General features: G+C 42.3%; 4 protein-coding genes and 3 long non-coding RNA genes across 15 annotated transcripts in view; 4 read left to right on the top strand and 3 right to left on the bottom strand.

Annotated features, from left to right (window-relative positions):
- Positions 1–49,351, bottom strand: part of LOC103020370 (uncharacterized) — an 83,589-nt gene extending 34,238 nt beyond the window's left edge. Inside the window, exons 1-5 of one of the 2 annotated variants that reach the window (XR_009008555.1) lie at positions 49,262–49,351; positions 46,605–46,669; positions 32,404–32,576; positions 18,609–19,046; positions 18,018–18,104 (exon numbers count right to left, since the gene is read on the bottom strand). This is a non-coding gene — a long non-coding RNA (uncharacterized LOC103020370). The remainder of the gene's footprint in view (positions 1–18,017; positions 18,105–18,608; positions 19,047–32,403; positions 32,577–46,604; positions 46,670–49,261) is intronic. The other variant, XR_451994.2, reaches the window with a different exon arrangement.
- Positions 27,006–46,979, top strand: SCRG1 (stimulator of chondrogenesis 1). The gene is made up of 3 exons (XM_028169207.2): positions 27,006–27,386; positions 44,180–44,435; positions 46,791–46,979. The coding sequence occupies exons 2-3, from the start codon at positions 44,194–44,196 to the stop codon at positions 46,843–46,845; spliced, it is 297 nt and encodes a 98-aa protein (XP_028025008.1). The 5' UTR covers positions 27,006–27,386; positions 44,180–44,193; the 3' UTR covers positions 46,846–46,979.
- A 6,653-nt stretch (positions 49,352–56,004) lies between the features above and the next one.
- SAP30 (Sin3A associated protein 30) lies at positions 56,005–61,188 on the bottom strand. The gene is made up of 4 exons (XM_057549292.1): positions 60,548–61,188; positions 58,896–59,021; positions 58,393–58,491; positions 56,005–56,338 (listed from the first exon to the last, which is right to left on the bottom strand). The coding sequence occupies exons 1-4, from the start codon at positions 60,866–60,868 to the stop codon at positions 56,216–56,218; spliced, it is 669 nt and encodes a 222-aa protein (XP_057405275.1). The 5' UTR covers positions 60,869–61,188; the 3' UTR covers positions 56,005–56,215.
- Positions 61,189–93,866: 32,678 nt separating this feature from the next.
- Positions 93,867–98,682, top strand: HMGB2 (high mobility group box 2). 3 transcript variants are annotated; one of them, XM_057549080.1, is made up of 5 exons: positions 93,867–93,996; positions 94,366–94,546; positions 94,772–94,917; positions 95,003–95,177; positions 95,794–98,682. In XM_057549080.1, the coding sequence occupies exons 2-5, from the start codon at positions 94,397–94,399 to the stop codon at positions 95,953–95,955; spliced, it is 633 nt and encodes a 210-aa protein (XP_057405063.1). In that variant the 5' UTR covers positions 93,867–93,996; positions 94,366–94,396; the 3' UTR covers positions 95,956–98,682. The 3 variants fall into 3 exon arrangements, with proteins under 3 accessions (XP_057405063.1, XP_057405061.1, XP_057405062.1); XM_057549078.1 differs by having other exon boundaries at positions 93,879–94,023; XM_057549079.1 differs by having other exon boundaries at positions 93,908–94,047.
- Positions 98,683–103,477: 4,795 nt separating this feature from the next.
- Positions 103,478–226,943, bottom strand: GALNT7 (polypeptide N-acetylgalactosaminyltransferase 7). 5 transcript variants are annotated; one of them, XM_057547707.1, is made up of 13 exons: positions 226,727–226,943; positions 178,173–178,322; positions 163,851–164,311; positions 130,370–130,536; positions 125,740–125,870; positions 125,412–125,491; positions 123,338–123,520; positions 119,849–119,966; positions 118,351–118,473; positions 114,738–114,956; positions 110,852–110,950; positions 110,045–110,173; positions 103,478–105,897 (listed from the first exon to the last, which is right to left on the bottom strand). In XM_057547707.1, exons 1-13 carry the CDS (start codon positions 226,850–226,852, stop codon positions 105,760–105,762), a joined length of 2,124 nt encoding a protein of 707 aa, XP_057403690.1. In that variant the 5' UTR covers positions 226,853–226,943; the 3' UTR covers positions 103,478–105,759. The 5 variants fall into 5 exon arrangements, with proteins under 5 accessions (XP_057403690.1, XP_057403688.1, XP_057403693.1 ...); XM_057547705.1 differs by lacking the exon at positions 123,338–123,520 and adding an exon at positions 123,012–123,194 and having other exon boundaries at positions 226,727–226,942; XM_057547710.1 differs by lacking the exon at positions 123,338–123,520.
- Positions 159,636–165,613, top strand: LOC130708328 (uncharacterized). Of its 2 annotated transcripts, XR_009008541.1 has the most exons (4): positions 159,636–159,854; positions 163,993–164,071; positions 164,395–164,469; positions 165,263–165,613. It is a non-coding gene; the product is annotated as an uncharacterized LOC130708328 (long non-coding RNA). The 2 variants fall into 2 exon arrangements; XR_009008540.1 differs by lacking the exon at positions 165,263–165,613 and having other exon boundaries at positions 159,640–159,854; positions 164,395–164,613.
- On the top strand, positions 226,698–241,904 carry LOC103019911 (uncharacterized). The gene is made up of 3 exons (XR_009008542.1): positions 226,698–226,824; positions 236,135–236,241; positions 241,304–241,904. It is a non-coding gene; the product is annotated as an uncharacterized LOC103019911 (long non-coding RNA).
- The last annotated feature ends 46,454 nt before the right edge of the window (positions 241,905–288,358 follow it).

Here is a 288,358-nt window from a genome sequence, read left to right as displayed (position 1 = left end):
GACTTATAATAAGGGATCAATAAAAGTTAATATCCTTTTGTTGTCTTCTTCCAAAGGTGGTATCATCACTCTGGCCCAATTCCTTTCGAGGCTTAAGAAGGCATGGGGCTGAGGTAGGAGGGTGTCGGGGGGGATGTGTTGGAAAACTGAGGAGCCTGGGACTGAAATGTGGATTCAGTTCTTGCTCTAAATCCTGGATAAATTACTGATCTATAAAACAAGGCATCTGTCTAAATGATCTCTAAGGTTCCTTTCTGGTGCTAAAGATCCTCAGTTTGGGATAAAACACTTACAGTGGGTTCTTCCTTTTTCTCTAGAGCCACTGCTGCTTAGTTCTAACACCAGGTGGCGCTAGAAAACAACTTAATGGAAAAGGACAGAGGCTTTTCTGGGGTGAAGGTTGGAGAGTCTAGAAAGTTACTATTTTCTTCTTATAGATTGTTATAAAGCAGAACTCCTGCAGCTGGTAGTTGCTCAGAAAGCACCACTTTGAGGAAACAGCACCCAGAAACAAAATGCTCACTCTAGTCCTAGGACCTCAGGCTTTGGGAAAGGACCCCAGGAAATTGGGGACTGCCCCAGACAGTTTCTAGGCTTTGATTTTGGAAGAGGGGAGCTTCTCTATTTTTGAGCAGAAGCATGAGGTAATTGGAGCTGTGCTCTAGGATGATACATCTAGTTGCCACGTGATGGGAACAAGGAGTGTCTGGCACAGGGGAGGATTGTTTACGAGACTCTTATGACAGAAAAGAATCCACGTACACGGGTCTGAAATAGAAGAGTGGGGACTTCCCTGGTGGTCCAGTGGTTAGGACTTCGCGTTCCCAATGCAGGGGGCACGGGTTCAATCCCTGGTCAGGGAAATAAGATCCCACATGCCACATGGCGTGGCCAAAGGAAAGAAGAAGAAACAGAAGAGTGGGAGTGAGCATAGCAATGGGTGAGATGTTACAGCAACAGAATCTCTAGAACTTGGCAACTATTTAAATAAAGAGGCTTCAAGTAGGATAAGTCATTATGAAAGATGACTCCTGGATAAGTAGGAAAATGTTGGGGCCACTGACAGAAAACACATGACTTTGGGTGGCAGTATTACTGTTACTCCTGCACTTCACATGTACACCCAGAAAAAGGAACCATGAGGGCTTCTCCCTCATAGGTACTGAGGAATCCCCGGTGCACGAGCTTTGGTCCTAAAAGGGCCAGACTTGGTCTTTTCTCAAGAAATGTTTTCTTACACATGATTTTATTTTACTTACAAAATCCAGAGGCATTTCTCTGTTGATAATGGGGACAGGGGATGTATGGGAAATCTCTGTACCTTTCACTCAGTTTTGCTGTGAGCCTAAAACTGCTCTTAAAAAAAAAAAAAAAAAAAGAAATCTGTTTTTTAAACTCTTGGCAGATTCTGGGAAGGTGGTGCAGTAAGTAGGAAGCACTAAGAATCTGTCTTCCCCCCCAACCCAGACAAAAATCACACTGGCAGCAATCTGTCTGATGTAACTATTGTGGAACTCTGGACAGCTTACTGAAGGCTTGCAATGTCCATGGGAAGACTTGGACTGTTCATTTTGGCCAGTTTCAGCTCTCAGCACAGCAGCAGCTACCCATCCCCAACCCCATGGCAGGCAGCTGTGCATGGTTCCCAGAGCAGCTTTGCACAGCTTGCAGGAGCCTGGGTGGGCAAAAAGGACATCAGTGATCTGTGCTCTGGTCACTGGTCACTGCTTCTGATCACAGAGGGGCAGACAAAGAGGCAGTGCCCATTGTTGTAGCCCCTCCCCCACTAATGCAAGTCCCTCCTCATCTGGCTGAAGTGACAGCCAGGAGATTTAAAGGGACAGTGCCCTTTTTTTACTCCCTTTATTTTTCTTTTTCCCCTTTTGGTAGTCAGATATTAAAGACTAGACTATTAAAAAATGACTGCATATATGGGGAAAATTAGAAAGTGACTGGGCATGCCCAGGGAAAGTCTCAGAAAAGACCTAAGAATACCTTAAGTTTACACCTGAGACACCCTCAGCTAAGAGACAGTCTATGGAATCAAAAAACAAAAACAATAAGCAAACACAGTAACAAAAAACAGCAAACCCTGGGAGAAGGCAGAGAATATAATTTCCAGAGTTACCACGTTACTAGATTCAAATGTCCAATTTTCAACCCCAAAAATCATAAGGCATACAAAGAAACAGGGAAGTATGGTCCATTCAAAGAAATAAAATAGATAGGTAGAAACTGTCCCTGAAAAAGATCCAATAGAAGAAGTATTAGACAAAGACTTTAAAACAGCTACATAAAAATGTTCAAAGAACTAAAGGAACATGTGGAGAAAGTCAAGAAAACAATGTATGATCAAAATGAAAATATCAGTAAAGAGATAGAAAATCTTAAAAGAGGTCAAAAGGAAATTCTGGAGCTGAAAAGTAAAATAACTGAAATTAAAAATTCACTAGAGGAATTCAAATGCAGATTTGAGCAGGCAAAAGAAAGAATCAGCAAACTTAAAGAAAGGACAACGGGAATGATCAAGTATGAGGAACAGAAAGTAAAGAGACTGAAGAAAAGTGAACAGAACCTAAGGGACCTGAGGTACCAACAAGCAGACCAACACCGCACAGTGGGAGTCCCAGAAAGAGAAGAGAGAAAGAAAACGGCAGAGAGGATATCTGAAGAAATAATGGCTGAAAACTTCCCAAACTCGGTAAAAAACATGAATATAAATATCCAACAGGGGACTTCCCTGGCGGTCCAGTGGTTAAGACTCTGTGCTTCCACTGCAGGGGGCATGGGTTCAATCCCTGGTCAGGGAACTAAGATCCCACATGCTGTGTGGTGTAGCCAAAAAAAAAAATTAAGAGAAAAATATCCAACAGGCTCAATAAGCTCCAAGTCAGATGAACTGAAAGCCAAAGAAAAAGAGAAAATCTAGAAAGCATTAAGAGAGAAGCAAATAATCACATACAAGGGATCCTCAATAAGATTATCAGCAGATTTCTCATCAGAATCGTTGGAGACCATAAGGCAGTGGGCTGATATAGTCAACATGCTAAAAGAAAAGAAACTGTCAACCAAGAATTCTATGTCTAGCAAAACTGCCCTTCGAAAGTAAGGAAGAAATTAAGACATCAAGATAAAAGCAAAAGAGTTTGTTACCAGTGGACCTGTCCTGCAAGAAATGCGCAAGAGTCCTGCAAGAAATAAAAAGACACTAGAAGCCATAACAGTAACTCAAATCTATATGGAGAAATCAAGATCTCAATAAAGGTAAATACATGGATAATTATCAAAGCTAGTATTATTGTAACAATGGTTTGTAACTCCACTTTTTGTTTTCTACATGATTTAGGAGACTACTGAATTTTAAAAATATATTAGTTTATGTTTTGGGGCACACAATGTAGAAAGATGTAATTTTATGACATCAACAGCTGAAAGGGATGGGGATGGAGCTGTAAAGGAGCAGAGTTTGGGTACGTTACTGAAGTTAGGCTGGTATAAATTCAAACTATACTGTTGTAACTTTAGGATGTTAAACGTAATCCTTGTGGTAACCACAAAGAAAACAGCTACAGAATATACACAAAAGGAAATGAGAAAGGAATTTAAACATCTCACTATAAAAAATCAACTGAACACAAAACAAGACAGTAACACAGGAAATGAGCAATAAAAAAGCTACAAGGCATTTAGGAAACAAATAGCAAAATCACAGAAGTAAATCTCTCCTTATCAGTAATTACTTTAAGTGTAAATAGTTTAAACTCTTCAATCAAAAGACAGAGATTGGCAGAATTGATAAAAACACATGATACAACTATATCTACCAGACCCACTTTAGATCCAAAGACACAAATAGAGTGAAAACAAAGGATGGAAAAAGTTACTCCATGCAAATAGCAACCAAAAGAGAGCATGGGTGGATATAAAAATATCAGACAAAATACTTAAAATTGAAAAAGTTTACAACAAAGAAAGACACTGTATATTAATAAAAGTTTCCATAAAGCAAGAAGATAAAACAATTATAAACATCTGTGCATCAAAATATGTGAAATTAAAACTGACAGAATTGAAGGGAGAAATAAAACAATTTTACAATAATAGTTGGATGCTTCAAGATCCATTATCACAATAATGGATAAAACAACCAGACAGCACCTTACTGTACAGCAGAAACTAACACAACATTTTAAGTCAACTATACTCCAATAAAAATTTTATAAAAAACCAAAAAACCAGACAGAAGATAAGAAAGGAAATAGACACTTAACAATACAATAGATCAACTAGATCTAACAAACACAACAATAGCATGCATATTCTTCTCAGGTGTGCATGGGCTATCCCCCAGGATAGAATACAGGTTAGGCCACAAATGAAGTCTCAAATTTTGAAAGATGGATATCATACAAAATATCTTCTCCAACCACAATGCACAGAAGTTAGAAATCAACAACAGAAGGAAAACTAAAAAATTCACAAAATTGTGGAAATTAAACAATACACTTCAACAACCAATGGATCAAAGAAGAAAATACAAAAGATATTAGAAAATATTTACAGACTAATGAAAACAAAAACACAACATGCCAAAACTTATGGGATGAAGTGTTAAGTGTTGCTAATTGGGAAACTTATAGCCATAAACACTTACTTTAAAAATATGAAAGAACAACTCAACAAAAAAAAAACAAACAAAAAAAAACAAAAAAACCCCAAAAAACCCAACCCAGTAGAAAAATGGGCAGGAGACTTAAATAGACATTTCTCCAAAGAAGCTCAACATCACTAATTATTAGAGAAATGCAAATCAAAACTACAATGAGCTACCACCTCACACCAGTCAGAATGGCCATCATTAAAAGTCTACAAATAACAAATGCTGGAGAGGGTACGGAGAAAAGGGAACCCCCCTACACTGTCAGTGGGAACGTAAATTGGTGCAGCCACTACGGAGAACAGTATGCAGGTTCCTTAAAAAAATAGAAGTAGAGCTACCATATGATCCAGCAATCCCACTCCTGGGCATATATCCAGACAAAACTCTAATTTGAAAAGATACATGCACCCCTATGTTCACAGCAGCACTATTTATGATAGCCAAGACATGGAAACAACCTAAATGTCCACTGACAGCTGAATGGATAAAGAAGATGTGGTGTATATATATATATATATATACACAATGGAATACTACTCAGCCTTAAAAAAGAAAGAAATAATGCCATTTTCAGCAACATGGATGAACCTAGAGATGATCATACTAAGTGAAGTAACTCAGAAAGAGAAAGACAAATACCATGTGATATCACTTATATGTGGAATCTAAAATATGACACAAATTAACTTATCTACAAAACAGAAACAGACTCACAGACATAGAGAACAGACTTGTAGCTGCCAAGGGGGAGGGGGTGGGGGAGGGATGGACTGGGAGTTTGGGGTTAGCAGATGCAAACTATTACATATAGAATGGATAAATGACAAGGTCCTACTGTATAGCACAGGGAACCATATTCAATATCCTGAGACAAACCATAGTGGAAAAGAATAGAAAAAAGAATGTGTATATATATGTATAACTGAATCACTTTGCTGTACAGCAGAAATTAACACAACATTGTGAATCAACTATATTCAATTAAAAAAACAAGAAAGATGGGACTTCCCTGGCGGTCCATTGGTTGAGACTCCGCGCTTGCAATGCAGGGGGCACGGGTTCAATCTGTGGTCAGGGGAAATAAGATCCCACGTGCCACACAGTACAGCAAAAAAAAAAAAAGATATCAAATCAACAACCTAACTTTATAACTTAAGGAACTAGAAAAAGAAGAACAAACTAAACCCAAAGCTAGCAGGAGGAAGGAAATAATAAAGATTAGAATAGAGATAAACAAAACAGAGAAGAGAAAAACAATAAAGAAAATCAATGAAACCAAAAGTTGGCTCTTCAAAAAGATCAACAAAATTGACAAACCTTTAGCTACTGGACTAAGAATAAAGGACAAAAGAATCAAATTACAAAAATCAGAAATAAAAGGGGGGGACATTACTATTGATTCTAAAGAAAGGAAAAGGATGTAAGAGAGTACTATGAACAATTATATACCAACATGTTGCACAACATAGATAAAATGGACAAATTCCTAGAAACACAAAACCAACCAAGACTAAATCATGAAGAAATAGAAAATGTGTATAGACCTACAATTAGTAAGGAGGTTGAATTTTAAAAATCTCCAGACAGAGAAAAGCCCTGGACCCAGCTGCTTCACTGGCAAATACTACCAAACATTTGAAGAACTAATATCAATCCTTCTTTTAAACTTTTCCAAAACATCAAAGAGGATGGAACACCTCTTAATTCATTCAATGAGGCCAGAATTACCCTTACACCAAAGGCCAGATAAAGACACAACAATAAAACTACAAACAAATATCCCTCGTGAACATTGATGCAAAAATCCTCAACAAAATGCTAGCAAATCAAATTCAACAACATATTAAAAGGATCATGCCCCATGACCAAGTGGGATTAATTCCCAGAATGCAAGGATGGTTCAACATACAAAAATCAATGTAATACACTACATTAACAGAAAGAAAGAAAAAAGGTCACACATGATCATCTCAATTGATGGAGAAAACGCTTCTGACAAAATTCAACGCCCTTTCATGGTAAAAAAACATTGAAAAAACCAGGAATAGAAGAAGAAAACTACCTCAACACAGTAAAAGCCATATACAAAAAACCCAGAGCAAATATCATACTCAATGGTGACAGACTGAAAACTTTTCCTCTAACATCAGGAACAAGACAAGGATGCCTGCTTTCACCACTTCCACTGTACATAGTACTGGAGTTCTACCCAGAGCAATTAGGTAAGAAAAAGAAATGAGGCATCCAAACTGAAAAAGAAGAAGTAAAATTATCTCTGTAGATGACATTATCTCACATATAGAAAACCCTAAAAGATTCCACACAAAGAAAACTATTAGAACTAATAAATGAATTCAGCAAAGTAGCAGGATACAAAGTCAATACATAAAAATTAGTTGCATTTGGATATACTAAAAATGAGCAATCTAAAAAGGAAATTACAAAAACAATTCCATTTATAATATGGAAAAGAATAAAATACTTAGGAATTAACTTTACCAAGGAAGTGAAACACTTGTTCAATGAAAACTATAAAACATTGCTGAAAGAAATTAAAGAGATAAATAAATGAAAATAGATCCTACATTCACTGATTGCGAGACCTGATATTGTTAAAATATCAATATTACCCAAAACAATCTACAAATTAAATGGAATCCCTATCAAAATCCTAATGACATTTTTTTTTGCAGAAATAGAAAAATCCCATCCTAAAATTCATAGAGAATCTCATGGGACCTTGAATAATTAAAACAATCTTGAAAAAGAAGAGCAAAACTGGAGTACTCACACTTCCTGATTTCAAAACTTACCACAAAGCTATAGAAATCAAAACAGTGTTGTACTGGCATAAGGACAGACATAACAATAATGGAATAGAAAACCCAGAAATAGACCATTGCATATATAGTCAGCTGATTTTTGACAAGGATGCCAAGACGATTCAATGGGGAAAGAAGTCTTTTCAACAAATGGTGCTGGGAAAACTGGATATCCACGTGCAAAAGAATGAAGTTGGGTCCTTAACTAACACCATATATAAAAATTGAAGTTGGGTCCTTAACTAACACCATATATAAAAATTAACTCTACATGGATAAAAGACCTAAATGTAAGGCCTAAGGGAGAAAAAAAAAAAAACTCTTTCAAGAAAACTTGAGTCAAAGCTTCACAACATTGGATCTGGTAATGATTTCTTGGATGTGACACCATATGGGACTTCATGAAAATTTTATAATTCTGTGCATCAAAGACACTATCAACAGAGTAAAAAGGCAACCCACAGAATGGGAGAAAATATTTGTAAATCATATATCTGATTAATATCAGAATTAATATCCAGAACATATAGGGAACTCTTAAAACTCAACAACACAAAAAACAAACAACCCAATCAAAAATGGGCAAAGGACTTGACATACAAATTTCAAAGATATCCAAATAGCCAATAAGCACATGAAAAGATGCTCAACATCACTAATTATTAGAGAAATTCAAATCAAAACTACAGTGAGATACCACCTCACACCCATTAAGATGGCTACTATCAAAAAAACAAAACAATAAGAGTCGGCGAGGATGCGGAGAAACTGGAGCCCTTGTGCACTGTTAGTGGGAATACGAAATGGTACAGCTGCCGCGGAAAACAGTATGGAGGACCTCAAAAAATTAAGAATAGAATTACCATGTGACCCAGCGATTCTACTTCTGGGGTATGTATCTCAAAGGAAGCAGGGTCTCAGAGAGATATTTGTACACCTATGTGCACAGCAGCATTACTGACAATAAATAAAATGTGGAAACAAGACAAGGGTCCATTGACAGATGAATGGAGAAGCAAAATGTGATACATACATACATGAAATATTACTCAGCCTTAAAAGTAAAGGAAATTCTACAATATACTACAAGGTGCATGAAACTTGAGGACAATATGCTAAAATAAGGCAATCACAAAAAGACAAATACTGTGATTCCACTTATATGAGGTACTAAAAATAGTCAAATTCGTAGAGACAGAAAGTACAATGGTGGTTCCCAGCGGCTAGGGGAAGAGGGATGAGGGAGTTATTGTTCAGTAGGAATAGAGTTCAGTTTTTTTTTTAAAGATTCTTTTCTTTTTTTTTTTAAATTTTATTTATTTTTGGCTGCATTTTGGGTCTTTGTTGCTGCACGTGGGCTTTCTCTAGTTGTGGGGAGCGGGGGCTACTCTTCCTTTTGGTGCGCAGGCTTCTCATTGGGGTGGCTTCTCTTGGTGCAGAGTAGGGCTCTAGGCGTGCATGCTTCAGTAGCTGTGGCTCATGGGCTCTAGAGTGCAGGCTCAGTAGTTGTGGCACACGGGCTTACTTGCTCCATGGCATGTGGGATCTTCCCGAACCAGGGATCGAACCCATGCCCCCTGCATTGGCAGGTGGATTCTTAACCACTGCACCACAAGGAAAGTCCCAGAGCTTCAGTTTTATGAAAAAAGTTACGGAGATGTGATGGTTATACAATATTATGAATGTATTTATACCACTGAACTGTGCTCTTAAAAATGGGTAAGTGGTAAATTATATATTATGTGCATTTTGCCAGATACACACACAATTGAAAAAAACAATTCAGAGTAGCAAAACTAAAAAAAAAGAAGAAAACCCTTAGGCATTTATCGAGCCTCCTGTATGTCAATATGGCAACACAGCACAGCAGAAGGAGCAGTGGTTTTGGGGTCAGACAGGCCTGGTTTTAAATCCAGAAATCCAGCTCTACTGTATTATCACCTCACTTCTCCTGTATAAAACTGAGCAGAAGAGAGCATGTTTGTCTTCAGCTTCGAAGGTTTTCTATTACCTGGAGCAAGTTACTTAATCTCTCTGGTCTCAATCCCACCTATAACATAGGGAAAATAATACCAATCTCATAGATTAGCCATGAGAAATAAAGACAGTATGCCTACAGAGTAACTAATCAGTAAATGTCAGTTCTCTTTCCCTTTAAAGAAAAGGCTATTGGGATGCCCTTAGGTGAATCTGTCAGACAAGTTCAACATCAGCACAGAGACAGATACAAGGCCTTGGTTATCTGTGGGCACTTCTTGCAAGAACTGCTGAGCTCTCATGATGTGAGACACTCAAAAATCAAATCTATTAAGCTGGCCTGCAGCTTGAGACTGAGGGTATTCACTGGTTCACAATAAATAAAGAGGAAGAAGGAGTTACACAATGCATCTCTGTTCTAATTACTCAATCTCTACCCAACTGAAAACTTGCTTCATGAGAGATTAGCCACAGCCCCTGGAAGCAATAAACATCCTGCGTTGCAAACCCCATTTTGCCATCTCACAGAACCTTCATAAATCTCGGTTGCAGTAAACGCATCTCTTATCTATGAAGCGACTATTTTAAGAACATTTTTACAACAGTCATCATTATTAGTCCTTCGGCCAACTCTCCCAATTAGGGGAAGAAGAAATTAATATGCAATATTGATATTTCTATTTTGCATTTAAAGGGAAGATAGCTTGCTGTTTTCAAGGGATACAGGGCAATTTCTGGGATGTAAGGCTAATAGGTAATTTCCAGAGTTGGGTCATTCCTGCTTCCATCTCATTCTGGAAATGAGCAAAAACTATTGGTCACCAAAGTGGACAAATGCCCTCCAGCAAACAACCAGTGTGGAGTGTCCACCAAGGGGTGCACAGTACCACCAGCTTACTCCGTAGGAAGGTGAAGACTAAGCAAAAGTCCTTGAAGCGATGGTGCCTTTGTGAGAGTCGGGATGAGGATGCCAGGGCAGGTCACAGAAGGACAGTCTCTCTGGTGGGGGAAGGGCCAAGCTCACAGCTATTGAGGGCACAGCTGACAGACAGAAGTGCCATTCTAGCTCTGCTCCTGTGGATGAGAACATGCACTCCTTTCAAGTTACTTGATCAAGGGGTACAGGGGGACCCTCGGTACATCCTCATGTGGCCTCACCATGGCCCAGCTCTCCAAGTTAAGAGGGCAGAAGGACCACAGGAAGCTGAAAGTTTGCAACTGGGTAAAACTACATGGTCACAGTGTGATCACAGGTAATGCAACTTGTTTCCTAAGGTTCAAGGCTACAAGACACGAGAAGTCACTGCAGAGAAGATAATTTAGAATTACCCTCTGCTAATTTTAAAGAAGCAGGTCGGGAGGTGACTATGGGGGTCGGTTTATGCTGAATTTAAAGAGAGGCACAGACCCTGGGCTGGGTGGGTGGAGCCTCTCAAGGCTGCATATGGAGCAATGGCCAGAGATTCCAGGTTCTGGCGCTCAGCTGTGCAGGTCCAAAGAGCGGATTTTGTCTGTCCTGGCAGGCATGTAGGTTGCAGGACTAACCTGTGCTAACCACACCTTCAAAAGATGGACATAGCAAACAAAACACAAATTCACTTATTTGTAACAAGTATATAATAAGCCTTTCCAGTGACCTCCAAACTTGTTTCCTCAATCCCGCCCGTTATCAAGGTAACTGGGAGACCAAATTCATACTCAGAATGTTACTTGTTGAATGCAGACTCAGAACAAAAGAGCGGAAACACTTAAGGGGTGTTTCATCAGGTATTGGAAAAGCCTTCTGAGTGGGATGTACTTTCCAGGTGATCTGAACACGAGTAACCACCAGGAAAAGTATTAGATAATCAGCAACAAATTCTGAGGCCATATCGCTCCTTTTCTAAACAAATGCGGATTACCTGTCTACCTCATTAACCCCAGACAGGGTTTCTTCAGATGGAGCACAATACAATTCTCACTGCTTTGTGTATGGCCAGTCATTTTTCTGAGCCTATACCTGTCCCTGATCTTCTCAGCGTGTCATTACGGGCTCTCAGAGAGGGTTACGATGGGTCTCTTCACTTATGTCCTGGTTCTTATTACCTCCCCGATGGAGTGATTTTCCAGTTCTGGGGGCACTTTCATGCATGTGTGACAAGTTCCCTCAGCCTGCCTGGACGCAGGAGGATACCTCCCACTGCCTGTTCAGCACCAATTATTCTGTTCATCTGTGGAATGTGCTTGTAACATGTTGTATTTATATTGCCTGCACACATTCCTGCCTTCCTAGAGGAAGAGGTGAATAAATCACCCTGGCTTGCCCGCCAAGAAAGTAATTTTTTTCACCTTAGGTGGGCCGTCTGTTTCTCCGGACATAGCTCTGCTTTAACTTGAATTGAATACATCTTGTCCCAGGCGTTTTGCCAGCTGTACCAAAAAAAAAAAAAAAAAAGAAAGAAAAAAAGCTGTAGGCTCCAGGAAATGAAGCAACTAAAAGTGGTTTCCTTGTGAGGTCAAGTCTTTTTTTCTTTTTGAAATGCAACTCATGGAATTAACCTAAAGGAAACTGTGCATCACCGTCCATAGGGGTGGTTTGCAGAGTGGCAGGAGGCCCAGATAACAACCAACCACGAACTTCCCAAGAATCAGTCCGATTGAGGCACGTCAGTACATCCAGCACTGGGCCTACAAACGGAGGGGAAAACTGAGTACGTGCTTTGGACCCAAACAGAGGGCCCCCAAGCTAAGGGTTCTTCTCCACCCTGGATGAACATCCAAGTCACCTGCGGAGTTTTCAGTATTCATGCCTTGGTCCCACTCAAACGGCTGCTTCTGATGCCCACGTGTGTTGAGCAAAATGTCCTTAACCCATTGGGGATTAAAGACCTCTCCTTAAGCTACCAAGCTATTGGGGGAAGAAATAACCCAGAGCAGAAAGAGTGTCAAAATATTTAGGCTGCACAGCAAATTTATAATCAAGAAAATGAAATGACAACCCACAGAATGGGAAAAAACATTTGCAAATCATATATCTGATAGGGGGTTAATATGTAAAATATATAAAGAACTCATACAACTCAACAGCAAAAAACCCCCAAATAATCCAATTTAAAAATGGGCAAATTCTACTCATAGTTCCTTACAAATGGAACTGCCATACGATCCAGCAATTCCACTTCTGGGCATATATCCGAAGGGAACGAAAACACTATGTTGAAGAAATAGCTGTACCCCTATGTTCACAGCATCATTATTTACAACAGCCAAAACGTGGAGACAACTGAGGTGACCATCGAAAGATGAAGGAACAAAGAAGTTTTGGTATATACATACAATGGAATAATCAGCCATAAGAAAGAAGAAAATCCTGCCATTTGCAAGATGTGGATAGAACCTGAAGGCATTGTGCTAAGTGAAACAAGTCAGACAGGGAAGGACAAGTACTGTATGATCTCACTTACGTGTGGAATCTTGAAAAGAAAAATGGCATAGAAAAAGAGATCAGATTTGTGGTTACAAAAGTACCAAAGGCAGCGGGAGCGGGGGGTGGAATAAGATTGGTCAAAGGTGCAAACTTCCAGTTATAAGATAAATAAGCCCTGGGGATGTGATGTACGTCAGGATGACGGCAGTTAACAGTGCCGTGTGGTATATCTGAAAGTTAAGAGCGTAGATCCTAACAGTGCTCATCCCAAGAAGAAAAACTTCTTTTCTTTATCTATATGAGAGGTAATGTTTACTAAACTTACTGTGGTAAGCTTTTCACAATTTATGTATGTCAAACCATTACGCTGAACACCTTAACTTTATACAGTGCCGTACGTCAATTATTTCTCATTAAAACTGGGGGGAAATGTACAGGCTTAACCCAGAAGATGGTGAGCTGTGTGGGCAACAGTCAGCAGCCGGGGGTAGATGCTGGGGTTACTGTCTGGTGTGGTTACAGACACTCAGGGTGCAGCGAGGAGCAAGTCACGAAGAGAAGAAGGCAGCTTAGCCTGGCAAGTGTGGGCCCATCAGGCCAGTGCAGGGAACCTTCTCCTGCTTCAGCTCAGAGACAGAGCATCCGAAGGGCAACAGGAATCAACACATCAACGTGGGAGCCACTGTCCGGAGGCGAGAGACAGAGGAGGAAATGGTAGGTACCGTGAGATAGAAGGGGAGGGTTCGCGGCCTAGCCCTAACACATGCATAAGACTTCGGGACTCTCTGAACCACTCAGAAGGGACGGGGCCAGGGTTGATACTCAGCCTGCATGCACTGGCATGGTGTTCCTGCAGGCTACCACACAGAACTACAGTCCCGAAGGCTGGTAAACAGCTGAGGTTAGACCACACATCACCGAATGACATCATCCAGTGGCCACCGAGCAGGTGGCAATGGGACTTGGGACGGGTGCACCTGGACGCTGGTGCATGAGCCGAGCAGGCCAAGGCGGTAGCCGAGCGGACGCAGTCCCTGCCTGCCCTCAGGGGGGGCCCAGGTGGGCAGAGGTGGAGGGACAGGCTGGCTGGGGCAGTGCGGTAGGTGAGGGCGGAAGCAAAGGCCCTCCAGGTACGGGCTCCGCGAGATGCACCAGCACCCGGAACACGAGGGACAGCCCGCCTGGTCACTCTCCCACTGCAGCCAGGGCCTGGCCCCAGGTCTAATGACCATCAAGTTCACGGGGAAGGCATCGGAAGAGCTCGTTTCCTCTGCAGAGTCACAGCTTAGAGACGGGCAGCGTCCAGCTTCATGAGAGCTTAGCAAACATAAGACCACCAAGTGATTTCTGAACATCAATAATGACTGAGAAATAGTTAGAATGATTGGATGACCATTCTAATCTATACCACAGAGTTAGCAGCTTCAGGATGAGTTTAGTTTAGTTGAGAGAATAAAAAGGGAATTTTTTTTTAAGATTTTTTGATGTGGACCATTTTTAAAGTCTTTATTGAACTTGTAACAATATCGCTTCTGTTTTATGTTTTGGTTTTGGGCCCCGAGGCATGGGGGATCTTAGCTCCCCAACCAAGGATCGAACCCGCACCCCCCTGCATTGAAAGGTGAAGTCTTAACCACTGGACCGCCAGGGAAGTCCCAAAAAGGGAATATTTTAGGTTTTTACTTATATAATGATTGATTTATATACATTTGTTTATAAAACTTCCGTTGTCATACAGCTTGTTAAACACACTGCCCGTCATCCTTAGACTGGGCAACGCAGGGTTGGGGGGATAGTGATTCAGCTGGTGGAGCTTGAAATGGCTTCACTGCACCCCTGCCCCCGCTATGCCAGGTTGGTCTGACCTGGGCAGATACGGGTTTTATCTGACTGACAAATCAAGTGTTATTTTCCATGTGTTGCTGAGGACTGGGCCCAACAAACGCAGTCAGGATTTCCCAGTCATTGCTGCTCTCACACTTCCTGCACCTTCACAGGGATCTGACCTGCAGTGCAAGGCACAAACTATGCAAAGGAAACACCGTGTTAGGCTTCTAGTAACTTTGCCAGGACAGAGGAGGCCAGAAGTTCAATGTTTAACACATAGTTATTGAACATTTAAACTGGGCCAGGCAGAGTCTAGGCACTGAGGATACACAGTAAAATGGACGAAAATCCCTACACCCGGTGCCAACGAGTGACTGCAGGGGTTTATTATTCAAAGGCCAAGGGTGGATGGACAGAGCCAAGGAGAAGGCTGTGATCTCAGCTCAGCACCCTCTCCTCTGCCCTCCTTGGGTTGGAGTTATTAGAACATTGTGATTAGTGCCACAGACCTGTGGGGCTAGTCTACCCTGAGACAGTCAAGCCATCATAAGGGCAGGTACCAGGAAAGAGCCCCTGCCCCAAATTGACTGCTCCTTTGTCATGATTTAGTATCTAAAATTCTGCCATTCAATAAGCATTTTCCAACCAGTGTTCCTTGGAATCTAGTCCTTCAGGATTCTTAGTTTAAAAGAAATTTTTTTCAGTAGTTAAACAAGTTTGGCAAACACCTGAGCTCTTGGTGAGTCCCAGTGAACGGTGTATTAATCTGTATGACCTCCATTGGTTTTGGATTCAAAACTTGGGCATCTCTCTTTATTTTTCTAAGTATTTGCTTATGCCTCCATCCCTCTACATTGTAGGTAATTCAGTATCTCTCTCTTAAGGACTCTTCATTCCCCAAATTGTCCAGGAACCTGGGAACTTAGTCCAAAGGGAGTAGTCTTGTTTCAAAGTTAGAGGGGGAAGGAACTGATCAGTCTATTAAAAGTCCTGATTTTACAAAACACCATGGTATTGGCACAAAAACAGACATATGGATCAATGGAACAGAGAGCCCAGAAATAAACCCACACACCTGTGGCCAGTTAATCTTAACAAAGGAGGCAAGAATATACACAGGATAAGACAGTCTCTTCAGCAAGCGGCATTGGGAAAGGTGGACAGCCTCATGTAAATCAATGAAGTTAGAATGCTCCCCCCCAAACCATGCATAAAAATAAACTGAAAATGGCTTAAAGACTTAAATATAAGACAGGATACCATAAAACTCCTAGAAAAGAACATAGGCAAAACATTCTCTGACATAAATCATACCAATGTTTTCTAAGCTCAGTCTCCTAAGACAACAGAAATAAGCAAAAATAAACAAATGGGACCTAATCAAACTTATAAGCTTTTTCACAGTAAAGGAAACCATAAACAAAATGAAAAGACAACCTACGGACTGGGAGAAAATATTTGCAAACAATGCAACCGACAAAGGATTAATTTCCAAAATATACAAACAGCTCATATAACTTAACAATAAAAAAAAAACAACCCAATCAAAAAATGGGCAGAAGACCTAAATAGATTTTTCTCCAAAGAAGACATACAGATGGCCAATAGGCACATGAAAAGATGCTCAATATCTCTAATTATCAGACAAATGCAAATAAAAACTACAATGAGGTATCATCTCACACCAGTCAGAATGGCTATCATAAAAAGTCTATAAATAATAAATGCTGGAGAGGGCGCAGTGAAAAGGGAACCCTCCTACACTGTTGGTGGGAATGTAAATTGGTGCAGCCACTATGGAGAACAGTATGGAGGTTCCTTAAAATACTAAAAATAGAGTTACTATATGTTCCAGCAATCCCACTCCTGGGCATATATCCAAACAAAACTATAATTCAAAAAGATATATGCATCCCAATGTTCACTGCAGCACTATTTACAATAGCCAAGACATGGAAACAACCTAAATGTCCATTGACAGATGAATGGATAAAGAATATGTGGTATATATACACAATGGAATGCTACTCAGCCATAAAAAAAGAATGAAATAATGCCATTTGTAGCAACATGGATGGACCTGGAGATTATCATACTAAGTGAAGTAAGTCAGACAGAGAAAGACAAATATCATATGATATCACTTATATGTGGAATCTAAAATATGATACAAGTGAACTTATTTACAAAACAGAAACAGACTCACAAACATAGAAAACAAACTTATGGTCACCAAAGTGTGGGGAGGGATCAATTAGCAGTTTGGGATTAGCAGATGCAAACTAGTACATATAGGATGGATAAACAACAAGGTCCTACTGTATAGCACAGGCAACTATATTCAATATCCTGTGATAAACCATAATGGAAAAGAATATGAAAAAGAATGCATATATGAATCACTTTGCTGCACAGCAGAAATTAACACAACATTGTAAATCAACTATACTTCAATAAAATACATTAAAAAAAAAAGAAAACAAACATGGTTACCAAGGGGGGTATAAATTAGGGGTTTGGGACTAGCATATACAAACTACTATATATAAAATAGATAAACAACAAGGTCCTACTGTATAGCACAGGGAACTATATTCAATATCTTGTAATAAACCATAATGGAAAAGGATACGAAAAAGAATATATATATATATATATATAATGTAAAAGAATATATATACATATATATATATATACACACATCTGAATCACTTTGCTGTACACCGGAAACTAACACAGCATTGTAAATCAACTGTACTTCAATTAAAGAAAAAAGTTCTGATTTTAATCACTTCTACATAGTGTCCCTGTTCAAAACTGATTCTGACAGGCTCCGGTGAGTCCCTGTCCTGCCGTGAGGATGTCCTTTCTGCTTCAGAACCCTGTGCAGGCAGCAGGGTGGCCCTGAGGACACAGACTCCTAAGGCTTATTGGATTTATACTCACACAGTCAGCCACTGTTCCACCAACATGACCACTTTGCCAAGGTGCCCGGGTGTAATTGGGTTTCTAAACACAGCTGCACACTGTATCTAGAACACGCTGTTCCCCTACAAACCTCTAGGCTCTGGTGTTGAGCCTAAGCTCCTGACTCAGACTCCCTCTTCTTTCCTGGGGGACGTTTAATGTTTTTTCGCTACCAGGGACCCTCCGTCAGGGCCGTCTCAGCCCGTAGAAAGCTGAATCTCAGAAGGGAAGGGGACGGAGTGTCGACCCCTCTCCTCCTGGAGGACCCTTGGTAAGTTTAGTTTGGCACACCAGGAGGATGTAGGGAAGAACAATCTCTGTAAACGTCCTTTCCCCAGAGACCTGTATATCAACTCACCTGTACTGGCATAATTGAGAGTATTCGGGGAACAAGGCAAGAAGATCTAGGGGGTCAATGTCTTGTTCCGTCTTGCTGCTTCTCCAGCTAAAAAACAAAATAAAAGAAACAAACATATTTTTTTTGTGAAAGAGAGGTAGAAGATTTTTCCCTGTTATAATTTTGTATATTAAAGGGGCATAGTCTATGTATAAAAGCCCCCGTCAAATGGATCATAAGGTATGTTCTGCTTCGGAGAGAATCAAACTCCCAAGAATCCTCTCGTGAATTTCTTCCACTGAATTAAAGCCCTAACCACCCCACTCCCCAAGCTTCTTGGGAAGCCAGTCCGCATCTCTGAGTGAGTCAGGCTCCTAGTGGAGAAATCTCTGAAACTTTTAGGTCAGGGAAGAAAATCCCAGCATTTGCCAACATAGTTTGGACTCATTAATTTTCTGACACTAAAAAGGCTCTAATTTCTATGGAGAAGAGAAACACACTGAACAAGTATGATAGTCTTAAGCCCCTCATTCTCACTGATACTTGGCCTTCCCCATTTTCTGAAATATTTTACATCGAGTAACTTAAGACACAAAATAAAACATAGCATACACTGTTCTTTTCTAAATTAATTAATCTATTTTTGGCCGCATTGGGTCTTTGTTGCTGCGCGCAGGCTTTTCTCTAGTTGCGGCGAGCAGGGGTTACTCTTCATTGCGGTGCGCAGGCTTCTCATTGCGGTGGCTTCTCTTGTTGTGGAGCACGGGCTCTAGGCACATGGGCTTCAGTAGTTGTGGCACGTGGGCTCAGTAGTTGTGGCTCACGGGCTCTAGAGCGCAGGCTCAGTAGTTGTGGCACACGGGCTTAGTTGCTCCGCGGCATGTGGGATCTTCCCGGACCAGAGCTCGAACCCGTGTCCCCTGCATTGGCAGGCGGATTCTTAACCACTGAGCCACCAGGGAAGCCCAGCATACACTGCTGAAGCTTTCTTGATGCAGGATATTTTACACTTCAGCCTTGCTTGTCCAATCGGCACAAGTCACTCGGATTCTGTGGGAAAACGCAGTGAAAGTTCTGTAAGGTGGTAACAATGTGGGGACAATTTTTGCTACTTCATCCTCAAAGGAGCCCTGTTTGGAATATTAGTGATAAAAGCAAAGACTAACTTGCCAAGGACAGAAGACAGTGTTATAGAAAGGCTTTCTTTTGGTAGAACTGTTATCATGTTTTAGGCTAATTTTAGTGGGCATATTTGCCTCCCACTCTAATGCATGCCCACATCCTATGAAACAGTAAGTGATGTTTTAATAGGATTATAATATATGTAAAAACATATCATGTATTTAGAGATGAAATATCTAGGGAAAATATTTCCATAGCTTACTATTTCTTGGCATTTCCTGTGTCCTATCTGATATGTATATACACAAAGGGAGCTGGTTTTAGTTATCAAATACTGTGTTGTATTTATTACTTCAACTTGCAAATGCTTCTATTTGGATTTCCAAACATGCAATTTTTAACATGTTTTATTAGTGACAGAGCAATAAAGGAACAACTTTGCAGCTAATTTAACACCTATAAATTTCCCTGCAGTGTAAAAGAAATGGCCTAGGCAGACCACATGTCTGCTCATGTTTCAAAGGATATTAAATGTAAATACTTCTAAAATGCCCTGCAGCTAGAGTTCTCTTATTCCATAAAACACTTACAGGTTCATTGCTTATACTTTTATAAAAAATGGTACCTGATTCTGAACAGACTTATTATGTGAAAATTATTTTTTTAAATAGCTATATTTGAGAAGTCATATAAAAGCTAGATGATTACAAATAACAATTACAATCAACCTGAAAAATGTTAAAAAGACATTGATCAAAAAATTTGAAAACATATGTCAACATAAAACCTGCACACAAACCTTTATAGCACCCTTATTTATAATTGTAAAAACTGTACGCAACAAAGATGTCCTTCAACAGGTGAAAGGATGAACAATATCATGGAAAATTATTCAGTGATAAAAAGAAATAAACTATGGAACTCTAAAAACACGTGAATGACTCAAATACATATTGCTAAGTGAATGAAGCCAGTCTATACAGGCTACATACTATATGTTTCCAATTATATTACAGTCTGAAAAAGGTAAAACTATAGAAATGGTAAAAAGATCAATAACTGCCAGAGTTCCAGGCAGGGGGAGGGCAGATTAGGTGAAGTTCAGGAGATATTTTAGGGCAGTGAGACTATTCTGTATCATAATGTAATAGTGGATACTTAACACTATTTGTCAAAACCCATAGACCTTTACAGCACGAAGACTGATCCTTAATGCATGAACGTTAAAAAAGTATATTTAAGAGGTTGGGGTATTGCAGGATGGAATGCAGAATGTGATAGAACAATCTAACTGTATTACAAACGTACAAAACAACCTCACTGGAGCGTGGGGTAGAGGGAAAGGTGCTGACCTGAGCAACTTTGTAAATGGAGCCTATAAAACTGAGGGCAAAAGACACTGCACGTAAGCACTGTGTCCTAGTTGGTAGAATTATTTATTGCAGGATACGGGTTAACAATTCTGACACTGCTGTACACAAATGCTGGAACAGAACAACTAAATGAGTGGCAGACGGTGGGGACAGGAGAGGGAGGTTACCCATCAGCAAGGGGAGAAGGTCAGAACAGTTCATGTAGAATCAGATTAGAGTTGGAGACATCAACATGAACTCCTGTGTAGCTTGATATAAATACAATGGTGACATAGAGAAATACCTACAGATGTGTGCACATAGGTTAGTATATGCACCTATATTTCCCAGCTCCATCAGCAGAGAGGGCCCAGAAGTTATGACACTCCAGTGGCAGTGAGTCCATCTAGTGCCTGGGTCTGCGTTTCCAATCCATTCTCCAATAAAAGGAACCAGCATTCCTTGAGGACATGGCTGATTCTAGGACTGGGGCAGGAAATATACAAGATGAGCTTGGAGCTTCTTGTAGTGCCAGAAAGTAAGAAAATGTTGGGGGAAAAAACCTAACACCTGATGACGGTTTATATCAAAAGGACACAGGAGAAAACTAAAAGGACTCCCAACGGCCAAGGCTGGAACAATTTGAGCAACAAAATAACATTTTTAAAGTACTATTGGAGGGAATTCCCTGACAGTCCAGTGGTTACGACTCCGCTCTTTCACTGCCGAGGGCATGGGTTCAATCCCTGGTCAGGGAACTAAGATCCCGCAAGCCACACAGCCAGCCAAAAACAAAACAAGAAGGTACTACTGGATTATAATCCAAAGTATAAAATAAAATATCCATGAGTTCATACTGATATGAATAAATGAGGAAGAACAGACACATCTCGTGTGCAGAAGAATTCCAAAACCTGTACGCAGGTACTCGGCCCTCAAGGAGGAGGAGCATAACGTGACTCCTTGGGTGTGGGCTGTGCAGACTGACTTCCTTCCAAAGGGTGTGGCATGCGGTGGGGAGAAGACAACCAACTTTGCAGTGGAGAAACCCGACGCACACTGCTGTAGCCAGGATCAAGGTCAACATCCACTGTGGTGAGTCTGTCCCCAGTAAGTGCCCGTGACACAATGTGATGAAGATGGAACTTCACCTCTGTGGCCTTCTTCCCCAAAACACACAACCCAAGTCTAACCGCAAGATAAATATTAGACAAATCTCAACCGAGGGACGTTCTACAAAACACCTAACCAGTACTCCTCAAAACTTGTCAAGGTCATCAAAAACAAGCAAAGTCTAAGAAATGGTCACAGCCCAGAGGACCCTAAGGAGACTTGACAGTAAATGTAATGTGGTGTCCAGAGCAAGGACATTAGAACAAAACCAAGAAAAAATGAATAAAGTATGGGCTTTAGTTAATAACAATTTATCAAGATCAATTCATTAATTGTAACAAATATATCACATGAATGTAAGACGTTAAATAATTGAGATATAGGTATAGGTATACCGAAGTTTCTGTATTGTTAGCAACTATAAATCTAAAACTATTCTGAAATTTTAAACTTTATTTTTAAAAATATATTGAGAATCATATGCTCACAGAAAGTGGGAAATGGAAGGTACCATAAAGACCGTCAGTTAAACCTTTTATTTTACAAGGGAGAAAACTGAGGATTTATAGTACGGTTTTGTAGCCTGCACTTTGAGAAAACAGTGGTGGCTCGCTGCTGAGCTGGTTCTCACTGACACTAAACATCAATCACAGTACACAGCAGACACTCAATAAATTATTACTGAATGCTGAGTAACTCCCAACAACCTACCGTCTACCCAAGTATCTTATCCTCTCACTCATTCATTTACTAACTCGTTCATTCATTCAACAAATATTTACTGAGTGTCTGGCACTATCATTTTACTCCTAGAATTATAACCACTTAGAAACTCTATCCAAAGGATGGACATTTTGGCAATTTTCCATATCTGACTTTGTAGGAAACTGTTTATCTGATTCAAGTTTATAAGTGTCCAAGGAAGAATGGTCTCAAGCCAGGTTAATAGAACATAGACTAAGGGGGTACAAGAAGGAAGGCTCTGAGTCCCAGAGGGGATGTGTGGTTCGTTTATACTCAGGCTGTGGGCTGCAGCCTTTTTGAGTAATACTGTTATTTTAGACTCTCTCATCTCTCATTCCACTCCTTCTACTACTCACTGAGACAACGGGCTAACAGCCTAATGTCTTCTTTCCAGTTTCAACTCCACTACTTACCAGCTGGGTGATCTTGGCCAAGCTGCCTAATCTTTTGGGGCCTCAGTTCCCCCATCTGAAAAATTACCTCATGAAAGAATGTTGCTTGGGTCAAATAAGCCCACATTTTTAAAATGTTTGGCACACTTGGCAATGACATTATTATTACTACTGTCAATACTGTTATTGTTATCATTACCGACCAACCAGAGGCTTGTACCTGGGAAGCTTCGACAGTCACTCGGGATCTACAAAGAACACACGTTGGCACACTTAATCAATCCTTCCATCTTTCTCGGTTTGATAAGTAGGTTGTTTCCAACAAATCACAAAATTATCGTTGTGATCTGGACTATGATTCCATTTACTGTCAGTCCAATGCCTCTTTTAGACTGCCAGGAAACCAAAGGCCTTATTTTCAAGTTCCCTCCCTTCTTGGCCTCTTTTCCTGCCAAAATTTATTTTCATATTAACATTTATTCTAAATATTCCATGGGCTCCTAAAACTGGACAGTTTTCCTAGATTCAGTTCTCTCTGGAGGTCCATTTTTTCTGACTTTATTTCTATGATATTTAAAGATCAGGTTCATCACAAGATAAAGACTGTAGTGTCTACGAAATGTAATTAACTATTTACCAGTAGGTTTAGCTCCAAGCCTCAGGATTTACTGACTTCTTTAAATTTGCTAAAAGTCACCAAACAATTCAAAGAAATTTCTCCGTTCTGCTTTCTCCTCACTCTCCAGAAGAAGTCAGGTTGTTGGCCACTGACTGCATTTGGTATTTAAAAGGCCAAGTCTTGGGACTTCCCTGGTGGTCCAGTGGTTAAGACTCTGCATTCCCAATGCAGGGGGCCTGGGCTCGATCCCTGGTCAGGGAACTAGTTCCACGCATGCCGCAACTAAAGATCCCACATGCCGCAACTGAAAGATCCCGCACGCCGCAACAAAGATCCCGCACGCGGCAACTAAGACCCAGCGCAGCCAAATAAATAAATAAATATTGCAATATTAGGAAAAAAAACTCTCAAGGGCAACCTCTCTAATTGCAGGCCTTGGTTTGCAACTCAGCTGCTTCCCAAATGGGCAACTCTGTACCATGGACATCAGGTTGAATAGTTACAGACGTTTCTAGTTTAACAGTGTTCAATAATTCTCCCTAGACATGATGGGAGTCCAGCCAGTGATGAGTAAACGTTTGAGACATAACAAAGGACTAGAAAGCCCAGATGCAAATGTGCTTTTGAGGGGAAATCTTTCCTGAGTGACTAGGAACATGATCCGGAGGCAATGGACAGTTACACCCTGAAGCAGGCCTGCAAGAAACACAACGCCAGGCCTACCGTATGGATTTGGATATTGCTGACTATAACAGGGAACCAACTGGGGCTTCCCTGGTGGCGCAGTGGTTGAGAATCTGCCTGCCAATGCAGCGGACACGGGTTCGAGCCCTGGTCTGGGAAGATCCCACATGCCGCGGAGCAACTAGGCCCGTGAGCCACAATTACTGAGCCTGCGCGTCTGGAGCCTGTGCTCCGCAACAAGAGAGGCTGCGATGAGAGGCCCGCGCACCGCGATGAGGAGTGGCCCCCACTTGCCACAACTAGAGAAAGCCCTAGCACAGAAACGAAGACCCAACACAGCCAAAAATAAATAAATTAACTAATTAAAAAAAAAAAGAAGTTATAAAGTAGATAATATTAAAAAAAAAAAAAGGAACCAACTATTTTGAACAACTATGGATTAAATACAAGGAAACAGAATGAGCACTGTAATCAGGGAAATAAAGAAGCATTAGATGCACAGGGAAATAAGAGGAAGAGGAAAGTCAGTATGTGTTGGCACTGCACTTCTGGGCGAGGTCAGCGCTGGGTAATCGAGACGGACGCTCTTCAGGTGGACTGAGGCCTGAACAGTTTCCACTTTCTTCCTCATATTCACGTATTTCTACACATTTAAGTCGTACAAATAAATTAACCACCTCTGTGGCATAAGCTTTCTGTAGTAAGCATCACAGGGAACGTATTTATAAATACGGCAAGGGAATGTGCAGTCGACTGCACACACATCTTGCATCTGTTTCTTGGATCCCATGCCACTTGCTCCAGCCTCAGTGAAGTGGAGCTTGGAGATTCGAGCTCTCTCAGGCCGCTGACTGAGTCTGGTTTCGCAGGTCTTCACTTGGCTGTGTGTTCCTCCATCCCGGGGTGTGTACACATGGCTTCCCTAGAACAGCTGTCAGCAGGTCCTTCCACTCACCTCCCTTCTGAAAACGCCTTCCTTTGACTTCCACGCCAACCCTCCGAATTCGTCTACCACTCCCATTCTCTGCTCATCCCTGAACGCCAGTGGCCCCTGTGATTCTGACCTCAGCCCAGTTCCCTTCTCGCTCGGAGTCCATTCCCAGCACGTGGGGAAGCGCGTGGGCACTAGACCCAGAACCTGCAGGCTGCAGGCTGCGTGTGTGCGATCCTGCGCAGGTTCCCTGACATTTCTGACGTGTCCCCTCTTATAAAGTGGGGACAATACGCGGACCGACTTCATGGGGTCATAAGGAAGAGCGAATGCGTTCACACGTGTGAAGTGCCCGGCACCCAGAGTACAGGCTCAGCTTCTTTAACTGGGACAGCCATGGCTTCAACTATCATTTAGTTGAGTAACTCGATCACTTACTTAGTTGATGGTTAGTTGACTAGCGGATAAACTCTGATTTTCCAGCTCATATTTCTTTTCCGAGCTCCAAGTCCATTTAGCCAACCGCCTACTCAACATCCCCAGTTACACCCAGGGCTCTTTCAATTAATTCCACGTTCACAGACTAACCATTCTCCTCTCCCCACTCCTGCTCCACCCAAAACTGCTCTCCTCTTTTATTCTTTTTCCGAGATGAGTAACGGCATCATCCATCCAAGGGTCCAAACCTTCGAAAGTTAACAGAATCTCCCCTTTTCTCCACTACCTGTACCCTAAACATAAAAATCCAACTGCGGAGACTTCCCTGACAGTCCAGTGGTTAAGACTCTGCGCTTCCAATACAGGGGGCACAGGTTCAATCCCTGGTCGGGGAACGAAGATCCCACGTGCTGCGCGGCGCAGACAAAAAAAAAAGAAAAGGGCTTCCCTGGTGGCGCAGTGGTTGAGAATCCGCCTGCCAATGCAGGGGACACAGGTTCGAGCCCTGGTCTGGGAAGATCCCACATGCCGCGGAGCAACTAGGCCCGTGAGCCACAATTACTGAGCCTGCGCGTCTGGAGCCTGTGCTCCGCAACAAGAGAGGCCGTGATAGTGAGAGGCCCGCGCACCGCGATGAAGAGTGGCCCCCACTCGCCGCAACTAGAGAAAGCCCTTGCACAGAAACGAAGACCCAACACAGCCATAAATAAATAAATAAATAAAATTAAAAAAAAAAAAGAAAAAATCCAACTGGTCACCACATCTTTTCAGTTTTGTTTCCTGACCATCTTCTCTTCTGGGTTACCCTCCTCCCTGCCTCTAGGCTCTTCCCTCCCACACCATCCTCCTTTGACACTGCAGTCAGCGGGTTCATCCTTTCTAATGGTTTTCATCATCTTTCCGTTGACCTTCAGAATAAATCCAGTTTTTAGCACAGCATGTGAGGTACTTCATCAACTTGCCTCTTTCTCTTCCTCTGTTTTATCTCCTCTCACCCCCAGTTCCAGCCGCAGGAAACCACTGTAATCCCTAAAGTTATCACCTCTCCTTCACCGCCATGCCCTTGTTAATACAACCAGCATTACCCCCTGTTCTCCATCTAGATAATCTTGCTCTGTTATAATCTTTCTAACTCCTGGGACTCTGCTCCAGATGGAATTAAAACAACAACTAAAGGATAGTTAACAGATGCTACAACTCCAGTTCAGTTTGCTCAAAACAGAGTGAAATTCCTTTCGTGCCTTTATTTCTGAGGCACAGAATAGATTTCTTTCTTAGTCGTTTTATTTTTTGCTTTCCAGTGACGGATAATGACTCTTTGCGTGAGGAGCTGGTGAGGTGGGACAGACCTTCTACCAAAATGTCAAAATAAGAGATCTAGATGGTGAGCAAAACTTGGTGAAAACTCACAAAGAAACTGTGAAAGGGGAAGAGGTGCAAAGCCAGCCGCTTTCCTGAATCACAGGAGCCGTTCTTCCTGCTCCTCCTCCCCCCTCCTTCCCTCTCCTCTGCTTTCTCTGTCCTTATCTCTTTGCTCTCTTTGTCCTCATCTCTCTGTCTCTGTCTGTCTCACACACACACACACACACACACACACACACACACACACACACACACACACACACACACACACTTCTCTTAAGGGAAGAAGAGCTCTGTGTTCTCTTTAAATCCCTCAGGTCCTACATTTTATTGCTCTAACAGTCCGCCTCCCTGAGGTTCCTGCCCAGACCAGCTATTTCCTTCGGTAGAGAAGCTGTTGGTTCACTCTCGCCTGGCTTGGAAGCGTCTGGGGGGCAGGTCTCGCAGCCCCGTCTCCCGCCCCCTCCTCCTCCCCCCGGTCCTGGCAGGCGGGCGACAAGGCAGACAAAGGTCCGTTTGTAACCTCCTTCCAGCACCTCCTCTCTTCTCCTTTTGCCCAAACTCACCTAGCGAGTTGGAGCATTTCAGAAGATTCCTCTGTCAAGAAGACCAAAGGAAAGGAGAAGAAAAAGGGTATGGACTTTTTTTCCTTAAAAATCATTTTATGTCATTGATTCTACTGCAAACTACTGCTATAGATTAGAGCAGAAGTGTATTTGTGTCTTGAGTCAGAAGAGAAGGACAGAGAGGCAGAGAGAGTCTCTGAGGAGGTGATGTGTGCACTTTGAGAAAGAGGATGCTTTCCCAGGTTAGAGGAAAAGAATCAGATGAAAAGAGAACAGAAAATGTACATTCCTTAACGGGAAAGGCATTTAACTGGGGACTTAAAAGGAGGCAGCTCCCTCACTGCTGCTCCTTGTTAAAGCCCCCGTCTGCCCTGAATCTGGCTCCACCATTCCACCTCTCAGGACTACGCGAGGGTGATGAAGTACTCAAGTTCCTTTTCAATGCAGTAGCTGTATCTCTGTATTCCTACTTTACGTAAAGTTTAATGGCAATGTCTAAGAAAGTGAATGTTTTCTGCTTTTAAAAATCCTGATTCCTTCTAGAAAAATGGTATCGATGACCTTAACTGCTAAGCAGAAACAGACACAGATGTAGAGGACAAATGTATGGATAGCAAGGGGGAAAGGAGTGGGGTGGGAGGAGTTGGGAGATTGGGATTGACACATATACAACTATTGATACTATGTATAAAATAGACAACTGATGGGAATATACTGCATAGCACAGGGAACTCTACTTAATGCACTGTAATGTCCTAAATGGGAGGGAAACCCAAAAGGGAGGGGATATATGTATCTGTATGGCTGATTCATTTTGCTGTGCAGTAGAAGCTAATACAACATTGTAAAGCAACTATACTCCAATAAAAATTTTTTATAATCCTGATTCCTAAAAGGTATAAATGTATGAGACAAAGAGGGAATTCATGGAATTCATCCTTGGTGTCCCCACCGTGGAACACAACACAGTGTCTGTACTGCTGTGATACAGGGAACTCTTTTTCCCTTTGGGGCTTATAAAAATTCCTCTTTAAAATTCCTTGACTTAGTTACATAGACCGTGTAAAGCTCTCCCAAATGCTGGTCCTTTTATCCAGTGATGATGATTTCTCATGGCCAGGGAAATAGTTAACATGATGCAAGCCTGCGTACTCATATCATTCTCTGAGGTGCTTGAAGGCAGACCACCTTCAGGGAGGACGTGGACTTTGTTTTTCCACTGATGAAGGTCTCTTGGGTACTGGGGCTGATTGTGTCTATTTTAAAGATGTTTGGAAGGCTTATCCACCTTCTACTACCACTTCTTTTCCTTTAACCTACACTTTGAGAAGTTTCACTCCAGCCCTCAGTCATTCTAATACAAAACTCTTCTGGTACAGAGAGTGGGAATTTTAACAATAATAGTGATTTTCATCCACCAGGAAAGATGAATGGAAAAACACCACGACTGGACGGCAGTTTTAATCTCTTCCAACTATAATTTTGATTTTTTAAATGTCAAGGTCTGAGCTGGAATTTTCATTTGTTTGTGCAGCCTTTGCTTCTTTCTGGCTGTGTTATGAAAGGAATCTGAAAATGGGCTACCCTTTCTGTCTAACTCATCAACTCTGTTTCATCCCACTGCTCTTAATACCAGTTTCCAGAACTGGCATCAGCTGTCTGCATGAGCATTGCTGCATAAAGCCCTCAACGCTTTCACGACATAGCTCTGTTTTGGCCATTAAATGAGATACTTTTTCTTTTTAAGTCTCCACTTAACTCCAACCATTCAAAAGCCTGCCGGTGCCAAATACCCTCAACACAACCAAAATTTGCAATGCCCTACCCATATGATGGTGACAATGATTTGTTGCTTAATTGGAAATACCTTGTTCATAGTTCTGTATCCTCTGCAGTGATCTATTAAAAATAATGCCACTATTGGGATATGAATGGTATCTTACAATATTAATTACATAAAATTGAATCCAAAAAAACCAATTGGTAACTATCTAAAGATCTCTAGTTATTCCTTCAGATATTCAGTTTTTAGCCTTGTTTTCTGTTGTAATTTGGATGTACTTCAGGAGGAATTTTAAATGCATGTACTTCAACAGAAAGAGGGGAAAAAAATAGAGCAATTTGCTTCAAATTGGTTAAAGTCATTTCACTCTTGTTGGCGCTTGAAAAATATATGATCTTGATGGATTGCGAAGGATGAAGGTCGGTGTCTTTTAATGAAAAAACAAACCAATGTATCATGGTAACATACTGGTTCAGGCATCTCCCCACTTGCCAAATAATAGTTAAAGCTATTTATCTGCACTTCAGTAAAGGAAGAAGAGAAGACTTCAGTTCAGTTCAAACATGTAATTTATAAAGTGTTTAAAAAAAAAAAAAAAAAAAAACTACTAGGGAGTGCTCGCCAGGTGTGGAACTTTCCATCCCAGTACGTGACTGAGGTGGACAAGAGACGTCATTTTGGGCTCTGGCCGGGACACAGCCAGGAAAGGCGCATGGTGTGGCAACAAACCCACTTACTTCTCCAGCAATTTACTTGTTCCTTCCTTCAGCAAACGCTTTCTGAACGCTTCCTGTGAGCCCAGCCTGGAAGCAGGCCCCTGAGAGATGCAGGAGGAGGGGAAGGTGCCCTGCTTGCCTTCTCGGTGCTGGCATCTCTTCCTCCAGTCCCCGTACATGGGCTGGCCCTGGTCTCCATCCCTCCCCTCTTCTCTTCCCTCTCTGCACTCACTACCCTGCGGTCCCACAGCTATAAATAGTACCGATAAATATCCCCATGACTCTCGAATTCGTACTTCTGGCCCTGACTTCCAGACTCACATTCAACTGCCTACTCAGAATCTTCATTTCATGTCTGATAGGCATCTCAGATTAACTTGTCCAAATTCTTTTTTGGTTGTTTGTTTAAATTTTTTTTGGAGTATAGATGCTTTACAATGTTGTGTTAGTTTCTACTGTACAGCAAAGTGAATCAGCCACACATATACATATATCCCCTCTTCCTTGGATTTCCTTCCCATTTAGGTCACCACAGAGCACTGAATAGAGTTCCCTGTGCTATACAGTAGGTTCTCATTAGTTATCTGCTTTATACATATTATCAACGCAAATCAGCCAAGAATGTTGAGGCCAAAAGGAAAAAAGTAAAATATATATGCAGCAATATATATATTTATTTTATTTCGTACCTGTATGAGATGATATATGTACACTAAACTTATTGTGATAATAACTTCATGATGTATGTAAATCAAATCATTATGCTATATACCTTAAACTTATACCGTGCTATTTGTCAATTATATCTCAATAAAACTGGAAGGAAAAAAAATTAACTTGTCCAAAAGTTTACCCTTAGATCCCCCCCCACCCGCTCGATCGACTCCTTGCAATTCATCCTCAGCTCATGTCAGTAAATGTCAGTACCATTCAGGTCAGAAACCTAAGAGTCATCCTGGATTCTTTCCCTCACCTCATTCTTCAATCAACTTCAACTTCTTTCTCCGACATACCTCTCCCCCGCCAGCCCCCGCAAACATAAATGTTAGAGTTTCCCACTGTCCCTGGCCATCTCAATTTCTCCTTCTTAACACCCTCGCCAGTGCACATCAAAAAGAAGCACACAAAATGTTAACAACAGCCCTCTCCATGTTGACACTCCAGTTGAATTTTATTCTATCTATGCTTTTCTGTATTTTCCATGTTTAAACTATTACATTTTTTTAGAAAAATTATTGATATTTTTCTAAAAAAAAATATCCAACTAGGATTACAGTTCTCATTAGAACCATCCGATGGAAAGAAAGCATAAGACATTAATAGTCATGAAGTGGGCTTAAGAACAAACTACACTTAACTGCAGGAAACATAAGAAAGGTAATACGAGGCCAAATTGTCTAAATGCATGACTTTGTCCAAAGGCCACAAGGAATAGACAAAATTAAGACAGATTACCAAAAATAAGAACATGATTACATAGTAAAAAAAACTCTGAAGATCAAAGCTCTAAAAGATAAGAAATATGCCAAAGACCTAAAATAACAGAAAAATTCTATCGCATTAGGGCAAAAAGATTAAAAAGAGCTTATAGCTCCCTTCCCAACTCCTCCCCATACACCCCACCTTCTGATAGAGAGGAATTTGGTGAGAGGGGTTAGAGAAAAGCCAGGTGATGTTTGTTGTTGAATCTTCTGATAAAGGTACACATACATAGAAACATGTATTTTTAAGTCACCTATGAGCTAGTAGGCCAGAATAAATGCTAGTTTTGACAAAAAGCAAGCAAACAAACAAAAGAAATTGGGAAGTACATTTTAAAGTCAAACTATTTAGAAAAAATTAAATACAATTAAATTAAAACAGTAGTGCCTGATGACATGCAAATTTAAGGATTTGGTAGCTCACTAACCTCTTCCAGGCATAAATAGTTCTCTGCAACTAGATATTGAGTTTAGTAATCTGAGAAACTCCTCCTTCCCTGGCTGTAAGCGTCTAAAGATTAGGATATATTATTTATTCTTTCACTAACGTGCCAGGCACTGTTTAGGGTACTTGGATACATATCAGACAAAATCCTGCCTTCCTGGAGCTTACATTCAAGTTTGGGGAGACACAATAAGAACATTTTATAATAATTTAGAGGTTTATAAATGCCATGGAAAACTAGAGCAAGTAAGGCAGATTGAGAATCTGAAAGAGGAGATAGAATTTTATTTTTTTAATTTAAAAAATTTTTAAATTGAAGTATAGTTGATTTACAATGTTGTGTTAGTTTCTGGTGTATAGCACATACATATTCTTTTTCAGAGTCTTTTCCATTATAGGTTATTATAAGATATTGAATATAATTTCCTGTGCTATATGGTCTTTGTTGTTTATCTACTTTATATATTGTAGTATATATCTGTTAATTCCAAACTCCTAATTTGTCCCTCCCCCTGACCTTTCCTCTTTGAAAATCATAAGTTTGCTTTCTGTGTCTGTAAGTCTGTTTCTGTTTTGTAAATAAGTTCACTTGTATCATTTTTTTAGATTCCACATATAAGTGATATCCTATGACATTTGGCTTTCTCTGTCTGACTTACCTCACTTAGTATGATAATCCCTAGGTCTATCCATGTTGCTGCAAACGTCTTTATTTCATTCTTTTTTATGGCTGAGTAATATTCCATTGTATATCTGTGCCAAACCTTCTTTATCCATTCCTCTGTCGATGGACACTTAGGTTGCTCCCATGTCTTGGCTGTTGTGAACAGTGCTGCAGTGAACATAGGGGTACAGGTAAGGGGAGACAGAATTTTAAATAGCACAGTGGGGTAGGTGTTATTGAGGAGCAAAGGTTTGAAGAAGGTGAGGTAGTTAGATATGCAGATATTTGGAGGAAGAGCTTTCCGAGCAGAGGAAATAACCATTGCAAAGGCCCTGAGGCAAGAATGCATCTGGCATTTTTGAGGAACAGCTGGAACAGAAAAAACAAGGGGAAGAATAGATGATTTCAGAGAGGTGATGGGGAGCCAGATTGCATATGGAGGTCACTGCAATGACTTTAGCTTTGACTCAAAGAAAGTGGAGTTATCGTAAGAGGATGGGTTTAGTTATTGATATTTTCCTTAATTCCTTTGGTATTCCTGGCACTCTGGACAGTGCCTGGCATAAATGAAACACTAAGAAACATTTGTTAAGTGAAACTAAGTAAAAGCAGCTTGCTCCTGTTCTCCTCTCTCTCATGTGATTGCTGAATAGCTCATCAGTGACCTGCACATTAGCACTATTCTCTCACTTCCCCACCTTCCCAGCAATGGCTGCTCTTCTCCTGAAAATCCTTGCTGGGTTGATGCTGGTCTGTGCAGAAGAAATACAAGATCTGGGCCTGAAGATTAGAGAGCGACTCCGGGCTACATTTCAGCAGCCTATTTCTTCGAGGACAAAGTTTACAAGCACCATTGTGGAAGTAGGAAGGGTAGCCTAAATGAATGGCTCCTGTGCAACCATACTGGGTCTTATTTGTTGAATTCTGGGACAAATAGCTACTTACCCTAAGAGATGCACATCAGAGGAACCATATTTCAATTTGGGGAAGGGAGAGTAGAAGAAGGGAGAAACATAATTCTGAGAATTCGGCTTGTGTTAAAATCAACAGAGTACCACACAGCTCATTTTCAGAATCTGTAAGATTTGGGTATCTGTCCTTCATATTCCTCCCAAAATAGCTACAAATAGTGAGAGTGATATAGAAAGCTTTACTTCTGCCCAAGATGCAGTAACAAGAACCAGATCTGCCCACTCCCTTGAAACAACAACAAAAAACAGCCAAAATATACGAAACAATCTTTGTCAAAACACTGGATTTCAAGCAAGGAAGAACACTGATTCTTGGGAGATGGGAAGCAAGTGAGGTGAGCCCTACAATTTCCCCCAGTCTACTGCCTTGAGGGAACCCAGATAGAGTCCAGCCAACTCCCCGAGTTGTAGAAATGGGGCTGAGAGTCAGGGAGACCAAGGCAGCTGGAGACCACAGAACAGAGTGCCTGAGAGAAGAGATACACAGAGACAGAACCCTGGAGTCTGCAGAGGGCCCCACTCAAGTATTTGGCAGAAAATTGATTAGTGTATGCAAATGAGGGAACTATGGAAAGGGGGAGGGGAGGAGGAATATCTGAAAGGATTAGAGAACAGAGTGCCTGGTACTCAAAAGGCCAGGAATACTCACAGAGGAGGAATGGCCTCAGTAGTGAGGAATAATTAGCCCTAGACTGAGAACAGATCTGGAACCACCTAACAAATCATAAAAGCAAGACTTGCAAGGATCAAACTGCTTCCAACTAACTTAGTTGCATCCCAAAACAAAGCACAAGAATACTTATAAGAATATAAAACTACTCAGCATCCAATAAGGCAAAATTATAAATTTCTGACATCCAGTCAAAGATCACCAGGCATACAAAGAAGCAGGAAAACATAACTCATAATTAGAATAATCAATCAATCGAGACCAACCCAGAACTGATACATGCTAGAATTAAAAAGTAACATTAAAACAGATATATCCTTAAGGTGCTGAAAGAAAAAAACTGCCAACCTATCATACTATAACCTGTTATACTATGACCTTTGTTCAAAAACAAAGGTGAAATAAAGACATTTTCAGACATACAAAAGCTGAAAGAATTCATCACCAGCCAACCTACATGATAAGAATATTAAAGGATACCCTTCAGGTATAGGGAAAATGATATCAAATGGAAATATGGATTTACACAAAGGAACAAAAAGCACTGGAAATAGAAACTGCATGGATAAACGTGTAATATTTTTTCTTGTTATTTAAATCCCTAAAGTTTAACTGACTGTTTAAACAAAATAATATACTTGGGGTTTATAGCATATACATAAAAAAAAATGTATAACAATAATAGCATAAAGGATGGGAGGAAAGAAATGTTAATATATTATTGTAAAGTTCTTATACTAATGTAAAGCATCATAATATCGTTTGAAGAAAGACAATGATAAGTAAAAATAGACAACATAAACCCTAAACCAATCACCAAAATAGCACAATAAAGAATTACAGCTTATCAGCCAACAGAAGAAGTAAAGTGAAATTATAAAAAAATTTCAGTTAATCCAAAAGAGCACATAAAAAGAGGGAAAAAGAAACAAAGAACAGATGGACCAAATAGAGAACAAATTATGACAGATTTAAATCTAACCATGTCAATAATCACATTAAATGTGAATGATCTAAACACTCCCCTTAAAAGGCAGAGGTAGTCAGTTTAGATAAAAAAGCAAGACCAACCTATAGACTGCCTGTCTATAAGAAACACATTTGAAATATAAAGCCACAAAAAGTAAAAATAAAAGCATGGAAAAATATGTTCAGAGGTCAGAAGATCCAATATTATTACGATGCTAATACTCTCCAAATTTATCTATAGATTTAATGCAATCTCAACCAAAGTTCCAGCAGGCTTTTTCTGTAGAAACTGACAAGCTGATAAGAAAATTCATAATAGACTGCAAAAAACCTAGAATTGCCAAAACAACTTTGTAAAAGAAGAACAAAGGTTTGAGGATAATTCTACCCAATTCCAAGAATTACTATAAAGCATCAGTAATCAAAACTGTAGTACTGGCATAAAAATAAACAAATAGATCAATGGAAAAGAACAGAGTCCAGAAACAGGCCAACACCTATATTAAAAAGTGATATTTGACAAAGATGCAAAGGCAATTCAGTGGAGAAACAACAGTCTTCTCAACTTATAGTGCTAAAACTATTGGACAACCATAGTTGAAAAAACAACCTAAAAAAGAATTTCAATCCATATGCACTATATACAAAAAACAAAAAAAACTAATATGGACCACGAAACTAAATGTGAAACATAAAACTACAAAACTTTAGAAGAAAACATAGAAGAAACACTTTGTGACCTTGGGTAAGGCAATAATTTCTTAGCTATGACACCAAAAGCACATTCCATTAAAAAAATTGAGAAATTAGACTTCATTAATTTTAAGAATTTATGCTTCTTTTAAAATCACTGTTAAGAAAGTGAAAAGGAAAGCCATGCATGAAGAGTAAATGTTTGCAAAACCTATTTATTAGGGCTTCGTCTCACTAGAAGACCAAGCCCTAATAAATAATATGTCTATTAGATATTATTATAACTTGTGTCCGGAATATATAAAGAACCCTCACAACTCAAGAACACAAGCCCAATTTTTTAAAATGGGAAATGATTTGAACAGACAGTTCACCAAAGAAGATACACAGATGAACATAAGCATATGAAAGAGGCTCAATACCATTAATCATTAAGGAAATGCAACATAAAACGACCATGAGACAGCTATTAGAATGGCAAAAAATAAAAAAGACTGACCATACCAAGTGTTGGAGAGGACGTGGACAAACTGGACTGCTGGTGGAAATTTTAAATAGTACAACCACTTTGGAAAAACAATTTAGCAATTCCTTAAAATGTAAAACATACACCTACCAGCTATTCTACTCCTACGTGAATACTGAGAAAAATCTCCACAAGGTTCTGGCAGGTGATGGGAAAGGAACCCTCCTGAGATATGTCAGAGCATTCTGTTCTTCTTAACAAGGCCTGCCCTTGGGAGAAACCAGTGAACCAGAGCCTAATCAGCTGGAGTATTACCAGAGCCCGACCGATCTGGGGGAAGGGAAATACCCAATTCCAGCCCACCTAGCCATCCTGTCCCACCTAAGGGGAGAGGAAAGAACTGAGACACATTTGTGAAGTTCGCAGCCCGGAAGCACAGTCTCACTAAAAGACCAAGCCCTAATTATAGGACCATGGAATGCTTCCTCTCCCTTCATATCTCACCACCACATTACCAAAGGCCTAGTTACAGCAGTTCCTTTTACCTGGTACATAGTATCTGGCTATCAAGAAAAATTTACAAGTCATACCAAAGACAAATAGATAAAGCAAGCATGAGAACCAGACATGGAAGTGATGTTGGAATTATGAGACCAGGAACTTAAAACAACTGTGATTAAAGATGATGGATTGGAGTCGGGGGGATGTCCAGTGCCACTTAAAATGCATACCATTACCAACAAGGTAGAACAAACTTACAAGCATTTTCCTGATACTAGATGGGGATTAGAAAGGGATATCCTATTTAAATGTATGTAGCATGCAAAATATTAAATGTAAATTAATGATACTATACCTATTACAGTAAAATTTTAAATGTGTAAAAAAAAACCCCTGTGATTAATATGTTAAGGGGTCTAATGGATAAACTGGACAGCATGAAAGAACAGATGGGCAATGCCAGCAGAGAAATGGAAATCCTAAGAAAGAACCAAAAATAAATAGTAGAGATAAAAAGAACACTGTTGGGCTTTCCTGGTGGCGCAGTGGTTAAGAATCCACCTGCCAATGCAGGGGACGTGGGTTCGAGCCCTGGTCCGGGAAGATCCCACATGCCACAGAGCAACTAAGCCCGCGTGCCACAACTACTGAGCCTGCACTCTTGAGCCCGTGAGCCACAACTACTGAAGCCCATGTGCCACAACTACTGAAGCCTGCTTGCCTATAGCCTGTGCTCCGCAACAAGAGAAGCCACCGCAATGAGAAGCCCTCGCACCGCAACGAAGAGTAGCCCCCGCTCACTGCAACTAGAGAAAGCCCACGCGCAGCAACAGAAGACCCAACGCAGCCAATCAATCAATCAATCAATCAATCAATAAAATAAAATAAAAAAGAATAGCTCAACCCCTAGGGTAAAAATTAAAAAAAAAGAACACTGTAACAGAAATGAAGAATGCCTTTGGTGGGCTTATTAGTAGACTGGACACAGCTGAGGAAAGAATCTCTGAGCTTGAGGATTGGTCAATAGAATTCTTGAAAACTGAAAGTCTAAGAGAACAAACACTGAAAAAAAAAACAGGAACAGAACCTCCAAGGGCTGTGGGACAACTACAGAGGTGTAACACACGCATAACAAGAACACCAGAAGGAGAAGAAAGAGAGGAAGGAACAGAAAAAATACTTGAAACAATAATGACTGATAATTTACTTAAATTAATGTCAGAAACCAAACCACAGACCCAGGAAATTCAGAGAACATCAAGTAGACCGTATGTCAAAAATCTACACATGGGCAGATAATTTTCAAACTACAGAAAAACAAAGATAAAGAAAAGGTCCTTAGAAGGTGCCAGAGGGGGAAAAATCACCTTACCTACAGAAGAACAAAGAAAAGAATTACATCCAACTTCTCAGAAACCGTGCAAACAAGAAGAGAGTGGAGTGCAATAAAGTGTTGAAAAAAAAATTACCAACCTATAATTCTGTACTCTGCAAAATTATCCTTCAAAAGTAAAGGAGAAATAAAGACTTTCTCAGACAAACAAAAATTAAGAGAATTCATAGCCAGTAAACCAGCTTGTGAAAAATGTTAGAAGTTCTTTCAAGAGAAGGAAAATAATATAGGTTAGGAACTTGGATCTACATAAAGTAAAAGCACTGAATTAGAATAAGAGAAGGTAAAATAAAAACTTTTATTCTTCTTATTCTTAATTGATCTAAGAGGTAGCGGTTTGTTCAAAATAATAGCAACAATGTATTCAACTATCTATGTTATGTATATATATAAAGATACATATATGTATAGATATATATGCTTATTAATGGCAGCAATGATACAAGGAATGAGAGGAAGGAATTAGAATTATTTTATTATAAGGTACTCACATTACTGTACTGTGAAGTGTTATAATATTATTTGAAAGCAGAGTTGGGTTAGTTATAAATGAATACTGCAAACACTATGGCAACCACTGAAAAAGTAAAAAAGAAAAAGTATAACTAATATGTTAAGAAAGGGGAGAAAATGGAATCATAGGAAATGCTCAATTGAAACCAGAAAAGGAGGCAGAGAAAGAGTGGAAGAGAAAAATAGGAACAATAGCAATAAACAGAAAACAATAATAAGCATAGTAGATCCTAATCTAACTGTATCAATGTCAATGTTGAATGTCAATGATCTAAATGCACCAATTACAAGACAGAGATTGTCAGAATGGATCAAAAAGCATGACCCAACTATATGTTGTCTCACTTTAAATATAAATACACATATAGATCAAATGTAAATGGACGGAGAAAAATACATCATGCTAACAATAACCGAAAGAAAGCAGGAATAGCTATATTAATTTCAGACAGCGCAAACATCAAAGTAAGAAAAGTTATCAGGGATAAAGAAGGGTATTACATAATGATAAAGGGGTCAATTCTCCAAGAATACATAACAATTCTTAACGGATACTTGCCTAACAACAGTGTATCAGGTTACATGAGCTAAAAACCAATACAACTGCAAAGAAAAGTAGATGAATCCACTATCATAGTTGGAGGTTTCAACACCCTTCCCTCAGAAATGGAGAGATCCAGCAGGCAGAAAATCAGAAAGGACATAGTTGGACTCAACACCACCACCAATCAACTTGATATAATAGATATCTGTAGATCACTTCACCCAACAACAGTAGAATACACGTCTTTCTCAAGCTCACATGCAACATTCACCTAGATAGACAACATTCTGGGCCATAAAACACATCTTACCTAATTTAAAAGAAGTCACACAAGGTCTGCTCTCAGACCACAGTGGAATTAAACTAGAAATCAATAACAGAAAGATAACTGGAAAATACAAAAACATGTGGAGATTAAACACATTTCTAAATAACACATGGGTCAAAGAAGAAATCTTGAGAAATTTAAAAATATTTTGAATTTAATGAAAATGAAAACACAACTTACCAAATTTGCAGGATGAAGCAAAAGCAGTGCATAGAGGGAAATTTATGAAGGCAAGGAATGCATATATTAGAAAAGAAGAGAGATCTAAAATCAATCATCTAAGTTTCTACCTTAGGAAACTAGAAAAAGAGCAAATTAAATTTGCTCCAAAGTAAGCAGAAGAAAAGAAATAGTAAGAATTAGAGCAGAAATCAATAAAATTGAAAACAGGAAATCAACACAGAAAATCAATGAAAGCATAAGATGGTTCTTTGAAAAGATCTATAAAACTAATAAACCTCTAGCCAGGCTAACTAAGAAAAAAAAGGAGAGGACACAAAATTACTAATATCTGAAATGAAAGAGGGGACATCACTACAGATCACATGGAAAGTTAAAGGATAATAAAGGAAAAGCCCACAAATTTGATAACCTAGATGAAATGAACCAATTCCTTGAAAGACACAATCTACCAAAATTCACAAAAGAAGAAATAGATGATGTGAGTAGATCTGTATCTACTAAAGAAATTGAATCAGTAATTAATAACCTCCCAAAACAGAAATCACCAGGCCCAGATGGGTTCCCTGGTGAATTCTATCAAACATTTAGGGAACAAAGTATATCAAATCTCTACAATCTCTTTCAAAGGACAGAAGCATAGGGAATACTTCCTAACTCATTCTATGAGGCCAGCATTACCCTAATACCCAAACCAGCCAAAGACATCACAAGAAAAGAAAACTACAGACCAATATCTCTCATGAACATAGATGCAAAAATCCTCAACAAATTATTAGCAAATTGAATCCAAACAAGTATAAAAAGAATGATACACCAAAATCAAGTGGGATTTATCCCAGGTATGCAAGGCTGGTTCAACATTTGAAAGTCAATTAATGTAATCCATCACATTGACAGACTAAAAAAGAAAAATCACATGATCATATCAAAAGATGCAGGAGAAGCATCTGATAAAATTTAAACTCAAGCATGATAAAAACTCTCAGTAAACTAAAAATCAAGGGGAATGTTCTCAACTTGATAAAGACTGTCTAAAGAAACCTTCAGGTAACATTATACTTAATGGTGAGAAACTTGAAGCTTTCCCACTAACATCAGGTACAAGGTAAGGATGTTGACTCTCACAACTCCTTTTCAACATCATACTGGAAGTCCTTGCTAATGCAATACGGGAAGAAAAGGAAATAAAAAGTATACAGAGTGGGAAGGAAGACATAATACTGTCTTTGTTTGCAGATGACAGGCTGTTTATGTAGAAAATACAAAAGAATCAACAAAAAACTACTGGAACTAAATCATAGCAAAGTTGTAGGGTAGAAGGTTAATATATAAAAGTCAACTGCTTTCCTATCTACTAAAAATGAGTAAATGGAGTTTGAAATTAAAAACACAATATCATTTACATTAGCACCCTCCCAAAATGAAATACTTAGGTATAAATCTAACAAAATATATACAACAAGATCTATATGAGGAAAAACTACAAAACTGTTGAACATAACCAAAGAACTAAATAAGTGGAAAGATATTCCATATTACATGTTCATGGAGATAAGAAGACTCAATATTGTCAAGATGTCAGTTCTTCTCAACTTGGTATACAGATTCAATACAATCCCAATAAAAATCCCAGAAAGTTATCTTGTGGACACTGATAAACAGATTCTAAAGTTTATATGGAGAGGCAAAAGACCCAGAATAGCCGACACAATATTGAAAGAAAAGAACAAAGCTGGAGGACTGACACTACCTGACTTTAAGACTAACAATAAAGCTACAGTAATCAACACAGTGTGGTACTGGTGAAAGAATAGACAAATAGGTCAATGGAACAGAATAGAGAGCTCAGAAATAGAATTCTACAAATACAGTTAACTGATCTTTAACAAAAGAGCAAAAGCAATACAATGTGAAAGACAGTCTCTTCAACAAATGGTGCTGGAACAACCAGACATCCACATGCCCCAATATGAATATAAACACAGGCTTTACACCCTTCACAAGAAATTAACTGAAAATGGATCATAGACCTAAAAGTAAAGTACAAAACTCTAAAACTTCTAGAAGATAACATACGATAAAATCTAGATGACCTTGGGTTTGGTGATGCCTTTTCAGGCACAATACCAAAGACATGACAGATGAAAAAATAATTAATAAGCTGGACTTCATTAAAATTAAAAACACCTGCTCTTTGAAAGAAAATATTAAGAGAATTAGAAGATAAGCCACAGACTTGGAGAAAATATGTGCAAAAGGCACATTTGCTGAATGACTGTTATGCAAACTGTACAAAGAACTCTTAAAATTCAACAATAAGAAAACAAACAACCTGACTTTAAAAATGGGCCAAAGACTAACAGACACTTCACCAAAGAAGATATACAGATGGCAAATAAGCATATGAAAAGATGCTCCACATCATATGTCATCAGGAAATGCAAATTAAAACAATGAGAGACCACTACACACCTAGTAGAATGGCCAAAATCCACAACACTGACACCACCAAAAGCTGGTGAGAATATGGCGTAACAGGAACTCTCATTCATTGCTGGTGGGAATGCAAAATAATCCAGCCACTTTGGAAGACAGTTTGATGGTTTCTGACAAAACTGAACATAATCTTAGCATATAATCCAGCAATCATGCTCCTTTGTATTTATCCACAGAGGTTAAAAACATGTCCGCATAAAAACCTGCACAAGGACGCTTATGGCAGCTTTATTCGTAATTGCCAAAACTTGGAAGCCACCAAGATGTCCTTCAGTAGGTGAATGGATAAATAAACTGTGGTACATCCAGACAATGGAATATTATCCAGTGCTAAAAAAGAAAGATAGCTCTGTCAAGCCATGAAAAGACATGGAAGAACTTTAAAAGCATATTACTAAATGAAAGAAGCCAATATGAAAAGCTGACATACTGTGTGATTCCATCTATAGGACATTATGGAAAAGGTGAAACTATGAAGACAATAAGAAGGACCAGTGGTTGCTGTGGGGCTGGGGGTTGGTGGGGAGAGATGAATAGGCAGAGCACAGAGGATTTTTAGGGCAGTGAAAATACCATGTGTGATATTTAAATGATGGGTATAAGCCATTACACATCTGTCCAACCCATAGAATGTACAATACAAGGCATGAAACCGAAGGCCAACTATGGACTTAGGGTGATTCGGATGTGTCAATGTAGGGTCATCCTTGGTAAAATGTACCATGTGGTGACGGATGTTGATAACATGGGAGACTGTGCATGTGTGGGGCAGGGGGTACATGGGAATCTGCAGCTTCCTTTCCATTTTATTGTAAGTCAAACTGCTCTAAAATAACTAAGTTTTTTTTTTTTAAACCCATTATCTTACCTAAAATAACTGACCTTTGAGGTGCACCTAATCACAGAAAACTTCATAGTAAAATTTCCTTTCAACAATATTGTTTTCTTTCATTCATAAATATCTGTCTTCCTCCCTTTTTAATACTCCAGAGGTAGGAAAGACACTTCAGCACCTGCCAACAAGATGAAATCTGAATGGCTGTGGAGTCTGATTCTGGTTCCTCCAACTATTTTGCTAGTCTTCCTTTACTACAAGAGCCTCCATTTTCTTCATGTTTAATATGGAAGCCAGAAAAACCTGATTCAATAGATAATGTATATTCCATAGTTGTACGCAGATACGATACTTAAAGTGTTATCTCCTGAAAGAGGAATTAGACTTGCGGTATGACCCCAAGGGTTCAAACTAGAACTGGTGGGTGGAAGACACAGAAAAATATTTTCCAGTAAGGGAAACGTTAGAACTGTATCAGTGGACTATATGGATTTAGTCAACAATGAGTTCCCCATCATGGTAGGTGTTCAAGAACAGGGTAAATGCCTCTTATGGCGAATTCAAGCCTCTGTTTTCAACTGAGGCTAAGATGTAACCCATGTGGGAGAAGAGTTCACAATTACTAAAAATATGCAACAAAAATGGGTCCCCAAAATAATTCTGAAAGCTTTAAAAACTTAACTATATATCTATAGAATATAATCTGTCAATGTCAGGATAACTGGGCTTTTTGTTTCTGTCAGGGTTGGACCCAGATTCTTGGACAATGTTGTTAGGATATGCAAGGTCAGGAATCACTGTACACAATGATGCTATTTGTTCCGAAATTTACTTGAGTTTATCACCTTAAAAAGCAGTTTTTCTCTACTGAATATACTGAAAAAAATGACTTTGGGTCCTTAAAAACAAAGATTCTGGCTCTTCCCGCTATCTCCCTTCCACCTCCCTCACATAACTCTCATTCAATATTTCTTTGTGGAGCTCAGGGATGTCATTTTTACCAAATATTCTAAGTGATTTTTATTGTAGGTGGTCATAAAACTAAACTGTGAGAGACATTCAAAGAGAATAGAAAAAATCAACGCCCACTCTTGCTATTCAAGAGTTTATGAGAATGCTGCAGAACTTTATGTTCAGATGAATTCCATCTTTAAACCAAACAAACAAACATACAAACACTGACACATTTTGGTCTTTCTTCTATCTCAGGGCCAAAAGCCAAAATGAAATTTATAGTACTTGCTGTCACCGTTGGACTAACTTTGCTGCTAGGAGTCCAAGCCATGCCTGCAAATCGCCTCTCTTGCTACAGAAAGATACTGAAAGATCGCGACTGTCACAATCTTCCAGAAGGAGTAGCTGACCTGACAAAGATTGATGTAAACGTCCAGGATCACTTCTGGGATGGGAAGGGATGTGAGATGATCTGTTACTGCAACTTCAGTGAATTGCTCTGCTGCCCAAAGTAAGGAAATGCAATCACAAAACATATTGCTGTGAAGTGTATGTACAACAACTCTTTCTTAAGACACCTTCATAATGAGTGTGCTAAAATTAATCACCCTTTTCAGTAAAACCCTGTTCAAGTCTCAGCTATTTTTTAGGATCATCACCATTATGTACCGAAATGAATGTTTTCATTTAAGAGACAGAGTTTGGCAGATTTTAGTAAAACTAAATGAGATACAGGAAATTAATAACACTCCAATCTATTAAATTCTAAATTTCCTATCTGATTTTTAACCACACAAAAAAACATCTTCTGGTAGCTGAAGTCACCTTCAAGGCTGACATCTTAAACTAGTTTGAAAACTAATAAAAGGCTTTAGATAAAAGATCCCAGTGAACAGATCAAGTAACTGGATGGAAAAGTTTGGTAATGGTGAAAGAAAAACTTTCTAGCTCTATGTATGAGTTAACCAGAAATTAACTGAATAGAGATTGTCCACTGACTTGGAAAGTAGATGTATTTTAAGTATAATACAAAGATAGATAAATAAATAAATATTTATAGCTCTTGATTTTAAAATAATCTTCTCCTGGTTATTGAGGAAGCTCAAATACTATGATCTTGGCTACTTCATATTGAAATCAGCTTTTTCAAATTACTTTCAACATATCATCATATTTTTCATTTTTCTAAGAAATCTGTGACCTAGAAAGGGCAGATATAACCATCTTATCAAAGAAAGGTGTAGAGAGGTAAAATGACCACCATCCCACATAACTAGCTAATATCAGCACTGAGACTAGAACACAGGTCTTCTGATTTGGCCTGGGTATTTTTTCTACCAAGCCAGTTGGTTCTTAAGTATGGTTCCCAGAACAGCAGCTTCAGCATTACCTGAGGTCTTGTTAAAAACGTAGTTCATCCCTGGGCCCCAGACCAAACCAACTGAATCAGAAACAATGGAGAGAAAGCACAGCAATTATGGCTTAAACCCTCCAAGTGATTCTGATGCATAATAAAATTTGAGAATCACTTGATTAAACAATGATATCAAGAACTCAAGTTAACTGATTCCATAAAATGATTTAACTTTTCCTACATAAATGAAACGCCATCTAATATTAAAATATCATGTTTACTTTTTTGTAAGACTTGAAACTAATTTATTGAAATGTACTTACTTTATGATATAATTTTGTGATTATCCACTGTTAATGGATGAGCTAGAAGTATGGATATATGAAAATAATTTGTCTGATCTTGGGTTACAGTTTTCCCAGTAGCAACAAATATCTAAGTATATTTCTTTTTTTTTTTTTTGCCTATAAACACAAATTTTATTTTGCCATTCTATTTTTTCAGTTGCATTGAATATAATTAAATACAGCACTGTATAATTTAAGGTGTACAGCACAATGAGTTGACATAATATACAGCTGACCCTTGAACAACACACGTTTGAATTGCATGGGTCCACTTATCCGCAAATTTCTTTCACTAAACATAATACATACCACAGTACTATCCCATCTATGGTTGGTTGAATCCTCGGATGTTGAACCATAGATATGGAGGACTGACTGTAAACTTATGCACGGATTTTCCACCGCACAGAGGCTCAGCACCCCTTACCGCTGCATTGTTCAAGGGTCAACTGTATTGTGAAATGATTACCATAATAAGTTAACACGAATCACCTCATATAGCTACACATTTTTTTTTCCTTGTGATATCCTGTAGGATCTATTCTTAGCAACTTTCAAATATACCATACAACAGTGTTAGCTACAGTCATCATGTTGTACATTGCATGCTAAGTATATTTCTAATGAGCCATAATAATACTACCTTGCACATATACACAATTTTATATTATACTGTGCATTTTTATTATACATCACCTTATGTGATCTTTCCAACAAGAGTGGATAGAGTTGGGTAGCTCAAAATTTCACCTTTCCCTATAAAACCTAGAAATTTACTTACTGACTTCCCAACAAATTTTTAATCTTCTGTTTCTTAGCTGTAGATTTAAACTTCATGGCCTATCCTCACCCATATCAGAGAAATAAATATTTTGGTATGCTTGTAAGGTTTTGAAATCACCCAATCTTTCCTTTTCTTTATAGACAAATGACAGCATAATGTCCATGGCAGATGGGGGAAAGTAGAAGAATTGATTACCTTCTTGGTCTTTGCTGCTCTTGTGGCAAAAGTCCTCCCACTCACTCTCTTTGTACTTTATTCACCTAAAAAGAATAGTCATATCTGAAATCCTGGAAATCACCGTCCATTTCTTGCTCAGAAAAGTCTAACATGTATGTTAACTTTCAGCTGGATTTAATTCATTCATGTTCTGCTCTCTTTCAGAGATGTCTTCTTTGGACCAAAGATCTCTTTCGTGATTCCTTGCAACAATCACTGAGAATCATCCTGTATTCCAGACAACACCATTCTTAATTCCCCACAAACCACACTACAACAGTGTAGCTGTATTTCTGGTTTCTATGCAGTGCAATAAAGCACAGATTCTATAAATTCTTACTTGCCTAAGTAAACTTGTGTTAAATTAGCAGTAATAAAAATTCCATTTAATTTTTCTCTGTGGAAACTGTTTAAAATTTTTGACTAGAAAATTTTCATCTACAAGGTGTTCACTGTGCTCAGTAAAAGAATTCTGTCCCTCAGAGGAAGAGCCATAACCCTGGCTCAAAGATGGAGAATATTTTCAGTTCTTGACAGTTCTGTTCTTGACAGATCATGTATACTTAATGAAAAGAACCAGAGATAAATTGAGGTTCTTGGAAGGGAAACTAGAAGTTTTCTAGTAAGAGGGGGAAAAGGGAGCCAATATTTGAATATATATTATGTATGCCAAGTACTTTAAGCACATTTGCATTTTGCTCTCTTAATAAACCACAAAACCATCAAGATAAGTATTCTTAAACCCACTTTTCAGATGCTAACTCAAGTTTAAGGTATTTGCTAAAAATCAAGACAGACTTTGAAGAGAGTTCCAGTTCCAAAACACTCACATAGTTGTATCCTTAAAACTATGCTACATACCCCTGACGTGTCCATTTTTCTTGGGACTAACAAAACACATTAAAAGAAACATGTAATGGATGAGAATTTAAAGTCACATGAATTTTAAAGGTAAATAAAACGGATGCCTTCAAAGATATTTTCTGGGTGTTAGAGGCAGTTTTGGACTATGCTCCACACCTTTGGAGGTGTGCGCTGACGAGTAGCCAGCAGAAATAATTTCAGAAAGTCCTTCATGCTATAAAAATTTATTAGATACTCGCTAAGTGCCAGCTGTTATTAAGATCTGGGGATGTAGTAATGAATAAGATGGACTTCTCCTCTTGGAACTTGTATTCTAACAAAACTGTAATCATTACAAATATTTATAAATGTGAAGCCGGCTGCTACAAAGGAGAAGTGTAGCATGCTATACAAAGTACTGCTGTGGGGAAACGTTTGAGAAGCACCACACGTGTAGTAAATCTAGGAGATAACCATTTTGAGTTAAAGTGACATTGTTTCACTGAAATACATCCTTGGAGGTCCCTGATCTGTTTCTCAAGACCACACGCAGAACAGTTTCAGTGTTCAATAGGTGTTACTGAGCTGAACAAAACAATTTTGAGGTAATCAGAATTCAGTTCCTCTTAAAAGCTGCAAAAACATAAGGCAGAACATGTTTTCAAATAGTATGACTTCTACAAAAATGCATGAAGAAGTGGAATTGTTTTAAAAAAACTCAAAATATATTGTTTTATCAACACAGTATATGATTTGATTGAGCTTTTTTTTCCTTCACTGAATTGACAGGTATTAAAGTTAAACTAACACAATAACAGAAGTCTTATATCCTTTCTGAAACAGTGCATAGTATAGGTAAATAAAGAAAATCATCAGTACATTTTCTACTTGGTATAAACTCTCTTTGAGGGGGGAAAAAAACAAGGCAATTCAACAATGGCTTTTTACTAAATATTCCCTTATTACTGCACTCAAAACCTGATGAGAAAAATAGTATTTGGAAAAAAGCTAAATATTTAATAAATGGAATTTTATAGATTATTATGACTATTCTTCATATTCTCTCCTTTCTGGAAATAACCTGTAACATCAAATTGCAATACATTCTTTTAGAAATGAATGCATTATAGAAGCACACACTCTTTTTTATGTAAATTACCAAATAAATGTAAAACATGAATGTTCACACAATGTACCTTATACAACTTTTTCTGACTTGGTCAATATGTTTTACCAAATAAATGTAAAAACATGAATGTTCACACAACTTACCTTTGCAACCTTTTCTGACTTGGTCAATACGTTTTTAAAAGCAAACATTTCATTCAGTCATTCAATGAATAGATCCTTTATTTTTTCAATAGCTTTTAGCTACAACAGAAGACAACTAAGCTTTTATTAAAAATGTACTATTGTGGTAAACACTGTCTTTCAACTGAATTAGATAGGTACTATCACAATCCCTGCTCTATGGACAAAAATGCCAAGGCTTAGAGATTAAGTAGCTCATATTAAGTTACATTATCAGAGCAGCAAAGCCAGGTTTTGAATTTGACCAGTTTTCCTCTAGCATCTAGAGTCTTTACCACTACTTTATTTAATAGCATCAGATAATCTATTTCCTTTTTAGGAAAGCAAACTTTTACTTGTATGCGACAAGTACATTTCAGATAGCTCATATATGTTAAATGCTTAAATGAATAACAATCTGTATTTTTATCTTTGACTTTCTATATTCTTGTTCTTACTATGAATTCCATGGTGCTGAGCACAAAGCTGACAGTAATACTTACTAATAGCTCATCTCTTCTTGATAAAATTTTTCTTTTCCTCATCATAATCCATAGGGACTCCTTGAAAATTTTTGTTTGCTGGGATTAGGTACTAATCCTAAAGGATTATTAGAGAATTGGAAGCAACATGGAGAAACAAAACAATGAGCAACAACTCTTAGAGGGAGACGACAGGTAAGAACATTCACAGCTCATTCTGCAACCTTAACTTCCTTATAATTGCCCAGAGATACACATGAATTCTTTCAATAATAAATTGTTTTAGCAAAGTATTATGACAGGTACTTTTAAAATGTAAATAATCTTACCAGTAAAATACTATGGGCTTTAAAATAATTTTCCCAAAAGGAAAAAATTATCAAATTCATATGTTTCTAAATCATACTGCATTAACCACCTAAACCTAAACTTTTCTGTCAAAGAATTAAAGAGAAACTGATATTAGAAAAGTATAGTAAATTGACATTGAATTAGCTTCCTCAATTTACTTCTATAGAATGGTATCAACAAAATGTGCTCAGCTTTGTATAGTGGTATACCTGGAGAGAAATGCATGGCATACATGTAGCCAATATACTCTCAGAATTTTACAAATAAAAACCTATAGTAAATTTTCAACGAAAGAAGTATATGTGATCTCCATTTCCAGAGTTTTAGAAGTCAAAACGTAAGTCTGTTGGGTATTATGGGTATAAAACTGACTTGATGTCTACTTTAAATATACATTAAAGGGAATACACACACACACACAATACACACACACACAAACACATATATGATAATCTAGTAGCAATTAATATGGTTATTATTTGAGAACTATAGTTGACTATGTAGACTATAAATGCAACTGGGACATGACACATAGAGTAAACTAAAGTTTATAGTATCAGCTTTTAGCTACAAAGAAATACAAGAAATTTCCTAATCCCCAAAGAATAAATTCTATAGTAAACAGTACACACACTTAAAAAAAAATATATCATACATAAGACATTTCTTGACACTTTTAAACTAACTCCAGTTAAATAAATAAGCAATAACATGACAAAAATTTATTTTTGAACCACCATCACTTGCCGAGATCATAATCTGAATTTTGCTATCAAAACTATGTAAATCCATACAAATAGCAGATAAAAGAGAGCTGGCTGGCATGGCTATATAAATATCAGACAATATAGATTTTAAATTAAAAAAATTGTACAAGAGACAAGGAAAGACATTTTATAGTTAAAAGGGTCAATCCACAACAAGATATAAAAATTATAGATATATATGCATCAAACAACAGAGCCAGAAAATATATGAAGGAAACACTGACAGAACTGAAAGGAGAAATAGTTCTACAATAATAGTTGGAGGTCTCAATACTTTACTTTAAATAATGGATAGACATCTAGACAGAAGATTAAAAAGGAAACAGAGGACTTGAACAATACCCTAAACCATCTAGACCTAAGAGACATATACAGAACACTTCACCCAACGATTGCAGAATACACATTCTTCTCAAGTGCACATGGAACATTCTTCAGGATAGTCTGTTAGCCCATAAAACAATTTTCCATAAATTAAAAAAACTGAAATCATACAAACTATCTTCTCTAACCATAATGGAATGAAGCTAGAAATCAATAACAGAAGAAAAACAGGAAAATCCACAAATATGTGGAAATTAAACAATGCATCCTTAACAACCAATGAGTCAAAGAAGAAAGAACTAGGAAAGTCAGAAAATACTTTGAGATGAATGAAAACAAAAATAAAACATACCAAACTTATAGGATGCAGCAAAAGAAGTACTCAGAGAGAAATTTATAGCTGCAAACATATACATTAATAAAGAAGAAAGATCTCAAATCAACTGAACTTTGCACCTTAAGAAACTAGAAAAAGAAGAGCAAACTTAATCCAAAGCCAGTGGAAGAAAGAAAATAATAAAGATTAGAGCAGAAATAAATGAAATGGAGAATAGAAAAATAATAATCAATGAAACCAAATAAAATATCAACAAAATTGACAAACCCTCAGCTCGACTACTAAAAAAAAAAAAAAGAGAGAGAAAGCACATATAATTAAAATTACAAATAAAAGCAGGGACATTACAACCAACCTTACAGAAATTAAAAGTATTATAAGAGAACACTATGAACAATTGTATGACAACAAATTGAATAAACTAGATGAAATGGACAAATTCTTAGAAACACAAAATTACCAAAGTTGACTCAAGAATAAATAGAAAACCTCAACTGTCCTAATAAAGTAAAGAGGTTGAATCAATAATCAAAAATTTTCCATCAAAGAAATGTCCCGGACCAGATGGTTTCACTAGTGAATTCAATCAAACTTTTAAAAAATAAATTAACGTCACTCCTATTCAAATTTTTCCAAAAAACAGAAAAGGAGAGAACACTTTCTAACACATTCAATGAGGCCAGCATTATCCTGATAGCAAAGTCAGATAAAGACAGCAGAAGAAACTATAGAACAATATCCCTTATGAATATAGATGTAAAAATGTTCAACAAAATACTAACAAACCAAACCTAACAGCACCCTAAAAGGATTATACACCATGACCAAGTGATATTTATCCCAGGAATGCAAGGGTAGTTCAACCAAAGAAAACAATTCAATGTAATACACTAAATTAACAGAACAAAAAGGGGGAAAACATGATTACTTCAACAGTTATAGAAAAAGTATTTGACGAAATTCAACACCCTTTCATGATTAAAAAACTCAGCAAACTAAGAATAGAAGAAAACTTCCTTAATAAAATAAAGAGCATTTACGATATATCCACAACTAACATTATACTCAATGGTGAAAGATTGAAAGCTGTCTTCATAAGATAAAGAACAAGACAAGGATGCCTGTTTTCATCCCTACTACTCAACATTGTACTATAAGTCCTAGTCAGAGCAATTCGGCAAGAAAAATAAATAAAAAGCATCCAAATTAAAAAGGAAGATGTAAAATTAACTCTAAAGATAACATGATTCCATATATAGAAAATATCATAAAATCCACAAAAATACTACTAGAGCTAATAAATGAATTCAGCACAGGTGCAGGGTCAACACATACTAATCAGTGTTTTATATACCAGTAAGGAACAATCCAAAAAAAGATTAACAAAACAATTCCATTTATAATAACATCAAAAAGGATAAAATATCATGAATAAATTTAACCAAGGAGGTGAAAGACCTGTACACTGGAAACTGCAAAACCTTATAGAAAGAAATTAAAGAAGACCTAAAAGTAATGGAAAGATAATCCATGTTCACGGATTGAAATACTTAACATTTTTAAGACGGCAACTGTCAAGCGATCTACAGATTCAGTACAATCATCAAAATTCTAATGGTCTTTTTTTTTTTTTTTGCAGAAATAGAAAAGCCAATCCTCAAATTCATATGGAACTGCAAGGGGCCCCAAATATCCTAAACAATACTGAAAAAGAAAAACAAAGTGGGAGGACTCACACCTTCTGATTTTAAAACCTACTACAAGGCTACAGTACTCAAATATGTATGGTACTGGCTTAATAGAAATATAGGCCAAAGGAACAGAATTGAGAATATAGAAATAAACCAAAACACCTATGGCAAATTGATTTTTGACAAAGGTGCCAAGACCATTCAGTGGGGAAAGAACAGTCTCTTCAACAAATACTGCTGGAACAACTGGATAACCTCATTCAAAAGAATGAAGCTGGAACTCTACCTCATTCCATATACAAAAATTGACTCAAAATGGGTCAATGCCCTAAATATAAGAGCTAAAACTATAAAATTCCTAGAAAAAACATACGGGCTAATCTTTATAACCTTGGATTTGGCAATGGATTCTTAGGCTTGACACCAAAAGTATAAGCAACAGAAGAAAAAAATTAATTGTACTAAATAAAAATTTTAAACTTTTATGCATCAAAGAACATTAACAAGAATGTGAAAAGGCAATCTACAGAATGGGAGAAAATATTTGTAAATCATATATTGGATGTAGAGTCAATACCTAGAATAAAGAACTCCTACAACTCAGCAACAACAAAAACAACCCAATTTAAAAATGAACAAAGGAACTGAAAAGAAATGTAAATCAAAACCGCAGTGAGATACCACTTCGCACCTAGTAGGATGGCTTTAATTAAAAAAAAAAAAAAAAAAAAAAGGAAATACAAGTATTAGCAATTTGGAGAAATAGCTGTTAGGAATGTACAATGATACAGCCACTATGGAAAAGTTTGGAGGTTCCTCAAAACGTTATAGAATTACCATGTGACTCAGCAACTCCACTCCTAGATATATATCCAAGAAAAATGAAGACATGTCCACACAGAAATTTGTACACGAATGTTTATAGCAGCATTATTCATAATAGCCAAAGGTGGAAATCCAAATGTCTAAATGTCCATCAATGGATGACTGGAAAAACAAATTGTGATTTTCCAATTGTGATTGGAAAAACAAATTGGAAAAACAAATTGTGAAAAACAAATTTTCCAATCAATGGATGATTGGAAAAACAAATTCACACAATAGAATGTTATTCAGCCATAAAAAGCAAAAACTACTAATATATGCTGCAATTTAGATAAACCTTGAAAATATTAAAGCAAAAAAAATCCAGAAACAAAAGGACATGTATTGCATGATTCCCTTTATATGGTATATCCATAATAGGCAAGTCCATAGCGAAAGAAAGATTAGAGGTTAACAGGGGATGGGAAGAGGTGGAATTGGGAGTAGTTACTTATCAGTGTTTCTATGGGGTAAGGAAAAGTTTTTAAAATAGAGCTGGTGGTTGCACAACATTGTGAATACACTAAATACTACCAAATTGTACACTTTAAAGTGGCTAACTTCAATTTTAAAAAAAGCTTTATGTAGAAATAATAGAGCTTACTTTCTTAAGAAATTTCAGACATTAATTTTTGGCCTTTTACTAAATTATTCAGTAGAAGGTAGTTACCAAATAACTTATTTCTTGAGCTGCTGCTACACATTCTACCCCAATGGTAGTCAAATTTGGATTCTTTTCCTGGTGCTCTAAACTCGTAATTTTTAAAACCCAACAGCAAAGAATTAAAATTTTTATGTAAAACTTTTACACTGCAGCTTCCTGAGTCTCTCATCTTTGGGGAGGCTCTTAAGTTCTCAATTTTTCACGTTTTAAATTGCTCTAACGAGGATTTAATTTCACTGGATAATCAACACTCAACTCTTATTCTTTCACTTTTTTATACAACTACATTTTATGCACATAATTGTATGAAACTAACATTGATTCATTGTATTCATAAACATACATTTTAATGTCAGCAAATAATTTCAAGCTTTTTCATAAGAATGGAGTGTGGTTTTATAGGAAAAAATAAGCCTACAGACAAGTTTCTATTGAAAAACTAAGTCTTTATAGATTTAGGTAAAAATATAAAATATAGAGGTAATACTTTCTTCAAATAAACCACCACATCTTGTAGCTATGTGGTTCATCTTCATACAGCTAAGAAAAAAACTTCTCATGGAGATTTCTGGAGTACTGGAAACCAGAGGTTTCTGTAATACCAATTATTACAAGCTCTGGCTCATCAATAAAGTAGCAAGTAAATCTTTAAATGGTCACAGCAAGAACAAAGACCAGTAGCCTTAGAGCTCACCATTATTTTCTAGCTGTCAATACACTCAGAACACTTAAAAATACACAGACTCACCTTCTATTGAACCAGTATGTTCTTTAAATTTGGCTACATAGCAGTTCCCAATCAGGGGTGATTCTGTCCCCACCAGGGACATTTGACAGTGTCTAGATATATTTTTGGTTATCACTTTTGGAGCTCTGCTGGCTCTAGTGTGTGGACTCCGGTGAGGCCGCCAAACCTACAACACACAGGACAGCCTCCCACAATAAAGAATTATCAGGCCCAAATGTCAACCTTGAGATATCCTGAGCTACATTAATGGTCTCGGCCATTTCCATCCTGAAATTTGTACCACAATCTTAGAACACTTCACTGAAACTGTTGTTCTGTTCTGATGTCACAAGCTATAAATTTGATTTGTAACTCTAAGACCCTGGTTAAATAATACAATCTCAGGAAAAGCAGAGGTTAAAAATATTTAAGAGAAAACTGATAGAGAATGAAATATAAAAAGGAAATAAAATAGAACTCAAGTCAGAGCTATGTATGACCAAAATTGTAAGATCTTGTTAGATTTCTAGATCTCTCCAATTTATTAGCTTTAATTTGCAGTGTAAGCAGTACAGAACATGACTGAAAATTAAGGGGCAGTGCAGAGGTTCTTTCTATATTTGTGCCATATAAATACCTTTCCACTAAAACAAAATTTAAAGAAACAACAAACTATTTAATTCTATGTTCAGATTTCAATTTTCAGCACTGTGTTTACCTTTGCTGACACATTACGTCTTCTTTGGAAAGAGGCAGGCATTAAACTATTTGTTCCTCCTGATATTTCAAACCTGTTAGTACTAAAAAGCACTTTAAAAAATAATACTATTTAGGATATCCTTAATTCCAAATCAGACTGTCCCAGAGAAAGCAAATGTGCTACATCTGTTACTTCTGTTAGTTCCTCAGAATTAAAAAAAAGAAAAAAGAAAAAAGGTAACAAAATGATCTTCACATTAAAATCTCAATTAATACTGGTCCCTAAAAGTCAGTTTAAAATAAAATCAAGTTTCACAAAATAAATACACTGAAGCAACTATAATAGTAATAACCTTTATTTAAAATATTGTTTAATCTAGGAAAGCTCATTTTACATGAGTTTCCAACTAATTATTAGAGTCAGAAACAAAGAAAATAAAACCAGAGAAAATCTTCTGTAGAAAAAATACACAAGGAACATTTCTACATGTGAAAAAGCAGTAAGCAGTCTTAACATGAACATCCAAGTCTTACTCTCAATTCCATCTCTCCTAGTGAACACCACTATCAACCTTGAGATCTGACTTGTTCTTGTCATTCTTCACTGAGTAGATGAAATATGTTAAGGTGTCTTTTTCATTCACTGGAATTGACCTAAAGTGGCAACCAACTATCTATAAAGAAAAAAAAAATTGAGGAAATTAAATTATAGATATTAACAGATTCTATAAACTAGGTAAAAAATACTGTCATCAAAAGAAAAAGTGTGATAAGAGCTATTTCCTTTTAAAAATAAATTTAACAAAGAACCAACAGGATGAAAAGTATATAAGAGTAAGCTATTATGAACAAGAGATAGCGTGATTTCAAAGGATCCCTTGGCCCACTCAATTAACTATATATTAATTACAATATGTATTTCCTTTTACTTATTTTGAATTTTATAACTGAGATCTAGATTAGGAATTAGCAGTTTTACTTTTAAACTTCAAATATCAATGAAATAGAACAGAATGTAGGAGTCCACATGCATCATATAATGGTTTAGTCTCTACTTATGGAAAAAGGATAAACATTAAGTTGAAAAAGTTTTGGTACTATAGAAACAAATCATGAATTATCTTACAAATATGTCTGCTACAACTTACATTCATTCATTCATTCATTGGCAATATTTTTTGTTAAGGTTCCCTGAAAATTATTCTGAATAAAAACTGATGGAAAATGAGAAGGGAAAAAGGGATGTCCACTGAAGAATGTTTACCTGCTTTCTTGCCTTTTCATTCTGTGCACTGCAACTACCAATAGAAGTATAACAGACTAAACTGGGGCGCTGATATGCATATTTAGATTCTAGAAGATAAAACTTCTTAAAGAGAAAGATAATTAAGAGACTTAAGGAGGACAGTCACTCAACTCTGGAATCATTTGTAAATATCTGCATTTCTGAGTAAGTTATAACACTCGTGACTATTTGGATTTCTCATTTCTAAAAAAGAAAATAGCTCTAGAAATAATTTAACTTTTTAAAAAGAAGATCAGATTATCAAAAACTTCGTTGGATTTCTGCATTTAAAAAATATATACATTTAAATGTAACATTTAAAATAATCATTTCTTCGGTTCTCATTTGTCCCAAAACAAAGGTACCTTCACTTGATTAGTAACTGTATATATATCAATATAGTTTCATCATGGCAGGCAATATCTATATTTATGTTATATTAATGTACTATACAATCCAAAAAGGATGTGATCTTTTAAATCAAATTTAAAGAAAAATTAGATTTTTGTTGCCTAGGCAAGAAGGAAAGCAGCAGCTCTGGCTAAAGTGTTAATATACTGGATCTTAATGTTAAAAGCATTCTACTCATCTTCTATCTTATTCAATATGCACATTTTAGAAAATGTTGGATTACTAAATTCAAGCTGAAGAATATGAGAAAACTGATTTATATATTTATTTATATCCTGTCGAATAGGTTAAGCATTTTTATTTTAAATATGACAGAAGTACAAACATATAAATCTATAAATATCTTAATATGATGTACAGATTTCTTGGCTCTATTATTTCCTGAGAACACAAACACACTCAATTTTCCAAAATTCACTGAAGGACTACAAGTCCTATATCAAGAAACTATAAGTAAAAGCTTGGATACAAGTCTTTGCATCTTCTAGATGTAAAAACATGGGTGCTTCAAATAAAACTAACAGCAACCAGGACAAGTTCTGAAATAGTTAAATCAGCCAGGTATGGGAATACTGTTTAGGGGCTTATCTGTAAAACCTACTCCATCAAAAACTTCAAAAAATAAATTCTAATGAAGACATCAAAGCTTATTAATTTATTTTATTATGCCTCAATTAGGTGTTCAATAAATGTTTACTTAACAAATAGAATTTTAAAATAAACAGGTTTCCAGAATGAGAATTAAAAAAACTTTCACTCACTATTTCTGAAAGTCATTATTGGAAGATTCTTAGAAAACTGCACAGAATCCACTGAGTAGTCATTACACAAAGGAATTTCCTAAGTGGTAGACAAACATTTCTAGGCAACTAGATTCTTCCACAATAGATTTTTTACTAACTTTGATTTTTCTAACTACTGATAAAAGGTATTGTTATATATGCTACATTAATAATGTCATTAGCATTTAATGACCCTTTTTTGTATGAACAGGCTCATTTAAAGGTTAAATAGCTTAAAACTCATATATACCTCCACAAGCTGGGCTTTATTAAGTCCTGGTCTGGTTGGGAGTTTGAAGTGTCTTTTGTATCTTCTAAGTGTATTCACCTGTAATTGGTATAAATCAACCTGGAAAAAATTAACATATCATTTGTTAAAAGACTTAGCTTTGTTATATATAACAACAATGCAATTTCAACACAATGAAAACTTAACTCCATTATTTAAAATGCGTTTTATATAACCAAAACTACAAATGTATTAAACACTTCAATCTTTTGAGCAGGGACCAAAAAAAGACCAGGGACCAAAAAAAAGAACTTATAAGACAACAGAGCTCTAAGAGTTGTCAATTGAAACTGTAACAAGTCCAATTGTGTAACTGCATGTTAACTGGCCATATTTAATTTTGCTTTCATTTTCAGATTTCTCAAATGCTTTAAGTATTTTTAAAATTTGTTCATATTTTTAAAATAAAACTTTCAGAATGGAGCACTTAAGATTTACATTTAACATACGAAACTTTCACCTACCTCTGGAGTATCAATATCTTGAACAGGTGAATCTCCTCCATCATCATCACTCCCTTTTCTCTTTCTTCTGTTTCGAACGCTCTGAATTAAGTTTTTATGATAATCACAAATGTAAAGATGCCTTGCCTGAAACAGAAAAGTTTCACAGACTACTTAATGATTGCCGTAAAATGTGTCTATGTATTAAAAATACATTTCACAGTGAATTATTAAAAATAAAAACAACAGTCCAAACAGGCCATTGTTAAGACAACGCACGTTTCTTTCTACTTCAGTCCTGAACCCAGTTAAAACCCACCACGTCTGGCAATATTGTTAAGAGGACTGGGGGTGGGGCGGGGAGAGGTGCCAGTAAGGGAAGCGAGACGCAGAGAAGAACGAGAAATCCCTACCGTCTGGATTCAAATTGCAGCGATGGTGAACTAGATTAGTTCAGTCATGCTGTTTTTGTTAACAAGGGAAAAATGATGCTGTTCACAATGTTGCTATTTGATAGCATTTTCTCTACTTAAAGAGCATTGTAAAATACCGTAATGTATGCTTCCTAACCTTGCTAACTTAATACTCAAATTATAATCGAGCACAAAACTACCCATTTTTACAAATAAGTTGCTGATTTCACATCCTAAATTTAAATTTGAATTATGAACTCCTCTGCGTATTAAATGCATTTATCAGTAATACGTTTTTCCAACCAAAGCAATGTGAAATTATTCAAGTACACCTGAAAAGTTTCTCATGAACACGACGGAGGAACTAACTGAATAGGCAGAAAGTATCCCAAATAAACTTTTCAAAAACTTTAATTACATAGTTCTGAGAGCTGTACGGTAACATCTGAAATACCAGGTTTCGTACATTAGCAGTTACTCCTTAAAAAAAACAAACAATTGAGGACTGAGCTCATAGGCTTTTAAATTAACCTCTAAGCTAAGTGCAAGCTAAAAAGATGCACGATGTGTGCCGGTTCTGGCATTTTGTTATTTATTACCGCCGCCCAGAGCTCCGAAAAGTTCAAATGGCCGTTTCTAAAAACCTCAGCGACGGTCAAAAGAACAGACGTGCGAAAGGACGAAGAAAGAAACCCTGATGGCTGCCAACCCGAGGGCAAAACCGCAGAGGCCGCGCGCTCCCCACGTTGGGAGCGGCCGCCCGGGATGCTGACACAGCCGCTCGGCTCGCAGCCAGGCGTCCGCTGCACCCGCGCCCGCGGGACGGGGAACGGGATCCTCGTCGCCCGCGGCGTCAGGCCCTACCAGGACTCCACTGTCCCCAGACCGGGGGAGCTACTCCCCGGGGCCGAGCGCCGGCTCGGGCAGCAAAACAAAGAAGGCGCCTCCGTTCCACAAGGAGCCGCCGGGCTGCAGAACAGCTACTCCGGGCCCTCTGCTCGGCCGCCCCCTTTGTTTCGCGTCCCGGCCCCCGCGGAGGAGGAGGGGGAGGCAGGGCGCGGGTCCGCGGCGCGCGAGCCTGTCGGCTGCGGGCGGAGGGCCGAGTTGCAGCACTTTGTTGTTTGCTTCCTACTAGAGACGCCAGAACGGGCTCGCGCTGCGCCCAGGTCCGGGGGCCCCGCACCCCACCGACGTCGCGTCTGCTCCGCTCCCCGAGCGCCCGTGGGGCGCGCAGGGCAGGCCCGTCCCGCCGTCACTTACGCTCTTATCCAGCTCGATCTTCACCTTCTTCTGGGAGATGCTCTTCTGGATCCTCTTGCTGAAGCTGGCGTTGCCCGCCGCCCGGCCGCACCGCTCGCCGTCCTCGCGCAGACAGCACAGCTGCCCCGGGCCCGGCCCGGCCGCTCCCGGGGGCCCCGCCGCCGTGACCCCCCCGGCGCCCGGCACCTCGGCCCCAGCGCCCGCTCCGGCCCCGTTCCCGGCCGAGGCGGCGGCGGCGGCGGCGGCAGCGGCGACCACGGCGGCCACGGCGGCGGCCGCGTCCCCGCCGCGGCTCATGTCCTCGGGCGTGAAGCCATTCATGTCCCCACGCTCGCGGCGCCGCGCTGACAGAAGCCCCGCTCGCCGCGCCGCTCGCCTCTCGGGAGACGTCGGGGTCTAGGCGGTCCCTCAGGCACCTGTCCGGCGGCGGCTACTCACTCTGCGCCCGCGGCCTCCGGACAACACCGCGGGCCCCCGGCCTGCCGGTGTCTGCTGGCGCCGGGACAGTGGACGGGACTTGGGGTCGGAAACCAGAATCTGGCGTCGCCTGGAGCCGGGACGCCGCTCACTGTCACATGGAGACTCCTCAGCAGTTGGACCACAGCGCCTCCGCCTCCCTCCGGCCCTCGACCTGCGCAAGCGCGTTGCGCCCTTGCCCGTCCCGCCCCTTCCACTCTGTCGCATGGCACCATGGGAACCGTAGTTTTCTTCCGGGGAGCCAACCTCAGCTCCAATCTGACCCAGCGCTTCGCGGTTTAGGGGAACTACTTATCCCAGCATTCATGGCGCGGAGGCGGGTCGGGCCTTTTTTTTTTTTTTTTTGGTGAAACACAGGGAAAACAAGGGGCGTGTGGTTGGGGTTGCGACGTTTTCTTGTTTCTGGTCTCTCCCGGGAAGTTGGGCTGTGTTTAGGTCCTGAATTTTGCAGAGCTGGCATTCTGCACGAAGAGGTCACTCAACTCCTGAGGCGAAGCACAAAACGCGGGGGGCGGGAGTAGGAGGGAAGTGGAGGGAGCTTGTGGGAAAAAAGTTTCGGGCTGTTTTCGTATCTGTGGAAAAAGTTTTTGATGTGACTACGTTTTTGTGGGAAACCCAGACCGAGGAGAACGGGCGCCCTGGCGTTCTTCGGGTCCCGGAGGTCCCGCAGCTAACACCACGGGATCTGATAGCAGTTCCGCCGACTGACGCCCCAGACTGTCTGAGGGCGCCTGCCAGGGGGAAACGCGCGTCCCGACCTCCGCGCCAGGATGGGGCCGATGTCGGGCTGGAGGCCGCCTCCAGATCCTCGCATTGTCCCTGCGAGGAACGCGCTGGCTTGCGGGGCGCACACTGCGGCTTCTTGAGGTGGAGCTCCTGACAAGTGGACTTAACGGGGCTGCTTTTCGTTTCCACCCCCTGCCTCTCCGCTTTCTCCTCGAGGGAAATGGGAGGCGGTCTAATAGCATTATAAAAGGGACGTGTAGCCCCTCCGAGTCTCGGTCAGCCTGGGGCTCCCGGAGCCCGAAGGCGCGCGCCCGGCCGAGAGCGCAGGGAAAGCGCAGCTCCGGGGTCGTCGGGGCGCGCGCGCGCTCGTGTCTGTGTACGTGTCTGTGCGCGCGCGTGTGCATGTGTACGTGTGGGTGCGTGCGTGTGGAGGGCGGGGTGGAAGGTTGGGAGAGGCTGGTACGAAGGGTGCGCCTTTGCTAATTGCAGCGCGTCATTATTTATCAGTACGTATATCCTGTTTAACAATCCCATTGTTTAAACAAAGATAGAAAGCAGTAGGGTTTTTTGAAAGTTCTTTTATATTTACTGAGTAAACTTATTGATAGATGATTTTTTAAAAATATAAACTGTCATCTGCTCTGAAATTCAAAGCCATTCCGTCCATCTGTGCACTTATGTTTTAGGATATAGCAAAGAAAGAAAAAAAAAATGTAGTGGGCAAAAGAAAGATGCTGAATGGTGAGTATTTGTGTTATCTTTTCAAGCTGCACTTTCCAACAGTGTGTCTGCTAGCCTTATGTGGATATTGAGCACTCGAAATGTGGTTATTGTGACTGAAAAACTGAATTGTTAATTTTAATTCATTTAAATTTTTAAAACTGATTTCAGTTATTGGAAAACTCTTAAATATGTTTGGAACAACTTGGATAGGAATCTATTTTTTCAACTTAAATTTTATGAAATCTAAACTTAGCATCTGAACTGTAATGAGCCGGTATGGATAAACTACCAGCAGGATTTCAAAGACTTAGTACCAGACTTTTTTAAAAGAATATTGATTAGCTTAGTAACAATTTTTATATTGATTACATGGTCAAATGATTATATTTTGGCTATACTGGGTTAAATAAAACATTAAAATTTACCTGTTTCCATTTTTCAAAATGTGCCTACTATAACACTTAAAACTACACATGTGGCTCACATCATATGTGTATTTAGATATTGTTGGCTTAAAGTATTAAAACGCAGAATAATACTACCTATTGTTTATAGATATATTTTCTTAAATAGTAAAAATGAGACTATATGGATAGAATGGACACACACCAGCTTCAAGGTGGTGGTCATCTCTTAGAGAGGCCAATGGATGGTATCTGGGAATGGCTAAAAGGTGGTTTCCATTTGTTAAGTTTTTGTTTGTTAAAAACAGTATAAGGCAAACATTGGGATATTGGATTTTCATATTTTTTTGTAATTTTATATAATTTAAAATTGTTTGGTTCTTGCCCTTAAAAGTTTATAGTCTAAAAAAAAAAAGTTTGTAGTCTACCTTCTGCAAATGTGATCAAATCAGTTCATGTACGGTATAGTTATATATCAATTTCATATGAATTTTACTAAAGTTATGAATTGTGGCTATGCTTCCTTTACAGACAATACAGTGTTTTCAGAAGTTTCAGTCACTCATTTATTGCATGCTAGGATCTTTTCTAGGCTCTGGGGATACAAAAATAATTGGGAGAGGGTCCTAGCCATTTTGGAGCTCACAGTCTAATAGGGGAGACAGGTAGCTTAACAAGCACATGATACATGCTATAGACTGAATGTTTGTGTCCCCACAAAATTCCTATGTTGAAACCTAATCCTCGTGTGATAATATTTGAAGGTAGGGTCTTTGGGAGGTGATTAGGCCATGAGGGTGGAGCCCTCAGGAATGGGATTAGTGCCCTCAGAAAAGAGGCTCTAGAGAGCAACCTCACTCCTCCTGCCATCCATGGGAGAAGATGCCCATCTATCAACCAGAAAGTGGACACTCACCAGCCATGAACCTGTCATCACCTTGATCTTGAACTTCCCACCCTCCAGAACTGTAAGAAATAAATGTCTTTTGTTTATAAGCCACCTACTCTATGGTACTTATTTCTTATAGTAGCCTAGACAAAGACATATACCTCAATAAAATTAGAGGAAAAGTACAGACTTAGCACACAGAAGGAAATGATTCACCTCTGACAAGTAGAAAACATTCCTGGAGTAGGTGACATGTAAATTTGAGATTTAAAGTATCTCTTCAGTGAATCTGTCCTCCCTACAAAGAAATTTTCTTAACAACCATGGATCATTGTTTATGTCTAAAACTCCTCATATTCAGGGCCGGTAATAATTTCTTGCTCTAAGTATAATTCACAGTCAAGGTTGGAATCAGGTTTTGGGGAGCTTCAAGTTTATATAATCTGAGGGGTCTTTAAGAAAAATATAAAGAATTATGAATGTAAAATTAGATACAAGCCTTTTAAGGGACTCTGAACCTTACATCCATTAGCTTCATGGTAAATTTACCTCACAATAGACAATATGGAAAATGATTTATGAAACCTAAATTATAAGAGTGTTTTTGACATCATCAAAATATTCTTTGCTTTCTGAAAGGGTTCAAAATATTCTTTAAAAAGCATTTTCCGGGGCTTCCCTGGTGGCGCAGTGGTTGAGAATCTGCCTGCCAATGCAGGGGACACGGGTTCTGAGCCCTGGTCTGGGAGGATCCCACATGCCGCGGAGCAGCTAGGCCCGTGTGCCACAACTACTGAGCCTGCGCGTCTGGAGCCTGTGCTCCGCAACAAGAGAGGCCACGATAGTGAGAGGCCCGCGCACCGCGATGAAGAGTGCCCCCCGCTCGCCGCAACTGGAGAAAGCCCTCTCACAGAAACGAAGACCCAACATAAGCCATAAATAAATAAACAAATAAATTTAAAAAAAAAAAATTAAAAAAAAAAAAAAAAAGCATTTTCCCCTGCCTTTCTTCCCTCTAAGGCTTTTAATATGATTGAACTTTTCTGGTTTTATTGCAAAATAAGCAATTAAAGAAATTAATTTCAAAATATGCAAATTAGTACATAATCTTCACATGAACATTGATGGTAAATTCAAATAATACAAAAAGTTTCAATATGAAAAATAAAAGCCTATTTCATCTCCCCAAATCCGTGTCCCTAAAAGCAACCAATGCTAACAAGTTCTGTGTTTCCTTCTAGAAAAACAATTATATGCATATACCAGTATATACATGTCTATACATGAATAATTCTATTTTATTGCAGCTAAGGCTCATGCTGCTTTATACCATGCTTTCTTTTACCTAGTTTAAAATACAGCAAGCACACCAAAAAAGTGCACAAAACATAAATGTCCAATTTAAGCAGTTTTGGTAAAACAAGCATCTATATAACTACTACCCAGGTCAAGAAATAGAACATTGTCAACAGGGCCAGCTTTCTGGGCATGCAAACAGCGCAGAGGCACAGGGCAGAGGCTCAGAAGCCCACCCATCCCGACCCCTTACTCTCTCCACTCTGCTTGTGGTTCAGTGATCATCATCATCATGAAATTCTTAACCTTTCATCTTTGAATTTCTGGGTTCTGGAGGATCTCTCCTTGCCCATCTCTGCACTGACCTGAGCACTCCGCGCTGACGCAGGGAGTGACCGCTGTGGTGCGCAGTCCCTCCCTCTCTCCGCCCCACGCTGAGCTGCGGGTCAGGCGGCGGGCGCTTGTGAGGGTCTGCCTTTGACCAATAGGAATCGCTATACCCAAGGGAGAGCGACGTTAAATAGCAAATTAGAAAACACCATGACAGGTCGAGAGAGACAAGACGGAAGAAAGAAAAAAGATTTTTGCATTGGGTCCCACCAGTTGTGCCGCTGGCCTTGATTGACAGCCCTGAGTGACCGCATGTGCTCCTCCTCCATCTAACCCCTCTCCCGGCCAGCAGCAGCTATCCTGATTTCTGGTATTCACTACCTGCCTTTTCTTTATAATTTTACCGCACAATTATGAACTCTAAAAAGACTTTTTAGTTTTTTGTGTGTTTTTGAACTTTATTTAAGTGGAATCGTGTACTTTGTTATTGTTTTCTCTGGCTTCTTCCCTGTCTTGAAGATATACTTGTACCTCGCTTAACTAGCTCTTTTCATTGTGAATGAATAAAATACACTTTATTTAACCATTTTATTGTTGATGGACATAGGGGTTGTTTCCAGTTTAGGGATATTAAAAGCAACCTTGCCATGATCATTCTTGTACATGTGCCCTGATACCTCTGTGCTTACAGTTTAATAGGACAGGTATTTAGGAACAGAATTGCTGAGTCATAGAGTATGCATAGCTGCAACTTTACTGGGTACTTCCAAACTTTGACACTTCCACAAGACTTTTTTTTTTTTTTTTAAACGATCCAGTGGATTTGTCTGGTATCTCATTGTGATTTTACACTGAGTATTCCTGATTACTAATGAGGTTATATGTTAATTGGTCTTTGGGCTTTCCTCTTTGGAAGCTTCTATTTCGGACTTCAGCTGTTCTTCTGCTGGGTTTGTGACTTTTTCTATTGATTTGTAGTTCTTTATATATTTTGAATAAGAGCCATTTCTCGAAGTTATGTATTCCAAATATCTTTCCTACTCTATCACTTGCCTTTTGGCTGTGGTGGTGACTTTTGGTTAAAGTCTTTTAATTTTTTTTTTTAATATTTATTTAAGTTGGTTGCACCAGGTCTTAGTTGCGGCACTTGGGCTCCTTAGTTGTGGCATGCGAACTCTTAGTTGCAGCATGCATGTGGGATCTAGTTCCCTGACCAGGGATCGAACCCCGGCCCACTGCATCAGGAGTGTGGAGTCCTAACCACTGCACCACCAGGGAAGTCCCTAAAGTCTTTTACTGTGGAAAAAAATATATCAATCTTTTCTTTTATGACTGGTCATTTTTGTGACTTAATAGTTCCTTAGTATCTTAGTACCTTCAAAGTCATGAAGATACTTTTCTATATTACCTTCTCACCAGAGTGTTTTTATCAGTTTTATTAGACCTTTCAAAGGACTGATTTTAGTTTTGTTCATGGTTTCTATGGTATTTTTTTTCTATTTCAGTTCTTTTATTATTTCCTTCTACTTTGTTTATTTTGCTATTCTTTTACTAATTTCTTTACAAATATGTTCATTAGAAGCTATACATTTCCCTATGAATACTATTTTGTCTGCATCCCACACATCATAATATTATCTAAATTCCTTCATGATTATTTTTGATGCCTAAATTATTTGGATGGAGATGTCTTAATTTCCAAACATATACAGATGGTCTCGTATCTCTAAGTCCACTAAAATTTAATGAGGTTTGCTTTTTAACCAAGAATATGGTTGATTTTTTAAAATATTCTGTATCTACTTGAAAACAATTTATATTGTGCTGTTAGGTCAGTGTTCTATTTATGTCCATCGGGTATTATTAAATGGACTAATCAGTCTTATGTATCCTTACAGACTTTTTGTCTCCTTGTTCCAACTAATTACTAAATTAAAATATCCCACTTAGCTTGTAGATTTATTTCTCTTCTTAGTTCTGTCAATTTTTCCTCTGCATATGTTAAGACCATATTATTTATACAAATTAAAAACTGTTATGTAAACCCAGAACTGAACATTTTAACATTCTGTAGTGACCTTCATAATCTCTGTAATGATTTTAGCCTTAAATTCTATTCTGTCTGGTTGCTATCAATATAGTTACAACACCTGTCTTTTACTTAGTGTTTGCATGATATATTTTTCCATCTTTTTACTTTCAGCCTTTCTGTATCCTGATGTCTTAGATATGTTTCTAAAACATGTGGTTTTGCATGTTTTCTTTTTAAATCTGGCCTGATAATCTTTGTGTTTTAACTAGGGCCTTTAGTCTATTTATAGTTATGTAATTACTAATATATTTCAATATATTTAAACCCAAACATATTAATCCTTCACTTTTTGTGCTTTATATTTGCTGTGCCTACTCTACATTTTTATTCTCCTTTTTTTTTTTTTTTTTTTTTAATTGTATAGCTACTTTATTTATTTATTTATTTATTTTTGGCTGTGTTGGGTCTTCGGTTCGTGCGAGGGCTTTCTCTAGTTGCGGCAAGTGGGGGCCACTCTTCATCGCGGTGCGGGGACCGCTCTTCATCGCGGTGCGCGGGCCTTTCACTATCGCGGCCCCTCCCGTTGCGGGGCACAGGCTCCAGACGCGCAGGCTCAGTAGTTGTGGCTCACGGGCCCAGCTGCTCCGTGGCATGTGGGATCTTCCCAGACCAGGGCTCGAACCCGTGTCCCCTGCATTAGCAGGCAGATTCTCAACCACTGCGCCACCAGGGAAGCCCTATTCTCCTTTTTTTGTTTTCTTTTGGATTTTTTTTTATAATCCCACTTCCCCCCAATTAGTTTGGAAATTATACACTCTTTTTCTATTCTTTTGACCCTAAAACTTATAATATGTTTTCTTTACTTTGTTTAGCCCAGTATTAATCTTTACTTTGCCCTCTTTCTAGAAAATGCAAAGTTCCTTTGAGAATCACCTTTTTTTTTTTTCTGGCTTCTTTTAAAATTTTTTTTCTGTCTTTGATTTTCTATGGTTTCACATAAAGTAAAATGCCTTTTATTTTTTAAAATCCTGCTTGTACTTCATTGGGCTTCTTATAGATTAACATCTTTAATCAATTCTCAGAAATTTTCAGCCATTATCTCTTCACATATTGTCTGGGTCCTTATTCTCTCATTCATTTCTGGAACTCCAGTTTGATATATATATTAGGCCATCCCAGTGTATCCTCCATGTCTCTTGCTCTATCTTCAATATTTTTTATTTTTAATTTTGTCTCTCCTTCCCTCATTTGGGATGTTTCTTTTAACCTATCTTGCAGTCAGTCATTCTCTCTTTAGGTGAGCCTAATCTGCTCTAAAATTTACCCATAGTTTTTATACCTTTAACTATTCTATTTTCTAGTTTTATAATTCCCATTTGGTTATTTTCCAAATCTTAAATGTCATTTTTTATGGTTTCCAGTTCCTTGACAAAATTTATAAGCTTGACTTATTTCCATGAACATAACAAGCATAGTGGTATAAAGACTATGTTTGTTATCAAGTCTTTTTGTCTGTTGTTTCTGTTGGTGCTGGCTAATTCTTGACTCTTCTTTCATCCCATTATCTTTGATTGTTTGCTATTCATTTTATTTGAAAACTTAATTATGGAAATAATTTGAGGCATTGGATCATGTTCTCTTCTTCCAAAGAGGAGTTTCATTGCCTTCTTTCAGGTCGTTAAGGGTTCCAATAGTCCTGAACCCATGCTTGAGGATTTCTGAGTCAAACAAATGATTATAGTCCATATCCCCATTTTGGCCTATGCTTCCTGGGGGTCCCGTCACAGAGTGGGGGATGTTTCACTAGGGTTACCCTCCTTAATGTGTATTGGACTCATGCCTAGATCCAAGTGACTGCCAAATGCTCAGCTTTTGTCTCACCTTTCTTAAGTTGCTTGTTTATGACTATGACTAGTACTGTTTATGTTAAAACAACATCTGCAACCTAATAGTGTTTGGAGTCTAACATCTTGGTCAGCCCATCTCTGCTGCTTCCACCATGATTTTCTTCTCACCAGAATGTGAGGCATACAAAATGCAGAGGTAGTTCCCAGGTAATGCTGGAGCTTGCTCTACAAATACAAAACTATCTGTGGCTGACTACCAATTTGGAATGGTATTAATCTTCAAAAATAGGTTGAACATAGCTTTATATCCCCAGGATCAAAACAAGAATTTTTGGGACATCTCATCCATAATCCAACTGGATTATGATAAGATCCAATAAGACCTTCTTAAACATTCCCGTACAATGCTCTAGTTTCCTGGGTTCAGGAGAAACATTTTACTAACTGTTTTCTTTTTAGCATGTCAGAATAAAATGCTGCTTCTCTCTGAGCCTCTTGAATTAAAATTTTTTAATCTACACTGTAGGCCTTATATGATTTTCCATTAAACTACTTTGTCACATTATCTTCTAGACATAGCCTTAATGTCAGAGTAGGTGTGAACATCTATATAATTGGCTCTAATTAGGCTGGTGATAACCAGAACATTCTTGTTCATTATCTAAAGCCAACAATCATAGTACTTTCAGAGAATTTCTTCATTTCTTTTGAGAACATGGGAGAAAAATTAATTATATCATCATTCTATAAGAACATGGGGTCTGCTTAGTTCTTCTTATTCCTTTTCTTGAAATCTATCCACAGCAACAAGGAGAATGAAAATAAGTTCATGGAAACTGAATTTTCAGCAAACAGCTGACTAACAAAACCCCAAGGCTCCAAAATTACATGTGAACACTGTAGTAGGCAACTGAGACCAGAAGCACAGTGCAGCAAGTGTACGTAGGAATTCAAGAAAACATTTTGGGAAAGATATGAGATTGAATAGGGTCCAAATACCCAAGAGGGAGAGAGAGAGAAGGATAGAAAGTGCCTAATCAGAGATAGCAGATCTTAGAAAGCACCAGTAAAATAACTTTATAAAAGTGATATTATTTTGGAAGGCAAAGCCTTGGTCCCTGCAGCCTGTGAATGAATCAGGAAATTGAGAACTGTGTGCAGAAGCTTTTCAGAGCCAGGTTAGGTACTGAGAGGCAGAGGAAATGTGATTTCACAGAGTTGCCATATTTTAAGGAAGTAACTCTTTTGCTATAGCAATGGAGGAGAGAGCCCACGAGAGATTAGTTCTGTAAAGCTATCCTGGCCCTTCTTTCCACCTCCTGATAATAGTCTAGGAAAATTCAACTCATCCAAATATGAGGATTATGAAAATCATATGCACAATAGCTACTCAAAAATACAGTAAGAAACTGTGAAACAGAGTAAAACAATTTTCTTACAGAAGATGAAAATTTACTAGGAAATTGTTACCATAAAACAAATTAAATTTATAACTCAACATTTCAACATGAATTTGAAAAACTTAATGAAACAATCCTAGCTATGAAGTAAAATCACAAAGAAGTAATAAACATAAGACTCAGGTAGCTGGGAGCCAGACAATAGGTTATTAATGCCTACTTTTTATAAGAATATAATCAGAGAACTGAGTATTTTGACCTTTTGGGGATGTGTAGTAAAGAATTAACCTGGACTTCCCTGGTGGCGCAGTGGTTAAGAATCTGCCTGTCAATGCAGGGGACATGGGTTCGACCCCTGGTCCGGGAAGATCCCACATGCTGCGGAGCAACTAAGCCCGTGCACCACAACTACTGAGCCAGCGCTCTAGAGTCTGTGAGCTACAACTACTGAGCCCACGTGCTGCAACTACTGAAGCCTGCGTGCCTAGAGCCCATGCTCTGCAACAAGAGAAGCCACTGCAATGAGAAGCCTGCGCACCGCAATGAAGAGTAGCCCCTGCTCACTGCAGCTAGAGAAGGCCTGCGTGCAGCAACGAAGACCCAATGCCGCCAAAAAGAAATAAGTAAATAAATAAATTTATTAAAAAAAAAAAAAGAATTAACCTCACTGGTCTGGTCTTTGCCCTCATGTCCTGGGAGGTAATCTCTAGGAAGAGTAGGTTTGTTTACCTGGGGGCCTTGGGCCACATAGTATTCTCTCTACGTCCAGAGGGGATGGAGACTAAAAATCAGCCATGAGGGCTGTCAACCATGTCTACATAACTGAGTCCCAATAAAAGCTCTGGAAACCAAGACTCAGATAAGCTTCCCTAGTTGGCAATATTCTGTGTGTGTCATTGCACATTGTTTCTGGGAAAGTAATGCGGTCCGTGACTCCACTGGGACAGGACAACTGGAAGCTGCACATTTGGACTTTTTCTGGACTCTGCCCTGTGCACCAATTCCTTTGGCTGATTTTAATCCATATCCCTTTGCTGTAATAAACCATAAGTGTGAATATAACCACTTACAGTGAGTTCACTGCATCCTTCAAATATATTATCAAACCTAACAGGGGTCTTGGAAACTGTGAACTCTGAAGCTGGTGTCAGATGTGAGGGTGGTCTCTTATGGACCACTTCCCTAATTGTGCAGGAAATTTGTGAAGTTTTGCCACAAAGTATATAATCAGAGTTTTAAGTCATGCCTACTGATAGGATATATTTTATGTTTGTTCACAACAGACTCCTATGAGAGGTTGTGTGGACTATTTGTGTGTTTCTGTGAATTTTTGATTATAATACCAATAGTTCTTGCTACATTTGTTTTAATGCTGTGTTACCTTTAATGTGGGTGCTATATCTGGTTCATAAAAGGCCTCTTTTTGTTTAAAAAAAAAAGAATGAGGGTGAATTAGATACTGTTCTGATAAGCAAACATAAATAAATAAAGTCTTTTTTTTTTTTCTTTGCCATTGGCACCTTCTCAGTCCCACTAGAGAAAGTGTCACTCCTATATCCAGCAACAGTGACTTCAGGGTGTGGCTACAATGAGGAATTAACATTCTTCAGTTACTCTTCTATTCATATCCTATGTTCTGTCACTTAAGCCACTTTCAATATTTTCAATTCTCTTGAAAACCTTCCTTCTCATCTGCTTGGCAAAACTCAGCTCTTGTTCAGTCCAGGCCTAGTGACCACTGTTCCTCCACAGTGTTTCACTGCAGGTCCTTCTGCCCATCCCTAGCGAGTACTGAATTGTTAGTACTCAAGAGTATTGAAATGTCTCTGGCCTCCCATTCCACCATCTATCTCCTCATTTTCACCCAAAGACCAACCTGCTATTTAACAAGAAAGTTGATACTAATAGTCAGAAATTTGTTACCTGTGCTTACCAACAAATCTGTATTCTAACAAAACTTGGCTTCTCTGGTGGAAGAGAGAAGAATCCTTTTATTTGTATCCTAGATGTTATTACCTCTCACCTCCCTAAGTGTTTTGTCCCATTAGTTATCTTCCCCTCCATCCTACATCTTCAGTCTTTTCCTACAACCTGCAAGTTGCTCAAGTTTCTCACATGTTAAAACAACACCCCATACAAGCCAATCCTCCCCTTAACTCTAAGAGGCAGTCTAGATATTTATCTAAGCTCTCTCACTGCCTTAATAGTCAAGCTCCTTAGAAGGGTAGTGAGCATTTATCTCCAGTTCTACACCTCCCAGTATGTCCTATGCTCGAAACACTTCTTCCATTCTCTCCCCACCCCGCTCTTTCCCATCACCTACAGGATAAAGTCTGAGCGCTTCCAAAGTTGGCCCCTGCCTAGCTCTATAGCCTCTTTCTACCACTTCTCACCTTGCACTCCACGCTTCTGCATTACTGAGCCACCCAGAACACACCACGCTGTCAAAAGCATCTGTGCTTTTGCGTGTGCTATTTCCTTCTTTGGCAACTGTCATCCCTTGCTTTTATGCCATCCATCTAGTCATCCCTCAAGCACTGCACTGGAGTCATCTTATCTCTGAAACCAGCCTCTTAGAAATTCGATGGAACCAAGTAGATAGTACCGGTACTCCTCATCTGAATCTTGGATCTATTTATAAAGAAGACCAAAAAATAGGGCTGGTAGAGAACCATAGGATCTCCTTTATTACTGATAAAGCTAATATTGGGGAATGCAGTCCCCCTATGTAGGCAATAACAATGAACTGCGTCAAATCACAGGTGAGCTGGAAAACCACAGACTGCCTTTCCTTTGCCACATGGCAGAGAACAGAGCAGAATGTGTGCAGTCTGAGGCAGGCTGACTCCCAAGACGGACGGAGGAGGGGCTGGAAGAGGAATACCCAGTTTCTTTCCGACTCACCAGATAAGTCATCCCACCTCCTCAGGGCAGGAGTGAGTGAGGGAACTGAGTGAGGTAAGGAATCATTTCCCCTCCCCTACTGGCCATTCTGTGGGTTTCCTTCTGTTGGTCCACTGTGCTTAGACCTTAAGCCCAGAGTCCTCTGGGCATGGGGTTGTCCTCTTCGGGAGGAGCTCAGCATTCAACCAGGGTAATTTTGCTCCCACTTTCAGAAGTCTGTCCCCCTCTCAATATTCATCACCACCCCTTTGTGATTTCTCCTAGATCACAAAGTGTGTGGTGTAGGTCTGTTCCCACAGAAGGCTCTGAAATGGATCAAAACATGACATTAATCCAATCCCTCCCAAGGTCTATTCTGTGCCCAAGGCTGAAAATTCACTCTCTCTTCTATTTCCTACCTCGAATTCTATCTAGGCACATTGTGAACATAGTAAGCAGAGACTCCTTACTGACTTCAAATTAAAACATAAAGATACTTCAGTAATAAAACCACATTTGAATATGAACAACCTCCCATTGTCAAGTTTCCAAAGAAAAATTAAATTCCCTGCAAGTCAAGCCCCAGTCTTTAAGAAGTGCTTCCCTAATTGCCCTTACAAAGTCAATCTATGCCCTTAGAAACTGCATCTCAGTTCTCTAGATCCTGATTCCTTTTGGGGAGTCATTCCAGTCTGCCCCTTTGAGATCTTGCCTTTCTTCCTCTGTCAGATTTCTTTGGGCCACAGTCATTTTCTGATCTAATAACAGTGAAGGTGTTTCCCCATTTTATAAAGTTTTAAGAACACTTAGATCCAAGTGCATCTCCATTTCTCTCTTATACTTGTCTATCCTGGAATTCAAGATCTCATTTTTCCATTTTGCATCTTCCTAGTCTCTTCCCCCAGAAGCTGTCTCTCCAAGAGGTCAGATAGTCTCCTAAGGAAACCTCTCTCTTCCTCCAGTGCAATCAGCCCATCTTCCTTATTTTTTTAAAAAGTTAATTAATTTATTTATTTTTGGCTGCATTGGGTCTTCGTTGTTGCGCACGGGCTTCTTCTAGTTGCGGTGAGTGGGGGCTACTCTTCGTTGTGGTGTGTGGGCTTCTCATTGCGGTGGCTTCTCCTGTTGTGGAGCACGGGCTCTAGGCGCACGTGCTTCAGTAGTGGCATGCGGGCTTCAGTAGTTGTGGCTTGCGGGCTCTAGAGAACAGGCTCAGTAGTTGTGGCGCATGGGCTTAGTTGCTCCGCGGCATGTGGGATCTTCCTGGACCAGGGCTCGAACCCATGTCCTCTGCATTGGCAGGTGGATTCTTAACCACTGCACCACCAGGGAAGTCCCCCATCTTCCTTATTTTGTCTCTATACTATTATTACTGTTCAGAAGACAAGACTGAAGCATACTTTTCAAGCCACCCTAGCTTCTCCTTGACTTTCTAAGCACATCTGATTCCTAGAGATAATATTCTAAGCACAGTCTTTTAAATTGCCTTTTTAACCTTTGGATTTGTAATCATTTCAATGAGTTACTTCTCTAACTCCAACTCAAAAAGATGGGATAGTCTTTATAATAAGAACTCCCATTATTTATTAATATAAGTCCTCTCCCTTCCTATAAATGAAGCTACGATTTGACTGTAGCATGGCAGATAAAGCCATGGTCAGAACAAATGGAATCAAAGAATTAAAGTCAACCTAATAGGTAATGAGTGACTCTCAAGAGCCTGTGGACAAGCCACATGAATCCAGGAGGTTAGTACTGAATAATTTCCTCCTTTGGCCCTGTAGGTAGACAAAAATAAAATACAAATGGGTAGGATTTAGATATGCCTATCCACATTGTCTAACTAGGCCTGGCAGTGACAATTTGAAGCCAGAAGTTCAAACATAAGTCCTTTATAACACACATGAAACTTGGGTGCAGGATATGTCCTTGACTGTAGACCCAGCTGAAAAAATACAGTATAAGCAGCAAATAATTGACTGCCTCTCATGTCTGATGGGTCAGTATAGGGAAAGACTCTTTCGCCTACAATCATGTCCTTGTTTATTAGGGTTTCCACAGGCTGTAGAAATCAGCTGATTTGTGGGGGGCTGCACATCCACACATGGGCAAAGGTGCTGCTGTCTGCTAAGACTCCTGTCTGCTAAGGTCCTCTTGGCCTTCCCTTTACAGAGGCCTCTGAAGGTCTTATAAGTTTGCTGAGCCTAGCTTGACCTGTGAAGCTGAGGCTTCACTTGCTTAGGCCAGCCAGCAAGGCCCACCTGTCTTTGCTGGAGGTTATTTGCTTGTTAGAGGCATTTTCTTTGCTGGGACTCATGCATGCTTGCTATGGCTAGCAGGGCTCTTATAAAAACAGCTATTTGCCTATTACCATAAATTTCAGTAGCCCACCAAAGTGAAAGACCCACATGACCTAAGAGTTAAAGACTCCCCCAGAGAGCACGGCAGTTAAAAGCAAACTGTGTGAGTGTAAACATCTACCACATTACAGAGTATGAGCCTCAAAGGCCAAGGTCAAGAATTCATATGGTTTGGGCTCAAAAACTTCAAGCTACATTCCAAACTCACTCCAGAAGTCTCAGTCTCTGCGTGTTTGGTCTCCATCCACCTCACTTTTTGTCTTATTTCTTGATGATTTTGGCCAATGCACCAGATTTGGGGACCTTGAAGGGGCCCATTAAATAATATGAAGCAATAGGGAAACAATAGACATCATATATGGAGACTGAATATTCCCTTATTTCTGATATATAGAGAATTGACTTGTACAGCAGGCAACTGAACTTAATTCGAAAACCCCAGAATCAGAGAGCTAACCTTTCAACCAAAGACCACACCCACACTGGACTTTGAAAAAGAAGGCATGGAGGCAGAGAACAGAATGCATGTTTCCTGAAAGCAGCTTGCTCCTAGGAGAAAAGGGAAAAGAAGTGGCTGGGCTGCGCACACCCAAGTTCCTTTTCTAAACTCTCCACTTAGACAATTCACTCCAACTCCCTATGAGTGATTTTTTAGCTATTACCAAAAAATGCCATTATAAACATTCCAATATATGTTTATGGGACTATGTTTACATATACATAAGCATTTCTGAGGGCATAGACCTAGGAGTAGAATTTCTGGGACATAATTATGTCTACGATCAGCTTTAGTAGATGCAGTCAAATGATTTCTCAAAGTGGTTCTGACCACCAGAGTCTAAGAGTTAGATGCTCAGCATCCTTGTTGACATTTTGATATGATCAGTTTTTAAAATTTTATCCATATGGTGATATATAGAGGTATCTCATTATGGTTTTAATTTACATTTCTCTTACAGCTGTGGAGCATATTTTCACAGCTTTATTGGCCGTTTGGAAAAGCTTTTTGTGAAATGTCTGTGCAAGTCTTTTTGAACATTAAAAAAATGACGTCTTTTTCTTATTGATTTGTAGGAGTTCCTCATATTTTCTGGATATGAGATCTTTGTTGCGTATATTTGTACTGCAAATATCTTTTCTCCCTCTGGGGCTTGGCTTTTCACAACTGTAATTGCACGCTTTGATGAACAGAAGTTCTTAATTTTCATAAATCTTGTTTATCAATGTTTTTCTATGTGATTAATGCTTTTTCTGTCTTATTTAAAAATTTTTTTGCCTACGGCAAGGTCATGAAGGTATTGTCCTCTGTTATCTTCTAGAAGCTCCTGTTTTACCTTTTACATTTAGAACTGCAATCCACCTAGAACTGATATTTGTGTATGATGTGAAGTACTTCAATTTAATTTTTGTCTATGAGGATACTCAATCTAGCACAATTTATTTTAAAAAATGTCATCCTATCCCCATTGCACTGCAGTGATTCTTTTGTCATAAATCAAGGCATTTTATATATGTAGGCCTTTTCTGTTCCATTGATCTATATGTCTATCTTTTCACCAATACCACACTGCTTAGCTATTGCCATTTAATAATCATCTTGATATATGATAGTGTGTCTTCCAACTTCATTCTACTTTAATATTACCAGCTTTTCTTGGCCTATTACATTTCTACATAAATTTTGGGATCAGCTTGTCAAATTCTTTAAAAATGTGCTGGGAATTATATTGCGATCTCACTGAATCTACAGATGAATTTGGATTTTTAAAGAATATTTAAAATTTTACTTTATATTATACATATATATTACTTTACATATTACACTGTTGCTTTCTTTCCAGTTCTTTTACTTATGGAGGGGGCAGGGGGAAAAGAAGGGAATGCTTTATTACACCGACCAACACCTCCAATACATGATTGAGCACAAGTGTGATAGTGGATCTCCTTGTCTCATGCCCAATTTCAGGGGAAAACTTACTTCAACATTTCACATTAAATACAATGTTTTCTGTAGGGTTTTTGGAGATATATTTATTAGATTAAGGATGTTCTCTTGTATTATTACTTTGCTAAAAATTTTAAAAATCATAAATGGGTGTTGCATTTCATGAAATGCTTTTTCTGCATTTGGAGATGATTTTATGATTTTTTTTCTTTTCAGTCCATTAATGTAGCAAATCACAATGACTTATATTTTTGAGTGTTAAACTAATCTTGCATTTCTGGAAGACTACCAAATTGGTCATCATGTTATCCTTTTTCTACGTTGCTGGATTTATCAATATTTTGTTCAGGATTACTGCCTGTAGGTTCATAAGACACTGGCCTGTAATTTACTTTTCTTGTAAAGTCCTTATCAGGTATTGTTACCAATACAGTAGCTAGATTTAGCAAATAAGAGTGTGGGACACCCAGTTAAATTTGAATTTCAAATAAACAATGAGTAATTTTTAGTATAAGTATATCCTGTGCAATATTTTATACTAACAAGTGTTCATTGCTTATATGAAGTTAGTTTTAATTGGGCAACTCTAGTACCAAGGTTCTGTTTACTTCATAACAGAAGTTCAAAAATGTTTCCTCTTTTTGTATTCTCTGAAAGAGTTTGTGAACTTCCTAAATGCTTGCTAGACTTTACTGGTGAAAAAAATATGTGCCTGGAGTTTTCTTCATGGGAAGGTTAAGTACAGGCTAAGGTTATTAATAGATGAAGGACCATTCAGATATTCTATTTCTTCACCTGTCAGTTTTGTTAAGGCATGTTTTTCAAGGAATTTGTCTATTTGGCCTAAATTTTCCAGTTGATTGATCATAATACTTCTTATCTTTTAATATGTAGGGACGTTAGTTATATTCTCTTGATATGTTGATTCTTTTGAGAAATGTTCTTTTTGTCTCTAGTAATAACGGACACAAACTTGACTTTGTTTGATATTAGGGTAGCTATACTAGATTTCTTTGGTTGATGTTTCTACGATACATCATTTTCCATTCTTTTACTTTCACTTTTTCTGTGCCATATTTATGGCATATCTTGTTTAAACAGCAGAGGATTGGGTTTTGCTTATGTAATAAGTCTGACAATCTTTGTCTTTCAATCGAATTATTTAGTATATTTAATAATGCACTTGAATTTTAAACTACCATCTTGCTGTGTGTTTTGCATTTGTTGCATCTTTGTTCATGTTCTTCTTTCTTGCCTTTTTAAAAAACCAATTAAATATTTTTTATTGTTCCATTTCCCCCTCCATTAGCTCGTTATTATAACTTTTAAAATAAAACTTTTTGAGATAATTGCAGATTGTCATACAGTTGTGAGGCACATTATAGAGATCCTGTGTACATTTTACCCAGTTTCCTCTTGCAAAACTATAGTTCAATATCACAGCCCAGAATTGACAGACAGTCAAGATTCAGAATATTTCAATCACCACAGAAGTCCTTCATGTTCCCTTTTATAGCCACACCCATGTCCCTCTTGACCTCACCCCCTCTTTAATCCCAGGAAACCACTAAGCTGTTCTCCATGTCTATAATTTTTGTCATTTCAAAACAAAATATATAAAAATACATGAAATTACACAGTATGTAAGTTTTTGGATTTTTTTTTAACTCAACACAGTACTCTGTAGATTCACCCAGGTTGTTGCATGTGTCAATAATCTGCTCCTTTTTATTGCTGAGTAGTATTCCACAGCACCGATGTAAAGCAGTCTGTTTAGTCATTCACCTGATGAAGGACATCTGGGTTGTTTCCATTTTGGGGCAATTACGAACAATGCTGCTGTAAACATTCATGTACAGGTTCTTGTGTGAACATAAAGACTTCATTTTTCTGGGATAGATTCCCAGGTGTGCAGTTGCTGGGCTGTATGTAGTTTCATGCTTAGGTTTTTAAGAACTGCAAACTGTTTCCCAGAGTGGCTGTACCATTTTATATTGCCAGCAACAATGGATGAGTGATTGGTACAGCTTCCCTGTATTTTTTCCACCATTGGGTGTTGTCACTAATTTTATTTTAGCCATTCTGATAAGTATGTAGTGATATGTCATTGTGGTTTTAATGTGCATTTCCCTAATGGCTAATCATATTGAACATCTCTTCATCTGCTGATTTACCATGCATATACTGTACCTGCTTTGGTATGTGTTTGTTCATCTCTTTTGTTCATTGTTCTAATTGGATTTTTTTTTTTTTTTACTGTTGAGTTTTGAGAGTTCTTTATATAATATAGACATTAGGCCTTTCCCAGACATGTGGTTTGCAAATATTTTCTCCCAGTGTGTAACTTGTCTTTTCATCCTCTCAATGTTTTTCACAGAGAAAATCTTTTAGTTTTCATGAGGTCTGATTTATCAGTTTTTCCTTTTATGGACTGTGCTTTTGGTGTTAAGTCTAAGAATTCTTTCCTTAGCTCTGGATCCCAAAGATTTTCTCCTGTGTTTTTGTTTTTCTAAAAATTTTATAGTTTTCCATTTTACGTTGAAGTCCATTATCCATTTTGAGTTAATTTTTGTATAAGGTGTGAGGCTTAGGTTGAGGGGTTTTTGTTTTTATTTTTTATTTTTATTTATTTTTTGGTAAGGCACAACTGGTTTTATTTTATTTATTTATTATTTATTTATTTGGACGTGCCCCATGGCATGCGGGACCTTAGTTCCCTGACCAGGGAGCCAACCCTCAAACCCATGCCCCCCGCAGTGGAAGCGCAGAGCCCTAGCCACTGCTAGGGAATTCCCTGTGTGTTTTTAAATCTATGGGTGTCTTTTATCAGTTGTGCAAAATTCTTGGCTATTACGTCTTCAATTATCTTTCCTCCATTTTCTCTCTTCATCTTCTGGAACTCAAGGTACATGAAGCTAGACTTTTTCACTTTGTCACATTTATCTCTGATGCTCTTTTCTATATTTTTCATGTTTCTCTCTGTGTTCTAACTGGTTATTTTCTATTTCCTGTCTTTCTTTTCTCATATTGGCAACTCTCTTTTCTTTGCTTTAATGCTAACTAGTCCTTGTATTCATACTGTACTTCTAGGGTTACTTTCCTTCTTCAGTAGTACTTACTTTAGAAGTCCTGTTAGGGCTAGTCTGTTGAGTCTCACAGCTTTCTTTAATCTTAAAATATTTTTATTTGCACTTATATTGCAAGATCATTTTGCTGGGTGCACACAGTTCTAGGATGACAGTCATTTTCCTTCAGCACTTGACAGGTATTGTTTCACTGTCTTTGGGCTCCCATTGTTGCTATTGAGAAGTCTGTCTTCCTTCATAGAGAAACTGTCTTTTCTCTCTAGCTTCTTTTTAAATCATTTATCTTTGATATTCTGCAAATTCAACTTGCAGTATTTGTTGTTGGTTTATTTTTATTAAACTACTTGAGTTATTTTGTGCTTCTTTACTTTGAATTCATATTTTTCATTATAAAAAATTCACCTACAATATTAAAATAGTACCATTCCTTGTTTTTCTCTGTCCCTTTTTTTCTAGAAGTCATTAAACATATTGGAATAGTGATAAACATTGTTCTATTTCCAATGTTTCTCAACTTCATTTTTAAATATTTTTCATGTCCTTCTTCTGTGCTTCATTCTAGGTAACTTCTTAGTAACATCTTCCAGTTTAATTTTGTTTTCAGCTCTATCTAATCTGTTTAGCCCATTCATTAATATGTCAACAATTATGTTTTTTATGTCTGGAAGATCCAGTTGGTTAATTTTCAAATCTTTCTTGCCGTTCCTAATAGACACCTGTTAATTCTTCATCTTTATAATTTTGTCCTTTTTCCTATTAAGGATTTTTATATTCCAAATCTAGTGACTGCAATATCTGAATTCCTTGGGTTTGTTCAACAGTGGCTTGCTTCTTCATTTGCTTGGTCATCTTTGATTTTGTACTTAATTTGATCTGTGATTTTTCTGCAACATTAAATTGGGATGTTTTCCCAACTGAGGATTCTCATACGTTTCTGTGAAGAAACAAAGTGTGCTACCAATATGCTTTTTAGTTTCTTCAAAAGGCCTGAGTTAATATTGGCTCCAGTTAGTTTCCCTTCCTTGTTGTGAGCTTACAGGTTAGGGTCACACATTAAACTGCTGCCCTGGGCATTTGTTCTCAGGGCTGACCTGGGCCTCAGGTTTACTTAGCCCTCAAAGCTACCACTCCTGAGTTTCGCTCATGGTTGGGGTCTCCCCCTAACCTGGCCCTTATTTTGGCAGAGGGGAATTCCTTAGATATTTCCCCCATTTTCTGCCATCCTAGTAATGCATTAAAAAGAATAATTTACTCAGGAAATAATTCTTAGAACACAAAAATACCCAAGTACTTAGTTTATCATAATGCTGAAAGCTGCAATCACACATCCCTCTTTTACATGGAAGGACAAAAAAAAAAATCCAGTTTGGATTCTGGGGATTGCTTTAAAGTCAAATCAGTACTATTACTTCATTGATTAATTCATTTAATTGAAATTTACAAGCACTCATGTACCAAGTGCTGTGTTAAAGGAGAAGAAAAGAAACCATCTCTGCCCAGTTGGGGTCTAGCTGAGGATAGACCCCCTAAACTAATAAGCAAACAGATACACATATTATTACAGTTAGTGATGAGTGTGATAACTGTTATGAGAGAAATTTGGGCAGCAACTTTATATTTAAGCTTAAACCTGAAGTGAAGGAGCCAGCTATGATGAGAAAGAAGGTAAAAGTCTTCTAGGCAGAAGGAATAGCTTGTGCATAGGCCTCGAGGCACAAGATTTGGTGTTTAAGGAGCTGAAAGATAGTCTATGTAACTATGGCGTGAGGGACAGGGAGCCATGGGGGCTGATGTTAGAGACAGGAAGAGGGCAGACGATGCAGGGCATTGTGTGCAATGGTAAGGTGTTGGATTTCTTTTTTTTTAAAGATTATTTATTTATTTATTTCTGGCTGTGTTGGGTCTTTGTTGTGGCACACGGGCTTTCTCTAGATGCAGTGAGCGGGCGCTACTCTTCGTTGCAGTGCATGGGCTTCTCATTGCAGTGGCTTCTCTTATTACAGAGCATGGGCTCTAGGCACGCGGGCTTCAGTAGTTGTGGCACACGGGTTCAGTAGTTGTGGCCTGCGGGCTCTAGAGCACAGGCTCAGTAGTTGTGGCTCACGGGCTTAGTTGCTCCGTGGTATGGGGGATCTTCCTAGACCAGGGCTCAAACCCATGTCCCCTGAATTGGCAGGTGGATTCTTAACCACAGAGCCACCAGGGAAGTCCAAGGTGTTGGATTTTATTTTGTGTGAAACGGTAGGCCACTGAAAAGTTTTATGCTGGGAAGCAATTGATCTGACTTATGTTTTGAGAAGATCATTCTCGCTATTCCGTGGAGGAAGGATTGTTAAGGCCAAGAGTTCCTGGAATTAGGGAGGCCAGAGTCTATTGCTGTATTCTGGGTAAGAAATTATTGCAGCTTGAACTTGTGTGATTATTGCAGAGACGGAGATAAGTAGAGATTCAAAATATATTCTGGAGGGAGAACAGAGAACGTATGTTTTAAATGTGGTGGAGCCAAGCCAAGAAGCTGGGCAGAGGAGAGCATGGTGACTAATTATGCTACATTAACTGGTACCTGAAAGGTCATCACCTCACTACCACTTTCTGTGACAGAGCCCTGCTGAGCTTCTTGAGACCTAAGTTTTAAAATATCAAAGTGAATACTGCAGGGAGAGCACAGGAAGAGAGCTGTGGGGAATCCTGTGAGCTTGCCTTAGTCAGAGGGGAACGCAGAAGGATTACGACTAGTGTGTCTAACCGCTTACTGCTCATCTGTGTGTCCTGATAAGTTACTATCTTAAATAATTTACTCCAGAAATAAAACGACTTGTCCTGGGATTGCTATGCAAAAAGAGGGGAAAAAAGTTATTTAAAAAGTTATGAATCACTGGCTGCATAAAACAGAATACCTGCTTAACAGTATTGTTGGGCATTTATTTTTCTGAAGTAATAGAAGACTGGTGATGCCTCAGGAGTTCATCAGTGTCAGGGTCGGTACCTGTGATTTTCCTGACTTTCCCCCATGCTGTTCAGAGTAGCATTCTCATGATTGACTTGAACCAGCAACAATCTATGAATACCCTATTTATTATAATCAAGGTATTTTTTAATATAAGAAGGAACAGGAGAATGGTTATTGGGTAGGTGATTAATAGAGTTATCTACCACTGTCTAGATTTAAGAACAATAACAGAAGGACTAGAACAAGACCACGTTACTTAAAACTCCTGAAACATGAAAAATTCTTTCAGAAGTTAGCAGAAATGAGTTACTGATCTTAATGACAGTTTAAAAATAAGTCCACCTTTTGTAAACCTAAAAGGAATATGTAGTTATTAATTAAATTGACAAATTCACTGGGTGAATATTTGAGCCTATGACATATATACAGCACTGTGCAAGGTCCTAGGAGAGATACAAAACATGATACACATTCCTTACCTTCAAGAAACTTCCAAACAATAATTGTTTGTATTAGACTTTCTACTTCATAAAACTCTTTCCAGGCATTATTTCCTTTGAAATCATAACAACTCTGTGTAGAGGAAATTTTTATCTGATGAAGAAATTAAGTGCAGTAGACCCTTCAGATCCTCGCAGGTAACTCTCTGGCCTTCACCACTTCAATTCCTCAGGCTGCTTTCCGCCATCGGTATCTGTATCTCTGCCCGAGGGCTTTCTCCCAAGAATGGAAGGCAGCCCTGTCCCTGGGGTCAGGGCAATTCGGAAGTGCAGGGAATTATCAGGCTCTCATCTCAGCAGCTCTCACCTAATGACTGACAGGGTCTGTTGTACAGATACCCCAGCTCTCTTGCCCCTCAGGTAGGTAGCTTTGAGGCATGTGTTTCATACCATTTCCCAGTTTTCCCGTGGGATTATGCTCCAGGCATTACCAATGGTAGCTGGCTTAATAAGGTGCCCTTTATTTACTGCCTTCCCTTCTTTGTCTCACTTCCCCACCTCCTACTGGTGTTTCCTGAATCCTCCAGATAAACTACCTGCACTCAAATCCTTGTCTCAGGATTATAAAGGGCATTTCCACTAGGTTATTTCCCCAATACCCACCCAGCAGCTAAAGTGCTTGGTCCAGTGGGTGGGCCCATGATTCAAGCCAAGCCAGCTGGAATCTTTCCCAGAGAATTTTGTTCAATCTGAAATAGGGAGAAAGGAGCTCTCTTCCCTCTTTTCTGTTCTCTTTTTCCCCTCCCTTTCAATGTATTTCTAGTAGAACAGCGCCTGGCACAAAGTAGGAACTTGCTAAATATTTGTGGAATATTTAATGTATACAAGTCCTACAATTTCTTTGCTGCTAATTGACATTTATGATCAGATGTTAATTTAAAATGTATGAAATACTCTTGTTACAGTACATCCTAGTGCCATAGCACAACGTAGTAGTTGAGAGCACAGACTCGGGAACCAGACTGCTTGAGATTCAAGCTTGGCCACTTGCCAGTTGTTTGACTGTGCAGGTTGTCTGTTGCCTCTCAGTTCCTTTCTCTCTCTACTCTCTCTGGATTCTGGAACCCTAAAGGGTTCTGGAACCCTAAAGGACATGTCCCAGACTCACTTGCCAGGAGGTCGCCAGTTCGGTTCTGCTGACAGATCAGTGGGCAGGAGGAGGGTGGAAGGCACTCCTCCTGTCTTCGGGCTCCAGCAGCCTCGGCAGCACCGTGCTCCTCTATGATGGCTCCAGGAACGGGGGTCCCCGAAGGCTGCTGGCTTCCTGCAAAGCAGCTAGCAGAGATAGTTCCAGTAACGCCAACAGTTAAGTTCCAAAAACCTCAGAAGCACACATTTGTGGGTTTTGGATGACACTGCTTTCTGTTTCGCGTCCCGAGGGCAGGGATGCTGGCTTTGATCCCGGTAACCTCTGGAGAGCGACACTCTCTCTCCCTTTTGCTCCTCCAGTCCTTCTGTAGGGATTCCGTCAAAAATAGACGTAATAACATTCCTTCTGAAATACCCTAAGTGGCTTTTCTTTTCCTGACTGGATACTGGCTGATACTGTGACCTCAGGCAAGTAACTAATTCTCTTTGCCTCAGTGACTTCCTCTGTAAAAGTGAAGATAACACTAGTATTTCTATCTCATTGGCTTTAGGAGGATTAGATATTTTTAGAGCACTTAGAACAGTGGCTGGCACACAGCATACACTATGTTTGTTAAATAAATGGTATCGTGTATCACATTCTATTGTTAAATACATATGGCATTAGCCATAAATTTTATAAAACCTAATGTCCCTCAGTATACAGCTACCACTTTGTGCAACCTGGCCCATGATCCGCCCTTATCATTACTGCTTGTCACAATCACCTTCCTGCGTCTTCTGTCTTCTCCTTGGCTCATCTCTTGTGTCATAAATCAGCACGTGTGTTTTTACAGTGTCTTCTTCTCTCACTTGCTTTAGACATAATACAGACATTTTGGAGGCGCGCAGGTTTAAGGTTTTTATGAAGCGACTGTGTTTCAGGAAGCTGCAGTGGTGAGAGGGGTGTGCAGGTTGGGAAGCAGCACTGGCACTGGAAGATTGGCGTTAGAACCTGATAATGAATCCAGACTCACGAAAGTACGATGCCAGGGATCTTGTGCAGGAGAAAAGATCGAGAAATACCGATTCTTTTGGTTAAATCTTATCCACATTAAGAGTATTTCACATTTGTGTGGAGTTACCTCACTGACTTCTGTTTTTGATTTTTGAGAATAGACTTTCTTTTGATTTCCTACTCATCAGGGAGAGCAGACGCAGATTCTATGTTACATTCACTCCATTCCCAAGATCCTTCAGAACAACCCTCACCCTGCCACCCCCCTCTCAAAAAAGAACACAAAAAAATGTGGGAATGAGACAGGCTTAGAGGTTACTGAATAGACAGAGTACTGCTGTGTCTGTACAAAGGTGGGATCATTGTCCAGAGAACTGGTTACAGAAATTCCTAGAATGACAGTTTTCCACAAAGTAAGATCAATTCAATTTTTATTGTCCTTTTAACTTTCAGCTTGTCCTACTAGGCACAGAGTAAATACTCTTTCTTCTTTGCTAATTAGTCCAATCTTCAACTCTGCATAAGTGCATTGTTTTAGTCTAATTAGAATTCTAGACTTTGAATTTAGATGGATATTTTTTAAAGTACATCTGAAAAATCTCATATTGTTTGCAAACATATTTTTAAATACCATCAAACTACTAAGCATAGAATCAAAATTATTTAGGGGGCAAAGTTGTAAACATTTCACCCTTATGAGTATTTACACCAGAATTTACAATTTTTAGTCATCACCAAACTTAAAACTGTCATTGGTTAGATATAAGGTCAGCACAGTATTAATATATCACAAATTTACTTTAACTGGAAACACCTACAAAAAAGTAGACAAAAAAATATTTTCAAAAAAAATTACAACAGAATTATTTTCCTCCTGTATGAAAGCAATAGATATTCAGCTAAATATGGGCCAAATTAACAATGCTATTATACAATTCAATAGCTGCTGACTCTAACTACTGTTTCCTAAAATAGAAGAGTAGTATTCGCTCCCTCTCAAATGATGCCTCTATTTTCATACTGTATTCTGCAGCTCTTATTGTTAAAGTTTAAATTGTTCTTGACTATTTTGGATTCAGTACTCTGCAAGCAGAAAAATAAGTCATTGGCCTTAAAGAAAAAAAAAAAGCTTTACTGAGGCATATTTTACATATCACAAACTTACCCATTATAAGTGTACAGTTCAGTGATTTTCAGTTAATCTATACAGTTGTGCAACCATCACCACAAGCCAGTTCCAGAACATTTCCATCATCTGAAAAAAGTTCTGTTGTGCCTCTGTGCTGTCAGCCGGGCTCCCACCTCCAGCCCTAGGGCATCTCTCTTTAGCTTTCTGTGTCTATACATATATTTGCCTTTTCTAGAAATTTCATATAGATGGAATCATACAATATGTTGTCTTTTGTGTCTTGCTTGACTTAGCATAATGTTTTTAAGGGTTCATCTATGTTATAGCTTTTATCAGTGTTTGTCCCTTTTCCCCCTTGATTCTTTTTTACTGATGAATAGTATTCCAGTGTATGGATACACCACATTTTTGTTTATTTATTCATCAGTTAGTGGACATTGGGATTGTTTCTAGCTTTGGGCTATTACAAGTAAGGCTGCTATAAACATTCATATACAAGTTATTTTTGTAGACATAGGTTTTCCTTTCTCTTGGATAGATCCTAGGACTGGAATTGCTGGGTAAATATGTTTAAATCTTGAGAAACTGCCAAACTGTTTTCCATAGTGACTGTACTATTTTATATTCCCATCGGTGATGCATGAGTGTTCCAATTTTTCCACATCTTCACCAACACTTGCTATTTTCTTTTTGATTATAGCCATCCCAGTGGGTGTGAGATGATATCTTACTGCGGGTTTAATTTGCATTTTCCTAATGATTAATGATGTTAAACATATTTTCATATGCTTAGTAGCCACTAGTCATTGGCTTTTTAAGCATAGACTTATTCAAGACCTGGTATCCTACATACAGGAGGATGAATTTTTGCACATGCACATACCTACATGTGTACGTATATAAGTGTATATATACACATACCTGTGTAACTAGGACCCCAATCAAAGTATGTACATCATGCTAGGCATATTACAGCTTAATACAAATGATTACTTTTATCATTTTCTGAACAACAAAAGATGCTTACAATTTAACTCCATTTATTTCTCCTATCTACTTCTACATGTTATAAAAACGCCCAAGACATTATTATTCTGCTTTTTTTTTTTTTTTTTTTTAAAGCTTACTGATAAATCCTAAAGCAGGCAGTTTTTTTTTTTAAAGCCTGCAGTAGGCTTACACTTCTTTTTATTTATTTATTTATTTATTTATTTATTTATTTATTTTTGGCTGTGTTGAGTCTTTGGTTCGTGCGAGGGCTTTCTCTAGTTGCGGCAAGTGGGGGCCGCTCTTCATCGCAGTGCGTGGGCCTTTCACTATCGCGGCCCCTCCCGTTGCGGGGCACAGGCTCCAGATGCACAGGCTCAGTAGTTGTGGCTCACGGGCCCAGCTGCTCCGTGGCATGTGGGATCTTCCCAGACCAGGGCTCGAACCCGTGTCGCCTGCATTAGCAGGCAGATTCTCAACCACTGCGCCACCAGGGAAGCCCTATTATTCTGTTTTAAACAAATAATTTATATAATTACCCTTGCCTGTGTTCTTTTTCTCCTCCTGAGGATTTAGGATCATTTTCCTTAAGCAGGACTGAGGGAATGAATTCTCAGCTTTTTCTTGTCTGAAAACATCTTTATTTTGCCTTAATTCTTGAAAGCTTTTTCCCTGGATATAGAACTTGAGGTTAGCAGTTTGGTTTTTTTCTTTAGTAATTTAAGGATGTCCTTCTATGGTCTTCTGGATTTCATAGTTCTGTTGAAGAGTCAGCATTCAGGCTTATTGTTGCTTTTTAAAATTTACTGTCTTTTTCTTTTCCTCTGGTTCCTAAGATGTTTTCTGTCTTTAGTTTTCACATTTTTTATTATGATTTGCTCCAGATGACCTCTTCTACTAGAGAGGATTTGACCTTTCCTCTCTGTAGGGCAGAACCAACCCCTCTAATAGGTAGAAGGATAAGGGACTGATTATCTCAATCCAATGAGGGACTGAGCTGTATGTATCCAGGCTGTGTTGTGAAGTCTTAGTAAGACCCAGTTCACATCTGGCTCATTCCTGATCCTTAGACATTGTCACATGCGCTTTTGCTTTAGGTCTTGGTGGTCTCTGTCTCCTTAGCCCTGAAAGACTATCAAAGATTCATTTCTGCTCTTTCGGTGGACATTTAGTTCACACTGATTCACAAAAATAATAGTTGTGGGTTTTTTTTTGAAGAAAAACAAAATACCTTCGTTTTCTTCTCGTTTTTTGTTGAAAATGCCAGCAGCAGAACGAGAGGCTTTTGTTTTTTCTTTACCTGCATTTTCATTTCTTCAAAAATTTACTGTTGGGCTTCCCTGGTGGCGCAGTGGTTGAGAATCTGCCTGCCAATGCAGGGGACATGGGTTCGAGCCCTGGTCTGGGAAGATCCCACATGCCGCGGAGCAACTGGACCCGTGAGCCACAATTACTGAGCCTGCGCGTCTGGAGCCTGTGCTCCGCAACAAGAGAGGCCGCGATGGTGAGAGGCCCGCGCACCGTGATGAAGAGTGGCCCCCACTTGCCACAACTAGAGAAAGCCCTCACACAGAAACGAAGACCCAACACAGCCATAAATAAATAAAAAATAAATAAATAAATTTAAAATAAAATGAATTATTAAAAAAAAAAATTTTACTGTTGAGCTGCATCACTAATGTGACTCTTAACAGTTAGGCCTCAGAACCAGTGGTCTACTCACAAATGGCTGTGCCCATGTGATGACACTTGAGTATGCTTTTCCTTCTCCTCTGCGTTTCAAACAACTTGAAAATATTAAACTCCAATGTAAGGTTCATCTTTCAGAAACTAATATGTGTGCAGAGCAATTAACGGCTTTCCATTTTTTACACTATGCACCTTGAGAGAACAATAATAATTTTATATGCAACTTACCTTACAGAAAGTATACTTAATTTTGACTAACTATATGAGTTAATCAATCAATAATAATAATTATTGAGAACTTATTATTTACTGCTTTGTGTGTATGAGGGGAGGTTACAAAAAATGTATATATTTTCTTCCCCTCATGGTTTTCCAGTATGATTTGATGATTATGAAAAGTACAAATTTTTAGGATAACTGACTGGATAAATGATATGAATTTCAATAGGTAGCACAACCCAGATTATTTCTACACAGTCCTGCCAGGTTGACATTGCTGTAGATAAATTCCAGTTTATCTACAGAACAGCTATTTATACTTATAGGATAGGGGACCTACTTTGGAAACAGCTTTGATCTTAGCTCATTATTAATTTATTGCTAAATATCTATGCTGTTACAGTTTGTGAGATGCTGAACTCAGGCAAAGTTCGGCAAATAAAGTGATATATTGGTATCGCCTAGGGGGAAAAACCCTGGTAAGATCATTTTACTAGAAGATGAAGATGACTGAGCAATAGTGTGTAATCTAAAGTTTGTTCTATATAGTTCATTACATTTGAGTAGCTATAGAACTCTTACTTCATCAAATACTGTTTTGAAGTAGCTGGGCTCACACTTATTGGTACTTATAACCAAAGGAGTTCCTGGAAACAAATTATTTATCTTTTAAATTTTAATTATAATCTCTTGACCACCTAACAACTGCTAAAATTAAAATATTTCCTCACATTATGATCACATATTCGCAGAATTATAGAATCATAAAACTTAGAGATTATCCCCCAAATGTCATTTTACAGTTTGTCAATCAAAAGTCTAGAAATGTTAAGTGTACTGTTCAAAATCACAGCCCTTGTTGGATTTTAATTTATACATTTTTTATGAGAAACATAAACCCTTTCCCCTTTATCATCTTTTAGGAAGATGCAGTATTCTAATAAAAATAAATTTGGAAAATTAGTTTTAGAATATATGAAATTGATATGTTTCTGAAAAGAAATGGCTTTAAAGTTGAGTACAACCTTTTTTTTTTTCTTTATAAATACAATCTTACTTTCCCATTTAGAACCGTAACAGGATTAGTGGCACAATGAGAAACACATTTAGTACTACCTATTCATAGGACATTTCAGTTTTCTGATTGTCATATTAGTCATGACATAATGAATATACCAAGTAATTCATAATAGTGAACTAGGCCTCTTGTATATTTAATCCATTTTTTCTGAACAACCTTTGGGATTAGATTTTTTTGTGTGTGCTACCAGATTCTGTATATAGTTTCCATTAAAAAAAAAAAAAGTTGTTCTATAACCAACCACTGTCTAGATCTCACTTAAGCCTTATTTCATTTATGACTTCACTGTGCATCTCAATGTTACTTTTAGGTCAGGAAGTACAGCAGAGTGGAGTCTTGGCATGGAGGGTAAATGCAGATTAAATATAGAAATGTTTTCCTGTTCTCTGCTGTGATGGAATAAAGAATGGAAATTGGTGTCAGTGGGGTTAGCTCCTCCTGATGGTTGTACGGGAAAAATCTATTCCAGGCCCTTCTCCTTAGCTTGTAGATGGCCATCTTCTCCCTGTGTCTTTTCACATCATCTTACCTCCATGCTTGTCTCTATGGCCAAACAAACCCTTTTAACAAGGACACCGACCATATTAGATTAGGGGCCTACCCAGCTCCAGTATGACCTCATCTTAACTAATTACATCTGCAATGACCCTATTCTCAAATAAGATCACAGTTACAACCGTGCTATAAAAGCACACAAAAATCCAAATGGAAAAAACAAATCATACATTATTCAAATAACAATGAACAGATCACTGATGCCTTACTTTTCAAGTTTATTTTAAAATTCAGTGGTATTGAGGACATGCACAATATTGTGCAACTAACATCCATTTCCGTTTGCAAAAACCTAGTTTTTAATTAGTAAATCTAGAAAAATAGCTGCTGGAACTGAGGTTCTAGCGAGTATGATCACCGTATCCAAACCAAATAGGAGCACACAGTCTAACAAATGCCAGCGAACTTACTGAGAAAAGCAAGAATATTTAAAATCTGTTGAAACCAACTGTCACTGTTAACATATGGGCCAAGAGGAAAAAATAACCCTCAAAACTAAACACAACACAGAAATAGCATAAGATGTCAGTCAACGTCCTCCTACCCCGGGAAAGGCGGCTGGTGACGCCTGGAAGCAGTAAGCTAAGGTCGCTCGGCTGCGCTCTCACCGGACACTAAAGCCAAGATTCTTAACTTGGGCTCGGAGGAGCCTGGAAACGCCGCGGAGCGCAGTTTGGCGCATAAATGCAACGGGGGGTGCAGAGCTTTCACGTGAGTCTCGAAGGGAATCTTTGATAGGGAAAAGGTTTTAAAAACGATCGCGTTGCGGGGACCAGACAGTGACCACTGCGGTGACAGCGGGCTGGCCTCGGGGGGGAGGGGCGTCGCAGCGCTCAGGTGGAGGGACTGAGGGGTGGAGGGAGGGGTGGAGGATGGGGTGTGGGCCCGGCCCCGGGACCTCGGCTCGGGATCGGAGCCCGGATGCAGGGGCGGGACCGGGAAGACGCCGCCCGCCCCGCCCCGCCGCCCGCGGGCGGCTGTTTACCCCGGGATTAGACGCCGGGACAAAGGGGGAGGGAGGAGTGGCCCCTCGGGGACTCTGTGGGCGGAAGCCGCCCTGCTTCGCGGGCGTGCGGTACCCCCATGGGAACGGGAATGGCTCCCTCCGCCCCTCCCCGGTCCCCGCCACCTATCTTCCTCGGGTCCTACCCCAGCCTCAGCGACACCCGGCGGCGCCGGCCGTCGGCCGCAGCGCAGGCTCCTCAGCCTCCGTATTTGTTATTCTCCGGACGGGGCGGCGACCACCGCTCCGGGAGCCGGGGCTGTGGGCCGCGCTGGGGCGGGGGACAAACAGGACCTGGTCCGCCGTCGGGGTCGGCGGGGCGAGCCGCTTCTGCCCCCTCAACGCCCGCAAACAGAGCGCCGTCGACCCCGGAGACCAGCCCGTGGACTCGCGACACGGTATTTTTAAATCTGGCGGGGCTTCTCCACGGGCCAACCACGCCCCCCGCCGCCCGCCCCAGCCAGTCAGCGCTAGGCCCGCCATTTTTCAAACCCTCTTCCGGCCGCCAATCAGGATCGAGCAGCACATTCCTCTCCTGACCGGTTCTAACGGGTCTAGGAGTTAACTACCCGGGCGACCCACCGAACCTGCTAGGCTGCGGCCGGGGGGACGAGCCTGGCGGCACACCGGCCATTCGGAAGCTGCCGTGGCGAGGGGGCGGGGCCTCTCCGAGTTTGAATAATCCCCAGGGCCAATCGGAGAGGCGGGGGGTGTGGCCTGTGGCCCGGCTCGTCAAGTTGCCGTGGCGCGGAGAAGTCTGCAAAACAAGAGACGGAGGATTGCGTTAGCCACATACCAGTTCACGCCGGAGCTGCGTTTAGGAGTGTCGCGGTCGGACCCGGCCGCTGCGCGGTAACTCTGAGGAAAAGCTACCGCCAGGCAAGAGCCGGCTCCGGGCCTGGGGTGCGTGGCCGGCCGGCCCCCTTCCCTCACGGCCGGCCCGGGCGCCTGCGGCTCTCGGGGCTCGCCCCGCGGGCGGGATCCGGGTGCGGGCCGGGCGGGCCGGACTGCGGAGGCGGGAAGCTCGGCCGGGCCCGTCTCGGGAGTGTTTTGAACGCGGGGCCCGAGGCGGCAGCTCGGAGCAGGGCTCGCGGCGTGGAAGCCGAGGGCTTTCCTGTCAGGAAGGGCCGGGCGGGGGCGGCGGGCCCGGGGGGTGGGGGGCGGCGGCTTTTGGGCGGGAAGGCGCCCCGCCCGCCAGCGCCCGCCGCGCTCTCCCGCCAGGTGGACGCGCCGCCGCCGCCGCAGCAGCATCATGGGGAAGGGCGACCCCAACAAGCCGCGGGGCAAGATGTCCTCGTACGCCTTCTTCGTGCAGACCTGCCGGGAGGAGCACAAGAAGAAACACCCCGACTCCTCGGTCAACTTCGCCGAGTTCTCCAAGAAATGTTCCGAGAGATGGAAGGTGAGCGCGAGGGTCCTCACGCGGGCAGGTGGCCGTGACTTTGAACTTGCCTCCGCCGCCGACTGGCCCCAGTGTGTTTATTCAGAGTCTGAGGCACAGGACTTCGGGGTGCCGGTGTATTTTAAGACGACGGAGGCAAATGTGGCCCTGAAGAGAACCCTGCCTTTTCGGGGCTGGATGTCGGTTTACAGTGTTGCATTTTCACTGCTGCTTTCATGCCCACAGACCATGTCTGCCAAGGAAAAATCCAAGTTTGAAGATATGGCAAAAAGTGACAAAGCTCGCTATGACAGGGAGATGAAGAATTACGTTCCTCCCAAAGGTGACAAGAAGGGAAAGAAAAAGGATCCCAATGCGCCTAAAAGGCCTCCGTAAGTTTTTTTGTTTTTTTCAGTCAACTGAATGGCCCGCATGGTTTTTCATTCAGGTCATTACAGCTCTGTTCCTTCCTTTCAGATCTGCCTTCTTCCTGTTTTGCTCCGAACATCGCCCAAAGATCAAGAGCGAACACCCTGGCTTATCCATTGGCGATACTGCCAAAAAATTGGGTGAAATGTGGTCTGAGCAGTCAGCCAAAGACAAACAACCGTATGAACAGAAAGCAGCTAAGCTAAAGGAGAAATACGAAAAGGTGTGTTGTGTGAATTTTCTGGAGGCAAGGTTGAAATCTGGTGGACTTTTTCTAAATGAGGGTGTTAGAAGCAGGTAGAAGCTGTATGTTAATAGGTAAAAGCTGTAGTCAGTTCTCCCTGACTAGCAAGTGGGGAACCTTCCGCGGTTCAGTGTTAATGGTTGTCAGCTTTGCTTTGAAAACGTCTAATGAGAGTTGGACGCGGAAGGAGTATAAGCTAATTGGCATCTCCTTTCTTTGGACGGCAGCCGGTGTTTGTAGCCCTGGGAGGTTGCTGCATTCAGATGTATTTGGGGTAAAATGCATCTCTTAGTTGAGAAGGCTGGAGGGCTAAATGTTTTTTGTAGGCGTATCTAAAAGGTGAAGTCAGGGGACAGGCTCTGTGCCGCTAACAGATAACGGTAGCGAAAGTACTGGCAGACATCAACCTGATACACCCCCATCATTTTACATCATTAGCTTTCTAAGGCCTGGAGGGAACAAATGATCTCAAAACCAAGTTTTAGATGGTCATCAGGGTTATTGGCCAATAATCTTAGATTGTTTACAACTTCGTGGTTTTCATGGTTGAGTAATGACACCGGATGACGATTTTATGTTTTTGACAATATTTCAGGATATTGCCGCATACCGTGCCAAGGGCAAGAGTGAAGCGGGAAAGAAGGGCCCTGGCAGGCCAACAGGCTCCAAGAAGAAGAATGAACCAGAAGATGAGGAGGAAGAGGAAGAGGAGGAAGAAGATGAAGACGAGGAGGAAGAGGATGAAGACGAGGAATAAATGGCTATCCTGTAATGATGCGTGTGGAGTGTGCGTGTGTGCTCAGGCAATGGTTCTGCTAAGAATGTGAATTCAAGTGCAGCTCAATATTAGCTTCAGTATAAAAACTGTACAGATTTTTGTATAGCTGATAAGATTCTTTGTAGAGAAAATACTTTTTTAAAAGTGCAGGTTGTAGCTTTTTGAGGGGCTACTACATACAGTTAGATTTTAAAGCTTCTGATGTTGAATGTTTCTGAATATTTAATGGTTTCTTTAACTTCTTGACTTGTGTATGGTAGCACAGCAAACTCATAGAAATTAGTACCAATAGTGAATTCTGGGTTTTCTAGAATGAGAATGTTGCATTCTGTTTTTTAAAAAAAAAATTTTTGTAATAAAATTATGTATATTATTTCTATTGTCTTTGTCGTATATGCTCAATTAGCTTTTGCTTTAAAAGTCATGGTCTGGAACCATGTCAACTTTTCTTTGTTTTTCTGCCTAATAGTTCTCAGACATGGTTGATTCAGTATAACGTTTGTTTAAAAGTCAAACATGCCCATATTATTCATATTTACAAAGTGTTCTTTAAAAAGCAGCAGTGGAATTTAATGAACTTTAAAAATATATGCAGTTTTATAAAATGAGCAAGGTTTGTTCTTGACATTTATGTTCATTTGTTAGCTAACTTGTCCCATTTTTTTTAGCTAACATTTTATTTTGAGAGAAACTTTCTTTTTAATACGAGGCAGAGGAGCTCATACAGTGAATCCATACCTAAAAACACAAACTTTTAAAAACAATAGGAGCAGGGTTACATTTTCTGTTGATAATGATCTAGTTTGGGGTAGAATACCAGAGTGAATTTTGAGTTAAATCTTAAAAATCAGTGTGGTCTTAAGCCTAGAATTCTCGTTAACTAACCCAAGAAAGCTTTTGAGATGGTTGTTGTGATTTTCCATGATTGTAGTTAGGCGAGATTTTACTAGGCTATTTATTTACAGGTGAAAGCAGTTACTAGGAAATGCTCATTTGAGGAAGCAGTTGCTTGTATTTGAATTTAGATAACTATTGTAAATAGTTATCAAGTTATTAGTGAAAGTTAGCCATCTGTTGTCTAAGAGATTATAGAAGAAACCTATTTGTTGATAGTTTCATAGTTAAACCTGACAATCTTGGTTACCTATCAAGTATTAAAAATAGAAGCCAAAATTATTACCCAACCATGGGAGCCTTGGTTGTCTATCTTATGCCATATTTGGAATTATTTCTGACACAGGAAATACTAACCAAAGTTGTTAAACGGAAGGTAAGGTATTAGCATAATTCCCAAAGCAGATGGACTCAAGTAGAATCTTCAGACCTCTTAGAGATTGCCCTCCATTAATATCACAGTTGTTGTTTCGGGGCTTTTGCTGATCATAAAATGAAAACTAGCTTATGTATTTAAAAAATATTTCCTGGTGTTAGGTGACTTAATGCTAAAAAATTGGGGGTAAGGTGTTTTAGAGACACGCCTAGGTCTGGATCCCAGTTCCCCAGCTCTACCAAATGCTAGCTGTATGGACTTTCCCTCTGGGCTTATTTCCCTCTATCTGTGTAGGGTGTCAGTACCTACTTCGCAGTGTTTTAATGATTAAATGAGAATGTTAAGTATTTACAACAGTACTTAATGCATAGAAAAGATATTAAGTAGGAGTTTTTAAAATTGAAATAGAGTCTATTTCTTAAGGATTTCTGTATCTATAACTTAGACCCATGAAGCAGACCTATCTGGTTCCTTGTCACCTTTCTTTTTGGGAGTTTTTGTGTTTGCTTTCATTCTGTTCTTTAAATGAAATATAGTTTAAATGTCTAAGAGTGACTCATTTTTTAAAATCAAGGGTTGTTCCATAATCTCAGCATTTGAGATGAGTCCTCATATTTGATATTTTCTCTAAGTGTGGATCAAAATTTAAAATACCCTTGTTTTCAGGACTAAATGACCTCAAGGAGTGGTTATGTTGGAAAGCTCTGAAATAGGGGTAAGAATCAGGTTCTATCCCAGGCCAGCCAGTACTTGGGGGTGTGTTTATGAAAACCACCTGCCCCCCCTTTTCTTTTTTAAAATAAGTCATATCTTGATGGTATAAAATGTAAAAGGGCTATATAGTGGGTAGTTTACAACCTTGATTTCCAACTACCAGGTTCTCCCAGGAGGCAACTCCAGTAATGTAATAATTTACCCTTCAAGAGAGGCTGAAGCACAATAGTCGTATGTGCATATATATCAATGTTGCACAAAAGGAAGCTTATTATATATGTTGTTCTGCCCCTTAATTCTCATCATTTTAGATTCTTCTCTTAGCACAACAGAGCTGCCACATTTCACTTAAATAGCCATCTGCATAGCAGCCCATTGAATAGATCACAATTTAACCAGTTCCTTAAAGATAGTTATGGTTGTGGGTTTTTTGCTTTAAGAACAACATTGCCATGAATATCCTTGTATGATTTCAAAAAATTCTTTAAATAAGTTTGTGCATTTAAAATTGTGCTAATTATAATAGCTAAAACCTGTACTTGGTATATGCCAGAACCTGCTCTCGTGCTGTTAACTTGCTGAAACCTGCCAAAATTGCTCTCAGAAGTTTTACTAATGTATACTCCACAGCAATGAATGTCTATTTCCTCATCTCAGCAACATTATCATTCTCAAACTTTGTAATCTTTGCTATTCTCTTATATAAAAAATGGTTCCTCCTATTATGAATTCTGCATATTTTTATGTTAAAGAGCCATTAGTGTTTCCTGTGGTCTTCTGTCTCATTGGTCTTATTAGTAATTTGTGGGAAATAAGGAAAATGACCCTTTGTGACATGCATTGTAAATATTTTTTTCTCTGTTGTCTTTTGACTTTGTTTATGATGCTTGTTTTCATGCAAAGATTTGTTTTTATGTAGGCAAATTTATTCTCTAGTGGCCTTGGGAGGCCTTTCCCACTCAAAGATTATAAAAATTGTCTTTGCTGTCTTACTTTTTATTATTATTTAATTAAATCTTTGATCCTTCTGGAATTTATTTTGGTGCAAGAACTGAAGTAGGGCCTCAAATTTCTTTCCGGATGGTAGCCACTACTTTTGGTCTTTTAATCTATAAAAGCTGTGTTAGAAGATCCTGAGGTCCCTTATGTAACTTGCAAACTTGCTCAATATGGGACAGTATGCCTTTTTGTGTTTTGCTCTTTAACAGCATAATTTACTGTAAGTACTAAACCATAAGTTTGTCTTAGCCAAACAGCATTATCTTAAAGCTGACTTTCTATTACTACGTATGCCACTAAAAATGTTTACAAAGCAGTAATGATTTTATTTCTTGGGGAATAGCAAGAAGAAAGCTAAAGGGCCTGTTTTGCCGATGCACAAGATCCAGTCCTTTTAAAAATAAAACATCTTTCTCTAGCAATAAGCCATTTTTGTACACCTCGTGCCAGAAAGAGTAGCTGTCCTATAAACATTTGTAAACATAAATGCCCAAGATAAAGGGGACAGCCATTGTTTAGCTCAGTCCTGTTGCTGGATGTGTGGGTCTAGGATTCCCAAATCTCCCAAATTTTCAAGTGGAACCAGAATTCTAGATATTTAAAAAATGTGAAATCTGAATTGTAAATATTGGCAATGAATTCAAATGTCAGGCTCAGAGAAAACATGTCTGTAGGTAAGATTCTGTCAAGGGTCACCAGTTTGCCACTTCTATAAATTAGTGTAGGTAAATGTAGGATTATTAATAACATTTACTTGAGTTAGGGCTGTTGGTAAAAGTTTAAGTACAGGCCTCCCCGCTAAGCATTATTTTCCTAGTTGTCTAGAAACCCTTCTCGCCCTGATTGGAAACTCATCTAACTTCTTATCCTGTTGTAAAGGTAAAAATAGACATTGTCTCTGAGGTCTTAATGGAATATTGGGCTCCTGAGCCTTTGTTCTTCAGGACAGCGCAGACCTCTCTTAGCCTCATCCTGGGAGTTAACATGTCTATAGAATAGTGGCTCAGGAGCACGATTAGTGTCACATTAAAAGGAAAAAAAAAAAAAACCTTTTAAGCAGTATGTAGCATCACATTTCAGAACTGGTCCCGTCTCCTTTCTTCAGGAAGACACAGCAGTCAACTAGGACAGTGCCCTAGGGCAGTAGGTAAGAGAAAGCAAAATTGTAATTCATACATTCATGTGTTATTGATTGTCTACATTTTTGCAATAAAGGTGAGATGGCTTATACAAAGAACAAACTATGTAAAATACAGACATACAAAAGGAAAAATGAAGTTATGAAAGAAATCAAGAGTGAGCTGATGAGCTTACACTGGGAATCAGATCAGTTTGAATAGGGCTGTTTCTTATCAGTTTGGTAACATCAGACCTCATGTGTAACCTTTCAGTTTCCTCAGGTGTTAAAATCAGAATTTTTTTTTTGAGCATTAAATGAGACAAAACATCTAAGGCATCCTAGTGGCAAGAAATAGTGAATAATAAATATTAGCTAAAAGTATGCATAACAATATGTATGTGTTAATAATATATTTGCTGTGATAAGAGTACCAGATTCACTTCTGAGATTCTTAACAGTTTAGGTAGAGAGGAAAACTAATTATGTGGAAAGTACAATAGACATTCCTCCCACAGGGCTCTGGGGATACTGAGTACTGGAGTTATGTCCTGACTCCAGTACTAAATTTGGGAATTTGGACAAGTTATTTAACCTTTTTTTTTTTTAATTGAAGTATAGTTGATTTACAATATTGTGTTAATTTCAGGTGTATAGCATAGTGATTCAGTCTTTTTGCAGATCATACTCCATTATAGGTTATTACAAGATATTGGGTATAATTTGTGCTATACAGTAAATCCTTGTTCCTTATCTATTTTTACCTCTAGTAGTTTGTTAATCCCATACCCCTAATTTGTCTCACCCCTCTTCCCTTTCTTGTCTGGTAACTATAAGTTAACCTCTTATTCAATCACATTTTATCCACGTATATTTGATCACATATAAATGCGTGACTTACTGTACGTTTTAGTTGCTTTTGATTTTACAAAACCTATTTGTTGAATGAAGTCTTCTGGGAATTGCCCTTTTCACTCAACACTACCCTACTGGCTTGTTTTTAACCAGTTCATTCACCTTCACTGCCTTGTAACGTTCTGTCATGTGATTATACCACAAATGATCCACTCTCCTGTTGATGGGTCATTAGGCTGTTCCTGGAGCTTTTGCTGTTATAAATGGCAGTGCTATAAAAATTGCTGTACACGTCTCCTGGTTTTCAAGTGCAGCCCCCTCCAGTGACCTGCCCTGTCAATTCCAGCTGTCTCTGCATCCTCTTCAGCTCGGCCAAATCACCAGGGTTTGAGCTCCACTTTCCTGTACCGTGGTGGGAAAAGTTCTCCAGGCAGACAGACATGCTGAACCGGGGTTCACCCTGTGTGCCTCCTTTCTCTCAAGTTATCACAGTCTGCTTCGCCTGTTACCCAATTCCTGAAAACAGCTGCTGCATATATTTTGTTCAGTTTTATAGCTGTTTAGGACAGCAGCATTCTGTTTAGGGCAGTAACAATTACTATGCTATGGCCAGATGAGGAAGTCTATTCATCTCTATTTTCTACTGAAAGTTTTAGTTTTGTTTTGGGCATTTAATCATTAAGACAGCTGGAGTTTATTTGCTCATATCAAAAGCCCAAGAGAAATTTCGTTTAAAGATAATTTAAAGAATGTTCTATCTTAGACATTCTTCCAGATGCACTTAGTTCTATCCAAAGGTTAAATTATAAATTCGACCACTGAAAACTACGTTCTACACATGAACGGTGTGAGGTAGAGATAACAATTATTCTCTTATGGATAACCATTTCACCCCCAGTGTTTATGCTTAACTTATGAGCTTAAATTCTTCACTTGGAAAGTGGAGGTAATGATATCTCACATATGAAACACAGGCACACACACACATAGCCTTTATAGAGGGTCTGCAGTGTAGCTGTCTTAGTTCTTCTGATTAAAGACTGATTTTAAGACTTTGAAACCAGGTAACAATAGCTACCATTTATATTACCCTGATTATATGCTGGGAACTATTCTAAGCACTTCATGTATGTTAACCCATACAAGCCTAATAAAAATCCTATAAAACAGGACTATTATTTCCCCCCTTTTACGAATGGGGAAACTGAGGCATAGAGAAGCATCAATAACTTGCCAGGGTCACACAGGTAATTTGCAATGGAACAGGGATTCGAATGCAGACAAGTGCACCATACCATACTATTCAGATGAGCAGATTGTAATATTCTGTTATGAAAATTAAGGTGCCCTTATGCCACCTCTGCTCAGACACGGGCCCAAGGCCTGATCCACTTACAAAACCAAAACCCACCAACCACAGTTATAGGCATTTCAAACTCTTTTTTTTTAAATTAAAAAGTCTTTTTTTGGCCCCACCGCACAGCATGTGGGATCTTAGTTCCCCAACCAGGGATCGAACCCACGCCCCCTGCAGTGGAAGCGCAGAGCCTTAACCACTGGACCGCTGGGGAAGTCCTCAAAATCTGAAAAAGGAGATTGGCAAAGCAATTATCGAATTTAGTTTAGAAACAGCCCTTCTGTTAATCTCTACTCCCAGGGACAGTGGTCCCCCCAAATCATTCTGACTTTTATTTTTTGGCAACAGATTCTAATGAATAATATGCATTCTCATAGTGCTCGGTACTTCTAAAAGTGCTTTCACATGGATTAATATTCACATACCCAATTACTGGCCTATTAGCCCTCTGGCTCAGGTCAGGTACTTGTCATGTTCTCCATTGAATTTTAAGTGGCTTTTTCCCCCAATTACAGTCTGTCCAGAAATGATGAAACATATTCCCAGATCCCTGTGAAAGGCTATCTCTTAGGAGATAAATGAGCCCCCATTCACTTCAGTCTGGTGCTCTGTCACTTTTCCACGTTTCTCAGGCACAGCAGCTGAGAAATGAAGCCATGACAACAGCTGAGCTTCCCAGACCAACATGGCCCCTCACTGGAAAGCTGGCAGCCGTACCTTCTCCTGAGATGTCGTGGGTTGTGCTGCAAGGTCCTACGGCCCAGTTCTCACTTCATGTTGGTAGGCTTCCCTTCTTTCTACTCACTTGATCTATCAGGTTGTAAAGAATTTTGACTTAAATTTTTGCTTTCAACGGGCAATGATTAGTAGAATACACTGCCAAGGAAGATATACGTTGCTGGGTTGTTTTTTGTAATTGGTAAGTGATTTTTAAAAATTTTCTATACATAGGCAACCAGGGGCAAAAATAAGCCTTTATGTTTCCTTCTTAGATAGGTAAGCTCTGAGTATTCTAAACACATTCTAAGCAGAATTCTAACCAACACTCAAGCACATACTCAACATATAACTGTGGTCTATAATATTTTAACTATTATGTTAGTGTATCTTGTAAACAATAAAGTCAAGTAATTATTTCAAATGTGCAGTGTTTAGATATAGAAATGATTGCAAGTACTAAAAAAACCCATGGATTAAAATACAGTATTTTATTTTTTTCTCACCTAAAAAACAAGCAACCCAGAATTAAGATATACATAAACTTCTCAAATTTATCCCTAATAAAATTTTGAATATTTATACAATTTCTACAGAAACATACAGTGTATCAAAATCTGCATAAATCAAATTTATAAAATGTGTAGAAATGCATAGTGATATTATCAACTTACAAAGCAAGGATATGGGAATTATTTCCAAAGCAGCCTACAGTAGAAAATAGTCATTATGGCAGCAGCTTCTGATGTGTTTTCGTGTTTGGTAAGGTTTCTGATTTCAATATATAGAATCATTTTTTATAGAGTATCTTAACGAATTGCACAAAATACCCATTTAAAATTTACATGCACAGTTTATGTGCCACCTTTCTTAGGCCTATGCATAGTTAACAAGGTTATAATCTATTCAACAAAGAAAATGGAGCCTTTTTGCAAACACACAAGTAATTAAAGTACCAATTCTCTTAGTTTCTTATTTATAGTTGATTTATTTTGCAGTTATATAATCATATAAATGTATTCCTTTTTAAACATCCCTAGAGATGAATGAAAGTTCAAATGGTTGATCAGAGATCAGTAGCAAAATACAAATTGGCAATTCAAAAATTATAAATAAAACTCTGTTTAGGATGTTGAACTTTGACTCTCTGAAGTTAAGAGCTAAGCTTGGAAGAAACAAATCTGTAGGCTTTTTTTTTAAACAAATGTAGGGTTTTTTCCCTTTTCTTTTTTAGGCTTTAATTAAATATATTTCCCTCTGGTAGTAGTTTGTGAATTCCTTTCATTGATATGATTACAGGATCAAAAATGCTTAATTTACTTGCCATTCCCTACCTCATCATTTAAAAAAAAATTTGTTTTGCATTCGACACAGCATTTAACCTTGTAGGTAATAAAAGACTATTTAGCAATTAAAATCTATTGACAACTTGGAGTATTTGGTTTTCTTCTAGTAGGTACTATCTTAATAAATGTGTAAATTCAAACAAGTCTTCTTTTCACTGGAAAAATACTAATAGAAATATGCTTTCAAAAAAAAATAAGAAACACTAGGGAACTAACAGATAATCTAACAGAATTCATATTTGTTAACGAACTATATTTTTAAATAGCCTTTTTTAAAATTTAAAAACTGTGCAGGGAATTTCATGAAGATATAAATGAAACGTCTATTCACCCTTGGCTTCATAAATTGCACAGCTTAGGTTGTAACACACAGTAGTCTTGTAAGGCTTAATCCAACAAGGGTTTGGAAATTCTCACCTCGGTCAGAACAAACCTTTGATGTGTTTACAGTGGTGTTTTGTTGTTTTTGTTAACCCCTCTTCAAGGTTTCAAAACTGAGAGTTAGTTATTTATAGTTTTCTATGGTGACAGGGAATGGGGAAAAGTCAATCCCCAATGTCAGGGGACATTTTTCTCTAGTTAGTAGACCCCCTGCTGCCTTAGGAGTTGGTACTGACAGAGGACACTGGGAATGCCAGCAAATAGGGGAGTTAATGCCATACAGTCTTCAAACCCTACGGAATAGCTTTGGATGTTCCATCTTGTCATTTCTTTTTTCAAGCAATACAACATTCAATTTCAGAGCAAATGGTAGCACGTTAATTCAGTTCTGAGTGGTAAAAGTATTCCTCAGACAGGTGACAATTCCATCAACATCCTACAAATTGCATCAAAAGCTCTTGAAATATACCAAGAAATGAAAAGAGGCACTAAATGTGTTGAAATTCACCTTTCAAAAAAGCAGCATGACTGTGAAGGAAGGCCACCTTGGCTAATAACCTGTGGCAGTGCTTCAAAAAGATGTAAAATTAAATAAAGATACAACAGGTTGATAATCACCAAGTTACATATGACGATCTGGTTACTCCAACCTTTTTTCAAGTGTGTTAAAAAAAAAAAAAACAATCAAACTGCCTTTCAGACCCCTGAGTGTAATCCCAAAAAGACAACAATGCTTTTTACTCTGTTCTAAATAAAACAGAGCTAAATGCACAGATTACCAACATCATCTTAAAACAAAACAAAAATAAGGATGTAAACATCTACAAAGTTTAAGGTAAAAGCAGTTTTGTAAACAGTAACTGCAGATGATAATGTTATCGTAAAATCACAGTTTATCAATGTCCTCAGACTCCTCAAGAGCCTCTGGGTTTGGAGCTGTACAATAGTTGCAGCAGGTTTCAGGAGGTTTTCAGTCCTGTATAAATTTACGTGTCAGTAGGTAGGTTATTGGTTTCTTTCATTCCTTCTAAACACTATGGATGTTATTTATTTCCCACTTTTGAGTCATTTTGCTGGAGTCGCAGTCGGAGATGAACACTTGATGGAGGACCTCCGAGCGATCCAAGCACTTTCTGGAAGGAATGTGAGTCAGTCTGTGCAGGTTCTGGAAAACACAGGGAAACACAGTGTTACATTTGCACTGTGTGATATCACTGACATCAGACAAAGTCACAGCCTGGCTTTCATAAGAAGACTATTCAAGCGAATCGGGTAGGCATGAACCAGGCACACCCCAGAGTCTGTGTTTCTCTTGATCGTCAGTCTTCTACATCCTGTTATTGTTCAGTCATGATGTACTGCTGGTACCTCCAATTCAATACATACAAACTTAAATTCATCATCTTCCCCTCCAAACCTGCTCCTCTAGCTCCTATCCTACTAATGACGATACCAGCTTTCCCGTGCTCAGGACAGCACAGCTCAGGCTGCATTTCCCTCCTTCCTTCCTCCAAGTCACTGGCTGAGGACGGACATCTGCAGTGGCTTGAGCTTGCATCCTTTCCCCTCCCCACCGCCCTTGCCTTGGTCGAGCCCTGGTCACCTGCTGGAGGTTCCTTCAGTACAGCTCAGGGCTGTTCAGAGTGTGGTTGTCAGACTAGCTAAGATTGGGTCTGTAAGGTCGAAACGATTTCATAATAATACAAAGAGCCCCATCTGCCTTCTTCATTGTATGGACACTTATACTGATGGCGCAAAAGCCATGCTGGGTGAACGTGCTGGGGGGGGGCGGGCGTAGCATCAATCACGCAGTCATGTTCTCCATGGACGCACCCTCACAATTAAAAAAAAGCCAGTTTCACTTGAGAACGCCCTTGACAAAGCAGTAAAAACGTATTAGGTTTTTTTTGTTGTTTTTTTTTAATTAATTAATTTATTTTTGGCTGTGTTGCGTCTTCGTTTCTGTGCGAGGGCTTTCTCTAATTGCGGCGAGCGGGGGCCACTCTTCATCGCGGTGCGCGGGCCTCTCACTATCGTGGCCTCTCTTGTTGCGGAGCACAGGCTCCAGACACGCAGGCTCAGTAGCTGTGGCTCACGGGCCTAGTTGCTCCGTGGCATGTGGGATCTTCCCAGACCAGGGCTCGAACCCGTGTCGCCTGCATTGGCAGGCAGATTCTCAACCACTGCGCCACCAGGGAAGCCCAGTTTGGTTTTTTTTTTAATGATAATAACGTTTAACATTGATTGAGCACTTGCTCTATGCCAGGTAGACGCATACCAGATGCTCTACGTGTATTAATTCATTTAATCCTCATAATGAATGGCCCTGGGATGTAGATCGTCTCCTATTTTTAATTTTTTAAATTAATTTTTAAAATATTTATTATTTTTTTAATTGGGGTATAGTTGCTTCACAGCGTTGGGCTAGCTCCTGCTGCACGGCGAAGTGAATCAGCCATATGTATACACATATCCCCTCCCTTCTGGATTTCCCTCCCATCCATCCAGGTCACCACAGAGCACCGAGTAGAGTTCCCTGCGCTATACGGCCGGCTCTCACTAGATATCTACTCCATACTCAGTGGTGTATATTTGTCAATCCTAATCTCCCAGTGCACCCCCCACCCTTTCCCCCCTGGTGTCCATGTATTAGTTTTATTAAATCTTGACCCTATGAGATAGTATGGGAAGAGTGGACAGCACATGAGCAGTTGTCGGGACCCGAGGGTTGAACGACCTCCTTCTCTCGTGGGATGTCATTCTGACTTGAAAGGACAACCTGCAGGCAGATTACAATTATGCAAACTTGGGACTGGGTAGACATTTTCCAGAAAATAAAGTGAGCCCACCACTTCAAGGAAAAAACAACAATATAAAGCTGACAGTATCTGTTGCCATTGATAAAATTTGAGTTTTCAAGCAAAAATTCGAGTTTTAGAAAACTTGTATCCATTACCATGAACTTGACAGCTGCACAAGATTTAAAGACTTTTCTGATGAAATCAGTGGTTATAGTTGTGATTTATTTGGCACTGTATGATGAAACGTGCCATCGTTTGGAAGATTCACATGACTTAGTGAGCCAATGTTTTCCAAATGAGCAGCGAATGTGTGATGCTACAAAAGATCCACTCCGGTGTAAGACAGACCAGTGGGTTTAATGCAACAAAGAACAAAAGGTTCACCGATAGGATTCCAGATTCTACATTGCAAAGCTTTTAAGAAACTACCACTTAACACACTTGGGTAGCACTGAAGAAGAACAGCCTCAATTATCTGAAAAGGCTATTAAATGACCCCTCGTTTTCCAACGGCACGTCTATGTGAGGCCGGATTTTCCTCAAATACGCAACTAAAGCAACATATCGCATCAAACTAAACGCAGAAGCAGAATAAGAATCTATTAAACCAGACATTAAAGGCGTTCGTGAAACTATAAAACAATGCCACTCTTCTCACTTTTGGGGGGATTATAAAAGTGTTATTTATATTAACATGTAATATGGTTATGATTGTTACATTTACGTGAATACATACATAAATACAACAATTCTCAGGTTTAATTCCCAACTTAGGAAATACCGTTAGCTGTAACCTCTAAAACAAATCTGTCTGGGGAGCGTGTCAGTGGTTTGTAAGGATGTAAAGGGGGTCCAGAGACGGAGCAGAGTGAGAACCACTGACCGAGCTGGCCTCCTGCTCACCAGTCCATACTTGACAATATTTCCAGAATTATTTTCCTAAAAGTATCCACTGTTTCCTATCACTGTGATCCTTAACTAATGTCAGTCACTCCCTAAAGCCCACAAAACAAAGTTCCATGCTCTTTCCCATGGAGAACAACTTAGGGAACCAGACCAAACGCAGTTCCTAGAATTCTCTACACTTTGGTGCCACGCCTCTGCTCACCCGTTTTCTCATTTATTATCCATGAAAAGCCTTTTTATACCTCAAGACCTGGTGCAGTGATACTTCCTACATGAAACTCATCAGAAATAACTCCTCCTATTAATCTCTCTTTTGCTGTCCTATGGCATTTTGCTTATTTTTACTTCTGCATTTCTTCCCTTCTCTGCCATTATAGTATGATGGGCTTTAGATATTTTTTGAAGGGCCCCAGTGAATATTTCGTAATGTCTGATGCACAAACGGTTATTCAGTGCTGTGCTCTTTAAAATATCTAAAATATGTACATTCCATTCTTATCCACTTTTTCTTGTGTCGTTTTGCATCTGCTAACCTCCTTTTACTAGTTTACTAATATTGTCCTTACTCACCCCTAGCCTTTATTGCTATTATTCATCTTTCTTTGTGTAAATAAATGCTCTCTTCTCTGGGATTTATGTTCATCTTCTCCTTCCTAACTTGTTATAAGAAAAATATCAGCAACTGACACATACTTACCACTTCATAGTAATTATCTATGCACAATGGTAACTGGAAATATTCAGCTGGGTCATAACATCATCACTATGTGGCAAACAAGTGTTTGCTGACAGGGAGGACATGACAGTGAACACAAGATGTGTTAAGAAAGTTCAGGGCTGCCAGGTTCTTTCAATCTGGGGCAGCTTCCCCAGCTTTTTGTTTCATAATAAATTGATTTATTTTAGCCAAGTCTAGACTTTGAAAATTATTCAGAAAACATTATTATGTTGGAATCCTCAACCTGGCACAGAACTCTGAATATTCACAGCTGAAACAGAAAAACTGCTCCCGCAGAGTCAAGTGAGAAACTAAACATGACCTTTAAAACAAGCAACAGGCGACATGTATCCTGTTGCATTTAGCAAGCAGCCATGATGAGAAGCTTTGAAGGCCTAGAGTCCAACACGTTATTTGTTCGTCTCTATCCCCACCTGCTGGACAACAGGCAGCAATATTTTAAAAGTTAATAAAATAAAATGCAAAAATAAACGCAATATTTTCTATGTGGCATACGTAGGTATACTTACACATTATATACGTAATTTTAATGAATGACTCTTTTGGATTAAAAAGATCGGATTTTGATATTAGAACAATGGTGATGACTGCCTCAGGGAACACTGGTTTTCCTGTGTTGATAAATTAGCAGTGGGTCTGCATGCACTCCAGGTGGCCTCCTTCCATGACAATACTACACCAGAGGATAAAAGTGATGCTTCAGTGTGGAACAGTGAGTCACTAGTGCTCAGGAAAACAAATGAGTGAGTGAGACGGACATGCAAGTCAGCGTGAATGCAGGTTTTAAGGTTTATACGTCTAAATTCCACACGGTAGGTGTTATTAAAATGAAATAGCATGTATTTCAGAACTGAAACACAGATTACCTTGAAGTACTGCCATTCCTTCAATTCATTCAGATTACAGTGTGTAATCATAATTTTGGATCCATCAGGGCCCTTCGTCAAACACTGGTCATACTGCATGAGTTGATTGGCTTCGTTGATTCGGAAAAGCTGTTAAATAAAAAGAAAGAGAGAAAGAAACTTAACTCCTATAATTAAAACTCAGTGACTATCCTATTTCTCTACCATGTTTCTGTATGTTCAGAATTCTAAGTCCGAAGACAGGAATTATTCATTTTCATGGTAGTAAAGACCCCTTCTAACTCTTAAAGGATTATGTTCTTTAGCCTCTTAGATACAGAATGGGTCACTAACATATGAATTTCGAACAAACAATGTAAGAAAGTGGAAACAGACCTGAAAATGTTTCACAATGTAAATCAGAGACAAGAAAAATACTCACATAAGGAAGTAAGAGAATATGCTAGTGAAATATACATGATTGGCAATAGCATCCCAGCCTACTGGGGGGAAGATGTGGGTACTGAACAGTATCTGCAAATAATACTGTTAGGGAGCTAGGCTTACATAGTTACACACTCATGCAAGAATATATTCTAATCTCCTACATTGGACATAAATTCTAGATTCTGGTTGCTTACATGAAAACCAGGACTGCTCTTATCCCCTCATTTAAGTAAACATTTTAGCACTGTCAGTTTTTCACGGAATGTTTTACTTTACCAAACAATCACAGTCACCAAATGGAAAACCAGGCGAAACCCCGTGCCCGGTCAGCCCAGCTGCTTCCAGCGCCGACGGAATTAATCGCAAAGCCCGGCTGTTTACCTGATTCCCGCCCATCCTGTGGCAGGGGCCCAGCTCAACAAAGCCTCCGTTTGTCTTCCCCATGCTGTCAATGCAGTACACAGTTTCAAAGCCTCTGATCTAAAAAAAATGAACAGAGAACCACAGGGAAGGCGACAGTTTAGACTCTAAGAAGCTCTCACGTGGCATCAGAGAGCTTCGAGTTAACCGGGTCCCTACTGTCCTGTCAGGCCTTGAGGAGCTCGGAGCTACAGTTACCTCTGAAATCACTTAAGTCTTGAAGTCAACACTGGAATGAGCTCATTCCAACGGAGGGTCTTGGCCTCTAGATTTTGATAAAATACCACAGAAGAAAAAAATAAAAAGATACCATTAGTACCATTTCAGATTCATGATCATTCACGTGAATGAGAAGGAAATAGAGCAAAGGGAGCTGACCATGGTGGTCACAGACACTGGACCCCGGGTCTAGGCCAGAGTGAACGTGGGAGGTAAGGCTCCCACACCTGGCAGCAGCCCCCAGGGGCCTGGGCAGTGAGGCTGCTCTCTGACTATGGATGTCGCAGGTGGGTGGCAAACACGCGTTTCCATGTTTGAAATGCACATTTTGTAAAAAACAAAAAACTAAAAACCCACAACTTTTTCCTTATTGGAACTATTACAGGTTTATATCTCAATTATAAATTACTACTGTATTTGGATAAAATGCTTTATTCATTCCTTCAGTCGGCAAACACTGACTAGAGCACCCAGGACGGTAAGAGCTTCAGAGGAGAAGCAAGTCAGGGTCGGAGGCCCTGCTGTCTGTAGAGAGGATGCGGGCGGTGCTGGAGGCGGCCCCCCGGAGAGGACAGGGCAGGGGTTCACCCTGGAAGCTGCAGGGAGGGTGCAGAAGTGGCTTGTGAGGTGCAGGGGCCAGAGCGGGGAAGGTTAAACCGAACACGTGTTCAGGGTGAGACCGTAAAGGGAGGACGGAACGTTCCATCTGTTCACCGGCTCACGCTTTCATGTATTCGTCAGCTATCACGTGAGTGCTGCGTCAGGCATGCGGAAGGCTCTGATGCACCAGGGCACGAAATGGATCGGATCCTCGCCCCAGGGAGCTGACGCTCTAGGAGGGCAAGCCCGAATATACGCAAAACCGTAACAGACACGTTAGAAAGTGACAAGTGAGAGCCGAGGAGAAGAGGCAGATGAGCAAGTTGGCGGGTGGGAGTGCCTGGGGGGCACGAGGTGCACAGAAGGCCTGGCCGTGCCTGCAGACGCTCCCGCTGCTTCCCCAGGCAAAGCACCCCGGGGTCGGGAAGGGCAACGCCGGCGCAGGCCCTCGGGAGGAGGACGAGGCGGGAGGCCGGCCGGGCTGCAGTGCGGCGGGGAGCAGCAGCGGGGCCCCCAGGAAGGGCTCTGCCCCCCACCTCGGCGTGCCCGGGGCCTCCGCGCGGGGCTCGGCGCGAGGAGCGACGCGGTCCGGCGGCCGCGTTGACAGCTAACCGGGGGCAGGCAGGGCTCGTCTCAGTGGGGGACGTGGTGGGTTAGAGCAGGGCGAGGGAGGTCGGTTTCTGGAACTGGGTTGTGCAGTGTGAGAGGAGAGGCGTCAACGAAGGCGCCAGAGTCTGGGGCCTGAGCCATCAGCACGGGGGGGTGGTTGGCGGGGGGCGTCCAGCCTTACACACCCTAGTCTGGGCTCTGGGACAGAGATTTGGGTTGAAGGGGGGCATTTGAGAGCCCTCAGCTTGTGCAGGGGGCACTCTGAAGCCTCTACTGGGCAAAAGCTCTCCAGGAGAATCCATCCCTTCCACGCACAAGGCAGTGTGCTGATTAGGTGCTCTCCAGAGCGAAAGAGAACCAAAAGGTGGTCCGGACTCCCAGGGGCTTCGGTCTAGTTGGGAGTTACGACAGAGGGGCACAGAGAGCGAGAGAGAGAGCGCGAGCGTGGGTATCCTTCTACCCAAACGCTAAGTGCTGGGGCTCCTTAGGGACAGATCCTGCCTCTTTCCTCTGTATTTTTCTCATTCTGTCCCATGAAACAATCTACCTGCTGCTGGATCCAAATAAACGTCTTTAGATGCACATGTGGCCTCCTTTCTGGGCCCGAGATCTGGACGGCCCAGCGGGGTGTCTGCTGGGCTCTTCGTGCCCCCCTGGTCCCTCTGGGCCCCTCCCCAGCCGCCCCCTCTGCCGACCTCCCCACCCTGGCGGCCACCCAACCCGATACTCAAATAAAACCAAACCAGCTGTCCTGCTGGCCCACACCCTCCACTGCCCTGCCTGTCGGGGAGCTGCCTCCAGATGAACTAAGCACCCTGACGGGGCCTGCGTCCCGCCACCTCCACTGTCACCACCCCGTCCCAGCCACCATCACTTCTCCCTGGAACCGCCCCACTGCTTCCTAACCCGCATCCTTGCTTCCACTCTCAGGCCCCACTGTAGGGTGAGTGAAAACACAGCATAAATGGAATCCCATCACCTTTCTGTTTAAAGCCCTCCTGGGGCCTCCCACTCTCAGGAGGACGGCTGCCCTTTCCACCTGCCCCTGCGCCTCATTTCACCTCCTCTTTTCTGCTTATCAAACACGCAGAGCCTTTCCCGGCTCACAGCCGGCAGGCACACTGTCATCCTTACCCGGAGCACCCTTTCCCGGCTCTCTGATTCGCTGGTTCCTCACATTCAGATCTCAGACCCACCGTCACCTCCTCCGAGAAGCCTCCCTTACCGGGTCCCTGAGTCCCCTCAAACAGCAGCTGTCTATTTCCTTCATAGCCTTTTCCGCCATCTGTCACTACACTCTTTGTTTTCTGTTTCTCTCTCTGCCCCACTAGCATGCACGGTCCCAGAGGAGAAGGTCCTTGCTTGTCACATTTTCTGTCTAGAAGAGTGACCGGCACCTCGTAGGCCCTCAACCACTATTTGCTGAAAACATAACTAAGCAAGGTCTCGTGGGCTTGAAAGTTCATGGCGAGTTTAATGCACCTACAGGGCAGCAGATAAGCCACAAGGGTGGGTGCATTCAGAAAGGAGGCTACAGGGCTTCCCTGGTGGCGCAGTGGTTGAGAATCTGCCTGCCAGTGCAGGGGACACGGGTTCGAGCCCTGGTCTGGGAAGATCCCACATGCCACGGAGCAACTAGGCCCGTGAGCCACAACTACTGAGCCTGCGCGTCTGGAGCCTGTGCCCCGCAACGGGAGGGGCCGCGATAGTGAGAGGCCCGCGCACCGCGATGAAGAGCGGTCCCTGCACCGCGATGAAGAGTGGCCCCCACTTGCCGCAACTAGAGAAAGCCCTCGCACAGAAACGAAGACCCAACACAGCCAAAAATAAATAAATAAAATTTTTTTTAAAAAAGAAAGGAGGCTACAGAGGCAAGTTTGAAGAAACAAAGACAAAGCAACACAGATCAAGGCCTTTGGTTTTCACTGTTTTCAGTTACCCTCACTGTCTGGGTGCCTATTGCACATGGGGCCTCTGCGTAGGTCACTGGGACACGGCGGTGAGCAGGGCCCCGGGGCCCTTACAGATGGTGATTCCGAGTTAGGAGAGGATGGCAGGCCTGAGTCTCGGGATGGAGTGGGGAAGCATAGAAAGGCTTTTCACTGTGGGCCATCTCCACGTGGACAGCAGTAGGGTAGGTAGGAGTTCGCCGAGGAAGGGAGTTGGGCGAGGGGTGGGGAAAGGCAGGAGCTGAAGGGAGCGGAGAGCGTCCTGAGCGGAGCAGACAGGAGGGACTTAGGGTGGGCGGTCGGTGCAGGGGAACTGTCTGGTGGAAAGGCTGGGAGGTTAACAGCTTTTCACCAAACTTTCCCCCAAGAATTCTCATCTCTCCTCCAACATTCCCGTCTCGCTCTGTTTTCTCCCAAGCTTAGTCTCCATACACACACACTTTGAGATCTGACCCCCGGCTGATACTCACTTCTCCCCACTCGACATTTTTGGGCGGCAGAGGGTAGTGTGAGGTGATATCATAAGCTATTTCTTCCATGAACCATTTGAAACTTTTGCAGTTGTGATCTTCTCGAAATTTCTTCAGCTCTGATATATCCCCATACGGTAATGCCTTTGATTCAGGGCGACTGGCATAGAAGTAGTCTTTATACTCATCCCACCAGACCTCTACAACTCTGACGTAATTCTGGGAAAAAGAAAATTAACGTCATTATAAAAACCAAGAATATTTGTACTGTCACAAACAGCCTCTCTTCGACATATGAAATATGACCAACATACGACAAATCTGTTTCAATAGGACCCGATACTTAATGACACAAATGCAAGCGAGCTCGTGACTCTGACAAGTCCCTGTCACGCGTGTTCAACCAGAGTGACGGACACAGAATCTGGTGTCACTGCGCTGAAGGTCCCACACTCTAAGATAATCCATTCTTTCCTGCTGATGGAGCTGAGCGCAGAGGCTGGTGAGACAGGCTGGCTGGCTGGCACTGGGCACCCCCTGACCCCTCAACCATCTCCTCTCTGAGGACCGTGCTGCTGGCACGTGCGGGGGGAGGGGTCTCACATCAGAAACCACTGGGGAAAACAACAAGCACATTTCTGCAAGTGGCTCTGCCCATCTTGTAAGAGCTACACCTGAACCACTGCACTGCAGCCCAGAATTAAGTGGACAGTTTCCCCAGGGGGTGCATTTTGAAAAGCAACTAAAGAACAATCATGTAAGTTGACGTGTGAGAACTGACAAAGATCTAACTTCTACTGTTTCACTGAATGAGCGCTCGTAGGCGTGAATCGATGCGATGGACGCAGCACAGATCCAGCGAGGCCCTTGCGCTTAGACATCACGGGGCAGCGAACTTTATAAAGGGCCCGGGAGTCAGTCTTTTCAGCCGGGTGGCCATCCAGTTCCTGTTGCAACTACTCACCTCTGCTGCTACAGTGAGAAAGCAGCACAGGGAACACGCGAACAAACGGCAGAGCTGGGTTCCGACACAACTTTATTTACTGAAAAAGGCTGGGTTTGGCCCGCTGGCCGCAAAGCAGGAACGTCTAGTGTTCAGGTTAAATTTTCTCTTGGCTACAAGATAACTATCAAAAGGGTGCACGCCTGGCCGTGGGCATGTTTCTGCAAAAGCCCGTGGGCTCAAAAAGTTTTAAGCGGCAGCCTCCTAAAAGCACACAACATTATTGCTAAATATTTTGAATTCTTGCAAATCCACCCAAAGTTAGACACAGTCCGCATCTTCCAGGTACTCGTGAACATGACGAATTAAGTGCACACGCCTAAGGTTACCGCAACAAAAAGGAGGAGCATTTAATTATTTGGGATGGAGAGGGCGGGGACGGCTCAGTCCCGAAGGAGCCGTCAGTCAGGCGGGACTGGGACCCGGGGCAAAGAGCAGTGCAAATATATGACAAAGCACGGTGCGTGTGGAGTCCTGAAAGAGGTCCATCACCACAGCGGGAATGCAGGATTCGCTGAGACAAAACCTGCCTCGGTTTCCTCATTTTAAGATGAGGCTAATCAAGAAGTTAATCGGTGCGAAGTATTTAGATTTGTACACACTAAGCACTCACGAAGTGTGAGCTATTAGTGATACGACTGATCGTTTCCAAGGGCTTTGCACGTCACCCATTAGCTGACGGCCGTCCGAAGGGTCCTCGCAGGCAGCAGACGTCAGATTCAGATTTGAGGGGAATAACCGGGCAGGGAGTGGAGGTGGCCTGAGGGATGCGACGGAGGGTAGAGAGCCGCCTCTGAGGGAAAGTTAAAAGCTCAGCTCTGAAGAGGCCAGGTCTGAAACATCTGAGGGCCATCTAAGAGGAGGGTTCTAGGGACTTCCCTGGAGGTCCAGTGGTTAGGACTCCGCACTTCCGCTGCCAGGGGCTCGGGTTCGATCCCTGGTCGGGGAACTAAGATCCTGCATGCCATGCGGTGCCACCAAAAAAAAAAAGAAAAAAAAAAAGAAAGAGAGAGAGGTGTTCTGGAAGACGGCTGAGCGTAAAGGTCTGCAGCTCAGAGAAGACCACCGGCTGGAGGAAGAGCCCTGGAGGGTGGAGGGGACGGGCAGAAGCGGAGGACAGAAGGCGCTGGTGATTCTGGTGAAGGCTGTGCTGGCTGGTTCATCTGACAGCGATGAGTGTCTCCCTCTCGCCTCTTTTCCGTTTGCTTGTAGCACCGGCCTTCCTGAACCGACCTGACTTTCCATCAGTTCTTCGTGGTTGTGGGGCGGATTCCAAGGGCGGCTGTCTTCCTGCAACGCCGTCGGGCCCAGCGTTCACTGGCGGCTATCTCCGTCTTACTGCGGAGATTTAAATCTCGTCCCCTGTCCTAGCGGGGCTCCGTTTGGCCACTTCTAAAGAAAATTTGGTCGGTTAGAGGGCTGTGTTGGTTCTTAAAGCCTAGTCTCTGCTTCTGTTATCTACTCGCTTTGGGGAAGAGTCCTGAGTCGCATCCGTAGCCAAAAATAGACTTCCTTCTGCTTTTGACTTGGTTAAGGGCTCCAGAAAATGAAAGGCACCACAGTCATATGCTCTCAGAGTCTATGAAAGCCGCCCAAACAAAGGGCTTCTAAGTTGTTCCATCAAAGAGAGAGGCCATCGTCCTGCCAGCACTGGGGCTGTGGCCTCTGTGTGAAGCTCTCCTGGTTTGTCCCTGGTTTGAGGGACAAAAGTTATTCATTCACCTGTTGCAAGCACTGTTGAAAAATGTGATTTTGTTTACTACACAAACTTCTATTATAATTACTTTACTTTTTAAAAACCAAACAAAAATAGTGTTTCACTCACGTCTGAATAATAGACGTTGGTATTTCCCTTTCAATGACTCTCCTACATGGTGTCAGGTTTTAAAAATTTGAGTTATCATTATTTAAAAAAAATTTTTACTGAAGTATAGTTGATTTACAATGTTGTGCTACTTTCAGGTGTACAGCAAAGTGAACCAGTTATACATATATTTCCACTCTTTCTTTTAGATTCTTTTCCCATATAGGCCATTACGGAATATTGAGTGGAGTTCTAAAATCTGAGATATCTTGACGGAGAACATTCAAAACCATTCAATAATGGAATTCTAATCAGAGTGGGATACAAGGAATAATCCTAGAAAACAGTAAGAAGTTTCATGAATAAGTCTAGTCTAAGTGAAAAGTGAGAACCTGCGTGACTGCTTCAAAGATGTTGCCTGGGGCTTCCCCGGTGGCGCAGTGGTTGAGCATCTGCCTGCCAATGCAGGGGACACGGGTTCGAGCCCTGGTCTGGGAAGATCCCACATGCCGCGGAGCAACTAGGCCCGTGAGCCACAATTACTGAGCCTGCGCGTCTGGAGCCTGTGCCCCGCGACGGGAGGGGCCGCGATAGTGAGTGGCCCGCGCACCGCGATGAAGAGTGGCGCCCCCTCGCTGCAACTAGAGAAAGCCCTCGCACAGAAACGAAGACCCAACACAGCCATAAATAAATAAATTAATTAATTAATTAAAAGATGTCGCCTGGCCAGCGAGCTGGCGTTAAGTGGCCACGCGGCACATACGTGTCAGCTCCCTGGCCCCCCCGCCGTTAACCGGAAGACTCACCTTTAGGGTAGGAGAAGACCCGACATAGACGGGCGGAGGGTTCCCCTGCCAGCCCTCCAGACGGTAGATGTGCCCGACACGGGAACAAGGGACAAACAGTAACTTGCCACCGCACTGCCAGATCTGTCAGGAAAGACACACGTGGCAGCTGTCTCAAACGCCCAATCTGTCCTGTAAACGTAAACCTGAAGTCTAAATTAGACACAGGGTCTACGGGGAATTCACCAGCTAAACGGATCGATAACTTTTTTGTTTCTCAAGCTCACGTGCTAACAAAGAGGCCGCTGGGGAACGCAGGCGCACAGGGCACCCAGGGGCCCGTCCTGAGCCACGCAGACTCCTGCGTCCCAACGCTCTTCATCTCTCCCAGCGCTAACACGCTTCCTCCCACCTGGGGGGTTGTTACCATACCCGCCTAACCGGCGGCTCCTTCGCCTCCGCTTGCCTCTACTCAGGCTCCCTTATCTATAGCAGGAGATTAGGCTGGCTGAAGGGCAGCTCTGGGTCATGCTCTCCCCTGCTTAGTCTCTCCGATGGGTCTGCACTGCCTGTCAGATTAAGCAACAGTCTCTCAGCCCAGCACTGAAGGCTCTCCTCACTGTGGACCTGGCACCCCTGCCCACGCCATCTTCCTGGACGCCCGTCGGATTCACGCTGTCGGCTTCTGCCAGACGGTGGGCCCCGTGCCCGCCCTGCCCCTTTCCCCGTTCTGCTCCCCCTTAGCTCAGCCCGTCTTCCTCCTTCTGCCTCGAAAACGTCCTCCAGCATGCTGCTGCCTCTGAATCACACCACCTGAATGTCGGTCTACCTTCTGATCGTACTACGAATGTAAGCGTAATTCTCATCTCTCATCGGCTGTAAGTTCCTTGACAGCGAGGACCGAGCTCCTCCTCTTCTGTCCCTCCCAGTGCTGAGCACCGGACATTTAAGACAGGAGGTAACGCCTATGTGTTCAACTCTAACTGGAAAATACTTCTTTCTTTTGGGGAAGTGGCGGGGGGCAGGGGTGGGTGCTGCAGGAAGGCAGCTCCAGGGTCAGTGTGAGGACACACGATCACTGTTGGACACAGGATCACTACCTCTGACCTGAAGCATCCTGTCCTGCGGTGATGAAGGCGAGCTTCAGCAGTGGATGGTCAAATGGAACCCCACACCTGCTGACTCCCGCAAGGGCTCCTATCACAAAAGGCTCCGAGGTACAGAAGGCTTTTGGGGGTAGGGTGGGAGGGGAAGGAGAGGAGGTAGTTTTACTTCTGAAGCTCGCTGGCTTCCATTTTTAGCTGAGCCATCTACGTCTGTAGTAAGTTTGGAGCTTGCATTTTTGCCTTAGTTTTCCCAAAAGGCAAATATTTTTGTTAGTCTTTCCTTATAATTTAGAGAAATGCATTAAACAGGTTTTTCGTTTTTTTTTTTTTTTTCCAAAGAAACCAGCCTTATCTGAAAGTCACAAGAATCCATAACTGCTTAGAAAACTGCATTTGTTTCAATGAAATGTTACCTTGTATGAGATCTCAAAGTTTTCACCACCCCAAATCTGGAGGCCTGGATCGTAGAGACCCAGCTCAAAGAAGAAGTCTCGTTCAATGGCGAATAATCCTCCAGCCATGGCTGGGGACCTAAGAAAAAGAAACGCTGAAATAACTTTTAAAGACAAACCCCCAATACCCCTTCAACAACAGGTAACAAGCCTTTATGGAATACAGTATAAGTAGTGCATAGAAGAGACAAAACTGATGGCCAAACATTAAGAAATTATAAAGCCTTCATGAAACAATGTGTTCATAATTCCTTATGAATTTACTATAATTTCTAACTGAAATCCTGTTACAGTTCGTTACAAATTAGAGCATTACATCATTTCGCCATTAGAGGGCGCCTTGGTTCCTTTGTTTATTTAAAAATTAAGCCTTGAGACTTAGTTAAAATAGAATTTTCTCTTTCACTCCTAAAAATACTGAGCCATACAGCCGTGGTCTGCTAAATGTTCCTGAAATGATTTATGAGTCATTCTGGGATGAGTGAAACCATACACCATGGAAGTAGTCTCTCATTTTTTAATTTTATAGCTCAGTGGTTTGCCAAATAAGGGCGTAAATCATGGTAGAACAGCCACGGTTCATTCAGAGTTTGCAAATATAGCACAGAAATGACACAGGAGCATTAGACACAGCTATTTACTGTGTCAGGAGGCAGGGCTGCCAAAGGGTGATCTGTGGTCCTTCTTGAGTAGGACCTTGAATTGGGTACTTTTTAGGGACAAGAGAAAAAAAGACTTGATAGCTTTTTAGGGCAAGCCACTCCCACCGTTAGGAATAATTTTCACCCTGTTCCCCCTCCCCTGGGAACAGTGAATTATCACTGCATTTGCTTCTTAGGTAGATCCCTCCATTAGAGCCTCTTCATCAGCACACCTGATATTCAGTCTATCACCAACTCCTACTGATTCTACCATCAACACACATCTTGAACCCACTTCTTCCCAGCGTCACTGCTGCCATCCTAGACCAGGCACAGGAACCCCGACTGTGTCCTCCGCTCTCTCCTGCCCCATCCAAGCCCCAGCAGGCAGCAGGCAATGCCTCCCTGCTCTGCCCAACCCCCTCCTGTCCCAGGGCCCTGGCTATGCCGCAGTCTCCTGAATGGCCCTCCCTCCTCCTCCACAGGGCCGACTTCTCATCCCTCAGGGCTCGGCCTCAGCGTCACTTTCAAGACACTTTCCGTGAGCTTTTCTTCTCACCACTCGTCACACTTGCTGCTCCAGTTATTCCTGCAGTTAACTGTTTAATTTCTGCCTCACCCACTACACGTTAAGTGCCACGAGGGAACAGGTCTCTTTAAAATTTATCCCCAGAAAATAGCGCCTGGCACATAGTAAGCACTCATTAAATATTAAATAATGAAGCAAGGGACTTCCCTGGTGGAGCAGTGGTTGAGAATCCACCTGCCAATGCAGGGGACATGGGTTCGACCCCTGGTCCGGGAAGATCCCATATGCCGAGGAGCAACTAAGCCCGTGCGCCACAACTACTGAGCCTGCACTCTAGAGCCCGCGAGCCACAGCTACTGAGCCCACGTGCCACAACTACTGAAGCCCGTGTGCCTAGAGCCCATGCTCCGCAACAACAGAAGCCACCGCAATGAGAAGCCCGCGCACCGCAACGAGGAGTAGCCCCCACTCGCCGCAACTAGAGAAAGCCCGCGCACAGCAACGAAGATCCAGCAGAGCCAAAAATAAATAAATAAATATATTAATTAAAAAGATAATGAAGCAAGAAATATTTTCAATATTAAAGGGAAGTCAGATCAGGGGAAAGTCATTCTCTCATAAGGCTTTTCTTCTTAAAGGAGAAACAGCCCTATTGCGTTTTCAGTTATACTTTCATGCCACATTTATTTAACTGTCATTTAACATTACTCTATTATAACTATGCCTTTTTGATCTTTAAATATATTCCCACTTATCTCAGTACATATTTGAAAATGTATCTTAACATGGAAACCAGTGAGTAACTTAAAGAGAAACCTTCCTTAAAATTTTCTACCACATTTAAAAAATTTTCTTTACTAGCCCATGGGATTGGTAGAAATAGAACTGTAAAATAGAACTGTAGTTATTACCCCTTATGTTTTTTCTCCCAGAATTATTTGTGAGTCAGGGTAAGCGGGTAAGCAGTAGATTCCTGGACAATTTTTGAAAAAGAACTTCAAAGAGAAATTTGGAAAATGTCAAATAAAGCTGAAAGTTGTATAATTTCCTTATGTTTGCCATTTCAGGATCCTGGTATCACGACACGCCCAAATCCCACCAGCTTTTTGCATGACGTTGGAGACACCTTCCCCAAATTGAGTTTCAACATCATCAGTAGCGTAACAGTAAGAGAGAGACCAAAAGCAGAACCATAAGATCAGAAAAATAAAATCAGACACATTTAGAAGCCTACATTAGCATTTATGCAAACATTTCATTTGGGGCCACTCTTCTGAAAGATGGTAAAATGTTCCAGTGAAAAGACCAAAGAGAGAGTGGCACAAGTTATTCTATTTGAAGAGCCACAAGAAGGGAGAAAAAGGAAGATTTTGGAATGAAGTTTCCTTTTCATCAAGTGCTCTTCTGAAAATGAAGTAATAAAGGATTCTATGTAACATTTCCCAAAGTCATGTATTTTCATTCATCAGATTTAACTGGGATGAAATTAGTATTTAAGAGTTAGCATATAAAACAAAAGGAAGGAAAAAAAAACTCTTGTTACTGTCTTTCATTGTCAACACTACCCGCAAGGCATCAAAGTGGATATAAAACTTGGATCGTAAGCAATGTGAGCATTTTAAACTTACAGAATGACGTAATCATCAAAAGAACAAAATTTCATGTCTAGTCTACTAGGACATGATGGCAAAGATTTTCTTTTTTTCACCTGTATTTGGAACTAATGCCATAAAGCATGCTCACCCCCAAACGGAGCTTGCTTTTAAGGAAAAAGCAACCACAAAGAAGCAAGTGTGAGTTTAAACCTCTGAAACAGCACAAAGAAAGAAACCCTTTCAGAATCTGAGACAGCATCTACAGTTTTAAAAACAAGTTTCTTTTTTAGCTTGGCAAGAGGTTAATAGGTTAGCAGCAACTGGAGAAAAGAGAAACAGGTAAGTGATTTAGTGATTACCGATATGGTTCAGTTTTTGTCTTTCTCATTCTCTTCTCTCGAGGGGTCAGAGGCACCCGTTTCCAGAGCATACTCCAATCCCATGCTCCTCGGGCATACCCATCTTCGTCACCACCCCCTTGGGGTACAATTTCATAAGTGTTGCCATTTATGACATCTATGATCGGCACAGTGCAAGTGGTTCTGTATTGTGTTGATGATGGCAGCGAAGATGAAATGCAAGGGCGTGTAGGGACCCACATGTTTACACGAGTACATGGGGAAGGAAAAAAAGAAAAGTACTTAGGTAAACGTTCCACGTAAGAAAAGGAAGGAGTAATCTTTACCGATAAGGTTCAGTTTTATGTTTTCTTTTGGCCTTTTCCTTGTGGCTTAGAGGAATACGTTTCCATAGCAAACTCCAGTCCCAGGCCCCTCTGGCAAAACCATCTTCATCCCCACCTTGCTGTGGCTCAATGGAATAATCATTCCCATCTATGTAATCTATCAGAGGCACAGTGCATGTGGTTCTGAAACATTTACAGAAAATGAAAAAGCATTTAAGAACCCAAAACTGACTAGTTGAGCATGCCTAACTAGATTCTCTCTTGTTACTGTGGGTTTGCCTTTTTTTCTCCCCCACTAGGGGATTTTCATATCTAATGGGAAGTGAATGAATGCTTTGAAAAGTCAAGGAGGCTGTTTTCTTAAGGGAAGGCGAGAGGAGATGTCCCTGGGCTCACAGACACATGTCAGGGACAAAGAGCCATGAACTTGAACTTAATAGGATTTCCTCATTTTCACTGTGGTCCTACAGGCAACACTCTCTTGGTAACTTCCCATTATTTACCAGATTTCCCTGCCTGTTATTTTCCCTCCTTATCCCTCCATTAAAAATGAGTGTGTGTGTAGAAAGATAATACCTGCTACATGTTCAGCAGTGCTCCCAACTCTTTGCTGCTTTCTACTTCTTTGGAAGCAGTGACTATGAAAATCTGTTTCTGTACATTTACTTGATCTTCTTTTCCTACTTCTTTTATTGGGAAAAAACAGCTTTTCTTTTATTGCAAAAAAAAAAAAAAAGTACTGTATTGTATTCCTGCTTTTTAAAAAAATAAGGAAAAAAAATCCCTCAAAACCTGAAGAACATAAATAGTGGCCTGAGAATTTGGAGCAAAAAAATCTTATACCTTTTACGTGGGCTTCATGAAAATGCTAGAACTATATGACCAATCAGGTGTAGAGCCAGCTCTACAAAGATAATCGGTATCCTGCTTGTTCCAACGTTCATTTTATCAGAAAAGAATTTTAAAATGCATATCCTAAAATGGATATTCTAGTTTTTTACAGCCATGTTAAGGTGCTTTTTAGATGTTTAGAAACCAAGGAGAAGGGGAAAATCAATGGGGCTTAGAATTTCGATACAGGGGAAAGGTACTTTATTCCGTCCAGACAGTGGACTCCCATGGGCGAGTGGAGGGTCCCTGTGGTATGGCCTCCCTCACCACCCCGAGGACTGCCAGCTTTCACCAGGACAGGTGAAGGCTGGTTATCTCTCCTTATGATTCTCGGATTTCTAAGTATGCGGTGGAAGGTGTCCCGGAGACATCTCAGTTGGGTAGTTTATAAGCTGTCTGATTTGGGGCAAACTAATTAATTTCTCTCAGCCTCAGCATCCTCTGTAGTACAAAGGAGGCAATAATATCTATCTTGCAGGGTTGCTGCGAGGATTAAATCAGACAGCACGTGGAAATCGTGTCTGACAGATGCTCTGATGATAAAATCCTCCAAAAGTTCTTCCTCTGACTCAGGCCATTGCCACAGGGACATGTCTTATTTCTTCTTGATTCTGAAATAGTCAGGATTCTGGACGAAAAGCAAGGAAGGCTTTGGGAACTAGAAAACTGGTGCTGCCCGTCTACTGTTTCAGACCTTCTGTAAATTGGTGATCACCACATTTCCATAGGATAGTCGTCTACTTCTAAACTTTAAAGGTCCTATGGGAACCCAAGGTCCTGCCACAGGTAAGAGCTGGCCCTTACTGTGTAAAATAATCACTTCAAAGGGCATAAAACAACCCACAGGCAGAATTCCAAAGCATGCTCCTTCAAGTCTTTAGAATGTTACCACAGTGTGCGGGAACAATTAATATTACTCTTAGAGCAAAGCTTTTGTAGCCAGAGGAAGAAGATTCTGAGTGAGCTGCCCTACGCTTATCCCAAATGTCTAACTGCCCGCATGTGAATCACCCCAAGTAGCCACCTAGATCCACCCAGGGAAACAACTAGCTAAAAAATAATACTCAACATACAACTTGATGCACTGAATGGAACTGGAATCAGAAGAACGGGAACATTATTTGTCCTTCTAGGGTGAGGTTTACTTTTCAACCAGGAAAGAAAAAAAGCAAGGTAATGTTACCTGTCCTTAGATATGGGAGCTACGAGTGGTGCGTACCAGTTAACTGCCACCTCACAGTGGGCATCGAGGTATATCAAAACCTGAAAAAAAAAAAAAAGAGGCAGGGTGAAAGAAAACTCATATACAGCACGACATATATCACGTACAATTTAAAATTAGATGCTAATATAAACTGGCGTTAGAGTCAATTTTGATATATAAGTTATCTGTTTAAGGTAGCATTTTCAATTTTAAAAAATTAAAAATTAAATGGGTACTTAAAAATGTAGATGATCTTTTAGTGACCAAATCCAAAATGCTGACATAATAGATATCAAATGTGTCCTACCTGTCCAAGTTTAGCCTTCTGGGCACCGATACTTCGTGCCTGAATTAAACCTTCTCTTCTCTCATTTCGAAATACCTTGACTAGGCCATTCCACAGCTTAATATAGTCATCCAGTTTTTCTTTTAAGTGTTCTATGAATAAAAAATTCAGTCAACATTATAAATTATATTTATGGCTAATAAACCACTTAAACTATTTTTTTTAATTAACTAATTAATTTATTTTTGGCTGTGTTGGGTCTTCACTGCTGTGTGCGGGCTTTCTCTAGTTGTGCTGAGTGGGGGCTACTCTTCATTGCGGTGCGCGGGCTTCTCATTGCGGTGGCTTCTCTTGTTGCGGAGCACGGGCTCTAGGCGCGAGGGCTTCAGTAGTTGTGGCGCACGGGCTCAGCAGTTGTGGTTCGTGGGCTCTGGAGCGCAGGCTCAGTAGTTGTGGCGCACGGGCTTAGTTGCCCTGCAGCATGTGGGATCTTCCCGGACCAGGGCTCGAACCCGTGTCCCCTGTATTGGCAGGTGGATTCTTAACCACTGCGCCACCAGGGAAGTCCCCATTTAAAGTATTATTTTTCTCAAGAAATGAGGATAGGCAACAGGTCCTTTGAGTACTCGGTAATTTTACACAGACCATATTGAATGTTAAATGTATAGGGAAGTAAGGTGAAGTGTATTAATTGAGTTAAATTTTGAGCTTAATATACCTACGGAGAACTAGCTAGCCTGAGAATTATCAAACCTCTCTCTAAACAAATAAATGATGACTATGCCAACTGACATGAAAACTTAAAAAAATCAAATGTTAATATCATATCTAGAAGCTTTCAGGCACAATAGTGTTTTTGCTTTTGGAAGAAGCAATGGTTCAGGATTTCTGAAGATGTACTGCCTATAAATAACATTACATGGCCTTCAGGATCCACAAAGGGTATAGGTTAATATTTGTTTCTGAGCCATCTTTCTACTACAATCAGTGTTGAAGGGAGTAGTCTTGGTGTGGTGATGAATATAGTTCCCATCCAGTTGGCAAGTAACAATAAAAGATCCCATTTTCTCTGTATTTTAAGCATCAAGTGTCTGTATATATATATGTGTGTGTATGTATATATTTATAAATAAATCTTTACATATTTATATAATAAATACATATATCATTTCCACACATATGCGTGTGTATATATGTGTGTGTATATATATATATACACACACACACACACACACATATATATGTTTGCAGTTTGGTAGAGAAAATTTTATGTTATAAAAACAAGATACATTTGCCAAACTTTCCATCTTGGCTTCCTAGTTGCAAGAGAACAGTTTTTGTTTGCATCACTATGAGCCAATGAAACTGACTCATCACAGCCACAACTAATTCCTGGATCCTTAAAGATGTTTCTTGAAGACACAAAAATTATTTTTAAGTTGTTTAAAATTTTGGCCCATGAATACAAAAACAACCCCCAAAACAGCTGTATTTAGTAATGAGCCAGTGGTTAAATGGGCAAATCAGGCTGTACACTTAATACTTTACTCGTTTTTAAGGAGCTTATAATTAGCAAGATACCCACACATGGGTATTCAAAATTGAGAAGAAAAAATTTTCCATTCTCTACTTTGGTGTCCAGTTGTAATGAGACTTATAAATAAAATTCTCATGCTGAATTACAATGTTTCCCCAGAAAGTCTTGATGATTTTCCCTTCAATATAAGGGATTTTTGTTGCTGTTGTTTTTTTTAAAAAAAGCTCTTACCTTCCTATTTTTTTTTTTTTTTTTTTTAAAGGATTTTCTTATTTATTTATTTATTTATTTATTTATTTATTTTTGGCTGTGTTGGGTCTTCGGTTCGTGCGAGGGCTTTCTCCAGTTGCGGCAAGCGGGGGCCACTCTTCATCGCGGTGCGGGGACCGCTCTTCATCGCGGTGCGCGGGCCTTTCTCTATCGCGGCCCCTCCCGTCGCGGGGCACAGGCTCCAGACGCGCAGGCTCAGCAATTGTGGCTCACGGGCCCAGCTGCTCCGTGGCATGTGGGATCTTCCCAGACCAGGGCTCGAACCCGTGTCCTCCGCATTAGCAGGCAGATTCTCAACCACTGCGCCACCAGGGAAGCCCCCTATTTTTTTTAGTTCTGTACAGTCCTAAGTTTTTTTTTCTAAAGCCCCTTCTGACTTGCATTAGGTACTTTTTTGGATATGTGATCTAAATATATCTAAAATAAATTGTTACAGCCAGAAATGAGTTGATGGTGTGCTCTTTAAATTTAGATTCTAGTTAAGATGACTTTGGCTGCCCTTGGGTCTCACTACAGTGGATAGATCAGTGCCCCGAATGAACACGGCCCCTGCTAGGGGATGATCAATCCTCCCCAGCCCCAGCCCAGACTGCACGCTGGGCCACCTGACTTGCTGTGGCCAATGAGAAGCAGGCGGAAATGACGTGCACTTGTGAGCGGAAGTGCTCCCGCAGCTTCCTTCCCTAAGTGCTGCAAGGAGGACACGTGGTCCGTGTAGCCCTTTGCCCGATGCACAGGTGGAGAGGAGTGTTCTCTGTTCAAAGGCCCCAGACCCTTCTGTTTTGAGGACATTGTAACTTCCAGAAACCCGAGAGTTCTGAGCAGCCAGCTCTTTTGTGAGGTTTTATATAAATTAGTTAAGTATTTTGTCTTTAAAAGAAAAATTATAACTCAGAGTTTTAATTACTGAATATATTGGGGAAAGAAAACAATCCAAGTTTTCACTTAAGTCAGATTTACCAAATGCTGTATAGTTTTACCGAGGATAGGACTGACAGATGTTCAAGGGTGTTTTGAAATTGGGAAGAGTAATTAAAGACCTTCTGTACTTCTGTCCAAGAGTAGCCCCAATCAACGACCCTCCCCACGCTGTAAGCTAAGCAGACCCTATATGTAATTGCTTTTAAAATGTGTCACAAGAGGCTGTTAGAGATTTGTAACAACAGAAGCACTGATCACAAAAAAATTAAACTGGACAAAAAACTTAAGCCCCCATTTTGTTCTTTCCTCGGGCCAAGCAAGAAAGCAAGATTTTAGAATGGGAAACACCTTTTGGTGTATCTTCACTTTTTTTTTTTTAAAAGACTATTCTGAGCTTTTTAACTTGTATTAATAACATAGTGGTTCTTAAAATCAGTACAATCATAGACATGGGATTTCTCCAAGTTATTTTTGTAGACTTAAGTTTTGCTAAATCTAAAACATTGTTGGCACCAACAGTATCACTTAAAAACATATTTTCAAATATTTATTTGAGACAGGAATAGTATTCTTAATGAAAATGATCCCGTTGTAGAAAATTGCAACCAAGGTGTCTAAGCTAAAGGCATTTGATGACTGAAAATTTAAAGTTATACATTCCCTGCTGTAATTAAAAATGATTAGTTGAAGAAAGTGGTAGGTCATATTTCTGTTTCTCTCCATGCTAATATACGTATACAAGATCAAGATTCTGGTTGTGTCCTTCCAAAAACAGCAGAGGTTTATCCAGACTGCAAGAGTTCTAAATTAAGTTTTGGAGGAAGCTCTTGTAAAGCCATTTTGAATGGTATTTTTATGCTGCCCATGTTCTGACTTCTTTTCTAACATCATATCCAGTGGTATCACTACTTATATACAAAAACTCTCTGCAAAACTCACTTGCCAAAAAGCAGATATCCTGTTGTTATTGAGTTGTCTGTGCTCTTTGGTCAGTTTTCAAAGGTTTCAACTCAGTTTTAGGACAAGCAAAGAAGAATAAATAACTGCCCAGATTTGGGTTTTAGCAGCATAATTACATGCTGCTTTGGGGTCTGAGCTATAGCATTATCTATCTTTTGATATTTACGTCATTAAGAAGATATATTCAGCTTACAATAATGGATCTGTTTGAAGAAAAAAATTTTAACTTAAAAAACCCCACTTATCTGGAAAATCACTGCTCCATCTCTCTCTAGCCAAGTTGAACCAAGACTAACCGATGTCTCCCTAAATGTGTTAGAGCTTGCTCCATAAAGAGAGTAAAAAATAAAACACAATTTCCTTCTATTCAATATCTTAAATCAAACCTAGAACAAAATAAGCTTTAGTAGGTACTTTCTTTTATAAATAAAAATAGTCCATGGTTTCTGGTCAAATTCAAAATACATTGAAATGCAAAATACAAGCTATTAAACAGGTATATAGGTTTCAGTATATAGATTTGGACGGAGCTTTGGGTGGCATTACAATATACATGCCATTGCATTTTTTTCAGTCATTCAATAAATTACCTCTACGATTAAATTTTTATAAAACCCAATGCCCACAGAATTGGTATAGTATAAGACCGTGGTTAAATACACAGACTTATGAGCCTATAGATTTGGATGCAGCTGTTAATTACTACCTCTGTCACCGCTGGCAAGTTACTTAACATCTCTGAGCCTCAAGTGCAAAATGAAGATGAACAATATGTATCACAAGGCTTACTGTCAGAACTAAACAAAATAATTCACATACAATGCTTAGCATAGTGCCAACTTGTTGATAATAGATGCTATCAATAGATGCTAATTATTAACTTCTGAAGACTATTTTGAGATCACCTTTTTGCAATTGCTTATAATTATTTTATAGACAAAATGTCGATTCCATAGCCATTACCTTTGCTACTGAAATCATCAATTAACACAATTTCTGCTAAGTATTTCCTTGGAGTCCTTTTAATTACGCTGTGAACTGTCCTCATGAGGGTGGACCACCCTTCGTTGTGGAAGACGATGACAATGCTGGCCGTCAGCAGGTTCTCATCATAATGCCAATACTTGCATCTGCAAAAGGAACATTTCATCATATTTATTCAGAGGCAATCTGCAGTGTTTGGTTCCAAACTTACTATGACTACGTTTTCTGGTTGGATGAAATATTATTGACTTAACTAAGGTAAGTGAATGAAATACATTTTATATTTTCACAGAAACCCAAGGTAGAAGAGAGAAGCTGCTATGAGATGAAGTTACTCATATTCAAGCTACTTCTTCACCAACCGGCACTTATTATTATGACAAAGAGAACTAATTTGTGAATTTATGCTTCTCAGCTGGGGATGGTATTAAGGTTTGTTTTCCATGACTTCAACCTCAGTTTATTTTCTGCTTTAAAACTTGAGCTTCTGGCGCAAAGGATTTATTTCACTTGCTGTGAATAAACCACTGTATAACTGTGTTTGAAAGCTGTCCTGTTCTAATATGGCTAAAACATTCAGAAAAACATGAAATGGGCTGAAGTGCAGCATACGAGAGACATTCCAAAATTAACTGTTGGATGAATAAACAAAGTTCTAATAGTGTTTAGAGTTATTAAATTGACTAAAGAAGGGTCTTTAACTGTTTTATGCAAAATTACTTCAAATAACTGTAGCAGGAATAAAGTTGCCAGAAACCTTTTTCTAGTTGGAGAGAACCCCCCTGCCCCCGCCACAGTCGGCCCTCCATATCTGCCAGTTCTGCATCTTAAGATTCAACCAACTGTGGATCAAAAATATTGGAAAAAAATTCCATAAAGTTCCAAAAAGCAAAATTTGAATTTGCCAGGGCAACTATTTACATAGTGCTTATCTTGTATTAGGTATTATAAATAATCGATTGAAAGTATACAGGAGGGTGGTGTGTATAGGTTATAAGTAAATACCATGCCATTTTATATAAGGGACTTGAGTATCCACGGATGGATTTTGGTATCCGAAGGGGTCCTGGAACCTATCCCCCGGTGGATAATGAGGTACAGTTGTGTATGTATTATGCATATACAAGCATATGTGTATACACATATATGTGTGTATGTACACACACCCACCCACTTTTTTCTGTTTGGTTATGGGAGAAGAACAAGACAGTAAGAACACGACAGACGGATGAGAACACTCTGAGACCCATGTTCTTTCTGCAGGAGTTAGCTTTCAGAACTAGCATCTGGTGCCTATTACCTTCTCCTTGGTAAGTGGAAGGGAAAGAGTTTTTTTTTAATCCCAAAGTTTTTCATGGAGGAGTGAAAAAGCTTGTTCCCAAGATTAAATTTAAAACCATAAAAGCAGCAATTAACATTATCAGCTTGATAACCTATACCACCATTATCTAAAATAGGACCTGGCCCAACAGAGATGCAAACAATGTTTTCTCCGGGTGTTTATTTCCCTTTCAAAGTAGTTCTCAATTGTCTGTGTTCTTAGAGGTTGTTTTTATAGAAATACAGACTGAGCCTGGAATCCATTCAATCTTATTTCTTACATCTGCATTTTCTTGTTAAAGGAGTAGTAAGTACCTGCTACGTTCTGAGCTAGGCACTAGCTCAGCATCAAGGAGCAGACATAGTCTCTGCCCTTGTGAAGCCCACCGCGAGACACGGAGCAAACGTCTGCACTTTCTCTGCGTGTGACAGTGGGGAAACCATGGTGCTTTGACAGGTGGCCCTCATTCAACCTCAAGACAGGTGGGCAGGAAGGCGTCCTGGAGCCATGAGGCGAGGGTGAGACCAGAAGGATGATTTAAAAAGTACTGACACCAAAGAAGTGGGGAGGAAAAGATAAAAGCACACAGTGAATTGTGTGCATGGGATTCAGATAAAAAATGAATAGACGGAAGATCTATATCTTTGGAAGGTAGAATTAAAACATGAAAAAAACTGAAGAGGAAAAGTTACAAAAAAGGGCATTTGCAGTATAACTGCAAATACCAGCATATACTTATTATGTGTCAGGCACTATTCTCTGTGCTTTACTTTTATTAACTTATCTAACCTCCCCACATCACTATGAGGTTAGTACTATTAATGTCCCCATTTTACAGATGAGGGGACTGAGGTCAGGGATAAATGACTGCCTAAGATCACTCAGCTAGAAAGTAATGAAGCCAGGGCATAAACCTAGGCTGTCTTGGGTTTATAAGAAATCTTGTTAAAAGTAAAATGAAAGAAAAAGAAAAAATACTAGCTATACCTATCTATGAATGGCTAAGAATTGATCTAAGGTCTAAGAACTGATACTGACATTGAATATAATGTCAATACAAGGCACACATCGAGCTTATTATTATGTGATGGGAGCTCTCTCCCCTCCCCCTCTTCCCTGCCCTTTGTGGCCTGGAGATAACCCAGGAATGGGGAAGGGGGTGGGGGCATGGTAGCCTTTGGCAACAAAGAGGGCTTTCCAAGGTTGGGAGGGGACACATGCTCTTTCAGAGTACCAAGTTAAAAAATACAGCAGTGGAGGGATGCAGATTTTGAAAGAAGATGTGATGAGTGTTTCTGGAGAGAAACTAACCTGGGCAGGTACGTCTAATTTTGGAAGGGTAGGGACAAATGATCTCCCTCCCCGAAACTGCAAAAACAAGCAAACACTCTGATGGAGATTCAGGCAATAATTTTCTTCCCTGAGTCTAAGCACTGGGCCTAAAGAAGCAGAACTGGATGGGAAAGACACAGATTTTGATTTACAACAGACACCAGAATTGGTGAAAATATTTAAGTCATGGAAGGAGATTTGGAACTTGCTGACTTCTAAGGCAAAAGATGACAGCTTGGGAAAATGAACCAGATAAGGACCTTGAATGGGAGACTGCAAGGAGTTGGAAACAGAGGGAATGGAGGAGGGGAGGAAGGGGGAAAGTGAAGACGAGAGGGGGCCCACAGGGGACACCTTCCTGTCCCAGGGACTGCTTGGGCAGACCGTCCATCGGAAGGTCTGGACGTGCTACCTTGCATTCCTACAGGACAAGGGGACAAGAGCTGGAAGAGAGTGTGTTCCCAATTTCTCCATCTTCCCTCACCTCTGTACGGTTTGGAAATAACTCCAAAGATGTAAACTAGGTTATGTGCCAGTAACGACAACTCTTGGTATATATTTTTCCTATTTTCTTTGTCTTAAAAATTACCAAACAAAAGCAATATTTTTTTTCAAGTCCGTCTCTTAAAGTAAGGGAAATAAAAGCAAAAATAAACAAATGAGACCTAATTAAACTTAAAAGCTTTTGCACAGCAAAGGAAACCACTGACAAAACGAAAAGACAACCTACTGAACGAGAGAAAATATTTGCAAATGATATGACTGATAAGGGGTTAATATCCAACATATATAAACAGTTCATATAACTCAACATCCAGAAAAACAAACAACCCAATTAAAAAATGGGCAGAAGAACTGAATAGAGACATTCTTCCAAAGAGGAAATGCAGATGGCCAACAGGCACATGAAAAGATGACCAACATCACTAATCATGAGGGAAATGCAAATCAAAACCATGAAGAGATATCACCTCACACCTGTCAGGATGGCTATCAACAAAAAGAACATAAATAACAAATGTTGGCGAGGATGTGGAGAAAAGGGAACCCCTGTACACTGTCGGTGGGAATGTAAATTGGTGCAGCCACTGTGGAAAACAGTATGGAGATTTCTCAAAAAACTGAAAATAGAACTACCATACAACCCAGCAATTCCACTCCTGGGTACATATCTGAAAAAAACAAAAACACTAATTTGAAAAAATACATGCACCCCAATGTTCATAGCAGCATTACTTACAATTGCCAACATGTGGAAGAAACCTAAGTGTCCATCAACAGGTGAATGATTAAAGAAGAAGCAGTATATATATATATATATATATATATATATATATATATATATACACACACACACACACACATATACATATACATACATACCTACAATCGAATAGTACTGAGCCATAAAAAAGAATGAAATTCTGCCATTTGCAGCAACATGGATGGACTTGGAAGGCATTATGCTAAGTGAAATAAGTCAGAGAAAGACAAATACCATATGATATGACTTACATGTGGAAGCTACAAAATACAACAAACTATGTGTATATAACAAAAAGAAGAAGACTCATAGATATAGAGAACAAACTAGTGGGTACCAGTGCGGGTGAGGGGCAGTATTGGGGGCAGGGAGGTACAAATTGTTGGGTATAAGATAAATCGGCCCAATGATGTACTGTACAACATGGGGAATATAGCCAATATTTTGTAATGACCACAAATGAAGTTACCTTTAAAATTTGTATAAAAATTTTTTTTAAATAAAGCTGAAAAAAATTACAAAAGCAATACACACTTTGTTGTACAAAATCCAAACAATACAGAAGTGTATAAAGTAAAGGTAAAAGCCGCCCCCCTTCCCTCTCCCCGACAAATCTCACCTCCTAGAGGAAATCATTGTTACTAGTTGTTGTGTTTAGACATTTTATGCTCATGCAGACATATAAATGTATGTCTGTGTATATATACAGATATATTCAGGTGAGTATGTATAGATTCTTCTTTCCCGTGAGTATGTATAGATTTATCCTGTTACCTAATTCTTTGCAACTATCGCACAACATTGCCAAGTATGGCTGTTCCATAATTTTTTTTTAATTAATAAATGTTTTTGGCTGCACCACGCAGCTTGTGGGATTCCAATTCCCCAACCAGGGACTGAACCCCGGCCTTGGCAGTGAAAGCCCAGAATCCTAACCACTAGGCCACCAGGGAACTCCTGGCTGTTCCGTCATTCATGTGACCTTTTCCTTACGGACAGTTCCGTTGGCTCTACGATGTGACCATGATCATCCTTATGCATCAATCTCTACACCCGCCCTTGCCTGGAATCCTTCCTACAAAAGGCTCGAGACTGTAAGGTAAGCTCATCAAGGAGACGAACCTCATCTGCTTTGCTCACCACCATCTAACACAGAGCAGTCGCTCGATAAATATTTACTGAATTGCTCTAAGGGTATTTTTGAAATGCCTCTAGCTGTGTTTTCTCCTCTGCGTAATGTCCACTCTCCACCCCGCAGTCCAACTATTTTGAGCTACTGTCAAGAATCAGTCAGTCCGTATGGCAGGTGGAGACAGATGCTCTTCTAGCAGGAGGGGGAAAATCTGGAGGAAGACCAAAATAGAGCAGATAGTCGATAGAGCAGGATAAAAGCAGATGGAAGGAGGGGCTCAAGCCCGGCCTCCCTTTCTGAACTGTAGGGGAGAGGCCCAGCGGGGAGGCTGCAGCATGGGGTAGAGATGATGATGTGGGCATGCGGGCAGGGGCAGAGCTAGGCAGTCCCTTCCCACCTCTTCTGTGCAGTCTCCTTGGCTCTCGATGGAGCCAGAGAGCGTAGACGTTTCCACCTGCTGTCAGCAACAGAGTTAAGAACCAGGGCTGCCAGGATCCAGGACGTAAGGAGTAAGGCGACGTGCAGGGAAGCGACGGGGTGGACGGCTTAAGCCGGAGCCTGGCCCGCGGCCTCAGAGGATGCCCGCTACCCGTGAGAGCCGGAGGGGAGATGAGTGCCCACAGGGGGGCAGGCGTGGGGAGGGGCCCGCAGGCTGGGGGGCAGCAGGTGAGCAAGGTCAGTGCACCTGGGAGCCAGGAGTGGGTGGCAGGGGTGGCGGGTACCGGCCAAACTGCCGCCAACACCTCGAGGACACGCCACCCTCCTGTCGCCCCGACGCTACAGGAGAAAGGGCGAGAGCCCCTGGGGCACGGGAGCAGCCGGAGGGGGACGTGCACGGCAGGCGGGCATTTGCGCTGGGAGAGGAGGCCGCCGGGAGAGCGCGCGGGTGACAAGTGCCCATGACGATGCAGAGCCTGGACCAGGAGACTCAGTCCTGAGAGAAGCACCCTGTGCTGAGGTCAGACCCCCGTTCTGCAGCATTTCTCTCACTTTACTGCCATAAAATCTGTAATAAGCTCCAGGAAGAAGGAGGGCCAACGGAAACACGATGCCACCTTGAAACGGATGGGTTCTGTTACAGACTTCTGAGTAGTTTCTCCTTTCTGGCACTTTATCTTCCAAGAGACCTCGAAGACCCTCGGCACCAAGGGCATCGTGCCCCGCGCTACTTACTGCAGAGCTCTCCGGCCGCGCGTACTTACAGCTCATGTACAATGTTGTGTTCGTTCCAGGTGTACAGCAAAGTGATTCAGTTATACATATATATACATTCCTTTCCATATTCTTTTCCATTACGGTTTATCACAGGATATTGACTATGGTTCCCTGTGCTCTACAGTAGGACCTTGTTTATCCTGCAGAGTTTTTCTTGAAAGTAATTTTTACAGAATATTTCCAGGGCCCCTATGGGGTGCCGGGTGCTTGTATCAGAAGACAGGAATGAGGAAGTTCATAGTGACCTTTCTGTAACTTAGAAAGTCAAAAGTGGATTTCATAACCGAAAATGACATGCCTATTAACAATTTCCTTCCATTTTCTCTGTCCCAGCTAGGTTTTTTTTAACATCTTTAGTTTGATATAAAGCCTTTATGTATTTAAGCTTTATCAATAAATAATATCTAATTCAGCAGACTACGAAAAACTGGTTACAGTTGGAAGGTTGCTTGGCAAGCCTGAGATCTGATCATCTTGCTGGTTTTTTTTTTTTTTTATTTTTTTATTTATTTATGGTTGTGTTGGGTTTTCGTTTCTGTACGAGGGCTTTCTCTAGTTGTGGCAAGCGGGGGCCACTCTTCATCGCGGTGCGCGGGCCACTCACTATCGCGGCCTCTCTTGTTGCGGAGCACAGGCTCCAGACGCGCAGGCTCAGTAATTGTGGCTCACGGACCTAGTTGCTCCGCAGCATGTGGGATCTTCCCAGACCAGGGCTCGAACCCGTGTCCCCTGCATTGGCAGGCAGATTCTCAACCACTGCGCCACCAGGGAAGCCCCATCTTGCTGGTTTTGAAAGCTCCATGCATGCTCTTCCACAGTAGGGATTGCTGAACAGACTAAATTCAGACTCAGGCCACCTCTCCCATGACAGCTGTAGGTACAATGACCACGTCTCTTCTTTGGGTCCCCTGTTCTCACCCCCAGGTAGACTATTCCCTTCTTGATAATATATTCTTTCTTTTGACTGGGCACATAAAATTGAAGCATGAAAAATTATTCTGTATTTAATCATTTTCTCAAAACTCTACCTCTATGCCTTGAAGAGCTTGTATCCCTTTCCTTGATTATTAGAAACTCTAGGATGCTCTACTTATTTTCCCCCAATGTTCTTATCAATCCTTCTTATCAGTCAGTCTTCCCTTGAAGGTCAAAATTAAGTCTGTACTAACAGAACCCATGCTTCCTCCAAGATGAAAATGTCAGCTAATCACCACAAGTTCTGCTCATAGCTGGAACAGTGTTTTCATATATTATGTTAATATTCAATACACATTGGTTGATTTGATTTCAAAATTTTTTCTAGGAATACTCCTCTTCACAATGCTGTACTACATCATAGAATACCACACATTTTCTTCATTAATGAATTAAGTATTAATGAAAAGGAGAATAAGAAATCTTTAACTTGTGCTCCACTGGGGTTGAAAGTCAAAATCAATGAACACAGGATTAATGGTTGGTTAGGCAAAAGTTTTTCAGGATGAAACTCAGTAACTGAGGAAGCACGGTGTCTGCCATGCTCGCTCTGGCACGCTCCATGTGGTGCCGCAACTGGGAGGCAAGAAACCAGAACGGTATGAAGGCAGGGACGATGGGTGGCTTTAGCTCATCACGCCTGTAATCTCTATCAGGTCCATACTTCCAGTCAGCTCAATCTAAACTAAAAACCACATGCTGGCCACGTGTGCAAGCTTTTTTTTTTTTTTTTCAAAATCATTCAGGGCCACTTTGGACAGAGGCTCTGATTCTTTTAATTTTTTTTTTTTTTTTTTTTTACTTTTACTTATTTATTTATGGCTGTGTTGGGTCTTCGTTTCTGTGCGAGGGCTCCCTCTAGTTGTGGCGAGCAGGGACCACTCTTCAACGCGGTGTGCGGGCCCCTCACCATCACGGCCTCTCCTGTTGCGGAGCACAGGCTCCAGACGCACAGGCTCAGTAGTTGTGGCTCATGGACCCAGCCGCTCCACGGCATGCGGGATCCTCCCAGACCAGGGCTCGAACCCGTGTCCTCTGCATTGGCAGGCAGACTCTCAACCACTGCGCCACCAGGGAAGCCCCCACGTGTGCAAGCTTTTAAGCAAGTGCCCTGGTTCCAAGCGGGTAGCTGCATCTCAACTTCATCTTCTGGGGCAGAGAGTTGAGGGGCTCAGGTTTGTTTCACGTCCAAGTGACCAATGAGTTGGAGAAAAAGGGGAAATTCCTAGCAGAGCAGAATGACTTGGACCAGAAATTCTCTAGCTCATCATGGCTGATTCCTAAGGCAGGAAGCTACAAAAACCCACTGCTTTACGTATTTCACAGAACAAGCAGCAGGACCGTTATCTGCCCAGATCGCTGGTGGCCTCCTGTGGCCGTGGGCTCTCTGAAAAGCTTGTATCTGTCCTATTTCCATTTCCCCTAGCCTCCTCTGGTAGGCAGTTTCCTGGCGTCCCCACAAGTAGTGGAGGACAGCTGTCCAGTCCTTACCCATGGCAGCTCAGCCGTCAGTGACCCTCAGACAGTCACAGCGCAGTTGGAATTCACAGCTCCAAACCGCCAGCGGCTTCCTAAGGTTACATGGTTGTTGGCCTCTGCAGCAACCGTGGATCGTGTACAAAAACCCTGGGGCGGGAACCTTGGAGGACGGCTTCGAGAACAGCTCCATCTCTGCCGCCCCACCGATGCTCTGGCTTACTTAGTGTCCTGACAAGCCAAGCAAGTGTGAAGGGCACGCTCTCCACGAAGATGGGTACTTCACAGGTGGCAGGTGCCAGAGCGGCTCCACGGGGAGACTCTGTCCCTGTGGTGGGGACGGGAGTGGCAACAGGGACCTCGGGCCAAGGGTTTGGGCAGCGCTGGCTGGTAGGCAGCAGCAGGAAGCCCCCTGCATGGAGAAGTCCGGGAAGATTCGTTCCCAGCGTGTTCAACAGCTGGCTCCAGAGCTGGCTGGGAAGAATCTGAGGGACCTGAAATTCTAGCACAGTGGCTAATGTTTGAGCCAAATAAGTGGTATTTTTCGTATTAGTTACTGTGATCCCATTTCATCCCAGGCTGAGGAAATGCAGTTCTACTAGCTCGTATGGTACATACACGATCATACCTGAATAGTCCTGCGGGGGCCCCTCTAGACCACATGATTCGCTCAAAGTCACAGCTAGTGACAGAGGCAAGATTTAGAAACGAAGCCTTTAAGATTCTTTCCCCTAAACCACAGATTTACCAAGAATTACTCACCAATATATGCTTAAAAACAAACAGGAGAATGAATTCCTTATTTTTGCTCAACACCCAGGGGATATACAGCCATGAACAGACGGCCGCACTCAGCTCTGTGGAGTGATTTGTGCCTGATCCCAGGGCTGAGAATGCCAACTGCATCAGGGCAAACTAAGAATGTTGACTCTGTTGCTGGGTAGCTGTCTTCAAATGATCTTTTTTTTTTTTTTTTGAAAAGGAAAACATACTCGGACAGATGTGTCCACTTAATGATCTGAAATGTCAAACCACAATTTAGGGAAAAAATCTGGCAGAGAATCCTAGTACTGGACAAATGTTCTTGTACATTTCTCCAAAACTCCCTGGGAAAAGAGAAAGAATATTTCACAGTGGAAGCCATATGCTTCTAGCTATATTGGACTCTCATTTCACACACGAGCTTTCATGCCATATTCTGATTTTACAGAAGCACCAGCTTAAACACCAATATATCTAAGCTGAGACAACCACCACTACCAGGTATAAGGATCTGGGTGCTACGGCATGGATGTAAACGACGCTAGGGGCATGAACCAATACAGGTTTGCATCTGTAACTTACTTTTATTTTATTTTATTTTTTAATAGAACTTCATATTGGAGTATAATTGCTTCACAATACCGTGTTAGTTTCTGTTGCACATCAAAGTGAATCAGCCATACGCATACACATGTCCCCGTATCCCCTCCCTCTTGCGTCTCCCTCCCACCCTCCCTATCCTACCCCTCTAGGTGGTCACAAAGCACCGAGCTGATCTCCCTGTGCTACGCAGCTGCTTCCCACTAGCCAACTACTTTACATTCAGTAGTGTATATATGTCGATGCTACTCTCACTTCACCCCAGCTTCCCCCTCCCACCCTGTGTCCTCAAGTCCATTGTCTATGTCTGCCTCTTTATTCCTGCCCTGCAACTAGGTTCATCAGTACCATTGTGTTTTTTCAGATTCCATATATATGCGTTGGCATACGGTATTTGTTTTTCTCTGACATTAATTTATGCTGCACCTTATTCCACTGCACCACTGGAATTCCACTGCACTTTGGAATGCTGCACCATTCCAAAGGACTTCAAGCAGCTTACAAAGACACACAGAATACAACAATATTACAAAACTCTAAAACAGGAGGGGGGAAAGATGGATAAAGAAAGAATGAGAAGAAAAAAGAGGAAGCAAAAACAAGATTTTAAAAGTGCAAATGAGAGGGCCAAGGGGTCCTGCGTGCACAGTCCTGGGGCACCATTCACAGAGAAGACACTCAGACAGCACCCCCTGAGCTGGGCAGCAGGGTGGCCTCGCACCCCACCGCCACCCCGTACTTCGAATGGATGGGCCACAATTTGGCTTGAATTTTCTAGCAGGGAAACCTGGTCAGGACTGTGTTTAACAAACCAGTTGTTCGGAAAGAGTACAATATTCTTGGCGTGAAGACCAGCTGGGATTTTTTTTTCCAGGGGGCCTCCTTATGGTAAACGCAGTGATGAGCTTCCCTGGGCTGTCTTCCTGGAGGCTGTCAGTGGAGACCAACGGCACTGCACCAAAACACAAGTCAGTGTGACAGTTGTGCGGAGACCAAGTTGGGAGTTTAAGTTCAACACTGATTTGAAGATCACACTTTGCAAACATTCCTTAAAATGTTTACTGAGTATTTGTAGTGAGGTGGATGGACCTAGAATCTGTCATACAGAGTGAAGTAAGTCAGAAAGAGGAAAACAGATACCATATGCTAACACATATATACGGAATCTAAAAAAGCAGTACTGATGCACCTAGGGGCAGGACAGGAATTAAGACGTAGACACAGAGAATGGACTTGAGGACACGGGGCGGGGAAGGGTAAGCTGGGACGAAGTGAGAGAGTGGCACTGACATATATACACTACCAAATGTAAAATAGATAGCTAGTGGGAAGCAGCTGCATAGCACAGGGAGATCAGTTCGGCGCTTTGTGACCACCTAGAGGGGTGGGATAGGGAGGGTGGGAGGGAGAAGCAAGAGGGAGGGGATATGGGGATGTATGTATACGTATAGCTGATTCACTTTGTTATACAGCACAAACTAACACACCATTGTAAAGCAGTTATACTCCAATAAAGATGTGAAAAAAAATGTTTACTGAATCATGTTTCAGTGAAAACATGAAAAAATCCGTTTTCATCCCTGAGTGATTATATGCCTTCTCCATGTGCTCTGATTTCAACAAGGAAGTCACCTTGACCACATGGAGGACCCGTATCTCCAAAGGCAGATTCTGACCCTGGTAATGACGGAAAAAAAGATATAAACTTACAGGGCAGCATGGTGACTTTAGTCTGGACTGAGCAAATAATTTCCCCACCAGAGAACTGTTAGGTATTAAAGGAGTTATCAATATAGGCCGTAGAACATTTATTTATGGAAGGTCTTAAACATTGGCTGATACTAATGTTCCTACAGCAAAATGAGGATATATATATATACACTAGATCATTTTGTGAAGACTCAACTATAAAACTCTGAATATAGATGTGAAAAAGAGTACATAATGTACAACAGCGAGCATTTATTAATTCGCAGAACAATTCTGGGGCTATAAGAATATATGCAGTATGTTTAGCGATTTACCTTCATAAAGGTATTAAAAAGACATGTTGCCGGTTTAGCATGTAGTATAACTGATACATATGTGATGTTTAATAAATATTGTGGAAGAGGAAGTGGGTAATACTGTTTCTAGAAATCAGTAAAGTAGTCTCCTTCTTTTCCTATATTAACTGAATTATCTTCTCCCTTACATCTTTGCTTCACTGTAATTTTCCGGAAAATCAAATCCTCCAGAACTTAGTGAATCACCAAAAGTAAGCTGAAGTTAGTGATCGAAAGGGTTACGCTCAGAGATGGGATGTTATTGTAAAGGTAAGTTAGCGACAGGGGATGTTCATTCTCACCCTGAAGGAGGCAGACAGATGCCAGGAAATCTCCAACCACCACTTTGGAAAACACGGTAGTTCATTAAACTCTGGCAAAGGAACTCAAGGACTGAACAGCTGTGAGATCACAAGTGAGCTGACTCATCAATTTGCTAACTTTTCTCCTCAGAGGCCCTGGGTTTGTAATAGGTGTACAGATGGGCCACACACACGGGAGACGATTACCAAAAAGGAAAGAAAAAAGGGAAACGGCAACACGAATCTGATCTGTGTTGGGTGGCAGCTGACGGAGCAACGGGGAGGACCAGGGGTGTGTTGGACGGTGAGAAGAATCAAGGGAACGCCACCAGGCACGAGGCAAGGGTTACTAATCCTTTGTTCTGGCTGGTCCACGGGGAGCCGTCCTGCTGAATAATCCCCGTGCGGCACGAAGACAGAGCCAGCAGCTCGGCCATCACAGCAACGTCACCGCAGGCAGGGGACCCGTGAAGGAAGGTGGTCCTTCCTGCACGGTGCATCTGTGTAGAAACTCCTGCCTGGCTGCGAGGTGATTTTTATTTTCTTCTTCTAAGTTTTCTATTCAATATCTATACTTTCCTCTTTCAGAATACTTAGGAATAAAATGGCTACTTAAGACAACTACAAGTGAACAGAACATCACTTGGTAGCTTCGAAAGCTTCACAAGCATCTAACCCCTGGGCAAGAGGTCTTGTCCTGGTACCTCTTTTCTAACTAAAACCATCCCATGAAGGCTTCCCAGACCTGGAGTTCCCCGTTTCCCACGGCATTCACCCAGTGGGCGGCTTTGCCCCACTGCATCTTTTGTAAGCAGTGGGGGGGGGGCACATTTTATAAAAACATTACTATTTATACCCATTTGCATTTTGATTCAATAGTAGGATATTGGACAGATTTGCAAATTAGACTGCAGGTGCCTGTGTTTCACTGCTGCCATTTTTCCCTCCTGATACCAGCTGGTTAATTATGCCATCGAATCCCATCACCCTGTTACACTGGTAGAGCAGGGGGCGACACAGAACGGGGTGCAGGAGGACGGCTGTCCCCAGAGCAGACACCTTGCCCAGGGGGGGAACGGGACGCACACACAGAGATGTGAGAGCTCGGGGGGAAGAAATCTCGTGTGAGGGCCGGCTGCCAGCTCGTGGAGATTTATAAATCGAAACAGGAAAGCTAGCTCTTCCAAGTGCCAGGATAGTGTTTCCAGCATTCCTGAATAAGTATGTTTAATTATCAGCATTTTTAGACAGGAAGTATTTCATGTGGTAGAAAAATTATACTTCTTCAAAATCCACCCAAAGTCTCAGAAATCAATCCTAAATATTCTGAAGCAGTTTTTAAAAATTGTATACATTTTACAGCAATCGAGATGTGTTCAATTATGTTGCTCAGGGGTAAAAAGGCTTGCCTTTTAAATTCCTCTCAATACCCTAAGCGGACATCACTGGTTTAACACATACGCCGACCCCCAGTTCCCGCACTCTGAGCCCCTCTGACAGGCCTGGCCACGGGCCCACCGTGCTTGCCCGGTGTCTGCCGCCCGGAGATGAGCTTCATAGCACCCAACCCCACGATGACCTTTTATACTAAGGCCTTCATGAGCAAGGAAGCCGTTTCTGCAGCTTCCTCATTTCCTAAGACAGTAGGATGCAGAGACCATTTTCTCCCTGCAATTTCTATTCACAAAACACTGTCATTAAAAAATATATTAGGCATTTTTTTCCCCTAAGCTGCTAAACTCAAGACCTCAGAGGAGCAATTTAATTGAACCCTGTGGCTATGTAACGTCTTGTTTTCTGAAGGTGATGCCAGTCTGTTAAGTCTTTCTTCTGGGGAGCACAGACAACAATAAGGGTTACTGTCACAGCTGAAAGGAAACAACTTTCACTGTATTTACCTCCAAAGTATTCCCACTTTAATTTTAAAGATTTCTCCCTGAAAGGATCCATAGCCTTACATACCGCCAATAACAGTACTTTCCTGTACCTCTGCAGAATTGTTAAAAACTAGTGGCTATACTTCAAAGTACATTTCATTAACATTTTGTATTTTCCGGTTCTAGAAATATGCACACATGTACGTTATCTTGCTCTTTTCTGCACAGGACTTTTGTAAATAATTTGCCCACGGGACTTCCCTGGTGGTCCAGTGGGTAAAACTCCTCACTCCCAATGCAGGGTGCCCGGGTTCGATCCCTGGTTGGGGAACTAGATCCCGCATGCCGCAACGAAGACCTGGTGTAGCCAAAATGAATAAATAAATGAATATTTTAAAAAATTATTTGAAAAAAAAATAACTTGCCCACAATCAGCTGGGGGCGATATCTGTAGTTTTACTGGATGCCGCTGGTATGTGAAACCTTCCCAGCACCATGCCTGCAACTTTCCCTTCTCAAAAGCTGTCCATCCCTTTTCCTGCATTATGACAGCTCACTTCATGGCCATGGCCCATTAGACTGTGCTGTGCTCCTCTGAAATGAAGGCTGAAGTAAGAGTCAGGTGGGATGGTCTTTGTTTATGTGCTACTGGAAAGAATTTCAATCAATCACTTCTCCTGAGGAGGAGGGGAGATAAAATCTGAAATTAATAAGTGTTCCTGATAAAAAGTCTAGGCTAGTTACTAGGAAATTAAACAGACTCAATACAGCATCTAACCACGTGGGTGAGTGATGCACTGGGGCCTGAGAGTAAGGTACTACCCCTTTTACACGGTCACCGGTACCTGAGAAACTCAGGTTAGGTCTGCTCATCAACTGAGACTATTTCAGCACTAAATCTAATAAATATTCTGAACAGTGCAGGACACCTCCTGGTTCATGGCCCTTGCGCTGACTGCAGCAGCCTCTGTGAGCCCGTCCTGGCATGATTCCAGCTCCTTCCTAAGCCCCTTTAGCAAGAAGACAGTAAAGGAGGTATGGGGGGAGGGGCGGGAAAGGAGGGGTGGGAGGCAGAAAAGAAAGATGAATGAGGCAGGGTACACTGAATCACAACCAGGCCAGTTTATTTCTGTTCTTTGAATGGAAAATCTTAATAGTCTACGCTTTTTGGTCTTGACATTTCTAAAAGCCACTGTCAGATTTTCTTTCTGGCGTAGATTAACAAGTAAAAATATTTGGTCTATTAGAATTACCATTTTTCAGTGTTACGAAGATTTGCGCTTACTATAATGGGATATTGGGCACTTTGTCCACTAACTCTATACTAAATATTTCTGTGATTAACCTGCACTCTGTACTCAAATATACAAAAACACAGTGGCTCCTTATTATTCGTGGGTTCTGTCTGTTAATTTGCTTCCTCTCTAAAACGTATCTGTAACTCAAAATCAGTACTTGGGACATGTTTGTGGTCATTTGAGAACACGTGCAGGGCAGGGAAATGCGAACGGGTGGGCACAGGACGACGCTCTTACTCTGGTACTGTAAACATGTCCTTTACAGCGTCTGTTTAGTCTACTTATTTCTTATTGTGTGCTTTTGGTTGCTGATTTCGCTGTTTAACGTGGCCCCCGAGGTTGGGCTGCAGTGCTGTGTGGGGCTCCTATGTGTGCGAGGTTGTGCTGAGCCTGATAGAGAAAGCGTGTGTGTCAGACAGGCTTCCTGCAGGCATGAGTCCTAGGGCTGCTGGCCATGGATCCAACGTTATGACGCGACAGCACACTAAATAAGGTGCCTTTAAATAGAAACACACATAAAACAAGGTGATGCACAGATCAGTGATGCAAAGGTGCCAGAGGCATGTGAGCACCTATCCCTGCGTTTCCTCCGGCAGTGATGCTTCTGTATCCCCGACCCTGTGTCCGCAGGGACTTTATGAGCCTCACCCCCATGAATGATGAGAACTGACTGCCCATCAAAATGCACACGCACAGAAGCTACATGTCAGCGGCCAGCTGTGAAGCCTGTCACTCTGGACTGCCCACTACAAAGGGGAAGCATGGGGGGTGGGTGGATTTCTATTTACGGGCAAACGCTTCTGGCTGTCAAAACAACCTGCAGGGTGTGAGAGGTAGAGACTGAATTACATTCTCTCCATTAAAATTAAATTTATGCTTGGAAAACAATTACTAGACCAGAGAATAAAACTTTAACCAGTAGGGTCATAAAAAGTCACGGTAAGCTGGGAACATTCTGTAAGATATTCAGGGATCCTTTGTATAAAAATGTGCCCTGAAAACTGCAGGAAGCTGCCGAAAGAAGAGAAAAAGAGATTGAGAGATCAAGAAAAGAGAGAGAGACAGAGAGAGAGAGACAGAGAGATTTTCAGCACTTAGCAGCGGTAGGAACAGAGAAATGAGCCTGTGTCACTGGCAAACCTACCCTTTCAAAGGACAATGTGGTCTCTTGCTTAGATGACAGTATAGGCTCCAAAGAAGCTCAGAGTCAGAAGAAATACAGGGGTAACTTGGAGAACAGATTTGTGTTTTTAGAAATGACAAAGGTGTTTATTATTATGAGGTGTGTGTTCACATACTACACCCCAGAGCCCTGATCTATCTTAATTCTTTCTCCCCTTCTCCTAACGATGCACATCATAGACTCAATCGCCCCACACCTCCCAGTAAGTAGTTCTTCATCTGATGTTGACATTAAGCGCCTTCCTCTTCTGTAGCAGGGTGACTGCTACCTCTTATGTGACGGTGAGGGTGACGCGCCCTAAGGATGAGGCTGAACACACACCTAGTGCGAAGAGAGACCCTCGCAGAGCGAGAGCTTTTGCAGGGTCTCTGCCACACCAGGCGGGGGTGACCTCCGACACGTGGGGCTCACGTTACCGACTGTGTCACATGCCTTTGACGTTCTTCATCACATTTAATGCTCACAATCACTTTATGAGCCGAGTACTATCACCCACATTTGCCAGAAGAGGCTCTTCTGACCCCTCTCAGCCCCGCCTCTCTGCATCCGTGGGCCTGGGGCTCCCAGCCACCTGCGGCCCCTCCTCCTTGGGCTCAGGCCCAGCTCGCTGCCCGAGCCACTCCAGGGCAGGGCCACTGCAGAGCCCACTGGGTGGGGGGCTGCCAGCTTCGACACCCCTCAGCTGTGGAGATTTGCCATCCGGGAGGTCTACAGACAGTTTAGGGAAAAGCTCCCTCGCAGAATCTCCTCAGCACTCGGGTGACCGGGTTGCACGTCATGGGTGGGCCTGCCGGATCCCTTAACACCGACGCTCTGCTCGGGGACCACACCCACCTGGCCCTCTGCTCTCCCTGCAACGGCTTCTTCCAACTTAGATACAAGCAGAGGCCCTTTCTACAAAGAGTCGGGATTTTCAGTGCCTACAGTTAAAGACAGTCACTTTGCAATTGATAAGATACTCCCCTTTTACGTAGACGTAGAGAATGGACTTGAGGACACGGGGAGGGGGAAGGGGAAGCTGGGACGAAGTGAGAGAGTGGCATGGACATATATCACTACCAAATGTAAAATAGATAGCTAGTGGGAAGCAGCCACATAACACAGGGAGATCAGCTTGGTGCTTTGTGACCACCTAGAGGGGTGGGATAGGGAGGGTGGGATGCAAGAGGGAGGGGATATGGGGATATATGTATATGTATAGCTGATTCACTTTGTTATACAGTAGAAACTAACACACCACTGTAAAGCAATTATACTCCAATAAAGATGTGAAATAAATAAATAAATAAATAAAAAGATACTCCCCTTTTGTTCCTAAGTAGAACATTTTATTACTGCAAAGACGTTGCATAAACACACAGCACAGATAACATGCTTACACGACTCTGACGAGCTGACCTCCCTGGGCTTCTACGCGTGTGGAGAGAGGCCCGGGGAGACAGCACGCCTCCTGTGGCGGGTCACCCTGCAGACGTGCCTGCTCTGGATCTCCGGTCCCCTGTCCACGAAATGAAGGAGCAGTGACCTCTCCGGCCCCCTGTGGCTCTAGAATTCCGAGTCGATGGAATATTCAACAGAGGACGAGCACGGTTCCTGAAGTGCCCACGCCATTCCCTGTGAAAGCTGCCGTGTGATGGCGAAAGTGGGATCTCGGGCCCTGGTTCCCATCCACTGTGACTGGTGGTCTGCTAACCGTGTCACATCACGGGGAAGAGGTTGGTGAGGCTCAAGCATAAGCCACACGAGGAAGGGCAGGGAGCGATGAGCTTTTAGCACACAAAGCAAGTCTTTCATGCTCTAAAAACCAGGAATGTATGTATACACTTTGTGTGCGCAAAGAACACGACAAATATTCGCCAAACAGTAGCTGCCTCTGGAAGGGGAGAGAGGGGACCCCTTTCTCGGTCGATGTGGCAAAATGGGCTTCCTCCACCCCCGGGGCTGGCCCACAGGAAGGGTAACAGGGGCCGCTCTCCCAACAGGATTCCGTCCTGGAGATGCTGGCAGGGTTGGTCTTGGTGACACGGAATGGCTGATTGTGGGGGTTTCAAGGAGATGCGAGAACCAGAGCAGAGGTGCTCCCTAGGAAGCCGCTGGCAGAGAGGATTCTGCGGATTCTGTGCAGGAAACGAGCTAAAAACGCTGACGACCCCTTCTCTTGACAGATGAGGAAACGGGACTCAGAGAGGACTGTGGGGCGGTGTGTCCTCAGAGAACTCCCGCCCTGTCAGGACAGAGCTGTGTCATCCACACGTTACTTTATAGTGGACACAGATGGGACAAAGAAGACAATTCGGTCGTCCCGCAGGGTTGGCTCTGTCTTATCGATGACATTCTGTCCTGTATCATAACCACTCACGTCTTAGTCTTCGTTACTTTGGCTTTGAGTGCATTCTTCTGATTCCATTGTATATCTGCTCAAAGTTTTGCAATCATTAGAATAGAAATAATAAGTGCCTTCTGACCACTCAGGTATTATATAGAAGACTTTTTTTTAAATGGAAGAGGGGGTGAAAATAATCAATGCATGGCATGTCCTCAGGTTGCTACAGTTCCCTCATTAAAAACTTGGTCCTAAGACTAATTTTAACTCCAAAACTTAATTTTTTTGTCTATATAAAAATTGAAGATGATAAAGTACCATTTTTGGTTTGGTAATTTGCTTAGGGGGAAGGTGTTGCATGGACTAGCTTTATAGATGTCCCCAACCAATGAGTGAGCAGTTTAGAAGCTAACTTAGGTCACCTGAATCATGTCTGACCAAACATTTTCATCATGTTAATACTACTGACCTCATTTTATGATACATTTACATGATAAATTATATGATAATTTATATATCATCTCTAGAATTTAGAAAATATAGACAACTCGTGTACACTGTGCTATGAATTCCTGAAATTGTGATCAATACAAAATATTGATTTAACAAAGTACCCAACTAATAAACTGTTCAACTTTGAACCTTGGGGTCTGAATCCCTGTTTTCTCCCACGAGTTCCTTTTCTGAATCATTTAAATTATTACGATGACGGTAAACTACTCCAAATTTGGAGGCTGATTGCATCATACCATTAAAAACACTGCCGTCCCAAGAATAGTAAAGCCAGTCTTTTTTCTTTCTTTTTTTTTTTTTTTTTGACTATTACTTTATCCCTTAGTCCTATGTAATTAGTCTAGAGATAGGATCTCATTCATACTATCAGGTCACCTACCCTTTTGTAGATGTTCTAGCACTTTTGTAATATAAAATCAAGTTCTTATTTATCAGTTAATTAAAATAGAGTTCAATTAAATTTTGGATTAAGTAAGCATTTAATTATCTAAATCACTGGTAACCCTAGAATCTGGTGAAATTACCAATGAATCAGGTATAAAAGATCTCCTTGAACTTTATAAAATGTCATTGTATTTGTCAATGATCAAACTAGAGGATGACAATTTTTTTTGAAGTCTCATTATTTTCATTATTCATCTAGTTTATTCTAAAAATCTGTTAACAGTGGTTCACAAAGTATTGTCCACAGATCCCTGGGGCCCCCAAGACACTTTTTGGTTAGGTCAAAATATTTTCATGATAATATTAAGACCTTAGTACCTTTTTACCATGTTGATCTTTAATCTGATGGCAGGAAAGCAAAGGTGGGTAAAATCGCTGGTGCCTCAGGGCAAACCAAGGCACCGGCACCAGGAGGTTCCTGTGGCCTTGATGCTCCTCACCTGCCACACCCAGCGCACAGCCGATGCTGCTGACACCGCGTGCCCTGGATGGAGGGGTGAGTCCTCCTTGGGGAGGATTTATAATTTGTACTACATCTCACCCCTGAGAACATGCTTTAGCGTCCTGTGAGACAGATGGGAAGTGTGCAGAAAGGATTTCTGCTCCTACTGAGGACAGCGGTCATCTCGAGGACGAACACCACACGGCCGAGCTCCCGGCGAACGCGCCGAGTCCCTCAGAGAACGCTGCTGCACTTGAAAGGACCCGCAGACAAACCGAGGCCAGTCAGACTTGGTGATTTGGCATTTTCTCAAACACAGATGAAGGGAGCCTGTCACTTCAAGGAAAACAACTGACATCATTCGTTGCCGATGATAAAACTTGAACATTCAAGCAAAACTTAAGACTCTTGGAATTATGACAGCATCCCAGGAGTTGAAGACTTTTCTGATGAGATCGATGATGATATTAACAAGTGGGGCTTTGTTGTGCTTACCACACAATGAAATTGTCAGTATTTGGAAGATCTGCATTGCTCAGGAAACCGGTATTTTCCAGATGACCAACACATGATGCTACAACATCACCTAAGAGCAGAAGGCCCGTCTAGGGCTCCCCTGGTGGCGCAGTGGTTGTGAATCTGCCTGCCAATGCAGGGGACACGGGTTCGAGCCCTGGCCTGGGAAGATCCCACATGCCGCAGAGCAGTTAGGCCCGTGAGCCACAACTACTGAGCCTGCGCGTCTGGAGCCTGTGCTCTGCAACAAGAGAGGCCGCGATAGTGAGAGGCCCGCGCACCGCGATGAAGAGTGGCCCCCACTTGCCGCAACTAGAGAAAGCCCTCGCGCAGAAACGAAGACCCAACACAGCCAAAAGTAAATAAATAAATAAATACATAAATAAATAAATTTAAAAAAAAGGCCTGTCTAAGGGCGAGACCGACTAACAACAGGGTAGGGGAGGGTCTTCTGAGGGATTCAGATTCTATGTGGCAATTACTTTAAAAAAACTACCACTTGTTGTGTTTTGGTGTAGTATCAACGAAGAATATCTACAACTATCTGAAAAGGAGATTGAAAGCACTTCTCCTTTTTCCAATTACAAGTCTGTGTGAGGCCAGATTTTCTTCATCCAAGACAGCATATGGGCACAGACTGAACGCAGAATTCAGCAATCTTCTATAAACCAGACATTCAAGGCACTGGAAAAAATCCAGGGCAATTCTACTCTTATCAGACTTTTTTTTGGAAAATTTAGTTATTTTTCATAAAATATGTTAACATGTAATAGGTTTTTCTTCTTCTTCTTCTTCTTTGAATTTAAAACTTGTTTCAATTTCAGTATGGCAAATTGTGATAGATATAGCCCATATAAAAAAACCTTAATAATTTGGGGCTATCGATAACTTTTAAGCATGTAAAGGGGGCCTGACCAAGAAGGTGAAGAATTGCTGGTCTATAGGCTATGAACAGGCCAAGCTGTTAAACAGATGAACTGTTACATGTTTTACTTTCACACAATTCATTCTGATACTTGCTGATAAGTAACTAAAATATCAATTTCTACAATGATCCAGATAAGTACGGTACAAAATTATCTTCAGAGGTCAAGAATATAAGCATTATCAATATTTTTCTTGTTACTTAGAATAATTTCACTCGCAAGTATTAGTAATTCTCCCGATTAGAAGGAAAGGGAATGGAAATAAGGGATAATTCAAGGGAATGGGTTGAATAACTTAGAATAAAGCTCAGATAAATATGCACCAAATTCTGAAAGTGCCATCAGTGGCCCCCATTGACTGAAAAGTGGACGAGGTAAAGGGCAGGATAGGGCCTTTTTACAGTGGGATGACGGGCGGCTCTCTCCATTCCACCCCCAGTGTTTGTTATATTAAGAGAGAGAGAGAGACCATGTATCCATGAATGATTACTGAAACACCACTGATAATGTTCAGATGTTCTGCCATGATGTAGCCTGAGGCCCATCACAAAACCCTCACTGCTAATACCTAACTTCATTTTACCTTTATTTACTTGGCGGTTCAACCGATCTGTGCCTGCTGTCCCCACAACGTTCTAAGTCCCATCTCTGTTCTTCCCATTGTGTTACACACCCTGCACCCCTGCTCGGCACCTCTGGCCAACGTTACCTTGACTGGCCCCTTAGAGCGGTGGGGATTATTAACCAGGGGGGATTCTGCCCTACAGGGCCACGTGGCACAGTCTGGAGACATTCTGGGCTGTCACAGTTAAGGACAGGGAGGGGCGGTGTGTACCACAGGCATCGGTTGGGTGGGCAGAGTCCAGAGATGAGGCTGAACGTCCTACAAGGCACAGGACAGTCGGCCTGACAGAGACTGTCAGTAGTGCGGAGACGGAGAAAACGCGGCTTAGAAGCAGGAAAGGATTCTGCAGCGATGACATATAAAGCCTTTGCCTTTTACCTTTTTCTAACTTTCTGCTTTCCTCTTTCAAACAGTTAACGTGATGTATATACTGGAATATCCACCTCCACCCCCGCCCCTGCCGCCCCGGGCCACCGGTTTAGCGTCACTAACAAGGCGATGCGGTGTGGAAACCCGAACCGGGATCCCGCCGCCTGAATCTTCTAGCTAATGTAACCTTCAAGTTATCTGCTTCGGAGCCTCAGTTCCATCCTCTACAAATCCAGAGGAAAAATAATAATAATAACGCTGCTTCCGCCCGGTTATGAGGATGGGAGACAGTGTGTCCGAGAACGGAGCACACCGCCGGACACACAGCAGGTGGTCGGGGACGCCGCTGATCCTCGCGGCCACTGACGGCGCACCCCGTCTTCACCAGCCGCGGCCACGGAGAAGCGGCATCGCGGCGGCAGCTCATCAGCCGGGAGTAAAAGACAGGCGTGGACCTCAGGCAAGGCGACCGAGAAACATCCCCACCGCTTGAAGAAGCGTTAAGTGAGCGCCCCGGGGCTGGAGCCTGGGGTCCTGCGGTCCCGGCACCGTCCCAGCCCGCGCTCGGCCCCAGCCGAGGCTGCGCCACGCTGACACGGGCAGCCAGACCCCAGCCGAGGTGGCTTCATCCTCTGCTCAGGACAGACCCTTCTGGGTGTGCCTTGAAAGAGAACACCCGATGCTGCTTCCCCGGTCAGCCGGCGTTCTCACGGCCTGGAAGGACAGCGGGCAGGACGCAGTTTGCGGGCTCCCTGGAGCCCCTCCTGCTCCCCGCTCTCCGAGGAGAAGCCCCTGCGGGCCTGCACCGAGCGCGTCCGCCGCTGGGGGGAGCGCCGGCCCCGCGAAACGCGGCGCAAGCGCGGGGCGGTCGCGTCGTTCGCGGGAGACCCCCCAGCTCCTGCGTCTGCGGGGGCCGTGGCGCATCCCCAGGGTCTTAGGGACCTGGAGCTCAGGTGCTCAGATCTGTCTCCAGAGCCCTTTTTTTTCCCCGGCTCTGGTTTGCTCGCTGGGACTTGCCTTTCTGCAGAAGGTGCGGGTGTTTTGCTTCTGATTGAAACGGCAGTGCTCATTCTACAGGGAGTTACTGGGTTATTAAAAAATGAGTCTCCTCCACACCGGCTACGTTTGGGACAGCGGACGCTCCCCTGGGATTCCGCGAAGAGGAACGCAAAACCGTGGTCATTTCCCAGTGATGAACTAAAAGATATTACTGAATGTAAACTGTGTTTTTTTTTTTTTTTTAAATTTTATTTATTTATTTATTTATTTATTTTTTGGCTGTGCTGGGTCTTCGGTTCGTGCGAGGGCTTTCTCTAGTTGCGGCAAGTGGGGGCCACCCTTCATCGCGGTGCGGGGACCGCTCTTCATCGCGGTGCGCGGGCCTTTCACTATCGCGGCCCCTCCCGTTGCGGGGCACAGGCTCCAGACGCGCAGGCTCAGCAGCTGTGGCTCACGGGCCCAGCTGCTCCGTGGCATGTGGGATCTTCCCAGACCAGGGCTCGAACCCGTGTCTCCTGCATTAGCAGGCAGATTCTCAACCACTGCGCCACCAGGGAAGCCCTAAACTGTGTTTTTATATCATTTTAACTCATGTAATTAGCTTGTTCCTCTTAGACGTTGCAAGGATGACAAAAGAGCAATTCTATTTGTGATACTAAGTGCATTTTTAACATATTTGGCTTAAAGTGAGCAAAGGTGATGGACTTACTGAGAAGTGCACCCAGGGAGTCATACGCGTTATTCCTATTGCTCCTCCCCCAGGCCCTGCTTGAGTGGAAACGGTGCTGCTGACCCGCCTCACAGCTCTCCCCAGGGACCTGCCCGCCCGGATGGGGAGCGGTCAGAACTGCCCCGCTGCACGGCAGGCCCCCAAGACGGCTGTTCTCTTGCTCTCTGGGCAGCCCCTGCCTGCCTGGTCCCACCTCACCTACACCCCCTCGCGTGGCTGGCCTTCTCTCCTGCAGCCTCATCAGTAAAAATGCCTACGTACTCGCCCCGGGCCCAGCTGGTGGTTGCTGCTACTGTGTTTCCAGAACAAACGGGCTCCTCTTCCTTAACTGTTGGTTTATGCGTGGCCTAAAAATAGCCCGCTTCAGGTAGATGATGCTTCTTAAGTGTGGGCAGCGCCTCGCTGGGTGTTTGGCTTTGACTCACTGCAATAGGGGCACTTCTGCTCCAACGCCATACACATTTTTTCCCCTGGAAGGCCTTCTGTTTTGTAAAATCATGCAGAAAGAAAGAGAAAGAGAAAGAGAAAAAAGAAGAAGAAAAAAAGAAAGGAAGGAAGGAAGGGAGGAAGGAAGGAATGGAGGAAGGAAGGAAGAAAGAGCACTTAAAGGAACAACAGGGCTAGGACCAGACCACTGGAAACCCAGGGCACATGGGGACCAGGGCCCTAAGGAAACCAAAGTCAATCGGTTACAATCGCTACCAACGTGCAGTTTCATCACAGCCCATCCCTTGCGTCCGCGCAGCCTTGAAGCCCGGGGGCTCATCTTCTCCTTGTGCAGGTCCTGGGAGATATTCTCTTCTAGCGCAGGGCAGCGATACCAGAACTAAAAGGTGGTCCAGGGCAGCCTTTCTCCTCCATCACGTTCCACCTGGCTTCTCGGGGACCCCTCAGGTCCACGTCGCCCAGCACAGTGCAGCGCCGGTGTCCTGAGGCCCTCACCCCGTTCCTGGCGCTAGAGAGAAAGACTTTCTTCTCCGGATCTTCGTAAGTACACTGTCCTGGCGGTCACTTTAACTGTGGGACACCTTGCTGGCCCACCTCCAAACATCACCACGCAGGAGGAAATGGAGGACCCCCCAGGACCACTTCCCTGTTTACCAAACACCCGAGGGCCCTACGCACAGGGGACACAGCGAGGGACCAGGCTGAATCTGACGGTCCGGTGGCTGAAGCACCAGGGGTCGTGCCAGCCTCCGGGTGGAAGGGCCCGTGCCTGACGTCCACCGGGCACTGTGGCAGTTCAGACGCTCCCTGCTGAGGGGTTGGTGACTTTTTAGCAGAGGACAATGACCAAACACTCTGAAATGACCGTCAGCTCCAAATCTCAGATGCTCCAGTAGGAAAGGGCACCAAAACTCCCCCTTCATCTCCATGTCAGAGCTCTGCATGGGTGGGAAACTCACCCTGGAGAGAAAGAAAGAGTCAAGGTCTCCCTGACACTGTCTGTCATTGGGGTGGGATGTAACGAGGTACCTCGCGATGCCTCCACGCACATGGCCAGCCTCCAGGGACTCACTGTAAACTCCCGGTTGGGGGTGGAGAGCTGTGCGAAAACAAATCAAGCACCCGGGGTTATACTTTCACCAGGCAAACCCTGTCCTTTTGTGACGTGGTGGGCGGGGTGTGTGGGGAGATGAAGCTATGTTCGTGGGCGGGACCTCAGTAACCACACGGGGTCTCGGCAGGACAGGAACGTCCCCCCTGGGGACGGGAGCCACCCCCGCAGGCTGCTGGCAGGGGACGGGGGTTCGAGGTTGCTGCTACCCTGCTAACGGTGGCCCGGAGCAGCAGATGACCTCCACGTCCAGTTTCCGGAGGCACCCCTCTAAACTGCTGTGCGAACTGGGGTGACCTAAGTTACCCCGATAGCTCCAGTAATTCCCATTGGGCTAAATACGTCTCCTGTGGTCAGCCAGGACCTTGAACAAAAACTGGCTGTGAGCCCATCATTGAGAAAATCCCAAAGTGCAGTGTGTGTGCGTGTGTGTGTGCGTGTGTGCGCGTGCGTGTGTGTGTGTGTGTGCGCACGCGCGCGTGCGTGTGTCCAGACGTGTATGTTTAGAAGAGAAAGAAGAAGAGAAACTAAGTATCAGAACACGATTTATTTTTAAAGTTCGTGTGGAAAACCTCTGAACTCACAACAAGTGGCTCCCAAGAGTAAGAACTTTCAGGCCAGTTAGAAAGCAATACTTTCTGGGTGTAAAAGCAGCAGCGTGTCCACTGGGGGTCACCTGAAACCAATTTCAAATGTGCTTCCTGCAGATTAGCTCTACGGCTGCCGAACTGCAGTCTGAAAAATGAGCCGTGCTTTGGGTAATCCAAGAGAGGAAAGGAGTGCATGTCAATGGTCGTGACCCGTGTCATTTGGATGGCGTCGTATAGAACCAGCGCTCATTGTGCTAACAGAAACTAGGACGCAGCACTGAAGTTCATGTGCACATACGTGATTCACATACACGTGTGTACATGATTTATAGATAATTCTAATAATTTGTTTTAACCCCTTACGAGCGGCTCCTTACCTTTAGTCAGTGTTAATTGAAACCCATGGGTCACAATGTATAGAAACTGAAATTAGAAAAGAACCCTACAGCCTATTTTGAAAATAGCAACTATTTGATAAATTATATTACTATATTCTACACAAAGGTATCAAAGAGAACCCTTAACACAGACGGAGAATGAAAAAAGCTCACGACCATAACCTTAAATAAAATTAAATATCAGTATTCTGGTATCAGGTAAGAAGAGAATTACCTAGTGTATAAGGCAGGAATGTCAGTGTATAATATCTTTAAAAAAACACCTCAGTTTCCCACAGACAAGCTTAACAAAGTTATTAACAATCATATTAACATTCGCATAGCTCTTAGAGTTTTTGAAGCACTTTAACATCTATTATTTCGCTCTGTCAATGCAACTGAGATAGCTTTCTACAAAATAGAAATGCAATAGGAGCGTAGGCAGGAGGAAAGGTTAAACAGTAGAAGCAGAGGAATTTGTTCAACAAGTCAAAATATTTAATTCATTTGTTTGAAACAAAATAGCTTGGATTATATACCCCTGATTGTCTGCCTTCTTGGGCAGAAAAAGGGCAAGAATAATTTCCATATATTTGCATCAGCCGTTAGTTCACAGTAAAGGAAATAAAATCCTATGCTTTACTAGAAGAAAATCTACTGTAACCACCAAGAGCACTTCCCACAAATGGGCTCAGCCCCCTGCGGGGCTCAGCACGGGCGAGTCCCGCCTCCCCCGAGGCCCAGGTCTAGGGCACAGGTGCTCTGGGCAGAGCAGCTTGTTCTGAACCTCCCCTCTCCTTGGTCAGTGGTGGCCTTCTTCCTGTTTCTGAGCTTCAAAGCCTCGTACTGATGTCTCATTCCTCCTTCCCCTCCATCAGCTGCCAGCGCCTCCTGTTCTAACTCTTGTTCTCCCCCTGAGTCTCCTTTGTCTGGTTCTGGGGCCTTCACTCAAGTTCCTACTGTGACGCTACGGACCCTCTACCAGGTCAGGCCCCCAGGCCCTGCCCGCTCTGGATACCCCAGCAGCCTGACACTCCTCACGTTCTCTCGGTACCCCTTCAGTGGGTCTTCCCTGCACCGCATTCAGTGCAGACTATGAAGAGCGGCACTGGGGGCCTGCAAACGCCACCCTCTCTGTCCTACCAGCTGTGTCTCTACGTCTCTGCGCTCACTGCCCCATCCACGTAAGCCACGGCACCGGATTTCCTCCCGGCCCACGCCTACCGTCCTGCCCTCTACACCTGTAACCTCCTCCTGGGAAACCTCCTCATCGTCAGGCCCGTCCCTAGTGCTCCCCCCATGAGTCCTTTCCTGACTTCCCTGTAACTCGACGCGGCCCCCCTCTCCTTCCTCAGGCTCTTACGTCACGGTAACCTTTCCCTTCTCCCCAGGGGTAGATGGCGAGCCCCTTGAAGGCAGGGACTGTACTTTCTTATTGCTGCATCCCTGATGGGCTAGCACAGTGCCTCGTTTATTGGAGATACTCCATCTCCATTCAACTGTGCAGAAAATCATGTATTTTTTTTTTTTTTTTAATTTTATAGCTACTTTATTTATTTATTTATTTATTTTTGGCTGTGCTGGGTCCTCGGTTCGCGCGAGGGCTTTCTCTGGTTACGGCAAGCGGGGGCCACTCTTCATCGCGGTGCGGGGACCGCTCTTCATCGCAGTGCGCGGGCCTCTCACCATCGCGGCCCCTCCCGCTGCGGGGCACAGGCTCCAGACGCGCAGGCTCAGTAGTTGTGGCTCACGGGCCCAGCCGCTCCGTGGCATGTGGGATCCTCCCAGACCAGGGCTCGAACCCGTGTCCCCTGCATTAGCAGGCAGATTCTCAACCACTGCGCCACCAGGGAAGCCCCATGTATTTTTTTTAATAGAAAACAAGTGCGAAGGCAGGTGAGGTCACTCTTGGCTCAAGCCTTTAGAAAAGAAGGAGGCCTCTAGTTCCCTCCAAACACTGTTACTCACCCTCCTAATGAGCGATCAACAGCCAGTAAATGACTCAGCCAGGGGATGTGATTCAAAGCTGCAACAGACGTGAGCCTGAGTCACACTGGCAGCTGGGCAGTTCTGTCCTGCTTTTCATCCAAAAGGACGGAGGGAACGGCCACAAGAATGAGCGAGTGAGCCAGGGGCCGATGTTGTAACTGGACAAACAGCTCAAAGCTGGGTTTCCAAGCGTGGCAGGTGGCTCATTATGCGTGACAGAGGCAAGAGAGCAGGCTAATCAGGCCTAGATCCCACAGCTGCGGAGGTTCAAGCCCTGTGCGGTATGTTCTCCATGGGGACCGAGTGTGAGGGAGGGCGTGCGTGTGAGGTGGGCCCGTGGGATGCTTTCACTTTGCTGGTAGAGCAGAAAAGTGCTAATATGCACATCAGATACTACGTGAAACTTAGCAGTGCTTTATTTGCTGTTCACCTTTTTATTTTGGAGAAAATTCTTAAGATTGACCACATTCTCAACTATGAATAACTCAACTCAGAAATTATTTACGAGTCTACACTGAATTTTACAGTGTTCAAACAGGAAAGAAGCCTATCCCATTTTTTTTTAGAAAGGGTGAGAAAGAATCAAATTTAAAAAATAATCTGGATTCAGTTAAAAAAAATCTTCTGGGAGTATGTTTGCATATTTTGAGTATAAACAAAAGTTTTCTCACTAGCATAGAATTTTAGAAAGGGGTTTAGGATCATTTGCTAAGATAGCCTCGGTCCTTTTATCTGACTGGGGACACGATCCTTGCAGGAACATGCAATAATCTTATTTCTAAGCGCTGCTCCAGTTATGCCAGAGAAAAGAACAAAGAAATGATCAGCCTATGTAAAGGCATGGCAGGAGGAAGGAAGGAAGGAAGATTAGAGGAAAGAAGAAAAGAAGGAAGGCAATGGGTTGGGGGGCAATGCAGTTAGGAAAGACAGCAAAAGGCAGGAAGAAAGACGACTGTAGGAGAGCAAGACCCAGAGAGATGGGAGCTTCAGAGGCGCCTGGCGTGTCTGAAATCATCAAAGGGGACGAAGGCTTTGCCATCAAGGGAGGTGCGAGGAGATGCAAGATGATGCAGACACAGTGGTGTGGGGGGGAATCCACATTTTCCCAAAAGCAACAGAGGACCTCAAAGCTGCATAGTTACAGAAACATTCCAAAAAGCAACAGAGGACCTCAAAGCTGCATAGTTACAGAAACATTCAAGGTTAGACAAACTGTGACCTGAAGAAAGTGCCACAGCAATTAAAAAAGAAACAGCCACTAATACTTAAGTTTCTAACCCCCAGGCGTGTGGTGCGACTTTTAGTCTATGATGTCCTTTAATCCCAATGCCAATCCAGGGGGTATAGGTATTAGTAGAGCCACGTGACGGATCAGGTAACTGAGGGTTAGGGAGGGTAAGGAGCTGGTCTGAGATCTCGCGTCTGGTAATGGAGCCAAGGTCTGATCCCAGCAGACTCCTTCATTCACTCCTTCATTCACTCACTCATTCATTCACTCTCTCAGCAGATGTTCACCACTGGGCACGGCCAAGCTCCTGGGTGTCACTTACTGGAAGTAGCTGGTGAAGAAAAGAGACAAAGTCCTTGCTCTCGGGACCTTATCATCTAGTAAGAAAGACAGTCAATAGACAGCTAAATTAACCAATGTCTAATTATAAAATTTGAGAGATACTAGGAATGAAACGGCCAGAGAGGAGTAATGGAAAATAAAGCAGGCCAGAGAGTCTGACGGAGCCTGAGGGTTGGGAAGGGGCCACAGAGGAAGGAAAAAGCCCACAGAGGTGAGGGAGCGCGGGGCGGGGGACGTGCAAACGCCCCGGGAGAAGGCGCGCGGCCAGGGCGAGGTGGGCAGGCCTGGAACGTTTTATTCTAGGTGCTCTGGGAAGGCAAAGAATGACGTTCCCCGGGCTAGGTGTGAACAGGCAGGAGGCGGTGGCGGGGTTCTAGGAGAGACGACAGTGGCGTGGCCATGGCTGGTGACAGGGGAGGTGGAAGGGTGGACGGGGACGGAGCGTGGTGGCAGGAAGAGGCGGCCTGGGGGACAGAAGGATGTGAGGGGCGCGGGAGGGGGAGGCACCGAGGACCACGCTAGTCCTGGGCGCTGCTCCGCCGTGTATGCATGTATGCCTTTGATTTTCTTGGCATGTTTCTTTCTTCCTTTTTTAAAATTATAGTTGATTTACAATGTTTCAGGTGTACAGCAAAGTGATTCACTCACATATGTACATATATATATATACACATACGAATATATCTATTCTTTTTCAGATTCTCTTCCATTATAGGTTATTTCAAGATACTGAGTATATAGTTCCCTGTGCTATACACTAGGTCCTTGTTGGTTTTCTATTGGTATTTTATATCTTAGCACATTTCTTATACCGAAGAGTGAGCTAGATTTTAAAGTGATTTTAAAACTGGTGTTTTACATGTGTATCTTTTATAAGTAATTCCTGTGCTAAAATCTCCGTGTCCACGCTGAGCTCCCCCGGGGACGGCAACCCTGCCTGGGGCCACACTGTCCTGGAAGGGGTGGGGCCGAGGAGGGAGAAGGCCTTTCTAACCGGGCCACCCGGGGTAGGACCACAGCTCTGCCATCTCGCTGGGCAGATACAGAGAAGTCACAGCGCTAAGCCTCAGACTTCACATTCACACGTGGGAACTCTCTTGCAGTTTGCTTGTGAGAATCAAATTAGATCACTTGCAGGAAGTCCTGGCCTGTACCAGAAAGTCAGTGGTAGACTCTCCCCCTCCTTTCCTTCCCCATCACGGTGAGGAGAAGGCCATCGAGAGGTCCTCCGAGAACCCCCCTGGGACAGACGCACGGCCTGAGACTGTCTCGGGGAACTGGGAGGCACTCCAGGGAGGACCGCAGATCCCGTCTGGGGTCCTAAAGCGTCCATGCACGGCAATTCTCGCTCTATGACAACCACCTCAGCCCCTGCCTAGGGGGGCTGCCAGATACAATACAGGATGCATGGTTAAATTTGGATTTCAGATAAACCACAAGTATTTGTAATGTGTAAGTATATTCCAAACACTATTTGGGACATACTTATACTAAACATTCTCCAGTGTTTAACTGAAAGTAAATCTGACTGAGCATCTTCTATTTTTTTTTTTTTCTTTCTAAATATGGCAAATCTGCGACCAGGCAAGTCTCTACCTTGACCAGGAGTAACTGCTCCCACACTCTCCCTTCACAGTCCCCCGAGATGCTCCAATTCTCCTCTGTACTAGAGGTTATGTCCCTCACCACCCTGGTTCTCTACTGCTTCTCTTTCTTTCTTCTCTGCATATTTCATGCACCCCCACCTCTCACTCCTATCAAATCAATATAGGAAGGTCCAAAGTCTCTGGAGTAGCCCTCTGGTAGGTCCAGAATTCGACTTCAGAGTCATAAAGGCTGCTGCTGTGGGGACCGTGTGTGTGCGCGCGCCTGCTGTGTGCACTTCTCAAAACAAGGACTGTGTTAACCACACGTCACAGGGGACACTTCTGTAAAGTTTTCTAGTAGCAGTGAATGAAACGTGCATCCACACAATGGAAGCTAATGGAAGCTGCTCAGACCCTCTGAGTAGAATCAGTTACTGAATAAACTGAAAGAGAAAAAGCTTTGAGTTCATTCAATAATCACCATTATCAAAAGTCAGGAGTTGGAAACCCTTTGTTTTAAATCTCACTACACGAAAAGGGCTTGAACGTGAGGGCTATGGTTTCACCTGCCGGAAGGCGCCTTGTATACGGTACATACTCGGGGGCTTCCATTCCCAGCTTCAGTGCCGAGGGTAAAAACGGAAGAAGGCAAACAACCAGCTAGTTCCAGAAGCGTCCCGAGCAGCATTCCTGTTTACCGTCCCACAGCAAGACAAGGAGCTTGGTGCAGAAGGAAAAACAACGCACCAAAAGAGAAAGCTCTGTTACTCAAACACTGTCAGGTGAACGTAAAGCACTTCATAGCAATAGTTACTTCACGGCCTGGTACAAGCTCATTTTCTCTCTGCGGACCGGGAACAGAAAGTTCAGACCGGTGCTCGTCCGGGGACCACACTTTGAGCAGCACCGGTAGAGGAGACCCCAGAATTTTATACGCCACACCCTCAGTGAAATAACACAAGTGGGGAGATCTCCCCCTTGTGGCCACTTCGTGGACCATAGGCCCTCTTATTCCCTTGCAGTGAAGGCACAAATATGCTTTGCACCCTAACCATCTAAGTTAAGTCTAGGCATCTATGGAAACGCGCGCCCAGGTCAGAAAGGGGAGGGGTTGTGCTTACTCTTCTTGTCGTAAGTCACTGACGCTGCGGTCCAGGGAGATCATGTCACTCGCCACCATGTTAAATCCAAACTCTTTAATGCTGGCTTGAACTGCATGTTTGAATTCTGGTCCCAAAACCAACGGCTTGGCTTTCTCTCCAGGGCCACCAACCACTCCGTGAGGCTCGGGCTCTTTGGGTTCAAAGTTACCGAGGACCCCTGGGCGGAGCACAGGATCACGGTACGTGAAAGTCTGAGGCTTAAATGTGAGATACTGCCTCTGCATTATGTCTTTCTGGTTATCTCCTCCAGCATGGCGCTCTTGTTCATGATTGGCCTTGTTTTTTCTTCTAATAGACTCTAAGTCCACTTCTACTCCTTCAACATGAGGCCAGGGCACCACGGGTTTGAATCTGTCATCCCCAGGAGCTAGTCCATTGCCCCCTCGGTCAGGCATGGGGTTATTAACAGCTCTGTCTTCCTACACAAAAGGGAGGGGGATATACAGTGAGTACATGAAGGCAACCGCAGCAGAGATTATGACACCAATTTTCATGTTTTCAGAACAGCTGAGGCAACAATCAAATGGTTTGAAATATGAAACAGAAGCAGGCCATGAATCAGGGCCCCCATGAGAAGGTACCTTTCCCAGGGGGAACCAAGAAGAGACTATTTCCTTGCCTAACCGTTCCAAAACGAAAGGGTGGATGCATTTTTTTACTTCTCCCCGTATAAACACGACTCTCTATCAAAGACCCCTTAATAAAGCACATTGTTGTTTTCTTTCTTTTTCCCTAATTTTCTGGCTGCGCTGTGCAGCCTGTGGGATCTTAGTTCCCCGACCAGGGATCGAACCCATGGCCCTTGCAGTGGAACCAGAGTCTTAACCACTGGACCGCCAGGGAAGTCCCAAAGCACACTGTTACAGGTCAGAGCAATGAGGTTCTAGGACCTGTGACTAAAGCAGGCACCTAACAGGTCCTGTTGTACAGTGTGGCTTTCCCAGTTACCTGGTGTACGAGGAATAGGATGTTTTGTCGGTCACACAGCCACATGGTGGCAGTGGTGTCAGGCGTCACCCACCCCGAGGCTGGCTTCGTGCTCCAAATGCCAGAGGAATAGGGATGGGATATGCACTCAACAGCCCCCATTAGGTATTTCCTGCTCAGTGAAAGTTTAACTGAGTTCCAAACTATAAAAAAAAAAAGCTCTGGTGACTGTAACCGAGTCAGCTGGGGCTTTTAAACCACACCCAGTACCTAAGTTGGCCACGTTCCAGAGGCGTCCCAAGGAAACACAGACTCTGTGTGTACGGGTATTCTGGGAGGGGTGTCTCCCTTTCCTCATACCCTGCACAGATCTTCCCGTCAGAAGTCCTGAGTGCAGGGTGTCCCTGGTGGTGCAGTGGTTAGGAATCCGCCTGCCCATGCAGGGGACACGGGTTCGAGCCCTCGTCCGGGAAGATCCCACATGCCAAAGAGCAACGAAGCCCGTGCGCCGCAACTACTGAGCCCACGTGCCACAACTACTGAGCCTGCGCTCCAGAGCCTGAGAGCCACAACTATTGAAGCCCGTGTACCACAACTACTGAGAGCCTGCGCTCTAGAGCCCACGAGCCACAACTAGTGAAGCCCGCGCGCCTAGAGCCCGTGCTCCACAACAAGAGAAGTCACCTCAATGAGAAGTTCACGCACCGCAACGAAGAGTAGCCCCCGCTCGCTGCCACTAGAGAAAGCCCACGCGCAGCAACGAAGACCCAACGCAGCCAAAAATAAATAAATAAATAAACAAACATTAAAAAAAAAAAAAAGAAATCCTGAGTGCTTTTGTTTCTGGGGTGTCACATGTGAAGTCTTTCCTGAATCAGTGCACAGAGCCTTGTTTCTCAACATCAGCCTCACCTCCGTATACTGATGTCCGCGTCCCACCCCTCAGACACTGTGATTTAATTGGTTGGGGCGGCAGAATTTTAAAAGCTCCCCAGGTGATTTCAACATGCACCAGGCTTGAGCTCCTCTGGCTTAAACGGAGCACCTCCAGCTATAACCAGCGGAGGAGGCAAGAGAGTGTGTGCAGCTGGGCCGGGGCGAGGTGAGAGGTCAGAACCGGAACCGCAGGCGGCTGGCTGGTCTGCCAGCCGCCTCACGCCAAGACCCCCTGGTTCCTTAAGAGATTCACGAAAGAATCAGTACCCTCCCACTGACATGTTTCTACAGTGTTAGAGCTGTCTCGAAAAATAAAGTAAAAAACGTAAAAGTGCAGAAGTAAGGCTCCAGGTGTGACGATGATAGGCAGGCTGCCGGCTACCAGTAGTTTATCCAGAGACAAAAAGGTCTCTTTGGAAAGTCAGCTAATTCAAATGTGAATTTAGTCCATGTTGAAGTTTTGGTAGCGGCCAGCTAAGGATTGACTTGAGAGAGTTCAAAAAGGAATTTAACAAGTTTATCTCTTTGTTTAGGTAATACTATAAGCATGTGATACAAAATTCAAAGGATCGCCAAGGGCGTATAGTGAAAGGCAAGTTTTCCTACGTTCCCTTCCGCAGACGTGCACACAGCCAGTGCTTCCTTGTGAATCTTCCTAGAGATATTACATGCAGGTATGAACATACGTGTGTATGTATAACAAGAATTTTTTTCTGAACGTGGGACACAGATTTTAATTGACCGATTAATTTTAAAAGGAACCGTAAGACGTTACAACCAGTTCAAAGGTGAATCCAAAGAACAGACAAATATATAAACATCAAGAATACTGCAAAGAATTTACAAACAGAGGCAAAACTGGTAAAACTGGTCAATATCCAGAGAGCAGTAACCAATTGCATTCCACAGTACATGACTGCCATTTCAATGGACAAGACGCCTGTGCATTACTAGCAGTTTTCTATCATTTACAGGATGGTAAAACAGCTCAGAGATAATGAAAGGGTGAGATAACACAGAAAGCCGAGTTGGATAATGCACCCCATAATCTTTTTGGTCCATTTCAAAGTTTCTCCACAATTTTCCTCCTGTAGCACAAAACTAAACATAAGATGCAGCACTTCGCCTAACCATCTAATGTGATGACTTTGTCCAGGTACAGGTGGATAAGCCTTCTGGATCAGGCTTCTGACCACCGCACACCTGAGTCGAGTAGCAGGGACGTAGCTGAAGCCTAACCTGTGAGCTCTCAGGGTCAGAGTAGGGCTAGTCTGGAGGCAGGAAGCAGCCTTGCCCGAGATCCGTGTCCCGAAGCACTGAGGGTTCTGGGGGGAATTGACCCATCCTGAGGAGAGGAAGCCAAGCACGCCTCTGTCACAAGGAGGTAGGCGCGGAAGCTGGGGGTGATTCCGGTGATGGGAAAGTGTCCTTTTCTCCACTTATCTCCTGGCTCTTTCCAAAATTATACTCTACAACCGCAGTGTTGTAATAAACAAATTAAAATAGAGAGGTCATTATAAAACTCTCAGATACTGGACTCAAGTTGTTGATGTTGAACCAAGTACCCCACAAAAAAGGAGGAAGACATGGTCCCCCCACTTCAACTTTTCACATCAAGGCTCCAGTGAAGCAGTAACGGGGTAGGTAAAGAATGAGGGGAGGGAAAAAGGGACAGAAAAGGGACAGAAAAGTACACTGCATAGGTCACCGAAGGTCAACAGAGCATCCGCTGTAGTGCCTAATATTCCACTGGGGGAAAACGGCTTACTGGAAGAACGCGGAACATGGGAGTACGTGAAATCAGGTACCCAAATCGTGAGAGACGTGCTGTGGTTTAGGTGGGTGGGGTCTGATGTGAGACTCGCGAATTTAATTTCTCAAACTCACCCACCTCAACAAGAGAACGTTTAATGGATTCGAACTTCGTGCTCATCTTCCTCCAAAAATTGTTTCGATCTTCCCTTTGTCTAACCTTTGACTCTCTTTGGCCGCGAGGCTCGTGGGATCTTAGTTTCCCGACCAGGGATCGAACCCAGGCCCTCGGCAGTGAGAGCTCCGAGTCCTAACCACTGGACCACCCGGGAGTTCCCTAACCTTTACCTCTTGGACTTCTCTGTAGATCTGTTAGGGGCCTGCCTGTCACTCCTCCTCGCTCTGGCATCTCCTCTCCCAAGCGAGGTGCAGGTTCATTTGATCTTTCCTACCCCCGTCTCCTCAGCCCACATCTCACTTCTCATCTCCGGACCCACAGTCAACTGCTTCCTCAACGTTTCTGCTTGAATCAACCTGGCACCTAAATTGAAAAGACCCCAGAATGAACTTACCACTTACCCCACGTCACACACCCGTTTCCATTACTGTCCTCCCCGCCTCGGGGATGGGAACCACTGCCCACTCGACCGATCAAACACCAATCCTACGTTTCATCCCCAGCCTCTTGTTCTGACAGCCTATCAATCCCTGACTCCTGTCAATCCTACTGCCTTGTGTAGCTCCTGAATCCGGCCACTTTCTCCATACCCTCACTGCTGTGAAATAAGATTCGTATTCTATGGCAAGACAGGAAAAATTTCAACACAGAAGTTCTTCTCTGCCCCTTGGCCTCCTCTCTCCCCCACTGCGCGCTGTGTGTCTGCATTAGGCATCAACCAAACCTCCCCAGCGGCAGAAATACCTGCTCAACCACCAAGAGCAAGATTCTCCCAGCATCAACACGACAACGCCTTAAAAGATAACATTCCTTCTTGCCTTGTAAGGGGTCATGTGACCCACCACGATGGCACTTAGATCTGGATCATGTAAACTGTCAACAATACGTCATTGGATGTACAGCCCTCTGTCTCAAAAAGCTTATATACCTGTGCCTTGACTTATAACAGGCAGAACAGTTCTCAGAGCTTTCTGAGATGCTCTTCCTGGGTTATAATCCTCAAATTTGGCTCAAAAAATTTTTTCCATTTCTTTCTTAGATTGATTAATTTTTGGCCAACACTGCCAAGGCCACTCTGCCCTCTTAACAGGAAGACTAGAATAGGAATAACAGTGACGACTGCAAACGCTGTGTTCTGAGTGCTTCACGCGTATCAGCCTATTCAATGCCAAGAGTTAGGCTCTGTGATTGCCACCCCCATTGCACAGACAGAAGAGCCAACAGAGAAGTGACCTAACGTCAGGATCAGTACAAGGCAAGGCTGAAACGTGCATCCAGGCAGAGCCCGTGCGCCTGAACCCCGGGCGTTAGTGCTTCTCCTTCCAACGCGTGCGTGCACTCACTGTCTCTCGTCATTACTGTTCTGCACAGCAGCCGGTGTGACTTCCCTGAAATTCAAGTATGAACACGTCCCTTCCCCTGCTTCCAGGCTCCACGCCGGCCCTCTTCCCCCAGGAGAGCAGACACTCTGCCCAGAGCTTTTCCGGCTCCGGCCTGCACTCATCTCTCCACCTCACCCCCTGGGGCAGGAGCAGGAAACACTCCCTGCTAGGGACATCAGGGTCTCTGCTGCAGTTACTCGAGATGCCATTAGAGTGCCCAGAGCAGCCAGAGAGTACGTAACCGAATGGGTACAGCTGTGTTCCCACAAAACCTTGCTTACAAAGACAGGCTAATGGGGATGGATTTGCCCCCAATCCCTGCACTAGACTGGAAGTTCCGTGGAAGGGGAGGGACCATGTCCATGGGGTGCACCACTGCACCCCAATGCACGCAATCCTCAGTAAGTATTTACTGAATAAATGCATGAATCCTACAATATCTGCCTGACTTATGAGAGAGAGTCTGAGAGGGAAAGGGAGAACACGGACAGGGCAAGAGGGGCTTGATGAGACGGAAGCTTCCTAGCGATACTTTGTATTCTCTGAAGAGAGGAGGACCTAACTTTATATTCTGTGCACAGCGCTGTATTCTTAATAACGCTGTATAACAGACACCAGAAAAATTGAATTTGCTCACTTCTCAAAGCCTCCATGTCATTAAATCTGAAGGCAAAACCAAATACGAGAATTGTCTGTCTAACCCCAAGTCAATTAAGAATAATCACGTCCAATCGTCATGTTATATGATTCAAAGGATGACTGTAAAGTAGTGTAACACTCAACTCCCCGGAGAGGGTGAACTACAGGCTCCTTCTTCCTGGGAGGGAATGAGAGTCAGCAGCTGCCTTTGTGACTTGCTGGTGTTAAGATACCTTCATAAGCACGGGTTGATTTCCTTAACAGTCAAAATCAATGGATCACTATTGACTAGAAATGGAAAACAGAATTGGGAGATCATCTTCTAAGATCAGTATGTTTGTAAAGGTGGAAATGTACTGAAAAACAGAATCACTAATCACCAGATGGAAATACGGGATTATCAGGAAGCGGGTCAGACTACTCACTTTCCATCTTACAATTTACCAAGTTCCCCCCTCGACCCCAAATCACCCTTACGCACGATATCTTTCCAAGATGGTCATGCCTCGGTAGAAATGATACGAATACAAAGGAATTTAGAGCAAAGGAAAGTAACACAGGCTTGGATCTGAAATTCGAGGTGAGCCTAGAAAGCTAAGCACATAATGAAGAGCTTCTGCAGCCACCAGATCTCTTGAGAAACCAGCTTTGCTTTGGGACGTGGCCGTCACTAACAACTGCTCACGATTTGGTTGTCATTCTGCCTGAGCCACGGAGTCTACAACGTAACAGGTCAAATTTAATTCTACAGCTTAAAGACCCTCTTGATAAATTAGACAAATCCGATCTGCATCCCTTCTCCAGCTGCACTCAATCACTCACTCACTCACCTAGGAGGAGCAGAAGACAGCAGGGAGCGAGGAGTGAGAACAGGCAACGAAGTTCAGAAGAAACGGGGTGAGCCTGTGGGTGGGGTGTCCCCAGACTCTCCCCAGCGTGCGGCAGGATGTAGGCATGGGTGGGGTGCTCCAGCCTCGGCAGCCGGTTTCTCTCTGGTCACTACAGCTGGATCCTGAGCTGGCCCAGCCCCTGCTGACATCCTGTGCTCAGGAAGACCACCCACTCTGGCTCCTTTCAGAGGCCTGAGAGTTGACCGCACTACCCTGGGCATCGGCGGCCCTTCTGGGGCATGGTGGGCGGGGGGAGGGGAGTGTCTAGTAATCTGTCTGCTTCATCAGGGCTTGAAATGGATACACTCAAGATGAAACAGAGGACTCACCAGTCCTTGAATACGTAGGATGTCCTCCCTTATGGACAAGGACCCTATTCAAGTACATTTTGAGACCAATGGCAATGCCTCTGTTAGCAGTTACGGCAGAACTGGAAATGGAGGAGGGTCTGGCTTATCAGTGAGAAAAAGCATTACATTCCGACAGAAGGATTATCTGCCCAAAGAAACGGACGGACTCAGTAGGGATGCCAAGCAGCAGGCCAGGATATAAACCAAAAGGGAAGAGCATGGAGAAAGCAGCACACTTGACATCACCGTAACTGCTCCACCGAGAGGAACGCAGGTCAGCAACCCTGACACCACAGGCTAGACCTGGGCAGGTAACCACCAGTCACAGGCTACTACACAGTAAGCCAGGGGGACCGAGGCTTACCCTAGGGACAGTGCATCCCTGGACTGTCTGGAGCTCCTGTTACATCAGAGCTGCTGGTACTGGCAGCCAGTCACCGATGGGAAAGGCAGCGCTGCACTTGAACCTCCTACCAGGTTCAGAGTCAGTTAAATGCCACTCCTCCTTAATCAGATGAGCAATACATGAAATGCAGTATATAATACAGATCTGTCCTGTATTTTGTAATACTGAAGTTAGTAGGTGTCCTCTGGACTTCCTGGTGGTCCAGTGGTGAAGAATCCACCTTCCAATGCAGGGGGCACGTGGGCTGGATCCCTGGTCGGGGAGCTAAGATCCCACGTGCCACAGGGCAACTAAGCCCGCGCGCCACAAATCCTGAGCCTGCACGCCACAACTAGAGAGCCCGTGTGGTGCCGCGACGAAGAGCTCACGTGCCCTGGAGCCCGCGCGACGCAACTCCAGAGAGAGAACCCGCAGGCCACAACTGGAGAGACGCCCACGCACCTCAATGAAGAGCCCGCGTGCTGCAATTACAGATCCTGCATGCTGCAACGAAGACCCCGCCTGTTGTAACTAAGACCCGATGCAGCCAAAAAAAATAATAAATTAAATAAATAAATAAATATTTAAAAATATAGGTGTCCTCCTAAAAAGTGGCTATATCACATTTTTGAACATTTACTCATGTTAATAGTAAACGGAGATTTCCATTATAAAAGAGCCTCCTGATAAATCTCATAGTTGTGCGGCTAGTCGAGATTTGTAGATTTGTAGTTTTGTGCATATCACATGGTATTCTTAAAGGAAGTGTCCATCTGCACTGGCACAATGATTTTCTGAAGATAAATTTGCGATCTGCCTGACTTATATAATGAGAAACTTTCAGTCTGTATGTAAAATACTACATAGTCAGTAGAAAAGTCTCAACTATTTTGGGGCAACCAACTATGTGAGTTATTGAAGACAGCCTCGTGAAGGTTATCTAAAATTAGCTACATTTTCTGAGGCCTGGAGCGGGCTCTCAGTTGATGTTGTCTAGCATCCTTTAGTCTGCTCCCTCTGGAGGCTGCAAGTTCCCTTTTTAAGCAGAAGGCAAAGGCAAGCACTTCATCCCAGCTGTTTCTAATCCACTCAAGGCTTTTCCGCCAGGTCAATGATGAAATCCGGATGCTGGGAGTGGGAAACACTGACCCCTTCCAGCGTTTAACATCATCCAAGAAACAAAACAAGAGTTAAGCAGCTTTCTCCCCACCAGTATTTATAAAAACACTGCAACGTCAGTTTCATTATGTTCCACCTTTGGATAACAATTATGCACTGACAGTATCCCAAGTTATAAATTAGCCAGTGTCCAACTTCCATCGTTTTCTCCGGTTCAAGTAAATACTTCAGTACGTTTCTAATATTTAACATCACTCATACCATTGGACACTGTATGTGGGTACACTTTTCTTCTTGTGTTTGTGGGCGCACCTCTTCATTCAGGGTTTAGGAAAATCACTCTTTAACTGACAAGAAATATTACCTTTATCTCACCAGAACCCAAACTTAATGGACAAGTAAGAATTTCATTATAGGATATACATTTATTTAAACTGTTTCACAGATGAGAGGCAATACTAAAAAGAAAGACTTCTGAAATATTAAAAAAAATCTAATTTTTAAGTTTGATCTCTCTCAACTCTAGATTACTCCAGTGATTAGGTATAGTTTAAAAGTGGTTGACAGGGATATTAGTAAGCGTGGGTAATAAAATCTATCACGTTTCCTCAGAAGCATATGGTACACTTTAAAACAAAACTTAGTTTAACCAAACTAAAATAAGTGATCAAATTGGTTAAAATTATGATAAAAGTTACTTTTTAATAACTATGTCAATGCGTTGCATTTTTAAAAAGGTATCAGGGTAAACTGCAAATTCCTTAGTAATAAAAACTTTCCATTTTCAACATATAAATTCAAATTACAACTGGAAAAAGGGAGATTTCACACAAGATCCTTCTCTGCATTAACACTATAATGTCTAATGTTCTATTTTGTAAATGTGAAATTATCATTAAGCACCAGCAGTTCAAGCCAGCAGTTTTGAATGCCCCCCCGCAACCAATTCTCCCAGGTCCCAAATATTTCTAACACTGTTCTTCCCAAATTCCCTTAGGATCTGTTCACATGTTTCTCCCCAGTCAGACGAGGGCTCTCGGAGGACGGTTATCTGTGTGTAGACAGTAGGTGCTCAATGCGTGCTTCTTCATGGACTGAGCAAATGGGTAACATCTGGGGGGGGGGTCACATCACCTATTTATTTGCTGGAATATAAACTGGCTTTGCATCCACTGTCTTATGCCACTGCTGGACTTGGTTTAAGTTAGCATTTTGAGAATCCAAATGAGATGACTGAAAACATTACTTTCCCTACAAATCTAAAATTTGAATAATCCTTTTTTTAGTTTCTCTTCTTCAGATCTGAATAAATCATGTCTGCAAGTGAAATTTGTTATTTCATGGAAAACGAGTACTTCATTTAAACACAAGAAAGTAAACCTGCTGGTGTTAGTCTGAGCCTCTAGTGCAATTTATCTTGCCCATGGTCTCCTGCTAAATTTGGTCCTTGTTTTCAAAACAGAAATAAGCTAGAGATTCTAAATCAGGTCAGAAAACGACCAGATAGTACTCAAGAGGGAATACATTAAAAGAAGAAATGGGCAGATAAAGGACCAAAATATATGTTAATGTCTACAAATAGGAAAATAACAAACTGGTTATCCTTTTACAAAAAGCTTTTATTTCTGAGACTGTTTAATGGCCCAGATCAAAGTTATTATCATAGACAACTAACCAAGAGGTCTATGAAACATGTAATGTAAACACCTTGACGAAATCCAAATAACTTTTATTTTTCATGCCTTAGCTCGTTAATGGAGTCATATATATACTTTACAGGTTTAAAACAATATTTATTATTGTGAATACTTAGTATTAAATCTCTAGCTGATTCGAACTGAATTTTAAGAATCAAACATAGGTACTAAACAACTGATCAATAAATCGGGACTTCTTACGTGGTCCAGTGGTTAAGACTCTGTGCTCCCAATGCAGGGGGCATGGGTTTGATCCCTGGTCAGGGAACTAAGATCCCGCACGGCGCGGCCAAAACAAACAAAAAACCAAAATCAATAAATCATTTTGTAGCAGATTTCAAAAGGTGACGAAGCTATATTTGCCAAAGTTTATGCCATCATTTCGGTGGTAACAGCACAGATGTCGAGACAGGGCTGTAAGAACAAGGCACACCGATGTCACTTAAAAGCCCCATCTCCCACAGGTAATGAAAGGTGGATTATAATACCTCTTAGAAACCATAAAAGGATAGAGTGGGTAACTCTCTGTGTTTGGGAGCTAAGCAATTACTGAATTTTAAAAAGAGAGTTCCTAAGTGGTATTTTCATTCTAAAAAATTTTTTTAAATTGTCACCATTTCATAATAAATATCCTACCACATTATTCCTACAAAATGACCCGTCTAAAAATAAGAAAAGTCTTGGGGAAAGAGTGAGGAGAAAAAGATGAAAGCAAAGCAAAGAGAGAAAGATGGTAAATTAAAACCTGCAAAGATTTTTAAACACATGAATAATTTATGTATGCATATATATTATGTATGTGATGGAGAGTGGTAATATACATTTAAAAGCCGAACAGCTTGGTAGGATAAGATGCAAGAAATTAACCCTGCTGAACAGACCCTTCGAAGGAACAATCCCAGCATTCTGTCAGGTGGAGACCGGAGGGCCCGCTGAGAGCTGAACTGGTGAAAGATGAGCCCCCGCCTGGCCCTCCTCTGCCCACCTGCCCACCCACATACTTTGGGACCCTCTCTCAGCCTGGGCCAATCAACTCCACCTTCTTACCTAGAAGAGCTGACACGTGCTCCACTCTCTTTTCCAGATCATCTTTAAAATATTTTAAAAGAGCGAGCCCTACATCCGTCCCTGGGGACCATGCTGTTAAAACTTCTTTTTTCTTTTTTAAATCCAGGCACATGCTTATTTAATCCTACCCTTTGATTCTTGTTTCCAGTATAACAATACACTTCATAATCTAATACCAGTCGAAGCCAAACAGTTTAACTCTTAATTCTCCTTCACATCTGGTGATCCCAGTGAAAGCACTAATGATTTCCAAATCTTCCTGAAAACTGTCTTGGAAATTATGTCACCAAGAGGATCATCAATAATTCTTAGGACGTTAAGGAAAACATTTTACTAAGGGAGAGCAGAACGAGGTCAAACGTGGGATCCGTGTCAGGAGAGAATGTCTGTAATACCCTCGTGAAAGCTGAGAAAGCAATGTCCTATTATCTCTCTGGGGGAGAAGTTCTAGAATGAGCACATCACTCCCACGTGGAGTGCTGCTACTTTGCAGAGGAAAGTGCATCAAACAGCCTTTCCTCCAGTTCTCCCTGGCTTTGCCCCGAAGTAACAGCTCATAAAACAGCACGGCAATGTGGGGCTTTACCACACATACACTGCGATTGGTATAAGATAATCTTCTCTTGCAAATCTGAAAAAAGAATCACCTCGGGAAAGAAAATACCTCAACATTTTCAGGGCAGATGTATCATTTTAAAGCGTGGAGTACCATTTACTACATTTCCTACCATGTTGACAAGAAATCCATTTTGGGAGGGGTGACAAGGAATTGTAACTATGTAAGAAAGAAAAATACCATCAGAGTAGATCAGGGTTACTCATGTAATAAACTTTCTGACCTTTTACTTTTCAGCTACAAGAGGCCTGCTCTCAAGAGGGAATGCTTATCCAGGGATCCTCTAGTTTATCATGAGTGGTATTTGGCATTCAGGTTAATATTTATATGCGTCATTAAAAGGTAAAAGAACTAAAAAAAAAAAAAAAAGAAAGGTAAAAACTGTCCTTCTAGTTATCCAAGTATTTATTATAGGTCTGCTACCCGCCAGGCGCTCTCTGATGTGTTAGAAGGCGGCCCAGGCTTCTTCACAGGGGAAGGGAAGCCAGAAGCGGCCTGACCTGGGTTTGCAAACACTCCCCATCCCAGGAGCAGTGGGAAGGATTGCGAGATGGCGGGGGAAAAGAGGGGCCTGGCAGCCTTTCTAGACCGAGGCAAAGGCACCAAAGCATAAAAAACGCAGGGACTCTTCAGAGAATGCAAATGGCTTGGTGTAAGGAGTGGAGAGGACCAGTGGGGAGGTGGCAGGAGCTGAGATGCTGGCGGTGCCTCTTAAAGGTCGAGAGGTTCTGACGGCATCCTGCGAAGCGTGGGCGCCTTGCGGGGACCAGGCCAGCGCAGAGCTGATATCCGGAGAGAGGACTCTGAGGGAGCATCTGAATGGGGAGAGGGGCCCAGATGTTTTCCAGACTAGTAAGAAACCAGTTTAGAAATAAAATGCCGGGGAAAGCAATGCAGGAGAGAATTTCAAGAAAGGAGTCGTCAACAGGGCTGAAAACTAGGCGTGTTGTTAAACTAACGAGAACCCCAAGGCCGGAGGGGTGGCTCGCTTCTGCAGCAGGACCCACTCACCGGCTTCGGGACACACGATGACACCGGCTGAGGCCCAGGAGCCTGGGTCCCGAGGCCTCGGGGCTCCCCATGGTTATCTCCTCCCCACCCGCAGATGGGGAGAGCCCACTGTTTCATCATCCCGGTGCTAGGGGCACCCTGTGGTCCTTGGAAGCGGCCGGCTGATGGGCTGTCGAGCAGGTGCTGAGCCCCTACTCTGCCGGCCCCGGGGACACAGCGGTGCAAACGCACCCCTGCTACTGGGGAGCCCTCCGTCCGGGGGAGACAGGCAATCAAGTCATCGCACAGATGAGGTGCCACGTGAGGGCTGGTCTAGCCTGGGAAGTCAGGGGAGGCTCGCTGAGAAGGAGGGCTGATGCAGGACGAGGTCGAGAGAGGAGGGGAGAGTCCTGCAGAGCCCCCCAGGGACTCACTGTGGCTCTAGCACAAAGAGCGGGGGGCGGGGCTGCGGGACGGTTATCTGTGTGTAGACGGTAGGTACTCAGTGCATCTTTCTAGAGCACCGCACAAGTGATTTGAGCGACTTCTCGGCTCTGTGGGAAGCAGGGCCACAGCTGCTGGTGAGGAAGGGGAAGCACCTCGCCACCACGGGGAGAAGCCGGTCCGCCAGGGACGCTGCTCTGACACACCCCAGCCAACCTCGGCCGGTCACACGCGAGCGCCACCAAGTCTGACAGCCCTTCGCGACGATCGGAAGAATGCTGGCAAATAATCTGCGTGGTACTTGGGACCGTCAAGTCTCCCCAGGTACTTTGGTTTTATTTGCCATAATCTTCTGGTGGCCCTAAATCATTCAGGTTGAAAGAAGGAAATTTCCTTCCTTTACTTGGTACTTCGAAGGTGAGCAAGACATTTATCTTGGTATCTACGAATGAAGGAAAGGAGGTACGAGAGGAAGACAGCAGCCAAGTGTCAGACAAAGCACAGCCCAAGGCAGAAAAGTTCACACAGAGCCTCCAAAGGCTTAGAGTGAAAAAAGGAATTAAAAAGAACCCACAGGGGCTTCCCTGGTGGCGCAGTGGTTGAGAATCTGCCTGCTAATGCAGGGGACACGGGTTCGAGCCCTGGTCCGGGAAGATCCCACGTGCCGCGGAGCAACTAGGCCCGTGAGCCACAATTACTGAGCCTGCGCGTCTGGAGCCTGTGCTCCACAACAAGAGAGGCCGCGACAGTGAGAGGCCCACGCACCGCGATGAAGAGTGGCCCCCGCTTGCCGCAACTAGAGAAAGCCCTAGCACAGAAACGAAGACCCAACATAGCAAGCAATCAATCAATCAATAAAAAAATCTTAAAAAAAAGAAAAACCCACAGCGGTAAACCAATTTCTCACCCAAGTGTTTTCTTGAAAGCTGATTTCCAAGGCGATGACCACAAAGATGAGACAGGGTGAGGAAGGGGCAGGACCCTGACGATGTAAGAGCACCTGTCTCCTGCCATCCTCGCCATCACCCTCGGAGCTGGGTAACACCACTGTCCCATTCTGCAGATGGGAAAACCAAGGCACAGGGTCTGAGGGGCTTGCTGAAAGCCACACACTCTGGGGGTGGCAGGGGCGGGACACAGACCCAGGGTCTCTGACGCCAGAGCCCACGTTCTGGACCACTTTACTCTCTCCTGGGAGGGAGGCATCCACAAGTTTTTCATACCTTTTAACTATACAAATTGATAAGTATCAAGATTTTTGAAATACAAAAAGTAAAATACAGCCCTTAGAATCACTGTCAATTTCAGTACATTCATTTCAGTAAAAATTTCCGGACTTCCTCAGCAGTCCAGGGGTCAGGACTCCACGCTTTCACTGCCAAGGGTGCGAGTTCCATTCCTGGTCGGGGAACTAAGATCCTGCAGGCCACGCAGCACGGCCACAAAAAAAAAATTTCCTTTAGTTTCAAACCAATACAATGCTATTAACTAGAATTAGTAATAAATACTTCAGACAGGGCTGTTTTCATAGAAGTAATCTTCCAGGAATCCAATTAACACTTCAAAAAGTAGTAGTAACTTGCTATGGGGCCCACTAGCCTAGGTGACTATCAGGATGTAAGAAAATGGAATATATACTCATCTCATGTGACTTTATTTCTACAGAGAAAAATATAAATTATTTTCAGTTGGTCACTTTGGCAGACAGGACCTATTCTGATTTCACAGAAACACAGAATGGTTTTCAGAAATCTTCTATTTGTCTGCCACTGACAAATATGAAGTAAATACAATAAGGTTTTCAGATCGACACTGAGAAAGAGTTACAGCATTTCCACTGCCCGAGTCACCTTACTCCTGTTTTCCTGAAACAGAGCCTCGGTTTTGATCACATGGAGGTCTCACCAAGACCCTATTTTCACCAAATTTCTTGCACATCTACTTTGGGAAATGTGTGTTGCTAGCCTTCTAGAAAGCTAAAAGGCAGTGATGAACCTGAGAAACATAAAATCTCTTTTTATAAACATACATCAGTGGTTCTTAAACTTTTTAGGGTCACAAAGATCTCGCACCCTCTCCTCAGGAGAGAAAAAAAAAGTACAAACAGTGTGACTTCGGTAGACTTTTTTGTAGAACCATCTAAGCTGTATGTATCAAAATCCTTAAAAACATTCCCTCCTTCTGACTACAAAATTTCAGAAGTGGGATGTATTCTAGGGGCATAACTCTAATTACAGAAAGGATATTATGCATAAATGTTCAGTGCAACATATACCAGCAAATATACTAGAAACAAACAGAATGTCTATAATGAAGACTAGTCAAGAAAATTAATGCTGCACTTACACAACTGAATAGTACTTAACTATAAAAATGTTTAAGAAAAATAATTCTTGTGGAAAGTCCTTATGATATAATGTTAGTTTTTTAAAACTAGGAGACATACATTGATTATGCATACTGCTTACACCATATGCTCTCTTTTTACAAAAAGAAAAGCATAGAAATGACTAGAAGGAAAGAAAGTTAAAAGTAGTAGTTGTCTCTGGTGGTGAGATTGTAGATGATATATTTCTTATGTCTTGGTTTTCCTTAGTTCCTATATTGAACATATGTTAGTATAAAGGTTTTAAAAATTGTTAAGCTTCCTTTTAAACTTGTTTTAAAAATTATTTACTGACAAAAACTGACTCATTAGAAAACAGTTCACATAATAACTTGAGATTTTTTTTCTGTAAGGAGGCTGTATATCACAGTAAGCTCCAAAGTTTGTTGATTGCCAAAGAGGTTGCCATACATGATTTAGTGATAAAACAGAGAGAGAATACACAACAAGCAGAGCTGACAGAAGGCTCAGAGAAATGATACTTATAACCACAGAAGGATTAAGCTAAAAGTTCACACACAGGGCACAGCCAGGAATATTCTTCATTTGAGGACACAACCAAACTTTAGGCAGCATTAAAACAAAAACAAAACACCCCAGCTTTAGCAAATGTTTTAATAAAGCACAAAAAACAGAATGTGGTGAATTCAATTATTAATCAATCAGCAATTATCAATCACTTAAAAGCAAAGGAGAGAATTATGTCATATCTTCTAAAACAAGACAGCCATGAGGTAGCAGCCCACGTCCTGCACTGCACAGCACTTAATGTGAAGATGTTTCTTTTTAAAATAAGAACAAATAAATACTTCACTACACTTTGTTCTCTACTGATCTCTCCTACTTAGACCTGCTCCCAGTTACATCATCTTAAGATACTTCTTTAAAGGGGAGTTAAATTTTTAAATTTAAATTAAAAAAATTAAAGAAGTTAAAAGTCTTTATCTTACTTTCTCTCCAAAGCAGTAGACACACATGGTAAATTAGAAATTAGGAATTAAAAGGAGTAGTTGGATTTTACCATTAATTTTGATGTCATTTTTTAATTATATTGTCTTTTAACCACATACTAAAGTATATGACATACATATAATTTTAAGACACTTCATTTCCAGTTTAGAGAATATTATAAAGCAAACAAATTATGTTGCTGGGTGTCAAAATTTTGTGTACTGAGAAATAAGATTAAGTTTTAAAAACTCTAGAACAAACATACTGTAAGTATGTATTTCAAGATCCTCCAATAGAAAAGGGAACCCTCCTGCACTGTTGGTGGGAATGTAAATTGATACAGCCACTATGGAGAACAGTATGGAGGTTCCTTAAAAAGGTAAGAATAGAACTACCATATGACCCAGCAATCCCACTACTGGGCATATACCCTGAGAAAACCGTAATTCAGAAAGAGTCATATACCACAATATTCATTGCAGCACTGTTTACAATAGCCAGGACATGGAAGCAACCTAAGTGTCCATCGACAGATGAATGGATAAAGAAGATGTGGCACATATATACAATGGAATATTACTCAGCCATAAAAAGAAACGAAATTGAGTTATTTGTAGTGAGGTGGATGGACCTAGAGACTGTCATACAGAGTGAAGTAAGTCAGAAAGAGAAAAACAAATACCGTATGCTAACACATATATATGGAATCTAAAAAAAAAAAAAAAAGGTTCTGAAGAACCTAGGGGCAGGGCAGGAATAAAGATGCAGATGTAGAGAATGGACTTGAGGATATGGGGAGGGGGAAGGGTTAAGCTGGGACAAAGTGAGAGAGTGGCATGGACATATATACACTACCAAATGTAAAATAGATAGCTAGTGGGAAGCAGCTGCACAGCACATGGAGATCAGCTCAGGGACCACCTAGAGGGGTGGGATAGGGAGGGTGGGAGGGAGACGCAAGAGGGAGATAGGGGGATATATGTATATGTATAGCTGATTCACTTTGTTATACAGCAGAAACTAACACACCATTGTAAAGCAATTATACTCCAACAAAGATGTAAAAAAAATTTAAAAAAGAAGATCCTCCAATAAAAACGAAGACAGACATAGCCTCAAAGCAAGTGAACTTACGACACGCAGCCTGACCTAATTCAAAGGAAACCATCAGGACTGTCCTTTGCTGAGAGCACTGAGTCCCCCGAACCAGGGAGAGGAACACCAGGGGGTCAGCGACACCCTATTTCAGCCCAAGCGAAAAGCTGGAAGGGGGTCTCTGTGAAGCGAAAGCGAGTCACCTTCTTCATCGGAAGACACAGGATGACGGATGAGAGAGGGGTCTGGAATTCCGGGGTCCCTAGCTTGCGTCAGCATAAGGCTGTCTCTGGCACTGACTTCTTCAAGAAACTTTCAAGCATGGTTATAGAGGGAACAAACTTTTACGGACTGGATTAGAGAAGCTAAACACCTGAAGTTTGCAAACAACAGTAACAGGCTGTCTGCACGTAAACACTTGGCCCGGCCAGTATCCTACAAGGCAAGGGTTCAAGGCTGATAAAATTGGGTTAAAAGAAAGCCTTTAGGGTTATGATGAGTGACACAAGAGCAATCTTTTTTGACTTCTTTTAACATACATCTTCAATAGGAAAAATAAAAAACGGATAGTCATAGAAAAAAAAAAAGTCTTTGTCCAGAATGGTTTGTTTTGGAGAAACCACAGCAAATTTACTGGCGATGTGGTAGGCGCTGTGAGAACCCCCAGGACCCCTGACCCCAGCTGCGGGTGGCCGGGCGCAGGACGGTCCCGGCAGCCAGACCTCCTCGGGGACCCCTGCTGCTGCGGCGGCCACGAGACTGCCTCGCCCAAGGCCAAGGCTCCTTGCGGGACGGGGCGGCCCAGAGTGACCGTCCAGGCAGCGGTCCCAGGCCCAGCCTCCCTCTCTCCACAGGATGGACACCTTTGATCCGGGGCTCCGTGTGTGTGAGGGCCAGGGCTTCTAGAACCCCCGTCACAGTTCAGCCTGGTGCAGCTGGGCCAGCCCCTCCCTCCCAAAGCCGCTGCCCCCAGAGCCCCGGTAACAGAGCCCTGCACCGACCCCAGATCAGAGCCCGCTTCCTGGAGAACCCAACCTCCAAGAAGAGAAACCTGGTATTTTCCTGAAGAAGCCATTCAGCAAGCAGAGACCACAGTATTTAAGTCAGTTTCCTCCCCTATAAAGTTGGACTAATAGCAAGCAAGTACAGGGTCACTGCAAGGAGGGGGTGAGGTAATGCACAGAAACACCGAGGGCCGGGCAACACCGCATATGCAATAAATGTTAGGCTGTTATTAAGTAGATATTAAAATGTTCCTCAAGACGGATTACTGCTTCAAGACCTCTAAAGAACTGTAGGGAAGAGGCTGCAGAGAACAGGTTCTGAACATATGGAAAGTTACTGCTCAAGGCAGTTGCTCCTAAGCTCCCTACACAACTCCCACCAAATTCCTGACCTTTCTTATGTTTCCCAGGCAATCCCTTTTCCGTGTCTTTACATTTTTCTCTCTGTGCCAATTATCCAGCGATTACATTATACAGTAATCAAATTATAAAAATGTCTCAGGAGGAATAAAAAGGGGGGAAATATTACCCAAAGCAAACAGATCTCCCACATTCCAGAAATCCCAAGACTGACCAGGACAGGAGAGCACGGATTTATTTGTAAAATACAAACCTACCAGCTGACAGTAATATCCCCCCAAGACTCTGATTCAAAAGACCTGGGGGTATAGAAACTTGCATTTTCTAAAACTCCTCAGGTATAAAAAGAACTGCAAAGAAATCTTCAACCTCAGGGTTGCTTTCTTAGTAGTAATATTGACATTGTAATTTTAAACATGTATATATGAAGGAAGTAAGCAAATATATTAGTAAGAAGCAAGATTTTCAAAATAAGACATAAAAATGTTCAAAAAGTTTGTTACATTTAAATTGGAAGTATCAATATGAACTCACGATGAAAAGAAATCCACATGTTTCCTTGCTCTGAGAATACTGAAAGGGCCTAGAAGAAATGACCTAGAAGTAGAAAGAGGGCACCTAACGTTAGCTCTTGACTTCTAAATACCATCCTTCACGACAAGGAACTGGGGCTGTTTGGAGAAATGGCTGATTCTGGGTCTGAGGCAGGAAATCAGAAGGTGAGTCAATTTGGTTGTCAGAAAGAAGAGTGGAACTGAAAAAATGAGGGGAAAGTTTGATTTAGTGACACCTACTCCAAACATAGCAATTAAAGAGAAAGCATTAAGCATTTACCCCTGCTTTTTAGAAGGAGCTACGGCCCAGCCACAGTGGATGAGGGAAGGGTCCCCTTGACAGAAGAATGCCAGCTGAGTCTGTGGAGGAAACAGTGGACTCCGGCAGGGACCGAAGGATGCGGAAACCTTCAGGTGAAGACAGCCTGCTGGGGAGCGTTCACGTGGTACCAAAGCGTTGCTCCTGCACACCTGCTGTTTACGAAAAAGAGACCCATCTGGCCGTCACCACCATAAACGAGTGATCACACAGCACCATTCATGATGGAACGATCTAGCATCCTCTGCCTCCTAATGGGCTTTAACATGAAGTACACATGCCAATGAAGAAGTATTCTTACCGAAAAGGTTTCACCTAAATCAGATCAAGCCGAGATCCACGGAGAGAGGTCTGTGTATACAGTGGGAAGGCGAGGGGAGGGAGGGGGAGAAAGCAAGTTTGTCAGAATATTATTGACTGTTGAGTCTAAGAGGTGTTCATATGGGTGGGTGTTCACTGTACTATCCTTTCAACTTCTTGTATATTTGAAGACAATCTTCATTATAAAAAATTTAAGGGAAAGTAACATTTTAACGTTTTTGAAATGATTCTGATAATCATTTAGTTTGACAAATTTTGGACTAGGGGTCTCATTTAAGGGAGTTAGTTTTACTCCAAAAGTGAAGTAAAGGAATTCCTAAAGAAAGCATATACAACCGAATGCACTGTGCAATTTTTAAATTTAATAGCAATGTTTTTACTGTTGAATACCTCACTCTAGATCACAGAATTGTTTTATATGAGAACTAGTATCACCCGCTTTTCTTAGATCAACGTTAAACTACTAATGTAATTCAAGCTTAGAAATCTTACTGTACTAATTTAAAAAAACTACTACTTAATTTATTCACCAAATTTATTGAACACTTAACATGGGTTAGAACAGGGCAGGATACAGATTAAAAAGAGGTGGAAGGACATTTGAAACACAAGTGCAGAATACAGACACTGCCTGACCTGACTTTTCGATTACGGTCAGTATCAAAGCTCAAAAACTCTCCAACTCACTCCTTAGGTAGCTTTCAAAGTGCTCACCTTGTTGAAACAAGAGGACTGCTTATCCTCAGGAAGCTCCATCTAAGTACAAGTGGTTCCTGGAACTGATTTAGAGAAGTACTGAGACTAGGATGGGGTTTTTTTGTTTGTTTTTTGGATTTTTTTTGAGGAAGTTTCTCACTGAAGAAAATTACACTACTATGGCCAAAAAAGATCCAGAGCCAGAAACTAGCAGTCTGGTGCTTTGACCTTAGTAGCAATTTTATTTAAAACATTGGAGGTCAGGGATAGAAAGGGGTTAGTCTCAGCTCTAAAATAGGAGATGGGAATTCCAGTTTCCAGCCCATGTCTTCCCCTAATTAGCTATATTATCCCAGGTAAATCGCGTTAGCTCACTTTTAAAATGGGGAAAGTAATGTGTCTAACCTCACAGAGCTGTCAAAAGGATCAAATGAGGGGAGTTTACAGAAAAGTCCTGCTTAAATGGGATAGGTTATAAGGGCGAGGGGAAGTTCACAATTTCTAAGGAGGTGCTCAGAATGTAAGTTTTCACTGTTTCATACCCCCAGCTTTAAAAATTAGCTGGTTTAAAAACAAATCAATACCAAACAGAGGTACGGTGTACAGATCGCTAAGATGATGTGGAATTCTCTGTGAAACACACGCCGCATCACGCGGATGTTTACGTGACCGCTGAGCGTGTGCTGAGGGGCAGGACACGAGACTCTGAGGGGCCGTGTTCTGGACCCACAAGGAGGCGGGTAAAGAAGGGAAAAGGCAGCATCTAGAAACTTTAAAGCAATCTGACAGCTTAACTGTATGTCTCCTGAATCTAACTCGGGTTTGCATTGTGTATGTTTTTCAAATTTCCATTTTTCTGTTAATTCACTTTCATTGCGTGGCACAGAGGTACTGGTTTGTGACTGCATAAAAATAAAAAACAAACAAGCGTGTTCTGTCACCACCGACGGTTTGAGGGGCGGCTCTACAGAGCATGGAGCGAGGAAAACAAAGGGCCTGCCCCGTTCATGATTCCTGCTTCAGTTCAGGTGTCTCTCTCACCAGATCAATCTCTCTGAATGGTAGTAATTAAAGAGTGGGTGCGGTGGAATAAATATGAATAAAATGAACGCCACTGAGCTAACTGCAAGTGATTAAAGTCCCTGCCTATACAGGGAAGCCTGGTGTGACCGCAGCACCTGCCAACATTTGAGTCAGAGCTGGAGCTCACTGCGGATCAGTGCTAACAGGTAAATATTTGCAACTGATTGTGAGGACAGGGAGTACTAACTGTGAATCCCAATTAAGCAAAATGTTATTCCCCCAAAAAAGAATTCAACCCTTCTCATTAGTAGACCTGTATTTTTTAGTACTCAATTACTATTTTTTTTAATTAATTAATTAATTAATTTATTTATTCATTCATGGCTGTGTTGGATCCTCGTTTCTGTGCGAGGGCTTTCTCTAGTTGTGGCAAGTGGGGGCCACTCTTCATCGCAGTGCGCGGGCCTCTCACCATCGCGGCCTCTCTTGTTGCGGAGCACGGGCTCCAGACGCGCAGGCTCAGTAATTGTGGCTCACGGGCCCAGTTGCTCCGTGGCATGTGGGATCTTCCCAGACCAGGGCTCGAACCGGTGTCCCCTGCATTGGCAGGCAGACTCTCAACCACTGCGTCACCAGGGAAGCCCCTCAATTACTATTATCATTTGAATTATTATTTGAATTCATCAAAAAAGACTATAGATATAAAAACATAAAACTGGTATCTGACTTCTACTTTTTCCAAATAAAGTTAAAATAGTTAATTGAATAACTATTTAATAGTTAATCTACTGAAATATTAAAGTTCTCAAAAAGTCAAATGCTAAGAATCTGTCAAGACTGAGCCTAGAAACTGCTATTTTAGAATCTGGCTTTGTCATCTCCATTGGTAGTTCCACAACTCCAATTAGTCTCCTAAAAAAATAACCCTCCCCAACTAAAATAAAAAACGGGCTAAAGACCTTAACAGGCATGCCACCAAAGAAGATACACAGACGGCAAACAAGCACATAACATCTTATGTCATCAGGGAAATGCAAATTAAAACAATGGGATACCACGACACAGCTATTAGAATGACCAGAGTCCAGAACACTGACAATATCAAATGCTGGTGAGGGTGTGGAGCAACGGGAACTCTCATTCTCTGCCGGTGGGAACGCAAAGACAGTTTGGCATTTTCTTACAAACCTAAACATACTCTTGCCGTACGATCCAGCAACCATACGCCTTGGTATTTACCCAGGAGTTGAAAACTTATGTTCACACAAAAACCTGCACATGGATATTTATAGCAGCTTCATTCCTAATTGCCAAAACTTGGAAGCAGCCAAGATGTCCTTCAGTAGGTGAATGGATAAATCTACTGTGATACATCTGAACTAAGAACTGTTACTCAGTGCTAAAAAGAAATGAGCTATCGAGCCATGAAAATACGTGGAAGAACCTTAAATGCATAGTACTAAGTGAAAGAAGCCAATCTGAAAAGGCTGTGATTCCAACTATGTGACATTCTGGAAAAGGCAGAACTATGAAGACAGTAAAAATATCACTGGTTTACAGGGGTTAAAGGGGATGGAGGGATGACTAAGTGGAACACAGAGGAATTTTTAGGACAGTGAAAATATTCTGTATGATACAGTAACAGTAGTCATTATACATTTGTCCAAACCCATAGAAGGTACAACACCAAGAGTGAACCCTAATATAAATTATGGATTTTCATTGATTAGTACATGTCACTGTAGGTTCATCAATTATAACAGGTGTACCACTCTGGTGAGGGATGCTGATAATGGGAGAGCCTATGCATGTGTGGGGCAGGGGTTATATGAGAAATCTCTGTACCTTCCCCTCAGTTTTGCTGTGAACCTACAACTGCTCTAAAAAATAGTCTACTTTTTAAAAAACCTTCTATTTTCATTTCATTTATTAATTAGCTTCTCACCAAAGGATCATGTCTGTGTACTAATTTGACTGATAGTTCTACTCTATTTGAAAAGTTCAGCTCAATATTTGTTGCTTCTCTATTTCATTCATGTTGACTTCTATTACTGGGCTGGAGATTAACTTCATAAAAGAAGAGATTATTCCTGTCCTTTTATTGCTGTATCCCTAGTACCTAGCAGATCTCCAGGAAGACAGATGTTGATGAAAAGAAATAAAACCACCGAAATGACCAAGCATCTGGAAGCTGGTGGTTGCTTAAGGGGGGGACCATGATTCATTCATCTTTGCACACGGAGCATGTAGCACAGGGCTGGAAACAGCAGGGGTCAGTAAGTGCTTGTAGAATTAAATGAATGATGGGGCTTCCCTGGTGGCGCAGTGGTTGGGAATCTGCCTGCTAATGCAGGGGACGCAGGTTCGAGCCCTGGTCTGGGAAGATCCCACATGCCGCGGAGCAACTAGGCCCGTGAGCCACAACTACTGAGCCTGCGCGTCTGGAGCCTGTGCTCCGCAACAAGAGAGGCCGCGATAGTGAGAGGCCCACGCATCGCGATGAAGAGTGGCCCCCGCTTGCCACAACTAGAGAAAGCCCTCGCACAGAAACGAAGACCCAACACAGCCAAAAATAAATAAATAAAACAAAAACAAAAACAAAAAACAGATGGTGCTTTTCTTTAAAAAAAAAAAACAAAAAAAACTGTAAGTCTATATTTAAAACGACAAGCAAAACAAACCAACCCCCAAAAATAAAATAAAGTAAAGCCCGTGTGTGAATCTGTTTCTCTGGACGATCTTACAAAGGCAATAAAATTAAAACATGCCAGAGTCTTCGTTGTATGAGAAGGATAAAAGTACATGAAAATGAAGTTGATACGAAAAATTCAGTAAGTAAGGTCCTTTAATTATAGAAAATTTAATGGTCCTTTAGGTTTAGCTATCGTGGATAGGGTCTCAAGACTTCTCCAGGCATGGGATACTGTAAAACTACCTTTTTGAATTAACTAAGGAGCTCATTTCTGGTAAATGAAATGTTAGAATATAGAACCATATAAAAACCACAATTCTGTCAGTTATTTTTGAAACTGTTATTTTTTCGATTGCATCTTCACAAATATTCAGATCCTTGAAACTGGCTTTAATGATTACTGAGAATGATGTCCGTATGTTGTTTCCATGTCAGATGGTTCAGTAGGTTAACTCTTCCCTCCATTAATATTTTTTCAGCCACTGATTTACGTTAGCAAACACTTTCTTCATACAAAGTGCCAGGGTAAACTTAAATCTTGTAGCTAATCAACAATTCCAAGTCAGTACAATCTAAATGCACGAAATGTTTTATACATCCTCCTTTAGTCAAAATATATCGTTTTTATTTCATGTGGCAATAGTCCATTAATTTGCCCTGCTTATAACTAGTAAATATCTGACATCTTTAAGAATGTAAGGTTGAAGTGAAAAGCATGTTTTACTTTGTGCATTTTAAAACAGTTTTCCACAAAAGAAAAAAGCAAATCAAAATTTCTCTGTGCAGCCTTCTTATTTGAATTGGATTTAATATCTGCTTCACCCAGAGACTTGAGTGTCAGAGTTGTCTATACTTCTTTGCCTTAAGTGATAGGAGGTGGTGGTTTAGCTGTTTGTATTTTTCCTTAAATCTTCATACCCATATTTATCCATATGCTGTACTTAACGACACACAGTGAGGGTGGAATTTAATATGCCTCGTACTTCTGTGTAGATCTGGGGAGGCACGGATATTCTGCAGCCTGACTTCACTCAGACACTCTTTAAGGACTGGGCTGATCAACTTGCCGCGCTGCTTATGGAAGACAGTCCCTACTAATAGGTGCTCCATCTTGAGGGAAAAAATACTAAGGGTGCCAACAGTTGTTTATAAAATACCATCGTAAAGCCATCAGGCTCCAGAGAGCTGGCTGATTAAATTTCATAATAACCTTAATTTCTCTGAGTCAATTCATTAAATTTTCTCCTGGCTTCTGGAGACAAGGTAGGAAAACAGATTAAATTCCTATCCCTTATGCTATCCGTTGGGTTTGGCGGAGTTTCTTAAAAAGTTTAAATGATAGTAAAGATAGATGGTTTATCCTCAAATCTTAGCATAAATGTTTTCTGTAGATTAGAAGTCATTTCATTTGTGAATGAGAAATGGCTTCTGATATTTTTTAAAGAATGAATCTTATTCAACTGCTCCAGGCTTAGAAGAGATTGTTGGAATTTGGGGTTGGGTGAGTAGTTTTATTCCAAGTACTTTTCTAATTGAATAAATATGAGAAGTTTTTCTGAAAGCTAAAAAGCTTTATCTTAAGTAAATTTGAGAGGATTTTTTAAATTATGGAGAACTATAATTACAGAATTATAGTATCACATTTACCTAAAATTCTCTGTGAATATTTTGTTTCCTTTGCTATAGGAACAACACCCAGCAATAGCCGTTGTGAAGGGTGTGTGTGTGTGTGCACACATGCACGCATGTTTTTTTAGTGGAGGGCTGTTTGAAGGAAATTCTGTAATGTACTCTAAAGAGCAACTCTGGCAATTTTCTCAGCCACTTAGATTTCCTGTTTCCTTTTGAGCATTACTGTTCACATTGTGTTGGTTGTAGGATGGATAATATACAGTGCAAATAGTAGTAAAATAATAGTAAAATTTATGTTCAGAGTCAATTGTAAATATTAAAATGGTTTTAGTAGAGAGTGAAAAGCGTATGTGTTCTAAATTTTGGCAGTTGCCCAATGCCCTGATCCATCCATCCATCCCTCCACTCATTCATTCATTTAATTCTTTTTTTTTTTTTAGTTTATTTATTATGTATTTATTATTTATTTTTGGCTGTGTTGGGTCTTCGTTTCTGTGCGAGGGCTTTCTCTAGTTGCGGCAAGTGGGGGCCACTCTTCATCGCGGTGCGCGGGCCTCTCACTGTCGCGGCCTCTCTTGTTGCGGAGCACAGGCTCCAGACGCGCAGGCCCAGTAGTTGTGGCTCACGGGCCCAGTTGCTCCGCGGCATGTGGGATCTTCCCAGACCAGGGCGCGAACCCGCGTTCCCTGCATTAGCAGGCAGATTCTCAACCACTGCGCCACCAGGGAAGCCCAGACTTACAGTTTTTACAGCTAGAGAAAAACACCAATATCACTGCTGCTGGAGCTGTAATCCCAGCCCTTGGACCAGCTCTAAAACTTTCTCTAGGAGCCCAGGGGTCGAGTGCCCCAGGGACTGTTAGAATGCTCCCGGAAGGGACGCCCCATGCCCAGGACGTCCTCAGGTGTTGGGGTGAGCGATGGGCCCCCGCCCAGCTGGCAGCTCTCATCCTTACCTAACCAGTGCCCCTAGGGCTGAAGTGGATTAAAAAGAGAGAAACAGACATTTGAGGGGGCTAACTCAGAACCTCTCGGACGGCTGGATTTGCAACTTCAACTAACTTTCTCTGTGGACCCACCATGTTCCCAGCAGAGAACAGAGACCAGGGTCACAGCATCTGCCGTCAAGGAGCCGAGTCTGGGGGTGAGGAGGAGCCGGCAGGCAGTGACGATTCGGTCACAGAGGGAACAGGCGCAGCGTCCAAACCACAGCTTGGCTCCGGGCACTGGCACGTGGCCACGACTCAGGCAGTGAGCGTTCCCCTAAGTACGGCCTCAGGCTGGGGGCCAGAATGTGCCGGTGTGGCCCCTGGTATAGTAGAGGTGTGGAGTAACGTTCTGGAAAATGCTGGACAACTACTGGGGCTGGAAGAACAGAATGAAAAAAAAAAACCACAGAGCTGTGAGTTTGGGAGCAAGGAAACGCTCTATGGAGAGCACACAAAACGTGTGCACGTAACCGGCATTTTCCTCTGCCTTAGCGTCTGGGTCTGCCCATTCCTTTTCCCTTTGAAGGTTTCTCACAGTCTGGTTGTTTTCTCAGGGCCCTCAGTTCTCTGCAGACTCCTCTCCCTCAAGCTGAGATCCTGCTCTCTCCCCTGGAGCACACTCTGTGTCCCGGGGGCAAGATGCTTAGAGATAAGAAGCCTGAAGCCACTGCCCCCTTTACACAGTGATCTGGGTCAAAACACAAGTTGATGACTTCTCAGCATAAAGCGTCTCAGCTTCTCAAAATCCAAAGGCTGTGATACGTATCATGACGTGGACTCTTCTGGAGTTTTCAAGAGCTTTGTACTTATCCTGTCTTGTGAACTGAACTTTATTGTTTAAAGGAACAACACTTGAACTTCTTCTAAAACATCAAGGTTAAAGGAGACAGTCTAATGATTGCATCTTAGCTGTGTCTTACAAAAAAATATAAATAACGTTGGGTTGTGTGTTATTTTCAGAGGCATCCCAATCTTTTCTGCGAACCAGAGATTGTTTGAGGTTTACCAAATGTGCCTGGAGCGGTAGAAAAGCCCCTGTATTAACTTTATGAAGTGAAATACAGAACATCTGCAAAGCGCAGGGGTCAACATCTTGGAAATGCATAGTGGAAGAATCCATTTGAACTTATCTAAAAATGCTTAGTCTAAAATCAAACTTGCTATAAAGAATTATGAAGAATTCTTCTTAGTAATAATAGGAAAGGCTGTTCATGTAATTCATTCAAGGAGACGAAAGACTTTTTAAAACTACAGTTGATAAAAACAACTAGATTTGGTGTGCTGCATGCATGTCAGTGCTTTAATACTTATCGGGACAGTTGTATTTTTTAATTTAATCTTTAATTTCATAAGACTGAGTTTTATTACAAGTTTTTTGGTTGGCAGACCTTCAAAAATTACTAAGAAATAATCACCATACAGCTATCAGATTATAGTTTTAAGGATGTGTGCGAACAGTCTCCTTTATTTGATTGTGAAGTACAGTGTGTAATAAAAATATCAAGCTGAGACTCTTCTCAGACAACAGTGATTTTTCCTGTTTGTCCATCACAGCTCAACTGTTAACACTGTCTGATCAGTTTTGCAAACATCGCCATAGCTTTTTCTTGCTGGCTTTCAGCCCACTTCTCCTTAACATTCTGAAATGGCATTGGTTAACAAACCCCTAGTTTACGGGGGGCAGGTCCTCACTCGGGGCACCTGAACAGCACACGGAGTTTAGGATCAGGTGTGTCAGTTTTAATTGTGCAATAAAAACACTGTCCGGTATAAAAAGAAAAATGCCAAAAAAAAAAAAAAAAAAAAAAGAAAAATGCCGCCGGATAGGTGGAGAATGTAAAAAGAGAAATCATATTTCTTCTTATTTAGATTAAGCATCTTGAATACTAAAAACACATCAGAGCATTCCACATAAGGAGTCTTCTGTTTATCGTTTGGTTAACTTAAAATTATTAACAAATATGTACATTTTTCTCAAATATTTAATATATTAGAAGTCAATTAAGAGCAACCCATACTCTACCCATATATAACCCAGTGCATTATTTATTATATTACATTCACTTTCCAAAGTGGAATTTTTCCTGAAGGGATCAAGTATGTTAAAAGGGAAAACAGGGTTGTGGTCCCAGGTCTTAGTATTTTCCATAAAAGGTTATTTTAAAAATTTGGTTATTGTACTCAGTCATAAGAAATGTACTCCTGAAGAAATAATCACTCTCTAATGCCCAGTAGTAGACAGACAGAAGGACATACAGACGGAACTCTGAAACACTGAAGCCACACTGCTCATCTACACTCTATAGTGTGTTGAGTCCAGTAGTCAGATCTCACAATGTTTTTAATCATTATGTTAGAGCAAATCAGCACATCTTCATACACTAGGGCACTGCAACAACAGAAGGCCATCATAGCCCATGAAAAAGGGAGGTGAGTCAGAAGACGGGGGCAGGCGAGGAGTCCCAGGGCGACATGGAGTTAATCCTTTGATGCCTTCGGGTCTCAGTCTGAATTTTTCACTTGTAAAGAGTTACAGGTGGGGCTTCCCTGGTGGCGCAGTGATTAAGAACCTGCCTGCCAACGCAGGAGACACGGGTTCGATCCCTGGTCCGGGAAGATCCCACATGCCCCGGCGCAACTAAGCCCGTGCACCACAACTACTGAGCCTGCGCTCTAGAGCCCGGCAGCCACAGCTACTGAGCCCACGTGCCACAACTACTGAAGCCCACGCGCCTAGAGCCCATGCTCCACAACAAGAGAAGCCACCGCAATAAGAAGCCCCTGCACCGCAACGAAGACCCAACACAGCCAAAAATAAAATAAATAAATAAATTAAAAAAAAAAAAAGAGTTACAGGCAAAACTATGGAGACAGTAAAACGATCAGTGGTTGCCAGGCAGGGGGCTGAGGGGATGAACAAGTGGAGCAGAGAGGACTTTCAAGGCAGTGAAAACAACCCCGTGATACCGTAACGATGGAGGCATGTCATTATGCATTTGTGCAAACCTGCAGAACGTACAACACCAAGAGTGAACCCCAAGGGGAACTACGGACTCGGGGGGTAATGACCTGTTGGGGTAGGTTCATCAGATACAGCAGAGGTACCGCCTGGTGGGGATGGCGGGGGCGGCCATGCATGGGGGGGTGCTGGGGGGTCTACTAGAAAACTCTGTGCCTTCCTCTCAATTTTACTGTGAACCCGAAAGCTCTCTTTAAAAAGTCTTTTTTTTACAAAGATAGTCCGGATAATCTAGACTCAAGACTCTTTCCACTTGGAGCCATATAACCATCCTGATTACTGTTAAAAGGCTGCTTAAACACTCTGGAACTTGCAGGGCACTAAGAATACCATTATTTTATTTCATAGGCCTTGTTAATTACTTGCAATTTCTGTAGACAGACTTCTACTGATTTTTAATAAGGATGTTGATCAAAGAACTAGGAAAATAGTTAATTATTAAATTCACTTGCCTTAAATAAAACTGTCAGATAATCCTTTAAGTTTAGTTACGTCATACAGAATTAGTGTTATTTTAACACTGATTTTGCTTTTTAGCAAACGGTTTGCTCCCTAATCTTCAACTCATCTGAAATAATCCTGGCATTACCTCTGGATGACCTGAGATTTATTATCTTTCTGTGGAGTACGTGGGCTGCCCTTGTCAGTTCTATGTGAAAGAAAGAGAAGAAAGCCATGTGACTCACACCTGGTAGAGAATTCCATAAAATCACAGAGCAGTCAACCATACGGTCTGCTGGTATCTGGCAGTTCTGTCACTCGTTTCAAGATACGGACATTTAACCTGGAAAACTCGAGCAGAATGTGTTTTTCACACTTTGAAAACTGAGAGGCTGAAGAACTTTTATATTAGGTCATGATGACTAGAAATGCATTAAAATAATTTCGATAGACTGACGGCAATTTTGATACTGATTTTTAAAAGCAGTTTCAAAACAGCAATCCACGATGCTATAGACTAATGCTAATGTCTAAAAGACATCAGGAGAATGGAAGGTCATATAAAATCCACCCAGTCATGTCCATCACAATGAAACTTCCATTAACAAGAGCACATAGACTGTGTGTGTGTGTGTGTGTGTGTGTGTGTGTGTGTGTGCGCGCGCACGTGCATGTGCACTGGAACGCATACCACTATGGTGTTGTACATTTGATTTCCTGGCAACCAGAAGAATAATCTGAAGATCCCCTTTGCTGCCGGTCCCTCTGTTGTTACTGAAGATCTACGTACAGTATCCGTACCCTTCCTTACCTGTATGTTGGCAAGAGCAAGGAGCATGGTACAGCAAGGATGCCAGGTTTGTTACTGGAAGACTCAGGTGTGTACCTTTACTCTCCCTGGGAAAGCTGGTCATGCTGGATGTGTTTAGTCATAGGTAAACTGAAGAAACTGGACTAGCTCAGTGGTTTTTAATTAAAGGTACTTGTCAGAATCGCCTATGTACCTTTTTTCAAAACAACACACATGCCCAGGCTCACACACAGTTTTTTACCATACCAGATCCTAATGAGAATACAGACAGGAATGCCCATTTCGAGAAAGTTTCCAGGTGGTTCTAGAGGCACCCCTAGTTAAGAACTCCTAGAAACAGTTACTTTCAATAGAAGGACAAAGTAAGATAATCCAAAATTTAGAAGATGATCTCACATGTGGCTACGGAGCACGTGAAATGCGTCTGGTCCAAAGTGAGACGTGCTCTAAGTATAAAATACACACCAGATTTCAAAGGCAATGAAGAAATTAAAGAAGCTCAATATTTTTTTTATGTTGACTACATGCTGAGACATGACTTTGGATATATTGAGTTAATTACGTTAAAATTAATTTCACCTGGGTTAAAACTTTTTACCGTGGCTGCTAGAAATTCTACATTATATATGAGACCTGCATTTATTTTTCTGGTGGACAGTACCAGAATAGAGTTTCGGTCAAGTATCTTCCATAGAAACCGGTTCATTTTTAACATTTTAGCTTTTTGAAGAATCAAAAAGAAGGATGGGACTAATACAGCAGACGTAAGAGGAAAAAGAAAGTAAAAGTGATTTTCTGCTCTCCTTGTCTTCTGATATTTGTGCAGGGGTGACCATGTTTCATTTTGCTCTAAGTGTGTTCACGAAACCGTCAACGAACGTGAGCTCTGGATGTTGAAATTCTATCTCCTTGTACACAGGCGCTAAAGCCCACCGAGACGCCAAAGCGGAGGTTTCCTGGCATCCTTCCTGCCAGGAAGCAAGCACTCATTCCTCTGGCTGGAAGGAGCCATGTTTACGCTGCGGTGTTTCTGTGAAAGTGTAATTAAATAAGTACTTCTTGAATCGCTAGGTGCCCGGCTCTGCCGGAGCACAGAGGCACACAAGGTCAGGAACTTTCTGTGCTGGGCCCCAGGAGGGAAGCCAACGATGGGCTGGCGGGTCGGGGTGGGAAAGGCACCCAACCCGAGGGGCCTTAGGCCGCCTGCACCCTCCCAGGGGCACAGTGGCCAAGGAGGGCGAGGCTGCCAGAGATGGGAGGGCGGTGGGATGCGGGGAAGGACCGTGGGGCCGGGGGTGGGAACGCCTGCAGTGCCGAGTCCGCCTAAAGGACCATTTTCCTTTTGGCTCCAAGTAACTACGCAAAAACGTTCACAGAATTGGAGAGGATTCGGGTTTTTCAATCCTAGTCCTGGGAATGAGTGAGAACACAACCTGGGTGGAGAGGGGATGCGTGTGACACAGAAGTCCCACTCTCCCTCCTGCCCCTGGGAAGGCACCCAGAAGAGCGGAGAGATGGGCTGATCCGTGGCAACCGCGCTCAAAAGGTGCGACGCTGCAAACCTTTCTTCTACAGAAGAGAAGAGGGGAGGCAGCCCCAGCTCAGAGTGTTGTGAAGAACAGTGGTGCAGCAGGGTGGGGAGAGGCTTGCCCCGTAGATACTAAGATGGACTCTGAAAGCACAACAATTAAAGGTTTGGTACCAGCGTGGACAAGAGACAGATCAGTGAAACGAAGTTCAGACACAGACTCAAACATATGTAAATACGAAATATGTAAACCTATTTCGTATTTAATAAAGGTGGTACGTCAAAACTTTGGAGTATTTAATAAAGGATACTGGAGCAATCGGTGAACCATTTGGACAAAGAGTAGATCTCTAAACTATTCCACCCACAAAAATAAGTTCTGGAAATTAATAACTAAGATTTAAATGTATGAAAGAATTCATGGAAGCACTGAAAGAAAACATGATCTTAAACGGAAGAAGTTTCTAAACGTGGTACCAGAGGGGTAGCACTCAAAAGGAATCATCTGTAGGTCTGATTACAGAAAAAAAAATGTGAAATCCTATCCATCCAAAGCCACCGTAAGGTTTGGCTTGAGATGGCAAGGCTGGACACATTCGCCTTTCCACCTCCTGAGAACCCACTTAAACCAAAGACACGGTACAAGGAGGAAACCCGTAACCGGGAAGAGAAAGGCAGAGGGCAGGGTGTCTCTCTGGAAGGCAGGGGGCCGATGCGAGAGGGCTGCATGGGCCGTGGGGAGATGGACGCCAGTCCGTGCAGACCACAGAGCAGAGGAGGCTCAGTCCCCAGGGGCAGAAGGGCAGGAAAGAAGGGGACACAAAGCGGGGGGCCCAGCCCCTCGGGAAGTGCAGGCCCACACTAGGCTCTCCTTCCTCGGCGGCCCATCAAGCTCGGGGAGAAGTAGGTGCGGTGGGTGTGCCTTGTGTAACGTCTGGTACAGGGCTGCACCCACCCACCTGTGCTTGCCTTTCGGAGAACGTCTGCAAGGCCCGCTCAGCGCCAGCCCCATGCCTCACACTGGGGAGAGACCAGGAAAAAAGCCTTAAAGAGCGTCTGCTTCTCAGGTTCTCAGAAACACGGAAGAGTTGCTGCCCTTTGGCAAAATAAAGATAACTGGTATCATACAATTATCAAGGGTGCTATGGAACAGCGATAATCATCAGAAAGAAGAAAAATCAATGGATATTATGAACTTGAAAATTAGACTTCCTAACAATTCACAAAGATAGGATCTGCTGTGTTTCCTCTTAGAAAGACTCTTTCCTCTCTTTCTCTCTTTAGAAGTATAAACTCAGGCAGACTGCCACTTTTCTCAAAACTCAAAAAAAGAGGGGATATATGTATGCATAGAGCTGATTCACTTTGCTGTGCAGTAGAACTAACACAACATTGTAAAGCAGCTATGCTCCAATAAAAATAAAAAAAAAAACACAACACAAACCAACAACAACAACTTGGAAATAAAATACTTCAATAAAGAAAAAAAAAAAAACGCTAAGAGATAGAGATCTGACAGTCCTCTGCCTTCCTATTAGGTAAAGCAGCAAAATGGCATCAGAGTGGGAGTTGACGAAAAGATGTTTGCGGGGTCTGCACAGCCCGGCTGGAGCATTCCTAGGCCCTGCAGGACAATTAACATGGAAGGCTGTAGCACACAGTCTGCAGTTACCAGGAAAAGGGTGCTCTTCCTAAGATTTCCTCTCTGATACCATCGGTTGGTCGTCTGCTCTGAACGGGAGCAAGCATTTCCATTAACTTAGTGCAATGTTGAACTGAATCCCATGGACTGAAAATGACTTCCCAGTTTGGCTCAATATAGAGATAGAATTTAACCCAGTTCTCTTTGCTCAAAATAGATTGTATCCCTAGTCCTACAATAGCTGTGAATGCATTCAAAGCACCTAAGGATTTTTCTTTATTTTTATTTGGATTCCACAAGGGCGCAAAGTGCATTGAGAATGGCAAGTATTTTGCAATTAATCATATTAATATCAGGCTCTTCCATACCCTACCTGTGTGACCTTGGCCAAATTTGTAATTAGTGAATAAGTTAATTTAATAATCCTACTTTTTACTGAAAAGGATAGGAGGCGGTCTACCTAAAGACATACCAGAAAAATACAATTTTTAAAATAGCAGGCAGAGGGGGTTCCCTGGCGGTCCAGTGGTTAGGACTCGCGCTTTCACTGCCAGGGCCTGGGTTCGATCCTTGGTTAGGGAACTAAGATCCCGCAGGCCGTGCAGTGCGGCCAAATTAAAAATAAATAAAATAAAAAGCTTTAAAATATCAGGCAGAAAAGAGAAATGAAGGCAGTAAAATCAAGGGGAAAAAAGGTCAGCACGAGCTTCATTCTAAAAGGTATTATACAGTTGCTAAAAGTAAGTAAAATAATTTGGCTCTGAACTTTAAAGACATTAAAACAAAGTCAAAACAATAATTTACAAAGCCATTAGGCAACATACTTAATCTGAACAAATTTATTTGAGATGGATAATATCACAGATCTCGAAGGTTTACTGTGAGAATTAAATGCTCCATGAAAACACCTAGTGTCATCCTAGCACGCAGTTGCTGCCCCATAAATATTCTCTCTTCCTCTTAAGCTTTTGTGATACATCTCTCTCTTTTAAGCTGAGGTTCAAAAGCGATATTTGAGAAATGCTATTCTAATCCCTTTCTCATTGAGAACATTACTTTTGTCTCACTGAAATAAAGAGCGACATTCAACACACTCTAAAACATAGAATTTCAGAATTATAGAATCTCTGTACTAAAAAAATGGAAACAACTATATCCTACAAAATAAATTTGCTGCAAGATCCTTAATGAGGACACACGCACCTCTCACCCCTTAGCGTCCTCTACAGACCAGAGAGCATTAATTTAAAAAGGACTAAAACTTCTGTTAGTGAGAAGAGAATATACGCTATTCAGATAACTAGGTCTTGCACTTGGAACCTTAAAACATGTAGGAGGTTGTCAGCTCTCTGATATTACTGTAGTAATTAGGATTCCCCAGGAAAAAACGATGGTATGTCAAGTGAGATACTCATATTTTCCCTTTCTTAAAGTGTAGAAACCTATAGATTTTAGAAAGCACATCCAAGAACAAAGTGGTTTAGAACAGGGCAGCACGGACGACACATGCAGATAACTGAAAATGGTCTGAAAACAATTAATCTGAGTGGCTTTCTTTCGGCCTTAAATAATCAAGGAGAAATGTGGCTCTCTGTAAGGGAAAGGGCCGACATTTCGTTCTCTTGCCATAAAATTGTCATGTCGCAAAAGGTGAGTGCCTTTCAGTGGAACGTGATATGACTAATTCCAAAGGGCTGCGACAGAAGTTAGAAATATAACTGGTTAGCTGAATGACTTCCTCCGTGTACAAATAGAATTTGAATAATTTCCTTAGCTTCATAAAAACCCCTCATTTATCTAAATCGTTAGGGAAAGAGTTCTTTGGGTTATGAATGTTTGCAGCAACTGAGACTTCTGTATTCTCTACCTGGACTGCTAAATCTTCCAAGAATTTGAAATCGATAAAATGCCAAAACTATTCCAGATAAATTTTAACTTCCGTTGATTCAGAAGGAACATGACGACTCTTTCAGTGCCTTACTGTCACTTGTGATAATTTGCTATTATTACAGAGCCATGATTCTCATCTCCTTTCAGCAAGTGGCTCACTGCAGATTCTGATCTGTTCCATCCTACCCTCCACCCTATCGCCACCTCCCCATTTGCCCAAAATAGAAGGAAGACAACCAAACTTAAGACTTACACATCCTCAAGAACTTTTTTTTTTCATTAGAAGTAAACGTGGGTAGAAAACAGATGAGGCGGGTTTCAATCTCCTGTGTGGGACAGTGCCTACGTGGTGGGTGACCATTAGGAGGGGCTGAAGGGTATCGGGCATCTGGGCTGTGCGAGGCACCAGGCAGAGTCTATGGTGAAGATGAGAATGACGTCACCGCCACCTTCTGATGATGGGGACGATGGCCATGCTGATGAACGGGGTAGGAATATCACACCACCGTCAGCAGCAGCATCTAGTTTAGCAGGTGGTCCCTACGTTCCAGGCAGCGTCCTAAGAACCTTGCGTATACTAACAATTCCCAGAAAGAGGCACTACCGGGGTCCCGAATATTCAGTCACTGAGGTCCAACAACTTGCCCGAAGTTCTAAAGCAAGTAAGCGGCAGAGCTGGCACTTGAACTCAGGCAGCCTGGCACTGGCCTCAACTACTACAACATGCTACTTCCATCACAGGACTTGTCACCTGTCCCCTGTTGGTATGGAAATCAGGGTTTATTCCTGGAGACCACGCCTTACTGTGCCCCTTTCCTCCCTCACATGCAGAGTCCTGGGCTTCCTTCCCCCAACCAGGAATCGTAAGGGGTAACCGTGCATTAAGCTACGGTTAACCCTCTGGGCAGCCCGCTGAGGGTGGTAGGATCCCCATCTCACAGATCAGGAGGGTGAGGCTCTGAAAGGTTATGTGATTTGCCCCAATCACCTGGCCACTGGGAGGATGGCTGAGGGCTCCCAGGCAGAACTTGCGGCTCCAAAGCCCCGCCCCTGCCTCCGTCTCCCGTCCTCCCTCCACCCGGCCTGCACGTCCCCGCGCTCCCGGGTCTGGGCGCAGGGTGCCTGGTGAGGTGTGGTGGCCAGGATGTCCCAGAGGTGGAGGACAGCCCAGCTCCCACCACCCCCATGTGTGTGGACACTGTGACGGCACAATTAATCCCCGGACGAGAAGGAACGGTGGCGAGACTCTTTTTTTTTTTTTTTTTTTTTTTAATATTCGATCACATTAGGTACTATGGCGTCTAAGCTTGAAAGAAAATAGGAATATCTCTGGTGACAAGTAGTACCATTTTTCTATCCCTTTACAGGATAAGATTTCAGAAAGAAGAGAAAGGTCTTTTTCACATTTTGGAATTAAGTTGATTACGAAATGAATTACTTTTTTCATAGAAGCTGGTCCAGGGTTTATCAAAGCCATCCCTACGCCTTCCCTTGCTTTATATGCATGAAATTTCTTTCCTGTTCTAAGAGAGCATGTTATGATAGGCTCCAGATGCAGTATAAATTTATAAAAGCTCAGGTTACAGAAATCCTGCATAGCCGAATTGTTGTGTTTAAGACAGGAATATGATTTCAGTGATAAGAATCTGAGACTCTGGGGTTACTTTACAGAACTTATAAAAAGAAGGAAGTCATGGAATCAGATCCCTACTACCCGTATCTTGACAATCTCAAATGATATAGTTCCTTCTGTTTCCCTGCAAAAAAATAAAACAAAAGAGAATCTAAAAATTTCACTTTCTCTGAAATACACATACCTCTCAAATTTACCTCTACCTCTGGATGTTGGGCAAAGAACCCAACTTGGATATGCATCAATCTGATATTTAAACAACAGAAATGAAGATAATGTTCAAAAAGCAAAGTCCAAATATGGAAACGGCTCTGCGGTTAGGTTTACTACACTACAGCACCCTAAGTGCTAAACTAATTTGTTTTCATGACAACCAAACAACAATCCTCATATTACCAACTAACAGTGCCTACGCCTGCTCCAAACTCCAAGCTCTTTTTAGATCTTGTGGAATACATCAAATGCCTTAGTTAAATACATTCCAACTCCAGACTCCCTCCATTATTAAAATAGAACTAGGAAACTGCAATGTAATTATATATATAACTTAATGTCATGCATTGTGCAAAGGTTAATTTTTTCTTATTAATTAGGGAACTATCAAATAACTGTAAGTATCTCATTCATATCTGAAAGCAAGTAAAGTGAGTAGTTAGGGTTATTATTAATTTCCATATAACTTGAAGGCACCTACACTTTTGAATGTATAACATCAATAAGAGGCACATTTTAGTTTTCAGGTTTAAATTAAAATGACAATAGAAGCCACATGGTGATATGTATTTTTTCCATATGACATTATTAAATACCACATGACATTTTTGAAAGCTTCTTTGAACTCCACACCAGATCTCGTGTCTGTCTACTGTCTAAGAGACCACACATCTGAGTACATCAAGCCGAAGTTCCCTTCCCCATCTCACTAACCACACTTATAGTAAGCACGGAATGGAACAAAATTCGTAATGGTGATCAGACTGTCCAGAGATTCATCAGGGTAAGGCGACTCTGCTCCTACACTGAGAAATGATTTATCTTCAGACCCAGTGTCCCTAGAGAAGAAAATATGTTTCTGGCTTACATTCATAGATGCTGGAGGCCCTGGGAAGTGAGGGGCATTCTATGCTACTTTTGTTCCTCTGCAGAATGATCCTAAGGAGAACCGGCTCAAGCATGTAAATTTAAATTCTGGAATGAATGGAATTGCATTAGATCCAGAGAACTGGTCCAAATACAAAACTCACTGCAAGGTTAGCCTAGAACTTGAGCTGGTCACTCAGACCCCCTTCAATCCTTGGAAGACTGTTCTGCTTACCCGTCTGACAGACGGTTTTAAATGCCCTTTAAGAAATAACTAAAGTTGGTCACAAATACTTAGGGAAGAGGCTGAACAAGTAAAAATAAAGTATAAGAGGTATGGCAGACTTGTTGAATGACACTTCATCAAGCCCAACACATAATTCCAAATCCCAGAGGCACACTTTGTATTTTGGTCTTGAAATTAAAGGAAAGAAATGGCTTTATAAATACTTCACGTGTATGTGAAACCGAATCTTATGAATGAATTGAGTTTTTAGTATTAAATGGGCACTGAAAATTAGCACCTGCCCCTTAACCACTGATTCTGGGCTGAAATTTAGCTGAGGAAAACTAAGCCGGAAGTTCTCAGGTTCACACAACCTTTCACTGGTCTCTTCAGCAGCAACAAAAGATAGAGAGGACATTGTCAAGATTCGGTCTGGACGCACCCACGGCTAAAAGCCAGATTACATTTATCTTTTATAAGATAAAATCCTAATCAAAGGCTCACATGAAACTACCTCCACAAAAGTGCTTAGATTCAAAACCTAGTATCAGTTTCATTTTATTGTCAGCAAACATCATCTCTCCCTTGTTTCTAACCATAATGAATCCTTAAATTTACACTCAAAGCCACAGACTATTACTGCGATTATGAAAGTGCTGAGAAAAAAAAGTTCCCCAAACTTTCCAAATATTTTCTAAAAGTTGCAATATGGTATTTACCAACCCTGGGTAGTAAGACAGACTTTCCAACTTGATAAGTGAACTAAACTCAAGGCATGTACAAAACATGCCTCTATAAATACTGTGTATTAAAAAGTTATATTAAATCTGACAATAAGGACTCCAATTAGTTTACATCATTAGCTTCTTTAACCTTCTATTAGCTCTTAAGGCTTTTAATACTCTGTACCCTAAGCAAATACAGTAAAATAAATAATAAAGTCATGAAGCAATTAGTTGAACCGTTAAAGAAATATTTAATTGGTTCCTAGACTGTCAAAAAGACCTTAAATCCATTTACAAATAAGAAAGCTGAAAACTAAGTCTAACTGCTTTCACTATAAAATTCCGTTAACTACATAGCCTGTGAACAAAATTTATATATTAGCCAAAAACTCAGAGTAAATACAGCAATAAATGATGAATACTGTTAACAACTGAACATGTTTAGCCTCGTCTTTAAAACTTAATAGGGCTTCCCTGGTGGCGCAGTGGTTGAGAATCTGCCTGCCAATGCAGGGGACACGGGTTCGAGCCCTGGTCTGGGAAGATCCCACATGCCATGGAGCGACTAGGCCCGTGAGCCACAATTGCTGAGCCTGCACGTCTGGAGCCTGTGCTCCCCAACAAGAGAGGCCGCGATAGTGAGAGGCCCGCGCACCGCGATGAAGAGTGGACCCCACTTGCCACAACTAGAGGAAGCCCTCGCACAGAAACGAAGACCCAACACAACCATAAATTAATTAATTAATTAATTTAAAAAAAAAAAACTTAATAGTCTACAGCTTTGGTACAATCATCTGATTTTATAAGCCACTCGGACACCTCCCCAGTAAATGACAGATTTATTCCCAATTCATTAAGTGCATATTCTTTAGGAACCAACTAAATATGATACGTTTTCTTAACCAGAAAAAAAAAATTAATTTTTGAGATTATAGTTAAAGCAAATGCACTACTCATTAGCACTATTTACTAACTGCCAACAATTTGGGAGGTAATTCCTTTCTTCTACTTTGTTGCCTTCTGGGTTATCATTCATTTAAACAGAAATCTCTACAAATTTCATATTATATATAGTCATACTATATATATCACAGTTAATGATTCTTTGTCAAAAAAGAACAACAGAAAGCCAGACAGACATCTTAAAAAATTATAGAAAAACAGATTATACTCTTGTACAAAAACACACTTCATCTTCCTTGATGGCCACAACTCAGACCCAAAGGTGAGGTCTGGGGAGAGAAAAAGACAAGAGGCAGCGACAGAAGACATGGGGGCTGAGGAGCAACTTCCTGTCTGGGATTTGAGAGTCCTGCCCAGAAACCTTCTCTGGTTTATATATATAATTGCCATGACAGTAATTCATTTGGCTTGAAGCAGAAGATTATTTCTGTATGGGGCGCATGTTACTCTTTGTGTATAAAAGTTACAGAAGCCCATGTAAGTTAGCTTAAGCAAAATGGCATTTATTATAAGGATGCAGGCAAATGTCACAGAACCTAATCTGCAGGAAGAACAGGTAGGTCTTGGGGAAGTCAGAAGGTTCTCAGGCAGAAGGAGAATTGTCTCCTGTGCCGGTCCTTCTCTATAACATCTTTCACCTCTGTTTCTGGGGAGAAAGTCCACCCCATTCCTTTCTCTGATGACTGGTTTCCTCAGAAAGACTTCCAGGTTTTCCTCCCCAAACTCTGCCCTGTATGTTTGACGTTTAAGGAGCTGACCGTGGTGCTGTGCCTATAGACCACCTCTAGTGGACAATGCCACGTGACTCAAAGGTCCCAGGACCGAGGCTGTAAGTGATCTAGCTTAGATACCTCTGCTCCCGTCAGCTGTGTCCGTGGGACAGGGGCAGACACCAGGAGGTGGTTTCAGGTCCCTCTGAAACAGAATGTTATGCAGAGGATGACGTTAAACACTGTCACAAAGAGGAACACGGAGGGAGAAAGGTTTAGGCAGATGCCCTTTGGTTGCCCCCCTACAATTTAATTCTGCTGCTTTTCAAGGCAATGACGACAACTCAGGAGCTCACCTGCACATACAGAAGTGCCCCCTCCCCCCGAGGCATGGCAGCCGGGGCAGCTTTCAGTGTCTGGAGATTCTGATACCCATCAAGACAGGTCCCACATACGGAAACTAGAAACTCTTCTGGGGTGGGGGGTGCGGAAACTAATATGAAAACGGGATGAGACAGCGTCAGCTTGAAGATAAGGAAAAAATAACAGGACTCTTTTGCTTATAAAAGTGAACATCTCAGCAAGAATACGGCTGAAGGACAGAAAATCTTAACGGACAGGGTGGGAGGGAGGAGGCCTGTCAAACTCAAAATTCTGAAACAAGAAGATCCCCTTAAAGCCGAAACGAGGACGCTTTCAGGACACCTGAGTAACGCTTCTCCGTAACATAAAGTACGTACAGGGCACGCGCCAGCTTCGTAACTACCTCCTTCCCCGCCGAGGCCGAGTCTCTGCCTGCTGCCCTTCCCCATCCCCGCCCGCCCGAGTCCCACCTCTGTGGATGAGCCCCGAAGTCAACTCTCCTCCACGAGCCTCTCGTTTCCACTTTCCAGGCACAGTTCATTCTATTTTAATACGGAGCGTGTGATATTCGTTTCTTCACATTCACCTTGTCCCACAAACTAGGCTGTTGCCTCCCTGGGGACGGAGCCTGCAGCCTCATCATCTTTGTTTCAAGGCCCGGCAAAATGCCAGACACCGACAAAGTTTAAGTCGTTTTTAAATGAGCCACAGACCCTGGAAATAAACTCAAGAAAGACTCAAGGAGATGTATAAATAGTAGCTTCATAACAGGTTTCGAAAGGAAAGAAAGGAAACTCCAAGCTGCGTCCTTAACTCTGAGGCTGCGAGGAGGGAGGTGAGCTCTCTCCCGTAAACACACCGGGGTCCAGGTGTGGGACAGCGCGAGACGTGTGCATGCAGGTAGGGCACCTGGAAAAGACAGCCTATTCTTGTCTCACTGGGAAGTCAGATCCACCTCGGGGCCAGTGCAGACCTACTCCCTGATTTCTCTCTCAGCGCTGTTTAGCCCAAACCCTTCCAGCAGGAAGGTCCCAAAGGAAGACTTTATATCCAGGAAGTACCGTGCTGGTCATTAAACTACTGTCTTCTCGGCTCCAACCCTCCCTTCTCTATTCCACCCTGGTGTCAGGACCTCTACAAACTCTTCTCCCTTTAGGCTTTGCCAACAGGAAGCGCTCGAGGGCGGCAGGAAGGCTGGCAGAAGAGATCCCTCCTTCGCTTGCTCTCCGAGTAAAGGCCCTTCACCACGGCAGCTGGTGTGGTTGCAGATTCCAGCATTTATGCCACCCAGCCCTGACCCCCAAAACAGCCTCACGACGTTCTAGAGATGCAACAGGCCAGGGCCCTCACCAGGCCACCCCTGAGATCTGAACCCCAACTAGCCGGGCCCTCCCCTCCCGTGAGCTGCTAAATTCTGACACTCCCACCTCTCCCTTTCATCCTCCCATTTCTGACAGTGGATAAAGTGTCCCTCCTGATGCAGGGAGGGGGGACTGATCCCGTTAGCAGAAAAAAAGACCAAGAAACCATTTAATGTATTAACAATCTAACAAACAAAAGAACAGGATTTTGATGTGATAAAATTAATTACCACAGTAATTCAATGTGATAACACTATGTTAAAAGTACCGCTTGGTGGTTACAGGTGCGTAAGAGGAACTTAAAACTTTGTTCTGTTGATGTGAGCTTAGCAGACAAGCCTGAGAGTCTCAGAACCAACACTTAATCAAGTGATACAAAAAGTCACAGATTTTAAGTTTGGGGAAGAAGACCAAACGTACACCAGATACCAAAACCAAGGTGATCTTTCCAGGGAAGGGGAAGGTAGGTAGAGCCAAAGGTTGAGTGACAAGGGGCTTTTGACCCCTGATTTACAACTTTACCATTAAAAAACTTACATGCTATTACTCTGTGGCAAAGACCACTATTTCCAATTTCCTTTCTCTTCTTCCCTCTCATAATTAACCACCTCCTAACCTCAGAGCTCTATCCATGCCTGTGGCCACCCAGAATAAAGACACATTTCCAACATCCCTCAGAGTGAGGCTATTTGGCCCATGGAATGTAGCTGAAGGTGATACTACAGATGGAGCAGCAAGCCCTCTCTGTTTCCATCCTTCCCGCTGCAGGGATCCATTCTAGACCACGAGGGAATGACACAGCAACAAGGCAGAAGGGGCACAGATCCCAATGATGTCACGCAGGACCACGAAGGATGGCCGGTCAGTCTGGGTATTTATGTAGGAGGAAAACCCCTACATTTTTAGATTTCTGTTACAGTAGTCAAATCTGTATTTTGATATAGACCCCAAATAGCTAATCACCATGCCTTCACATTCACGTGGAACCAGGGGGGCCCACTGACACCTGAACCTCTGATCTGCCCTCCCCCATTTCCCCAGGGAAGGCTGGGATGGTGGCAGGAATCCTCCGTCTCAAAGACATCCGGAGGCATTATGCACACTGAATACGCAGTGAAAATGCTCAAGACAGATGATGTTAATTTTGTACACAGAAGTTCCCTGGAGCAAAGGAAGACTATCCATGATTACTGCAGGGAGTTTCCAAAAGAAAAGGCAGTACTTTCAGTGTGAACCTTATTAGACTCATATTTTAAAATTAGAAGCTTCACTCAACCTTGCCTGTGCAGAAAAATTTATCCACAAAACAAATATGATGCATCTTTGATTTTCTGTGCCTGTAAAATGTCTGTAAAAGCAGTTTATTTGGTTTAGGGGACCTGCTTTGATATTTTCATGATATGAAATGAGCTTCCAGTAGCTGAAACATAATTTATACACTGGCCATCTAATTCCACATGAATAGCAATCTAATATGGGTTATACTTAAAACCATTTGTCTCACAACCCAAGTCAAAGAACCACTTATGCTGGGATTCCCTGGATAAAAGAAATTCTTAAATATAAATACTTAGACTCATTGGGCTGCTCAGGCAATGGGGCAAGATGTTGGTGACGGCCAAGCATGGCTGTTCTAAGAAACCTCTTTGAACTGATCGGTAGGATTTTTCTGTAATTGTGAAATACGTGCTGTGTATGAGAATTTACAACAGAACTGAAATCACGTTGGCTGAATAATGCAGCAAGATCAGGGAGTTGTGTCCCGCTGGAAAGCAACACAGGGGCAAGCCCGGCTGGTGACTGCTCCCTGGAGGAGGGGTCCTCCCTGGAGGAAGGGCACTGGCCCTCTGGTCCCCTGGGAGCTCTGTCACTTGGATCCAGCTCCAGCAGCCTGTACTCTCCGGATGCCAGCATTCTCTAGAGACTGAGTCAGTGACCAGGTCCCTTTGTGAAAGACGAGATGAAATCTTTAAGTTTACTTCCTATGGGACTTTTCAGAGCTTTTAACAATCCAATGCACACTGTGAGCCTCTAAGGGTTGATATAACATGAAACAGTTCTCAGTCTTATTGGCCCAAGAAATCTTGGAAGTAACTCCTGCTAGTACATCTTGGTTCACAGTACACAGTTCAGGAAGTGCCACTGGGTGGTACTGGATCCCACCAGAGAGGGTGGGCTGGGTTTGAACTCTGGTTCCACTACTTACAAGGCCAGTGACCTCGGGCACGGCGTTTAATTTCTCTAAGCCACAAATTTCCTCATCTGTAAAATGTCAGAAGATTAAATTGAGAATGTGGACAAGCCTAGAGGGGGGCATAGTAAGAATTCAATAAAAGTTCCTGATTAGTATTTAATGCTCACCAATCCATTTTCAGACTAGAATTCTGGGTAAGGAGAGACAGTGCTGACCTATTATTTTATATATATATATATACACACACACACACACAAATAAATAAACAAAATGTATGTGTGTGCTTAAAATAAGATTCAAGGTCCTAGAAAAGAAGAGCCTTATCACTGCACAGTGAAAGGTGTAGTCCAACTATGCAAGGATTAAAAGGGCATAATTCTCATTTTTAAATGTTCCTAATATAGAGAAGAGTATCTGACAAAGATCCAGAAGTGGCAGAGCTGAATCAGTAAAAAGAAAAATTAGTCTTCACAGCTCAGAGACAATAGGATCAGGGTTAGTAAAGCTAACAATGTCTTTACTAAGCCTCATAATTAACCCCAGGGCAGTGACTTCAATTTCTTACTACTCATTCACTAAGTAGAGGTTTAAAAGCTCAGAGCGTTTAGCAGCCACAACTCAAAACTAACGTGGACGGTGCTGGGGAGAGTATGAGAGACGTGGGATGAGCGTCCTGCACAGACCAGCTGCTCGTCCAGCTCCATTTAACCGCTGGGTTAGCCAGGACACACCCAAAATTAGTTTAAACAGCAACTTTTATAAACCATCCAACACAACTCAGAATCATATCGATGCCTTCTTTTTTTTTTGGAAGGGGCAGGTGGAAAAACAACTTTGCAGATGTGATGCACAAGACAGTGTAGGGTCTGCAATTCCCAGCATACTGGGACTTCTTTTTTCCCAATGTCCTCTTTCCTTAAATCACCTCCACGCTAAAATGACCAAGTGCTAAAAGATTACCTTACAAAACAGTATATATCCTAGAAACAATATATAAATAAAACTATTTCTACAGTAAAATTAAAAAAAGGCAATCCACAAAGTAGTACATATAAGGTCTTTGCCTATAAATGCTTAAATGTGAGCAAGGAATACACCAGACAGATCGTAATAATTAGCTTTGAGCAAGATGGATTACAGGTGATTTTTAGTTTCCTATTTTCTTTCACATTTTTATATTTTCTACAGTGAACGTATGGTTCTAGGTACTTTTGCCGCAAACATTTTTGCCTCATAGCTAATTGGCCATTTTGCAGTAGAACATAAAATAACAAAAAACAACAAAAATAGCAAAAAAACCCAAGAGGGGCATGAAAAAAGACAGTGAAACGTGACAAGTGAATAACTAAATTAAAAAGACTTTATTGTGAAATACAAAATATTTGTATATATTAAAAATGTGTGTAGACCATGGCAATACTGCTCAAATAACTGGTTGTATCTCGTGTCAACCGTGGTGTGCATCAAAGTAAGAAGCCATCTCTCAGGGCAAATCGTCGGCATCTGTCGGCTTAAGACCACCAACGTGGTCCTAACGGGAAGAACTGCTACCACATTTCAACCAGTTGAAAACCAAACCATCAAACCAAAAACTGCCAACCAGTTATTTTCTCATTCACGGTAAAACTGCCTGACGGCCAATTGTTATGTAGCAAAGAAGTCTACAGCGAAGCTGCTTACGGTGAAAATGTGGGTACGTGAACATACGTTTACTTCAGGAGAAAAGTGTGACTCAGAAGTAAATAAATGATAGCGTTTTCCTCCCTCCCCATTTTAGAATATGAGTTCACCAAAGGGCATAACTTTTAAGGCAGAAGTCTAAAGTCTAGGATACTCATCCCCTTTTCACTGATCATTCAAAATAAGGAATTCATAACAAATTTGCATAATGTAAGTATTATCATTCTTTTAAGCACTCTCGCAGCGACCCAGGAATTATTATGCTCTTCCAAGGAGGAGGAAGGGAAGGAAGGAAGAGAAAACAAGATGTGCGACACCGCAGGTTAACCCGGCCCCGGGGGCCTCCGACACGGGAGACCTGACGGAAGCCCAAGGGCAGCGCTGGGGCAGATCCTGGGTCTACTTCCCGGCCGAGGGAAAGGGGGCTGGGAGAAGCCGTCCCCAGGCCAAGACCACCAGTGCTGGTGACAGTGTTTGCACGGGCTTTCAACCCACGTCAGGGTCCACGTGCCACTTTTACCATGTGATGGACGGATTGATGTCAGCTTTCGCTTTCAATCGCCAGCTTGTCTTCCGGAGCTTCCTGCTCTACGAGCCAGGAGGTAAATTAAGCATCAGCAGAATTCCCCCAGGATATTCAGTATTCGCGGGGATTAACATCCATAGTTATCAACACGGACGTGGGCGGGGGCGGGGGGGGCGTCCTTCCCCTCCCCCCGTCACGGCCCAGGCTCGAGGTCGCGCCCCGGACCAGGACCCTGAGCCGCAGCAGAACGCCTCCCCTTTGCCGTGGCGCGTCTTCCCACATCTCCTGCCTCCCACTCTCTGCCCTGCCCCAAGCCCGGGAAGGAATGCTGCAATCCACTTCACCGCGCCTTCCCTAGGAATCTTTTCTCATTAATTCTGCACTGATTTGGGTTCTTCATAATCTCAGTGACAGAGTCAGAAGAAACCACCAGTGAAGTATCAGATTATTTCAGAACCACCAGGCTGCTGAATGTCTGGGCCCTAAACAGGGCTTGTCCTTACTTGCCTGGCACACAGCTTACACGACAGAAGCGTTACGATCAGGAGACGGGTAGGATCTGAGGCTGCACCAGGAAGTAAACCTCCCCGCAGCACAGACGTGACCCCCACTACCTCCTGGTGACTGGCCTACGGGGCGAAATTCTAAGTTGAGTATTCCTGGGCTTCAGGTCTCTTCTGCTTGGGCCAAATATCCAATACATTTTAATTCCTTACACCGCCCAGACAGGAAGCATTTACGCAGGCTTATAAATCATACAGATGCAGGCCCAGTATCCTTAGAACCTCAGGGAAGTCTCTCAGAGAAGTAACTGTAGTCGTATAAATCCCAAAGGACACTAGCTTTCCCTCCCCAAACTGAGTTTTCCCACCTTTCTTTCTGAGACTCACTAACCTTCGTTGCAGCAGTAAGTCTGGCATCTTAAGAGATGGGTCCTTTCAACACCCCAGGGGCCCCCGATGGACCCGCCGTCCACTCCCTGAACACACTGGACATTCTCTGGGCGGGCAAAGGGGATTCCGAGTGGTGGTGAGCAGATCGGAACGCAGATTTCTCTGGTTTTCTGCTTCACCACAAACCAGTCAAAGCCTGCTGGTTTTGTTTGTTGCTTTACTTTTCTGGGTGTCAGTCATCTATTACAAATGTTTTTAAACGTACACCTGTGATATCCTAAAAAAAAACAGCTATGAGTAGCAGAACTGGCCCATGGATTTAGGAAGTAAGTAAATCAAATATGTATCTAAATGGAAGGCACTAGAAATAAATCAGGGACCTGGCTTAATACGGCACTGCACATTTTCTGACCTTTTTTTTTTTTTTTTTTTTTTACCACCTAAAGACTCTGACAAGTGGATGGATACTTTGTCACCTGATGAGAGATGGTGGGAATGGAGAGAAGTCAACTGAAACTTCCACTTGCAGGGTATTAACATGTCAAAGTACCAATAACATGGTTTAAAATTTTTTTTCAAAAATGTTATCAAGTAATATTGCATGCTCCACTTAGTAATTTAAATTTGATTCGAATTTCGTCACAGCATATATGAGGCAATTTAAAATTTTAAGCCCATGCCAACCAAGGAAAATCTGCAGTCTTTTGGCAGAATCTCCTACAAGAAAACCAAATCTCTAATGTTACTTCCATTCCAAGTCAATAGTTCACAAGATGAAACAGCTTCTTAGAGCATCTTGTTAAAAAAAGTGAGGCATGTAAGAGTGGTGGGGAGACGGTGCACAGCAGTAACAGAAAGAGCAAAAAGGTTAAAAAAAAAGAGAGAAAGGTTCATTTCATTGTCTCTAATTTTAAAAATGAAATTTTATTTTTTCATTAGCACTGACTCATCACAAGAGTTATGGGTAGAACAGAGGACTGTGAAGGTTCAGTTATCTTTAATTTAAAAGAATTGGGTATTTTCAGAAAATGCAACCTCTGTGTGTTAAAAAAAATTCTGAGTAAGCTGCTGGCCTCACCATTCAGAGGCAACACGCTGGGTGCCCAAATGGCAGGCTGGATTCTTCTAGCTACTCTGTGGTCAATAAAATATGTGACTGACATTTTTAACCTTGAAGGGATTATTCCCACATTTGGCACCCACTGGGACCCACAGACACGGACCAACCACTCCATAAATGTCTCATAACCAGAGAAGGAAATCCCCTGTCCCAAGGGAGGAAAAAGTAGTTGAACAGATTTCAGTTTTCATGGAGAACTGAAAAAACTGTAGGAAAGGTATGGCAATTCATTAGGAAACAAAAATACTGAACAAATACAAATCTATTACCTTTGCTGTTACCTTAAGTTTGCTTTTCTTAAGCAATATTAAATTAAGTAATATTAAAAATCATCTATTCCTTAACTGTCACGACAATTTCCTTTTGGCTACTCCTTCTGCATTGTATCTATCCTTCTAAGCCATAAATCACTACACATGAGATGTTTGCTTTCAAACACAAGTACCTGTTATTTAAGTTAAAGAAGGAGATGCAAATCAGAACACAGGTTGCAAGCGACTCACTTTATCTTCAGGAAGTGATTTTTGCCAACATAGAACAAAGATTTTAGCATTTACTTTTCTCTTAGTGTTACCAGTTAACTGAGCAGAGATCAAGGATGACAACTGCCTCTTAGGAAACAGGACTGTACACTGTGAAACTATTTATTAGACTCTGGCTGCAATTTTCTTCCATTCAGTCACAGGTACAGGCTGGCACTCCTCCTGCGGCAGTAACTCACTAACTCACGGAAAGGAAAACGAAACCACGTTCATTAAAGCCTTCCTCAGATTTCAAAGGGGACGCTGGAGAGAGAATCCGAGAATACCCGTGTAGAACACACGCCCTCTGACCCATACTTCAGGCCACGCCAGCGCTTCTTTTCTCAAGCTGGGAAGCAAGCAGAACCTGGGGGAAGCCTGGCATTTGGGGCTCTATCATCTTTGCAGGTTTGATGTCGCTCTTCAAAGTTTTCGAGGTTAACAACTGTGCTTACGTGTGCTCTACATTTATTTTAAAATAGAAGTTACATGTGCCATGGTTTGGAGTCTAAATGCTAACTACAAAAAGAAGAGTAAGAGTTATCTCAATTTCATACAGAAAATGTATTCCTTTAAAATACCAAGGTACTTGGAAATCATCCTCTTTTTGCACATTTTTAGAATAGAGAATTTTAGAAAACTATTTGCTAAAAGTATTTTTCTCTTGACTACCCACTAAGATCTCCCTGGACTGCAAGCAAATTTATTTTAATTGGCCACCACAATGGAAACACTCTCCTGCAAACTTTTTTTTTCTTAATTTAATTTTTATTTTCTTTGGCTGCACTGGGTCTTCCTTGCTGCGTGCGGGCTTTCTCTAGTTGCGGAAAGCGGGGGCTACTCTTTGTTGCGGTGCGCGGGCTTCTCATTGCGGTGGCTTCTCTCCTTGCAGAGCACGGGCTCTAGGTGTGCAGGCTTCAGTAGTTGCAGCACGCGGGCTCAGTAGTTGCGGCACACGGGCCCTAGAGCACGCGGGCTTCAGTAGTTGCGGTGCATGGGCTCAGTAGTTGTGGCTCGCAGGCTCTAGAGTGCAGGCTCAGTAGTTGTGGCACATGGGCTTAGTTGCTCCGCGGCATGTGGGATCTTCCCGGACCAGGGCTTGAACCCGTGTCCCCTGCATTGGCAGGCGGATTCTTAACCACTGCCCCACCAGGGAAGTCCTCCCCAGATTTCTTTAATACTGGACTTTGAATTTCCCTGAGTCCATCATCACACAGAGCAAGTTAATGAAACCGCATGCCTGTATTTCCCCATTCTATCAATCCTTTGCTTAAATGCTAAAATGTAATTATATATTTTAAGTGATCAAAACTTCCAATCTTGACAGTGATCTTTTAGCTTAAAAAACTAAACCCTCTACCAGAGTAGAAAAATCTGCATGTGTAAATTAATGAGATTTCAGTCATTTCCATTCCATTACTCTAAAAATCACTTTGTAGTCATTTGTTCTGTATAATTGAGAGCTTATTTGCCAAAAAATCTAATGGATTTTTAAATTCATTTTAAACACCCTGGCAAGAGTTAGCAGATTTTTGAATAGGGGGTTTTAAACACTCTCTTTTAAAAGAAAAGATGTAAAATCCTACAGATTGTCAAGGTAACAAATACTAAGACACATGGGACACCTTGCTGTACTAGAGACTAAAAGGCTACTTCTGTCAGATTAGTTAAATTTTAAGAAGTATGATGATCAAATTGTCTAATAAGAATTGCATGGTAAAATATTAAATTGCAAGATGAAATATTGGGAGAAAGGGGTTGGATTTAAATCACCCCAAGTAAGCAGAATTAAAACCTATACCTAAGAAGCCGAGAATTGTAGAAAATGTCTAAGACAAGTTTTCAAGTGGCTGTATAAAGTCAACCTTTGATTTCTCAGGTACACGGGCCATTACTGACCAACAACTCCAGTCCAGTATAATATATTGCAGGGTAAATTTTTCTAGGCAAATATTTCCCATCACAAACATATTTTTCTTAGCAGCATTAAACAATCAAGCAAACAAAAATATCTTAATTGACTTAACCCCACTAGGTCTTTCCTAAGTCATTTTTGAAACATTTATATAAGTGCCTAATGAACCATAAATCTAAATAGCAGTGGAATCTCCCTTCTGATTTTCTGTATCTGGACATCTTTATCCAGGTATCTTTGATATATTCTGGCAAAATGAGGCTCACATGACTCACTTAATTAAATGGATCACTTTCGTTTCTGCTGGGGTTATAAGGGAACTATTTTTCCAATAAGAGCTGTTGATAATATGTATATGAAATACTTACTTTAAATTCAGCAGAATAAAATTATTTGAAGTACTATAGTAAATGCTGACAAATAAAGAACCCCTAGAGCACATTCAAATAGCATGACCAGGGACTTTGTTAACATACTACTGTAACTTATTCTATCTTTTTTTTTTTCTGTTTAGTCTTTCTAAAGAATTTATCAAAAAAGTTCTCACAGAAGCATAAAGATATTGCGTTCGTGTTACGATATCACTTCTCAACAAGTGTAATTCTTAAAATTCTGTAAAACTGTTCAGAAGTGTCTCTTGTGCACTAAGAACCTGAGGCTACTGTCTCACTCCAGGAGCTGGACTCAGAAGCTGGGTTGGTTCGAAATGAAGGGTTCCGGCTGGGAGAGTCAGACATTCACACCCTCGTGAGGCTACTTGCCAGCCTCGCTCACACTCACCAGAGCGTCTTCTCACAGGGTTTTCTTCTTCTTCTGGTATTTTTATCAAAAGGGAAGATCAAGAGTCAAAGGATAATTACAGACAATCTCGTAAATAAAAATGCTGGCTCGGGCTTCCCTGGTGGCGCAGTGGTTAAGAATCTGCCTGCCAATGCAGGGGACACGGGTTCGAGCCCTGGTCTGGGAAGATCCCACATGCCGCGGAGCAACTAGGCCCGCGAGCCACAGCTACTGAGCCTGCGCGTCTGGAGCCTGTGCTCCCAACAAGAGAGGCAGCGATAGTGAGAGAGGCCCGCGCACCGCGATGAAGAGTGGCCCATGAAGAGTGGCCCCCGCTTGACGCAACTAGAGAAAGCCCTCGCACAGAAACGAAGACCCAACACAGCCTAAATAAATAAATAAATAAATTTAAAAAAAAAAAAAAAAAAAAAATGCTGGCTCTCCCACCGTCTCATAAGAGTGACAAAGAAGTTTTGGCAACTTGTCACTTAATGTTTCTTTAAGACATACTTACTCTTTAAATACCAACTCTTTTTATAAGGTGTACACATGACCAGTGAATACCTCAATCCTAAAGCACCTTATAAAATAGTTTATAAAGATAAGAACTACAGATGCTAAAATTATGTGTAAGCCGGATAATCACTAAACATGTAGTTTACTACTGAGGAGAACAGCATCTGCCTGAGGCCCAAATGTACTCTTAAACCCAGGGACTCAATAAAAGATTGAAGGTGGGAAAAAAAAGAGATGAGGTCATCTCTGCTATTCTATTTTCATACAGAACTGCTCCCAATAGTATGTGATTTAATTTTAATTCACCCAGTTTAAAACATCCTTGGTAAAAACATATTCCAACTGCTTGGCATGGAAGCCTCTTTAGCAGGCCTGTTGGTACTGATGTAATACTGCAGCTAATTGTACCTTCTAAACTTCGGAAACAAGGCTGTTCTACAGCAACTCTACAAACCTAATTAGATAATGCAAAGTTAAGGTTTTCCTCAAGTTTCAGCGTAGCCGTTCTTACACTCAGTGAGCTGGATCAGGCATCCCTACTGGCATGTTTAAATGCTTCTCGAGAGCCACACTTTAAAACACTACAAAGGCCGGGGAGCCCAGAAGGGAATTTATAATGGAGCAAAAATGAGAACATTTCTCATTTTGAAATATTCAGGATTCTTAGCAAATGAAGCAACTGCAAGTTACTTCTCCCCTCTCCAAAAAAGACCGAAGCCCTGGGTAAGTGCAGTTCCAACTTGTCTCAGGGTTGCTTTCGGGACCACAGCACTAAACCAGAATTAAACCGTAGACCTCATTTCAAAAAACTAACATCACTGGGGCTTCCCTGGTGGCGCAGTGGTTGAGAATCCGCCTGCCAATGCAGGGGACATGGGTTAGAGCCCTGGTCTGGGAGGATCCCACATGCCGCGGAGCAACTAGGCCCGTGAGCCACAACTACTGAGCCTGCGTGACTGGAGCCTGTGCTCCGCAACAAGAGAGGCCGTGATAGTGAGAGGCCCACACACCGCGATGAAGAGTGGCCCCCGCTCGCGGCAACTAGAGAAAGCCCTCGCACAGAAACGAAGACCCAACACAGCCAAAAATAAATAAATAAATAAATAAAAATTTAAAATAATACAGACATTTAAAAAAAAAACCAAAAAAACAACTAACATCACTGAAATGCTAAGCCTACAGTTTTGCTATTGTTTCTTCCTTTAGTTACACATCAGCCAAATTAATGTATTATTAAAAACTAAAAATTGCCTAATATTCTCAGGATAAAATTACTTTCCCAACTTCAAATATTAAAATATTGTTCTAATCACAGCTTCCCAAGTTAACTGGATTTCAGACTAAAAGAATGCCCCAAATGCCTAATACGTATTATCATCATATTTTAATACAATGTTTATAGTATATACAGTCTACATTATCAAAATTACCTGACTGTGGTTCAGCTTAAAACATATGGACACATGTGTCTCTATACACACATCGGGGTGGGGGTGAGAGGCCTAATTAAGGCAGAGCAGAGATAACCCCAATGTGGGAAGTCCTCTTCGGTACTCATGGCTCTCTAATAAAACCCTTTCTCGATTTGTAGTTTTCCCCCAGGGAAGATGAGTGTTCACCACTTGAACTTCTTTTTTTACCTGAGCCAGTGTTTCTGGGCATCGCATTGACCGAGACGCGCTGCAGGCCCTCCTCTACCCCAGGTGCCAGGGGGCAGCGCAGCGGGAGGTGTTCCTGCTTCCACGGCCGCCCGCTCGCTACATCCTTCGTTCTCATCAGTTCTTGCTCAAATGCTGCAGCACTTGGAATTGCTGGTGGTCGGGCAAGACTCCCCAAGTCATCTGACTTCTGCCTGAACCCTCTTTCATCTCTCCTGCTGCCGGCATTTCCCCCGTTCCTCTTTCATGCCCACGTCCACACCCTAAGCTACCACTCCAGTACCCAGGCCCCAGGCTGGAGCTGGGCTCCTGCCCAGGAGCTCACACTTTGCATCCAGCTCTGATGCCCGTTCCGGGCTCCATGTACCCGGCAGACACCTCCACTCCACTGGCCTGTGGCCTCTACGCACTTTATGCCCAAACAGCACAAATGCTCTGGCTCGCGGACCCCAGCGCTACGTGTGCTCTAGACCAGCACTTCGCAAAGTCTGGTCCCCGGGCCGGCAGCAGCGTCACCTGGGAACAGTTAGCAGCGCCAATTCTCTGCCCCGCCCCAGACCTCCTGAATCAGAAAGTGCGGGCAGGAGGCCGGACGACCCGGGCTTTAAGACACTCTCTGGGCGACTCTGATTCCTGCTCAAGGCTGAGAACCGCCGCCTCAGACGGTTCTGCTCCTTCTGAGGCGGCAGCATCCTCCCGGCCCATTCCAGCCAGCAGAGCTCCTCCTCCCACCAGCCGCACCGCCAAGTCCACCGTCACCGTCTCTCTCTCCCCGCATACTCACTTTCTTGGGCCCCCTCCTGGTTTAGGCTCAGCATGAGCTACAGGGACATTTCTCTCCTCACGGAAATCTGGCCTAGGCACTGCTCCCGGATCACTCCTCGGAGCCAGCCTGAACCATTCACAGTAGTCAGTGTCTCAGGGCTCAGATTCCGTTTCTCTCGCCGGGCTCTCTTCCATCCCTCCAGGCCCTTTCCTGCTTCTGCGTGCCCAGGCCCTGTCCCCGCGCTCACCCTCCGCCCTGCCCTCCCGGGGACCGCTCTGACTGCACCCTACCCCGCGGCTGGATGCTGCTTTCCCTGTGACCCGGGGACCCAGTAGCTAGTACGACCCTCCTCTCACCCCCTGCAACTGTTATTTGTGCGTCTGGCCCACAAACCTGTGGCAAAAAGGTAATTACTCGTGTTGTTTATCTAGGACCATGCCCGGTGCGATGACCACATAATTTATCACCCAACCCAGAGCATCCCCTGCTCACACCTGGCAGCTCATCAAGTACTGCCCTCCCTCCAGACACACCCAGCTCAGCTCCCACCACCACGTTGGCCTTCTTTCTACTTCTCATGCGTTCTGGCCTCCTCCACCCTCAGGGCAGCCCTGCCTGTCCCCTCGGCCGGCGAGGCTCTTCCCTGAGAGCTACATCCGGGACTCAGCTCAGCCATCACCTTCCCCGCCTTCCCCGCGGGGTCCTGGGCCCCTGTCCCTCCGCTCATCCTGCACCGCCTCACATGCTTCTGTGTGAAATGACCTCTCCAGCGTCTCTGCGGCCCCCTTCAATGGGGGCCACACGAGCTCATCTGTGTTGTTAAAATCTGCGGGAGGTCAGAGGGCACAGCAGAAGTCAGGACACCTGAGACTGACTGTGTAAATGACCTTGGGCAGGGTTCAAGGCTCTGTAACTCAGTGAGGATTACATCAGACCGCATGAGAGGGTTATTGCTACAATTAACACCACACACGCAGAATGCTGACCTGGCACAAAGGATTCACAGATGTTATCTGTTATCACCGCGTTTTTTACTACTTTATAGTACCTCCAATGTCTAGAGCAATAGATGGTACTTCGTAGGCAACAGGTGTTTGAAATCTTTGAAGCAGGGACTCAGCAGTGGAACGTCACCACTCCCTAACTCCATTTCAAAAGCTTCCAAAAAGCTGCTCTTACTGCTGAATCAGTAAAACCCCAACCCAGTTCCTCAGCCTGCCATTCAGTACCTTCAAAATAGGGCCCCAACGTACTTTTCCAACCTCCAGTTCCACAGCTTCTGTGTGGTTAGTAGGTCATGACCTGAGTAGCATCTTCCTTACGCCAAAGCTTTCTACTTCCTCTACTGCGTAGCCTCTCCAACGCCTAGAGCCATGGATGGTGCTTAGTAAACACTCGACGGAAATTCGAAACGTCTGTTGACTGAACGACTGCCATGTTTACAGTACAAATACATCTCTCCCAATTCTCACAGAATTCTGTCCACATTGTTAACACATATTCTACCTTCTCACCCTTCCCTCTTCCACCACACAAACTCCAACCATAACATCATTCCTTTCATAGTCTCAGGCTGTGTCCGTTCTACTCTAGAAATTTTAAATTCTTGATTTCACTGCTTTTCTTCTTCTGTCAGATTGTACACTCATTCCTCAGGGATGAAAATTAGAATCTAAAATATGAACAAAGACAATCGTCGAGGTTGGAGCTGAATAATCACAACCATGTTCCAATATTCAACAGCTGTTCAAATCTTGCTGACCAACCTTTTTTTAACAAATCAAGTTAGAAGTTACAAATATTCTGTTTACAAATGGCCCAAGCTCAGAACCGTGATGTTCATTCACGATGCGTTACCTTCTTTCTCCCTGTTTCTAATTCACTAGTAACAGATCGAAGCCCACACCTTATCTCCCATTCCATGCAGCCGGCCCCATCACAAAACAGTTACCCAGACTCAGCAGCTCGACAGTTTCCATTCTTTCTTTACTAATAATTGTGCACTCCCTGAATGGCTATTCTAAGCCTTCGCCACCCGCTAAGGAAACGTCCTGTGACAGTTCCCATAGCGAGGTTTCCTTACCCAGCTACCAGAGTAAGGATGGGGAAGGAACCCAGGCCATGTGGGCGCTGCATCCTTTTTTTCAACTAGGATGTGATCCCTTTAGAACAGGGACTTTTCCTTGAGACCGTCTTGGTATTCTCAGTGGGGGAGGGAGGGTGGTGGTAGTAACAGGATTGATGCCTGACCTTCCAACACTGGATGGGAAACACTTCCACAGAATCGACAGATACAGCAGTTCTTAGGAATGTTTGCATTTCCAGGGTGTAATGAGTGCTTCAGCACCATGGAAGACGAGGGAGAAATTCCATGGGCAGGAAACAGGCATTCTGCCTCCCAAGGACTCAGTGCTTTGCAGGTACCTTTAAGCTTCGCAGGTACCTTTAAGCTTCGCAGGTACCTTTAAGAAACGTGAAAGCTTCTGATTCTCAGCCGCCCAGAAGAACACACGTGTATGCAAAACTCAGCATTAATTTCAGGGGGCCTATGGAGCCCAAATTTCTTAGACTTGGTAATAAGGGAGTTTTTTACTGCAAGGGTGGGGGAGGACAGCAAAATGGAACAAAAACTAATCCCAGGGCATTTCACTTGGGGAACTGAAACAACAGTGACCTCTTAAGACACTACATTTCTTCTAAGTGATAGCTCCATCCCTAATAAACGAGCTCCCGTTTGAAACAGAAATCTCATGGTCAAGGGCAGAACTTTTCTGGTTGCAACCGATCATCACTGAGATAAAAGGCTTTGTTAAGGTAGAACCTGACTGACTGGGTGATCAATTCAGTCACAGCCTCATTAAGCAGTGTTCCTTTCCACTGGTCTTAGCTTATCACATAAAACCTCTCCATCTAGCAATGGTTCTTGAATTAGTCCTACCATGGATGCTCTGAGCCTAAGTGGCATTAATAGTTTGAGTCAAGTAACATTTGCACATACAGAGAGCTGCCGGTTTACATGCAGCTTCTCACAAGTACTGAATTTGCTATTAAAGAGCCACTGAAGGTCTTGCAACATCTCCATTCCAGACCTTTATTTTCAGAGGCTAATGATTCAACGTTGAACACTCAGCGCCGAAACCCGGGAGAAATGGTCTGGGAGATGCTATAATTTATTAATTAAAGGAACTGTCTACACTTTGCAAGTGCTAAACAGATGGTTTTAATAAATGCTGACCTTAAAATATTCAGAGGACAAAGCCTGAGATGATAAGCCTTCCCATTATAACCATAAAACATAACATCAGAATGTATGGATTTTGTCTTCAGAACCTTCCATGTAATAAACAATCTGTCATCCTTCTACCACCTATCGGGTGCCTCTGGACACCTTCCTTTTCCTTCACTCCCACATGCAGACACCTAGTCCTGGTGCCTCTGCATCTTCGTTTAATAGCTCTTGAACCAACTGACTTTTCTCTCCTTCCACCGTCACCCTGCCAATGCCATCAACATCACGTTCCACCTGGGCTATCATAACCTCCAACAGGATTCCTATCTGCTCCGGCTCTAAACCAATTCAGCTAGAGTGGTCTTTTCAAAGCACAAATCTCAGCCCACCTCTCCCCTACTTAAAAATCCTTCGACGAACTCCATCCTTGGAGTTAATGGCTGCTCTAAAGACCTGATTCCTGGCATGGTCCCTCTGAACCCTCGCCCTCCATCTTCTAATTACGCTGGCCTTCTTCCACTTCCTCAGCTCACCATGCTACCTGCTACCTCAGGGCCTTTGCACATACTTCTCCCTCTCAGGGGTGTCCCCCTCCCATACCCAGATCAACAATGACTCTTCTTCAAATCTTCAGATTTCAACTCAAAAGCCATTTCTTCAGGTCAGGCTTTTATGACCAAGTTCCTCCATTTTCTCACCCCCTGTAGGGTTTGTTTTTTTTTTTTTTTCATAGCATGTGGTGGCACAATTTTTATTTACACATTTGTGAAATCTTGATTAATGTGATTTTTGACCCACTAGCCTACAAGAGCCACGAGTTTAGGAGCAAGGAGTACTTCCTTAACAACTAGCACCGGGACATGGGAGGTACTCAAAAATGTTTGTTGAATAAATCAAATAGTATCCAACAGAGTACAATTTGAACGGTAAGATCACTTTTCACATCATTCACATCAGAGAAACAGCAAGAGGCCCGGAGATGGGAAAGCAAAAAGAAATGTGTTCCTCTTGTCTTGACCATAGGTGACGCACTTTGCTGGGCAGATCTAAAGGAGGAAGTAGTCCAGGGGAAAAAAAAAGCACCAGGCTACGGCAGACTTTTGTGCCTGGAACACTGAAAGTATGAGGCAAAAAGCTGTACAGGGCGGACCCACCAGGACCAGCGTGCTAGAGTAGAAGCATAACCTGTACTTGGTAAATGGGATTGTCCTAGACTATCTCAGGCCATTTATCAGAATCCAAAAAAGCCCTATACATGGATTAGTGTTAAGGAGAGGCAGGTGTTTCAGTGGGTGGAGTATGTGTAATCATAATCAAAGAGTCAGAATTTTCCCGAAAGGAGATGTCCTTCTACTGCTGTATTTCAGAAACATTTAGGTTAGCTTTTATTAAAGGGAGGCAATAGTCCCTTATTTATGCTCTTATGATTTATAAGCTATACCTTAACTTGCTTAGTTAATATTTACCCGCAAACTTAATAAAAGGGTTTGGCTCTCCACATACATAAAGCATTCTTCTTAATGTTAATTGTTTGAAAGTCTTAATAAGCTAGCTTCAGTCTTTGGCAAATGACAGAAATTACCCTGGACCCACCGACAAACTTTATCCAATAAGTTGGACCAAAAATCAAGTTATAACCACCTCCTACAGCTATTAAATGAGCTCGTGGCTCAGTACTTGTACCAGCACTAATATAATATTTCAGAGGAAATAGGCATTGGGGCTGACGCTCCATCACCCCTTTAGAAGACTTGTCATCTGAACTGCAGGACATTCTGAATATGGCTAGTTCTGTCACTCTTTCCTCAATTTCTTCCCCCAGGAAATGGCATCTTTACGTCTTTATTAGCTCTCGGTAAAAGGCCATTTGATCACAAATGCTTTCAAACAACTGCAATATTCAGTCGTCCTTTGTCAATAAGTCATTCTGAAGCAAAATCATAAAGAGGTCACCATCACTCCATGAGAGCTGAGGGACTTAAAACCACAAACACATTCAAAAGGAAAACTGGGTACTTTTTATTACCATTAACTTAGATGACTTAGAGGGGAATCCACCCCATACGTTATAAAGAGACTCCAGTGCCGTTATGTCTTCAAAACACACTAAAACTTCAGAGTAAATCTCAAGAGTAAACCTTCCCTCATCACAGGGGCAGGCGCAGATAAGGAAATCTCTTCCTACGATTCTTAGTGTTGAAAGGACGCCTTCTCCCTCTACTTCCAGACGCTAACTTTCCAAAAGGAAAGTTAATAAAGGCGACCCCTCGGATGCAATGCAGACGCTGTTTGCACAAGGCGCTGGAAGCGGCACAGCTCCCCAGCCCCCGAGGCCCCGGCTCCCGCGTCCCAGGGGAAGGAGGGGCGCGGCCGTAACGGCGGGCAGGTCGGGCCGGGGGCGCGGCCGGGTCAGCGGGGCCGCAGCCCGGGGTCCAGTCACCCACGTCCCGGGGCGCCGACAGAGCCCCACTGACCGGGAGAGTCGGGCGGCGGACAGCGCGTCCGGAGGAGCCCTCAGCGCGGGCGGCGACCGCACAAGTTAGTTTGGCGGCCCCGCGGCCCGGCCGCAACCGGGGGGGGGGGGGGGGGGGGGAGGGGAGAGGAGAGGAGAGGAGGGGCGGGCTCCGGCCCGACGGGGCGGCCGGTGGAGGGGGCTCCGGGGCGGGGGTCTGCAGGCGGGCGAGGGCGGCCGCCGGGAAGGGAGGGGGGAGCGGGAAAGGGAGGGGGAGGGAGGCCGGTCCTGGGCGAGGCCTCGGCCGCGCATCGCCTGTCTCGGCGCCGAAGCCGATGGGGCGGCGCTCTCCGCGGAGCCGGGGGCGGGGCCGCGCGTTCCCACCCGGGCTGGCAGCTGGGGGCGCCCCGGACGCGCGGGGGCGGCCGGACCCACGGGCCTGGTCCGCACCGGCGGTGGCGGCGGCCGCGGCCCCTCGCCTCCGTCAGGCATGCGCGCGCCACAGGCCGCAGCCCGGACCAGCCCCGCGTCCCCGGCCGCCGCCGCGGCGGTCCTGGCCCGGCCCTTCTCTTCTCCAGCCCGCGTTCCAGGTGTGGAGGGCGGCCGCCGAGCCCCCGCCGCAGCGCGGGGCGGGGAGGTACGGGGGGGCCGGGGCCGGACGCGGGGTTCGGGGCCCCCATCCGCCCGCCGCGCCACCTGCGGAGCCCGCGCCCTACCCGCCGCCCCCGCCCCCACCAGGCGCGCGAACAAAACAAGTTGCAGGTCGCCGCCGCCGGAGGGGGCGGGCGGGTCACTCACCCTCATCCTGCTCAGCGGGCTCGGCTCGTCCGGCCGCGGGGATAGAGAGGACCAGAGGACCACCAGCACCAGGAAGCTGCCCACCACCAGCAAACTGCGTAAGAGGAGCCCGATCTTCAGCCTCATCTTCCTCCGGCGGCGAGAGGCGCACAGCCGGGCGCAGCCGCCGCCACCGCTCTCCCCTCCCTCCTTCCCCCTCCGCGCTCGCCTCCTGCTCCCGCCCCCGCCGCCCGGCGGCCGCCCTCCCCGCCTCCGATCCGGAACTCCCCTCGCCTGGCGGGCCGCCCCACCCCCGCTCTCCCCTCCCTCCCCGGGCCGCTCCCGCCCCCACGCCCTCGCCGGGCGGCCCCCGGCCGGTCCGCAGCCCTTTCCCCGCCGCTGTCCTCGACCCCTCCAGGTCCTGCTACCATGCGACTAACTTACACTCTCCCCAGGTCTGTCCTCAGCTTCGGCCCCACCGCTCAGCCCTTAAAGCTGCCCGGGTCCCCAACTTTTATTGTCCTTTGGGGCCGTAACTCCGGCCTTAACGCCGGCCCCCCCCAGCCCCCCGGCCCCCCGGCCCCCGCAGCGGGGCGGGCGGAAAGGAAACCAGGAAGTCGCGGCGGCCGTTGCCGCAGCTCCACGTGGCTGATTTATAGCTGGGAGGATTTTTCCTTATTGATTGTGCTCGCTTCTTCACACGGCTCCTTAAGGAGCCGGATTTGTAACCGAAAGGCCCAGGTGTGATGTGCAAATATCACCGGACCCCAGGAGCTCTACTTGGAAAGCGGGTAGTACGTCGCTGTCTCTTGAGCTAATTAGAAGAAAGCCAACCTAGTGAGAATAAGCAATACCAACCTTGTTCAAGGGCTAAGTTTCTATTCCTAGGACCGAGGATTTCGGGGTTTGTAAAACAACACTCAAAAAAAAAAAAAAAATACTCCACCCTCGTCGCCTCCTTCAGACCCGATTTTTGCCGCTTGATGGAGGTTCCTTGATTTCTGTTTTTCAAAAGCCTTTCTGCCTGAGACCTACATTACACAGGAAAGGGTATTGAGAAATGTTTAGCCAGATGCCCCAGCCGGAGGAAATAATTTTTGTGCCCATATCTCCCAACAAAGATGTCAGTCGCTTCTATTGCCAGGTGCACGTGATTACGTTATCAGTGTGACCTCGTATCTGCCTAATTCAAGTTGAACAGAATGTTTAATATCTTCTCCTAAGTTTTAGGATGGTAAAAGTTGATCCTTCTTCCTTAATATTGTCTCTTATCTGCAGGTACTTTAAAACAAGTGAAACCCGGTTATTTAAATTTCTAGGATGAAATAGAGAATTTGCATCATCAGGATAGATAAAGAATTGTACCAGACCAACTCCATGTGCTTCATGGTTTGAGTTACACTACCTAGTATATTGGGGATTTCTGTAGATGCCATCATTTCAGAATTCCCACAAAATATTGGCAGTGAACAATAGGGGGAAGTGTAGAATGGCTGACGATATTCAGCCATTCAGGTCTGTTCTTGGCTGGATAATTGTGCAGAGTAATGCATGTAAGCCCAATACATACAGCACCTGGAGGGCTGTCATGGGTTGAATACAAGTCACTGTCTGACTCAGCATTTTTATCAACTACTTAAATCAAAACCAGTTGCTTTTCACATAGGATGAGGGAGACTGCCGAAGACCTTTTTTTTTTTTGATGAAAAAGACCTGGACTTTAATTTAATTGATAAAGCATGAACCGGCTGGGTAATGTAGAAAGCTACTGCCCCACTCCTGGGTCAATTCAGGTCCATGTGGGGACCCAGGCATCACCTGTACCCAGGTGATTCTGACCCAGCTCATCTGTGCACCACCTTCAGAGAAACAGTGAAAGGAAAGGGTGTTTGGGGAAAGGTTTATTTAGCTAACTCTGGAAAGCAGGAACAAGTTCATTTGTGGACCCAACTTGGGCTGTTCACAGTGGGGAGGACTCCTTTGCAAAGCAGACGTCCCTAGACAGAGACTGGGCTTGGAGGAGGTGACCTTCAAGGGATCTTACTCCGATTACATGAGGGAATAATTCCATTTGAAGTCAGCAGCTGAAGTCCACCAGGAGTAATGAAACCTGTTTGTGGTCTCATTTGCACAGAGGAGACAGTTTTTGATTATTAAGAAAATAGGAAGCTTTATTTTTACTCTTATGAGCATAGTCGGGCAGGTGTGCAAATTGAAAGTGGTCCTTATCACTCCCTAAGGCAATCAGAAGGATTCTTGGGCAGAAATGGTATTCAGAGATGACCCTGCCACCCCTTTAAGTTTTGCACTGAGAGCTTAAAATACGTGTGAAAGGACACAGAATTAGAAATTGACCAGTGGGTATATGGTTGTAAAAGCCCAGGGTCCTCTGAGTCCTAACAATGTTTAAAAAAAACTCAAAAGTATAAAATACAAGCCTGTTGCAGCACTTGCAAGGAGGCAGCCTCAGGAGAGTTGACCCAACTCTTTAGAAAATGAAGAGCTACACGCATCCAAAGCTTAGTTCACGGTCAGTCACTTAACCTCTCTGAACCTTGGGCTCTTCTCTGCCCAACAGTGATTGCAATACTCACCTCACAATATCATCAAAAGGAATAATGGAGGTCAAGTACATATGCAAATATAAAGTACAGATAGAGTGATGGGGCAAGTCTCAGTGTGTCTGGGTGTAATTCGTTTTTTCTTAATGGATACTACAGTTACCATATGACAGGGATTGTTGTAGGAGAATACTTCTGGTTTGTCTAACCCGGGGTTCGCTGGGAAAGAGGGTTGAGACCAGAACTTATTTGGAGGGACACGGGACGGTCAAGAGAGCCTTGTCCTCTGTCAGGTTTTGGGATCTCATGTGGCAGATGGTGACATGGTGTCTTCAGCTGGGGGCTCCAAAGTAATGGGGGAAAGATAATTCTTTTGAAGGCCTGGTGTGTGCAGGATGCTTAGCACGTGTTACTGCATTTACTGCACGTGAGTGGGGCTGGCGTTACTATTGTTCTCAAGCTGGGATTCAAAGCAGACTAGATTTCTAGAGAAATCGGATTTTTAGAGATTAGATTTCTAGTCTCAGAATTCGTGTCGCTGCGTCCATACTCCTTGCCAAGCTGGGCTAGCCTTCTGGGCCCGGAATATAAATGTGTTCTTAAGATGCAAAAGGTCAGGGCCTCAAGATTTGTTGGTTTAAATTCTTCCCCTGCCTGCTCTGTCCGAGGGGAACCCACCACGGGGAGCTGCGCCCTTGCCGGGGCTGCTGTTTAGAGGTGAGATGCCCGCTCTGGGGGTCTAACCACTCCTTCCTTCCTTCTTTATCCTGCAGCCAAGCTGAACATCTGAGTTTCTAAGTGTGTCTTGAACTCCCTTTGCTTCCGGGTGGGGGGATTCTTTTTGCCTGAAGTGACACAAAAGCTTTTCCATGCTTCCTCCCGAATCCCTCCCATCCCCCAGGGCCCTCCCCACCAACACACTGGGACCGGTACCCTGCTGGGTGCTCTACCTCTCCCTCCCTGATAATTACATAAGGTATGTGAGGACAGAGCCTTGTCCGTCCGGTTCATCCTTGTATCCTGTTTGTAGAAAGGGTTCAATAAATATTTTTTGGTGAAATAATGAATAATTGGATTGAGAATATAAACAGAAGATGAAACTTAGAAGAGAGGCCAGGACTTTATCAACTGCTGGTCCTCCTTACCTGGAGCTTCTCCTTCCAAGGATAAAACTTTGGGGATTTTGTTGAATTAGAAAGGTGATTATTTTAGGTATCGTGGTTATCACCATCAGCTGGTAGACCGTTATTTCCCCTCACTTTGAATCCTACTAGGGTTACTCAGGACTAAGAAGGAAGTGATAATTTTAATTTAAATTCAGATTATTGTGTCTACTGAGATTTCCAAAAAAGGAAGAAAGAAAGGAAGGAAGGAATTAAATTGTATTGAAATGGGAACACATAGCCATGGGCAAGTACTATCGGCAGCCAAAGTTCAGTTTTAACTTTATGTGATTGTTAAGAGCTCAGGTTAAATTAGCCTCAGTGACCTATAAATTATTGGTTAAATATCCTAATGCCTATTCTGTAAACCATTTGATCACCTCTTTTCAAAGAAGAACATCCGTGATAGTATTTTTAAGTTAAGAATGTATTATAGGGAATTCGCTGGTGGTCCAGTGGTTAGGACTCGGTGCTTTCACTGCCTGGGGCCCAGGTTCGATCCCTGGTCAGGGAACTAAGATTCTGAAAGCCACGCGGCCAAAAAAAAAAAAAAAAAGTATTATATTGTTTAGAAAATAATTGCTATTTAAATTTTTTTAAAGTATAGTTTAAGTTTGTTAAGAATATATTAATTTTGGACAGTGTTTATTAGTTAGCTCTCACTGCATAACAAATTACCCCCAAATGTAGCACTTTAAAGCAACAAACTTTTACTGTTTCATGCAGTTCTGAGGATCGGGAATCCAGGAGTGGCTCAGCTGGGTGGCTGTGGCCCAGGGTCTCTCCTGAGGTTGTTGCCAGGCTGTCAGGTGGGCCTGGAGGAACCTGCTTCCAAGTTCACTCCCAAGGCCAGCAGGCAGGCCTCACGGGCTACTGGGGGGCACTTCAGTTCCTTGTCACAGAGCTGCTCAGGACAAGGCAGCTGGCTTCCTGCAGGGAAAAAGATCTGGGAGAGGGAGGGAGGGAAAGAGAGAGAGAGAGACAGGGGTCCAGAAGCTGTGGTCTGGTGCCGTGTGGAAGGGGGCCACACAAGGCTGTGAATCCTAGGAGGTCAGGGTCTTTGGAGGCTTAAGAACAACACTGGAAATCAGAATACTCGTTATTCCATTTATTATTTGTAGTATTTCGGTTACCATTATGATATGCTGAAGTCTTTCAAAAAGAATACGGATCTTAAATAATTGCTCATTTCTGATTATCTTGCAAAGAAATACTCTGTATACTGTCTTCAACTTTAAAATGAAGGTTTTGGGCCAAAGAATCTTGAACACCCCTTCCAATTCTGAAATTCTGATTGTCCTGTGATGTTAATAGATGGTTGAGACTTTTAAATTTACACTCTTGTGTAGAATACAACCAAGTCAAATTCTGCCTCTATACTTTTTTTTTCTGGCATGGATTACTATTTCTGTAATAAGCTTAAAGAGATGGATAGTTCCTGAGTTGTGCTCATCTGGAATAAAGACTGTTGTCACTAGGGCTTCCATTTGATGAGGTTAATGGTCTCCTACACTGTTGTGATGAGAGAAATGCTTATTTTAAAACCCTTTTAACAACTACTGAGTCTGCACTGTAGAGCCTGCGAGCCACAACTGCTGAGCCCGTGCACCACAACTACTGAAGCCCGTGTGCCACAACTACTGAAGCCCTCGCACCACAACTACTGAAACCCTCGCGCCACAACTACTGAAGCCTGCACGCCTAGAGCCCGTGCTCCGCAACAAGAGAAGCCACCGCAGTGAGAAGCCCGCACACCACAATGAAGAGTAGCCCCCACTCACTGCAACTAGAGAAAGCCCACGCGCCACAACTAGAGAAAGCCTGCGAGCAGCAACGAAGACCCAACGCAGCCAAAAATAAATAAATAAATTTATTTTTTTTAAAAAAAGCTCTTTTAGATTGAACGCCATGGAACACTACCTCTCCAGGAGTCTGTACTGTTTTCAGACTCCCATATTTCAGAAGTGCTCTTCTGACTTGACCATTTATTTAAGCGACGACTGAAACACATTGCCTCCGAACACTCTTGTTTGGAACCCCTTCAGCAACTTCCCATTGCTCTCAGAATTAAGCCCAAACCTCTCAATTTATTCCAAAGACCTTTGCGAGCCAGCCTCTGCTACTTCCACAGGCTCAGCTGGGCCACGAGTCCTCTTTTCCAACCTAAACTGCAGCTACGTTGACCTTCTCTCTGTTTCTGGAATGGACCAACTTCTCTATCCCTTCTAGGCCTTCACACAGGTTATTCCCTTACCCAGAACACTGTCTTAGTTTCAACACCAATTACCTCCCACCAAACTGCCAAGCATCCTTCAGAATCAGTTTATACATCAGTTCCTCCAGATTCCTCCGTTCTCTTCAGACCCCAGCCCTGCCCTATGCTGTCCGAGCCCCCTGTTCACATTGGTCATGGCATGTAGGGCTCAGCTTTGTTATTGCTTACTCAGTGGTCTGTCACCCCCATCAGGCCATGTCCTTATTTGGTGTCATCTTCCCAGACATTCACAGTGCCTAGCACACAGGACCTGCTGTGTTGGGGGAGAAGGAGTGAAAGCATAGTTGACATGTGCTGTGTTTCACATGCTCCCTCTATGGTTTAAGCAAGTTTGGAAGCATTGTGTGATAGAAGATATACTGCATATATGTACAGGAAGAGAAAATGTTCTTGTTCTTTGCTCAGTTGTTAGAAGATAACTGAAGAAAAGATGAACTTTCCGGTGTGGAATCTAGAAAAATGATACAGATGAACTTATTTGCAAAGCAGAAATAGACACACAGACGTAGAGAACAGACAATACCGGGCGGGGTGGGGGGGGGCATGAATTGGGAGATTGGGACTGACATATACACACTACTATGTATAAAATACATAACTAATGAGAACCTACTGTATAGCACAGGGAACTCTACTCAGTGCTCTGTGGTGACCTAAATGGGAAGGAAATCCAAAAAAGAGGGGATAGATGTATACATACGGCTGATTCACTTTGTTGTACAGCAGAAACTAACACATTGTAAAGCAACTACACTCCAATAAAAATTAATTTTAAAAGTGCAAATTAAAAAAATGGTGAACTTTCCAGGCCTTAGCAAGATGCAGTATGGCAGAGTTGGAAAATAAAAGATTTGGAATTACCAGGTATCTACTTCCTGTTCAGCCTCTGATTCTCAGATCATTTAGGGTAAACTCTCTGCATAAGCTCTCTGCCGTCTATACCTCAGTTTCTTTGTTTGTATGCAATTCTGTTATTTCTCTTTTGAGATGTCTGAGAAGGTTTCTAGGTACAGTCCATTACTAAAAATACCCCAATCTTTTTTATAGCTAATAAAAATTATATCAGGTACTTCTGTCGCTAAAAAATAAAAATCTTAGAAACCGAAGCAAGTCACCGTCCCCACGTCACCTCAGCTATGAAATTCTTTATCTCAGTTTGCCCTAATCTTTATGAGTTTCAGTGTCTTTGTACGACTTGATAATGTGTATAGAGGTTGAAGTACTTTTCTTCCCCATGCTTTAATCATTTTGAATCAATAGATCTTAAAAGGCGATAATATCTAAATGTTTTGCAAAAGTATTTTAGAAGTAGGTGGCTTTGCCCTCATTTAGGGGCTGGGGAAGGAGGATACACCGTTCTACATTTTTATCTGACCAAAATGAGTGCTGTAATTCCTAGATAATAAACTGAAACTACCTATCTGCCCACTGATGTGGAAGTTTATATGCACGAACTGTCATAGGACAGTAATACCTTGACAAATTTCAGTTTTGAAGACTGTTTTCCTGTCATTTAACCACACTCTGCTGAGAACTTGAGTCTTTCTTCAGTGAATTTCGTTCTCTAATTTCATGAAATTTTAATACTTGAAGGAAAATTAGAAATGAGAGTCTAGCCAACTCTCATTTTTATGTATGATAGGTGGGTTCTTGGTGCCTCTTATTGGCAGAGCTTCTTTCTGTTCCACCTCTGTTGCATCAAAGTTATGCTCCGAGAGATTATCAGTACAGTTGTCCCTCGTTATCTGAGGGGGATTGGTTCCAGGACCCCTCGGACCAAAATCCGGGTATGCTCAAGTCCCTTGTGTAAAATGATATATATTCACATATAACCTATGCACATCTTTCTTTATACTTTAAATCATCTCTAGGTTGCTTGTAATACCCAATACAATGTAAATACTATGTAAATAGTTGTTAAGTACAATGTAAATGCTATTTAAATAGTTCCCATTAGTGTGACAAATTCAAGTTTTGCTTTTTGAAACTTCCTGGAATTTTCTTTTTTCCAAATATTTTCAGGACGTAGAACCCACTGTCAGCAGACTGCCAACCGTATTAGCAAAACAGAGGCTGGTTTCTCTTGAAGGTATCAGGTTCCCATATTAAAGAATGTGAGATTCTAGGTGATGCATTTTGCCGAATCTCTCTGGCCGGACCACAATAGGTGTAGCTGGATGAGCAGGGTCTCTGCAGGGAGGTCTGAAGAGGTGTGCAGCAGGAGAAAGGGGCCAAGGAGGAGGGAACGTTCTCCTGCTCGTCCAAGGCAACCTGCAGCCCAAAAGGCACATGATGGGAACGACAAAGGAGCGCTTTGCACCATCTTCTGAATGGTTTTGACTAGTTATAATAAGATTGGGTTATTTTTAGTAATTGACTATGCCTAGAAGCCTTTTCTGACACTTCAAAGGAGATAAGCAAAGTTGCATACGAATGAAACTGAGGTGTATGCTGGGTATATGCAGGGAGATTATCCTAAATGATCCAGGAATTAGAGGCTGGCCCGGGAGTAGATATCTGGTCATTCTAAGCCTTATGTTTTCCAACGATGTCATTCTTCACCTTGCTGATGCCCAGAAATTTCATCTTTTTAGACTGAACAATGAACAGTACATTTTCTCTTTATTTGAACGTGTGGCTCTATGTTAATCACTACTTGGAGGGCCACACCTGGGAGATGTGGGCCCAGAGTGCTGATCTTCACAGGAGCTCAAAATACTGTCATTTAAAAACTTTGGTTTGTGACTTCACTTGTGAGGATATATGATACGCATGGGTGTTATTGTGGTACCTGTATGCAAATCGAGACTTAGTGAAGTGTGGTATTCTTAGAGCTATCGGTCAAGGCAGTGCGAAATAGATCTTTTTGCATAAAACAATACTGTCGTTTAGATAAATGTACCTTTTGGCATATTGCAAAGAGTTTTGAAATTTGAATTTGAATTCCTTTTTTTTTTTTTTGGAGAATGGTCTTTGAGGTCTTGGTCTTATGGGATGGCTTCTATTTCTCAAACTACGTAAAAAGATTTTTTTTTTAATTTATTTTTTATTTTTTTAAATTTATTTTTGGCTGCGTTGGGTGTTTGTTGCTGCATAGGGGCCTTCTCTAGTTGTGGTGAGCGGGGGCTACTCTTTGTTGCGGTGCGCAGGCTTCTCATTGCAGTGGCTTCTCTTGTTGCGAAGTATGGGTTCTAGGCACACAGGCTTCAGTAGTTGTGGCACGCGGGCTCAGTAGTTGTGGCGCAGGGGCTTAGTTGCCCCGCGGCATGTGGGATCTTCCCGGACCAGGGCTTCGAACCCGTGTCCCCTGCACTGGCAGGCGGATTCTTAACCACTGCGCCACCAGGGAAGTCCCTGTAAAAAGATTTTTAACAATCCCTTTTTATGATCTTTTATTGTATATTTATAGATATTTCTATTTATTCAACAGTGTTTGGAGCATGTATCGTGTGCTAGCCATTGTTTTAAATGATGGGAAACAGCAGTAAACTAGAGGAGCAGAAATCCTTGTGGTCATGGAGTCAGACAATAAACAAGGTATGTAAATGATTTTGTATCGTTATCGATGCTGGTATATCACTTATGTGCCAAGAATTATCCTAAGAGCTTACAAGAATAACTCATTTACTTAGGTGGTGTAGTAGAAGATAAATACTGTGGAAAGAAATCAAGGACGGAAGTGGGATTTGGAATGCGGAGAGGAGTGAGGGAAGGTTTCAGTTTTAAAGAGTCTGAGACGGTCGCATTGAGGGGATAATATCTGGACAAGACCTGAAGGGCTGAGGGAGCAGGGCGAATGGCTACCTGAGCGGAGGTGGCTTCAGGCTGAAAGGGCAGCAGATACAAAGACCCTGAGGCAAGAACATTCCTGCTTGTTTTAGGAAAAGCAAGGATGAGAGGAGAGCTTTGGCTGAGGAAGTGTGGGTGGGGTGGCCTGATCTAACTCACATCCAAGTAGGACCACAGCCTCTGGCTTCTGGGTTTGGTAAGGAAAGGAACAACAATAAAAGCAAGGACCAGTTAGAAGGCTATTTTCATCATCCAGACAGGGGCTCATGGTAGCCTGGACGAGGATTCTGACCATGGAGGTGGTTAGAATAGGTCAGAATATGGGTATATTTTGATTATGCTTCAACTATTATGGTTCCAAATCATTGAAGTTGTTGTGCTGCTTCCAGGCTCTTTGTAAGTAGTTAAATTAATAACCTGTAAAACAAACTCTTTAAAGGCTCTGGCAGCACATGTTATTTAAAGAAACTGTGTAAGTGAATACTCGGCAATTTGCTTTAGATTTTCATGTGTACACTATATTCTCAAGTGGAACTACCTGTACTTGGAGATAGAATCTCCCAAGTAACAGTGGCAGTTTAGGTGCGGGGCCACCTGAGCTGATGAAAACAACTGGAAGTGCCAGGTGAAATACCTCTGCAATCTTTCTAAATGCGTCCATGGGTAACAAGAAAATAAATACTAAGGTCAAAGACTGAACAGACAAGGTAAGCTGAGTACGGAAGCTGGCTTTTGCCTTAGGGCTTTGGCCAAACCTAGGGTGCCTGAGTATCTTTTACATCCTGAGTTCAAAGATTTAGGAACAGAAAACAAATTCAGGGTCCACCCCAAAGTGGAAAGCCTAATAGGACCTCAGAAACTAGGATCCCTGAAGGGTTCCATCCCCAAGGTGAGAGAGAACTAGAGTGAACCCATTCCCCTCACCCTGAAGAGAAACGTCCCTCTACACATACCCCACACCATCCAACTAGGAAACTAGTCATCATAATGTGGCCCTGACCCTGGTGTGCAGTCAGAATTCACACAACCTGGATGCTTAGAAAAACCTCAAACCAAGAACTTAAAGTGATCCCAGACTAATGGTGTCACAAGGCATCTGAACAGCAAATGTGAATCCTTTTTGAAAGAACTCTCTTCACCTCAGGCTTTGAAAAATGTCCTGTTCCTGTGTCCCTAAGAAGATGAGTCACTCACAGTTGAAAATCACTGAACTCCCAAAGCCCTGGGTGGGAAATAATATTCTACAAAATAGGCTGCCTGAAAAACTTAGCAGTTAGAATTACCAGACACAGAATATAATCACATTTAATACACTTCAAGAAGTGAAAAGAGAGCTCTGAAAATATGAGTAAAATTGAGAAAAGACCTAATTTCCAGAAATAAAAAAATACTAAGTTAATGGACGGGTTAAACAGTACAGTAGAACTGTTACTGAAATTTTCTCATCCCTTGGCTTCTGGGCGCTTGGTTGTTTTCCTGTCTCTCGGGCCACTCACTGTCAGTCTCATCACAAACTCTGCTATCTAAAAAGACAGCATTGGGCTTCCCTGGTGGCGCAGTGGTTGAGAATCTGCCTGCTAATGCAGGGGACACGGGTTCGAGCCCTGGTCTGGTAAGATCCCACATGCCGCGAAGCAACTAGGCCCGTGAGCCACAATTACTGAACCTGTGCATCTGGAGCCTGTGCTCCGCAACAAGAGAGGCCGTGATAGTGAGAGGCCCGCGCACCGCGATGAAGAGTGGCCCCCGCTTGCCACAACTAGAGAAAGCCCTTGCACAGAAACGAAGACCCAACACAGCCAAAAATAAATAAATAAATTAATTAATTAATTAAAGTTAATGGGTTATTTAAAAAAAAAAAAAGACAGCATTGTTTAGAATTCAGTTCTAGTTCTTTTTCTTTTCCTCAGTTTTGAATCTTTGTGTGGACTGACCCATTCACAAGGTTTCAGCTCCATTAAGTGGAATTCATTTATTTTCCCACCAAATCATCTATTCTTCCTAGGATCCTGATTTAGCCACTGACACTTAAAAAAGAAATTTCTAAGACATCTTTCACAGTTTCTTCCACTTTTCCTTCCAGATTTCATCATTAACAAGTCAGGACCACCCCATCACTGATGTTTCCTTTTGCATCTGTTCCCACTGCTATGATTCACATTTCTTTGCAGTTTCTTTACCATGTTCCCATCGTTTAATCTCCTATTTCTTAAAACCATTCTACCTACCACTACTATTATTTTTCTAAAATATAAGTTCAACGATATCACCCCTGGAGCAAAAACCTCTAGTGGTCACCTTACATTGTGTCCTGGAAGTATAATGGCCTCAAATGAGATACTGAAGCATACCTATGCTAAGTACATCCTAAAGATTGTAGGTTCCATGGACTTTTTGGTACAGAGTGTTAGAAAACGAGATGGATGGTGGAGAAGGAGAAGATCCTGCAGGACCTTCTTAAATAAGTCCTCGGTAGAACATTCGTCTTCTAGGGCAAAATCATGGGCAGCAACCTGTTCTCCTGCTTAGGTTTGAGAAGTGGCAGTAAGTGAAATAAAGTACGTTCGCACATCCAGTTGACGACCAGATAAAATGACTTCAGCTGAGATTAAGCAAACTGAAAAAGTCAAAATAAGGCCCATAGAAAAGGTGCTGCCAAACCAGGGAACAGGAGTTTGGAAGATTTTAAGACTTTGAGGAAGAACATCAATGAATGAGGGTAGACTGATTGCTATGACAAACAACCCCACAACTTCAGGGGCTTCATACAATGAAAATGTATCACATCACAGCCCCATCCTCTCTGCGGGTTGAGGGGAGGGAAGGGACTCCGCCCCTCCCAGCCCATTAGGGATCCAGGCTTTTCCCATTCAGTGGATCTCCCATCCCCTGAGGAACCCAAGTCCTCCACTGGATTCTTTGCATCTAGCTGGCAATTTAGGGAAAGAGAGAGCAGGTGCAGGATCCCCTATGATGTGTTTTAAGAGCCAGACCTGGAGCAGTGAACATTCCTTCTGATCACTTTTATTGGCTAGGACTAAGCCACATGTATTGGTAGGTGAAGAGTTAAATGGTGTATTTGGTCCTTCAAATCATGTTTTAGAAAATATTTAGTAGCATGGGAAAATGGAAACAGTAAGTGGGGGAAAATATGATACAAAAGTAAGTGCATTCTGGTTCTAACTCGTTAATAAAATAAATAATATATTTTCATTTAAAAAAAGCCTATAAGGAAATAACCCAGTAACATTTTGATCTCTGTTTCAATAGTGGGATTGTTGGGAATCTTCTCAATATTCCTCTTTCTTATCTAAATTATTGATTATGAAAGTGTTACTTTTCAAAATAAACCTTATCAAAAAAATTTAAAGAAAGAAAGTGGTGTGTCTTTAAAAGATTTCTATATTCCTGGAAATTACCCATCAGAGGCCTTGAACATAGTAGACGCTTAATACGTATTCAAAGATTCACCATATTCATTGACTGAATAGAGTAATTAAGTGGAAAAAGCCTAAGAACAAAATGTGAAGGAACTGTTATTTCCCTAATGATGCTATGTAAATGTAGTAACAGGTGAGCCAAATCACCACACTTTCTATGATAATTTGATTTCAGTTTTGTAACACTTAAGTCATATAGTACATGTGGTACCAATACTAGTGAGTTACCTGTGTTGGTGTTTCCTGAACTTTATTCATCTTGGTACTGTTTATGCCATCTTTAGTCATACCTAGAGTAGTACATATATTATTGCTTAATATTTTTCATTAAAATTATATACTTTTATAAAGTTAAGTTTAGCTTTGTACTAAACAATGATACTAGTAAAATCACAGGATTGTGGTATTAATTTTTCTACACTTATTAAAATTAATGCATAATTATCAAAATTTTAAAAATTCACATTCTACTTAATCATCTCTTTTAACCCCAACTTTACTACACTTTAGAAATAACTGACCTATTATATGTCATATTTATCTATTTAATGTTTTAGGTTCAAGCTTCTATAATGTTTAGGTTCAAGCTTCCATGAACAATACAGGTTTTGCCCACCTGACAGAATATCTAGTTTTATGAATTATGCTCTAATTTTGTGATTTATGTTCGTGTATAGGTGAACATAAAGTGAATGTTTAACAGGTACTATATATAAGTTAACTTACTTTTTTAACAATTTTTTTTAAACGATGAATACTCCATCTTCCCCACACCCATCCCAGTAATGGAATCCCACTGATACAACACAGAATGTTTCTAAGGCAAAACAAAATAAGTTAGTTAATATATGGAACATTTTTTAAAGACCAGAATTCTTTGGTTTGCACATAGCTCACATGAGTAAAATAGAAAGGTAGTTACTGTTTCTCAAGATCATAATCCTGCTCCCAGAGATGATAAATGACAACAACAGCAAAAGCTGGCCATTAATTTCACACTTTGGGTGCAAGTTTATTTTTTGAATGACAAAGAATACAAACTTTGGGTTTTGTGACTCTTGAACTAAAAATACAGAGGGAATTGTAGAATCTACATCTGGGGAAATCCTTAGGATAGAGACTTTTTTCGGGATGATTTATGTGTTGTCTAAAAATAAGGGTGTGGTTTCTTGGTTGTTCCTGGCTTTGTGGTTATTAAGTTTTTCACTGTTTAAAAACCAAGTGTTAAGAAAGAGGTGGGAACCAGGAAGACAGGGTGAAGTCAGCAAAATAAAACGGAGATCCATAGCCAAGGGGATGACTTAATAGGTCACATTAGGTAGGTTATGGTAAAAAACCTACAAGATTTTCTTTTCCTGCGTTTTAAAAAGAAAACAAAAATCTTCAGCACAAATCCCATCTACAGAGACTGGAGAGTCTCGGAGGACAGGAGCTGACTGATGAACATTCACGCTCATTGTGGGGCACAGACTTTGAGAACAAGCCTTTTCCTGAGTACCGAGGACCATAGACACGTTGGCTGAGCTGTTTGTTACTCTTACCAGTTGGATGTGGCTGAGTTTCCATTACATATATCGTCCCACCATGTGATTCATCCAGCGGGTGTATTTTAATTATTGAACCAAGACGTGAGTAACTGGAAAGGAGGAAACCTAAGAAGAAACACCAGTTCTTCTGCGTCGACCTACAGGTCAGGAACTAGGAAGTACTTTTGTTTTTTCTTTTGACGTCTAAAAAGAAATATTCTTACATCTCCAAGAGAAAGAGCAAGAAAACAGAGGGATGAAACACTCCTGATCAAGGACCTGTAGTCGATGTCCCATTTACCCCGTGTGTCACCTGCTTGAGCCCTAACCCCTACTATCCACCACTCCAGTTACCCTGATCTTTCCTGTTCTTAGGGTATGATTTAAACAGCCTGTTCTCCTCTTTTTGGAAGTTGGATACAAATGATAAATAATAAATGGTGAATTTGGCCTCACTTTTGACTGACCTCATTAGGCTTTAAATGGGAATCACAGAGACCCACAAAGGTACATTTCGGTTGTCCTGGCGCCGAGCAATAATGGGTAGAGTTCACAAATAAAATAATAGAAATGATTCTGTCTTGCGTGGACTCTGGGGAAACAGCAGACAGATACCCACTCTGGTCAGTAGCTGGTGGAGTCCGGGCTGTGCGGCCCCAGAGGCAGAGCTGCAGGACAGTCCCCACTGTGCCTCGAGGACAGCCCTTGCCCTGCCCCGATGATGCACAACGGTCACCTTCAGGGGACCAAAGTACCTCTGCTGAGTTTATCATAGCGCAAGAGTGTCTCAGCTTCATAAACTGTGATGGGGCAAACTAAATTAAGCTATTTTACTTGCTTTGTTGGAAGAGGGGGACCAGGGTCAAAGAAACTGGCCTTAGAACACACTGTGCTGCGAATAAGATTTGAACCCATTTCTACAAACTCCCAGTCTAAGGTTTCCTTTACTTGGTGGAAGCTCCTATATCAAGTTGAAGACATGAATCATTTGTTCAATTTAATTAAGTCGTCGTACACTGAGCGTGGGCTCTGGAGACACGGTGCTGGATGAGCCGGGAAAATCCCCGTGCTTTCACAGAGCTTAGAGGCCCAGAAGGAAGGCGGACAGTAAGTTATGTAAGGTGTGTTATGATGAGACCCACTTCAGATTCAGTACACGATGCAGCGGAGTCGCCTCATGCCACCTAATCCGGTGGATCACAGAGGGCCTCCGTGAAGAGCAGACCGATGGAGGAGTAGGTATCACCCAGCCAAGGAGGTGGCTGAGGGGGATAAAGGAACAGAAAGAAGTCCTATGGCTGGCGTGAGCGGTCCACGGTACGCGATGGCTAAACCAAGGATTTTAGAAATAATCTTAAGGACGACAGGAAAGGGAGGCAAACAGACCACAGTGGCTGTGGATTGAGAGCAACAGAGAGCCTGGGGTCCACGTGGTTCAGCTTAGAGCCTCTCGCCTCCCGTTACCAGATAATGTTAAGAATGCACATATATTTATTTTCCTAAAAGTAGACTGAAGGAAGAGAAGCCAGCGCTTTTCTTCGGTTCAGGCAATTTCTGTCTGCTGAACAGCTGCTGCATTCAAGGGCATGTAATACCTGTACTAGGCACTTCTCAGACTCACGGAGCAAGTGAATATGTCCTGGTGTCTGCTTACCCATTACATTCAGAGCGGTGCTTATGAGCACCTCACTGACAGCAATCTGATGGGAAGACAGGACAAAACAAAACGCAACAGCTGGGCCCGTCTACAAACAGCTATTAGGTAGACTGCCTAACATTTTAACAGATAACCAAGTTGATCTCAGGATTACCTCCGAGAGTAAGAGAATTTGGGGGTTTTATTTTTTAAAAAAGATTAAGAACAAATTTCAATTTTATGCCACCAAATTACTTTTTGCTTAAAAATATGAGTGCCTACCATATGCCAGGCATTATACCAGGGACTAGAATTGAGGACCTTGCTCCTGGCCTCTGGGGAGCTTACAAATGGGTGGGAGCTACAGACATTGGGACAACGCATCACCGTGGGTTGTGTTCTAGAAAAGGAGCTACAGTCACGGGGATGACTTCGTGAACCTGGGGAAGGTGAACGAAAGCAGTGCTGTTCCTGCATTGTTCTTTTGTGGACACAATTTTTAATAAGATGGTTGAAATCCAACACATTTTTGTTTTCTTTTAAAATTTTCTAAATCAGAAAAGGAGCAGGTAGCAAATTGACTCCAGAAATGAAACTGTTTTCATCACAAGGAGACATTTTCAGTGTGATTTGACAGTTTTCCATCAGCACGGATCAGAGAACATCAACCAGTGTACTAGGCCCTGCAAATATTATGACTGTCCAGTTTGCTTTCTTTTTTAAAAAAGACAATCTATTCGCAGTATTAAAAGCATTTGTATAACTTTCTTCTTACACACTATGCACAAATTTTCATATCTCAACATGGAAAGGATTCTGGTTGTATTTGAAACGTTCGAGGGTATATAATAAGCCTCACCGTTCACATATGATTTCATTGATACATTCATGCAACACATGTTGAGTGACTGTGCCAGACTGAGGACACAAAGTCCTGCTCTTACGGAGCTTACAGCCTGGGAAATCCAAATGGAATGATTAATGGTTATAGAAAGTGTTTCTGGACTTCCCTGGTGGCGCAGTGGTTAAGAACCCGCCTGCCAATGCAGGGGACACGGGTTCGAGCCCTGGTCCGGGAAGATCCCACATGCCACGGAGCAACTAAGCCCGTGTGCCACAACTACTGAGCCTGTGCTCTAGAGCCCGCAAGCCACAACTACTGAGCCCGCGTGCTGCAACTACTGAAGCTCGCGCACCTAGAGCCCGTGCTCCACAACAAGAGAAGCCACTGCAATGAGAAGCCTGCACACCACAACGAAGAGTAGCCCCCGCTCGCCGCAACTAGAGAAAGCCCGCGCACAGCAACAAAGACCAAAGCAGCCACAAATAAAAACAAATAAATAAATTTAAAAAAAAAAAGTGTTTCTTTTGCTTGGCCGTTCTTCTCACTACTACCTTTAATTAAAAATTTAACGTTCTATTTTATAACTATTTTCAAATATCCCTTTTTACTATTAGAATTGTGTGAAAACACTCTTTTTCTGGGTACCTGTCATTCAGTGTTATGCCATAATGGCTGACATCATGAACTTATCTAGAGTTTCACTGCCATGATTCACTCTAGTTGATGCCTTATGTTCAAAAGGAAAGAAAGGAAAGGAAAGGAAAGGAAAGGAGGGAGGGAGAGAGGGAAGGAAGGAGGGAGGAAGGAAGGAAGGAAGGAAGGAAGGAGACGCTAATGAGCATAGCTACCCATGAAGTTCTTTACGGATAATGTATGATAAGAAAAAAATTGAAACATAAAATTTGGGGAGCAGCCATCTGGGAGCACAGAAAAGAGAAAAAGTAAACTAGAACTAGAATTGTGCAACAAATTAGAATTATTTTTAACCAAAGTTGAGAAAACAGGAGGTTAATAATCCATCAATGCAATCTAAGGAAAATCCTCAATTGCTTAAGCTAAGGATTGAGAAAATCTTAAATCAGATGTGTTAGCAAGAGGAAATAATTTATTACAATTCCTTAATTCAACATTAAATAAAATTTCAACCACCAGTTCCTCTTGTGAAGTCTACCAAGCGACTTGAACTGTGTCTCTTGCCTAGAAATAGGTCAGTTAAATAAATGATTGCAAAGGAGTATATGATGTCTGATTTCATGAGTCATTTAATGCTTAATAACAAAAGCAAATCAATCAAGGGGGAAAATATCAATAGTTCAAATCTGTTGCATCTGAGGTTTTAAATTTTATTTTGCTTCTTTAATTTTGAAATCTCAGCATTAGAAATCAGAATTTCTCATTACCTTTCTCTTTTCTTCAGTCTCAAGTGACCGTTTATTGAATTCATTGTATTCTATATGGAAATTTTAAAGTGCAGATTGTTTTACTTCAAAGGTTTTTAAAAATGTTGATTGCACGGAGAGAAGGTGCTGGGAATAAGAATTCACACCCGCATACAAGCAGGCATTTAAAACAACCATCCATCATTTAAAATCTGCATTCTCATACTTTAGCATCAGTGAGTTAAAAGAGGAACTTTACCACTTAGAGTTTCCATCAACCTGCATTCACTGATCCCCTGCAGTATGAGCCCTGGGGTTTCAGAGCAGCACAACCTCACCCAACCACTCACAGCAGCTCCAGACTAGTCCCCCGCCTTCATTTAGACCTACCGTCTACCACCCAGCTCAAACCAAGGCGGGAAGAGGGGGTGGGAGGAATTGGGAGATTGGGATTGACATATATACACTATTGATACTATGTATAAAATAGATAACTAATGAGAACCTACTATATAGCACAGGGAACTCTACTCAGTGCTCTGTGGTGACCTAAATGGGAAGGAAATCCAAAAAAGAGGGGATAGATGTATACGTTTAGCTGATTCACTTTACTGTACAGCAGAAACTAACACAACATTGTATAGCAACTGTACTCCAATAAGAATTTTTAAAAACTCATTGGGTAGTAAAGCTCCTTCTTCTTTCTACAAATTCGAAGAATAGCCGTTTCAAAGCATGAAGTACAAGAAAATGAAAGATTGAAGGACTGAATGCTAGAGTTTTGCAGGCGGGGTTTCAGCAGAGCACACATCCTCATCCCCCAGGGGGGCAGTGGGGATGCTAGGCAGGGACCACTGGGTGTTCACCAAACTCCGCCCGGTTCTTCCGGAAGCACAGCTTCAGTGCATTTCCCAGACCCTCGCACGGGGGTCACGTGACTGCGTTCTGGCCAATGGAAATTACGTACACCACTTGCAGGCCTGGCCCCTGATCATCAGCGTACACAGTCCTCTGCCCGTCGTCAGATGCACAGAGTTCAGGGGAAGACAAGGTCAGTGGGCTGGAAGAGTCCCCCTCTTCTTCCTACTGCACTCGTACTGGACTGGGACCAAACAAGAACTTAGGCTCCACTGCATTACACCCCTGAGGCTTGGGGTTGTCACAGGAGTTATTACACGATGAATGACACTGGTGTAAAGGGAGATGGTGGCCAGGAGAATGAGAAAGCAAGTATCCTTGATTTACAGTTGGCCGCTCATGCCACGTTACTCTGTGTGGACATGCAAATAGCAAAATCAGAACCACAGACAGGGGACTTCCCTGGTGGTCCTGTGGTTAAGACTCCACGCTCCCACGGCTGGGGGGGGTCCAGGTTGGATCCCTGGTCAGGGAACTAGATCCCGCGTGCCGCAACTAAGACCCGGCACAGCCAAATATATAAATATTAAAAAAAAAAAAAACCCACACAACATAAACAAAAAGTTACTAAGCCAATATATTAAGGTTCAGCTACAGTTGAATAACTTGGCGATCATCTGTTTTTTTCTTCCAAGGTCTACATGTCTGTGTCACCTTTCCCCAGACATGTAGTTGCTGCCTTCCCCTTGGGAACCAATTGTTCACGTGTCCCCTCCACATTTCCTCTATGATTACGTAGCTTCGTTATCCTGCATTCCTTTCCCAAGTTGTTAAAATTATTTTCTGTTTTTCATCAATTGTTGATAGCCACTTCTTTGACATTAATGAATCTGCAAGGGGAGGAAGATAAGCTCAATTATTTTAGCATAAAAATAAAAGCCAGTTTTTAAAAAATTGTAATTTTGTTCTAGTTTAATATTTTCTTTTGTGTTTTTTTCCCTACCAGATATTGCAATATGTTCTAATGGTCTGGTAATCAAAACCAGAATAATGATGATGCCACAATAGACCAATGGATTGAAATAGAAGACCCCAAAGCATGTAAGAAGCATAATAGAATATCCAGAAGTATATATAAATGCCACTCTTTTCCTTGGAGATTTTTTTTTTTTTTTTGGCCATACCATGTGCCTTGCAGCATCTTTCCCGACTAGGGATTGAACCTGGGCCACTGCAGTGGAAGCCCGGAATCCTAACCACTAGCCCAGGGAAGTCCCTAAAAGTGCCACTCTTGTGTGTACTATGTTTTTATATATATGGGGATATTTCTGAGCCTTCTATTTGAATGGACATCTCCTGCTCCCTATATTTGTGTTTTTTTCCCCTTTTTTTCTATATTCTTTTTTGAAATAACACAGTGTAACAGCAAAGCCACCAGAATGGCTTCCAATCTTTCCCACCTCCTAGTTCACCCCCCACCATGTAATCCCCTCTTACTTTGTAGCAGGGTTGGTCTGTGTGGCCCTAGAACAGCAGGAGTGATGGCATGTCCTCGGGTTTTAGCTCACACTCCTCTTTTGGCTCCCTCGTTCTGGGGAAGTAGGTCGTCTCGGGAGAGGACAGACAGGCAGCTCTGGAGGGGCCCCTGTGACAAGGAACTGAGACCCACAGCCAGCGAGAACCCAGGCCTGCCAACGAACAGGTAAGTGAGCTTGGAAGGGGATCTTCCCACAGCTGAACCTTCCGTGACGGCAGTTCAAGTGGCAGCTGAGCCAGAACCCAAGGGTGCCGTCCAGAGTCCTAAATCGCAGGAACCGTGCGAGACAACGAATGTTTGTTGCTTTGTGCTACTCTGCCAAGTTTTGGGGTAATTTGTTACACATAAGATAATTCAACCACATAGCACATAAAATAAAATCAATAAAACTAATATGGGTCAATGATTAGTAAATCACACGATTTGACAAGTTTTGACACTTCTGTTTCATCCTAATTGTCTTCCTCAAAATTAATTCCTTTGAGTAAAACATGTGATTACCAGTGTAACTAAAGGATTATTTTCCATTTTATTGAACTCATTAAACAGTATTGCAGTGTATTTGCTTCTATTTAAAAACATGATATGACTCTGGGAAAAAAGCTACTTCAAATTAGTCTAAAAACTATTATTTCTTTCTATCAATGTGTAAAAACATGATGATTGCTTAGTAGACGTTCGTAAGAGGTGGACTGACTTAAAACATATATTTAAGCATAACATTGTAAACAAACAGGTTCTTTTGAAGTCCTTGAAGATAGTTTTCTTTCTTGTGAACATCCTTCTTTATACGCCTAAGATTGTTTGCAATCTCTGGCATTATTCTTGGTAGAGTTGAACTTCAACAGAGTAACTGAATGCTAACAATTCTGAATTAGTGAAGCTCCAAATAAGGAAGCTTTATTATGTGTGAGGGTGCTGGAAAGGCTAAAACCCCAAGTTCTGAGTCAAGGCAATCGTTCTGAGCAGCCTGTGTCTCTGCCAGGGTTACAGCACCAGTGTTCTCCATGCTTCACTGAGGTTGGAATCCAGATATTGGTACTGAATTGTCTCAATCTAGCCACAGTGGTCATTTTACTTTCCCACTCATTTTCCCTCAACTAGAATGACTAGGGATAATTGATTTTTCCATGTAGAAAAAGAATGAAAGTGAATCTCTGTTTCACAACATTAAAAAAAAAAACACACAAAAACCCAAGTGAATCAAGGGCTTATGTGTGAAAGGCAGAACTTTAAGCATTTTAGGAGCAGATGGAGAGATTATCCTTATGACCTTGGAAGAATTTCTTCATTAAAATACAAAAATCGCAAATCGCAAAGGAAAAGATTAGAAAATTTGACTACATTGTGAACTTCTCTCTCTCTCTCTCTCTCTCTTTCTCTTAAGTATTATATTATGAAGAAGAATTTTTAGGGAGAGTAATGTGACTTAATAAGCTTCATTATTTTGGCAATTTTGGTGCAAATCTTAGTAATACACAGTCAGAGATCTGGCTCCAAGATCACTTTTTTTGTGTGTGTGATTCTTGGTTTTGATGGCTGTCATAGCCTTAATTTTCTCATTCATATTTTTCTTATATCCTGAATTTTCTCAATTATTGTTTTCTTTTCGTACTTTAGTATCTTTGTAAATTACACCAAAACTAAGGGGATAGGTAATAAATAAAAAAGTTGAACAAAACATTAGATTCAGTTTATGCTGCCAACAGATAAGTATTTCTAACCTGAGCCTTCAAAACATTATAAAAATTTTATAGTAAACAATGGAAGGGCTTCCCTGGTGGTGCAGTGGGTAAGAATCCGCCTGCCAATGCAGGGGACATGGGTTCGAGCCCTGGTCCGGGAAGATCCCACATGCCACGGAGCAACTGAGCCCGTGCGCCACAACTACTGAGCCTGCACTCTAGGGCCTCTGTGCCACAACTACTGAGCCTCTGTGCCACAACTACTGAAGCCTGTGCACCTAACATCCCTGCTCCACAACAAGAGAAGCCACTGCAGTGAGAAGCCCGTGCACCGCAACGAAGAGTAGTCCCGCTCGCCACAACTAGAGAAAACCCGTGCGCAGCAACGGAGACCAAACACAGCCAAAAATAAACAAACAGACAAACAAATAAATAAATATTTAGAAAATGGATAATTTATGGAGACTTTCTGGCAATACTGAATGCAAATACAGGTAAATCTTCTCCAACTAATTCAGTTTTGGAACATCTAAACACCCTATAATCTCAGAGACACAACACCAGACCTATCAGTAATAGATAATACTTCCTAGTCGTCTAAAGATTCAATTTGTCAAATCATCTCGTTAATTTTTATCAGGTTGGGTCTTGCATTGCATTTACTAAATTGGGAGAATAACAGACTCAGACTCTACCTGCACTTCCTGTAAGCTCTCTCAGAATACAAAGGAGCATGGGGGCCCCACTTTTGTTCCTCCCAATTCAATCCTGTTATGCAATGCAGAAGTTACAAAGCTTTCATCAACAATTACTGACTACTTTTTTTAAATTAATTTTTATTGGAGTATGGTTGCTTTACAATGTTGTGTTAGCCTCCACTGCACAACAAAATGTATCAGATATCATACGTATACAGATATCCGCTCCCTTTTGGACTTCCCTCCCATTTAGGTTACCACAGTGCACTAGGTAAGTTCCCTGTGCTAACAGCATGTTCCCATCAGTTGTCCATTTTATACATAGTATCAATAATGTATATGTGTCAATCCCAGTCTCCCAATTCCTTCCACCCCACCCCTTTCCCTCTTGGTATCCATACATTTGTTCTCTGCGTCTGTGTCTCTGTTTCTGCTTTGCAACTAAGATCATCTGTACCATTTTTCTAGATTCCACATATATGCATTAATATATGATATTTGCTTTTCTCTTTCTGACTTCACTCTGTATGACACTCTCTAGGTCCATCCATGTCTCTACAAATGACCCAATTTCATTCCTTTTTATGGCTGAGTAATATTCCATTGTATATATGTACCACATCTTCTTTATCCATTCCTCTGTCGATGGACATTTAGGTTGCTTCCATGACCTGGCTATTGTAAATAGTGCTGCAATGAACATTGGGGTGCATGTGTCTTTTTGAACTATGGTTTTCTCTGGGTATATGCCTAGTAGTGGGATTGCTGGGTCATATGGTAGTTCTACCTTTAGTTTTTAAAAAATATTTTCCATAGTAGCTGAATCAGTTTACATTCCCACCAACAGTGCAGGAGGGTTCCCTTTTCTCCACACCCTCTCCAGCATTTATTGTTTGTAGATTTTTTGATGATGGCCATTCTAATCCATGTGAGGTGTTACCTCATTGCAGTTTTGATTTACATTTCTCTGATTAGTGATGCTGAGCGTATTTTCATGTGTTTGTTGGCCATCTGTATGTCTTCTTTGGAGAAATGTCTACTTAGGTCTTCTGCCCATTTTTTGATTGGGTTGTTTGTTTTTTTGATATTTAGCTGTATGAGCTGCTTGTATATTATGGAGATAATCCTTCTTCAGTTGCTTTGTTTGCAAATATTTTCTCCCATTCTGAGGGTTGTCTTTTCGTCTTGTTTATGGTCTCCTTTGCTGTGCAAAAGCTTTTAAGTTTCATTAGGTCCCATTTGTTTATTTTTGTTTTAATTTTCATTACTCTAGGAGGTGGGTCAGAAAAGATGTTGCTGTGGTTTATGTCAAAGAGTGTTCTGCCTATGCTTTCCTCTAAGAGTTTTATAGTGTCTGGCCTTACATTTAGGTCTCTAATCCATTTTGAGTTTATTTTTGTGTATGGTGTTAGGGAGTGTTCTAATTTCATTCTTTTACGTGTAGCTGTTCAGATTTCCCAGCACCACTTATTGAAGAGGCTGTCTTTTCTCCATTGTATGTTCTTGCCTCCTTTGTTGTAAATTAGGTGACCATATGTGTGTGGGTTTATCTCTGGGCTTTCTATCCTGTTCCGTTGATCTGTATTTCTGTTTTTGTGCCAATACCATAGTGTCTTGATTACTGTAGCTTTGTAGTATAGTCTGAAGTCCGGGAGCCTGATTCCTCCAGCTCCGTTTTTCTTTCTCAAGATTGCTTTGGCTATTCAGGGTCTTTTGTGTTTCCATACAAATTGTAAAAATTTTTGTTCTAATTCTGTGAAAAATGCCATTGGTAATTTGAGAGGGATTGCATTGAATCTGTAGATTGCTTTGGGTAGTATAGTCATTATCACAATATTGATTCTTCCAATCCAAGAATGTGGTGTATCTCTCCATCTGTTTATGTCATCTTTGATTTCTTTCATCAGTGTTTTATAGTTTTCTGAGTACAGGTCTTCTGCCTCCTTAGGTAGGTTTACTCCCAGATATTTTATTTTTTTGTTGCAATGGTAAATGGGAGTGTTTCCTTAATTTCTCTTTCTGCCCTTTCATTGTTAGTATATAGGAATGCAAGAGATGTCTGTGTATTAATTTTGTATCCTGCAACTTTACCAAATTCATTGATTAGCTCTAGTAGTTTTCTGGTGGCATCTTTAGGATTTTCTGTGTATAATATCATGTCATCTGCAAACAGTGACAGTTTTACTTCTTCTTTTCCAATTTGGATTCCTTTTCTTTCTCTGATTGCCACGGCTAGGACTTCCAAAACTATGTTGAATAATAGTGGTGAGAGTGGACACCCTTGTCTTATTCCTTACGTTAGAGGAAATGCTTTCAGTTTTTCACCATTGAGAATGATGTTTGCTGTGGGTTTGTCACATATGGCCTTTATTATGCTGAGGTAGGTTCCCTCTGTGCCCACTTTCTGGAGAGTTTTTATCACAAATGGGTGTTGAATTTTGTCGAAAGCTTTTTCTGCATCTATTGACATGATCATATGGTTTTTATTGTTTAATTTATTAATATGGTATATCACATTGATTGATTTGCATATATTGAAGAATCCTTGCATCCCTGGAATAAATCCCACTTGATCATGGTGTATGATCCTTTTAATGTGTTGTTGGATTCTGTTTGCTAGTATTTTGTTGAGGATTTTTGCGTCTATGTTCATCAGTGATATTGGCCTGTAATTTTCTCTTTTTGTGATATCTTTGTCTGGTTTTGGTATCAGGGTGATGGTAGCCTCGTAGAATGAGTTTGGGAGTGTTCCACCCTCTGCGATAGTTCAGAAGAGTTTGAGAAGGATGGGTGTTAGCTTTTCTCTAAATGTTTGATAGAATTCATCTGTGAAGCCATCAGGTCCTGGACTTTTGTTTGTTGGAAGATTTTTAATCACAGTTTCAATTTCATACTTGTGATTGGTCTGTTCATATTTTCTATTTCTTCTTGGTTCAGTCTTGGAAGGTTGTACTTTTCTAAGAATTTGTCCATTTCATCCAGGATGTCCATTTTATTGGCATATCGTTGCTTGTAGTACTCTCTTATGATCCTTTGTATTTCTATGGTGTCATTTGTAACTTCTTTTTCATTTCTAATTTTACTGATTTGTAGCCTCTCCTTTTTTTCTTGATGAGTTTGGCTAAAGCTTTATCAATTTTGTTTATCTTCTCAAAGAACCAGCTTTTAGTTTTATTGATCTTTGCTATTGTTTTCTTTGTTTCTATTTCATTTATTTCTGCTCTGATCTTTATGATTTCTTTCCTTCTACTAACTTTGGGTTTTGTTTGTTCTTTCTCTAATTGCTTTAGGTGTAAGGTTAGGTTGTTCATTTGAGATTTTTCTTGTTTCTTGAGGTAGGATTGTATTGCTATAAACTTCCCTCTTAGAAATGCTTTTGCTGCGTCCCATAGGTGTTGGGTCATCATGTTTTCATTGTCATTTGTTTCCAGGTACTTTTTGATTTCCTCTTTAATTTCTTCAGTGATCTCTTGGTTATTTAGTAGCATATTATTTAGCCTCCATGTGTTTGTATAATTACTACTTTTATTGTCATCCCCATGTGGGAGTTCTGAAAGACTGTTTGAAATTCATTCAAGTAACAGAGGATAGTATAGGAAGTGCAGCCTTCTGTATTAAACAAAGAATAAGAGAAAAATATTCACTCCTATCAAAGGTACAAAGCAATAGAGATTCAACACAAATAAAACAGGCACCAGCCAGAAAGCCTGTAGGAAACCAGGGAAGGAAGATCAAAATCAGGTTCTTTAGAGGTGAATGGTATCAAGAAAATACAATGTTATTTGCAACAGAATTTTTTTAAAAGAAAGATAAGCTGGAATAGCCTATTAGCCAGACACTTCTTCACAAACTAAGTTCTGGATAGTGGTTCCGTTTGTAAGGACTCCAGCAGTACCTTATACAGCACTGAGCAGGAGAGTTCCACAAAAATGCTTGCCACCGTCACATTCAGGCAAACCCAAATTATCCACAGTCAAGTAATCCCTACAACCTCATTCACTGAAAAACCATGAACGTCTCATATTTTTTTCTCATAAAAATATAGATGAGATGGATTATAGCTGAAGGTATATTAGAAAAATTCCAGATTGCTTTTTTTTTTAGCTTTTTATTTTTATTGTTCTCCTTGGCTCTTCAATTTTAGTGTTAATTTATTGAATTATGGTCAGAAAATCTGTACCTTTTATTTTTTATTTATTTATTTATTTTAAAAACATCTTTATTGGAGTATAATTGCTTTACAATGGTGTGTTAGTTTCTGCTTTATAACAAAGTGAATCAGGTATACAGATTGCTTAATACATTTTTTTTAATCACAGTTAATTAATGTCATTTTAGCATTTGAGAAAATTTCAACCCTAGGTGAGAAGCCCATATCATTCTAGACTTCTTCATACCCCTCAGAGACCTAAGTATTTTACATGAATATCACTCTATTACAAAAGTATAAAATGATATACTACTTTGACACTGAAAAAGTGAAATGTCTAATTAAAGAATATATTCAAGATGTATGATGACACCTGCCAGAAAACATAAGAATTTCCTAAATGTAATGCACTATTATAGATTGTACCAATTGATCATATTAGCATAAATGTCAAAGTAGGATTCTGAACACCTGAAAGTCATATTGCTTTGGGAGAGAAGAAAATAATTAGTGACTTGTGCTCCTGTGGTGATCATTATGGTGGTTTGCAAATTCCACGCTGTCTCTTTTTCAACACATGGCTTGTATTTCTTGTGCACTTGGAATTAGGTTGTATTTCCTGTGCCCTTGGAATTAGGTGTGGCAGGTCATTCCTCTGCTACAGAAAGTGAAAGCTCCACAGGGCAGTGTCTACTCCACCACATCCGGTTTTCCTCTTGCTTGGAAATTCACAATATTTGAGATGGTAGCCTCTCAGCCACTGGGACCCCTGAGGGATTATCAAAGGCAGAGTCCTGCTTCCAACCTGCAATAGAAATAGAGCATGAACAAGAAATAAGTAAAATGTGTGCTTTAAGCCACTGAGATTTTGGAGTTTGTCACTGTGTCACAACCTACCTACCTGTCACAATACCACATACAAAGGTATACAAGAATCATATGATCAAGAGTGAAATCAAGACAGGTTGTCAGCCTCAGTTCTGTTTTGTTCTATCAAAAGAACCACTAGCAGTTACCAGGAGAAAGCTATCCCAAATTGTGTCCATTATATGAAAATTATAAAGGTGTGGCTGGAGAAGTAGGAGTAGATGGTGTATCTTATAACACATAGTAGCCGGAAGAATACCAGCCATGTCGGGCAGCCTAGTGTGCATTTCTCTGCATTTACTTATATTAAATGAAGAGGAAAAATACTAGGTGATTATTTTTTAAAGTAATTTATTCCCATTCCATTTGGGCTCTGATATTTATCTGCCTGACCAGAAATGAGCCAGGGCAGCAATTTGGGAGCTCTTTTTTTTCTTTATTTTTAAAATTCAGTTTATATTATAGATACCATTGACTTCAGTTAAAAGTTTTATTATTTTTCTAATTTTAAGGGGGAAAGAATCTTATTGATCTTGTTCAAAGCCACGTCTCTGGTACTTAGAATAATGTACAGAATAAGTAGACCAAAAATAGTTTTTGAATGAATGAATGAATCTATGTTTTTGCTAGAAGTTTTTATTATCTGCAAGGTCAATATTAGTTAACAGTCTGATGTGTCGCTCCCAAAACACAGGTATCATTTTGAATTTCAATAATAGAAGTATCAGGTCTAGGACAAATGGAAAATATAATTCGTTCTACTCTTCTTAGCCTTCTGGAGGATAATATTTTGTTAATTCTATTATCACATACCAAGACAGGTATTGATAAGTTCTACTGCAGAGCTTCCTTAACTTGTTTTTGACACCATGGTGACCCCAGAACATGATAATATTTGTAGAATACAAGTGGGTAAATAAAAGCCTTCCTGGGCCACTCTTAGGGCCGAAGGACTAAAACGCTGTGAGGAACTAACATATTTCTCTTAGAGGATCCTTTATTACTAACAGAAGCTGTTTAAATGCTGATAATGAAAGAGTGTTTATATGACAAGGGAGAGAGAGTTTCTTTAATTCTAAAAAACGACCGCAGTACACAGGAGAGAACATAAAAAGGAATATGGTGCTTTCTTTCTCACATACACCACAGCCAGGACACCCAGAGAAAATGATGGTATTTTGGCACATTTGAAATGCAGCTCAGCTCTGTTGTGTCAGCAGAACCGCTGGAATGGACGGAGGAGCTTGAAGGCACAGTATAATGGTTATTCTAGTCACAGCTAATTCAGGACCTCCCGTGTCAGGCACTTTGCATACATTGAACGTATGGAATCCATCTGGAATGGGTATTATTTCTTGTACCTTTTCATTAAGGAAACTGAAGCTTAGAGCCATGTAATGTTACATCCAGGTCCGTGTAAGTGGGAAACGGCACAGCCAGGTTTGAATCTAGGACTGAGCCCAAATCCTATGTTCTTTTCTCTGCAAACAGGGAGACAGAAAGGGCTTATGTGTCCATAACTGTCTTCAGATGTTAAGGGACTCTTGTGTGGCATAGAGAGTAGAAGTTCCTGATGTTCCAAGAGGTCAATCTAGTACTTACGAGTGGAATCGTGAAGGAAGACAGACTCGATTTCAGAATAAGGAAGAAATGGTTATCTATGAAGGTAGAATTTCCCATCCAGATGTTGTTTAGCAAGTGATTACTTCTTAGGGAGCTTTAGAGGAGACTCCTGCTTGAACGACCTCTGCTTTACCTCCAACTTCAAGAGCATGACGGTATAGTATGTAAAAAGCACAAGAAGATTCTGTTAGAGATATTGTTTCTCTTACATGAATTTTCTTAGGAGGGATTTGTATTTTGGACTAACTATTAATACATGTGGATGAAAGCCCATTTCCATGAGAGAAGGTTCAGTCGTTTTCCTAAGAGTTTACAAGTGCCTTTCTTAGAAAACTGCCCTGTTATTTTGAAGCTTCCAGAACCTGGTCAGAAATACATTCATTCTGAAAAATCAAAATGTAATCTCAAGCATCCACCATCAACAGGATTGGAATACAACAAAGAGAATCTATTACTTTCCTCGATCCTTCCCAAAGAAGTGAATGGACATCGGTTAACAAGAAATCTTAGAATCCATAGATTGTCCTACTTTGGGGAATGGTTTAAGCAACTTTTAACGTGGTCTTGTTGGTATGTGTGTGTGTAAGATGTATTTATTTTCAGATTTCCTCCGATGCCTTACTGCATTTTTTTAAGGGGAATAATACCCCTTTCCTTTTCCCACCCCTTCCTTCCCAAATACACTTCCAGTTTCTGCTTTAGAATAGCAACTACTCTTATAAAGCAAGGATTCTCTAGGAAGAATATTTTCATCCTTGAGAGAGCACAGGAGGACTAACATAAAGCATTTGCCCCCTCTCTCTCTTTCTACTCTTCACTTCCTTTAGGCCAGGCCAGTTGGTGCCCCACTGACCCTCCAGTACTGTGAGGAGTCTGGGGTGATTTTGGAACTGCAACTGTATCGCCTTGATTTTTTATTCCCCAAACCAAAGGTGATGAAGAGACAAACCAAAGCCATCACAGGGAAGGAAATTCTAGATAAGAAGGTCAACTTTCAGTCACTTGCAAACCATCTCCCTTTTCCTTGGTTAAAGGCACCTTTCATTATAAGGAAGGAAGAAAGGTTGAAGGCAGAGGGAAAGTCTGGTGGATCTGGATTCCAGATAATTCTGTCATTAATAGCATTGATTATTTGGTAAATGAAGGCGAGCCCATACATATCAATAAAATTTGCTGAAAGATGTCTACCTAGATGAAATATCTGTATAATTTATCACCTGTGCCATCCTTCCTACTATTTTTAAAAAGCCTATTATGTACCTAATAGGTGATCGACAAATTCTTGTTGAATAAAAACAAATGATATTGTATGTTTGGGAGATAATGATGGTACAGGCCATTGTAGTTTCATAATCTTTGATATCCATGTCTTGAGACAATTGCTTGAGAGGTGAAACCATCTTAAAACTGAAGTTCTTTCCGTTCAGTAGATCCGTCAGTGAGGAGCTAAGACAGACTCAACACATACCTAATTTTGCTTCATAACAATAGGGCCAGTGACAGTTTCTTCTTTGATGAGCCCAGAAGATAACATAACATTTAAGAGAATATTTTCAGGATTCAGACTGCTGGACTACAGCTCCATCACTTACCTGCTTTGTCACCTTGAACAAGTTTCTTACCTAGGTTCCCTCATCTGTAAATTGGAGGTAACTCCTAGGGCTACTGGGAGGATAAATGGGATAAATCTTTTAAGATTACTTAATCTTTTACTTAGCATAGGGCCTGACACACAATAAGTAGTAAATGAATGTTAATCATTATTGTTGTCATCATTAATCTATCATTATATAGAATAAAAGGACATATGTACACAGGGAAGTGTAACACTAATAAATAAGAAGGTCATTTGGCTTTCATGTCTGTGCACTTAAATTTTCTTGAGGTTTTAGATTACTGTGTACTGTTTTTGTTTTCTAGTTTTGTACATGTTTCAATAGTTACAGGACAGTAAACTACTAAATACTACCACTCTATAGAAATATATGCAACATGGTCACATGCTTTGTTAAGTATCGCCAAGCTAAGCCTATTCAATTATTTTCTCCCTCAAAGGACTTTTATGTTTTAAACAAGTGCTTCTATGAAGCCTGGGCAGAGTTCAGAATATTTTCCTAGAAGGTAAAGAAGAATCCTATGTAAATAGAGCTGGAAACCTCTTTGAATTGAGCTGACAGTTCAGTACCTTAACATGAACAATCTTCCAAAAAGTTATTCAAGTTCAAGGCAATCCCTGATTAATTAGTTCAATTACTATTATGTGGACCAAAGAGTGAGGTTACATTCATCCTCATGGAGCGAGCAGTGTCATTTGTTATTAGTTTTCAGACTCCTTCAGTCAGCTTTCCACCGGAATTTTTTTTTTTTAACAGCATTTAAATTTAACTTCTTGTTCACCTTTCTTACTACTTGTTTTTGTCTAGCATGATATTTAGGCCTTCAGGTGCATATGAATTATTTATGCACCCGTATGATTTTCTTTCTACATATCCTCACTGTGTTTTAAGTGAAAAGTTATGAAGGAATATTAAATAAGATGAGAGCAAAACCAAGGGAAATGTGATACAGTTGTGTGTGTGTACTGATAACGCCAGCCAACAAGTGTTGCTGGGCTCAGCCGGACAAAAAAAAAAAAAACGAACAAACAAATATGAGATATTCTGTAGCTGCCTTCGCTGGTTGTTCGTTTTATATCACCCTAAGGCAAGATTATTTCCTAGAAGACACCATTCTGTAATAGAACGCGTTCTTACCTCGAATCTCCATAGCCCCCTGCTCCAAATACCAGGTAATTTTACTAAATCATAATACATTTTGTTAGCAGTGTGGGGAAAGGATCTAAATGAATGTTGGATCATCTATTACGCCAGTGGATAAATTACCAAGTGCCATTTCTCCAGATCAAATGCATTTGCAAAGCAAACCCTGCAGTAGCTTGCAAAAAAGCAGACATTGCTAGACTCATATTTTGCGTTCATTTTAAGTCATAAATCTTTAGAGTGCCTTTTAAGTCCACAGATACGATTATGTATGTCTTTCCATGCTGTTCACAGAGAGTAGAAGAATTTGCTACACTTGCACTCTTCTATCTGAACAATTCATATCCTTCGCAGGCCTTTCTCAAAGACCCATCCCTCTTAATCTTCTCCAAAAGCCATAAAACGCATGCATCTTTCTGTGATGGAGAGACAGTTTTAGTCTGAAATCCCCAACTTTGCATTTGCATCTTCAAAATCTCTCTGCAGAAAAAAAAAAGAAAAAAAAAATCTCTCTGCAGGGAGCAAGCTTCTTTCTTGGCTTTCAAGTCAGAAAAAAAAAATGGAAATGGTGTTTCATGTCTAACTTGATCGTCTGTGTCTTTCTATCACCCCAACACCCGTTTCTTTCTTCTATCCTCATAGTCGGCCATACAATTTTTGTGTTAAAAATTATACCTCATCCATCACAGAGTTAGAGATCAGAAAAAGAGCCGATCAAGGTTGTTGGGAAAGAAACCTTCTGCTGGCTTTCAACTGGATTCAAAGAGGGTGCAAAGTAATACATTTTAGTGGCGTGTAGCATTAAGAAAAAAGACCACAGGGCATTAAGTCAACTACAGCAAACAGTGAGTGATTATTTTCTTCCTCTAATACCTAAACCTGCTCCAATATATCTAGCAGAATCTTTTGTTTCTTTGGCAACGAAAGAAAACATGCTCACGTGTAAAATAACCTCTAAAGCAACTGTGCAGTAATATGGTTAGGGTGGTGTCGAGAAATTTGCAGTCGAGAAATCAAGAACAGCCTTGCTGTGTAACCTTTAACAATTCTCAACTCTCTTGGTGTCCTGTGCATTGATTTCTCTCTTGTAAGACATACACTGCCTTTTATCTACTACAGTAAGAACAGAAAAAAATCTTTGAGACCTCTCACCATAGTGTTTCCTTGTATGAGAATTTTAATTTTATTTTTAAGGATCACAAGTCCATTTACTTTCAGATATCAGCTGTGTTATGGCTTCCTTTCTCAGTTACGGTGTATCCCCTTTTAGCTACTGACATCATTCTCTATTATCTTTTGTCACCCATATAAAAAAAAATTAGATCCCGAATAGCCACTGCAGGCCTTCATGTTTTTCTTTAACGTCATGCCCCTGTTAAGCGGTTAATTTTAACTCCCTTCTTTGCTAGATTGTTCATGTTGGAAGGTATACTTTCTAATCTCTTCTCCAGTGACGATGAAACGGACTAGAGTTGATAAATCTTGCCACATACAGATTTTCAAAGCTCCCATTGATCCACTGTGCTTTCATGTTAAAGAAAGAATTGAAACATCAGGGCTAAAACAAGATAACATCAGCTCCAGGCCTGAGGAGGCCAGCCGGCCGCTGGGGAGTTTCGGTATCAGAGGGTCTCAGAGCCTTCCCTCCGCGGAAGATCAGTTACACACCTACACCTGGGCGTCGTCACCAAGGTGGTCGCTGGCACGGGGCTAACGGAGCTGTGGGTCGTCAGGTCAGCCTGGCTGGAGCGGAACTTAGTTACCCTCGCAGAAGTGCCGTCAACAGCCCCACAGGTCCGTACCTCTACCCAGCGGTCAGACTGCAGGCATTTTCTTGTCCCTCCAGAGACGGATGAGAGAGGAGAGCTCAAAGTGGCCTGTACGTGGATCTCATAGCTACATCCTGACCCATATATCAATATTTTAATACTGTGATGGGAATGACCTGCTCTGAGCACCGACACAGGAGATGCCGGCTTTAACAGCGGAGGCTCTGTGGTTTCACAAACCTCCACTCCAATCAGCAGAGATCAAAATGTTCCTGTGAATTCTCTGCACATGCTCAGGGTAAACCCGTTCACGTAAGGAGTGATGTCATTTTTAGAGAAAACGCAGGAATGTGAAAAGGTGGCTGCCCAGGGCTTTCCCAGCACAAGCAGCCTGCCTGGGACCGAGGCTGCGATGAGATGGGCAGGAAAGTGGCTCCCGGCTGCTTCCAGGCCCCCGGCTGCCGGGACTTCCCAACTTCCCTGCTGCAGCCTTTTCGTGAGCCGTGAGGTCAGGCCGGCAGCAGGTCTGGCCACCTAAGTAACGTTGGGGAGCAGGCTTTTTAGGAGGTGTAGGGGTGTACAGTGGTCATGGAGACAAATCCTCTTCCCCAGCAGAGAAGTGCCCATGGGAAAAATGGTGCTTTCTTCTCTTTTCAAGGTTTTTATGAAATTGCTCACGGACCGATGCATGAGTTTCTTTGTAGCCGTTCTTGTTTTGTTTTTACAATTTTTGACCTTCCCAACTCAAAGAGCTGGTCTCATCTATGCAGCATTAAGAAATCATTCCCCTTGTGTGTGTGTGTGGTTAAAAATGTTTGATAACAAATGTATACATGCAGCTTTCAGAAGTAGTAGTCTCATTTTACATTTGTGTTGTCTCTTAATACTAACACTAAATGCAAAACAGGTGCTGAAAAGAGCCTATAGAGCAATTCTAGCAGGGATGACACAGCAGCTGTAACGCCTTAACAATTAAGGGTTAGCTGAAAATCACGTTAAACTCGGGAAAGTGCTCCGAATCCTCATCGTGTGCAGGTGCTACAACTAAGCCGGCGTGGCGTGCTGTGCCCTGTCGTTATTCAGAGCTGGACCCGCCCGGTGGACTCCTGTTTCCTCACCTCCTGGCCTGCTCGTTTTACCAAAGGACACAACTGTGGGACTCTAGTAAGTTTTGACTTGCCTTCTGTTAAGAGGCTTATTTCTATTGAGAACCCTTTACTCCCAGCTTAAGTCGTTAAGTGAAATTACACAGTTTTGTAAACTGTGCTCAAGTCACATTTGTCTTTATTTCATAAAGTTATATTGACGATAGCTAGCGTAATCCTTTTATTATCAGCACTGAAATACTGTTTTTGGGGGAAGTTAACAAAACCAACTCAAAATCGGTGGAAAATCCTTTGAAAGACTCAAAGTGCCAATCAATTTTTTTTACCAGTATCAATTTACAGGAGGTTAGACGTGAAGTTTGATTTCTTCTTCCAAAAGCTAAAATTGCAGTTCACTTCTTTAATTTCCTCCTCCCCACCTTTTAAATAATTTGCCTTGGGTAAGATTTCAGTTCCACGTGTGCTATTCCTGCTTTCACATCAAGGCTATAATTAAGTCTTTTGTTTGTTCTGACTTGCAATCCCTTCCTGGTACTGGATAAGAGCTAAGATTTTGCTTCTGCAGGTTCTTCCCACAATAAAAGTGGAGATAACAGCAGAATGATTACTAGCTTTTGTAATGGGAATTATAATAACACATGACAAAACAAATTCACCTTAATATAAATTGGGATGTAGAATTTTATTTCATCAGCCACCTGTCAAGTTAACCCACTTATAAATTCCAAAATAATTTTTAATCTTTGCATTAATGTTTCTTTCCATTTTCATTCTCAGAAAAACATCAGATTTTGAATGACATGCTATTTCTTGGGTTTATGTGTACTTTCACTTTTCAAAAGCCAAGTAATAGACTATGTTAAAGCATTGCTTCATTTCTTCCAGTCTGGTTTTTTTTGAAGGTCAGAGCAACCACTCGATTCAGAACTCGGTTCTGGGGAACACCCCCTTCTTTCTGGTTACTGTTACACAACATCGAGTCACTTTCTTTACTATGAAGGAGTACATTTGGCATTGGAAAAAAATAAATCTGACCTTGTAATCTTAGGTTTAGCACAAGGTTAGGTGCAGAGTAAATATCTGAGAAACACTTTGCCCTCCGAAAAACAACAGAAATCTTAATTTTTGGAGACTCTTACATCTTATTGACTCCTCTGCAATTAGGCAACTGAGACCTAAAGTCTGAGATTTCAAGGTTATACAGTGGGTCAGGAAGTGGGAATAAAAGCCAGCTTCCGGAATCTTTGTTCTGTGTTCCATTAGCTAGATGAAAAAGGGGCTACAGCCTTGATCAAAAGGACACTGTCGCTCTGTCAGTTTTCCTGGGCCGGACCCCTCAGACCCCGCAGTGCTCGGCTGCTATTGAAGGCCCTCTGCACTGTGACCTTTCCTTGCTTATTTGAACCAATTTACCCGTCAGTGCCTCCGGCCATGAACACACCGTGCTCGTTCCTGCTTCTTGGCAGTGCTCCATCCTTTCCCCACACGACACTGTCTGTGGCTCTGCAGTCTGCTGCCCTGCGGTCCATCCTCTCTCTGGAGAGCAGCCCTGGTCTTACCCCCCTCCACTCAGCCTTCTCTTGATGCTGCGATTCCCATCCCTCGCTCCCTCCTCTGAACTCTGAAACTTAGGTCTCTGCCATTTCACACTTTTATCTTGTTCATATATGACTTTACATTTCATGCTCTTTATGAACTATATTTTATGTCCATCATCAGCAACACAATAGTTTTGTACATCTTATGTAACTGAAGTCAAAAATTGCCAATGGGCTCCTTTTGTTCCCCCCCATTCACACTGCAGTTCTGGCGATTTGAATTGGAGACTAAGTGCTATGGACGGAATGTTGCTGGCCCCTGCCCCAAATTCACATAATGAGGTCCTAACCCCCAGGGTGATGGTATTTGGAAGTGGGGCCTTTGGAGGTAAATAGGCCAGGAAGGTGGAGCCCCCATTAATGGGATTAGTGGTCTTATAAGAAACACAAGAGAGACAGGATGTCTCTCTCCACCAGGTGAGGACACAGCAAGAAGGCAGCTGCCTGTAAACCAGGAAGAGGGCCCTCGCCAGGAACCTGACCACGCTGGCACTTTGATCTTAGACTTATAGCCTCCAGAAACTGCAAGAAATAAATGTTTGTCGTTTAAGCTACTCAGTCTATGGTATTTTTGTTGTAGCAGCCTGAACTGACTAAGATACTAGGCAATGAAGAGTCAGAGTACCGTGAGGAAAAAAGAACCCAAACCAGGCAGTTTAATAGAAAGGATTTAACGTGGGGTACTGGTTACAAGGGTGTCGGAAGAGTTAAAGGGCAAACGGCAAATGGTGAGGCCAGAGATCAGTAACGGCAAGACGTCGCCAGCAGCTCCAGGGCTGGAGGGACAAAGAGAGGGGGTGGCTTGGCAAGAATGGGGGCCACCAAGGTTGAGCTGCCTGGGGGAAGCCGGGGCTGTGGAAGAGGCACAGCCACTGCCAGAAATACTGGCCAAAGCAGGGAAAGAAGGGGAGGCGAGCTCTGGCTTCTCCCCACCTGCCATACCCCACACCCCTGCCAATGACTCTTACTGGCCAAACTGACCAGAAGCCAACTGGCAAAGAACCTGGGCAGTGTGTTTTGCAGAAATCAACCCTCTGTGGTACAAACAGAGCAAGGGAAGCAGAGGAAAGAGATCTAAGAACAAATAGGCAAATGATTACCACACTGATAGGCCAGAATCAAACAAACTCAAAGCTATTCTTCATGTGGTGAAACTACAAATAGTTCAAAATAACTCACAGATTACTTGTTTCCAATATTTTTAGTAGGATTACTATTTCTGAATGACCACCATTTAAAAATTTAGACTTCTTAAACAGTAACTCAAATTCCTTTTATTTTATTATAAATTATAAAATAAATGCCAAGTCTTATTTCTTTGCTTTGGCCCATTTCGAAAGGATCACAACCATTCTGGCATCTAACTGTCACCTGTAAAGAAATAATTTCCAGAATATAGCTCCTAACCTAACCCAGTCCTTTAAATTCTAGCTGCTCCCCCACTTATAACCTATTTAATGAATTTTCCATCTGTTAACACATTGAAAACTAATCTCATCCTTTTGTTATTAGCTGTTTTCTATTTGAGGTAATAATCCAACACAAACTAGCTTAAGCCAAATAGGAAATGTATTGGCTTAATCTAACTGGGAAATCTAAATCTCGTATTTCAGGCACACTCAGATCCAGGAGCTTGAATGATATCACCTAAATTCTGTTTCTGTCTCTGCGTCTTCTCTCTCCTTGCTCTGTTCTGCTTGCCTTTGTTTAATTTAATTCTGGCTTCAGGTGTGATGTGTAGAATTCCGGGAAGAGCTCTGATTGGTCTGCTTGGGTCACATGCCCATCTGGAGACCCATTGGGAAGACCGAGTCTATGGTGGATTCTGATTGGCTAGACTTAGGTCAGGAAAGTACCACTTGGACTGGGTTGAGGGTGTGATCTTCCCACCCAAATCACATTACAGTTTGAGAAGGAGGTTGTTTCCAAAGAAAGGGATAATGAGAAGATAAAAACATATTCAATACACTCTTCCTTTCTCCTATGAATTTCTGTTTTTTTAAAAATAAATTTATTTATTTATTTATTTTTGGCTGTGTTGGGTCTTCGTTTCTGTGTGAGGGCTTTCTCCAGTTGCGGCAAGCGGGGTGCACTCTTCATCGCAGTGTGCGGGCCTCTCACTGTCACGGCCTCTCTTGTTGCGGAGCACAGGCTCCAGATGCACAGGCTCAGTAGTTGTGGTTCACAGGCTTAGTTGCTCGGCGGCATGTGGGATCTTCCCAGACCAGGGCTCGAACCCGTGTCCCCTGCATTGGCAGGTGGATTGTTAACCACTGCGCCACCAGGGAAGCACCCTCACTTGTTTTTTGAAAATAAAATAAATAAGATGAATTCATCTCACAGAGATACTACAAAGGACTACACAGTTCTTATTTGAATCTTCATAAGATTCACAGTGACTCGCTGGTCAATGGGAATGGGTGGGGAAATGAGAATAGACTCTTCATTCCGGAGAAGAATTGTCTGTGGATGTGACTGGCATAGACGCCAGCCCAGTATTTTGTACTTTCACTTAGCTGTTAGGTTGATTACCATTGTAACCATTCTAAGAGTGGTAGAAAAAACGAAGGAGTCATAGAAATGTAAAATGGTGCAGCCACTTTGGAAAACAGCCTGGTTGTTTCTCAAATTGCTAAGCATAGAGTTACCATATGACCCAGCAATTCCACTCCTAGAAATCTACCCAAAAGAAATGAAGACATATATCCATAATAAAACTCATACATGAATGTTTATAGCAGTACTATTCATCTCAGCCAAAACGTGGAAACAACCCAAATGTCCATTAACTGATGAATGGGTAAACACAATGTGGGATATCCATTTAATGGAATATTATTCTGCCATAGAAAGGAGTGAAGCACTGGTACATGCCACAACATAGATAAACTTGAAAACATTATGCTAAGTGAAAGAAGACAGTCACAATAGAGCTCATGTTATATTATTCCATTTATATGAAATGGCTAGAACAGGTAAATCCGTATAGACAGACTATAGACCAGTGGTTGTCTGTGGCTGGGGAAAGGCATAGTTGTGGAGGCAAAGTAGTGATATTTAAAGGGGATGGGATTTTTTTTTTTTTTTGAGGTGATGACAATGTAATTGACAACGGGGATGGTTGCACATACCTGTGAAAATACTAAAAACCACTGAATTGTACACTTTAAATGGGTGAATTGTATGCTTTGTGAATTATATTTCAATGAAACTGCTATTTTAAAGAAGCCAAAACTCCAAAACCAACCATCCAAAAAAAAAAAAAAAAAAAGAGCATACAACTTACCAATGTCCGCTTAAGTTTCTGGAATCAAAACAGTTAAGATATCAAAGACTAAAATGTTAAGCCCAGGGCTCACGGCACGCATGTCCTTGGTGTTAGTTCTTTGTGTGCTCTCAGTTCATGCTTAATCTGGCAGAAATTCTGTTCTGCTTTCTCTGCATCTGCCTTGTTCTCCGAAGCTGAACGAAGTGATCTGTGGACCCACAGAATGCTAGCAGCTGGCCACTACTCATTCTCTGTTTTTAACTTAGCTACATCAGTTTGTCAAAACAGGAAGTTTTACTATAAAAGATTATACTTTTAAAAAAAATTTTGATTGGAGTAGAGTTGATTTACAATGTTGTGTTAGTTTCAGGTGTACAGCAAAGTGAATCCATTATACGTGTACATATATCCACACTTCTTTAGAGTCTTTTCCTGCATAGGTCATTACTGAGTATTGAGTAGAGTTCCCTGTGCTATACAGTAGGTCCTAAAAGATTATACTTAAGGTGGGATATAGAGGAGAAAATCCTGTGCTTCCAAACTATAGGGAACAGTTAAATGACATTTCTCCCAAGTGGTTACATAAAAGAAAGTTCGTGCAGACGGTGACTTTTTGTTGCTGTCAGAAGTTTCCTGTCTTCTTTGCTCTCCCAGACATGTGCTAAGATCACCACTGAATTGCTGTAGAGTTTTCATGTCATTGCATAATGCATAGATTGTTGTACATAAATTCAATTTCATTTCTCTGGTCTATTTCCCTTTTTAAGTATAACAGGGATGTGTGAGCCTCCCAGCCCTTTCCTGGGGGTGGATGCTTGAACCTACGAGAGTCGGTTGGAAAGCTGGGCCTTACAATGCCTCTGCAAATATCCCCTCTGGTGCCTGACATTCTGGGCCTCTCGCCTGCCTCGATGGCCTCTGTGTCTTAGCACATCCGGTCACCCAGCCACTCCTCTTTCTCTTGGTGCCAGAGAGAACGGGACAGAGAAGCCTCTGTTACTTTCCTCCTTGTTCCCTTGGCCCTTTAGGCTTTTCAATAGGAAAACATCAGATGACATAGCATATGGAATATTTATCAAAACACAGTCACAGCGATAACCGGAATATTAGTGTTAACATTGATTAAGCACCGTTCACTATGGGGGATGCTTTGCTGAATCTCAACCAGTCTTGAATAAGTATTATTATTGTGCCTATTGATAGGTGGGTGAGCCAGGTCTTAGAACGGGGGAGAACTTGCCACGGGTGACATGGTTAGTTCCCGGTAGAGCCAGGATATTCACCTTGGCGGTCTCTCTGATGCTTTTAAACAGAGATTAAAAGTACCAAGATTCTGGACTGCCCTGGTGGTCCAGTGGTTAAGACTCCACGCTCCCAGTGCAGGGGGCATGGGTTCGATCCCTGGCTGGGGAACTGGGATGGCCCGTGTGCCCCATGGAAAAAATAAATAAATAAATAAATAAAATTTTAAGAAAAGGACCAAGATTCAAGTTCGAAGTAGTCTGCAACTTTCTCTGTACCTTTGAAGGAAAGGACCACAGACCCAGCCTTTCACCCTGTGTGTCCAAGTGCCGGACACCTTCGGTTTGCCCTGCAGACCTTCCCTGCGTTTCTCCACTCTGCTTTGTGCGACCAGGTGTCTGGTGTCACCCCCTGTCACGTGGCTGTCTCCCTTCACTCAGCACTCTGTCTCTGGGTTCTGGTAACCGCACCCTCCCTTCACCCAAGGGTGGTAACACCTGCCTGGCCAGCCCGGGGAGTCGCACTGATCTCTGGTTTCCCTACGCCCTGCCCACGCCTTTGTAAACACACCTTTTATTAAACTCTCCTGGATTTCCCTGCTCTGCGTGGGCCATTTGTTTCCTGCTGGGACCCTAATTGATCCAGTCCCTGTGGGCCTTCCCCCAACCCTGACCTGGTTCTATCTTCAGGTCACAATCCCGCCTTCTTCCTGTGGCTGCAGGAACATCTGCGTCTGCGTCCTTCCCCAGAAGGACAGTGTTCACCTCTGCTTCTTCCCCGGGGCCTGCAGACTCTAGCTGGCCTTGGGAGGGCGGGGCCTCGGGAGCAGGGGAGGGGCCACCAAGTCCTTCCAGGTCTGGCTCAGTCCCCTACCCGGGAGGGCTCTGGTCACCAGAGCCTTCGTAACTGACTGCATCTCTCAAGGACATACGCCAGTTGTTTGCTCAGAGACAACGTGACGTAATCTAATATGAATGAAAACGATTTTTCTTATGAGCAGGGCTGCAGCCCAGACCTGCAGAAACAGCGGGTCTTCATTACTGGACCTCAAATCATCGGGTTCAGATTCTTTTCCACCCTGCCTCAGGCCCTGGCAGCAGGAACAGAAGCCCATAATAGCTTTTAGTGGCTCCCTGGAGAATGTTACCGACTGTGATGAAGAGATTTTTGATTCAGAATTTGGGGAGTGGGCAATTGGAGAGATGTTCAGCGATGCTTCCTCGTTGATGAGTGAATTGATAGGAGCAACCTTGCTTCCGTGGAATTCTTTCTGCTTCCCCTTTTCCCTCACATTCTGGATATAGGAGAAAGTCTAGAGTCCTAGGGAAAATCTTTAGAGATGGACCCGTTCCGTTTTTGAAGGGTGACGAAGTCTTCTTGCAGGAAGTTACAGGGATTTTCTAGGTGGAGGGAAGAGTTTGTGCAAAGGCACGGAGGCAGGAGAAAGCGTGAGAAATCTGGGGAACTGAACACAGGACTGCACGTTGCCCAGAGCTCAGATCCTCAGATCCTAAGGATGAGAAGTCAGATATGGTACCACCAAGGCCACATGGGTTGTGTAGAGCAGGCATCTGTTCCGGGTGGTTAGCGCCCTGACACAGGGTGATCTAACCCCCCGTGGCCGGTCCCAGTTTTAGCACCGAAAGGCCCATGTCCCAGGAAACCCCTTTTGTTCCAGACACACCAGGAGGCGTGGTCATCCTATGCCGTGAGAGCAGTGAAATATTTTGGACATCACCCCTGCACTAACATACGTGCACACACATGTAACAAATTCCGTGTGTGGATGTGTGTTCTTGGGTCCTTGTTGCGGAAGGTGATGTCTTTAATGGTCTTCTTGCTCTTTGAGTTTTGAGCAAGAGTTCCAACTCAAACTGTGACCCAGGATGACCTCCCCTTGCCCTGACAGGTGAGAGTATTTTTTCATCAGTGTGGTCTCTGAGGCATCTTGAACTTGCCTTTCCTGCTAGCAAACAGAGTTTTTCCCCAAGGATCTTTGAAGAACTCCCTTTCAGACTTTTCCTGCTCGGAGGAAATTCCTTTTGAGCCTCAGAAGATGGCTGGCTGTATTAAAACAAGCACGGCTATGATTGGAATGTTTGAAGACTGTTCCAAAAAATTGTGGGTTCGTTTCAGTTTTCATTTTAGCCCTTAAATTACATATGTAATAGAGACCTGATATCTGCAAGGATAGCAGATATCCCAGCTGACTTTGGCGGCAGGCAGAGGGTTCTTCCTATCTGCCGCTCTGAGTCAAACAGCTGTCTGTGCTCTGAATCTGTTCTCCAGGCAGCTGCTGTGTGCTGCAGCCCTGCCAGGACAACTGCCAGCTCTGAGACCATACCTGGAGGCCTAGAATGTCACTGGACGAGCCCAACTAGGTGATGCATCCCAGAGAAGGCTGTCATCACTCCTTCCTAGACACATCCCCGACTCACAGACATCTGCAAATGATTTGCTGTAATATGGACTCTATGCTGAGTTCAAGGTCTGAATCTGCCTGCTTAATGGAAAACCGTATTTGTGTTTGGAAAATTTCTTCTTTGTTAGGGGCCCAACATTCACGTATAACTCTGTGAGGATGGGTAATGATCTCCAAACTTGAGGAGTTATCATCATCACTATTATTATTATTTTCATTTTGCTGGAAAATCAGCGCTGGAAACACAGGAGGGTAAACTGCCCAGGTTCATATCCCCAGAAGTTCCTTTCATGCTTCACTCGCTCCCCAAGTCACATGTTCTATGTCTTAGCCTTTGCCAAATCCAGACCAATGACAAAAGCTGGAAGGTTCCCTCTGGTCTGGCCTGTTCATCAAGTGATATTAGCCTGCATTTTAATTTGTACTGTGTTTTCTAGCTTTGGTGTCAAAATTAGCTGCCAACTTTCTCATATTTTTTCTTACACTCTAGACTGGTTTATGTGGTGTAGAAATGAACTATTCTTTTCTTGATCTATTCTTTTCTTGCCTTAAGATCATCCTAGTCCTGGTATACTTTAGGGTTTTTTTTTAATCTTAAAATTTCCATACGGTTTTTGATATTTTAAGGTTTTCAGTGTAGTTTTGAGTCAGTTTTTTCCCTTGGAAATCATCTATGACATCTAGATTTTTAGGTTTATAGGAGCAAAATTATACTTTATCTTCTCATAATAAAAAAAAATCTTGTCTATATGCAAGGCATGCTACATTCTAATTTCTAATGCTGTTTATTTTGTGTCTTTTATTTTCTTCTCCAAACTTTGCTTATTTTATTGGCCTTTCCAGTGCATTAGCTTTTATTTATATTGAGAGAGTAAGAGCGAGAAATGGAGTGAGAACGAGAGAGAGAGAGAACGAGAACTAATATAAATTAGATCAACTTTATTACCTTCTTTTGAGTCTACTTGGTCTATTTCTTAGAGAGATATATCAAACTCTCACATTTCTTATTTTACTATCAGCTTTTGCTTTATAGGTTTCACAGTTGTGTTTATAAGTACACAAAAGTTTACTACTGTTATATATTCCTTGTGGTTTGTATCTTCTATAAATATAAAAATGTGTTCCTTTTTAAAGCCAGCAAATGCTTCTTTCTTTACATTTTATTATTTCTAATATTAATATTGCAATATCTAATTTCTTTTAGTCTGTTACAAATCTGTTACCTCTTTTTATTGCCTTTTTTTCCCCGCCATGTTGTGTACTTTTGTTTGCTTTAATGTCTGCTAAACATAGCGCTACCTACATCTCTCTGGTTCATGTCATAATTTTATGTTTTTGACTCAGTAAAGGAAAGACCGCATGACAGAGATCAGCGAAAGGGTTCACTTGCTCTTTGTTTCCTATCCTATGCAGAGCTCACGTAGTATCTAGGTATTAACTGTACTGTTGCAGCCATCTGCTTGAAGGTGGAAATCTTTAATCAACCCATGTAGTCCTGGACTGGGGGGCTGCGTTGCTAACTTGTGATTGCAGAACAGAGGGACAGACAATGGAGGGGACTTATTCGCAGCTAACATGAATAAGCAACCTGCTTTGTATCTGTAGAAGCTTTTCTGATTTTTTTCATTTGATCTTTGGTGTTCTGAAATTCCTCCAAGAATAGTTTTCAATTTTCCTGCTTGAAATTCAGAGTCTTTCTAAAGACTTCAGCTCTGGGAGTTTTTCTAACATTCTTCCCTTTGATTTCCTAACTCATTAATTTACTCCTTGGCTCTGTCCATTCTGCTATTCAGTCCATTGACTGAGTTTTTAATTTTGTCAATTACATATAAAATTTTCGCAGATGCAATATCTTCTTAAATCTTTCCGAATATAATAATTATACTTATGTGGCAGGTACTCTGTAGGTTTACAACCTTGGTCTCTCTATTCTAGGTGTTGTAATTTATAAAACCTCTCACCTGGCTGAGGTTATGAAATATAATTCTGGCCAAGTCTGTTGGTGCTGTCTTCTTTACTTCCTTCTTTTTCATTCATTGGATGCAGCTATGTGGTCTGGGGTCTCAGCAGCTGTCTTGTGACCATTAGGACTAAAGCCACTCTTTAAGGTGGCAAAGCAGAAAGACGGAAAGATCACACATCCTTGAAGTCATCACCGAATAGCTACATTAGCCTCAGGCTACCCCCTCCATCCTACTCTCTATATGACAAAAAAAGAAACCTCTAAGATTCAGTTGGATTTTCTATTAAGCAAAGTCGTTTGCCATCCCTGATAAACACAACTGAGTCTGAAATTCTCTTCTGATTGCTCTATTAGCTCATTTCTACTACTTTTATTAGGTCCTCTGCTTACTGAGTTTGGTTCTCCTCTCGTGGTGTTGGTTTTCTTCAAGTGATTCTAATTCTTGTTCTTTAAGAATCCCTGCTTGCCTACCTGTAGAGATGACCTTTTCTTGTCAATGATGATTGCTGGGGGGAGGCAGCCGCCTGTCCTTGGTGTGGGACACTTATCTTTCCCATTGGCAACCAGCTGGGGCCCAGCGCTGCTTTACTGGTACAACCCAAACCCTCTGCTATAACTGGTAAAGGCCACCGCTGCCTGCTGCTTGGCAACAGTGGGTTGAGGGAGGGACACAGGGGAGTGGTCAGCCCTGGCCGGGTGTGCCGAGGTAGCCACCGGATTAATCACCACAGGTTCCCCACCCTCCTCCCCCATTCCCAAACCCCACTCCCACCACTTTTCTTTGATAAGATAATCCTTTCCCTGAACTGCTGCTGCCCTAGCAGACGTTTTCTCCTGCATGTGATAAGATGTGCAGTTTTCTCTTGTTACTGTTGCTTTCAACGTCCATCCCGTCTGTCTTCTGTATCAGAAACGTCTCAACACGTTTTTCTGCTGATGGTACTCTCTCTTATGTTTCAGGGCTACTCTGGATTTATTATTTTTTTTTAAATCAGGGGTTCTCAAACATTAGCCTGCATCAGCGTCACCTGGAGGTCTTGTTAAAACACAGATTTCTGGGCCCTGCCCTCCAGTATTTCAGTAGATGTGCAGTATTTCAGTAGATGCAGGAAGAGGCTGGAGAAATTTGCGTTTCTAATACGTTCCAAGGTGAGGCTGAAGCTGCTCTTCTGGGAACCACACCTTGAGAACCATCGCTTTAAAATACGTCTTTCATCTAATGCACCTTTGGAAAACAGGTGCGCGCATGTGATTAGTTTACCGTGTGGATCCGATCTCAGAAGTCTGGTTCGTTTTAAACAACTTTTTATTTTCTGAAACCCAGGATTTCGATAATTGGGGATTCACAGCTGAAGGGAAGACCAGTTAAAATGCTCGTTTTAAGTTACCCCCTCCATGCTTCCTGTTCATTTAAAATATTCCAGATCTTTCTGTCACTCCTGAGTGATCTCTTCTCGTTCCCTTCCAGAGCTCAGTGTTTTCACATAGTTCAAATTCTGAGTGAAGAAAAAAAAAACCCTGCTATGTCTGTGTGTGAGCCTAGTTTGATTATCTTTGCATGTATGATCATGTAGTATTTATGGACAAAGAAGAATTTGGATATCCAAACACTGTTTCAGAAATCTGCATTTCTACAAGGATAAGAAGCCCCAAAGTGCTGTGTCTCGGGCACATTCTACAGCACTGTCTGAGATGGACTCAGATAGTTTAACCATCCACTGAAGCCAAGCCATTTTCCCCAAGTAGCCACTGGTACGTGAGAAATCCAAACAGAAGGGGAAGGCTAAATATATAAGGCTTCCTTTTGTCTTGTATCCTGTTTCTTCTTCCAAATTTATTTTCAGGCCCAGGCATACGATGACATGCTAGTTTTCAAGATTAAATGTTCATATCCACTTTCTACTGTTTTTCAAGAATGACTGTAAATGTGTGAATGTATTTAGAGGAAGACTTGTATGCATGTAACTGGATCATTAGGACACAAAGTATAATGTGCATATTCTATGTGTATCATTTAATATGTGTGGTTTATTTTAACCTTGAGGCTTCTTCCTACCGTATAAACAAGACTAGTCTTTCTCCCTGAGTCTCCTTAACTTAAATATTTGAATGTGCTCTGAGGTTACCTTATTCCCACTACCTGTCATTGAGTGCTGAGCTCAGACACTGCCTGTTTTAAGCTCTAACTAATTTAAATTTGCAAGTCATTATGATCCCCTTGAATTTGAAACGCACATTTCTTTAAGTGCCAAAATCACACTGCAGTGAATCAGCTTACATGTAAAGATAAACAACTTTAGGGTAAAGGAGATCTCCATTAACCAGTCTTGTATTAGCTGTAATCTGAACACATCACACGTATATTTTCGGCTGCAGCATTCCCACTATAACCTAACAACTAAAAATACTACCTGTGTGCTTGAGGGTAAGTTATGACTGTCATGGGAACCATAATTTTGAATTTGATATTTGTGGGCATAAATCTCAGCTCTGTTTCTGCCTAAGCATTAACTTAGACAGAAAAACTGTTTTGGAGGCTTCTTTGCATATTGCAATGATAGCGGTTGGCCCGACTCTGAGCTGGTGCTAGTTTTCTTCAGATAGAGTTGTGTCTGAAGATGTCCTCTGACACAGGACACCTAGTAGATATCACTCCGCTTCAGCAAGAGCATTGCCTGATTGCAGTGATACGCGGAGAAGGACAGATTGAATCCTCATTGATGCATGAGGATTTTCTAGGTGAAAGAAATGAAGAAAGAAGAGAAATTGCACCTTGGAGGTTTTTACGCACTCTCTGTATGCAAATTGTATTTATCTTGAGAACAGCTATGAGCATAAACCTGGGTGGCTTTTCCTTTTGTTTCTTTTTTGGAGAATTTAGAGCATCTAGTTATAGCCCTGGAAAAGGGGTTTACTCTTTCAGAAGACCAGCGTCCTGACCTGTGACATGGAGGTGATGACACTTACCTTTCAGGGTTCTTGTGAAAACTGATGAGATAATATGGGTAATGCCACATGTAGGTACTTCCTGAGGAATTGTTAGTATTGTTGAAGAAACTGAATCAAAGCAAGAGAATAACAGTTGCCACAAGAGATATAAGCCAACTTGGAGCAGTGTGTTATAATCAACAATGCTTTAAAGAATGATTTCCAGGCAGAAATCACATTTAAAAATATACATATAACTATAACTGAGAAGGGAGAGAGAATGAATATTTATCTGAGCAATCACTTTGTGTTTTGCACTATTGAGGTATATTAACTATCTACTGCTGCAAAACAAACTACCACAAAATGCAGTGGCTTAAAACAATCCACACTTCTTAATGTACTTTATTTGGGCTAGGAACCTGGGCACAGCTCAGGTGGAGCCTCTGCTTCAGGGTCTCTGACAGGCTGCAGTCAAGGTGTTGGCCAGGGCTGGGGTCTCATCTGAATGCTCCACTGGGGAAGGATATGCTCCTGAGCTCATGGGGCTGTTGGACTGGGGACCTGGTTTTCCACTTGGTTGTTGGCTGGAAGCGCCCTCAACTCCTTGCCATGTGCGCCTTTCCAATGTGGAAGTTTGCATCACTAATGCAAGCCAACAAGGCTGTAGAGAAAGTCTGCCAGCAACATAGGGGGCTCAGTTTTATTAATCTGACCATAGGAGTGACATCCATCACCTTTGCTGTATTTCATTGGTTAGAAGCAACGCCCAGGTCCCAGCTATACTCAAAGGGAAGGGATTATTCAGGGTGTGAATACGGGAAGTGGGGATGGCGGAGACCCTCTCAGAGTCTGCCTGCCATAGTAGCTAACATGGAAGTAACGGAAATTGAAATGAGAGCAAGACGAACATAGCACCATGTGCCACACGTTCTGCAAGCATTTGCATTTGTTCATTATTCCTCCCAACAATCCTGTGCAGTAGACCTTATATTATCCCCGTTTTGATAATGAACACTGACGCACAGAGAGCTTAAGTGATTTGTCTGAGGTCACACGGCCAGGAAGTGGTGGAGCTGGGGTTTGGACCTTGACATTTGCACTCCTGAGCCCTTATTCCCAACCACGACTCTACACTTCATGTACTGTAGAGCTCTAGACCATAAAAGTTATAAATAGTAATTTATTGACATATATGTTAGATTTTAGTCATTTCTTATTTTCTGTATTTGAAGGAGTTGTCTGACTAGTAGTAGCTTTACATGAAATGAGAGTGTCCTGAGTAGGTAAGATGATGTATTGCTGCTGCACAGCAGGTGCTCGGTCTGTGTTAGTTTCCTTCCCTTGTTTTGGCAGAGAATGGGCACAGCGGAGTCAGGGTAGCACTCCACAGGGCAGGCTCTGAATGACTCAAGATTTAACTGTGTTTCTAGATTACTAGCTTCCTGAGGACCGAAAGTGCATAGAAGTGTTTCCCAGGAGGAGAACAGTATCCCTAAGCTCCAGAGACAATATTAGGATGTTTGCTTTCAGAGCGGCACCCAAATGGTATCTGAATAAGTCTTTGGCTTTGAGTGAATGGATTTCAGAGACAGAGTGGAGCAGCACTTGTTTAGAGGGGGATGGTATTGCCCCCATTAAAGCTCAGATACAGTCCTCTGAGTGGAACAATAAGTACGATGTGTTTAAATTGACCTCTGCATCCCGTAAAGAGTCCTCTTCATTTTCTGCCAGGTCTACTCACTTCTGTCATTTTTTTTTAATCAGTTTACTGTTTTTTTTTTTTTATATTTATTTATTTATTTATTGACTGTGTTGGGTCTTTGTTGCTGCTCGCAGGCTTTCTCTAGTTATGGCGAGTGGGGACTACTTTTCATTTTGGTGCATGGGTTTCTCATTGCGGTGGCTTCTCTTGTTGTGGAGCATGGGCTTCTAGGCGTGTGGGATTCAGTAGTTGCAGCATGTGGGCTCAGTACTTGTGGCTCGCGGGCTCTAGACCACGTGGGCTTCAGTAGTTGTGGCTCACAGGCTCTAGAGCACAGGCTCGGTAGTCGTGATGCACGGGCTTAGTTGCTCTGTGGCATGTGGGATCTGCCTGGACCAGGGCTCAAACCCATGTCCCCTGCATTGGCAGGTGGATTCTTAACCACTGTGCCACCAGGGAAGTCCCACTTCTGTCATTTTGAGGCCCAGTTTCATGCTTTCTGTGCTACCCTCTCCCTTACTCAATAAAACAGGATGGAGAGAGCTATGTGACTCCAGTAGGGCAACTCTTCCTACTCAATTAAGAAAAGAAAGACACAGCAAAGTTATGCCCTATGTTCTCCAAATGGTACTGTTCCTTCCTATAGGACATTTGATTACTAGAATAGAGCAGTTGCAACAGTACTTTTCATTTCTCAGTCATCTGAATATACACTCTACATCTTCATTAGTATGGATAATTGAGAACTGAATATACATGACCACATATTCTCCATACATATAAATGAGGTTATTGGCCATGTAGAAGGAAACGTAATTCATGAATTATTCTTTAACAAGTCTTTAACAATTCTAGTCCATTAGTGGCCATTGCATTACACTTGGAAATTAAAATCTGATATCATTTTCGATGGCATAGTGGGTACCTTTTGGGATGCTGTTATGGACTGAATTGTGTCTTTCTGAAATTCATATGTTGAAGCCCTATCGCCCATATTTGGAGATAGGACCTTTAAGGAAATAATTAAAGTTAACTGAGGTCATAAGGGTGGGGCCCTAACCCAGTAGGACTGATATCCTTATAAGAAGAAGAAGAGGCAACCCAGGTTTCTCTCCGAGGGCACACAGAGGAAAGGCCAAGTGATTAGCAAGAAGGCAGCTGTCTGCAAGCCAGGAAGAGAGGTCTCACCTGAACCCACCCTGCTGGCATCTTGATCTTGGATTTCTACCTTCTGAAACTGTGAGAAAATAAATTTCTGTTGTTTAAGCCGCCCAGTCAGTGGTATTCTGTGATGGCAGCCCTAACAGACGAATAAAGGTGTCGATCCAGGTAAACTCGCATCACCTGCAGCCCTGTCCCCACTGCCCGTTTCCTTCCAGTGAGCCAGCTCCCACAGACGTGGCTGAGTCACTAGCAAGTGAGCCACATAACCCTGCCCCCGAGCACAGCCACGTAGCCAAGTGGTTCCCCCTTGATCCAGGCTTGTCCCGCAGATTCACTCTCGTAGGAATTCAAAACAGGGACTCAGCAACTCTGGTTAGTTTTGATGAGATGCTTTAACAGAGTATTTGAAGCCTCGGCTGTGGTGACCTTGTGCATGCTGCCCTAGAACAAAGTAGGTCTTTTGGGAGAAAGAAAAGAAGAAAGCAGATGTGCAGATGTGCAGAGAAGAGAAACGAGAATCCGAGAGCATGGTCTCAGAGAGGGAGGAGTGACCTTAGCTGTGGACCTTCTAGTTCTGACTTTGTCTCCTCAGGGGCCCTGGTCAAGTTGTTCATTTGGTTTCTGTGAAATACCTCTGATTCTTTACAAAAATTGCTCATTACTTCAGCCACCTCTAGGCAGCTTCTGTTTCTCGCAACCTAAGGATTTCTTAATAAGACATATGGAAACGTGTATAGTTAAGGCCTAAAGCATGAATTAAGTAGAAATCCCATAATAAACAGAAGGTTAATGCATGAATTTGCTAATCCTTCTCCCTTGCTGTGGAAATAATGGGAATTTTATTCCTAACCCATGGCAGTATAGGTCTCTATTTAGTTCACTTATTTTTTATTTCTTGTTTATATCCTACATGATAAGTTTTTCTGAGGAAGAGTCTGTCTATGATCTGTAACAGAGGTCCCCAACCCCCGGGGCCACGGACTGGTACCGGTCCGTGACCTGTTAGGAACTGGGCCACACAGCAGGAGGTGAGCAACTGGCGAGTGAGAGAAGCTTCATCTGTATTTACAGCCGCTCCCCATCACTCGCATTACCGCCTGAGCTCCACCTCCTGTCAGCATTGTGGCGAGTTGTATAATCATTTCATTATATATTACAATGTAATAATAATAGAAATAAAGTGCGCGATAAATGTAATGCACTTGAATCATCCCGAAAACCATCCCCTCCGCCCTGGTCCTTGGAAAAATTGTTTTCCACATAAATGTCTTCATTCATTCATTTAAAAATGATTAAGTATGTACTTTAGAGAAGTTCTGGATTTAATCTTAGGTGAACAACTTTGAAGTAGACCTTACTTCTGTCTTAAGTGTTTCGTGTTAGCTGGTGGTGATGGACGCAAGGCACCCAGGTGTGGCCATGTGGATGGTTCTCTGTGTAACTCCACGGGCGACTTCGAGATGTCTGTACGCCGTGCGCCCTGGGCACGTGGTTCATAGCATCCAGAACTGAGTGCGCAGTGCAACAGCTCTGCTCAAGGCTGTGTGGTGACTGCTGTAAAATGCATGAACAAGTCATATGGGGCATAAGTAATCCTGCCCGGGAGGGAGGAAGAAAAGGAGGTCGGTGAAGGCTACACTGAGCACGAGACATCTGACATCCAAATGACAAATTTCCAAGCAGCGTAAACAGAAGACAAGGGCATTCCTAGCATGGGGAGCAACAAGAATAAAGGCACAGTGGCATCCAAAAAATGCATTCAAGGAATGGTGGCGTCAGGACCTCTGAAGATCTGCTCGTCCGTGAGAGCAGTAGGAACACCGGCAAAAACTGTCAAAATCCACTTTTTCAGAACTCTGGAAATTAGCCACAGGCTTGTAACTAACCAAGGAGTGTTTATTCAAGAAAAATGGCAGAACCTCAAAAAACCAGGAAGACTTGTGACATTTTAACTTGCCCTCATCCCACACCCTCTCCAAGGTCTGCTGTAGCCCTGAAAACCAACAGCTCACAACCAGGGAAGCTGTGAGCTCCAGGAGACTTGCCACCACTGGAGGGGCCAGAACTGCTTTGGAGCCCCGTTCCCAGAGAACTGTCACTTCCTAACTTGTCCAGCACCTCACCGAACAGCTCCATCTCAAGCTGGCCTTTATTTGACCTGACTCAGAGCTCTCTCTGTGTGAAGGTGCCCACCTGTGAGCCAAGCTTAGCTCACAGGATGAAAAGCAGTCAGTAGAAACTGTCCCTGAGGAGTCCAGAGGACTTACTAGACAAAGACTTTAAATCACCATTGAAAATATGTTTGAAGAATACCCCTCATTTAAAATATTACAAATTGTTCTGAGAAACAAAGTTCTCATACTTTGAGTTCTCATACTTTTGAATTCTGTGATCAAACATTGATGAAATAATGAGTTGAAAAATTTCTGTATTGCTGGATATGTCAGCGTCGTTCCCGTGCAGATACACAATGTGATTATGCAGCAGTGGCATATTATAGGCTTTTCCCAAACTTCTTCGACTACAGAAACAAAATGTCAGAAAATATTTATTTGTAGCTTATGGAAACCGTAACGATGCTTTACACATAGTTTAGGAAATGGAGGCCTAGACCGCGATCCCCTGTAACAGGGTAATTACTAAGGTAGAAATATCTGATTTGCATGTTGCCTGGTACAATGTCTCGGGCATCCTACATGCTCTGTGATTGTTTGCTGAAGGAGTAATTGTAAGAAGGAGAGCTAGAGGGAAAGAAATGAGTGTAGCAGCGACAAAGCAGGATGAAGATTCCCGCCTGCCAGCCTCCCTCCCCCATACCCGCTCTGGTTGTCCCCAGAGCCCTGCCTCTGTGTCATTTACCACATCCTTCCTGCCTCAAGACCCCACCTGATCTTATCCCAACCCAGACCTCACAAAGGCACTTGAATTTTGTCATCACCCTTCACTATTTCCTCTCTTTTGCTGGTCCCTAAGCCAAGTCCAGGTGAACTTGGAGATGTATTTATTTAACTCTCAGCTAGGACCTGATGCCCTGACATCTCAATTCAGGTTTCCAGTACTTTGCCAATCCCAACCCTGGACCATAGCCTCCAAGATGCCCGTTTCCCTCCACTTCTCTCCTCTCTGTGGTGCATTGGAGAAGGGGAAATTTTTGCGACTGGGCAACTCAAGGTGTGCCTCGGAAAAACCTGTCTCAGCCTAATCCGGAATAGATATTTCAAAGAAAGTTCCCTGAATTATCTTGATGTAGATAATATCTCTTGCACACACCTGTGCTTCTAAGACAGGTTTCCTTCCTGCCTTCAGGGACTCACCTCTCCTCTCCATCCCTCTTCCTTTCTCTACTGTGCAGCAGAGGGTTAAACTAAGTAGCAGAACAAAAGAGGGAAAACTTTGTTTTAGAATATTTAGCGTGGGTAGGGTGAGACTCAGACGTGCAGGACATCCCCGCTAGACAAGAGCACCCACCCTCGTCCTAGAGACAAGGCAATATTATCTCCTGAAGACTCCACCCAAGTCTTAGCACTGACACAGGGAGAGTGCTGAGGTCTTAAAGAATGCAGCAAAGAGAAGAGGTTAAGAAACTAACACTAAGAAAGAAAAAGAAAGGCATTCAAAGTGCAGTAATTGTGATGCAAATGATTCTTATGTAAATGTAGGCACTTACTAGGCGTTCTTAAGAGCTCTCCGGTAAGTGTGCATTTAAGCAACAATAGTCCATTTTCCCGGAAACATCTTTAGAGCATATTTTGATGTGGACCTTTTGAATAAAGCAATCAAAAATGTTTGTTCTGATAATGAACAATAAGACTGCAAATTGAAAAACTAGCAATTGAGAGGGAGCAGCTTGACCAAACATGAAGAAGGTAAAGAGAATTCAACTCTGTTTGCTTTCACTGCCAGGGTATCTGGAACCTTTTCAGAGCACTATCAGGAGAGCTATTCTTGACGTTTAATTCAAGTTCCCAATATATGCCCCTATCTCATGGGGGCACCTGAGAGAAACCTGTAGGTCCAGGGAGTCTTTGGCACAAGGTCATCGGAGAGAGTGAAAGGGGGCTGCCTGGTGGACAGACAGACAGCCCTGCCTCCCTTCAGTCAGTGGTGGCTCTTGGCTGTTATTTGCCCTTCTGAGAAACAGGACAAAACTGATAAACTTCAAGGATGAAAAAACACGCCTCGCAGACAAATAAAGCATAGGAACATCTCAAAACTCAGGGCACACATGGTGAAAAGATGGTGGGCAAGCACTGGGCAGGAAGGGTGGGGACAAAGTAAAATAAACCACATCCAGTGAGAGCAGACAGGAAGGCTGAAGAGAAGCACAATGATCCTATGAATATAGACACATAAATATGCAATTTGTATTTCTGCACGTAAGCGTCAAATCTGGCAGCGATTTATTGAGCAGGAACTCGGTAAGGGATGTATCCCATCTGAACGATGTAAAGCTACCAACGTCCATCATATTTGAGTTTAAGATTATGAGTCATTGAACTTGTGCCCTGAAATCTGCACGGGGTCTTCAACTATCAGGGCTCCCATTTGATTATCAGAGTGTTATTAAATTCAAAATATTTACGGTTCTTTTCCCAACACCAAAGGAAATAACATAATTTACACTTGGGTCTAAGATTTTACTCTTCTTGAAAGATGACAAGTTGGCCTGTCCCAGCTTTATATATATAGTGTCCTGACAGCAGGATACAAGACCCCAAAGTCAGAGACACAGACCATTTATTACTCACAGCCAATCAGCAGTCAGAGAGGCATTGCGTACTAGTTCCTGCATCCCTGTCCCCACAGTGATGTGACGTGACGAGGGCCCAATGGTACCTACGCAATCAGTGAGAGTACATCCCAGGAGCAGATCCCCAACGAGGAGACTCTGAGCTAAATGGGGTTGCTGGGACAACTGCCCATTCTCCCCTCTGGAGAGAGGGAGATTTCTCATTATCCTGGACTGTTAGCCAAAGTCTCTGGGTGGAAGTACTGGGCTTTATCTTTGCTACCCCAGGATGTCCCTGTTGAGATCCGTTTCTAAACCTCTCTGGAGGAACAGCTTTTAGGCTGTTCCCTCTCCAAACCTGGCCTTTACTCAGAAGGCTTAGGCAGTGCAGGAGTGCAAGCATTCCATGGAGAACTGTCTCCCAACAGTTTCGGTTTCTCAAACATTTAATTTTTTCCCATCTAAAAATGCTGCGATTTTCTTAACTTCTGTCCTTTTATGTTTTACCATGTTTCACAAATTCTTCTTTTCTGCACTTAACGGTTTTCACATTTCTATTATACAGGAAAGTCTTTGGCCCAAGACTGATTCTTTTTTGTCATCTTCTTTGATTTCATCATTTACTCAGTATTAAACGTTGTATGGATTGTGTATGATGTCATAAGAAATTCAACCAGTACAAAAGTATATAAAATATCCTTCAACGTTCCATTACCCAGTGATAACTGCGTACATAAATGCACACACGGAGACCCAGTATTTCATGTTAATGAGGTCACTAGCATGCAGTTTTGAGATATTCTTTCCTTATGTCATTGACTACTTTTCATGCTAATTAATACAATATTATAGCACGCTTTAATTTGCCATTGATATGACACACTTTTTTTTTTTTATATTTGGCTGCATTGGGTCTTCGTTGCTGCGCATGGGCTTTCTCCAGTTGCAGCGACCAGGGGCTACTCTTCATTGCGGCGCACGGGCTTCTCGTTGCAGTGGCTTCTCTTGTTGCGGAACACAGGCTCTATGTGCATGGGCTTCAGTAGTTGTAGCACACGGGCTCAGTAGTTGTGGCTCATGGGCTCTAGAGTGCAGGCTCAGTACTTGTGGCGCATGGGCTTAGTTGCTCCGTGGCATGTGGGATCTTCCCAGACTAGGGCTTGAATCCATGTCCCCTGCATTGGCAGGCAGATTCTTAATCACTGCGCCACCAGGGAAGTCCCGACACACTTTTTTAATAGTAGCCAGAACCAACCATGGAAGAGAAAGTTCACCCCAGAAATTGCTTCTTCAGTGTAAAACTGTTTTCTAATTATAAGTTACCCACCCCTTCTTTGAGAGTGTCTTCAAATGAAAGCTCTTTTGCAAAACCTACTGTTTCTCCCGAACCAACATTGGAGATCCTTCTTCTTTGCAGGGCTTATAAATAAACTAAGACTAAGGACCTAAACTTCACCAGGACTTTCCCTTCATCTCTCTCTTTGCTCCTCTTGTGGATCATGGCTGCTCACTGTTGCGGGTTTAACACATCCCCCTGGCATATAACATAGACCCTTCTCTATCTTGCTTCTTTATTTCTCTTAAATCACTAGGCAGCTATCGTCTCTTTATGACACAATATTGTGCCTTGTCCATCATATTTCTGCCAAACACACCAGGCTTTACAATAAGACTCATATAAGGAATTTATCAACAGTGTTAGTGGCCTCAAGTGAGAATTGCCTTTCCTTTCTCTCTTTAACTCTTTATTTATAATATACTTGTTTCTTTAAACTATTGAGTTTTCTTGCATATGACATTAAAAACCAGGTTTTCCCAGACAATCCTTGAAGTTTCAAAGAACAAAGCAGGAGTTCTTCCCCTGCTTAACATCTTTTCCATACTACTTGCTGGAGATTGAACGTTTGTGTTCCCCAAATTTCATGCTTTGAAAACTTAATCCCCAGTGTGATAGTACTTTGAGGTGGGGCCCTTGGGAGATAATTAGGTCATGAGGCTGGAGCCCTCGTGAATGAATTAGTGCCCTTATAAATGAGGCCCCTTCCACCACGTGAGGACACAGCGAGAAGATGCTGTCTATGAGGAAGCTGGGTCTCACCAAGACACCCAGTCTGTGGCACCTGGGTTTTGGACTTCCCAGGCTCCAGAACTATGAAGAATGAATTTCTGTGGTCCATAAGCTACCTAGTTTATGGTATTTTATTTATAGCAGTCCAGACAGACTATGACATCATTCATTTTCAAGGTCTCATATAAATTCATCTGAAAAAGCAAGTGAATTGCTAAGAATAGATATCTTGGATGACAAGTTGGATTCCCAGGAAAGCAGACTCTGAGATGGAGTTTCATGGGCAGGGTATCAATTAAGGAATGCTTTTAGTTCCAACACATAGAAAAGGAGAGGAGAAAGCAGGACATGGCAGGGGAGGAGCCGTGAGGACCTAGGGCCTAGGGCCTTCAGGGGGCTGTGGAACTAGCAGGGCCCTTAGGGTTGTCTGCCCCGACCTAGACTGTCACCAGCTGCGGGCTGCCCTGGGAAGGTGTGTGAGCTCGGGTAAGGCCCTCTTTCCGTCTGCGGCAATCCCTGAAGGCCCACAGCATCCCCAGTGCTTAAGATGCTTCATTGAGGGGATGTGGGGTGCACCCCAGGATCCACCACTGCCCTCAGAATCAGTCCTTTCTAGACTTGTTCTGGAAACAAGTCTATGCCGTGCTCCTTTTGTCCCCCTTTTCTCCTGGCTAAACTTCCATCTGTTTTTAGTTCCTAAGCCTACTCTCACCCTGTCTCCTCTTGCATACTCAAAATGTAGGAAATGTCTTTAATCTTGCTCCATTTCTCCTCTTCTCTTACCTGTTTTGACTCTGTTGACCAAATTGTCTCTTGGATGTTGTCTTTTGACATTTCACTCCAGTATTTTACCTTTGTTTTTTCCTAGCTTGTACTTGATGAATATCCTAGCAGTTGGGAGTATTTACTCGGCTCTTTCAAATCTTTGACTTTGTGCTTGCTTTCCTTTGAGCGTTTTCTATATATTGTATTTTAATCAGTTCCCCTGTTTTCTGACATGTTGAAAGCACGGATTCTCACTCCCCTAGATCACTTCTCTTACATTTTCAATTTCTTTCAGTTCTGACAGAAATTTTCTTGTTTTTCATTGCCAGAACTCCCATGTCAGGAAGTTTAATAAACAAACAAAATGGAAGTCCCTATCCAAATATATTCTGGGATTGAGACAAGTCTGAACTCACACGCTGGGCTATAGGAAGTTTATGGGCCTGAAGTGAGTGGAGGCGTTTTGCCTTGAGCCCTGCGGAAAGGGAAGGAGGGGTAGAGGGGCGGCCGGGGTGCATCTTTGATTTGATACAGGGACTCCCCATGGATGAGCCTCGTGGAGAGAGCGGCTCCAAAGGGGAGCTGAGAGCTGTGATCACAAGGGCTACAGCCACACAGGGGCACACGGGTGGCCCTGCTCTGGGGACAAGGTGACAGATGTGACCGAGAGGGGAGCAGGTTCTCCCTCTTCCTCGGGGAATCACGCCTGCTCTCAGAGGACTGCAGGAGGCATGAGGCTTGCTTGAGGTTTGGCCAGGCCCCAGGAAGACGCAACCCTGGCGGGGAAGCCTGGTGGCAGATGGGTCCAAAGGGCTCTTTGCCGCAGGAAGGTCGGCAGGTGATTTTAGGTTGTTTGCGTGTGTGGCCTCTATGCCCTGCTTGGTCCCCTCTAATGACCTTCAGATTTTTCATGTGTCCATTCCCCTCACAAAGGCTTGGTGAGTGGGGCTCATCTATTCCACGTGATTCTGGCGGATATCATGGAAGTAAGGCGTGTGCGGCCCTCAGGGTCATGGCTGTGCAGGGTGAGAACACACGGAGCAGGGGCCGGAAACCACAGTGGGTCTTGACAATAGATGCCCCACCACCCGGAAAAGCCCCTCGTACTAGAGAAGGGGTGAATATCCACCGGGCAAGAATGGGAGTCCAATAGGACTGTGTTTCAATGTCAAGGAGCAGGAGACCCCAGATGACATCTGGGTTACACAGAAATCCCATGATTGCTGGGCCTGTGCTGGCGACCCTGCTGCCCACCGTGTGTCCCCGCTGAAGTCCACAGGCTGAAGTCCTTACCCCCAGCGCCTGAGCATGTGCGCTGATTTGGAAAAAGGATTGTGGCTGATGAAATTGGTTAAGTTAGGATGAGGTCACCCACAAGGTCCCCTGATCCAATGTGGCAAGTGTCCTCAGAAAAAGGGGAAATGTAGACACAGACATGCACACAGGAAGGACCCCACGTGAAGGGACACGGAGAGAAGATGTCCATGCAAGCCCAGGACAGAGGCCGAGGGCAGTCCCTCACAGCCTCCGGAGGACGAGCCCTGTCGACTCCTGGATCTCAGACTTCCAGCCTCCACGGCTGTGAGAAAGTAAATTTCTGGGATTTTTGGTTTGTTTTTATGCAGTTTTATTCATATTTCTTTCCCTTTTCTGTAAACAACATAGGAGAAATTGGAGACAATAGATGTTGTCCCCAGAGATTTTTTCCCCAGAGAATTAGGTCTTCAGTTTTAAAAAAAATTTTTAAATTTTTTATTGGAGTATAGTTGATTTACAATATTGTGTCAGTTTCAGGTGTACAGGAAAATGATTCCATTATACATATACATGTATCTATTCTTTTTCAGATTCTTTTGCCATAGAGCTTATTATGGAATATTGAGTAGAGTTCTCTGTGCTATATATTAGGTCCTTGTTGGTTATCTGTTTTATATATAGTAGTGTGTATATGTTAATGCCAACCTCCTAATTTAAAAACAGAAACAGACTCAGGCTTAGAAAACAAACTTATGGTTACCAAGGGGGGAAGGACTTTGTTTTTTAATAAACGTTTGTCAAAGGTTTACTCTGGCCAAACTATGCTTCAGTTAAGCAAGGAAAATTTATATAAAACAGTAATAAAATAATAAATTGCTT

The sequence above is a fragment of the Balaenoptera acutorostrata genome, chromosome 6, assembly GCF_949987535.1.
Source record: "Balaenoptera acutorostrata chromosome 6, mBalAcu1.1, whole genome shotgun sequence".
NCBI classification, from domain to species: domain Eukaryota; kingdom Metazoa; phylum Chordata; class Mammalia; order Artiodactyla; family Balaenopteridae; genus Balaenoptera; species Balaenoptera acutorostrata.
Note: the sequence above shows the minus strand (reverse complement) of the source record. Positions and strands in the feature narration are given on the sequence as shown.

Excerpts from the sequence above, each read along its gene's own strand:
- HMGB2 (XM_057549080.1), top strand. The coding sequence starts at position 94,397 with ATGGGGAAGGGCGACCCCAACAAGCCGCGGGGCAAGATGTCCTCGTAC. Across the intron at positions 94,547-94,771 it reads AATGTTCCGAGAGATGGAAG|ACCATGTCTGCCAAGGAAAA; the intron begins GTGAGCGCGAGG and ends TCATGCCCACAG. Across the intron at positions 94,918-95,002 it reads AATGCGCCTAAAAGGCCTCC|ATCTGCCTTCTTCCTGTTTT; the intron begins GTAAGTTTTTTT and ends CCTTCCTTTCAG.
- SAP30 (XM_057549292.1), bottom strand. The coding sequence starts at position 60,868 with ATGAATGGCTTCACGCCCGAGGACATGAGCCGCGGCGGGGACGCGGCC. Across the intron at positions 59,022-60,547 it reads AGATCGAGCTGGATAAGAGC|GCAAGGCATCTTTACATTTG; the intron begins GTAAGTGACGGC and ends TTTCTGTTTCAG. Across the intron at positions 56,339-58,392 it reads ATAAAGCCCAGCTTGTGGAG|ATAGTTGGTTGCCACTTTAG; the intron begins GTATATATGAGT and ends TTTTCTTTATAG.
- GALNT7 (XM_057547707.1), bottom strand. The coding sequence starts at position 226,852 with ATGAGGCTGAAGATCGGGCTCCTCTTACGCAGTTTGCTGGTGGTGGGC. Across the intron at positions 125,492-125,739 it reads AGAAGGCTAAACTTGGACAG|GTTTTGATATACCTCGATGC; the intron begins GTAGGACACATT and ends TTTTTTTTTCAG. Across the intron at positions 110,174-110,851 it reads ACAGGATGGGCGGGAATCAG|CTTTTCCGAATCAACGAAGC; the intron begins GTAAACAGCCGG and ends TTTATTTAACAG.
- SCRG1 (XM_028169207.2), top strand. The coding sequence starts at position 44,194 with ATGAAATTTATAGTACTTGCTGTCACCGTTGGACTAACTTTGCTGCTA. Across the intron at positions 44,436-46,790 it reads GAATTGCTCTGCTGCCCAAA|AGATGTCTTCTTTGGACCAA; the intron begins GTAAGGAAATGC and ends GCTCTCTTTCAG.